Source organism: Scyliorhinus torazame, chromosome 11 (genome assembly GCF_047496885.1).
Source record: "Scyliorhinus torazame isolate Kashiwa2021f chromosome 11, sScyTor2.1, whole genome shotgun sequence".
Classification (NCBI taxonomy): domain Eukaryota; kingdom Metazoa; phylum Chordata; class Chondrichthyes; order Carcharhiniformes; family Scyliorhinidae; genus Scyliorhinus; species Scyliorhinus torazame.
Genome location: NC_092717.1, coordinates 190,373,121 through 190,629,107, shown reverse-complemented (window position 1 = coordinate 190,629,107; position 255,987 = coordinate 190,373,121). Strand labels below are relative to the sequence as shown.

The window sequence follows — 255,987 nt, the reverse complement described above, 5'->3', positions numbered from 1 at the left end:
GTAAGGGGGAACGTGTAAGGCAGAGAAGCCATGGTCAAAAATCAAAAAGGGCGACAGTATAACGTACAGTGACTGAGGTGAGCTCAGTGAATAGGACCAGGAATACTAAAAGGAATAAAACGGGAAATAAAAACATTAATGGTAAGCAACGCGGCAGGTTGTTACATGAAGATATGGGTTCAACAACAAGGAAAATTAGGAGAAAAGTTAAGAGGAAATATAACTTAGGAGAGGTTATTGATCGAGGTGTTAAGATTCAGAACAGAGGTAAAAAAAGCCAACATAAGTGTACTTTACCTGAATGCTCGTAGTATTCGGAATAAGGTAAATGAGTTGATGGCGCAAATCATCGTGAATGATTATGATTTAGTGGCCATTACTGAAACATGGTTAAAGGATGGTCACGACTGGGAATTAAATATCCGAGGGTATCAAACTACTCGGAAGGACAGAGTGGATGGTAAGGGAGGTGGTGTAGCTCTGTTATTTAAGGAAGACATCCGGACAATAGTAAGGGATGACATTGGTGCTATGGAGGATAAGGTTGAATCCATTTGGGTGGAAATCAAGAATAGTAAGGCGAAAAAGTCACTGATAGGAGTAGTCTATAGGCCACCAAATAGTAACATTATGGTGGGGAGGGCATTAAACAAAGAAATAACTGATGCATGTAGAAATGGTACAGCAGTTATCATGGGGGATTTTAATCTACATGTTGATTGGTTTGACCAGGTCGGTCAAGGCAGCCTTGAGGAGGGGGTTATAGAATGTATCCGCGATAGTTTCCTAGAACAGTATGTAATGGAACCTACGAGGGAACAAGCGGCCCTAGATCTGGTCCTGTGTAATGAGACCGGATTGATTCAGGATCTCGTAGTTAGGGATCCTCTCGGAAGAAGCGATCATAATATGGTGGAATTTAAAATACAGATGGAGGGTGAGAAGGTAAAATCAAGCACTAGTGTTTTGTGCTTAAACAAAGGAGATTACAATGGGATGAGAGAAGAACTAGCTAAGGTAGACTGGGAGCAAAGACTTTATGGTGAAACAGTTGAGGAACAGTGGAGAACCTTCCAAGCGATTTTTCACTGCTCAGCAAAGGTTTATACCAACAAAAAGGAAGGACGGTAGAAAGAGGGGAAATCGACCGTGGATATCTAAGGAAATAAGGGAGAGTATCAAATTGAAGGATAAAGCATACAAAGTAGCAAAGGTTAGTGGGAGCCTAGAGGACTGGGAAATCTTTAGGGGGCAACAGAAAGCTACTAAAAAAGCTATCAAGAAGAGCAAGATGGATTACGAGAGTAAACTTGCTCAGAATATAAAAACAGATAGTAAAAGTTTCTACAAATATATAAAACAAAAAAGAGTGGCTAAGGTAAATATTGGTCCTTTAGAGGATGAGAAGGGAGATTTAATAATGGGAGATGAGGAAATGACTGAGGAACTGAACAGGTTTTTTGGGTCGGTCTTCACAGTGGAAGACACAAATAACATGCCAGTGACTGATGGAAATGAGGCTATGACAGGTGAGGACCTTGAGAGGATTGTTATCACTAAGGAGGTAGTGATGGGTAAGCTAATGGCGCTAAAGGTAGACCAGTCTCCTGGCCCTGATGGAATGCATCTCAGAGTGCTAAAAGAGATGGTTAGGGAAATTGCAAATGCACTAGTGATAATTTACCAAAATTCACTAGACTCTGGGGTGGTCCCGGCGGATTTGAAATTAGCAAACGTGACACCACTGTTTAAAAAAGGAGGAAGGCAGAAAGCGGGTAATTATAGGCCAGTGAGCTTAACTTCGGTAGTAGGGAAGATGCTGGGATCTATCATCAAGGAAGAAATAGCGAGGCATCTGGATGGAAATTGTCCCATTGGGCAGACGCAGCATGGGTTCATAAAGGGCAGGTCGTGCCTAACTAATTTAGTTTAATTTTCTGAGGACATTACCAGTCCGGTAGATAACGGGGAGCCAATGGATGTGGTATATCTGGATTTCCAGAAAGCTTTTGACAAGGTGCCACGCAAAAAGTTGCTGCATAAGATAAAGATGCATGGCATTAAGGGGAAAGTAGTCGCATGGATAGACGATTGGTTAATTAATAGAAAGCAAAGAGTGGGGATTAATGGGTGTTCTCCGGTTGGCAATCAGTAGCTAGTGGTGTCCCTCGGGGATCAGTGTTGGGCCCACAATTGTTCACAATTTACATAGATGATTTGGAGTTGGGGACCAAGGGCAATGTGTCCAAGTTTGCAGACGACACTAAGATGAGTGGTAAAGCAAAAAGTGCAGAGGATACTGGAAGTCTGCAGAGGGATTTGGATAGGCTAAGTGAATGGGCTAGGGTCTGGCAGATGGAATACAATGTTGACAAATGTGAGGTTATCCATTTTGGTAGGAATAACAGAAAAAGGGATTATTATTTAAATGATAAAATATTAAAACATGCTGCTGTGCAGAGAGACCTGGGTGTGCTAGTGCATGAATCGCAAAAAGTTGGTTTACAGGTGCCAACAGGTGATTAAGAAGGTGAATGGAATTTTGTCCTTCATTGCTAGAGGGATGGAGTTTAAGACTTGGGAGGTTATGCTGCAATTGTATAAGGTGTTAGCGAGGCCACACCTTGGAGTATTGTGTTCAGTTTTGGTCTCCTTATTTGAGAAAGAACGTACTGGCACTGGGAGGGTGTGCAGAGGAGATTCACTAGGTTAATCCCAGAGCTGAAGGGGTTGGATTACGACGAGAAGTTGAGTAGACTTGGACTGTACTCGTTGGAATTTAGAAGGATGAGGGGCGATCTTATAGAAACATAAAATTATGAAGGAAATAGATAGGATAGATGCGGGCAGGTTGTTTTCACTGGCGGGTGAAAGCAGAACTAGGGGGCATAGCCTCAAAATAAGAGATTTAGGACTGAGTTTAGGAGGAACTTCTTCACCCAAAGAGTTGTGAATCTATGGAATTCCTTGCCCAGTGAAGCAGAAGAGGCTCCTTCATTAAATGTTTTTAAGATAAAGATAGATATTTTTTTGAAGAATAAAGAGATTAATGGGTATGGTGTTCGGGCCGGAAAGTGGAGCTGAGTCCACAAAAGATCAGCCATGATCTCATTGAATGGCAGAGAAGGCTCGAGGGGCCAGATGGCCTACTCCTGCTTCTAGTTCTTATGTTCTTATGTTGCAGCTGTATAGGGTGCTGGTGAGGCCACACCTGGAGTACTCTGTCCAGTTTTTGCGGCAAAGAGAGGTAGATTTTTGAACTGTAAAGGAATAAAAGGTTACCGTGAGCGGGTGGGTAAATGGAGCTGAGTCCACAAAAAGATGAGCCATGATCTTATTGAATGGCAGAGCTGGCTCGTGGGACCAGATGGCCTACTCTTGCTCCTCGCTCTTACATTCCTATGAACGGTAAAGCTCCTTTCAATCTTGATCAAGACTTTATCTTTTACTTTATTCATATTTTTATTAAGGCATTTATAAATAAAAATTAAACGCAACCAAGACCAAAAAGAGAACAGGAGATCCCTTCATAACTAAATAAGTAACCAATAACCACAACCCTGCCTACATGCCCCCCACACCCCAGCACCCGCCATCCTCTCTTCCTCCACCTTTTCTTATTCCTCCTTCCCCCCCCCCCCCCCCCCCCCCTCTGCCCCAAGCCCACCCTCCCTGCTGACTTAGCTGTCCTGGAAGAAGTCAATAAACGGTTTCCATCTCCGGGCAAACCCTTCAAGGCGAACTTAATTTTCTTCAGCCTAAGGAAAACCGTGAGGCCGCTCACCCACATCCCAGGTTTCGGTGGCTCCGAGTCCCTCCACCCCAGCAGGAACCGTCCCCGGGCTACCAGAGAGGCAAAGGCCAGGACATCGGCCTCTCTCGCCCCTGGACTCCCGGGTCTTCCGCCACTCCAAACACTGCCAATTCTGGACTCGGGACCACCTTCACCCTCAGTACCTCCGACATCACGTCAGCGAACCCCCGCCAAAATCCCTCCAGCTTTGGACAGGCCCAAAACATGTGGACATGGTTTGCAGGCCCCACCACCACCCATGCAAACCGCCCACACCCATCCTCCACCCTCTCAAAGAACTTACTCATTTTAGCCAGTGTCATGTGCGCCCTGTGAACTACTTTAAATTGAATGAGACTCAATCTGGTGCACGAAGAGGATCCATTCACCATCCTCGGAGCCTCCTCCAATAACCCAGCCTCCAACTCTTCCCCCAGCTCCTCCTCCCACTTCCGCTTAACTACTCCTCGCGGGGCGCCCTCCCAATCCATCAACTCTTTATAAATCTCTGACACCCTGCCCTCACCAACCTCTGTCTTCAACAACACCGTTTCCTGCAACCCTGGGGTCGGCAGGTCAGGAAGCGACGGTACCTGTTATCTCACGTAGTTTCACACCTGTAAATACCAGAACCCATTTCCGCTGGGTAATTCGTCCTCCTCTACCAATCCCTCCAAGCTCGGGAAGCTGCCACCCATGAATAGAACCCTAAATCGCTCAATCCCCGCCTGCCGCCAACCCTGAAACCCCGCGTCCAGCCCCCCCCCCCCCCCCCCCCCCAACAAACCTGTGATTCACAAAGATCAGAGCCAAACTGAGGCCCCCCTCTAAGCCCCAGGTGCTGCTGCCATTGTCCGCACACCCTCAAGGCCTCCACCACCGCCGGACTTGTGCAGTACCTGGCCGGCAAGAGCGGCAGAGACGCCGTCAACAGGGCCCACAAACTAGTGCCCTTACACGAGGCTGCATCCATCCGCTCTCAAACAGACCTCTCCCCCACAATTGACTTCTTTACCATGGCTATATTTGCCGGCCAGTAATAATTAATTAAATTTGGCAAGGCCAGCCCCCCTTGCCCCCACTCCAAAGGGCCTTCTTTATTCGTGGGACTTTCCCCACCCACACAAATCTCCATATCAATGAGTTAACCTTACAATTTGTGTAGTTGCTCCCACCCCCGCGCCACCTGGATACTCTAATTGGTTACTTTAAAAAAAAAATTTTTAAATGTTTAACTTATACCCAGAAAACCGGCCGAATTCCACCAAGATGTCAATATCCCCTATGCTTTCCAGTGGGTCCAATATACACAGCAATAGGTCGTCCGCATATAGCGGAACCCTATGCTTCCACCCCCACCCCCCGGCACTATGCCTCTCCAACCCCGTGATGCTTTAAACGCCATTGCCAGTGGCTCCAACGCCAAGGCGAAGAGCAACAGGGAGAGTGGGCAACCCTGCCTCATCCTACGATACATCCTAAAATACCCCAAACTCACCCGATTCTTTCTTGCACATGCCATCGGCGCCTGGTACAACAGTTGAATCCGATCCACAAACCCTTGCCCAAACCCACAAATACTCCATCTCTACCCGATCGAAGGCCTTCTCCGCATCCATTGCGACCGCCACCTCCACATTGCATCCCACCGAGGGTATCATCATGATGTTTAACAGATGCCTTATGTTAACCGACATATATCTCCCTCTTACAAACCCTGTCTGGTCCTCTCATAACACCCCCGCACACAGTCCTCACTCCGCGAGGTCAAAATCTTACCAAACAACTTGGCATCTACATTTATTCAATAGTGATATCGGGCGGTAGGACCCACCCTGCTCCGGGTCCTTATCTTTCTTCAGGATCAGAGATATTGAGGCCTGTGATAATGTGAGGGGAGCTCCCCCTACTCCCTCGCCTCATTTAATGCCCTTGCCAGCAGGGGCCCCAGGTCTGCCGAAAACCTTATATAAAATTCTATTGGGAGGCCGTCTGGGCCCGTGGCCTTCCCTGCCTGCATTGCCCTGATGCCCTCCGCCACCACCACCAGTCCAATGTGCGTTCCCAGCCCCTCTATCAGCCCCTGCTCCACCCCAGGAAATCCAGCCCGTCCAAAAAATACCGCATCTCTTCTCCCCACCCCCCACCCCCAAAGCCTCCTGTAGAACTCCTCAAATACCCCATTCACCTCCACCGAGTCCAATACCACTCCACCCTTGCCATCCTTCACCCTATCAAATCTCCCTCACCGCTTTTGCAGGTGGGCCAGCATCCTATTAGCCTTCTCTCCATACTTCTACACTGCCCCTTTGGCCCTCCCCCACTGCCTGCCTTGTGGATACAATCTAGAGCTTCTGCCTCTCCTTCAACAATCCTGCTTCCAAGTACCACCTATTCACCCCCAAAATCTTGTCCACCAAGCTTGCCATCTCTGCTCGCTTCTCCTTCTACCTGTGCTCCTGAATCAATATAGATTCCTCCCTAATCACTGCCTTGAGTGCTTCCCACAGCGCGGCGGCCGAGACCTCACCTGTGTCGTTTAGTTCCACGTACCCCCAGATGGCGGCCCTCACCCGCTCATACACCTCCTCCTCCACTAGTAATCCTACATCCAGCCTCCACTGTAGGTGCTGGACCCCTCCCCAATCCATTCGCAAGTCCGCCCAATGCGGCACGTGGCCTGCGACCACGATCGGCGAGTATCCTGCGTTCACCCCCCCCCCCCCCCCCAAGCAACTACAAAAAAATCAATCCGAGAGTAACCCTGTGCAAATGGGAGAAGTATGAAAACTCCTTCGCCGGCCTCCCAAACCTCCATGGGTCCACTCCTCACATAGGCTCCATAGACCCCTTCAGCTCATTCGCCACCGCCGATACTCTCCCCGACCTTGGGCTCAACCGGTCCAACTCTGGATCAATGACTGTGTTAAAGTCCCCACCCATAATCAGTCGGTGCGAGTCCAGGTCCGGAATCTTCCCCTAAACTTGCCTGATGAACTCCGCATCATCCCAGTTTGGGGCACAGACATTTACCAGGACCACTGGCATCCCCTCCAACTTCCGACTTACCATCACAAACTCCAACCCCCCCCCCCCCCCCCGCCTTTTTCACTACTATATTCCCACCTCAAACTGCACACGCTTATTGAACAGCACTGCCACCCCACACGTCTTCATATTTAACCCCGAATGGAAAACGTGCCCTACCCACCCCTTTTGTTAGCCTTGTCTGGTCGCCAATCTTCAAATGTGTTTCTTGGAAAGAGGCCACATCTGCCTTCAAATCCCTCAGATGCACGAAAACACGCGACCGTTTGACTGGCCCATTCAACCCCCTCGCGTTCCATGTGAACAATCAAAACAACACCCCTAGCCCCCACTACTTCACTACCACCTGCTCACCCTGCACTGCGCCCCCATTAACTAGCCCGCCCAGCTAACCTGGCAGCCCCCGCCCCAAGGCCCCTAAACCTCCAACCCCCCACTGATTCCTCTCCCTTGCTCGCACTCCTCGCAACCAACAGTGCAACAAGAAAAAGAAAGCACAAATGGTGCACTCCCCCCCCCCCCCCCCCCCCCCCCAAGCACCAACACAACAAAAGATACAGGGACTACCAAAAATGGTGGGGGGTGGGGGGGCACCCAGCATTCATCTCCACAGTTCAATGTCCTCCTTCACCCCTGTTAAAAGTCACCCAGAGACGAACCGGGTGCAACATCACTAACTTCACCCCCTTTTTAAAGAGGACAGTCTTCACCCGGTTAAACCCGACCCTCATCTTCACTAGATCCGGGCCCAGGTCATGATACACTCGCAGCTCACTCCCCTCCCAGGTGCATCTCTTCGTCTGCCTCACCCATCTCAGAATCTTTTCTTGTCCTCATCAGCGGCTTGTGTGCTCGGTTGACCTCCAGGGGCCGGACAAAGGCCCTCTGCTCCATTAGATTTTCCAGCGTTCTGGCCACATACGTGGCAGCGCCCGCTCCCTCGGTGCCTTCAGGCATCCTACAATTCTCACGTTCTGCCTCCGGGAGCGGTGAGGTTCTCAAGGTCCTCTACCTTCTCCTGTAGCCGCTTCTGGGTCTCCCGCATTACTCCTACCTCAGCCGCCAACGAAGCCAACTGCTCCTTGTGCTCCCCTACCACCTCCTCCACCTTCCCGATAGCTTGGCCCTGGGACTCCAGCCTCTGCTCCACTCAATCAATTCCCAACTTCAGATCTACAGCCTTGGTTAGGTCCTCATGGGTCTTTCTCCTCTACTGGCTGAACTTCTCGTTTAAGAAGTCCACTAGTTGGATTATCGACTATTGGGTAGGCAGCGCAGGCCCTTTACACTCCGCCATCTTAAGCTGTGGCGCACGAAGATTCTCCTGCTCCCTTATTCTCGACCCACTTCTGGTCCGTGGATCCATCCACTAGTCCCACCAGTGGAGTCAGACTTCCCCCTGGCCAGCCCTACACCTTCTTCAACCACACATTCATCCTCCGAAAGGGGAAAAGGTCTGAAAAAAACTGCCTCAAGCGGGAGCTGCCAAATGTGCGACCGCTCACACCATGGCCGGCACTGGAAGAACTTTACCTTAATGACATTTTCAGAAAAACATCTTCTATTGCTTTAGTATGACAATAACATTGTTTCAATTAACCAATATTGTGGCCATGCTGAATAATATAAATTGTGGGCAGTGTTGTACTGTAGAGTACTGTACAATAAAAATGGTTTTGGTGTTCACCTTTCAGCTCCACATTTTAAGGATTAGGTATGCTATGTGAACCAAATAAAATTGACCGGTTTCATCTCCACTCTTCAAGCATAGCTTATCTTAGCTGGGCTAGTATTGATGAGTTTTACAATTGGCAATCCTTGGATTAGGGAAGGTGAAATCGATCCCAGTTCCTACTCATTATTTAGTGGCCTTTTCATGAACTGTGATATGCTGTGATCAAATAGCTTTTGATCTTCACAGTCTGGGCTCACATGAAGCATAGCTACTTGAGCAACCAAAACCAATACCCCTGTTGGTCAGCAACAATGCTATTCAGACAAAGCAGGGAAGAGAATTTTCATGGGTGAGGTTGCAGTCTGAGGATGGGTTCAGTGCCAGGACAAGAGTTGAAAGAACTCCAAGAGACGCACCTAAAGGTGGCGGACCAAGTTAAGCTAAGGAAAGGATGCGTGGGACAGGTGTTCCACTCAGGACTGGACGCAAAGAACAGAGGGGTGGCCATTTTGGTGGGGAGACGGGTAGCATTTGAAGCAAAGACCATCGTAGCAGATAGCGGAGGTAGATATGTAATGGTGAGTGGTAGGCTGGAGGGAATGGAGGTAGTGTTGGTTAATGTGTATGCCCCAAATTGGGACGATGCGGGATTCATGAGACGGATGCTGGGGCGTATACCGGACCTGGAGGCAGGAAATTTGATTTTAGGAGGGGACTTCAATACGGTGCTGGACCCGGGGCTAGATAGATCCAGCTCATGGACCGGAAGAAGGCCGGCAGCGGCCAAGGTACTTAAGGGGTTTATGGACCAAATGGGGGGGAGTGGATCCATGGCGATTTCTTAGACCCAGGACTAGGGAGTATTCCTCCTTCTCCCATGTCCATAAAGTGTACTCCCGGATAGATTTTTTTTGTTTTGGGAAGGTCGTTGATCTCTAGGGTGGAAGAAGCTGAATACTCAGCCATAGCGGTTTCGGATCATGCCCCACATTGGGTGGACCTGGAAGTAGGAGAGGACAGGGAGCAGAGAACACTCTGGCGATTAGATGTGGGACTGATGGCGGATGAGGGAGTGTGTGCAAGAGTGCGGGGGTGTATTGAGAGATACCTGGAGGTCAATGACGACGGCGAGGTCCCTGTGGGAGTGGTCTGGGAAGCTCTAAAAGCGGTGGTCAGAGGAGAGCTGATCTCTATTGGGGCTCACAAAAGGAAAACAGAGGCCAAGGAAAGGGATAGATTACTGGGGGAGATTTTAAAGGTGGACAGGGAATTTGCAGAGACCCCGGAGGAGGAGCTGTACAGGGAGAGGAGACGACTCCAGACCGAGTTTGACCTTCTGACCACCAGAAAGGCGGAGGTACTGTGGAGGAAGGCACAGGGGAGGAGGTATGAATACGGGGAAAAGGCTAGTCGCCTGTTGGCGCACCAACTGCGAAAGAGGGCAGCAGCGAGGGAGGAATCAGGGATGAAAGGGGAGACACTGTGCGAAGGGCAGGAAAGATAAATGAGGTGTTTAAGACCTTCTATGAGGAACTGTATAGGTCTCAACCCCCAGAGGGAGAGGAGGGGATGCGGCAGTTCCTGGACCAATTGAGGTTCCCGAAAGGGGAGGAGCAGGAGGTGGCAGGCCTGGGGGCGCCGATTGAGGTGGACGAGGTTATTAAGGGACTGGGAAGCAGGGAAGGCCCCGGGGCCAGACGGGTTCCCGGTGGAATACTATAGAAAATATGTGGACTTGTTGGCCCCGTTGATGGCGAGGACGTTCAATGAGGCCAGGGAAGGGGGACTCTACCCCCGACGATGTCGGAGGCGACGATATCGCTAATTTTGAAGAGGGACAAAGATCCGTTGCAGTGCGGGTCCTATAGACCTATTTCACTATTGAACGTAGATGCCAAATTGCTGGCAAAGGTACTGGCATCGAGGATAGAGGACTGTGTCCCGGGGGTGGTGCACGAAGACCAGACAGGGTTCGTAAAAGGGAGACAACTGAATGTTAACATGCGATGACTATTAGGGGTGATAATGATGCCCCCAGTGGAGGGGGAGGCAGAGATAGTGGCGGCAATGGACGCAGAGAAGGCATTTGATAGGGTGGAGTGGGAGTATTTATGGGAAGTGTTAAGGAGGTTTGGGTTTGGGAACGGGTTTATTAGCTGGGTTAGACTTCTTTATGGGGCACCAACGGCAAGCGTAGTTACAGGTCGACATAGATCGGAGTATTTCCGATTATATAGGGGAACAAGACAGGGATGCCCGCTGCCTCCATTGTTGTTTGCGTTGGCAATTGAACCTCTGGCCATGGCGTTGAGAGACTCCAGGAAATGGAGAGGGGTGATTAGAGGGGGAGAAGAACACCGAGTCTCGTTATACGCGGATGACCTATTGTTATACGTGTCGGACCCAGCGGGGGGGATGATAGAGGTTATGCGAATTTTGAGGAGGTTCGGGGAATTCTCGGGGTATAGGCTAAACATGGGGAAGAGTGAAGTATTTGTGATACATCCAGGGGACCAGAGTAGAGAAATAGAAGGCTTACCGCTAAGGAAAGTGGAAAGAAACTTCCGATACCTGGGGATTCCGATCGCTAGGAGCTGGGGAACCTTGCACAGACTTAATCTGACACGGCTGGTAGAACAAATGGAGGAGGACTTCAAGAGGTGGGACATGCAGCCTTTATCGCTGGCGGGCAGGGTGCAAGCAATTAAGATGATGGTCCTCCCGAGGTTCTTATTTGTATTTCAATGTCTCCCTATATTAATCACCAGGACCTTTTTTAATAAAATAGATAGGAGCATCACGAGCTTTGTGTGGGCAGGGAAAGTTCCGAGAGTAAGGAGGGGGTTCCTTCAGCGCAGTAGGGACCGAGGAGGACTGGCACTACCGAACTTGGGAGATTACTATTGGGCCGCCAATGTGGCAATGATACGTAGATGGATGATGGAGGGTGAGGGAGCGGCGTGGAAAAGACTGGAGAGAAAGTCCTGAAAAAGGGACGAGTTTAGAGGCGCTGGTGACGGCACCGCTACCGCTCTCACCTAAAATGTATACCACAAACCCGGTGGTGGCGGCAACACTGAACATATGGGGACAGTGGAGGCGACAGAGAGGGGTGCGGGGAGCCCTGGTGGGGTCCCCTATCAGGAACAACCATAGGTTCGCCCCAGGAAGAATGGATGGAGTATTTCAGAGCTGGTACCAGTTGGGAATTAGGAAGGTGGGAGATTTATTCATAGATGGTACTTTTGCGAGCTTGGGAGCATTGGAGGAAAAGTATAAGTTACCCCGGGGAAATTTCTTGAGATATATGCAGGTGAGGGCGTTTACTAGACAACAGGTGAGGGAATTTCCGTTGCTCCCGACCCAGGGGATACAGGACAGGGTGCTTTCAGGGGTGTGGGTCGGAGAGGGCAAGGTGTCAGAGATTTACAGAGAGATGAGGGAAGAGAGGGAGGAGTCAGTGGGAGAACTAAAGGGAAAGTGGGAAGAAGAATTAGGGGAGGAGATAGAAGAGGGTATGTGGGCTGATGCCCTAAGCAGGGTAAACTCCTCTTCCTCATGCGCCAGGCTTAGCCTGATTCAATTTAAGGTGCTACATAGAGCACACATAACGGGGGCAAGATTGAGCAGGTTCTTTGGAGTGGAGAACAAATGTGGGAGATGTGGCGGGAGCCCGGCAAACCACGCACATATATTTTGGGCGTGCACGGCACTGGAAGGATATTGGAAGGGAGTGACGGGAGTGATCTCGCAGGTGGTGAAGGCCCGGGTCAAACCAAGCTGGGGGTTAGCTCTATTTGGAGTTGCGGAAGAGCCGGGAGTGCAGGAGGCGAAAGAGGCCGATGTCGTGGCCTTTGCGTCCCTAGTAGCCCGGCGCAGGATCCTACTCATGTGGAAGGAGGCGAAACCCCCCCGGACTGGAGGCCTGGGTAAATGATATGGCGGGGTTTATTAAACTGGAGCAGATAAAGTTTGCCCTGAGAGGATCGGCTCAAGGGTTCACCAGGCGGTGGCAGCCATTTCTCGACTACCTAGGGGAACGTTAGAGGGGAGATGGATGACCAGCAGCAGCAGCCCAGGGGGAAGGGGGGGGGGGGGGGTGGGTGGGAGGGGGAGGAGGGAGGGGGGGGGGGGGTTTAGTTTAGTTTAGGCCAATAGATAATGGGGTTTTGTTACTTGTGTATTAAAATTTTCTGATTTGTTTTCGTTTTGTTCGCTTTGTAAGGGGGAAAAATGTTGTTTAGAAAAAATTTTCAATAAAATATATTTTTTTAAAAAAAGAGTTGAAAGAACAGTTTGAGTCCCTCAAGGTGAACGTTCAAATTTGAGAACATTTGAAGATTGTATGAAAGTCACCAGTTTATATCACTAAAAGTGGCCATGAAGTTATCAGAAGGTTGCAAAACCCATTTGGTTTTCTATTTCTAAAGAATAAAGGAAACCTGCCTATAGCTCGTGTGATCTATATGTGATTTCAGTTCCACATCTCTTAACTGGTCCAAGTGATTAATTCAGCCATGCCAGGAGAACTGCCGCTCTCATGCTTTTGGATATTCAGCCTTTATTCTTTCTTTGGCTGACTATCCGGTATCTCCTCAGCAACTACCCATGATGGGATGATTGAAATTAGGGGCTTACTGTGAGTAATTGGATCCAGATCTAACTATCTGATCTGTAGTGCCTTGGGATGTTTTTCAGAGAAGCTCTTGGCCAAAACATCTTGGATTGTGGCCCTCAACCAGGAATTACAGGTTAGCAGTGCTTAAAAAATAGAAATGGTACTGAGGAGGATCCACTTTGTGAAATAAATTTATTTTGAGTAGGGCAACATTTCTCTCTCATCAATTATTTATTCTCCTCCTGTTACAGCAAAAGGTAATCCGTTACTTCCCAACAGAGCGAGGCCAACAGATAGTACACGGACCAATCACCTTGACTCTGACAACTCAGAAAATAACACAGACTCATGTGGAGCGGATGATTGGGCTGCAGTATCGAGATCAGAGCCTGAAACGAACAATCATTCACTTGCAGTTTACATCATGGCCTGAGCTGTAAGTTAACTATTTGTTCGTTCATACTCTATACGCTAAACTAATGTTGAAAATATCTAGAATGAACTAACTCCACTAAATTACACAGATTAGGGAAAGTCCCAAGTTTGACTCCCAATCTGTGGTGAATTGCTTGATCTTAGCTGGAGCAGCAATTTCTTCGCTGCATTTGTCTATTGCACCCTCCATTCCTCTTCCTCGTCCTGGAAAATGTGCAGTTGGAGATACCAGGTTTGGCTCTGTTGGTGCCTCTACAGTCTGTCAATGGCCTATCAATGCTCACCAACTTGTCTTGAAATTTGGATAATATGTAGGAGGACTGCTGGCATCCATGAATCCGGGCTTCACCTGCATTGCATCCCATTTGGTGCAGTAATTTTGAGCTGTAACACGCATTGTTAACTATTGAGGGTCTGATCATCTGTAGTTATGCACCATAACTTGTATGAAATATGTACTTAAAAGTAGAAATATGAATCTGAAATTTTTATTTTCTCCGTAGGGGTTTGCCAGACAGTAAAAGTAACTTGCTGCGTTTCATTCAGGAGGTACATGGACACTATCTACATCAGCGTCCACTTCATACACCCATTGTTGTTCACTGCAGGTAGCCCTTTTTCTGACCTCATAGAGAATAAAAATGGTTGTGTGAAATATTGTGTTGAAGAATTTAAATGCCTCAACTTAATTTTTTTGAATTGAGAAATCTTGATGAATATTGGGGATTTGCAGCACAGAAGAAGCATATACCACCTGTATGTCCTATACAGGTTCTCTGCAAGAACTATCCAGTTAATCTCATTTCCCTGCCCTCTTAAAATGGGATGACACCCAAGGAAGTTGAAAAAAGAAAGAGAATGAACTTAGTCAGAACTACCGATTACATGGCTGACTTGGATTTTTGTAAGAGGAAGAAAAGTCTGAAGCAAAGTAGTGCTGAGGCATTACCATTGCTGAATCCCCACAATCAACATGCACTTCTGCTTTTCACAGTAACTTCATTTGAAGCCTACTTGTGACAATAAGCGATTTTCATTTCATTTCATTGGCCAGAAATTGAATTGGCCCTGCCACATAAATGCTGTGACTACAAGAGCAGATCAGAGGCTGGGAATTCTGCAGAGTAACTCCCCTCCTGACTCTCTCAATGTCTGTTCACTATCTTCAAGGCACTCGTCAGTAGTGTGCTGGATTACTTTCCGCTTGCCTGGATGAATGTGGCTCCAACAACTTTAGAAGTTTAACACCATCTAGGACAAAGCATACCACTTGATTGGCACCTCAAGATACCACCTCAAACATGAACTCCCACCATCACCCCCATTGTGGCTTCAATGTGTATTATTTATAATTTTCACTCCAACTTGCCACAGCACCTTTGACAACTACCTTGACCTCTGCCACCTAGAAGAACAATAGTAGCAGGTGTAGGGGGACACCTCTGCCTGCAAGTTCCTTTCAAAGTTCCTCTCCTGATCACTGTCACTCGGGGACAATTAGCTTAGTTGGGTAGGTCGCGAGAGTGATGCAGGATGTCCCCAAAAGTGTGGATTCAATCCCCATATCGGCTGTGTTCGTGGAGGCCTGCACCTGGGCTTGCCACGCTTGTAGAGCATTGCCTTTCAAGTGAAATATAACCAATTATGTCTCTAATGGAGAAATATGCCAATGGTCCTTTGTGGACTATAGCTAGTTATCTCAACCACTGGATCAGATAGTGTCATGGGATCTTTTGCAACAATCAGAGAGGGCAGGGTCCTGGGTTAACATCTCTTCAAAAGACTGCATCTCCGGCAGTGCAACATTCCCTCCGTATACTGGATTTTCATAGAGGTATAAAAATGGTAGCTAGGACCCCATTCCTGATGCCCCAAATTTTAAGTGCCGCGGGTTAAAGGTGTGGGCTGGTGCAGATTGTGAGCCCGCACCCTGCCCTCCAATGCCATTATGGGGATTGGCATGACCTAGCCTCCCCAATGTTTGAGGGGTCAGGCCAGCTTTTACAGGACTATTGTTCACTGCACCTCAGGGGTTTCATGAACCATGATCTGAATAAGTGAACCTTTTGAAAGGCAAGTTTAAAAGGTCATACTCGTGCCAGACTATGCCCCTCTATCCACTCTCCATGCCCCCTCATACCCACCATGCCAGGCAATGGCACTTTTAAGAACCCTGCTGTTGTTAAATGTGAGAGTATCCCAAAGCCCAGAAGGGCATCTTGGAACATTGGTTCTTAATGGTGTAAATTTTAAATTTGGTTTACTGTGAGAAGACATATGAACGAGGGAGAATAGCCCAGTCGTTGTGCGAACAATTAATAAAGAATATTTGTTAACTTGAAGAAAAAAACCTACAAGGACTATAATTGACTACAACACGTACGTACATTAATGTTTACACACACAGTATTACAGGAAATTACCCCTTGGTTTCAACTACCTATGTTTTCTTCCCAAACAACACACAATATTATATAACTCTACGAGCTCAATCCAGCAAATAATTAGCACACACAGGTTATGGGGCAGCACGCGGCAAAGTGGTTGGCACTACTGCTAAATCGCGTCAGGAAGCCGGGTTCAATTCCGCCTTGGGTGACTATGGAGTTTGCAGTTTCTCCCCGTGTTGTGTGGGTTTCCTCCAGGTGCTTTGGTTTCCTCCCACGGTCCAAAGGTGTTCAGCCATGCTAAATTGCCCCTTAGTGTCTAGGGATGTGCAGCTTAGGATGTAGCTTTCTTAGCTCCTTCTGTGGACATGAGGAATGTTGAATCAGCCATGATCCTATTGAATGATGGAGCAGGCTCTTGGGGCTCTATGGCCTACTCCTGTTCCTATGTCTTAAATGTGGTGCTGGCTTTCCATGTTTGTCAGATACCTGACTCAACAAAAATAAATGTTGTCTGATACTGACTCTTTCAGCTCCGGAGTTAGAAGAACTGGTGCTTTCTGTCTTGTCTACGCAGCTGTACAGGAAGTAGAGGCTGGTAACGGGATCCCTGACTTATCTCAAATTGTGCGGAAAATGAGGCAGCAGAGGAAACACATGCTTCAAGACAAGGTGAACCAGTGAGGAGCATTTTCCTGTGAATCAAGTTTCTTGAGAAGAGAATACAAAATTCTTTCAATCTTTCTTCTAACAAGATGCCAAAGCCTTCTGTTGAATATCCAAAGTTAAAAGAGAATGCTACATATTGGAGAGTGAACACCTAAATCTAGATTGTGTGCTTTTATAAAGTTCTCCTCTTTTATGTATTTATTTTGCCTCCACGCCTTTCCCCTCATCTTTTCCTCCTTTTTCATTCCGTTCTGAAGAAATGACATTTGCTGAGTGTCATAGACAGGGGAGCAATGGTCGGATGGTCCCCCCTTTTCCACCTTTCAACTGACCAAAGACATGTGTTTTAAAAGAAAAGTGTTTAACCCCCTGAGTGCTTTAACTCTTACGAACAGGCAAATGACAGATTTTCTAATGGGGTTTTAAATAAGAAGGATCCATATTTATTACTCAACACCCAGTGTTTTTGCTGTAGCGTCAGCTCACAGTCATAAACGTATGCAACACACAAGGTCACTGCAAAGAGTTAACATTCACTGAATTCTTAAAGGTCCAAAATTCACTGTCACCTCATGCTCCTCTCAAAATGAAAACATGAAACATTGCAAGCCTGTGATCCCATTTTTGTCCACTGACGAAACAGTGGTTGCAGGTTTATGAAGACTGATTCACATTGGCTTACTGCTTGCAGTAGCAGATTTTTCTGGTTTCATTCCAGTTTGTGTGGTCAAATCCTGTCTCTGACACCTTATCTATTGGCGGTGTTTGACTTTCACCCATTTTGGTATCCTTGATGCTGAATGGGATTCTTCTCACACCCGTTGTTTGGAATTCCACTCTAAAACCAAGACGTCTGCAAGTCCATTATGAGTGAATTTCTGTAACTATTTGGATATTGACAGCCATTAATCCACAGGAAAGGTTTTCTGCATTTTGATGCCTTCTTAGTGACCTGTCCTGAAAGGTTATTTGCATTTTAATATTATGTTCAGACATGCTGCCTATCTTCCAGGACCTTTTGTAGTTCCTGTATATTGACAGCAAAGGAAAAAGGTTACCTGACATCTTGACTCCTTTGTGCCCAACCTCCATTTTGATAAATAGTGTCCATTTCACATGAATCTATATTGCGTGAGCATGACGTGAGTTGCAATCGACCTCTGATATCTTGGCCAAATAGTCAGTCCTTTGTGAGCCTTACCAATACCATCCTCAAATTAACAGCATAAAACTGAGATTATGCCTGGGATCTTCTAATCCAGATGGATTAGTATTGCACCCATTGGGGGAAAAAATCTACTGCAACTAACTAAAACTATTCTAATGCTGTTGTGATGATAGCCAAAAGGAGGTGTAATCAGCAGAACCGAAATGGTGCCAGGAAATTGAGGTTGACAATCTGACTGAAAACCATATGCATATTTTCATTTTCCAATCTCACGAGCCCAAACCATTGACTAAGATTTTGCAAGTGCGGTAATTAGTTTGGAACCTAGACAGGTAATTTGTTAGATATGCAACTGGCTAATCATCATCTAAGACTCGAAATCCCAACATACTTGCATTCCATTTTCCAATCGGGTGTAGCCCTAAAAAATATACAAGTACACACACTGGAGGCCCCAAAACGTCTCTACAGTGAATGATAGAACCCTCAAGAGCGTTGACAGTCAGAGAGATCTAGGTGTACAGGTCCACAGGCCACTGGAAGGGGCAACACAGGTGGAGAAGGTAGTCAAGAAGGCATACGGAATGCTTGCCTTCATTGGCCGGGGCATTGAGTATAAGAATTGGCAAGTCATGTTGCAGCTTTATAGAACCTTAGTTAGGCCACACTTGGAGTATAGTGTTCAATTCTGGTCGCCACACTACCAGAAGGATGTGGGGGCTTTAGAGAGGGTGCAGAAGAGATTTACCAGGATGTTGCCTGATATGGAGGACAGTAGCTATGAGGAGAGGTTGAATAAACTCGGTTTGTTCTCACTGGAACGACGGAGGTTAAGGGGCAACCTGATAGAGGTCTACAAAATTATGAGGGGCATAGACAGAGTGGATAGTCAGAGACTTTTTTCCCAGGGTAGAGGGGTCAATTACTAGAGGGCATAGGTTTAAGGTGCGAGGGGCAAGGTTTAGAGGAGATGTATGAGGCAAGTTCTTTTTACACAGAGAATAGTGGGTGCCTGGAACTCGCTGCTGGAGGAGATGGTGGAAGCAGGGACGATAGTGACGTTTAGGGGCATCTTGACAAATAATGAATAGGATGGGAATAGAGGTATATGGACCCCGAAAGTGTAGAAGATTTTAGTTTAGACGGGCAGCATGGTCGGCACGGGCTTGGAGGGCTGAAGAGCCTGCTCGTGTGCTGTACATTTCTTTGTTCTTTGTGAAGATGTTTCCTGATTTTCCAACACTTCAGCCACCTTGTGACATCTAAATGACATTGTTGGTAATTTTTAGAATGTGATGCCAATCTTGACAAAGTGATGATTCATATTATTTATTCATGAAAGCCACTGTTCATGGCAGTCAGTGATTACTACTGTGGACTAAGTTCGATGTTGATATCGATGTTCGATTTTGATGGGGCTGTTTAGCACAGGGCTAAATCGCTGGCTTTGAAAGCAGACCAAGGCAAGTCAGCACGGTTCGATTCCCGTAACAGCCTCCCCGAACAGGTGCTGGAATGTGGCGACTAGGGGCTTTTCACAGTAACTTCATTTGAAGCCTACTTGTGACAAGCGATTTTCATTTCATTTCCCTTCTATTCCCTCCAAATCTCCTTTTTTTAATAGAATCCAAATCAGTTGGTGAAGTCAAAACCAAGACAGGCAGCTTTTCTTCACTGAGAAAGTTTATTGATTTTGTTCAATATCTTGCCCTCCTTCCACCCCCCCCCCCCCCCCCCCCCGATAGCCCAGCTGTACCCTATTTATATGTCATCAAAGTATATGTCCATTACTTGTGTATCTTAATATAAACAACTTAATTAAAGTACTATTATCACCCCTTCTTTCTTATCACCCTACCCCCTTGGCATTTTCTAACAAATAGCTATTTTTGGAAGGTGTACATGAACGGATTTTGGACAATGGCAGGATTGGTTTGGCTATGGCCCCCAACGTGCTCAAATTGTCTGCATACATTCACTGCGCCAGCTCACCATAGTCACTCGAGTGATACCCGTTAAAACTATTTTAACCTGCTTTTCTACATACACTGTCGACATTCGCTCTCTTTCTCCCCCCCCCCCCCCCCCTCCTTTGAAGCTGCCTGAATACCTCAACCATGCAGGGAAATATTGTACTCCATATAAACCTTGTGTACTCGTATAATTTGCCGTATGGTTTGTTGAAGTACACTTTCTTTTTTTATTTCTGTGGTTTGCAGAAGGGATGTCAATGTATAAATATACAGCACCGTCACGATCCATGACAGCTTCCATTTAGAAGGACAAGGGCAGCAGATACATGGGAACACCACCACCTTGGAATTGCCTTCCAAGCCACTCACCATCCTGACTTGGAAATATATTGCCATTCTCTCACCGTTGCTAGGTCAAAATCCTGGAACATTCCCTAACAGTACTGTGTAGCTACACCATATGGACTGCAGCGGTTCAAGTAGACAGCTCATCACCACCTTGGGCAATTAGGGATGGGCAATGAATGCTTGCTCAGCCGGTGAAAGCCCACATATTTTGAAAGTACCAATTTTTTTAAAATGCAACCATTGGGGACCATTGCTTTAATTTTTTTTTTAATAAACATTTTCTTGAGGTATTTTTGTTACAGTGACAACAACAATATAAACAAAATACATGAAACCATAACATAGTGTAAAAGCCATTTACCTCTCGTACAGGTCCCACCCTTATTGACCCCCTACTCTAATCTAAACTACTCTCTTTCCACCACCCACCCCCCCCCCGACTGCTGACGATTAGTTTCCCGCAAAGAAGTCGACAAAAGGTTGCCACCTCCGGGTGAATCCTAACAGTGGCACTCTCAAGGCGAACTTGATTTTCTCCAAACAGAGAAAGCTAGCCATGTCCGATAGCCAGGTCTCCGACTTCGGGGGCCTTGAGTCCCACAATGCTAATAGTATCCGTCTCCGGGATACCAGGGAAGCAAAGGCCAGAACATCTGCCTCTTTCTCCTCCTGGATTCCCGGGTCTTCTGACACCCTGAAAATCGGCACCTCTGGATCAGTGCCACCCTTGTTTTTAACACGTGGACATCACGTCCGCAAACCCATGCCAAAATCCCCTAAGCTTTGGACATGTCCAAAACGTGGACATGGTTCGCCGGTCCTCCCGCACATTTTGCACACCTGTCCTCCACCCCAAAGAATCTGCTCATCCGGGCCACTGCCATGTGAACCCGGTGAACAACCTTAAATTATATCAGGCTGAGCCTGGCACATGTTGCAGATGTGTTGACTCTACTCAACGTGCCTGCCCATCCTCTATCTCACCTCCCAGCTCCTCCTCCCACTTGCGCTTCAGCTCCTCGGTCTGCGTCTCCTCTGACCCCATAAGCTCCTTAGAATTGTCCGAGACGCTCCCTTCTCCTACCCACCCTCTGGAAAATACCCTGTCCTGAATCCCCTTTAGCGGTAGGAGTGGGAAGGTTGACACCTGTTTACGAAGGCTCCCCTCTATGAACATTTCCCCCAGCCTCTCAATCCCTGCCCTCCGCCATAACCGGAACCCTCCCGTCCATACACCCCGGGGCAAACCGGTGATTATCACAGATTGGGGCCCAGACCGATGCTCCCACAAGCCGCCTCCACTGGCCCCAAACTCTCAAGGCCGCTACCACCACTGGACTGGTGGAGTACCGTGCCGGCGGGAACAGCAGAGGCGCAGTTACCAATCCGCCCCCCCCCCCCCAACTAGTGCCCTTGCATTAAGCCGCCTCCATACTCACCCATGCCGACCCCTCCCCCACCACTCACTTCCTGATCATGGCCAAATTACCTGCCCAATAACAGTTGCTAAAATTTGGCCGCGCCAGCCCACCCTCTCCCTGACTCCGCTCAAACATTACCTTCCTTACTCGCGGGGTCCTGCCCGCCCAGCCGAAGCCCGTGATCACTCTGTTGACCCACTTAGAAAAGGACCACGGAATAAAGATGGTGAGACACAAATACAAATAGGAATCTCGGGAGGACCGTCACCTTCACCGTTTGCACCCTCCCAGCCAGAGACAACCGAAGCACATCCCATTTCCAAAAATCGTCCTTCATTTGGTCCATCAATCGGGCCAGATTCAATTTATGCAGCCGGTCCCATTCCCATGCCACTTGGATGCCTAGGTACCTAAAGCTTCCCTTTACTAATTTAAATGGCAGCTCTCCCAGTCGCCTCTCCTGTCCCCTCGCCTGGACCACAAACATCTCACTCTTTCCCGTATTAAGCAAATACCCCGAAAACAGGCCAAATTCCCCTAGAGTCCTCATGATTTCTTCCATCCCCTCTATTGGGTCCAAAACGTACAGAAGCAGGTCATCCGCATAGAGCGAAACCCTGTGCTCCACCCACACCCGCACCACTCCTCTCCAATCCCTCGAGGCTCTCAGATCGATTGCCACGCAAACAACAGTGGGGAGAGGGGAAATCCCTGTCTCATCCCCCGGTGCAGTCTAGGATAATCCGACGTTGTCCTATTCGTCCGTTCACTTGCTACAGGAGCCTGATACAGTAACCTGACCCAGTCAATAAAGCCCCCCCCAAAACCAAACTGTCTTAGTATCTCCCACAGATAGTCCCATTCTACCCGATCAAAAGCCTTTTCTGCATCCATTGCGATCACTACCTCCATCTCCCTACCTTCCGGGGGCAACATGATCACATTTAACAACCTTCTTACATTGGCCACCAACTGCCTGCCCTTAACAAACCCCGTCTGGTCCTCCCCAGTAACGTCCGGAACACAATCCTCAATCCTGGAGGACAGAATATTGGCCAGCAACTTGGCATCTACATTCAACAGGGAGATCGGCCTGTAGGACCCACACAGCTCCGGGTTCTTGTCCCGCTTAAAAATCAGTGAAATCGTTGCCTGTGACATCATCGGGGACAACACTCCTCTTTTCCTTGCCTCATTGAACATCTTCAACAACACCGGCCGCAATATCCCCGAGAACTTTTTATAAAACTCCACTGGGTACCCATCCGGACCCAGGGCCTTACCCGTCTGCATGGCCTTCAAGCCCTATCTCAACTATCTCCTCCACCCGATTGGGGGCCCCCAGCCTTTCTACCCGCTCCCCGTCCACCTTTGGGAAATTCAGCCCCTCCAAGATTCCCTCATCCCCTCCGGCCCCGTAGGTGGTTCCGACCTATACAGCCTGCTGTAGAAATCCCTAAACGCCTTATTAACCCCTACTGAATCACCAACCAGGTTCCCATCTCTGTCCTTTACATTCCCTATCTCCCTTGCTGCCTCCCTCTTCCTAAGCTGCTGTGCAAGCATTCTGCTGGCCTTCTCTTCATGTTCATAGATTGCCCCCCCTCGCCTTTCTCAGCTGCTCCAACGCCCTCCCTGTGGTCAGCAAGCTAAACTCCGCCTGTAACCTCTGCCATTCCCTTAAAAGCCCTGCCTCTGGGATCTCCGCACACCTCCTATCAATCTGTAGTAACTCCGTTACCAGTCGGTCCGTCTCCGCCCTGTCCACCTTCTCCCTATGGGCCCGGATTGAGATCCCCTCCCCCTGACCACTGCCTTCAGTGCTTCCCACCCCACCGCTGCTGAAATTTCCCCCGTGTCATTGACCTGCAGGTAGCTCTGAATACATTTCCTCAGCTGCTCGCACACCCCTTCATCCGCCAAAAGTCCCACATCCGATCTCCAGTGTGGGCGCTGGTTACTGTCTTTACTAACCTGCAGGACATCCCAGTGCGGAGCATGGGTCTGAGATTGTAATCGCCGAGTACCCCGTGTCCACCACCCCAGCCAGCAAGGCCATGCTCAAAATAAAGAAATTAATCCGGAATACACTTTATGCACGTGTGAGTAGAAGGAGAACTCCTTCACCCTCGGCTGCCCAAATCTCCATGGAGCCACTCTCTTTTCCCCCCCCCCCCCCCCCCATCAGCTCCATGAACCCTCTTAGTTCCTTTGCCATTGCTGGCACCCTGCCCGTTTTCGAGCTTGACCGGTCCAAGCCAGAGTCCATAACTGTTGAAGTCCCCTCTCATGACCAACCTGTGCGAGTCCAGGTCCGGTATCTTCCCCAGCGTCCTCTTTATAAACTCCACATCATCCCAATTTTGCGCATACACATTTACTAATACCACCTGCACCCCATCTAGCTTCCCACTGACCATAATGTACCGACCTCCCACGTCTGAGACTATTCTACCCGCCTCAAGCACCACCCACTTATTGATCAAAATCGCGACCCCTCTAGTCTTTGAATCTAGTCCCGAGTGAAAGACCTGACTGACCCAGCCTTGTAACTCTAAGGTGCATCTCCTGCAACATTACCATGACCGCCTTCAATCCCTTAAGATGCGCGAACACGCGTGTCCTTTTGACTGGTCCATTTAACCCTCGTTCCAGGTGATCATTGCTTTTATGATCTGCATTGTGGTTTATCATTTTAGCTCCACCTGAAGTTCTGCTATGAAGCCATCCTCAATCATGTCGAGTTGGTGTTACTGAGGCATGGAGTTATCACTAACTTTTCCAACAAAGCACCCAGCAGTTCATCTCAAAAGGTACACAAGCATACTTCTATTTGTAGTGCTTCATGATATTATTGAAACTACTGCAGTGATGCCTTGCATTTATATGTTGCCGTTAACAATTCATATTTATTTAACTCTTTTAATGTACAAAAACATCCTTCGCTGCTTCCCAGGAACATTATAAACTAACAAATGACATTGAACCACATGGGAGATATTAGATCAGAAGTCCAAGAAGTTGGTCAAAAGGTAGGTTTTGAGGAGCCTGTTGAAGGAGAGGAAAGGGAAGTAGCAGGTGTAGGGATGGAATTCCGGAGCCCAGGACCTAGGCAACTGAAAGACCAGCCACCAACTTTTTACCTAACCCGTACCAACTTTTACAGATGCACCATAGAAAGCATCCTATCTGGCTGCATCACAGCCTGGTATGGCAACTGCTTGGCCCAGGACCGCAAGAAACTTCAGGGAGTCATGAACACCGCCCAGTCCATCACACCAACCTGCCTCCCATCCATTGATTCCATCTACACCTCCCGCTGCCTGGGGAAAGCGGGCAGTATAATCAAAGACCCCTCTCACCCGGCTTACTCACTCTTCCAACTTCTTCCATCGGACAGGAGATACAGAAGTTTGAGAACACGCACGAACAGACTCAAAAACAGCTTCTTCCATACTGTCACCAGACTCCTAAATGACCCTCTTATGGACTGTCCTCATTAACACTACACCCTGTATGCTTCATCCGATGCCAGTGCTTATGTAGTTACATTGTATATGTTGTGTTGCCCTATTATGTATTTTCTTTTGTTCCCTTTTCTCCCCATGTACTTAATGATCTGTTGAGCTGCTCGCAGAAAAATACTTTTCACTGTACCTCGGTACATGTGACAATAAACAAATCCAATCCAATGGTAATGTAGTAAAATATCCTAAGGCGCTTCACAGGATGGTTATCAAAATGTTTTTGCCACCAAACTGCATAAACTGCCAAAAGCTTTACCAGAACTTGGTTTGAAGCAGCATTGGAAAGGGATATTAGTAGAGAGGAAATTTCAGAACATAGGACCTAACAACTGAACAACATTGGCAACATGGACTGCTGAAGATCAGAGATGTGCAAGAGGTCAGAATTAGAGGAGTTTAGACTTCTCAGAGTTTAGGGCTACCAAGTTGGGTGAACCCCTGTCCACTTCAAGGATAAGGTAGTTGGTAGTCTTAAGCATTTTAATGAGTTTTGGCAGCCTTTGATTGAACTCGCTTTTCAGATTTAATAATAATAATCTTTATTAGTGTACAAATAGGCTTACATTAACACTGCAATGAAGTTACTGTGAAAATCTCCTTGTCAACACACTCTGGTGCCTATTCGGGTACACTGACCGCGAATTCAGAGTGTTCAATTCACCTAACAGCGCATCTTTTGGGACTTCTGGGAGGAAACCGGGGCACCCAGAAGAAACGCACGCAGACACGGGGAAAATGTGCAGACGCCACACAGACAGTGACCCAAGCTTCTTCCTTCAATCTGCAGGTTTCTAAAACCTACATTTAGTATCACTGTTCCCTATTTGCCTACCCTCTATTAATTTAGTGGCCATCACTAGATCATGGCTTCTGTGGGAGAAAGATGTTAACATTGTGATTGTGTGTACGTGAAGAGTGCATTTGTTTTGTTAGAGAGCTGTTTTCTCTCTAATATAATAAAAACAGAAAGTGCTAGGAAGTTTCAGGTCTGGCAGCGTCTGTGGAGAGGGAAATAGTTAACATTTCACCTCCAATATGATTTTATAACTCCATATAAGAATCATGTTCTCAACATTAACCCAATTTCTCTCAGCACAGACGCTGTCAAATTTTCAGAGTTTGTTTAGTACTTTCTGATTTCATTTGAGATTGCCAGCATCCTTTGATTTTAGTGTTTTCTCTTTATTTCATTCAATTTTGTTTTCTGCCCTGCAGGTTTATACCCGCCAAGAGTCCCAGGACTTGATACTTGGAGGCGATTTGCCAATTAGCTCCATCCAGGCCACCATTGCAAAGCTCAGTATTAAGACATCTGCTGGGACCATTGGAGATGGCAAATTGAACTCATTACCTTCAGTTGACCCCAGTTTTGGTATGTGGTCTGATTCTCAGACTACTACCGTACCATTGCCTACAGATAATCTCCTACAGCAGGACCTCGTGGTTGAGGTTACCAGTGCCGTGACAGAACTGACTACACCATCACAAATGACACCAAGTCGACCACTGGCCGCAGAAACAGACTACACGAGCTCAGACACGTGTGATTCAACCCAAGAGCTAGATAAAATGAAAGTGAGCCTAGAGAATCACCCAGCCACCTCTCAACCAGCCACCACCAATCATATTATGGGCACAGACAGCAAGGCCACCTCACTGGATCTTTTGGCCTCCTTGACTGCAGAGGCCTTCACCCTAGACACCAATCCTCGGAACAGGCAGAAAATCAGCAAACACAACTTCTTGCAGCCCCAGGATGGCCAGGGCCTTCAGGCTACTCACACCGGCAAAGACCCCCTAAGCCTTCTGGATCCACTGTGGACTCTAAACAAAACATGATCAATTGCCTGAGAAAAACCTCTCCCGGGATAATGGACCAGAGCCTTTGGGATTTGGAGGATGCATTTCTTGAAAGAAAGGCAGGACAACAAAGTTTGATCAGCTTCATTTTGAATTCTGCACAATGGCGACAGTAAAATTGCAAGTTAGTTGCATGTAAACTGGAAAGAACAGTGCCCAGTCTTGTATCATAACCAAATGCTGAATGTACAAAGATTAGGATTGCCGTTTCTTTCAAACCTAGCATTGGTGCAGATGGTAGATAAATTCATGCTTTCTTGCTTGAGTATATTTAAACCATCCCATCCCCACTGAATTGAGCCAAAATATTATTTCCAACTGTCAACATTTGTTTACCTGTTGACACAGAAGGAGCTTTGGCATGTTGAGACTGACTCTTGCTCAGGATGTGCTTCAGATATCCCGCACAGGAATTTTAAAGATCCTCAAAATGTAATAGTCTGAAAGGCTTGCATGTCCTCCTTTATGGCCTTGGGAAGTTGTTCCAACCACTGTGTTTATTCCTGTTGTTTGTGTGGCCTCTGTTTGACCTATAGTCCTAATCCAGACACCTAACTTTGTGACAATTTTGCCCATTCTGGAATTCGTCCATGTTGTTTAAGATTTCCCCCCCCCCCCCCCCCCCCCCCCAAAGCATCTTAAATGTTGAGTCCCCACGGTCATGCTTAATGCCTTCCCTATTATTTGGAACGGTTATTTTAGCTGGAGTACCAGTTGACTCTGCTCTCCAGTAGATTTTCAGCGACTGGTTTTATTTGGGGGCTTCATTAGATGACACTGGTCCATTTAATATCCTTTTGTTTTCTCAAATACTCTTCCTGATTGCACTGACCCGTACTCTGGTGTGGTCCCATGGTTTCTGGTCATTCGACAGTACCTCCCCCAATCTGCATCCTTCCTGTGTTGAACCCAGACAGTGAATATCTGCATTCTACTTCACTGAGGGAGTTGAATGTGACCGTTTCTGCTGGGGTGGTGTTCCAGTTTACGGGCTTGCAGTTTCATACCTGTCTTGTGCTACTAATTCAGTCATTTTGCTGACCAACTCTATGTTTCATGCTGACCAGCTCAATGTTTTGTAGGTGGCCTAAGAGATCAGCTCTCCCAGATGAGTGGGTTGTCTGATCTTTCCTTGGGTCAGTGATCTGTGTTCCGACACCATTGTAAGGTGCAGAATCTTCCAGCCTTGTTCCAATGTCCAGTGGATAATTAGTCTGCCATCAGATAATCTTTTAGTAGCGATGTTTGTTGCTGCCAAGAATCTCTAGTGATTTCAGCACCAACTCTCACTGCCTCAGCCTGAGTTTCAGTTTCACTTTCCACTTGTATCAAGAGGTCACTTAAACACACAGGATGTGAACTAAATAAAATCAGAGTCTTACTGACTGACGGTGCTACTGCACTTGTCAATCCTGTCACCCTTGCAACGAGGCTCACTGACTGATGAATGGCTCCTGCCCCTCTTCTGTTCTTTTTCAACCCAGCAAATATGATAGATGCATTACATTGCTGAGTTTGGTAATTAGTATGAAACATTGCTTAAATGTAGTGCAATTTTCTTGCTCATTGGAAACAAATTTATATCTATTTTTAAAAAAAAATCAGCCTCCAGCATAGTGAACTACCAAAGTTGATTAAAGTGTGATTAGTGGCCATAGTTTTAAAATGCACTATTGAGTGTCATTAGGAAGTCTGCAGTGATTTATTTGAATGGCTTGCCCTTCTGAATATTTTGCCCGAAACCTGGTATGTTGCTTTGTACGTGACTGGGGCCGTAAGTTGGCTGTCAGCTGAGAAGTGAGGAGGAAGAGGTTTGTAGGATGAGGAAATATGACTTGGATAGTTACTTGGCACTTGATTGCTATTCAACAATTGGCAGTGGAGCTAGTACATGACTGCTTTCCCCGTCACAATCCATGTATTTGGAGCATTATAAAACCATTATCAATTACACTAAATTATACCACTAACAATGGGCCCAAATCCATTTTCTGACAGTGACTGGAAGCTACATTAGAATTGGTTGACCCTCCTGGTATTGTAAAGTTAACTTTCTGTCCTCTTGCTATTTCTTCAGCTGTCCAGCAGATGGTAGTCTGTGAGCACACAGCTGTCACCCTCCTTTTTGACGGACATTAAAACACCTTTAAAGAACAATTAGAATTACACCAATTTAGATTTGCTTTTTCTTCCTTGGGCCATTGCGTGCAATCCCAAACTTAATACAGAGAAGTCTTTGGGTGCCATGTCTACCTCTGTCACATGTTTGTGTGTATAGCTCATTCTGTTTCTGGAATATTCATCATCCCATCCTAACTTGGGGATTCCCTCAATTCCGACAGGAAGGCACGTCTCGGTGAAGGAACGTTTTTACTGCCTATAACACTACCTTGATGATCTTGTGGGTTTCTGTTTTTATGGTCACTGTTCCCAGTAACACACACCGCAGTACACCAGACTTCAAAAACTGCAGTGCAAATGCTGAAACACAAACTGGATGTGTATGTTAATATTTCATAAAAGGTGAAAATTAGAGGAGGAATGAATAATAATTTGAGTACTTTACCTTTGGCTGATGTCCTATTTAAATGTAGATAGCCCACTTTTTGGTTTGGAGAAAAAACTACAGAAATAAAATATTGACGATTAATTGGTGTGCACAAATCTCCAGATCTGTGTAGAATTTGATTTAGAAATGAAAAACGTATTTATGAACCATTTCTCTCAAAACAAAAAGACCCAAAGAATTTGGTCTACAATGAACTACATGCAAAACAATAACAGAAGATGCATAACATATTCCGGGGGGTCTGCCAGCATATGTGGAGAGAAGTATCCACATCTGAAATATTAACTTCTTTGATCTCTGTACAGATGATGATTGACAGTTTCAGATTTCATACATCTGCGGGGTTTTGGTTTTTATTTCTGCAATTGCGATGGACAAATTAGTCACGTTGCACGTAATATAAATTCCATTTAATCTTACTACAATAACTCCTAACTACAGAGAATTAGGGGATTGAGGCAGGTGCAATACATTTCAGCCAATCTTTTGACCCAACGGTTGTATTGAAATGTCATTGTGAAGATTTAAACGAGGATTTTAAATAAGGTGCAATTCTTTATAAATCAAGGCTGTTTGAGATTTTTGTCCTTTGCCTGCATTGGCCCATGCCAAGAACCTCAGGGATACAGAAAGTTTAGATCCATGTCATGATTATCCATCTCAACTGGATGATGATATCAGACCTTGATTTTCTAATTCACGCCGCCTTTCTGCCAGTAAGCCTACTCCAAGAATGGCTTGTTCTAATCCTCCTTGACAAAACCAGTCAATGAGTCAGACATACAAGGGCAAAATGATTAAATGATCTAGAATTATAGGACCAGATTCCCAGGCCTCTGGGTCAGTACATTGCCCTTCCCCTTCACCCCACCCTCTGAACTTCGTATTTTGATTTTTCTAAGTTAGTCTTCCTATGTGATTGGGAAAAAAATAAAAGCCAAAGATTTCAGGTACCAGGTTTGCCAAGATTTTCAGTAAAATGTCATTTTTATTTCCAGAAGTGCCTATGACTTTTTAAAAAAATAATTGTCAGTCTACTTGGTGGACAAAGGATCATGTCTTAAATTGACTTTCCAAGTAGGCAACTGAATTAACCATTCACAGATGGTACACTCTACGTATTGTTGAACAGACTGAAAAATAGATGACCTATGAAGTCAAGGAAGATGGAAAAGTTACCTTATTAGATTGTCCACATTTGGATTTTAGATGGGATGCAGCAGACACAAATCTAGATGAGTCAATCTTCCTGATGTGTTTTCATTGTTGCCTTGTTTCAGTCAGTAAGGGAGCTGTGTGAGACAGTCCTATGGGTGAACTGACTTGAAAATGAAGAAATGAAATGAACTTGGTAACTGCAAGTGAATAATTACAACTTAATATTTCTGTTGTGTCTCAGGGCTCCTGGAATACACAGATGGGTTGCGATGAAGTCTGATAATGGTGGGGAGAGTACATGGAGATGGGTTGAAAATGTTCCCACTGGGTCCACTTAAACTGGAAAAAACCCTCCGGACAATTACAGATTTTGCCCGTCTAAACTTGGGTTGAATCTGGAGGGAATATTTTCAACTATAACTGTAGGATGGATGCAGGTCTGTTGATGGTAGCGGCAGGAACAAATTGATGTATCATGCGAGAAGTGTTTTAGTGCAGCATTTAATATTTAGTTCAAGTCACATTTTTTCTATCAGAATTGGTCTGGGCACGGTAATGCCTCGTTTCAAGGCATGCACTAGATGAAGGTCTTTCACTGTGCTGATGGCAACTGGGAGAGTATATTTGTCACTTGTTTCTTTAAATTCATAAGCACATCTATGTTAAAATGGCATTGATGCAGTAATATTGAATGCAATTGATATGTGCTAACTGATTTTACAATATGATTATAACATTACTCCAATGCAGTTTGTGCTGAAAGGCGAATGTTTATTCCATCTGTCTAAAATAGCCTGGGAGGGATGTGGGAAAAGGAGCCTACACTGCTGCCTGCAACAGTGTAAAGAAGGGGCTGTTTAGCGCACGGCTAAATCACTGGCTTTGAAAGCAGACCAAGGCAGGCCAGCAGCACGGGTCGATTCCCGTAACAGCCTCCCCGAACAGGTGCCAGAATGTGGCGACTAGGGGCTTTTCACAGTAACTTCATTTGAAGCCTACTTGTGACAATAAGTGATTTTCCTTTCACACTGTCGCAAGATTACCAGACAGCAGACTGAAATGGATTCTATTTACTCCCTTCTCCTCTCCCCTGTTAGCCCTCAATTAGCCTCTGCAGGTCGGGCACAATAATCGGAGGCCCCTGTCATATCACCCTCTTTTCCCACAGAAACTTGAGAATCTGGTTTGAGTTTACATTTCTTAAAATGTGCCATTATTTTGTTGGCAAGCATTTAGAATTGGAGCTGATTCCAAAGGTTGGAGCAGGAGAAAATGCTGCAAACTTGGGGATGAGTCTATTTGAACTAGCTGCTGACCTCAATGGCTTACATCCAGATTCAGGAAGATTTAGCACACACCAGTGAATCTTTAGGTCATTTGGGTGCACAGTTAAATGCTTGGACTTTGGATTAGGGTGGTTGTTGTGTGACCAAGGAGGCTGACACGCTAAACGAGTTTCAACTGGCACCTGCACTGCAAACTGTCAACTTTTGACCTTGTTAACTTTGTGTCATCATGAGTCATCCATCTCAGTTCTGTGCAAAAGACGTCCTGCATCATTACACACAGAATTACCAACCAGTTATATGAGGAATCTTTATTAATTGGTTTAATTTTAGTTTGTAAAATATAGTATTCTGAAATGCGAGTTTCCATTCCTTTGTTTACTGCTCTTAACTATTTTCCTCTAATCCTCGTTCTTTTATACACATTAATCCTGTTTGTTACCTTTTTAAAATCTGTAATTCTGTGCTGCTATCAGCACAGTGATGAGTGATTCACTGTCTTAGCTTAGCATATTGTGATTGGGGGGTGGGATGGAGTTGCGTCTTTAATGAGACTCTTGCATGTGTACATTATCCAATAACAAACACTAAATTTCAATGATACATTCCACTGTAATATAATTGTGCTATAAATAACTATTTGATCACCATGTGTCTGGTTATTTCAGCCACCTACCTGTGCACCCAAACACACACACACAAAACAGAAATTGTTGATGATTAGTGTCCACACAATGCGAACTGGGTATTTAGTAATTTGTCTTCCTTCATATTTGAATCGCAGCAGTCATGGAGAGCACTAACTGCCGTCTTGATATCTAAACTATTGTCATTTCCAGCAGTAATTCTGTATTGTCATTCAATGCTTCATGTTGCTTTACTGAGAGCAGCCAATTCCATATGGGTCAGGGATCAAACCTGAAAAGGTTTAGAAAGTTACTTGGACGATGTATTTGGTTACAAGCATGAATTGACTGTCTCACAGCTTTGTCTTCCCTGGGTTTAAATTGATATAGCCTCTACTGTCTTTGAAGTGGTCGTCCCATGCTGTTATCATAATATGCAGAAAGAGTTTACAAAGTATGTCTGCAGTAATCATTCAGCATTGTACCACATTTGTAACAAGAGTAAATCTGAGCCATGTGGACCAACAAGGGCTCCAGATACAATCTCCAAACAGTCCCAAATGGGACATTTCAAAAAGTGGCAGAAAGACCAGAATTGAGATCAAGAAACTGCTCTATATGGCTCCTCTCATGATCTCAGGACAAACCAAAATATTTTACAGCCAACGAAGTACTAATGGATATGTGGCAGCCAATTTGTACACAATGAGGTGCCACAGACAGCAATGAAATGATAATTGGTTGCTTGAGGATACTTCAAAATAGTGCCTTGCAATCTTTTACATTCAGCTGAAGAAGTACGGGCGGGGCGGGGTGGGGGGGGGGTCTTTGCTTAGTGTCTTATCTGGAAGATGATAATCGTTATTAATGTCACAAGTAGGTTTATATTAACACTGCAATGAAGTTACTGTGAAAATACCCAAGTCGCCACACTCTGGCGCCTGTTCGGATACACTTGAGAATTCAGAATGTCCAATTCACCTAACGGCATGTCTTTCGGGACTTGTGGGAGGAAACCGGAGTACCCGGAGGAAATGCACGCAGAGACGGGGAGAACGTGCCGACTCCGCACAGATAGTGACCCAAGCCGTGAATCGAACCCGGGACCCTGGTGTTGTGAAGCAATAATGCTAATGTGCTGCCCGACCGTACTCCGGGTTGTACTGCATTCCTTCAGTCTTGCAGTGGTGACACTGACACCTAGAGATCAAAATTTAGATAGAGCAGAGTTCATAAGCTAAATGGCCAACAGTTAGTTGTTCTAACATATCAGTGAAATTTATTTTAAACGACCCCTATTGTACTGCTGACGTAAAATGGAGTGCAGGCCAATAGCTGGGGCAGTTCCCTGCTGTTTTCTTGTTTTGTCATATGGGTAACACTGCACATTCCTATTGGTTTATACCAGCCAATCAAAATGCAAAGTGGCCAACCTCCACAGATGGGGCACTAGTGACAGCCCCCTATGTGCCAGCGAGAGAGAAAATTATGCACCACATCATAGAAGAACATCCAATACACAGACTGAGTGGAGGCTGGCTGCACTCAACACAGCAGGACTGGAAGAAACTGCTTCGCTTAGGGACTTTGCATTTGCTAAATTGAAAACGATGGACCACCCAGTATTGACTTGGACACTGGACAAGGCAAAGGTGCATACAGTCCAAGCTGGAGAGGAAATTGCTGAGGCCTTGACAGAAATCTTTGGACCCTCACTGTCTTCAGATGATGTCCTGGAGGACTGGAGAATAGCCAATGTTGTTCCTCTGTTTAAGAAGGGTAGCAAGGATAATCCAGGGAACTACAGGGAAATTACTGGAGAGAATTCTTCGAGACATGATCTACTCCCATTTGGAAGCAAATGGACATATTAGCGAGAGGCAGCATTGTTTTGTGAAGGGGAGGTCGTGTCTCACTAACTTGATAGAGTTTTTCGAGGAGGTCACAAAGATGATTGATGCAGTTAGGGCAGTGGATGTTGTCTATCTGGACTTCAGTAAGGCCTTTGACAAGGTCCCTCATGGTAGACTAGTACAAAAGGTGAAGTCACACTGGATCAGGGGTGAGCTGGCAAGGTGGATACAGAACTGGCTAGGTCACAGAAGGCAGAGAGTAGCAATGGAAGGATGCTTTTCTAATTGGAGGGCTGTGACCAGTGGTGTTCCACAGGGATCAGTGCTGGGAGCTTTGCTCTTTGTAGTATATATAAATGATTTGGAGGAAAATGTAACTGGTCTGATTAGTAAGTTTGCAGACGACAAAGGTTGGTGGAATTGCGGATAGCGATGAGGACTATCAGAGGAGACAGCAGGATTTAGATTGTTTGGAGACTTGGGCGGAGAGATGGCAGATGGAGTTTAATCCGGACAAATGTGAGGTAATGCATTTTGGAAGGTCTAATGCAGGTAGGGAATATACAGTGAATGATAGAACCCTCAAGTGTATTGAAAGTCAGAGAGATCTAGGTGCACATGTCCACAGCTCACTGAAAGGGGCAATACAGGTGGAGAAGGTAGTCAAGAAGGCATACAGCATGCTTGCCTTCATTGGCCGGGGCATTGAGTATAAGAATTGGCAGGTCATGTTGCAGCTGTATAGAACCTTATTTAGGCCACACTTGGAGTATAGTGTTCAATTCTGGTCGCCACACTACCAGAAGGATGTGGAGACTTTAGAGAGGGTGCAGAAGAGATTTACCAGAATGTTGCCTTGTATGGAGGGCATTAGCTATGAGGAGCGGTTGAGTAAACTCGGTTTGTTCTCATTGGAATGACGGAGGTGGAGGGACAATCTGATAGAGGTCTACAAAATTATGAGGGGCATAAACAGAGTGGATAGTCAGAGACTTTTCCCCAGGGTAGAGGGGTCAATTTCTAGGGGGCATAGGTTTCAGGGGCAAGGTTTAGAGTAAGACCATAAGACATAGGAGCGGAAGTAAGGCCATTCAGCCCATTGAGCCCACTCCACCATTCAATCATGGCTGATTTCAACTCCATTTACCCGCTCTCTCTCCATAGCCCTTAATTCCTCGAGAAATCAAGAATTTATCAGCTTCTGTCTTAAAGACACTCAACGTCCTGGCCTCCACCGCCCTCTGTGGCAATGAATTCCACAGACCCACCACTCTGGCTGAAGAAATCTCTCCTCATCTCTGTTCTAAAGTGACTCCCTTTTATTCTAAGGCAGTGCCCCCGGGTCCTAGTCTCCCCTGCTAATGGAAACAGCTTCTCTACATCCACCCTATCCAAGCCATTCATTATCTTGTCAGTTTCTATAAGATCTCCCCTCAACCTCCTAAACTCCAATGAATATAATCCCAGGATCCTCAGACGTTCATCGTACATTAGGCCTACCATTCCTGGGATCATCCGTGTGAATCTCCGCTGGACCCGCTCCAGTATGTCCTTCCTGAGGTGTGGGGCCCAAAATTGCTCACAGTATTCTAAATGGGGCCTAACTAATGCTTTATAAAGCTTCAGAAGTACATCCCTGCTTTTATATTCCAAGCCTCTTGAGATGAATGACAACATTGCATTTGCTTTCTTAATTACGGACTCAACCTGCAAGTTTACCTTTAGAGAATCCTGGACTAGGACTCCCAAGTCCCTTTGCACTTCAGCATTATGAATTTTGTCACCATTTAGAAAATAGTCCATGCCTCTATTCTTTTTTCCAAAGTGCAAGACCTCGCACTTGCCCACGTTGAATTTCATCAGCCATTTCTTGGACCACTCTCCTAAACTGTCTAAATCTTTCTGCAGCCTCCCCACCTCCTCCATACTACCTGCCCCTCCACCTATCTTTGTATCATCGGCAAACTTAGCCAGAATGCCCCCAGTCCCGTCATCGAGATCGTTAATATATAAAGAGAACAGCTGTGGCTCCAACACTGAACCCTGCGGGACACCACTCGTCACCGGTTGCCATTCCGAAAAAGAATCTTTTATCCCAACTCTCTGCCTTCTGCCTGACAGCCAATCGTCAATCCATGTTAGTACCTTGCCTCGAATACCATGGGCCCTTATTTTACTCAGCAGTCTCCCGTGAGGCACCTTATCAAAGGCCTTTTGGAAGTCAAGATAGATAACATCCATTGGCTCTCCTTGGTCTAACCTATTTGTTATCTCTTCAAAGAACTCTAACCGGTTTGTCAGGCACGACCTCCCCTTACTAAATCCATGCTGACTTGCCCTAATTTGACCCTGCACTTCCAAGAATTTAGAAATCTCATCCTTAACAATGGATTCTAGAATCTTGCCAACAACCGAGGTTCGGCTAATTGGCCTATAATTTTCCATCTTTTTCCTTGTTCCCTTCTTGAACAGGAGGCTTACAACAGCGATTTTCCAATCCTCTGGGACTTTCCCTGACTCCAGTGACTTTTGAAAGATCATAACGAACGCCACCACTATTTCTTCAGCTATCTCCTTTAGAACTCTAGGATGTAGCCCATCTGGGCCCGGAGATTTATCAATTTTTAGACTCTTAGTTTCTCTAGCACTTTCTCCTTTGTGATGGCTACCATATTCAACTCTGCCCCCTGACTCTCCTGAATTGTTGGGATATTACTCATGTCTTCTACTGTGAAGACTGACGCAAAGTACTTATTTAGTTCCTCAGCTATTATTCTTGTCTCCCATCACTAGATTACCAGCGTCATTTTGGAGCGGCCCAATGTCTACTTTTGCCTCCCGTTTGTTTTTAATGTATTTAAAGAAACTTTTACTATCATTCCTAATGTTACTGGCTAGCCTACCTTCATAATTGATCCTCTCTTTCCTTATTTCTCTCTTTGTTATCCTCTGTTTGTTTTTGTAGCCTTCCCAATCTTCTGACTTCCCACTGCTCTTTGCCACATTTAGCACAGGGCTAAATCGCTGGCTTTGAAAGCAGACCAAGGCAGGCCAGCAGCATGGTTCAATTCCCGTAACAGCCTCCCCAAACAGACGCCGGAATGTGGCGACTAGGGGCTTTTCACAGTAACTTCATTTGAAGCCTACTTGTGACAATAAGCGATTTACATTTCATTTCATTTAGGCTTTCTCTTTTGCTTTGATTCATTCCCTAACTTCCTTTGTCAGCCATGGCTGCCTAATCCCCCCTCTGATAACCTTTCTTTTCTTTGGGATGAACCTCTGTACTGTGTCCTCAATTACTCCCAGAAACTCCTGCCATTGCTGTTCTCCTGTCTTTCCCACTAAGCTCTGCTCCCAGTCGATTTTCGTCAGTTCCTCCCTCATGCCCCTCTAGTTACTTTTATTTAACTGTAACACCTTTACATCTGATTCTACCTTCTTTCTTTCAAATTGGAGATTGAATTCTACCATATTATGATCACTGCCTCACCCTAAGTGTTCCCTTACTTTAAGATCTTTAATCAAGTCTAGCTCATTACATAACACTAAGTCCAGAATGGCCTGTACCCTCGTGGGCTCCATCACAAGCTGTTCCAAAAAGCCCTCCTGTAAACATTCAATGAATTTCCTTTCCTTGGGTCCACTGGCAGCATTATTTACCCAGTCCACCTGCATATTGAAGACCCCATGATCACTGTGACCTTGCCTTTCTGACATGCACTTTCTATTTTGTGGTGCATTTTGTGCCCCTGGTCCTGACCACTGTTAATGGGAGTTATGTACATGCCTCCTTTATGTTTTTTTTGCCTTTGTGGTTCCTCAACTCTACCCACACAGACTCCACATCATCTGACCCTGTGTCGTTTAGTGCTATTGATTTAATTTAATTCCTAATTAACAAGGCAACCCCACCCCCTCTGCCCACCTCTCTGTCTTTTCGATAGGTTGTGAATCCCTGGATGGTTAAATGCCAGTCCTGAACCCCCTGCAACCATGTCTCTGTGATGCCTACCACATCGTACCTGCCAGTCACAATCTGGGCCACAAGCTCATCTACCTTGTTCCGTACACTGCGCGCATTTAAATATAGCACCTTTAATTCTCTATTGGCCATCACTTTTTGTTTTCTTAGTGTGGTGGACCTTGGTTTACTGAGCCTTTCCATACACTGTGTCATATTTTGTGGGAAGGGGACTATCGTAACCTCTCCTGAGTTCTGTCTTTTCGTGCATTTTTGTATTCCTAAGCAGCTACGCTTCCCACTGATTACTTCACCTCTTGGTTCCCTGACTTTCCCTTTCCCCCCCCCCCCCCAATCTCTAGTTTAAAGTCTTATTGACCACCCTATTTACTCTTTTCGCCAGAACACTGGTCCCAGCTCGGTTCAGGTGGAGATCATCCCAACGGTATAGGTCCCCCCCGTCCCAAAACTGATGCCAGTGTCCCATGAAAAGGAACCCCTCTTTCCCACACCACTCTTTCAGCCACGTGTTAACTTCCCTTATTCTTGCCTCCCTATGCCAATTTGCACGTGGCTCGGGCAGTAATCCGGAGATTATGACCCTTGAGGACCTGTTTTTTAAATTTGAATCCTAGCTCTTTATAATCTCTAAACAGGTCCTCTTTTCTAGACTTGCCTATGCTGTTGGTACCGACATGGACCACAACAACTGGATCCTCCCCCTCCCTCTCCAGTATCCTTTGAAGCCGGTCAGAGATGTCCCGCACCCCAGCACCGGGCAGGCAACATACCATGTGGGACTCTTTATCCTGCTCACAAAGGATACTATCTATCCCCCTGATAATAGAATCCCCTATAACTACAACTTGCCTATTTACTCCCTCCCCTTGAATGGCCTGCTGAACCATGGTGCCTTGGTCAGCTGACTCATCCTTCCTGCAGCCCTGTTCGCCATCCACACAGGGAGCAAGTGCCTCATACCTGTTGGACAGGGTCAAGGGCTGAGGCTCCTGAGTTCCTGACTGCTGGTTCCCTTTACCTGCCTGACTTGCAGTCACACGCTGCTGTCCCTGGCCACTGGCAGGATTTAAACTACTTACTCTGACAGGTGTGACTGCCTCCTGAAACACAGTGTCTAGGTAAGTCTCCCCCTCCCTGATGTGCCTCAGTGTTTGAAGCTCAGACTCCAGCTCATCAACTCTGAGCCGGAGCTCTTCGAGCAGCCAACACTTACTGCAGATGTGGTCGCTGCAGCTCGCAATGGGATCTGCCAGCTCCCACATCAAGCAGCTCAAGCACATCATCTGACCAGCCATCACTAATTAATTAATTAGTTTAATTTAAGTTTACGAGTTTAGCTGTGTTGTTTTTTTTAATTTGGGGCAGATTTGCTATCAACCAATCAGATCACAGCTTCCCTCTGACGTCACTTTTGGAAAAAAAACTGGAAAACAGGAAGTTACCGTTAGGTTTTTATACTCACAGAGACTGCTCCTCCTCCTCCGAACGGCTCCCAAAATTAGGCCCGAAGAAAGAGAGAGAACAAAACAGTCGGGAAAAAGCACCTTCTCCCACTCTTCACCGAATTACTTCACTGCACCAAATTACCAAATTCTCACTTGTAGCCACGTAAAATGGCTGATTCCCGATTAGAATGGTCAAACCCCAATTTAAAATGGTGAACGAAAGAGGCTGATGGGAAAATCAGCCAACACGACGCAAACGGACAGCTGCAGGTAAAACAGTGTATTCGCCTCTGGGGAAGTCAGCCCAGACCGATACCTGCAGCCATCAACATCACAACAACCCAGCCATCTGCATATTAAGCAGCCATCCCCGGGAACAATTGCTACAAATTAGCAATTGAAAGCCGACCCAGACCTTTCGGTGCCAGCAGGGGCTAACACAAAGGAAGGTAAACGACCACCCCCCAATCAAGGAATTGCCCCATTATTGGAGCATATCGAACCAAGTGATTGGGACCAAGTCCAATCACTTGGAACTAGGTACGAGGTCCGCACCGAGAGGCGGGAAGCCCCTGGGGACTATGAGAATAGGGGCCAAGTTCAACTCGACCCTTCTTCTCCTGCTCGCAACCTTCGAGACCCTCCGACAAGAAAACTGTAAGTGTTACTCCAGCGATCGCTACCAGATAGGCGCTCCTGACTATCGACTTGTACCAGCTTTTGAATCCCGCAGGCTCAGAACCAATTCAAAAGACCATTCGTTTCCCTGACCTGGTGGGCCATTTCCAAAGTTAAGTATTGGCCTTTAGTGGTAGGTAGTAGTCTAGAAGTAGGATTATGGTATAAGTATTTATTGCTGTATATAATATGAGCGTTGATTTAACTCTTACTAAGCGGTGTGTTGCATTATTAATCATTACTTGGACGTGAACCACGTGGCGGTATCAGAAAGATACCTGGCGACTCATGAGCAAAGGTGACAGAATAAGAATAAAGTAAACTAAGGCTAAAACGAGCAACACACTCTGTCTGTGTCTCACTCACTCAGGCTGTGTCTCCTTGACCAGCGCAACGCTTACTAAGTGCATTTTCTGTCTGTCTTTTATACAGACTTTAGGATGACTCACACTTAAACTTCAAAGAGAAGAATACAATGTGTAGCTTTGTGCCCCTTAACAGGCCTCAGGTGACTGCCAGATAACTGTCTCTCAGCAATTAGGGTGGGGGCAGCTTCAGCCAATCAGACACTAATCTACACTGCACTTTTAACTGAAAAACAGCACAATTAGATTAACCACTTACCTTTCCTGGTTACCTCACTGCACCAAATTCTCACTCCGTCTGTCTCAAACTGTTTAATTTGTGCTCAAAACAACCCCGATAGGTATGCGAAAAAAGCCCAGCTATGCCACACCCGCCCTGTAAATGGCCCGTGGACAAACCTTCAATTGGATTATATTGGTCCCCTCCCCCCCTGCAGAAATGGATACAAATATGTGTTAGTGGTGATGGACACATTTACGAAATGGGTTGAAGCGTTTTCCTCGAGAACAAACACAACCAAGTCCACAGCGAAGATCTTAACAGAGCAAATTTTTACGAGATGGGGACTCCCTCGTAGTATTGAGTCGGACCAAGGTTCCCACTTTACGGGAAGGGTCATGAAAAATGTGATGACGATATTTGGTATCAGGCAAAAGTTCCACATTACCTATCACCCGCAGTCCAGCGGCATTGTGGAACACATGAATCAGACACTAAAGGCCACATTTAGAAACATAGTGCAGCAGCACAACACAACATGGGACACAGTGCTCCCATTCGCACTGATGTTTATTAGGAACACGGTGTCGAGCTCTACAGGATCTTGCCCCCATACCCTCATGACGGACGATCCATGAAGGGTACCGAATACTTATTTGGACTTGATTTGGCCAGCCCCGCAGTCACCACCCTGACCCATGAGAAAGCAGTCCAGCACATGGTGGAGAATATTACAGCAGCACAGCTCGCTGCAGCTGTTCGACTAGGCGTTAAACGAAAGCAGAGTAAGGCCTGCTTTGATAAAACATACACCCGACAGAGTATACAGTCGGACAGCAAGTAATGATCACCTCATACAACCCTAGCTCATTCCTCTCCCCTAAATTTGCAGGACCAGAATCAAATTTCACCCTGATGCTTGATTCGGCTGATAGCGACAACCACAGCACTACTGAAGCCCCTGAGAGACCCGAACAATGATCCCTCGAACCAGGCCCCAGGCATTACAGGCACAGAGACCCCGACACGCTCAGCCTCTTTGAAACAATTTATTTGCTCACACCGGAACCTGACCCGCCACCCGACGATAGCGATGGCCCCCTTGCAACTTCCCTATGGAACATGAAGCACTGGCACCGTGACAATTCCTGTCGCCTGACGAGGAATGATGAAATGGACCCCACATCGGCACACACCGCGTTAGCACGCAAACTCCATGAACGAGTTTGGCACCCGGGAGATGGTGACAACTCCGAGTCTGACTCCCACCATGGTAACCCCTTCACAAACCTTTTTGAAATGGAATCTTGAGGTGTCCAGATGATGAGAGTCAGGAACAGATTGAGATTTACGGTGTCCTGTACTCTGATGGAACCTGCCCGCTTTGATGTTTAGTTTGTTTTAAATGTTGTACGTTCTCTCTTGTACGATTTTGTGTATCAGCCTCACGGACACTTTCTTGATAGTTTATTCTTTCGATCTCACACCAAATTTCTTGATGCAGTCATAATTACTCTTCTGACGCCACATGGCAGTTAGTGAAACAAGTTTGTCTGGAGCCCATATAGGTACAAATTCTTACCGCTCTTGGAAGGTCACTCAGGCAGTCGAGTAACGACACTTATACCCGCCGTGCCTGGGAACCCCCTATACATTTGATCAGCCAAGCTCGGGTAGTGAAGCAACGGCACTGGTCACCGCCCTACCCAGGGATCCCACCCATTCTTGCCCTGCCGCGGATCATACCCACCACCCCATTCGGATACTTGTTTTCAAAACTCTTTTTCTGTTTTCTTTTCTAGTCCTATGGTTAAAAGAATGCTTTTTGCCACAACTTTTGCCCTTTCCGGCAACCCTTCGGTTGCTATCCCCCACATGCTATTTACATGTCAGAAACACTTGGTTGGAAAAACAAGTTTGCAGAGGACGGAGAAGTTGTCCGCCCATTCATCCCATCGACCACAGGCTGCGAGAGTGCTCGCACTGTGACACAGAATTTTCTTTCCGGGTGTCTTGTCTCCGCAAATGGTTGCTTTAAAAAAAAAATCAGGGAGTCACATATGGTGACGATTCTAATGCGAAATTGACGTTAAGGAGAAACCGACATACGAGGTGTTAAACAACACTATTATAACAGATACTGTGCTTGTTCCCCTAGGAAGATCCGAAGATACTCGATGGCGAAGGAAAGCCCAAATAAAATGAAGACAACCCTGATGATCGGCATCATGATCGTCGCTGGAACAGTCCAGTTGCGCGCATTACCCACCTCTACCCCCTCACCACACAGGCCCCGAACACGACCACCCAACACAACACCCCCAGACACTACACCACACACACCCCCAGCCACCGATACCCCCACATGGTGTGAGAACCTCGTCAAGTGGTATTCACTGCCCTACACAGTGGAAGCCTTTCTAGTGATAGCCATATTGTACTGTGTCATTCAGACAATCAGATTGCGAAAATGGAGGAGAGCCTCCCGCCCTCCAGTAAACACATTTAGAGCCCCCTTCCTCGGACTCCAGCAAACCCCACACTCTTTCTGAACCTTTCTCCTTAATAAATTCCACGGTTGTTGTTTTGTTAATAAAGTTACTTCTCTGTATGTGAATGTTAGTGATAGGAAGAAATGTGATGCTGCTATCAGATTTGTTTTGTATTGTGAGATAAGGGGCGCGATTCTCCGACCCCCCACCGGGTCGGATAATCGCCGGGGGCTGGCGTGAATCTCGCCCCCGCCGTGTCCCAAATTCTCCGACACCAGAGATTCGGCGGGGCGGGAATCGCGCCGGTCGGCGGGAATCACGCCGGTCGGCGGGCCCACCCCCGGCAATTTTCCGGCCCGTGATGGGCCGAAGTCCTGCCGCTGTCAACCCCCGCCCGCCGGCGTGGCTTAAACCTCCTTTTGAATGGCGGGACAAGGCGGCGCGGGCAGGCTACGGGATCCTTGGGGGGGGAGGGGCGATCTGGTCCCGGGGGGTGCCCCCACGGTGGCCTGGCCTGCGACTGGGGCCCACCAATCTGCGGGCAGGCCTGTGCCGTGGGGGCACTCTTTTCTTCCCTGCGCATGCGTGGGGATGCCGTGAGCGTTCGCTGACACTCCCGCGCATGCGTCGCCCGGATAAGACCTTTCGGCGCCAGCTGCCGTCGCGCCAAAGGCCTATCCCGCCAGCCGGCGGAGCGGAAACCACTCCGGCGCGGGTCTAGCCCCTCAAGGTGAGGGCTCGGCCCCTAAACGTGCGGAGAATTCTGCACCTTTGGGGCGGCACGACGCCAAAGTGGTTCCCGCCACTCCATTACGCCGGGACCCCCCGCCCCGCCGGGTAGGGGAGAACCCCGCCCCTGTTCTTTGATTGTTAAATAGCAGCATGAGTGTAGTCTAGTTAGAGACAGTTAGAGGTTCCCCTTTTACTGAATGTTAAATGACCCCCGAGAGATTCTTAGACATGTGTTATTTAGGGAAAATTAGGTAAATGTTTTGGACCCATAGGACAGAGTAGAGTAGAACCTGTCCTTGGTTAAGGGGACCCGGCATTTCAGAGAACAAAGACCCAGTATTGTGATCCTTCACGCTTCGCGTTGAGGATCAAGAGGACGGAGTGTAGCCATCTGGGATGGCCACTTCCAACTAGGTACAGAGAAACTCACAAAGCCTGGCGGGTAACATGGACAAGCCAAGACTCAGGCTGGCTCAGAGCCTGCAATGCATATTCGTAAGCAAGAAGTCCAGACGGTATCGAAACTCCATCCAATTAGCATCTTAATGGGGCCGATTAGCATTTGATGGCCCATCTTCACCAAAACAAAGGACTTGTACTCAAGCAACCAGGACAGTCCCAGACATATCGGCGCCACTCCCTGTTCAAGGGAAACGCAAACAACGGGGTCAGTGACCGCTTGGGACACGCCCAGCCATCCAGATCCCCGCCCACTTATTGGCTAAAGAATCGAACGGAGTGATCAGGAATCACCCAACTAGTAAGGCCCAAATCGAAGGACCGCCCAAAAGAGCGCGGACCCCCCCCCCCCCCCCGAGTATAAGAAGAAGAGTTTGCCATATGTTCGCTTTCTCTTGGCCTTGGTACCCCGGTCACGGCCATCACCAAGTGCAGCAACACCAGAAGCGAGTCCAAGTTCAACGCTCCCTACCAGACGGATGAGCCCAGCTGAGCAGCAGTTACTCCTTCGAATCCGAGAGATCAGAATTGAACAGCGGCCACTGTTTTCTGACTCAAGCCGGGTGCCCGAAGTTAAGTACAGGTTGTCTTAGCTGATAGGTGTAGTTAACTAGTAGTGTTTATGTTGCATGACTAATTGTGTGTAAATAAAGTACCTTTGGCCTTGAACTAACTAACTGGTGTTTGGCTCTTTGATCGATAGCTGGTCGAAACTTGTGGTGGTATCATTCGATACCTGGCGACTCTAAGCATTAAGACATAGATAACATAGAAAGAAAGGCAAACTCACTGATTGCCATAATTGGATCAGAGCCACAGAAAAGACAGAATGAAAGAAAAGGCAACAAGCTCTACCTTCTCCCTTAGCTCCTCCAGACTGGCGAACCCTTCCTCCAAATACAAATCCCTCACCTTGACCAGCCCCCCTTCCCTCCACCTCCCCGTATACACTATCGATCCCTTCCGGCTCAAATGATTCCATGATTCTCGCACAGCGGCGTTAGCACCGACATCCCTTCCACCCTAAAATGCCTCCTCAGCTGATTCCATATCTTCACCGTGGACTGCACCACTGGGCTCCCTGAATACCTACTCGGAGCCATTGGCAATGCTGCCGTCACCATAGCCCTCAAACTAGATCCCTTACAAGATTCCTCCTCCATCCTAACCCACTCTACCCCTTCTCCTTCCCACCACCGCCGCACCTTGTCCACATTCGCCGCCCAATAATAATGAAGCAAGTTTGGCAACACCAACCCCCCCCCCCCCCCCCCGCCTCTGCAGCAGGGTCCTCCCCACCCTCGGCACCTTCCCCGCCCATACAAAGTCAGAGATGATTATGTCCACTTTCCGAAAAAAGACCTTTGGTATAAAGATTGGAAGAGCCTGAAAAATAAACAAGAACCTCGGCAGAATATTCATTTTCACCACTTGGACCCTCCCCGCCAACGTTAAGTGTAGAGTATCCCACCTCTTAAGATCCACCCTGGCCTCCTCCACCAGCTTAAGTTCCACTTATGGAACCCCGTCCATTCCTTTGCTCCCTGAATCCCCAAGTACCTAAACCTATTCCTCGCTACCATAAATGGCATCCCCCCTAAATTAGCCCGCTGTGCCAGCTCATTCACCGGGAATACCTCGCTTTTCCCTACATTCAGTTTGCATCCCGAGAACCCTCCAAACCTCCCCACCAGGCCCAGAATCCTTCCCATATTCTCCAACGGATCCGAAACATACAGCAAGAGGTCATCGGCATAGAGCGACACCCGATGCTCCCTCTGTCCCCTCATTATCCCCTGCCACTCTGCCGACCCCCTCCCCCCCCCCCCCCGAGAGTCATCGCCAATGGCTCTATGGCCAGCACAAACAGCAGTGGCGACAGCGGGCACCCGTGTAAGCCAAAGCTTTGTGAGCTCATATCATTCATCCTCACCTTCGCTCTTGGCGCTACATACAGCAACCGCACCCATGCCACAAATCTCGGCCCAAGCCCAAACCTTCCCAAAACTTTGAACTAGTACCGCCACTCCACCCGATCAAATGCTTTCTCCGCGTCCATGGACACCACCACCTCCGGTACCAAAGCTCTCGACGGATTAATGTTTGATCTTCTGCAACCACTCCCAGGACACAACCCTCCATCCTCCCTGCCAACATCTTCGCCAATACTTTCACATCCGTGTTCAATAGTGATATGGGTCTTTACGACCCACATTCCACCGGATCCTTCCCTTTTTGGGGGATTAGTGTGATTACTGTCTGCTTGATCGTCTCCGGCAACTCTCCCTTCCCCAGTGCTTCTTAAACGCCCCCAACAGATGTGGTGCCAGGTCCGCCGCAAATTCCTTATAAAATTCTGCCGGGTACCCATCCGGCCCAGGGGCCTTCCCCGACTTCATACCCGATACTACCCAGCACCTCCCTCAGCCCAGGGGCTCTTCCAACACCTGCCTCTTTGCTTCCTCCACCTGGGGAAATTCCAACTCGTCCAGAAACCACCCCATGTCCCCCCTCCTGGGTCTGCCTCATAAAGTCACTGGTAATACTCTCTAAATGCCTCATTTATCTTCCCTGGCTCTGACACCACATCCCCAGCATCAGTCCGGATCTTCAATATTTCCCTGGACGCAGCCTGCCTCCGCAGCTGGTGCGCCAGCATGCTTCTCCCCATACCCGTATTGCACCCCTCTTGCCCTACGCAGTTGCCCTACCGCCCTCCCCGTTGTCAGCCTGTCAAATTGCCCTGCAACTTTTTCCTCCTCGCCAATCCCTCCACGGTGGGCACCCTCTAATATTCCCTGTCCACCTCCACTATCTCGCTCACTAGACGGTTATGTTCCGCCCTCCTTTCCTTATTCGAACGAACCATAAATGAGATAATTTCTCCCCGGACCACTGCCTTCAGTGCTTCCCAAAAAATGCCCGCCGACATCTCCCCATTCTGATTGAACTCTACAAAATCCCTAATCGCCAACTGCGCTGCACCTTATCACAAAAACCTCCATCCGCCAACAACCCCCGAGTCAAACCTCCACCCCGGCCTCGGCTTTCGTCCCGTACGGAACCGAATATCCAGCCAGTGGGGTGCATGGTCCGAGATAACTATCCCTGCATACTCTGTCCCCTCCACCCCAACCAAAATCTCCCGACTCACTACAAAGTAATCAATCCTCGAATACACCTCATAGACGTGTGAAAAGAAATACTTCCTTCCCCCTGGGTTCTGAAAGTGCCATGGATCCACCATACCCATCCTCTCCTAAACCCCCCCCCCAGCTCCCTTGCCATTCGTACCCTACCCATCGACCTGGGGCTCGATCTATCCACTCTCGGCTCCAGGACACAGTTAAAATCTCCTCCCATGATCAACTGGTACGTGGCCAAATCCGGGATTGCTGCCAGCAACCCCCTCATAAAACCCACATCATCCCAATTTGGGACATACACATTTACCAACACTACCGGTGCCCCTTCCAATACCCCACTCACAATCACATATCTCCCACCTGGATCCCTCACCTCCTTCGCACTCACAAATCCCATTTATTTGCTCATTAAAATCGCCACACACCTCGATTTCAAATCAAACCCCTTGTGAAAAACCTGCCCGATGCACCCCTTCCTTAACCTAACCTGGTCCTTCACACGGAGGTGTGTCTCTTGCAAAAAGACAACCCCCGCTTTCAAGCTCCTGAGGTGCGCGAACATTTTTTAACCGGCCCATTCAGTCCCCGGACGTTCCACATTACCAACCTTATCGGAGGCTTGCGCCTCCAATCCCCTCTACTGTCCATCATCTTCCCCACTTAACTCTTGCCCTTTTAATTCCACTCTGTTCCTAGCCCATCCCAGATGGCCCCTTTCTTCGCCCTTGACCATGTCATCTCTCACCCCCTGCCGCATCGCAGAACCCCCCCCCCCCGCTTTCCCCCTTACCCTTCTTCCCCCCCAACTTCCCCTTTCCCCCTCTCCCTGGCCACCCCTCTTGGCCTTCTCCCCCACCACCTCACTTCCATTCACCAGCATAACCTGCTAGCGTGGCTGCCCCTGCCCAAAGGCACATCCTAACGACCTCCCCCCCACCCCACTCCGGAGCTCAAAAAAGGCCTCCTGCTGGCTTTACCCTCCCCCACCCAAACAAGGACTTCTCCTGAACTCGAGGTAGCCTTCTCCAAAAGCAAACAAACATGTTAAACACAAACAGTCCCATAAAACAGGAGGGGGGATGGGAACATCCAACCCCACAAACTTTTCACCCCTACAACTCCTTACAATCTCAACATTGAACAGAACCCCTCCCCCCACAAAAAAAGGCAAATATCCCCCAATCCCGACACCCACTTCAAACATGCTCCCGACCATTACATAGTGCCAGCACCCCGGTTCCCAAGCATTGTCCACTCAGTTCTCCCCCAGTTTATGCTCCTTAATGAAGTCTTCGGCCGCTTCTGGGGTCTCGAAATAATACTCCTGGTCTCCAAACGTCACCCATTATTTTGCCTGGTAGAGCACCCCAAACCTGATCTGCCGCCAGTACAGCACCGCCTTGTCCTTGTTGCAACCTGCCCGCTGTTTTGCCAATTCGGCTCCGATGTCCTGATAAATCCGGACGTTATTTCTCTTCCAGTTGCAGCTACGCTTCTCCCTGGCCCACCGTAGAATTTTCTCTTTCTCCACAAATTTATGGAGTCTCACGATCACCGCCCGAGGCGGCTCCCCAGCTCTAGGCTTTTGCCTCAGAGACCTATGCGCTCGGTCCACTTCAGGTGCCTTATCTAGCACCCCTTCTGCCACCAGTCCCGCCAGCATCCTCGAGACGTACCTCATGGCAGTCACACCTTCCACTCGTTCAGGCAGGCACCCTATTCGCAGATTGTCTTCTTGAGGTATTCTCCTGCTCCTCAACCTTTGCCCTCCGCGTTTTACAAAGGTCTCCAAGGAGCCACCTCCGTCTCCAGAGCCACCACACGATCGCTGTGTTCCGTGATCACTCCTTCAATCTCCCGAATCTGTGACCCCTGCACCTCTCCATCCGCTCCAAAGTGCTCTTCAGGGGTGCCACAGCTTCTTCAATGGCCTTTGCATGATCCTCATACATTCCTTTCCTGTTTATGGAATTCCTCCTGGATAAAAGTCATCAGTTCCTGTATCCGGGGCCTTACAGCTTGCCCCTCCCCGCCTGCTTGCTGGGAGAGACTGTCTGTGAAGCACAAGACTGTTTCAACTTTCCAGACAAACCTCTCACTGTTTTCTGCCGGGTCCGATGATCAGAAGACATACCATTCCACGGGTAAACTACTCATATAACATTCACCTACGCCTTTTCATCAAAATTCCACCCGGATCTGGGTAAAAAGAGCCCTTTTCTGTGACTTTGAACAGGAACAGCCCTTTATGTGACCAATCACTCCATGGTCACAAGCGGAAGTCCAACCTCTCCTCATAGCTAATGCCCTCCATACCAGGCAACACCCTGGTAATTCTCTTCTACACCCTCTCTAAAGCCTCCGCATCCTTCTGGTAGTGTGGCGAGCAGAATTGAACACTATACTCCAAGTGTAGCCTAACTAAGGTTCCATACAGCTGCAACATGACTTGCCAATTTTTATACTCAATGCCTCGGCCAATGAAGGCAAGCATGCTGTATGCCTTCTTGATTACCTTCTCCACCTGTGTTGCCTCTTTCAGTGACCTGTGGACCTGTACACCAAGATCTCTCTGACTGTCAATACTCTTGAGGGTTCTACCATTCACTGTATATTCCCTACCTGTATTAGACCTTCCAAAATGCATCACCTCACATTTGTCTGGATTAAACTCCATCTGCCATCTCGACGCCCAGGTCTCCAAATGATCTAAATCCTGCTGTCTCCTCTGACAGTCCTCATCACTATCCGCAATTCCACCAACCTTTGTGTCGTCCGCAAACTTACTAATCAGACCAGTTATATTTTCCTCCAAATCATACATACTGCGAACAGCAAAGGTCCCAGCACTGATCCCTGCGGAACACCACTTGTCACAGCCTTCCAATCAGAAAAGCACCCTTCCATTGCTACTCTCTGCTTTCTATGACCTAGCCAGTTCTGTATCCATTTTGCCAGCGATCTGATCCCATGTGACTTCACCTTTTGTACCAGCCTGCCATGAGGAACCTTGTCAAAAGCCTTACTGAAGTCCATATAGACAACATCCACTGCCCTATCTGCTTCAATCATCTTTATGACCTCCTCGAAAAACTCTATCAAGTTAGTGAGACATGAGCTCCCCTTCACAAAACCGTGCTGCGTCTCGCTAATACGACCACTTGCTTCCAAATTGGAGTAGATCCTGTCTCGAAGAATTCTCTCCAGTAATTTCCCTACCACTGACGAAAGGCTCACCGGCCTGTAGTTCCCTGGATTATCCTTGCTACCCTTCTTAAACAAAGGAACAACATTGGCTATTCTCCAGTCCTCCGGGACATCACCCGAAGACAGTGAGGATACAAAGATTTCTGTCAAGGCCTCAGCAATTTCCTCTCTTGCCTCCTTCAGTATTCTGGGGTAGATTCCATCAGGCCCTGGGGACTTATCCACCTTAATAATTTTCAAGACGCCCAACACCTTGTCCATTTTGGATCTCAATGTGACCCAGGCTATCTACACACCCTTCTCCAGACTCAACACCCACCAATTCCTTCTCTTTGGTGAATACTGATGCAAAGTATTCACTTAGTACTTCGCCCACTTCCTCTGGCTCCACACATAGATTCCTTCCCCTGTCCTTCAGTGGGCTAACCCGTTCCCTGACTACCCTCTTGCTTTTTATGTACGTGTAAAAAGCCTTGGGATTTTCCCGAACACTATTTGCCAATGACTTTTCGTGACCCCCTTTAGCCACCGTGACTCCTTGCTGAAGTTACTTCCTACTTTCCTTATATTCCACACAGGCTTCAGCTTTTCCCAGCCTTCTAGCCCTGACAAGTGCCTCCTTTTTCTTTTTGACGAGGCCTACAATATCTCTCGTTATCCAAGGTTCCCGAAATTTGCCATATTTATTCTACTGACGGTTGGCCAAGGGGCAACTCTTTAAGGGAGTTGCCCCCAAAGTCCATCGGAGGGTCACCCTCCCCACACAATAGGAAGTTAAGTGCTTTCTGCAAAGAAAAAGAGGAAGGGAAAGCACTTAACTGTCTTTGATGTGGCCCAAGAGCCTTCAATCATAGCTAGATGTTTATAAACATTGCAGTTACTTCCACAGTTACTACTTGAAATCCACTTGTGAAGAGAAATTAAACAACAAACAGCTGGCTGTGTGTGGCAGCTGTCAATCACAGCCTAGTAAAATCAATTTCACATTAATATGAATGAAAGCACTGCACAAAGATCAGAGGTGGCTTAAACCCAACAATGTGATTTTCTCTTGCTCGGAATTTACAGGTGCTGATTCCTCTGCCGGGGCCAGCAACTGTACTGCACAGGTGAGTTTTAAAGTAGTGAGGGTTTTTTTTTTTTACTGAGCAGTATTATCTGTTGTGAGCCCGCCTCTCTACCGCTGCCAGCGAGAACAGAGAATTTGGTGCTCAGCCAAATCTCCATTCACTGCAGCGGGAACTGCTGGTGTGAAGGAATGGAGAATCAAAGTCACTGTCTCTGTCTGGGCTGCTTTCTAGTTTCGAGGCAGCGGTCTCTGTAATGGGGGCTGTCTTCGAGGCAGGGGTTTCTGTAATGGGGGCTGGCTTCCTGGCAGGGGTCTCTAATAAGCTGCTTCCAGGAAGGGGTCTCTCATAGGAGTCTTTGGGGTTTCTGGTGGGGCTCTTTCTTATGGGGCCCTCTGGTGGGTGGGGGTGTTGGATCCTCGTACTGAGGTGCGGTGTTACTGACACAGAACATCCCATGGTGGGGGATGGGGGGGGCGGAATTGCATTGCGGGTGGCGGGATGGGCAGCCGCCGCACCTTTCTATCAGGCCACCTGCCTCAAAATGGCAGCCCGATAGCGTGGTTCTCGCTCCCAGCGCAAATTTGTGGTAATTGAGCTCCAGTGGGATAAGTCTCCCAAACGGAGAATTCCAGCCCGGGATTCCCACTGGCCCCGCTCTCGCTGAACTCCGGGATTCCCCTGGCCCTGCTCTTGCTGAACACTGGGATTCCCACTGGCTCTACTCTCGCTGAACTCGAAGCTTTTCATTTGCCCCGTTCTTACGAAGCTCTTTGCTTTTACTCGATAATATCGACTGTTTGCCTTGCTGACTTTTATGGACTAGAGGTTCTTCTGTTTGTTAAAAATCATGGAATCTCATGGCTTTATTTTCTTAGTCGGTATCTGTCATTTCAAATTTCACCAAATTTGGGGGTTTCGTCCAGGATCATAACAAAGTTTGAGGGTCTGCTCTGCAATTGTAACAGCATATATTAGAATTAAAACAAAATAAAACAATATTTGCATTTCTTTTTATTAAAAGCTTGTTGGAAAAAAATGATAGATTAAGAAATGTTCTTTGGTTCTGTACATTTCTCTATTTTTGTTTTTCTAATAGCCGCTAACAGTTATTAAAAAATTACAAAAAAGTTGGGAGATATTTTATTTATGTTCAGAAGAGCTATCACGACGGCAACCTGAAAAAAATCTCGTCAATAATCAAAGGGAGACCAGAGCTTATTTAGATCCCTATCAGATAAGTTTTCAAACACTGGCAGTGTGCACAGAATCCAACCAGAATTGAATTACAATAAACAAGCACATTTCATGTTTAAAAAAATTCTACACACAATTATTTTGTTTTTAAATATTAAACAATCTGTTCTGAATAAAAAGTATCTGTATTTAGAAAAAGCACGTGCTCAACGCAGCAATATTTTGGGGTCACAGATTTAATATTCCAATTTGGCTCTGAGTTCCTGATCTCACCAGCACTGCTGTGGTGAGGTTCAAAGCAGAGGCTGGAGAGCCAAAGTAGAAAGGGAAGGAAAGGTGAAGTGAGATATATAGTTGGGACAGAAACAGGAAGATATAGAGAGACATACCAGAGAAAGGAGAAATGGGAGATAGCTGGAGACAAAGGGGCAGAGAGGACACAAGACAGAAAGAGGTGAGAGAAATAAATAACTAAATATGAAATATATAAAGAGAAAGGCACAACACAGGAGAGCAAACAGAGGGGAGATTGCAAAAGAGGAGGGGAAAAGAAGTGATGAAGGATAAGAAGAAGCACAAGAGTCAGTCCAAAAGACCTAGGAGCAGAACTAGGCCACTCGGCCCATCAAGTCTGCTCCGCCATTCAATCATGGCTGATATTTTCTCATCCCCATTCTCCTGCCTTCTCCCCATAACCCCTGAACCCTTTATTATTAAGATCAGATAGTGAGTCAGATAGGAATAATTGGAGAGCAAGATGTCCTCGTGGCCAGCTGGGAGTAGGCCCCTTCCACCTCATGGTCACAGGTGGTTGTAGCAACCCAGGCAAACTGTGGGGGAAAGAGATATTTGTCCCCTCACCCCTGAAAAAGACAATGACCAACATCAAATCAGTAGTGTACATGGGGCCAAATTTCCAGTATTGAGCATCACCTTTTATAGTTACTCCCCATAAATAGGTGACATTAATTTAACCATACAACACCCCGTATTACAGTACATCCTTCAAAAACACATGCACAATAAATAGATTTATTTTAAATTAAGCTCACAGTAGATGACGAAAGAATGTTGTTCGAGTTCTCATCAGGACAGAATTTAAACACTACCTTTTCAACTAATTTAGCAGTTTTTTTTTTTTTTTTACACACTTGCAAGTTAACCATTAAATAAAACAGTTGCCCAAAGAAATTAAATGTGCAACAAAGCTAAGTAATGATGGGACTGGACTCTTTCTACAATTAGACAGGAAAGACAGAGGACACAGATTAATTTAGGATTTGTCACAGTTTTGGCTGTCTTCAGTTTTTCTGAACTGCAGCATCTGAGAAACTGCTGACTGGGAGAGGGGAGGCTGAAAGGGGACAATCAGTCAGCACATACCTTCCATTTTAAGTAGCATTCTCAACTGAGTCTGATCATCTTCAGCTGCATAATTAGAACATTTGTTTTCAAACACTGATCTAATACATTGCATTCAAAGACAATACATGTTGAAATCTCAATAAAGCGAGATTAATCTATAGCACATACCCATCAACTTTATATATGGCAGCAAAAATAAAATGCATATTAATCCTCTCTGTATTGAACTTTAGTGACCATTAGAAATTTCCTTAATTAAATAACTGGCAATTCAGGTACAGTGGAATCCTTTTATAGTGATCGTTCTCTGTAATAATTATCACAGATAGTTTTCCAAAGTAACACTCCATTTGAAAATTTAGAAACTGTTAAAAGTATTGTGATTATATCACAATCACTAGAATAGAGCAAGTTTGGGGAAGATCTGATTGGGAGGGGGGAATAATTATTTGCATTGGTCAATGGAATCATCAACTAGGGTACATAGGTTTATCATCATCAAACAAACTAAGAGACAGGTTAGGATTTTTAAAATATACACAAGATGGAATGTGACCCACCCAAATCACACCCAGAAAAAGTGGGGGATTTAGAATCTACAATAAGTTTTTTTTCAAAGATAGATGATAAACAATTGAAAATAAAATAAAAAGAAGAGGGAATGGGCATAAGTGGATAGTTCTATCAGAAAGCTGACACGTAGAAGAGACTGAATAGGCTCCTATCTGTATTGTCAAATTCTGATTCTATCAGTTTTGGTCGTTTGCGGTGAAGATTTTACAAACAGTTGTAACTATTGAAAAGCAATTGCCTTGGTTTTGATATTTAACATGCAAATAGGTGATAATATTAATGGGCCTCCTGTTTGGTCTTAGCTGCGAAGGATACGAAGGTTGACACAAAATGGCGGAAATCATGAGGCTCATTTCCTGAATGTTAAACATGAGCATGGCCATAGATGTGGGGCTACAATGCTGCATACTTTTCTTGGCCATGTTTGCATCAAACCAGGCTCTGTGTAGGCAGTGGAACCTTGCGGTTTATGCCTTGCACACTGCATGACTCAGCTATTTAAATGGCTGAGCAATACTTCATTCAACCCTAATTTACAGGAAAAATAATGAACTGAACAAAATAAACATTGTAACATTTGTTTGTAGCACTAACCTGAAGAGTTGATCAGCACAGGGATGAAAAGAAACTGGGAGGTGCAGAGAAGAGCATAAGAAAAGCTAAGAAACCCAGGGTGAGGGAAGGCTGAGAAGGGCAGGGTTGAGGGAGGGAGGCCGAGAGAGGCACGGGTGAAGGGAGGGAGGGAGGTTGAGAGAGGCAGGGGTGAAGAGAGGGAGGGAGGCTGAGAGGGGCAGGGGTGAGAGAAGGCTGAGGGGAGGCAGAGAAGTGCAGGGGTAAGGAGAGGCTGAGAAGTGCAGGGGTGAGGGGCGGCCGCGAAGTGCAGGGACAGGGTAGGCTGAGAAACAGAAGCGGAGAAGCATAGGGGCGAAGAGAGGCTGAGAGATGCAGCGGTAAGGAGAAACTGTGTACTACAAAGGTGATGGAAGTCAGAGCAGTTAATTCATCAGCAGTTATAAACTCCTGTGATTGCTGAGCAGCATGGTTAACATAAACAGCATTCCACTATACATAGTATGGTAGAGGAGAATATTTTAAATACATACAGGTCATCAGCACCTGTAAAGATGTTATGTTTCGGCTGCAGCTGATTAATTTTTAACAAGTAGCTCATTATCAGAAGCTTTGGGCTATGAATAAGGTTTCTTTAATACATTCCATTTTCTCTTTTTAGAAAAAAAAAGCACCAATCAAAATGTCAGCCAGTTTCGATGGAATTTTAAAAAGCATTTTTCTTTTTTTCTTCACCAATATGACAAACCTATGAATTTTCAAGATTTTCTCTTTTTAATTCGCATTTCCTGCCCTATCCTTTTCACCTAGATAAATTGTTCACCTGCAAGACTACAGCTACATTTTAATCTCTCTTGCACAGTACTATTCTTCTTTAAACTGGTTTTCTTTAATGTACTTTAAAAGAAAATCAACATTACAAAAAAATTAATCTGTTAATTTAAAAAAATACCTCTGCACTATCTTCTTTGCATCACAGTTTACCTCTATTTCACATGAAGCAATGTTACAAAACTGAATAAAATCAGGTTTGATTGCTAACCTTTGACCTGCTTGATAAGTCAACGTGGTGCTTTAGGGAAGATGGTACCTGCACCATTCAGTGCACAGTTCCAAAGCTTTGTTATATAAATTATAAAATTAAAATTTAGCTTTGTTTCGTCTCACTGACATAGCAATAGATCAATCCCTAAAATCCTGAGCAGATTTTCCCCCATTCACTTGAGCTTCTAACCATCCAATGTATCACATCCCTAGTAATACAAAAATTCAGGATGGCAATTTTACTTCAATTCTTCTTATTTGAGGAAGAGACTTGTTAGCATAAGCCTCCCTCCCACTCTTTCAATCCAACTTCTCTAGCACTGATGGGAAGTAAACGAGGCTAAGCTCACTGCCAAAGTCACACACGATGGCGGCATTGTCCAGGACCAGCAATTGTCGAACAAGCTGCAATTCATTACTTTTGCCCAGGTAGACGGTCTGAAGTAAGTCCCCGTAGCCAATGTCCCAGAGGCTGACACAGCCTTGACCCCCAGTCACTAGAAGGTTGTCAGATATCACCCCTAGACTTGCTCCGCAACCCATGTCCTGCAAAAAGAAATAAAGATGGTAATGAGAAAAAGGGCTTGGAAAATCCACTAGACATTTTTAATGAATCAATAGTTTTTTCCCCCTAGTATTCCACTGAATTCAGAACCTTCTCAAAACGTGCCTCCCATTTCAGTGGGATTAATTAATCATAAATCAATGATTTCTATAAGACTGTGAAATTAGACAATAGCCTTTCATCCTGGTAAACTTCAAACCTAGTCCAGAGTGACGTGATGAGACTCTATCTGCTTGCTGTACGGGTTGTAATGTGATTTTTTTTTGGCAATCTCAATTCCAAGTAGATATAGAACCAGAAAACAAAACTGCCCTGCATAGGCAGGGAGGCACTGTGGCACAATGGCCAGCACTGCTGCCTCACAGCTCCAGGGACCCGAGTTCAATTCTAACCTTGGGTAACTGTGTGCAGTTTGCACGTTCTCCCCGTGTCTGCGTGGGTTTCCTCCGGGTGCTCCGGTTTCCTCCCACAGTCCAAAGGTGTGCAGGGTAGATGAATGGACAATGCCTTAGTGTTTAGGGATACGCAGGTTAAATGTAGAGTGGGGGAGGGGTCGGTGTGGGAGCATCTTGTAAGGGCGCAAGTCTGAAGGCTCTGTTAACGGCACCTCTTCCGTTCTCGCCAGCTCGGTGCTCCACAAGCCCAGTGGTAGTGGCAGCCCTAAGAGTGTGGGGCAATGGATGCAGCAAATGAGACTGGAGGGGGCGTCAGCGTGGTCACCGATCTGTGATAATCACCGGTTCACTCTTGGGGGGGGGGGGTTGGAGCTTCATGAGGTGGCAGCAGGCAGGGATTGAGAGATTTGGGAATCTCTTCATTGAGGACGGTTTCCTGAGCCTGGAGGAGCTAGAGGAGGAGTTTGAGTTTCTGGATGGGAATGGGTTCCAGTACCTGCAGGTACGGGATTTTGCTCGGAGGCAAGTACCGAGCTTCCCTTGCCTCCCACTAAGGGTTGTGATGTCAAAAACAGGGTTGGAGAGGGGAGAGTCTCGGAAATATATTGATGGAGTGGGAAGGGGTTCCAATTGGGGAGATGAAGAGGAAGTGGGAAGAAGAGCTGGGAGGGGAGTTGGAAGTAGGGTTATGGGAGAAGGCCCTGGGGAGAGTCAATGCATCCTCGTCGTGTGCCAGGCTTAGCCTGTTCCAGTTCAAGGTGGTCCACAGGGCTCATATGACTGTAGCCTGGATGATTAGGTTTTCGAGGAGGTGGAGGACAGGTGTGGGGGAAGTCCTGCGAACCATGTACATATGTTTTGGGCGTGTCTGAGGCTGAGGTGTTTTTGGCAGGGATTTTCAGATTTCATGACAGAGGTCCTGGAAGGGAGGGTGACTCCGAGTCCAGAGGTGGCAATATTTGAAGTGTCGGAAGATCAGGGAGAAGGAGGGAGGCCGACGTTTTGGCCTTTGCCTCCCTAATGGCCCAGAGATGGATTTTGCTGGGATGGAGGGACTCGGAGCCCCCAAAGTCAGGGGTTTGGGTCAGTAACATGACAGGGTTTCTTAGGCCAGAGAAAATTAAGTTCGCTGTGTCTGCAAATCTCCAGCAAATCTCCAGTGCTCTGGCACCTCTCCAGAGTCTAGGAAAGACAGAAATGTTTTGGCCAGTGCCCCTGCAATTTCCACTTCCTTTAATATAATTGAATGCAACTCATTGGGTCCCGATGCCTTGTTAACTTTTAAGTACTAACTGTCTATCCAACACTTCCTCCTTTTACCACCTTTTTATTTTTATACATCGCGAGGCTTTTGAATTCCTCTTTATGCTGGCTGACAGTCTTTTCTCATAACCTTTCTTTGCTTCTCTAATTTTTTTTTTCCACCTCCCTCTGAACCTTCTGTAATCCCCTTGGTTCTCAATTGTATGTGCGGCACAGTAGCACAGTGGTTAGCACTGTTGTTTCACAGCGCCAGGGTCGCGGGTTCGATTCCCGGCTTGGGTCACTGTCTGTGCGGAGTCTGCACGTTCTCCTTGTGACTGCGTGGGTTTCCTCCGGGTGCTCCAGTTTCGTCCCACAAGTCCCGAACGACGTGCTTGTTAGAAAAGTTGGACATTCTGAATTCTCCCTTCATGTACCTGAACAGGTGCCGGAATGTGGCGACTAAGGGGTTTTCACAGTAACTTCATTGCAGTGTTAATGTAAACCTACATGTGACACTAATAAAGATTATTATTTTCCACCTGACACTGATCAGCACGTTTTTTATTCTTTATCTTAATTTCTATCTCCTTTTTCATCCAGGAGCTCTGGATGTCTTTGCCCTACCTTTCCCCTTTGAGGGAATATGCTTTGACTGTGCCTGAACCATTTAATTTTTGAAGGTAGTCCATTATGCAGTTGCAGAAGACCATGACCTCTGGCTGTTTACCCCTCCCCAGTAGAGTGTCCTGCAGCATCTCTGTAACATGCTTGACCCTGGCACCAGGTAGGCAATATATCATTCTGGAGTCAGGTCTACAAACACAGAAACACCGGTCTGTTCCCCTAACTAATGAATTCCCCATCACTTTTGCTCTCCCTTTCTTCATCCTCCTCTCCTGCACAGCTGAGCCGTTTGTGGTGCCACAAATATGGCTCTGACTGCATTCCTCCGAGGAACCGGTGCCCTCAGCAGCTTCCAAAGTGAAAATCCGATTTGTGAACTGGAGCCCAGGGGAATCCTACACTATCTGCCCGGTTTCTTAGGCTGTCTGGCTGTCACTCATTCCCTTTTTGTGAATTGTGAATCTTTGTCAGTTACCTTGATGAGCATAAAATTCATAACAATCGTTTATAAAATGTTAGCGGAAGCAGAATCTGGGGCTTTATTGTACAACACCTGACATTGGAGCTGTCCTGGAGCTCAGGGCACATGTATGAAATGGGGTGCACCAGGAGGATAGTACTTCAATCAGCTGACCTGTTAACTCACGAGCAACACAGTATTTTTATATTTGTACTGACATCTTGCACAGATGCAAGAAATTTTAAGTTGGTCACCAGCTCCCTGCCAGTCTTTATGAGCTCAGACAATGTGCTGTCTGAAGGTAGTGTGATTTCTGATAGTGGTGTCATGCCATTGTTCTTTTTAATTTAGAGTACTCAATTTGTTTTTTCCCAATAAAGGGGCAATTTAGCGTGGTCAATCCACCTACCCTGTACATCTTTTTGGGTTGTGGGGGTGAGATACACACAGACATGGGGAGAATGTGCAAACTCCATATGGATAGTGTCCCGGGTCCGGGATTGAGCCTGGGTCCTCGGCACCGTGAGGCAGCAGTGCTAGCCACTGCGCCACCGTGCTGCCTCGTATCATGCCATTGGCGGTTGCAAATGTGCACTGACTGCAAATCAAGATTCGAGCTGCATAATTTGGGTATTTAAAAAAATGTATTCAAGGTATGTGGGCTTCGCCTGCTAAGTCAGCATTCATTGACCATCCCTAGATGCCCCTGACAAGGTGGTGATGAACCACCTTCTTGAACCGCTGCAGTCCATGTGATGTAGGTGCACGCACAGTGTGGTTAGGGAGGGAGTTCTAGGATTTTGCCCCAGTGTCACTGAAGGAATGGTGATATATTCCCAAGTCAGGATGGTGTGTGGCTTGGAGGGTAACATCCAGATGGTGGTGTTCGCAGGCTTTTTGTTGGCCTGTTCTTCTAGATGGTAGTGGTCGTGGGTTTGGAAGATGCTGTCTAAGAAGAACTTAATGAGTTCCTGTAGTGCATTTTCAAGATGGCACACACTGTTGTTATTGTGCGTCAGTGGAGGAAGAGAATATTTATGGGAGGCATGCCAATCAGTCAGGCTGCTTTGTCCAGAACGATGTTAAGCTGTTCGAGTGTTATTGGAGTTGCACTGATCCAAGCAAGGGGAGAGTATTCCATCATGCTCCGGACTTATGCCTTGTAGAATGTGTACAAGCTTTGAAGAATCAGGTGGTGAGTTACTTGCCGCAGGATTCCCAATAATGCTCTTGTAGCCACAGCATTTATATGGCTGGTCCAGTTGTTTCTGGTCAATGGTAACCCCCAAAATGTTGAGAGTGGGGGGATTCTGTGATGGTAAGGCCATTGAATGTCAAGTACAGTAGTTAGATTCTCTGTTGTTGAAGATGGTCATTGCCTGACACTTGTGTGGCATGAATGTTACTAGTCACCTGTCAGCACAAAACCAGATACTGCCCAGATCTTGTTGCATTTGTACATGGACGGATTCAGTTTCTGAGGAGTCGTGAATGGTGTTGAACATTGTGCAGCAGGCATCCCCACTTCTGACTATATGACAGAAGGAAAGTCACTGATGAAGCAGCTGCAGATGGTTGGGCTCTGAGGAACTCCTGCAGTGATACCCTGGAGTTGAGGTGACTAATCTCTAATACCACCTTCCTTTTTCTAGGTATGACATGTACCCAGTGGAGAGTTTCCCCCCCGATTCACATTGGCTCCAGCTTTGCTACGGTTCCTTAATACTGCAGTCAGTCAAATGCGGCCTTGATATCAAGGGCAATCTCTCTCATCTCATCTCTTGTCATTATTTGAACTAAGACTGCAATGAAATCAGGAGCTGAGTGGCTCTGGCAGAACCCAAATTCAGCAGCAGTGAGCAGGTTATTGCTAAGTAAGTGTTGCTTGATTGCATAGTTGATGAGCCTTTCCATCACTTTACTGATGATAGAGTGTAGACGGATAGGGCGCTAATTGGCTGGGTTGGATTTGTCCTGCTTTTGTGTACAGGACATACCTGGATAATCTTCTGTATTGCCAGGTAGACGCAGTGCTGTAGTTGTAATGAAACAGCTTGGCTATGGGTTCAGCAAAATCTGGAGCACAAGATTTTAGTACTATTGCCGGAATACTGTCAAGGCCAATAGCCTTTGCAGTACCAATGCCTTCAGCCGCTTCTTGATATCACGTGGAGTGAATTGAATTGGCTGAAGACTAGTATCTGTGATGTTGGGGACGTCTCCCTCTTCCATCAGTCTCCTGATCGGTCTCCAGGGCAACATTGTAAAATAAGTTAAAGATGTGAAACTTTATTTTTTTAAATGTTCATGGCATATACGATACACAAGAAGAGTACATTTATTATCTGTCCCTAGATGCCCTGAGATGTGGCAGCGAGGCTCCTCCGTAAACCATTGCTCCATAAATCTTTGTGCTCTCAATTTGTGGTTAAATGGGGCAATGTACGATTTTAAGGTAGACAGTTGTCAAAGCTGAAGTGGTGTTTGCTTTCAATATTACTCTTGAAATTCTGAGGAACAAAAGTCAAAGGTTTGATATGTGCTGGTTGAACTGCAGCCAGCATGATGTTTCTTTGCAACTTATTCTTTATAACAATCTTTATTAGTTTTTAAAAATAATCTTTATTGTCACAAGTAGGCATACATTAACACTGCAATGAAGTTACTGTTAAAAGCCCCTAGTCGCCACATTCCGGTACCTGTTCGGGTCCACGGAGAGAGAATTCAGAATGTCCAAGTTACCTAACAGCACGTCTTTCGCGACTTGTGGGAGGAAACCGGAATACCCGGAGGAAACCCACGCAGACACGGGGAGAACGTGCAGACTGCGCACAGACAGTGACCCCAGCCGGGAATCGAACCTGGGACCCTAATGTGTGAAGACATAGTGCTAACCACTATGCTGCTGTGCTGCCACGACTACCCCCCAAAAAAAAGAGCACCCGGAGGAAACCCACGCAGACACGGGGAGAACTGCAGACTCCGCACTGACAGTGACCCAGACCGGGAATCGAACTCAGGTCCCTGTCACTGTGAAGCAACAGTGCTAACCACTGTGCTACCGTCCCGCCTAGTACAAACTTTGTGCCTAAAACCAACGTCATGAAGAAATCATAAGTCAACACCTTTTTCTTACTTTTCTCAGTGCAGCTGGGAACAATGTTGGTAACTGCGTGGTGGATGTTAAATGTCTCTATGTTAAACTGTTTCTGCAAACATTATCCAGTGACTGTGACATTGCTGATTGCTGGAAATTGCAAGTATGGTATGGGGAAAGGTTGGCTTGGTTACGACGTGCTTCACAGTTGATTAGCCTATCAACAGGTCATTATCACATGCTGTGTGAACAAGTTTTTTCTCACATCCTTTTGCTACCGCATGCCCAAAACCATAGATCTTTTTCCCCTCATCCTTGTACCATCAACAAATGGGAATTGATAATCTAAACCTTTCATAATCATATATATCTCCAATTTCCCCTCAACCTCCTTTGCTCCAAGGAGAACACCCCCAGCACCAATCTCTGACCTTGTAGCTAAAATCCATCATCCCCAGAGCCATTCTGTTAAATCCCCGCTGCACCCTCCCAAGGCCCCCCACATCTTTTCCTGTGATAACAACACTGATCTACATTTGAGAGAAGTTGCTGTATCATCTTAGCTCTGGATGGTGTGAGATTAGTTTAGGAAAAAGGAAAATACTTTCAAGTTTTTCCTTTCGCAAAAATTAAGTAACATGTGTAATTTATATTTAGTCTTGTTCCATCTGCATTTCTTGTAATTGTCATTTAGTTCCTGTCACTTTAACTTAGGTCACACATCAGATATCTGGGGCGGGTTTCTCCGTCCTGCCGCACCTGTTTTCTGGAGCAGCCCCCCCCCCGCCGCCAGAAGTGGGATTCTCCGTCCTGGCAGCCGGCCGATGGAGTTTCCCATTGTGGGCACCCCATGCCATCAGGAAATCTGCGGGCGTGAGTGCGCTGCTGGGGAAATGGAGGATCCCGTCAATGGAGAATGCTGCCCCATATTTTAAGTGTACACAGAACATAGAACAGACAGTACAGAAGGAGGTCATTCGGCAAATCGAGTCTGCACCAACCCACTTAAGCCCTCACTTCCCCCCTATCCCCGTAACCCAATAACCCCTCCTAACCTTTTTGGTCACAAAGGGCAATTTTTCATTGCCAATCCACCTAACCTGCACGTCTTTGGACTGTGGGAGGAAACCGGAGCACCGGGAGCATCACGCACACATGGGGAGAATGTGCAGACTCCGCACAGACAGTGACCCAGCGGGGAATCAAACCTGGGACCCTGGTGCTGTGAAGCCACAGTGCTATCCACTTGTGCTACCATTGTGCTAGCATCTAATTCACTGAGCAACACCACGAGGTCTGCTAAGAAAATTTCCCCTGCCACAAACTCTGTTCCATAGTCACTGACTCCATCCCTCTCACTAGCCACTGTCTGAGGCTGAACTCGGTTGTTGCAACCTTGGTAACCCATGTGACCCTAATCTGAGCTTTCAACCCGATGTCCTCTTCATCACTAAGACTGTTTTTCACTTCCACAACATTGTCCATCTCCATCTTTGCCTCAGTTTATGCTGCTGAAATCCTCATCCATCTTTTTGCCAGGATATAGACAGAATTGAGAATGCTGCATTGATCGGCCATAATCATTTACTGTCAATGGCATGAGAAGGACTGAAGCTACGTGTAGGTTAGATCAGGTAGAGGCGACAAGCATCCCAGTAAATCAGAGTTTTTATGGCAACCTGTCAACTTTATGACAGTTTCTTTTGATTTGTTGAATCCTGTTCACAAGTTGCCATCATAGAATTTACAGTGCAGAAGGAGGCCATTTGGCCCATCGAGTCTGCACCAGCTCTTGGAAAGAGCACCCTACCCAAGGTCAACACCTCCACCCTATCCCCATAACCCAGTAACCCCACCCAACACTAAGGGCAATTTTGGACACAAAGGGCAATTTATCACTGCCAATCCACCTAACCTGCACATCTTTGGACTGTGGGAGGAAACCGGAGCACCCGGAGGAAACCCACGCACACACGGGGAGGATGTGCAGACTCCGCACAGACAGTGACCCAAGCCGGAATCGAACCTGAGACCCTGGAGCTGTGAAGCAATTGTGCTAACCACCATGCTACCATGCTGCCATGGTGAAATTTCAACTCAACCTTTGGGTTGATAGTCTTGGACCAGACTGTTACACTTCTGTATCTTAGCTTGCTGAATAGGCTTTGTCTCTTTAATTTAGGTTTCTTATGAGCTAAAACATCTAGTGGGGCTAATGGCTTTCCAATCAACACAAAAAAGGCCAGAAGAGGGAACAAAAGCTTCTGAACCTACCTGTTGAATGGAATAGAGTTTGATCCCTGAGCTGCGATCCCATATACAGATCATGTCATCCAGGCCGCCACTGATCACACAGCTCGAGGTGCAGATGAGAGAAACAACATCACCACGATGGCCATGCATGTGACTCACTCGACTTCCAGTTAATACATCCCAGAGGCAGATAGCACCATCTTGTCCACCACTGGCTAGCCCCATTGTCTAAGGGAGAAAGAAGACATTTCAAGTACTATGCAGCAACTGTTAAGTTGATAAAGCTGACTGTTTTTCTATAGTCATCACAGAGGCACCGATTACGTCATGCCGATCCTCTTGGACTTAAATCAGTTCTTTGGAAGTTGAAGATAAGTATTAAAGCAGTGTTAATGCTCATGCTTCGTTCACAGAATACCAGACATGAATCCATGATTGAGATGGCACAAGGAAAGAAAAGAAGAGGAATATGATAACTAACTCTCATAAGATGGCACAAAAGTGACCAGTTGTCAATAGTTTTAATAAATGTTGACAAATGGCCAGAAAAAAATTAAACATGTAGAAATCTGTATTTTAAATTCATTATGTGAATCAGGTGCATACATTAAACTTTTATAGCTTGTAAACATTGGCAACCATCTTATGAAGGTAGGTTAACATCATTCCTATTTTGATGTCGAGATGGTCCGTGGAGTCATATAGTATTAAACCCGCTGGTAGTTGTCGATGTGAATGCAACAAGAGCAGGTTGATGGTGCATTTTTCTCACACAATCTACAAAACAGATAATCTGAGATTCCATTGCAGTACTGAATGAGAGCTGCTGTATCTTTCTGGCTGTTCTTGTGAATCTTAAAAATATCGGGCACTGTTCTCCCCCTCCACGCTGGGTGGGAGAATCGCCGAGGCGCCGCACCAATCGCGCCACGCCGCCCCGAGCCCTGCACGCGATTCTCCCACCCACCCGGAAACCAGCGGCGCACGATTCGCACTGGGCCGCTCGGAGAACCGGCGAGCGGCGATTCTCCGGCCGGATGGGCCGAGCGGCTGCTACGACACGAAAGGTTCCCACCGGCGCCGTCCACCCCTGGTCGCTGGCAGCGGGAACTCTGCGGGAATGCTGGGGGGGCTCCTTCACCGGGGTGGCCTCCGATGGGGTCTGGCCCACCGATTGGCGGGCCGGCCTCTTCCCCCCACCCGGGTCTACCTCCTTCCGCGCGTGGCCCCAGAACACCGGCTCCATGTTGGTGGGGGCCGGCGTGCGCAAGATGTTCCCCGTGCATGCGCAGGATGGCGTGGCCCAACTGCGCATGCGCAGGATTGGGCTGCCCCAGCTGCGCATGCGCGGGTTGGTGCGACGCCCATTTGGCGCCGCGAAAGGGCACTGGAGTGGTGTGTCCGGGCCCCGTTTGCGCCGTCGTGAAACGCGACGGCGTTCACGGCGGCGCAAACACTTGGCCTCAATATCGGAGAATCGCCCCCATCAAGTCACTAAATTAGCGAGCTGTCCTGGATAATATCTTTTTCATAACCAATGCCATTAGAAAAAGATTAATTAGCCATACCTCATTGTTGTCTGTTAAGTCTTATTTTGTGCAGGGGGGAGAGGCAGCATGGTGACACAGTGGTTAGCACTGCTATCTCACAGTGCGGAGGACCGAGGTTCGATTCCAGCCCTGGGTCACTGTCTGTGTGGAGTTTGCACATTCTCCCCATGTCTGCGTGGGTCTCACCCCCACAATCTAAAAAGATGTGCAGGGTAGTTGGATTGGCCATACTAAATTGCCCCTTAATTAGGGGAAAAAAGCATTGGATACTCTAAATTTATAATTTAAAAAGTCTTATTTTGTGCAAAATAGTTTGGTGCATTTGCCTGCGTAGGACCACTTCAAAGAAATTCACTAAATGTGAACGGTATGGATATGTTTCTTGCAATAATAATCTGAGACATATATTCAAGTCTTTATTTTCTTCTCCTCCACCCTGTAACTCACAGGCACTGAGCAAAGTTTAATCATGTTGTGCCGGTATGGTAAATCAGAATTTGACTGATAAGATGGGGAGTCAATACTCGGCCTCTTATTGTTCACCTGGATTCCAGTTCATGAGTGTACTGAGAAAGGACTCAGGAGCATAACCTAGCAGGAGCATGAGGCTTTTAAAAAAATGGCACTTCAGCCATCCCTACCTCGTCTGTATTTTAATACATTTTTCAATTTGCTACATGCATATGCTGTTCCCCAAGTAAAAGTACGTACACACTGAAAGGAAGAACTTGCTGTTAAATTCGATTTATTACTTCCCCAGGATGTACATTACTTTCAACCGAATAGTTACTTTTGAAGTGCAGTCATTATTGTTTTGGCAAACATATTAAAAAATTTTTTTTTTTTAAATTCTCCTTTTTCACATTTTCTCTCAGATTTACACCCAACAATAAACAATAATCAGGAACAAATGTAATTTCAATCCCCATATCAATAACAACGATCCCATTCTCCCACCAAACCTCAGACATTGGCCCGCATGTTAACATAAACAAATGACAAAAAGGAATTAGGAATCACCCATAGTCACCATTAACACATACAATCCCCCTCCCCCCAACCCTCCCAGCCCCCAACTCCCCTAATGTTCGATGTGGTCCAATTCTCAAAAGTGCATAATGAATAACACCCATGAATTGTAGAACCAGTCCACCCTTCCCCTCAGTTCAAATTTGACCTTTTCAAGCGTTAAGAATTCCAGCAGGTCCCCCCACTTGTTTTGGAAAACATAAGAGCCAGTTTGCACAAAACAAGCTTAAGTAATATTTCTCAGGATACAAGGAGAACGCTTCTCTGAATCATGCTATGGGATCTTTTACATTCACAATGAGATCAGATGGTTCCTTGATTTAACATCTCTTTGTAAAGTGACACAATGGACATTGCTGAATTCCCTCAACACTGATGTGGTAGCTTAGATTGTGTAGTATTGAACCCAGGTTTTCTGAGTCAGTGACAATGTTCAGGAAGCAGATTAGGCAAGGAAATTCTATTGATTTATCAATTTCTGAATTCATTCTCTGCCATAAAGATATTTGCAATAATGCCAGAAATGTGTATGTACAAACAGTATAGGGCTTGCAATCCTATCATATCAGTTATCAACTTTATACAATGTAATCTGAATTGATACTAGGCACTATCTGGATCTCTAATGTTACTGCTGACTTCAGCAAAGTAATTTGGTTACATATGACAGTACCTGGTCTATATAAACTGCTGTGATCCCTCCTGTGTGACCCTGTAGCGTATAAAGGCAACAGGAGTCCTCAAGCCGAAATATCTGCAAAAGGAACAAAAGCTTAGTAAGCAATGTACTGTAATGAAGTACAATCAATCCACCCCATTTCTGATGAAATGTTAACTGTTTCTCTTTCAACAGATGTGCTAGATCTCTTGAGGACTTCCAGCATTTTCTGCTTTTATTTCAGATTTGCTGCATTTGCTGAATTTTGTTTTTGCTTCCAATTTTACTTAGTTTAAATCATATTTCTTCCAATCTACATGCTGTTCCTCGGTGACACTAAATAATCATTTTGAACGGTGAAATAGGCTCAAGAGACGATATGGCCTCTCCTACTCTTATCTCATCTTATGACACTATGTGAAAATGCAGCATCAGCTTCTGCACATATGCTGCTGACACCAAGCTCTACTGGAACACCTCTGCTCTCGACCCTTTCATTGTCCCTAAATTGTCAAGATTCCATGTCCAATATCCAGTACTGGAGGAGCAGAAATTTTCTGACTATTGTGAGGACCTCAGCCATTATCTGGTGCTCGCATGAAATTCGGTCCAGCCCTCTCTCTCTCTCTCTCTCGCAAGTCTGAAACGGAATCTTACAGGTCGCAGCCCTGGTGTCATATTTGACCCCCAAATTAACTTCCGACCATGTATTCATATCATTAAGTCGGCCTATTACATCTCCTCAGCATCATATGATTTTCCCTCTGCCTCAGCTCATCTGCTGTTGAAATCCTCATCCATGCCTTTATTATTTCTAGGTTTGTTTATTCCAATAATTCCTGCCTCCTTTCCCATATTTCATCCTTTATAAACGGAGGTCATCCCAAACTCTGCTGCCTGAGGGGACTTCCGGTGACGGCGGGCGGGAGGCGGCCACACAATGGAGGGCTCCCGTTCGGGAACGGCATTTTCGCCGCTTTAAGCCCGGTCCCAGGGTCCATGGAGGCGGCAAAAGCAGGGAGAAGGCACAGAGGCGGCAGAGTGAAGGCACAGTGAAGAAAGATGTTGAGGGTGAGCAAAAGAACGTCTGTAAGGAAAACAGCTGAAGGTCTGTCGGGGAGTGGAAAGGTCACCGCGGGGTCACCAAGGAAAATGGAGGCTGGAGCACCAGGGGAGGCCGCATTGCTTACAGCTGAAGAAATAACTAAGGTGATGGCTGCGGAATTCGAAAGGCAGTTTGCAAAATACATGGAGACAATGAGGAAGGAGATGAGAGAGGTTTTGAATGCGCTGGTGGAGGAGGCGATTTCCCCGGTGATGACTGCGGTGGCGAGCGCAGTGGTGGAGGTGCGAGAGCAAGGGGAGGTGCTGAAGGAAGTGGAGGAGACATTATTGCAGCACGGCGATCAACTTGCCTCGATGGGGAAGGAGATGCGGAAGGTGATGGACTGATGAGCCCGATCCAGTTCATATCGGGAGGGGGAGGATCCCTCCCGACATGAACTGGATCGGGCTCATCAGTCGTGGAGGCCTGTACCAAAGGCGAGTGAGCCGCCAAGGGTAGTGACTCTGTGCTTCCGTAGGTACAGTGTGAAGGAGAAGGTCCTGAGCTGGGCCAAGCAGAAGCGGGTGGTGCAGTGGGCTGGAACTGGTATACGTGTATACCAGGACTTTACGGTGGAGCTGGCAAGGAGGCGGGCTGCCTTCAACCGGATGAAGAGGGCACTGTACATTAGCAAGGTGCAGTGTGGCATTGTATATCCAGCGAAGCTGAGGGTGACTTACAAGCTCAGGGACTTTTATTTTGGAACGGCGGAAGTAGCGGAGGAGTTTGCGAAGGCAGAAGGACTGTGGCAGAGCGGAGAAATTGAGAAATGGCCATGTGCCGATGTAACCTCATGACTGAATTTTCTTCTTTTTTGTTTCGCTGCGTGCGGGTGTATGGGCTAGAGGAGCCAATGTTGTATATATTTGAACAAGGGAAGTGATGGGACTTTCACTCGAAATGAGGGCTCTTTGGGGTGTAGGTGGATATGCGGGGTATGTGTGCTAAAAGGGGATTTCTGGGCTTACCTAGGGCCAGGCAAGGGGGAAAGGGGGCCTCCACGCTGGCCGGTTTAAGCCGGCCAGTGAACGGGAGTGAGGTGGGGGGGAGGGGCTGCGGCCATCGGAGTCTGGCAGAACAGGGTCCGAGTGGTCTAGCCGGGGTGGAAAGTTGGGGGGGGAGAAGGAACCGAGGTTGGGGGGAGGAGTTTTACAAGAGGCAGTGGACGGGAGGAATTGGAGACTGGGGGGGGGGGGTTTACAACTCTTGGGTATCATGTACGGTACTCCTTCAGAGGTTGGAGGGCGTTGAGTGTAAGGGGAGGAGGGGGAGTGGACTCGAGAGGTCAATGGTGACCGTGGGCAGTCCTGGACTCCTTTTTCTTTTTCTCCTTTGTTTTTTTGTTGCTACCGTGGGAGGGTTTATTTTATTGGATGCATATAGTGACAGGTGGGCCATTGTTTGGGGTGGTGGGAGTATGGGATCGTTGGTATTGTTAAGGGGACTGATTTTGTATTTGTTACCGTTTACTGTTTGTGGGTGGGGTGTAAATTTTGAAGGAAAATGTGAAAATGGAGAATAAAAACATTTTTTAAAAAACTCTGCTGCCTGTGTCCAAACTTGCAGCAAGTCCATTCATTAATGACTGAAAGGGTCACTTGACAAGATTGCATGTTCTTTTACAGTAATAAATTAAAACACTATTTCAATAGGCAAAGTATTATCTAAATTGCAGAAAAGATCCACCGTTTAACACTTAAAACAACCAAAACTCTCCCTTCACAGTTATACATTACTCTGTCCCTTAAAGACACACTATTCATTCAGAATTAGTCCAAAGTTATTCTCAGCTCCTTTTTCATTTTCAAGCCAGTTAAGTTCTACTCCATGACCCAGATTTCCTGGTGAGGGACAAATCGGAGATCCTTCTTTCTAGCCAAAGGCAGTTAAAGCTTCAAGCTTAGTTTAAACCTTCATACATTTGACCCAGAAAGGAAAGGCTGACAGCAACTCTCATGCTCATGGAATTGGTTTTGTCATCTGGAACTGCCAGAACTTCACAATTGCATAAATTAGAGATTCATGACATTTCAGCTACAGCTCAGCTGTAACCAATATGTCACTGTCATCAGTGCTTATGCCCTGACCCTGGACTTCAAGGAAGCTGTAAAGTAAAATGCTATTCTGACCTTGAGGTCCTTGCTGACACCCCACAATAAGAATCTGGGGGGCTTAAATCCCTTTTTGGCCATGACTCAGATTTCTGGAGACGAACCATGGGAAAAACAGGGCAGGGAAAACCAATGCAAATGGTGTCCTTCTGCTGACAAAGTGCACTCAGTCTGGTGTCATTATAATAAACACTTTCTTCTGCCAGATTGACAAATACAAAACTACACAGAGGCATTCTAGACGAAGCACTGGCATCACTTGTATTATGTCATTGTTTTGGTCAAAGATCTAAGTGCCACTCAATTCACGTGGGGTACTGATAACTACTGGACAGGTCATGACTTGTTTGACGCTGATGAACATCCAAGATATTGCAAGATCCAAAGGTCCATGAGCAGCCAGACCGAACAGAAGGATTCCAAGTGTTCAGACTTTTGAGTTTGATCACTGATGTCACCAGGATTGGTTCGCTGAAAGCAATGCTGAAATATGTGACTTTTTAGAACAAAAACATGCAGCCTGCATTGCATGGCAGAACAACCCAAAGTCGCAAGTCAAGGAGGCAGCATTCAAAGCTCAAGGCTGTAACCCAAAGACAAACCCAGAAGATAAAGGACATATGGTCGGAAGAGAAAGTCCAAGTGATCCAACAATAGGTTAACCATCACATACAAAGTTTTTGTGAAGCCACCAAGGCCATCAACAGATCAAGGTCAAATGAACAAAATCTTCTTTGCTCACAAATTGGATTTCTCCTCTTAAGGATGACAATACTATTCGTCAAACAGCATTTTCAACAACCTCTCAACCGTGAATCCACAGGGGCAGCTGATACTCTCGAGGCTATCCCCCACATATCGGCCTATACCTTGTCAGCTAAATATTCCACCTAACATATATGTTGAAGGAGAGACTCTGGAATCCATCGAGCACTTTCCATAACTTGGCACAAATGTCTTTCCTGAAGTCAGTTCCACAAGCATTCAAGCAAATCTCCTGCAAAATCAACTTCAATTGACTGGACACTATCTGAATAGCTGAAAAGCATCCCCCCGCCCAGGTATTGTTTTCCCAACTCTCAAATAGCCAGCCTTCCAAGGAAGGAAGAAAAATAAACATTTCAAAATCACTGAAGTTTCCCTGAAGCATTGACAGTAATGGCTGGGAGATGCTTGCGATTGATTGTTCAAAATGGTGACAGCTTGTCTAATTAGGTGCACGATGCTTTGAGTTACGTTTTAATGATAGGGCTCAGCAGCGACAGAGAAGGAAAGGTAGCAAATCCTGCACTCCACATTCAACCACCTGGTGGGACATCCTGACCCATGCATTCAAAGATCTGTGGGTTGAGAATTGGCCTATTCAGACACATGAAAATCCATGGAAGAAACTTGCAATGCTGAGTAGGCATTATCCTTGAAGAGAGACAACTGTCATCGACGACGGATGGCTGATCTGAAGGCGCCTTGATTGCCACATGTATGCAGTCTATGACTCCATGGGTTTGTGGGAATCAAGCCACCACAGCAAATTTGAGGGCCCTCTCATTCTGACTGGACTTATCAGTAGAAAAGTGATTGCAATTGGTTGCCCTGGCAACGATAGCATCAGTTATCTGGGAGATGTACTTATGAAATCCTGGAGATGGCATCAGCAAAATCCTGGAAGGAGCCGAAGGTAAAGATATCCAGGCTGGTGGCCCTTTTGACAGACACTGGCAATGCCTAACAAACTGGTCTACTTGAAATGAGGTCTTGGTTCCAGAAGGCTGCAGCTGCCAACAACAACCTGCTGTCAAAGCCAAGAGAGATTACTCTCTGGCTGTATAACCTGTGCTGGTGTTAACTATCATTCAAGCTGGAGCTCAGTGGTCACCCCCACTACCCTAAGGAGTGGCAGCAGCTAAGAAGGCAGTTGTTGCTACTTCAGGTGATGGTACTGATGCTGCTTCTCCTGTTCCTCATCAGAGCTCCAAGACAAAGCTGCACAAGCTACTCCCATGCAGCAAGGAAAGGTTACAGTACAAACGTACTGATTAGGTTAAGTCCAAGATTGCAGAAATGACCTCCAAAACTAAAAGTGTGTAAGCACACTAAAACAAATCCTGTGAGCAAAAGCCTTTCTCCTTGACAAGGGAGCTGTTGTCCTGTTTCTGTATTTAAAGGTGTTGTAACCCACCATATTCACAGAGCATTCAATCCCCATTGCGTTCTTGCCTTGTTGATCTCGGCAAGTTTCAGATAGCTCGAGAAACACATGCACTGGCTTTCAAAGCCAGAATGCCACGTTAAATGTGCTTTCAAGAGCCTTTTAAATATGTTTGATATTTAAATAGCAGACTTGAAATCCCCACTGGGTGTTCCTGCGCACCTTAAAACACAGTGATTAAATGCTGGCCATCTCCATATTGTGGCTTTTGATGTCGATCTGAACAGGAAGACAAGGGTTTAACCATAACATAGCATGAGATGTCCCACAACACAGTACTTCCTTAGTGTTCTAGAAGGGTGTCAGCCCAAATGATGTGCTCCAGTCCTGCAAATAGAACCTTCCACCAAAATATGAGTGCCACTAAGCTAACAATACCATTCTTTAAATGTAATTAAATTTTACTCACTTTGAGTGTGTGGTCCTGGCTTCCTGTGACCACTCTGCCAGCAGCTGCTTTCAGTACTGTGATAGGTTTTTGGTGTGCACAAGGAACCATGTGGATTAGCTGACAAACTATGATATCCTCACTGTTGAAGACTGGTGATGATGGGATGGTGGACCTGTTGGGTGTTCCTGAACATGAAGTCAGACTACAGAGTTAGTGTTCCAAGTATGGAACAATGTGTTTAACAACTTGCAAATATATCGAAACATGTACCAAATTTCTTTTCAAACCAGTTGGACAAAGATTTTCGACATCAAGCAGCAGTTTAACCATAAGATTGGATGAAGTGGCCAAAGGCACATTTGAAAAGTAGGTCTGCCATGTGGAGTTTGCATGTTCGCCCAGTGTCTGCGTGGATTTTCTCAGGGTGCTCAGGTTAGATGGGGTTATGGGCTAGGGCCGGAGAGTGAGCCTAGGTAGGGTGTTCTTTCAGAGGGTTGGTGCATACTTGATGGCCTCCTTCTGCACTGTAGGGACTCTGGATTCTATGATATGGATTCTATGAAACAGGTGTATTTACTCTCAAACATAATGATTGGTGTCTCTGCTACCGTTCACAGAACTGGAGGTAGGAAGGACATACAGCTTGTAAAAGAGAGTTGCAGTGGGATACAGAGTTGGGGGAGATTTCAAGGAAATCAGTGCACATTGGGTTTTTAACTTTTTTTTTTAGAGTTTTCATTTAATTTCTGATCAACCGTATATATTTTAATATGCAAATTTTGTTTTGATAGTAATTCACAACATGGACTTAAGGAATGCGGAGAAGACCATGAATTTAAGGAATGCGATTTTGAAAGTGTGTTGCAGGTCAATGAGTTGGCAGCATTTAGTAAAAAAATGGAATAATTGGTCCATTTTATTAATTCGCTTCTAATCACCAGCTAGGAATCTCCTAGTTTTATGCTTTACCTGATGGCAACATGCTCAGGATTAGCTGTGCACTCAATCAACACTGGAAAATAGTATATTGGAAAAGGTACAGAGCCATACTGACTTCAAGAGAAGTGAAGCAGAAACAGGAGAGATATACCGATTCCAAATAACTATCTTTGACCTACCTCGGTACTGCAGCTGGTTAAAGGTTTTGTTGGTGTCTAGACAGTAGAAATCTAAGGAGCCATTCAATCTTGCAGCAACAATTCTGCAAGAGAGAAAGCCAAATTACATTATTGAACACAACAAATATCTTATGTATGTATATACACATAGTAATTACCATGTTCTGGTGCAGTAAAATCAGGTAAATGGCTGCATGCTGGCTCCTCTGATTATATGCTACATCATACCACTTATTTCCCCTCTCATTCTGTGGTGCAATGTAACTATCACAGCTGCGTTGAACAGGGTAGATGAGGATTAAAGCTTGTAAATACTTTGAAGTAACCTGTAAGCAATTTAAATGTTTTAAAAAACACAGCTAGTTGCCATATAAAATTCCAGTTGTGTTACATTGGGCTAATGCTAAAGCTAATAATATCTGTGGAAGGCAGCAGGTCAAGGTTGAACAGTGGATATGTGAGCAACACATAGTGGCTGGAGTTAAATATATTACCTCAGCTATCAAGGGAGTTGAATTTTAAGTAATGGAAGAATAAATTAGCAGAAGTAACTGAGCAAAAAGAACACGTTGAAGAATTTATAAGGAAGGCTGCAGGAACACCATTGGAAGGAGAAGATCAATGTTAAAGCCGAGATCAAAGTGGTTAAATGCATAAGCGAAAAAACAAACTACTTCACATGCAATGACTGTTGAAGGAGCTTGATAGGGGTAAGGCAATGGATGTGGTGCACTTAGTTTCAGTAAGGCCTTTGATACAATTCCCTTGGAAAGGCTTCTACTGATAATCAAGAAGCAGGAATCAGTGGAAATATTCAATAATGGATATGCAATTGGTTACAGAATTTTTAAAGTGCACAAGGAGGCCTTTCAGCCATCGAGTTCTGCACTGGCTCTCTGAAAGAACATTTTACCTAGTCTTACTCCAATGCTTTATCCCCGTGACCTTGCACATTGTCTCTTTTCAGAAAGCAATCAAATTCCCTTTTGAATATCTAGATCAAACCTGCCTCCACCAGGAAGTTCGTTCCAGATTCCAACCATCCTCCGGATGAAAAAATCTTTCCTCACCTCACTTTTATTCCTTTTGCCAATTATTTTTGCCCTCTAGTTCCTGATGCTCTCGAATGGGAAGAGTTTCATAGAAACATAGAAAATAGGAGCAGGAATAGGCCATTCAGCCCTTCGAGCCTTACCAGCCATTCAACACGATCATGGTTGATGCTTAATCTCAACACCATACTTCCGTGCTCTCCCCATACCCCTGGACACATTCAGAGTCTAGAAATCTATTTCCTTCTTAAATATATTCAGTGACTTGAACTCCACAGCCTTTTGGGTAGAGAATTCCCTAGGTTCATCACCCTCCTCATATCAGCCCTAAGTGGCCAACCCAGTATCCTGAGCCTGGGACCCTTTGTTCTACACTCTGCCAGCCAGAGAAACAACATCCCTGCATCCAGTCTGTTCAGCTGTTAGAATAGTATACGTTTCAATTAGATCCCCTCTCATTCTTCAAAATTCCAGTGAATACAGACCCAGTCAACCCAACCTCTCCTCATACGACAATCCTGCCATCCCAGGAAATCATTCTGGTGAAACTTCACCGCATTCCCTTTATGGCAAGTATATCCTTTCTTAGATACGAGACCAAAACTGCACACAATACACCAGGTATGTTCTCACCAAGGCCAAGATGTCATTTGCCTTCCTAACTGCTTGCTATTGTCATGGGAGTGTCCCTTTAAGAAAGGTTTTCATCTTATCACATGGCTTCAGTGATGTCATTGTGTGGGTGGAGCTGGGCTTTGGCTCTGAGAGGTGTTTGTGCTTTCGCTTTCAGATTTGTCTGCTGTGGACTCAGACAGGAGAAAGAAGTGTTTTGGCCTGTCTCTCTCTAGTTTTATTTTAAATATCTGTTCCAGTAAAAATCACCTTGGTGGTGGCTTTTAAGATATAGTTTGCTTTCCAGAAGGGTTTAAACCTACTGGTAAGACAGGGTCAGAATCTCAGGAAAAGCCAGTCTTATTCAAATGAGAATGCAGAGTGCTGGGCCACGCCCTTGAAAAGGGTTTTTTCGTTTATGGGATTTTGTTTTTGAATTGGAACAGTTAAACGGGAATTCATTAAGGGTTATACATAGATTACTGTGGCTGTGGGGTATCTTTGTGTTTGTTATTGATAAAAATCATTGCGGTTTGTTTATATAAATGTTAACAAGTTCTTAGAATAAAGCTTATTTTGATTAAAGTGTTTAGGAAGACTGTTGAATCACACCAAGTGAAGCTCTTGTGCTCATCCTAGTCAAATTCAACAAAAAGTTGTAGGTCAAGTGAACTCCATAATATATTGGGGCTTCTAAACCCTGGCCCATAACACTATACCTGCATGCTTGTTTTCAGTGGCTGGTGCACTAGGCCATTGAGGTCTCTTTGCACATCAAGATTTCCCAATCTATCACCATTTAAGTAACACTTCGCCATTTTGTTTCTCTGTCCGAAGTGGATAACTTCATAATTATCCACATTATGCTGCAGCTACAACTCACTCAACTTGTCAAAACCACCTTGAAGCCTATTAAAATCTTCCTCATCACTCACATTCCCAACACGTTTTATGTCGTCAGCAAACTTGGAAATATCACATTTGGTTTCCTCATCCAAATAATGGATGTACATTGTGAATAGTGCAAGCACTAATACCTGCAGGATCCCTCTAGTCGCTGCGTGCCACTTCAAAAAAGACCCATTTATTCCTACTCTCGGTTTCCAGGCTGTAAACCAATTCTCAATCCATACCAATCATAGTAACATAGAATCCCTACAGTGCAGCAGGCCATTCGGCCCATCGAGTCTACTCCGATCCTCTGAAAGAGTACCCTAACTAAGCCCATTCTTCTGTCTTATCCCCATAACACCACCTAATCGTTGGACACTAAGGGACAATTTAGAATGGCCAATCCACCTAACCTGCACATCTTTGGACTGTGGGAGGAAACCAGAGCACCCGGAAAAACCCACGAAGATATGGGGGGGAATGTACAAACTCCACAAAGATAGTCACCCAAGCATTCATCACCCTCTGTATAAAAAACCTGTCTTGCACATCTCCTCTAAACTTTGCCCCACGGACCTAAAACCTATGCCCCCTTGTGACTGACCCCTCCACCCTGGGAAAGAGTGCCTGCCCATCCACTCTATCCATGCTCTCATAATCTTGTAGATCACTATTAGATTGCCCCTCAACCTCCGTTGTTCTAATGAAAACAGTCCGAGTCTATTCAGCCGCTCCGCATAGCGAACACCATCCAGACCAGGCAACATCCTGGTAAACCTCCTCTGCACCCTCTCCAAAGCCTCCACATCCTTCTGGTAGTGTGGCAACCAGAATTGTGGCAATATTCTAAGTGCGGCTGTGCCAAGGTTCTATACAACTGTAGCATGACTTGCCAATTTTTATATTCGATGCCCCGTCCAAAGAAGGCAAGCATTCCATATGCTTTCCTGATTACCTTGTCCACTTGTGTTGCCACTTTCAAAGATCTGTGGACCTGTACACCCAGATCTCTCTGACTTTCTATATTCCTAAGAGTTTTGCCATTTGCTGTATATTTCCCCTCTATGTTAGACCTACCAAGATGCATTACCTCACATTTATCCGGATTATACTCCATTTGCTATTTCTCTGCCCAAGTCCCCAACCTATCTATGTCCTGCTGTATCCTCTGACAATCCGCCACTCCACCAACCTTGGTGTCATCCACGAACTTACTAATCAGACCAGCTATATTTTCCTCCAAATTGTTTATGTATACTACAGAGGCCCCAGCACCGATCCCTGTGGAACACCACTTGTCACAACCTTCCATTCAGAAAAACACCCTTCTACTGCTACCCTCTGCCTTCGGAGACCGAGCCAGTTCTGTATCCATCTTACCACCTCACCTCTGATCCCGTGTGACTTCACCTTTTGTACCAGTCTGCCATGAGGCACCGTGTCAAAGGCTTTACTGACGTCCATGTAAACAACATCCACCGCCCTCCCTCCCCATATCAATCATCTTTGTCACCTCCTCAAAAAACATGATCAAGTTAGTGAGACACAACCTCCCTTTCATAAAACCATGCTGTCTATCTCTAATGAGTCCATTTGTTGGATATAAATCCTGTCCCTGAGAAGAGAATTCGCTCCAATAATTTACCTACTACAGAGGTGAGACTCACCGGCCTATAGTTTCCTGGATTATCCCTGCTACCTTTCTGAAACAGCAGTACCACTTTAGCTATTCTCCAGTCCTCTGGGACCTCGCCTGTAGCCAATGAGGATACAAAGATGTCAGTCAAGGCCTCAGAAATTTCCTCCCTTGCTTCCCTCAGTATTCTGGGGTAAATCTCATCCAGCCCAGGAGACCTGTCTACCTTAATGCCTTAGAAAACACCCAATACCTCCTTTTTGATATCAACATGACCCAGACTATCCACACACCCGACCCAAGAATCATCTTCCACCAAGTCCTTTTCTTTGGTGAACACTGATGCAAAGTACTCATTTAGTACCTCGCCCATTTCCTCTGGCTCAACACATAGATTCTCCCCACTGTCCTGAAGTGATCCAATCCTTTCCCTGGCCACCCTCTTGCTTTTTACATATGAATAAAAAGCTTTGGCATTCACCTTAATCCTACTTACCAAGGACTTTTCATGACCCCTCCGAGTCCTCCTAATTTCCTGCTTAAGTACCTTCCTACTTTCTTTATACTCAAGGGTTTTGACTGTCCCCACCCTTCTAGACTGTACAAAAACCTCCTTTTTCTTTTTGATGTGGTTCACAATATCCCTCATTATCCAAGGCTCCCTCAACTTCCCATACATATCCTTCGTTCTATCAGGAACATGACTTTCCTGAACCTTAATAGCTGTGGTATCTTGTCGGATTGATGTGGCATTTAAGCTAGAGGTTCTGGTTCCTCAACTGACATGTTCCGAATCTACTCTGTACTGCTTTGTTTGCATTTATGTTGGCAATAACTCTTGTTTTGTCTAAATCAGTTTTGCATCTATTTTGCTGTTATTTATTGTGTTTATTGTTAGAAAAATCGTACTAAAAATGTATTTAAAAAAAAAAATCCTATGGAACAAAATCTGTGTGCTGGAGAACTGATCAAGTTACATGCTGCTTATACAGTATACAGCTGGGACAAACATCTAATGTTATCTAAATAATCACAGAGTAAATTCATGACATATATTTTGTTTATTACCTGTTTGTGATAAAAGCCAGTACCGTAATCCCAGATGAACTTTCTTCATTACTGCAGCGCAGTGTTCCATCTGCAGCATCCCAAACCTGAAACAAACCAGTATCATTTTAAACAGCAACTATGGTCATGGATTAAACAATGGGTCCTTTCACTTTCCTTAGAAAGTTCCCTCCCCCGCTCTCTTTACTTTTCTCTAGTTTTCCTATCGGTGCTGACCCATGTTGGATTTGGAGTTCCATTGATTTTGGCAAATCCTTTCACTCTGGCCAATTGGTCATTTTCACATTTTAATTTGAGACAGTGAGCATAAGCAAGCTATTTGCCTACAGTAGAACCAGGCAAAACCACCTCTCTTCTTCCCGATATTCACACATGCACATTGAGCAGAAGTCACTGAGCAGTTATTTGCTTTGTTTGATTTTCCTCTCTGAATGGTACTGACAAAGGGAATTGATCTTATTACTTTAAAGTATGCCAAAATAATTTATATTTTGTCTCCTGCTCTGAATTTATGAAAAATAAAAATGTCTGCAATAATCTGCCAGATTTGAAATGAAACAAAAACAATGGAGTCCTTTAAATTACAGTTAAATGTAATGAAGGAGCATGTTCAAAAAAACTTTGCCAAAAAAGGCAAGATCAGGCTGATGCCAAGGAGTTCCTGCTCACAGATGAAGTCATTACGGATTTGTAGATAGAATAGTGGAGCCAATTCTTGGGAATAATTTAAGAAATTGCAATGGGAGTGAGAACAAAGAACAAAGAACAAAGAAATGTACAGCACAGGAACAGGCCCTTCGGCCCTCCAATCCCGTGCCGACCATACTGCCCGACTAAACTACAATCTTCTAAAAGAACAAAGAAATGTACAGCACGGGAGAGTTATATTCCTTTCTGGATCGATGATGGTTCAGTGAGATCTTACCTTTGTGATCAGATGGTTACTGTACTTTTTAAAAAAATTTAGAATACCCAATTAATTTTTTCCAATTAAGGGGCAATTTAGCATGGCCAATCCACCTACCCTGCTCATCTTTGGGTTGTGGGGGTGAAACCCACGCAAACACGGGGAGATGTGCAAACTCCACACGGACAGTGACCCAGAGCCGGGATCGAACCTGGGACCTCGGCGCCGTGAGGCTGCAGTGCTACCACTGCGCCACCGTGCTGCCCTTGATGGTTACTATACTAAAGGGATGAGCTCTGATGAACAGTTGATCCATTCTCTGTTTTCACTCTTTTAATATTGTTTTAAGAATTTCAAACATACTTATGGGTTCACTGAAAATTCTAAAAAAGTTGAGATGAATGGAACTTTTACCTCAAGTCGCCCACTGCTTCTTCCTGCTACAATCAGGTTACCCTGGATGCCTAGACTCCAGACAGAGCTTTCACAGTCTCCACCCCACATAGGAATGGGGGAGGTCTTCTCAAACACAGAAAATGGCTCATCTCCTAAACTCCGCCTCCTATGGTTACAGCCACCATCCCAGCCATGTGATTTGAGATTCACAGATGTTTGAGAACACCTCAAAAGTGTTGGGGGAGATGGGTAGCTCCTCAGGTTCTGCACATTCAACATTTTATGATCTTCATATACTTTATCATACGCTCTTCCAAAGTCATAGCCAGTCTCTTGCGAATGTTCAGAGACAGTCCGCTGTCTGGAAACTGTATCTTCCTCTTTAATCTGCTCTGCAAAGTTGGTGTCTATTAACCCAGATAAGTCTGGCTGATCGGTGAACAGAATGGGTTGTGAAGGGGTCATTCTCCTTTGGAAGTTGTGTTCGTTCTCAAATGATTCATCTGCTCCATTCTCTGGATCTGAAATATACTCCCAGCTCTCCTGCCAGTCATAGCAACTGCTGCTATCCCTGCATTGCCTAAAAATGGATGGAAAAGACCTTGTAAACTGTAAAGCATTTTCTAACATGACTGCATTTTAGAACTCCAATGTCTGAATAAACTTTCTCTATAGAATGCAACGTTTTAACACAGAATACATCTTTAAATTTCATGTCTTATTTTAATCCATTTCAAAATCAAGAGATGCAAATATGATTTAGTCATTAAATAGTCCAATCTGTATTTTTCAGCAGATCATATGGATTGTGAATTATTTTCAAAATTGTTTGCTATAATTATTCATATTCTGGTATGAACTTCCCTATAGTTCAAGTTGGAAGGAACATCTCAGGACAGCTTGAAGCATGTCATCATCCCTCAATGCTGCATCAAATATTATAAAAACAGTTCTTCATAGCTCTTTCGGTCAGCAAACAGTGTGGCTGAACCACAGTTCTAAGAGGGAAATCAAGAAACTCCTGTCAACATCAAGTGATCTTCACAGAATGTGTTCGTATTTGGACATTACATAGAATGCACAGTGCAAAGATGGGTCACTCAGCCCAAATGGCCTATTCTGCCCAATGACCCATTCTGATGTTTATGCTCCACAGGAGCCTCATGCAACCCCTCATCAGTTTATCCTATTACAAACTCCCTGATTTTTTAAAACTTGTTTCCTCTTGTATCACCGCTGTAAGCAATTTGATCAAATTAAAGTCGAACAGTAAAATTGCATTATATCGTACCGAGCTTATCTGTGAAGGAAAGATTCAAAAGAAAAATGGGGGAATCTTGTTCCAGGCATGCAATAAAACAACTGGAACGAGTGAATGAATGAATATTTTACCCTGGGTTTGGTATGACAGTGAGACAATCACCAGTCTGTGCATCCCACACTCTGATCTGTCCAGACAAGCAGCAGCTGACCAACAACATCCCATCACTGGCCAAGCATTCAATATCCTAGATGAAAAAAAATTAATAAGATGCATTTAAGAATTTTCCCCCCCCACAGAATGTGGGTGTTGCCGGCTGAGCCAACATTTGTTACCTATCCCACTAAGAGTGTAACCAGTAGCGGATGTAAATGATCATGCGTACATGATTAATGGATACACAAAGTCCTAAATGTTTTCATACTTCAATCTTTGACGTGCCAATACTGGACTGCACACCTACCCAAAATAGTGCAGCAGACTACAGCGAAATGTAGAGTGTGGAGGAATTGACAAGAATGATTTTCTTCTTTAAAGGGTCTTTAGTGGACACCAACTTTGAAACAAAAGCAAAATATTGTGGATCCTGGAAATCCGAAATAAAAACAGAAAATGCTGCAAGTACTCTGCAAGTTAGGTAATGTATGGAGACCTGAAACATTACTATTTGTTTCTCCACAGATTCTGCCTAGCCTGCTGAGCATTTCCAGCATTATCTGTTTTTACTTTAATTAATAAGCAGCTCTTAAATTGTAATGGTAGTCATCAGAACTGTGCTGTGGTAATATTTGTAATCAAATCCAAATCCTGAGAAATTTATCAAAATATTATCAATGAATTGAAGTGCCACAACACCTCACCTCACTAAAGGGCTGATTTACCTATATAAAAATTGTCCCAAAATAATTCACATTACAGTGGTTTTGGTTAAGGGCACTCACGTCTATACAACTCCAAAAATACGAAATTAGATCATACGAGAACAAGTTGTAAAACTGAATTCAATAAACCTGGTCATTTATGTGCACTGCAATTTGAAAAGTGACCACACAATTTGCCAGATTGTTACAAAAACTTCAATGGTTCATTAATGTCCTTCAGAGTTGGGCAGCACGGTGGCACAGTGGGTTAACCTTGCAGCCTCACGGCGCCGAGGTCCCAGGTTCGATCCCGGCTCTGGGTCACTGTCCGTGTGGAGTTTGCACATTCTCCCCGTGTTTGCGTGGGTTTCACCCCCACAAACCAAAAGATGTGCAGACTAGGTGGATTGGCCATGCTAAATTGCCCCTTAATTGGAAAAAATGAATTGGGCACTCTAAATTTACAAAAGAAAAATAAAAAAAAATAAAAAATTAATGTCCTTCAGAGAAGCAGATTTTCTATAACTGTCTGGTCTACAGAAGAACATATTACGTAGTTGACTCTTAATGCTCTCTGAAGTGACCTCGCAACAGTCATTTGTACCAATTTAAAAATATATATGATTAAGCTTGTGAGCATTCAGAACAAATAAAAAAGTGAGGATAGCATAGAAGCAATATTACCACTGTTGACTGCGATTCAGCCTGAAGGAGATGTGAACCATGAAACAGGAAATGTGCAAATATAAGAGATATTTGTTTGGAGCAATTCATGCACAATATTTTAAATATGGTACTATATTCTTTAAAAATCATTGTAATACAGACAACATTATTGATAGTTCCAAAATCTTGAGCTATGGATGGAATTTGTCAAGATGCAAATGCTTCTCCCCCACAGGTGAGTTTCAACTTCATTGGGGGGTATACCCAAATTATAGGAAGAAACAAAAGGGTAGTTACATATGTTTCAGTAATTGAGTGGATTGTGGCATTGTTTTACTGCACTCGAGCTATTGTATTGTACTGACAAACTAGAGGAGAATTTTAAATTAATTGTAGCAAGTTGACTCACACCTTGATTAAATGTACATTTGGTAACTTAGGGAAATGCTACAAAATAGTATTGAATAAACCAGTTAATTTGGATTGCTTGCTAGGCCAATGCTCAAGAATAATCTCGCTAACAAAGCAAAAATACAAGGTAGAGAGGCAGCACGGTGGCGCAGAGATTAGCACTGCTGCCTCACACCACTGAGGACCCGGGTTCGATCCCGGCTGCGGGTCACTGTGCATGTGGAATTTGCACATTCACCCCGTGGTTGGGTGGATCTCATCACAACACAAAAAGATGTGCAGGGTAGGTGGATTGGCCACGCTAAATTGCCCCTTAAATTGGGAAAAAAGAAGTGGGTACTCTAAATTTAAAAAAAATACAAGGTAGTGCTTAAAAATCATGATACTGTTCTTTTTTTATTCTTTCATGGGATATGGGCATTTCTGGTTAGGCCAGCATTTTTAGTGTCATCCCTAACTGTCCTCGAGAAGGTGGTGGGAAGTCTTCTTGAACTGCTGCAGGCCATATGATGTAGGAACAGCCACCATGCTATTAGAAAGGGAGTCATGCTATTAGAAAGGGAGTTCAAAGTTTTTGATCCAGTGACAGCAAAGGAACAGCGATATTGTTCGAAGTCAGGCTGATTTGTGACTTGTAGGGGAAATGTAGGTGGTGGGGTTCCCATGCATCTGCTGCCTTTGTCCTTCTGGGTGGTAGATGTCACGGGTTTGGAAGGTGCTATTGAAGGAGCCATGTGAATTGCTGCAATAGATCTTGTAGATGGCACACACAGCTGCCATTGTGTGGATGGAGGGAGTGGATATAAACGAGATGGATGGAGTACCAATCAAGGAGGCGGCTTTCTACTTGCCCAAGTGAGTGCAATTCCAACAACAGTCAAGAAGCTTGACCACGTCCAAGACTCATGACCGTTTTCTCTCATGAGCGTCATAAGTCCTGGATGGTGTCAAACTTCTTGATGTTATTGGAGCTGCACTCATCCAGGCAAGCAGACATAATTCTATCACACTTGTGCCTTGCCGGTGGTCAACAGACTTTAGAGAATCAGGAGATGAGTTACTCTGACCTGCTCTAGTAACGACAGTATTAATATGGCTGGTCCAGTTCAGTTTCTGGTCAATGGTAACCCCCAGGATGTTGATTGGGATTGATGGTAATGACAATAAAAATATCAAGGCAAGATGATTGAATTTTCTCTTGTTGGAATTGGTCATTGCCTAACACTTGTGTGACGCAAGTGTTACGCAAATGTTACTTGATACTTATCAGTCCAAACCTAAACGTTATCTTGCTACATATGGGCATAGATCACTTCAGTATCTGAGTTACGAATGGCGCTGAACATTGTGGAATCATTAGTGAACATCTCTACTTCTGACCTTAAGATGGAGGGAAGGTCATTGATGAGTAACTGGACATGGTTGGCCTAGGACATTACCCTGAGGATCTCCTGCAGTGGTATCCTGGGACTGAGACGATTGACCTCCATCAAACACAACCATCTTCCTTTGTGCTAGGTATGCCTGGTTATCCAGTGTAGATTGTTATTAGGCTAGCCAGATCAAAACAAATATAAATAATGCATCTTACCAAAATAGAGCCAATTTACATTCATGCAGTGCTCCCAAATGTATCAATGTGTTTCACAGACAAAGTAGTACCAGTCTGCTGTTATTTAAATCATACTTTCCAATTTGAAGAAAACGTTGCAATATTTGGCCGTGAGCAGGGCCACAATATAAAGGGAGCCATGATGTGGAGATGCCGGCGTTGGACTGGGGTGAGCACAGTAAGAAGTCTTACAACACCAGGTTAAAGTCCAACAGGTTTGTTTCAAACACTAGCTTTTGGAGCACTGCTCCTTTCAGGATTCACCCAAGGAAGGAGCAGTGCTCCGAAAGCTAGTGTTTGAAACAAACCTGTTGGACTTTAACCTGGTGTTGTAAGACTTCTTACAATATAAAGGAACAGACAAATTTTCACTTACCATTAAATGTCCCTTCAAAATTAGTGGCAAGGTTTCACTGATGGGTGGAGTATAGCCATAGTCATCACAGGGCAAGTCCCCACGTCGCCTTCTGCCATGAGAGAGGCCACCCTGGCCATATGTTTTTGGACAGAACACCTTATACAAGCAGAAGAGCAGAATTACGAGCAGGACCCCTGATGCCAATCCAAGAGCTCCAACTCTACAGGAAAGAAGAACAAAGTCTATAATTAAAAACAAATGCAATTTCATTGACCAATAGTAAAAAAAAATTTTGAGGAATAATACTGTTTCCTGTTCAGTTTTCTTGGCCAAGAGCAATCATATGACTTCGGCAAAAAATAAAATATAAAATAACTAGATGGGGAAATCTTCCAACATGACTTCTGCCTCTCTAGACAGTCTGGAACCTGTTCTTGAGCACAAATTATCCCCACCGCAGAACCATTCCTCACTGGCAACAAGAAGAACTGACCCCAATCAACAGGAACACCAGTATGCAAACCCTTTATAAAGACCCTGAACGTGACTTGCAGAAACCGAGACCAATCAATGTACTTTATCCCTCACCTTCAACTTGTATTATTCATAAAAAGCCCGACATGGCACTACATTCATCTCATAAATACCATGTAGCCAGGATATACAAAATTGTATTTTAAACGAGTGAGATCAAATGGACCAATGGACACTCTCCATACAAATCTTGTAAACAATAAGAAATTGTAAAAGTGGAAAAGCTACAAATTTTGCCCTTAATATGGCATTACAATGTTATGTAATGCTAACTATAACTATCCGAGGTTACAGTGGGAAGGAACGTTGAAATTGCTGACATTCTTGCCCAAAAATTGAGGTCAATATGAACAATACATTACACTTTAGATAGCAGACACAACAAAGATAGATATCACGGATCTACTGGGCAGTCCACTTAGCATATATATAGCACCAATTCCAGCTAATTGCTCACAGTTCTGTGGCACCTTTTAATAATAATAATAATCGCTTGTCAAAAGTAGGCTTCAATGAAGTTACTGTGAAAAGCCCCTAATCGCCACATTCCGGGGCCTGTTCGGGGAGGCTGGTACGGTAATTGAACCCGCGCTGCTGGCATTGTTCTGCATTACAAGCCAGCTGTTTAGCCCACTGTGCTAAACCAGCCCCTTATGGACTGCCTTTTGTGCAAAAGGGTACCACACTTTTGGTAAGGATGCCAAAGACCTTGGTGAATGTGCAGAAGAGCTTTGCCAGAATGGTACCTGGGAAGAAGGGCGTCAGTTATGTGGAAAGAGTGGAGAAGATGAGGCTATCCCGATGAGAAGTTCAAGAGGAAATTTTATAGACATAAAAACCATGAATGATTTTCAAGAGTAAGTAAGGAAAGTCTATTTCCAGCGGTGGAAGGGTTGGTAATTAGAGGACTCGGATTTAAGATGATTGGCCAAAGAACTGAGGGGACATGAGGGAAACATGTGCTTTACATAGCAAGTTGTTAGTGATCTGAAACACGGCTTTAAAAGGTGGTGGCAGCAGTCTCAATAGTTATGTTCAAAAGAAAATTGGATAAATGGTTGAAGGGATAAAATTAGCAGGGCTATGGGAAAATAAGCATTGTGGAGTTGGATTTATTGGAAAACTCTACTGAAGGGCTGGCAAAGCTATGACAGGCTGAATGGCTGGCATTGCTCTATGCTGTATCATTACATGATTCTATGAAATGAAGACAATTCTCTAAACAAAAGTCAAATACTACAGATGGTAGAAATCTGAAATAAGAGAAAATTATAGAAATGCTCAGCAGATCTGTTGGGAGAAAAACAGAGTTAATATTTCAGGATGTGGTATTTCATTAGAACAATTCTAAATAGTTGGTGACATAAATGTAAAATAAAAATGTAAATGTACCCACAGTCCCAGAGGACCATTGGCTCTCTCCCGTTTGAGAGAGAGAGTTGACTGGTCGTGATTCAACCTGAGGGTCACCACACCTCAGGTTGAGAAGGCAGAGTCTTCATGAATAGCCTTGTTAATATAGCAACATGCTCAATAACATGATGCAAAAATCTTTTGGATACTGCATCATGCAGCTTGTGATATTACCCTGGAGTTGTTATCACAGCCAGTAATGGGAGTGGCTTAAAGCAGATAGCTAAATCATAAATGGACATTCAATGCAGTAAACCAGCATGTGTGGAAACCCATGAAACACAGTTACCGTGCACTCGAAGCCAGTGTTTTTCAAACTGTTTTCCGGGGACCCATTTTTACCAACCGGCCAATCTTCGCGACCCATGCCGGCCGACCTTCGCAACCCATGACGGCCGACCTGCGCGACCATCCATTTTCTCTTACCTTGTTTGTTGCTGACAAAAATGGAGGAAATGGTTTTGGGTTCCTTTGGCCCCCAATGGTCCCTTTTGCCCCCTGAACTTGTAAAAAAAAAAGGCTGCGACCATATAAGAAAAATGCGGCCGCACTGTGCATGTGTGCCGATCATCAGTGCGCATGCGCATAGTTTTGCGCATGAGCACCGATGATCGGGCACACATGCGCAGTGTGGCCGAATTTTTTTTATATGGTCGCGGCCTTTTTGAAGGCTGCTTGCAGCCGGCATAGTTAAAAGCCGGCTGCTGCGGCTGTTGCGCGCAGATTTGCGCGATCGGGAGCGCCGCGATGGACAGCTCCGTGACCCTCCCGACACCCACCCGCAGATCGCGCCCCTGAGTTTGCCAATGCCTGCTCTAAGCTATGCCAATCCTGATGGTATAATATTTTATGTGCTGATAATCCATTGACAAGGAATCACAATTGACCAAGCGGCTTTAATTTTGAATATTTTTGCTAATTTACATCCCCAAGACCTTACTTGTAAAGAGTGATGTCTAAAGGAACTTGTGGTTTCGCGGAGGCATGTTCCCTTGCCCCGTTTCCATCAATATTTTTTGACTCTTGGTAATTTGTTGAGAACATGGAATGGTATCGTTTTGCATCTTGAGGGTGTCGTGCATCCAGAGCATCTTGCAGACTCAGATGGAAGGATACTGGGATGATAGGAAGAATGCTAACATATCTGTAAACAAACAAGTAGCTATCAGATTGAGGTCTTTTTCAACAGTAGTACCTAGGTTTTGTCCTTAGTTATAGCTTTAAACATTTTATTAGAATACCTAAAGGAAGGGTAAAACATATTATACACTATTATATCAACAAAGCAAGCAAACCATAAGATGATATGGTAAATGAAGTGCGAGTGAGTAGTATTTTAAAAGGTCTAAGGAATGTGGGTTCATTCCATAAAAGCCAATTTAAGCTATAAAAAAAAAAGCATATTTATAATATCAATTAGATATCACTTTATATGTCTGAGACTTAACAATTCATTTAATTAAGACTTCCTGAGAGGCAATGCACCAAGCAGACTCTGCTGGACTACCAGTTAAATGAAGTATACCAGAAAAACACAAAATAAAAGTATACATTCAGCTCAACATTCTGCTTAGTTACATGGTTATTTCGGAGCTACAACATTCAACAATTAGATTAGTAAACTCTAGGTAACGAACATAGGCAGCTGGACAGAATCAAATGGGCACTTGATCCACCAATACTAACAAAGTGATGACTAGAACACTAGGCAAAATGTCAACAACTATCACAAAATTTATCGCTTGATGAATTTGGATGCTCAAATAAATCTAACATCTCATCGGATGAAGTGTTCTCTAATTTCTACCCTGAAAGGCACTATGTGTAAACATATCGTTCCACTAAATTTATGTAGGTAGTTTGCTTATCGTAAATTTGAACATTTTAATTAAAAATATACTGGGTAACATTTTTTGAACTGTGAATTAAAAGGTCAGCAGGGGTGCAGACAACCAACACTCCATGGAATGTTAAGTGGCTGGAGGTGGGACATCCCTCCTCACTCAGACGCCCATTCAGAGAGCCAATGACAAGTTTGATTGGCCAATAATCCTGTACTTTACACAGCACCACCAAGAGTGGTGCCCACTGCTGCGACTGGAGGTGCTTCTGAGGCTACACTTAATCACCAGATTCTAAGTGCTGGGAGTTCATGTGTCCTTTTGTTACTGACTACTACTAAACCTCTAAATCTCATTTTACCTTCATGGTGCTAATGTCCACTACTATTTTGTTGCATCCTTTTTGGTTCAAAATAGATAACTTCACACTTGCCTGCGCTGAACTCCAACTGCCACATTTTGCCCATTCATTTATATTCCTGCCTACAACAACTGCAACATTACCAACCTTTGTGTTCAGCATCAGGAAACTTGGATAAATGACATTCTATTGTGTTATCTAAGTCATTGATAGATATATTGAACAGATGAGGCCCCAGCATCATATGGCACACCACTGGTCATTTCCTTCCAAATGTGAATATTATTATTTCTACTCTGTCTTCTATTACCAAGTCTCTGTCATCGACTGCGTCACTAAGCTCTGAACCAGGTCAATAATTTCCCTGCTATTCCATTAACCTTTAATTTTGGTGAACAGTCTTTTTAAGAGATGAGGAATGATTAGTGGGATTCTCTGGCCTCCCAGCCCAATGTTTCTCGGCAGCAGGAAGTGGCGCGCCATTTGCTGGTGACAGGATTCTCTGCTCCCACTGCTGTCAATGGGATTTCCATTGAAGCCACCCCACACCGCCGGGAAACCAGTGTGTGTGGGTGTGCTGCAGGCGGCCGCCTGCGAATGACTGAAGAATTCCAGCCTACGGCTATCGTGATGCCGGTTCCATTACCACTTGAGATAGAGAGCAAGGATGACATACAAGAGGTTTTAAAAACTATGAAGGGTTTTGATAGTGAATAAGGAAAAACTATATTGTGGATGGGAATTACTGCCAATGGGTTATCAGTTAGAAGTAGGAGAGAGAGCAGAGGTAATTTACTAGAGTGGTAACATGACAGTGGGAAGTCAGTAACATGGAGAGATGAGAAGAGGTCAGATTGTTCTCTTCAGAACAGAGAAGGTTAAGGGCAGATTTTACAGAGGTGTTCAAAATTGAGGGGTTTTGATAAATAGACAGGAAATAATTGCTCCCATCAGCATTCAAAACCAGAGGACACAGACATTAGAGGCTTTGTAAAAAATATAAGGTAAAATCATCATAGTTCCAGATGACCATGGCTGCTTTCGCCTTTGAGGGAGAGCTGACTGTTGCTGATTTAAACTGAGGACCATCATACCACAGGCGTGGGACAAGGTTGAGAAGGTGGGGCCTTCATGAATAACCTAAATGAAGAGGATTTTTTAAAAAAAGGAAGGCGGTTAAGATCTGGAATTCACAACCTGGAAGGGTGATGGAAGATTCAGTAGTAGCTTCTAAAAAGGAGTAGAAATATATTTGAAATGAGAAATCTGTGGTGCGATGGGAAAGAAGGGGAATAGGACTAATTGGATAGTTCTTTCAAAGAGCTGGCATAGACTGATTGCTCTCCTTCTGTGCTGTATGATTCCAAGAATACTTTGTCACAGGGTGTAGTTGCATATATTTTTTTTTAATTTTAAGAGTACCAAATTCATTTTTTTCCAATTAAGGGGCAATTTAGCGTGGCCAATCCACCTAGCTTGCACCATTTTTGGGTTGTGGAGTCGAAACCCATGCAAACACGGGGAGAATGTGCAAACTCCACAAGGACAGTGACCCAGAGCCGGGATCGAACCTGGGACCTCAGCGCTGTGAGGCCGCAGTGCTAGCCCACTGTGCCACCGAGCTGCCCATGGTTGCATATTTTAAGGGGAATTGGATCAATATTTGGAGCAGAGGAAACAATGTGGTTTTGGGGAGACCCATGTGACAGTGACGTTAGGGGCTGGCACATTCGCGGCAGGTCAAATGTCCTTATGCTGCTAATGTTTATGATTTTTTTTAAAAGTGTAAACATCTACTTCACAATTTTTCTCTCTGCAAATGCTTCAGTTACATTTTTTTAATAGAAAATCACGTCAGACGGCTTTCAAAATCACTTACTTCCTTGCCAACGTGTTATTATAGTAACTGAAAAGAGTTGGCCAATGTCGGAATGATAGCTTCCGCCACATCTCCTGATCGTGAGCTCCCCACGTGATCTCTTCTTTGAAATCATTCTCTGGGAGACTTGTCTCACTATGGGCGTGTTGTTTGTCATTATCAGTTATATTTTCAGGTTCGACCAAAGGCAAGGCGTCAAAAGAGTTCGAATTCTTGCCCTCATCTGTGCCACGAGACTGATTCTCCAATGGCGGGGTCACATCTGATGGAAAACCAGGCAAACTGCTCTCTGTATCTCCCCTTTGGAAAACACCTGGTGGAACTGCAATGGGTGCCAAGCCACTCCCTCCTAGTGGGCTCTGTTCAGTCACCTGTGCTGTTAAAAATGTCCGGACACCAGCGGGATCAGTATAAACCAGGATCCCAATCCATATGACTGTCCCGACCTCAAAAAGAGAAGCAGAAATTTAGGTGTCGTCAAATCTCTCACAGCAATTTACTTATAAAAACAATTTTCATTTAAAAAGCATAACTCCATAGGTATATCACAAAGTACCTCATATACAATTAAATCGAGTGATGAAGGAAGCAAATGTGGTACATTTTAAGTGCAACAGGATCCCACAAATAATAATGAAGTGAATAGCTGATTAATCCATTGGTCCATGTAGAATTCTGACCAGAACAGGAGAACTTTTTTACTTAATAGTCAATTTCAGTAGATTAATTGTTCAATTAGTGTGATATTAAAGTGGGTTTTGCAGTTTAACTTCCACCCCATGGGACTCTCCAGTAAAAGCAAGGTGAGAAGACAGTGTCAATTGAGGGGCTGAAGCCATGACAGGGAAATATACTCCTAATAACTTGGCACTCACAGGTGACTTCTTACTTGCTTATCTGAGATTGTTTACAGTACTTGTGCTGAGAGATGACTTTACATACTTTGGATGTAACTTTGCAAGTTAGTGTTTTCACTTGCACTTTGAAGCGGAGGTTTAAAAAAATATATTTATTGATTTTCATATTTTCTGGTACATAATTCCATCACCACTGACAAATTCAAAGCATGTACATTTACATATTTTCTTCTGGGGCTTTGGGGGGGGGGGGGGGGGGGGGGGGGGGGGGGGGAGAGAAGGAGGTTCGCGACCCCCCCCCCCCCGACCAGAATGAGACAAGTGTACATTCATGTGTTCCAACCTGGAACTTTAAAAAAAAAAATGTTCTCATTGGATTTTCACATTATATTGTATATTTGTTCATTTGTTTTATATTACATATTTCTAGCTTGAACGTTAAGTTACAGGTGTGCTACCCGCAAGTAGTATTTTACAGGAAGTAATCCGGGTCCGATTCTAGTTTATACAAGGGGGGGAAAACCCCAAAAGAGTTACACATTACACAAAACAAAGAGATTTAACAACAGTAACAAAGAGGAAAAAAAAAAGACTCAAACACCTGATTGTGAACAGACTAGGCCCGCTGTACATATTTACGTTGCCTGACCTGTTCAGTGCTTTCCTCCAGAGTCCCCACCCTATTTCTATCCCTCGTTCTTCTTTCCATTTTTACCATCTCTCCAGCGGGGAATGTGCCTCTTCGAACAGTCGTCCGTACATCTACCTGCAGTTCTCCCCACCTATGTCGCCCGCGTCCAGCAGTTCCTCGATCATCGAGCATCTCACCGTCCATGGGTATGTTGTAGACTCCTTGCAGAGAAAGTTTTTGATTTGTAAAATGCCGTAGTTCGTTCCCATTGGTCAGGTGCAACCTTTCGGTCAGTTCCTCTAACGTCGCTAGTCTGTCATCTGTGTAGCAGTCCCCAACTGTCAATGCCCCCCCTGTCCTGTCTCCACCCCTTAAAGGTGCCATCTATTATGGCTGGCATGAACTGGTGATTGTTGCAGATGGGGGGATGGGGGCCATTTCGGTCAGGCTGAAGTGCTGCCGTAGCTGGTTCCATGACTCGATGCGCGAGTTAACGCGGTGTACTTGTGAGAAGGAGAATTCCCTCTCCCCTGGGTGTGTGAGAACCTCCGTGGATCCACTGCCCCCATCTGCTCCATGTGTTCAGTTCTTTTGCCATATTTTACATTTTCCCTGATTTAGGGCTTGATCTGTCCATCCATGGGTCCTGTGCACAGTTAAGGTCCCGTCCCCTCCCATGATTAGTCGGGTATTTATATTGGGGATTTCCGCCATGGTCTTTTTTTTTAATAAACTCAGTGTCGACCCAGTTGGGCGCGTACACATTAACCAGGACCACTCGTGCCCCGTCCAGGACACCGTTGACCATGACATACGGTCCCCCTAGGTCAGTAATCCGTTCGTCAAGGTAAATGCTGTCCTCTTATTTAGCAGTGTGCCGACCCCCTGGCTCTCATCCTATAACAGGAATGGTAGGTCTATCCCACCGAGCTCTTTCTTACCCACAGCTGGTCCTTCTCCCTTAGGTGTGTCTCTTGGAGGAAAACTATGTGAGCTCTCATTTTTCTGATGGGCGAACACTCAGGATCTTTTCACTGGACCATTAAATACCCTGACGTTCCCGACAGTCCCTGACTGTGACCTTCTGGCGGAGAGGAAAAAACTCCATGATGTTTTTTTTTTGTCCCAACCCCCCACCTGTGGGATCAACCATACTTACCTTGTGGATGCATCCCTGCACTCTGGGGTTTCCCTTTCTTAGGGGGCCATCCAACATAGCCATGGTCACCATACTCACCATGAGGCCAGGCCCCTGCACTCCAGGGTTTACCCTTTGTCCAGGGGCCACCCGACATGGCCACCAACTGTACACCATGTGTGTGAGCCCCTGCATTCCGGGGTTTCCCTTTGTTTGGGGATCATCCAAAGTGGCTGTTTGCAGTGCCATTTTGTTCCATATCGCCACATGTGCCCTGTTGTAGCCAGCCGAGAGCCCTTCCCCCCCCACCTTGTCCCATTGTTTCCCTTATGATTCTGTTTCCCCCAGTCTTCTCCTCCCTCAAACCTACTGTTGGCCCCTCTACCTACTCCCCCTCCCATCTTCCATCCACCCTCTGGTGAGGGGGAGCCCTGTGTGCGGTTTGCCGGTCCCTCTCATGGTGGCTTGCACTTCATCACCCTGTGCGCCTACCGTTTTGACTGCTTGTTTCTCCTGGCTTCTGCCACTTCTTGTTTCTTTGTGGTCTCTGGAGCTATTGCTGCTCGACATTGTCTCTTGTGCTGTTGTTAGGTAAGGTGAGGGGATACTTTTTTCCGTTTTAGTGGGCTATTGAGTAAAAGAGTCTAATTTCGGGTTCTTAGGGGGAGAGCCACCTATCGTGCGTCCGCTCAGCACATCCCTGTCACTGGAAGTGAAGCTGTGAGGTTTGATACATACTTTGGAGCTGTTATTTGGGACTTCAGATGAGATCCAAGATGACTACCAGGAAGTGCAGGAGCAGCAGAACCTGCATTACCAGCAGCAGGATCTGCACAGCATCAAAGACCTTGGCTTCACAGTGGAGAAGGGATAAAAAGTTTATTTCTAGGCATGCAGGGTGTACAGACATAGGAGAAGCGTCCCTAGCCTGTTGGAACACCACAGGAGACTGAGGGTGATGCAGACATTTGCAGCCTGCTGGTATAAGATCTGCCGGCAACAGAAACTAGTTGGCCATGCTTTAACAGCAACTGTCAACTGTCAAAGATACCACTGCCGTCCACCTATTTGGTTATGGATCCTTCCATGGCTATGGAAGAGAAATTTGCCAGAAATTCTAGATGTAGCACACAAATGTGTAAGACAGGTGACAGATTGCATGTTTGCCAGGGCTGGCAATTGTGTGAACATCATTAATGTGCAGCTGACAAAAAGCTGTTTATGTAGCTGTGCGCAAGATTCTCAGGCAGCTGACATGATGCAACAGCAGTTAATTCTCTCTGATCTCTTCACACTAGGAAGCAGAGTGGCCAACTGGCTGCTCGGAGACAAGTGATGCTCACTTAAAATATGGCTAATGGCACCTCTCAGAATGAGGTCCAGGAGTGTCTGGGCACGTCTGGAAGCTCCCTTCAATATGCAGCAGCCAAGTTTTCAATGTGGTGTGCTGCAGTCTGCACAGCAGTAAGGTTTAGACCTGCATGAGGAAAAAGGTGCAGAACTGAGAGCCTCGTCAGATAACTCCCATGTGGAGGATGAAGACAAGGAGGAAGAGACAGAAGAAGAAGCTGATCAGGTCAACATACCATGAATGGCATAATATCTGCTCTGGGTTACCTAAATATTGCAAGTTTCATTGAGAACCATTTAGCAACCACATGCAAAAAGCACTTTTGCACACCACATATTTACACACCACATCCCACAACTACCAATGCCACTAACATAAAGCAGTTCTGCAAACCAAGTTTCCTTTTGACAGCCTTTCTACTTCTCGGTGTCACTTCGGCCTCCTCTCATTCATCATCACACAACTGAAAAAGCCATTCGTCAGCCAGCAAACATGAGCAAAAGTGAGTGCAAAACAATAATATTAACGTGCCCCATATCTAAAATGGAAACTTAACATTTAGGCAATGTACAAGACATAAACATGCATACTCTTCCTTTTCCCATCACTTATACATGGTGCAACCCTTAGGCTTAGACATAGGCTGCTCAGATCTCCACCTTGACTGCGGAGAAGCCCTTGACCAATGTTATCTGGATTTTGGAACTCTTGAGGGCCTCACCAAAGACCGTTCCACCAGTGCTTGTGCAGAGGCAGACTTAACCATCGGGCCACCAGGCAATAGTGGGTATTGATTGGGGAGGGAAACAGGTGATAAGTGAAAGGATTTTCAACTGAGTCCCCATGTCCAAGTGCCTTTTCATCATCATTCCTCTCATAACCCAGTTAAACTTCTTTACTAGCAACGAACACTTTGCTACAGATCAGTGGAGTAACGAACAGCCAAAGTTAGAATATCAATAACTTATTTAAGTTGGCATTCATAATTTTAAAAGCATTGGTGAAGACCTGCACCCATTCATGTGATTGCTTCATTTGATTCTCCATGCAGGTGGCTATTCTTTCCATGAATTAAGGCATCATCACCAAGATCTGTGATATCATGCCATGTTTACTTGAAATGGACTCCTCCAAACACTGTAAGCATGCAGTGTGGTTGATTTGTTGCCAGAATAATGCACTCTCTATTGTTGCTCTAGAAGTATCCTGCTCATCGATGGTCTCCGAGGTGCAGCTTCTACATCCACCCGAGGACAGCATAGTGTCCTGCAACTTTTGATTTGGACTTTTTAACCACTGTCCCTTTCTCCGCCATCTTCTCTTTATTAACTGATGATATGTGAGTCACCACATTACTCGCTCCACAGATGTCTGACTACCGTATCCAAGCTAATGCAAGGTCTGCACGAGTACTGTGATGGTGTACCCTCAGAGGGAGTGACCTCTGCCATAAAATAAATGAGTTGTGTCAAGTTAAGAGTGTGTGAACTCATCATTACGCACATGATCATATTTCACTTGTTGTTGACATCAAGTTAACATGTTGCTATCTCCTATTTTATTCTGTTAGCATGTGGGTCGGAAGCCCCCATTTCCAACAGCTGGAATCTCCACTTATTTCCAGCGCCAGCTTCTCCGCATCTGTGGGATGGCCTGAGGGCTACTTATAAATAAATAATCTTTATTATTATCACAAGTAGGCTTACATTAATACCGCAATGGAGTTACTGTGAAAATCCTCTAGTCACCACACTCTGGCGCCTGTTTGGGTACACTCTGAGGGAAACATCAGAATGTCCAATTCACCGGATAGCAGCAAATTACTGCGGATGCTGAAATCTGAAACCTTTGACAAAGGGTAATCTGGACTTGAAACGTTAGCTCTTTTCTCTCCCTACAGATGCTGCCAGACCTGCTGAGATTTTCCAGCATTTTCTCTTTGATTTTACCTGATAGCACGTTTTTCGGGACTTGTGGGAGGAAACCGGAGCACCCAGAGGAAACCCACGCAGACACGGGGAGAAAGTGAAAACTCCCCATAGTTACCCAAGGCTGAATTGAACCCGGGTCCTTGCTGCTGTGGGGCAGCAGTGACCACTGTGCCGTCCATAAAGCAAAGAGAAGAATTTATAAATGTGAAGAATTTTTTTTTTTTTTTTTTAAAAACTACAGGACTGGTTGAGGGAGGATCTTGTAGCTTCTAAAGGGAATGGAAGCATGGAATCTAACAGCACAGAGGCTACTCAACCAAGTGCCAGCTCTTCGAAAGAATTATTCAACAAGTCCCACTGCCCTGCTCATCCCTATAGCCCTTCGATTTTCTCTCCTTTAAGTTTGCATCCAATTCCATTTTGGAAGTTATTGAATCTGTTTGCACTATTCTTTCAGGCAGTGTCTTCCAAATCATACAAAAATGCTAAAATTCCTCTCATCTCAAATCTTGCTCTTTTTCCAAATACCTTACACCTGTCTCTTCTGGTTACCAAACCTTAAGTTAATAAAAACAATTTCTCATTCTCTATCAAAAACCATCACAATTTTGAATACTAATATTGGAAGCAGATGCAAAATATAGGGCTGTGTGGAGTACGTGAGCAGTATAATTCCATGAATCACCACCACATAGCTGAGCACAGACATGGTGGATAAAATGGCGTATGGTTGTCACCACAATCTGTTGACACAACACCTAGCAAGAGCTTGAGTGCAGGCCTCTGCCACCCCGCTATTGGAATGATGACTAAGACCACAAGTCTCATCAATCCATTTTAATATTAACTACTCAGCCTAATATAATCTCTATGGAATTATTTATGTTCATGCAATATCACAACACAAAGTAATTAAAAAGCAAGTTACAATTCAAAAGATAAAAGAGGTGACAAAACTCAAAACAGCAGATGGAAATTTTCTACATCTATTTATTAATGCAGATAACATTAACTTGTTATCAAAGTTCCGGAGGATAATCAATGTTCTGGACGGCTTTGTAGTAATATGGAGAGGTGTATACTACCTTTGGCTTCAGCTCTCTTTCAACCCTACAAAAGGAACCATTGTCTTTCAGATTTAAGTCTCAAGAAAGGGTTTTGTACCCAAGATGTTAATCTGTCTTTTCTGACTTACCCATTGGATATTGCTGGCATTTCCACCATCATGGTTGAGAAATATATAATGAGTAAAGACACATTCAAATCATTTCCGTCAGATGATTTATAAGTTCAATAAAGATGCTCATTAGTGTTTGCAGGGTCTTGGAAGAATCCTTGAATGAGCTCACAAAGAATTATAAGCAACAATGTAGTGCCTTTATAATTAATTTTTAAAAATATAGTAACCAATTATTATTATTTTTCCAATTAAGGGGCAATTTAGAGTGGCCAATCCACCTACCCTGCACTTCTTCGGGTTGTGGGGGTGAAACCCATGCAGACATGGGGAGAATGTGCATACTACACACAGACGGTGACCCAGGGCCGGGATCGAACCTGGGACCTCAGTGCCGTAGGCGGCAGTGCTAACCACTGTGCCACCGTGCCTTTATAATTAAAAAAATTGAGAAATTGGATTCAAATTGTGACCTAGGCCACTACTTACCAAGCCTAATATATTTGTACAGTTAATCATACATGCGTCTAACTCATTACATTTCTTACCATAATAATTCTCTGTGCGAGTCGTGTCCTAGCCAGAAAATATATTACTCTCAATCTCTTTGGCAACCGTAGGTTTCTAAAAGATGAAGTCTGCAGGGAGATGGTATAGGGAGCCGAAGGCCGTATCGTAGGTTGACGTTCATATCTCTGTTGCTTTGCAACTGACTTGGACCGAGGCAGCCTCAAGTGGTCTGGGATTTCTTGAACGGCCTCTGCGGGAAGACGTCTATTAAGGTCAGCAAGCTGGTGGGAAACAGAGAAGTCATGAAAACTACAACAACGAATTGGAAATTAGCAGATGGATAGCTTTTTAAAATATATCTTACACTGTCATCTCTCCACATTAGTCAACCTCCTGTTGCAACAAGCTTACAAGCATAAGCTTCAAGTTAAGCTTTATTTTAAGTAATACTTTATGTTTATTTTACTATGCAAATCCTTGACTGTTACTGACATTTTATTAGCATTATACCAGCCAAGCTATCTTGGCAAAAATACACCACTTAATCCTCTATTTGTCCCGTGTTTATCTCCTCTGGCTTGCCTTACCAACAACAGCTGAAATCTTACTGCCTACTCACAGGCATCTAAAGATGCATCGCGAACACATCTACATAAACAATACAGTTTTGACCGATACAAGAAATAATTAAAAAGAATTAATGGAATGTTGGCCTCTATCTCAAGAGGGATAGAATACAAGTTTTGTTGCAGCTGTACAGAGCTCTGGTTAGCCTCCACCAGCAGTACTTCATTCAGTTCAGGGCACCACATCTCAGGATCAATATTTTGGCATTGGTAAGGGGTGGTGCAGATTCACCAGAAAGATAGTTAAATAAATAAAAAGAGATTGATTGCCTCAAACCGAAGCCTTTAAGGTAATAAAACAATTTCACAAGGCAAAGCAAGAGAAACTATTTCCTCTGGTGAAGTCATCCAGAACACACAGTTATAATCCTAAAATTAGAGCTTGGTCTTTAAGTGATGTCAGAAAGCACTCCTTCACACAAAGGTAATTGAACTCCAGAAATCTCTCCCACAAAATGCTGTGAAACTAGAGCAACCAAAATTTTCAAAATGGAGGATGATAGAAACCGTAGACATTTAAGGACTACAGGACCAAAGTAGGTAGTTAAGATATAGATCATAAATTATAGAACTGAATGATGGACAGGCCCGAGTGGCTGAAAGGGCTACCCGTGTTGCTTGTTCAGGAGAGTGGAGTAGGTAGCTTCCATTTGGAAATTCCTTTGTGATGTCAGTTGAGATGAGGGATACAGGGAGTGTCAAAGCCCAAAACTGTATTCTGTCAATCCTTACAACATGCACTCGTGACCTGACCCACTGTACCATCGGGAGACAAGCAGTTTTGACATTTAAGCTACTCTGAGACAAGCACATGGACAGCAGTAAATTGAACAGGTGTAGGTTAGGTTGATCTTCGATTAGAAAAGATGGTCGGCACAACATCGTGGGCTGAAGGCCCTCTACTGTGCTGTACTGTTCTATGTAAAAGAGGCTGTTTAGCACAGGGCTAAATCGCTGGCTTTGAAAGCAGACCAAGGCAGGCCAGCAGCACGGTTCAATTCCCGTACCAGCCTCCCCGAACAGGCGCCGGAATGTGGCGACGAGGGGCTTTTCACAGTAACTTCATTTGAAGCCTACTTGTGACAATAAGCGATTTCCATTTTCATTTCATGTTCTAAGGCAATTGAGGCTCCTAATCTCAGTGCTATATGATGCCTTTCAGAAATTATTGCAAATACTTCAAATACAAATAGCTCCTTAGAAATGCATCGACTGTTCTACAGGTAGTTATGACAACCATTTTGCACACAGGGAGGAGCAATGACTAAATGGCCAGGTTATCTGTTATCATAGAATTTACAGTGCAGAAGGAGGACATTCGGCCCATCGAGTCTGCACCGGCTCTTGGAAAGAGCACCCTACCCAAGGTCCACACCTCCATCCTATCCCCATAACCCAGTTGCCCCACCCAACACTAAGGGCAATTTTGGACACTAAGGGCAATTTAGCATGGCCAATTCACCTAACCTGCACATCTTTGGACTGTGGGAGGAAACCGGAGCACCCGGAGGAAACCCACGCACACACGGGGAGAATGTGCAGACTCCGCACAGACAGTGACCCAAGCCGGGAATCGAACCTGGGACCCTGGAGCTGTGAAGCAATTGTGCTATCCACAATGCTACTGTGCTGCCCCTGTTGAGGGAGCAATATTGCCCTGGATAATTTCCTGTTTTTCACCGAATAGTGTCAGCAATACTTAATGCATAGTTCAACCTCTAGAATGAAAAGGCAGAACCTCTTTGGCATTGCTTCACTTCTTTCATTTCTCCTCTGGAATGTCAACATAGGTTATTGGGTCAAGCCCTGGAGTGGCCCTGGAAGCTACAATCTTCTGTCTCAGCGACAATCTTGTCATTCAGTAAGCAAGTTGACACTCTAAAACGTTACATTGAAAATAAATTTGTATCAGAATATGACAGTTTTGTCTTACCTCCATACGACGGATATCAATGGACAACACCGTTGTGAAGAAAAACATCTGCAGAAAAAAATCGGAAACGAGTCCAACGACCGCAAACAGGCAAAATTCCTGTTAAGAAGTGGAGGGGAGGGAAAGATGGACAACATAATAAGAAGGAAAAGTTCAATACATATTTTTTATTGTCTGGAAGCTGTGTTAAGACATAGACTAAATGAATTAGAAGAAGGAATACAAAAACATTATGTGGCAAAATTAAGGCAGGATATGTTCCAATAGATTACAGTAATCAGATTTAAATGGTAAGATTCATACCCAAAGCTGGTCTTTTGTCTGGTTGGGGGGGGGGGGGTTTGCACCCCCCCCCCCCCCCCCCCCCCCCCCCCCCCACCCCTCCCCTGTCGATCAGCCATGACCTTTCCTAGGCCAGCCCTTAGCCCATATCCTTAGTGCATCCTACCAGCCCTCAGCGCCTAGCATCCTACCACCTGCTGGATCCTCACCCGCTCCCCCCCCCACTCTTAACAGAAGTTCTCAAAACAATAGCAACAAACACAGAAAGCAAACAAACAATCCCCCAAGGTCTGGGCGCAGAGGCCCACCCCTCCTCCCTTTACAACATCTTCTCAGTCCCATCACCTTCAAACAGAACCGCAAACAATAGAAGAATAATCAAACAGGATTAGAAAAAAATTTATGCATGCAAAAACTCAAACATCTTTCTCCCCACCCCGAGAACATCGCAACTTAAATTTTTTTTTTTTTTACTGTACCTCGGTACATACAACAACGGATCAAAATCAAATCAATCCGAGAGATCCTTCTTTTCCCGATCACCGCAACCTAAATTTCAGTGAAAGGCTGAGATTTTTTAAATATAAAGCAACACAAAACTTTTAACTCAGACCACTACCGTCTAGATTTTAAAGTCATTATGCCTCTACCAGATTATTGTCCTTCATGAAGACCGCCACTTCTTCCGGCGAACCAAAATATAGTTCCCGGTTCTCGTAAGTCACTTGAAGTCGGGCCGGGTAGAGCAGTCCAAATTTTATTCCCTTCGCATACAGGCCGCCTTAACATTATTAAAACTCGCCCTCCTCTTTGTGAGTTCTGCTCCCATGTTTTGATATACCTGGATCTCAGCCTCTTCCCACATGAACCGTTTTGTCTGCCTGGCCCACCTCATAATGCGTTCCTTGTCCAGGAACCGATGCAGCCTCACCACCATCGCCCTCGGGGACTCACGACCCTGGGGCTTACACGTGAGCACCCTGTGAGTCCGGTTTATCTCTAATGGCCTGTTGAACGCATTATCCCCAAGCATCTTCCCCACATACGCACAAGTCCCTCCTTTCCATCTGGCAGACCGACGATCCGGATATTCTGCCTGCGAGAACGATTCTCCAGGTCCTCCACCTTCTCCGACAGCCATTTCTGCCGATCCTGTAAGATATTAATTTCCATTGCCATCGCAGTGGACTGCTCCTCTTGTTGCGCAGACAGCTCCTGCAACTTTTGGATCGCCTGTCCCTGGGTCGTCACTTTCCCATCCACCCGGTCGACCACCTGCTTAATTGAGGCCACCGCCCGGGTCAGGTCCTCCGCACACTCCTTACGATGCTGGGCAAATTTCTCATCCAAGTATTTAGCCCACTGATCCATCGTCCACAGAGCTGGCGTGGTCGAACTTTGCTTCTCTGCCAGTGCATCCACCAAACTCTGAACTTCACCCAACCAACTTTTGATTTCTTCTTTTACGATTGTTTCTTGGCGCAGCTCCATAAACTAGGGGTTGTCTTCTTCTCCTCTGGCTTTTATCCACTTATGTTGAAAAATTCCCACGGAAATCCAGCTTAAAAGCCATTAAAAGACTACTAAGAGGGGGGGCTGCCAAATGTGCGACCGTTCACTCCATGGTCGCCACCAGAAGACCATTGGTGGCCATTTTTACAGGGTATTGGACTCGCCGGCGCTGCAGACAGGGGCAAAGGCGTATATCTTCACGTTTGTCTCGTTGATAGCCCGGAGGTGGGTTCTGCTGGAGTGGAGATCCCCTACACCGCCTTGTGCCTTGGCCTGGTTGTGTAACCTCATGGAATTTTTACATTTAGAGAAGATCAAGTACACCGTTAGGGGGTCGGTACCCAAGATGGTGGCCATTCATTTATTTTTCAAGGAGTTAGTCACCGTCATTAGTTAAGGAGGTTTTTGTTTTAGTTTATGGGGGAATAGGATATGTTGACTGCTACATTATATTGTGTTGTTTTATTCTATTGAAAAAGCTTTTAATAAAAATATTTTTAAAAGGCTGTTTTCCCCCCCTATAACCCAACAAATTAGTTAGTTTAAAGTACGTGTCCAAATGCCTCTTGAAGGCTCCTATGGAATCTGCCTCCAGCACTCCTTCAGATAGTGATTTCCCCTGTGAGAATAAAGTTCTCATTTCCCTATAGTTCTTTTGTCAGTTATTTTAAATCTGTGACTTTGGTTACTGCCCCATTTTGGCAATGGAAACAATTTCTCCACACATGCTCGATCAAAATCCCTCATAATTTTGAATACCCATCACGTAACTCTTTCTGCTCTAAGGAATACCATGCCAGCTTCTCCAATCTCTCCATATAACCAAGTCCCGTCAACCTGGTAAATCTCTTCTCCAAGGCCTTCACATCCTTGAGTAGTGCCCAAAAACTGCACACAATGTTCCAGCTAAGACCTAACCAGCAGTTTGCAAATGATTTGCTTGGCTTCCTTCCTTTTGTATTCAATGTCTCTATGTACAAAGCCAAGTATCCAATACACCTCCTTAACTACTTCAACAACTTGCACTTCCACCTTCATAGATCTCATAGAAGTTATGTCAGAAGAGGCCTGTGCCAGATGTAAAAAGCTCTATCCAGCTCTTGATCTTCGGCTTTGTAGGTCAAGTGAATATGCACCTCAAGTCCCTCTGCTCTTGGACTCCCTATCTGATGGAGTGAGATTGTACTGCCTCGCCATGTTGTTGCCTCTAAAGTATGTCACTTCACATTTATCTGCAGAAAATTGTATCTGCCACATTTGGCAATTTTACCAGTCTGTATGTGTCTTCCTGAAATGTATCACTATACTGCCTACTAATTACTGAAAAGTCAAAGTTTTTTTTACCATCCACAAGCTTCAAAATAATCCTTCATATCTCCTAGTCCAGTTCATTTCTCAGAATAAGATAAGCAAAGGGCCCACTATTGAGCCCTGGGGTTCCAGCTATATACTTGTTTCCAGTCTGAAAAACATCCACTTACCACTGAACTCCAACTACTAATCCTTATAGGGGCTGGTTTAGCTCAGTGGGCAAAACAGCTGGCTTGTAATGCAGAACAATGCCAGCAGCGTGGGTTCAATTCCCACCTCCCTGAACAGGTGCCGGAATGTGGCGACTAGGGGCTTTTCACAGTAACTTCATTGAAGCCTACTTGTGACAATAAGCAATTATTATTATCCAGCTACATCCTTAAGTCACCAATATCCTTTTAATCCCATGAAGACGTCTGTTAGGTGGTATTCTACTAAGTGTCTTTTGCAAGTTCGATCCCAGACCCGGGTCACTGTCTGTGCGGAGTTTGCACATTCTCCCGGTGTCTGTGTGGGTCTCACCCCTACAGCCCAAAGGTGCGCAATATAGGTAGATTGGCCACGCTAAATTGCCCCTTAATTGGGAAAAAAACATATTGGGTATTCTAAATTTATTTTTTCGAAAAGATTATCTTTGAAATGAAGGTCATTTCTCAAATATTAGACATTCAAGTATTTTTATTCTGTATCAAAAGTTTCACCTAAACGTGAAGACAAATCACAAGCACTACCTGAATAGCTGGAACCAGGGTAAAGTAACCAATCAGTATGATAACGAGTTCTGTAGCCATGTTCTTCATAATGGACCAACTTTCATTGCTTAAACCTAGACAAGTGTAAATTACAGGCTTATTACCAAAATGTTAAGTACATTTAAAATACTTTTGGGTGGATATCTATCAATTAGCTTTTATATTTATAAACTATTTGCTTAATATTTCCCTACTGTCTCACGAATGAACTAGAAAGCGAGAGATTCGGAGTTCACAAGCAGTGGAAATGTGCTGAATTTATCTGGGAATATGTTAGCTGGGACCAGAAGAAAAATAAAGATGAAAGCCAAGGAAATGTCAAGAAAAAGAACAACAGGTCTATTTATGTCCTTCACAAGGGAATACATCATCATCACTATTCATGGACATTCAGTTTGGGTTCTGCAAGGGTCATTCAGTTCCTGACCTCATTACAGCCTTGGTTCAAACATGAACAAGAGAACTGAATGCCAACTGTGAGGTGAGAGTGATGCTCTTGACATCAAGGCAGCATTTTATCGAATATGGTAGCAATGATCCCTAGCAAAACTGGAGTCAATGGGCTGGAGGGGGAAACCCCTCCACTGGTTGAAGTTCTACCTGGCAGAAAGGAACATGGTAGTGGTGATTGGAGATCAACCATCTCAAATTCTGAAACATCACTGTGGAAGTTCCTCAGGGAAACGCCCTCAGCCCAACTGTATTCAACTGCCTCATCAATGATCTTCTTTCCATCTCCAATAAGTGAGAATCAAACCATCACCCTATGAATCCCCCACTATCAACATCCTGGGGGCTTAATCATTGATCAGAAACTGAACTAGACTAGCCCTAGCCACACAAATACTGTGGCTACCAGAGCAGGTCAAAGGCTCGGAATCCTGAGGCAAGTTAGTCACCTCCTGACTCCCCAAGGCACAAGTCAGGAGTATAATGGAATTCTCTCCACGTGTCTAAATGAGTGCTGCTCCAACAAAACTCAAGAAGCTCGGCACCATCCAGGACAAAGCAGCCCACTTGATTACTGCACCTTCCACAAACATCCACCACCGACGAACAATGGCAGCCATGTGTACCATCTCCAAGATGTACTGCAGGAACTCGCCAAGGTTCCTTAGGTAGCACCTTCCAAACCCACAACCATCTAGAAGGGCAAGAGCTGCAGATACCTGGGAAACAGGCCACCTTTAGGTTCCCCTCCAAGTCACTCACCACTCTGACTTAAACATACATCCTTCACTGTTTGCTGGGGCAAAGTCCTGGAACTCCCTTCCTAACAGCACGGTGGGTGCTCAGGGACTGCAGCGGTTCAAGAAGGCAGCTCACTGCTACCTTCTGAAGGGAAATTAGGGATGGGAAATAAATGCTGACTTAGCCGGTGACGCCCACATGCCATAAATACATTTTTAAAAAATAATGGAGGCGTCTACTAGATTTTCAGAGGCAATTCCTTGAAGAAACGTTACATCTATGAGGGTTGTAAAGAAGTTAATGAAATATTTTACGAGAAATGGACTATCAAACAAAATTTAAATCAGACCAGGAACTAATTTTATGTAAAATTATTCAAGGAAATTATGGATATTTTAGGAATAAAACAGTTTAACTCAACAGCGTATCATCCGGAATCACAGGGGGCGTTAGAAAGATGGCATCAAACTCTAAATTTGTGGGCAGCACGGTAGCACAAGTGGCTAGCACTGTGGCTTCACAGCGCCAGGGTCCCAGGTTTGATTCCCCGCTGGGTCACTGTCTGTACGGAGTCTGCACGTTCTCCCTGTATCTGCGTGGGTTTCCTCCGGGTGCTCCGGTTTCCTCCCACAGTCTAAAGATGTGCAGGTTAGGTGGATTGGCCATGCTAAATTGCCCTTAGAGTCCCAAAAAAAAGATTAGGAGGGATTATTGGGTTACGGGGATAGGGTGGAAGTGAGGGCTTAAGTGGGTCGGTGCAGACTTGATGGGCCGAATGGCCTCCTTCTGCACTGTATGTTCTATGTTCTAAAGACCATGTTGAGGGCCTATAGTCAGGATTATCGAGAGGATTGGGATAAAGGAATTTCTATTTGTACTATTTGCAATTAGGGATGCACCTAATGAATCAACTAAATTCAGTCCATTTAAATTGATTTTTGGTCATGAGGTGAGAGGACCACTTAAATTGATCAAGAGAAATTGGTGAGTCAGTGGTCGCAGACTACTTAATTGGACTGTGTGTCACACTTTAGGGAGACATTAACTAGGGCTGGCGAGTTGGCTAGGAACATTTAAAATTGTCATAACGCGATGAAAAAAAGGTGGATAAAAAAACCAAACATTTGTTGGTGGGGAGAAAGTACTAGCATTGTCACCAATGGTAGGTGAACCATTAAAAGCAAGATTTAACGGGGCTTATCAAATTAAAAGGAAATTGAGTAGGTCAATTATTTGATAAGAATGCAATACAGAAGGAAAACTTACAGCATGTGTCATGTCAATATGCTCAAAAGATAGTATGATAGACTTCCGGGTGCGGCGATGACCAGCTGAGTCGCACGTTTCGGCAGCTCCCGGTGAAACGGACTTTTGGGCTCTTGATAGGAGCCCCAACGGCAATTTTGCCGGCTAAAAACACTGTGCGGTAAACCAGAAGGGAATCCCCCCTGGATACGGATGAAAAAAGGAGGAGAAAGTGGCCGGATTGCAGTGGATCCTTTAGAACAGCGGCAAGGAAGGCAAGCAAAAACCAAGATGGCGTCGGAAGGTGGCAGTTTAACATGGGGCCCTGAACAACAAGAGTTCTTGAAATGCTGTGTGGAAGAGCTCAAAAAGGAAATGAAGAAAGAGCTGTTGGCCCCGATACTACAGGCGATCGAAGGGCTAAAGGAGGAACAAAAGACCCAGGAGCGGGAGCTTCGGGTCGTGAAGGCAAAGGCAGCCGAGAATGAGGACGACATACAGGGCCTGGTGGTGAAGACGGAGACGCATGAGGCACATCAGAAACGATGTGTGGAAAGGTTGGAGGCACTGGAGAACAACGCAAGGAGGAACAACCTGAGGATTCTTGGTCTTCCTGAAGGTGTGGAGGGAGCGGACGTCGGGGCATATGTGAGCACGATGCTGCACTCGTTAATGGGAGCGGAGGCCCCGGCGGGTCCGTTGGAGGTGGAGGGAGCTTACCGAGTGATGGCGCGAGGACCGAGAGCAGGAGAAATTCCCAGAGCCATAGTGGTGAGATTCCTCCGTTTTAAGGATATAGAAATGGTCCTTAGATGGGCAAAGAAAACTCGGAGCAGTAAATGGGAGAACGCGGTGATCCGCGTTTATCAAGACTGGAGTGCGGAGGTGGCGAGAAGGAGGGCGAGCTTTAATCGGGCCAAGGCGGTGCTTCATAAAAAGATAAAATTTGGAATGCTGCAACCGGCAAGACTGTGGGTCACATATCGAGGGAGGCACCACTACTTTGAGACGGCGGATGAAGCGTGGACTTTTATTGTGGAAGAAAAACTGGAATGAGCGGGTTATTAAAAAGAACGTTTGAACAAAGTGGTGGGGTGAATGTGGGGGGCAGAGGGGGGTTAAAAAGGGGGGAAAGAGGAGTTTTATGTACTAATCCTGCGATGTGGTAACTTTTCTCTCTCCCACAGGTGGTGATGGGGGGGAAGAGGGGAGGTGGAGGAGATGGGGCGTTGGCCATTGGGGGCGGGGCCAAGGGAGAAGCGCGGGCTTGGTTCCCGCGCTATGATAATCATGGCGGGAATAGAGAAGCAGGAAGGAGGGGGCGTCGCACGGTGCGAGCCGAGGTCACGGGGGGAAGCCGAGGTCGGCCAGAGTTTGCTGACTTCTGGAAGCAACATGGGGGGAGTAATTACGCTAGCGGGGGATCTAGCGGGGGGGGGGGGGGGTGGGAGGGGGGAATTACTGGGTTGCTGCTGCTGGGGAGAGGGGGGAGCTGGTATGGGAGAGGATGGGCGGGGGGCACCGCCTGGGGGAGATACAGCTGCGTGGGAACCGGGTGAGGAGCTGGAAAAAGGTGATGGCTAATCGACAAGGGGGGGGGGGGGGGGGGGGGTAGGAAGCCCCCCAACCCGGCTGATCACGTGGAACGTGAGAGGGCTGAACGGGCCGATAAAGAGGGCACGGGTACTCGCACACCGTAAGAAACTTAAGGCAGATGTGGTTATGTTACAGGAAACGCACCTGAAACTGATAGACCAGGTTAGGCTACGCAAAGGATGGGTGGGGCAGGTGTTCCATTCGGGGCTAGATGCGAAAAACAGGGGGGTGGCTATATTAGTGGGGAAGCGGGTAATGTTCGAGGCAAAGACTATGGTGGCGGATAACGGGGGTAGATACGTGATAGTGAGTGGCAAACTACAGGGGGAGACGGTGGTTTTGGTAAACGTATATGCCCCGAACTGGGATGATGCCAATTTTATGAGGCGGATGCTAGGACGCATTCCGGACCTAGAGATGGGAAAGCTGATAATGGGGGGAGATTTTAATACGGTGTTGGAACCAGGGCTGGATAGGTCGAAGTCCAGGACTGGAAGGAGGCCGGCAGCAGCCAAGGTACTTAAAGATTTTATGGAGCAGATGGGAGGTGTAGACCAGTGGAGATTTAGCAGACCTAAGAGTAAGGAGTTCTCGTTTTTCTCCTATGTCCATAAAGTCTACTCGCGAATAGACTTTTTTGTGCTGGGAAGGGCATTGATCCCGAAGGTGAGGGGAACGGAGTATACGGCTATAGCCATTTCGGATCACGCTCCACACTGGGTAGACTTGGAGATAGGGGAGGAAACAGGAGGGCGCCCACCCTGGAGAATGGACATGGGACTAATGGCAGATGAGGGGGTGTGTCTAAGGGTGAGGGGGTGCATTGAAAAGTACTTGGAACTCAATGATAATGGGGAGGTCCAGGTGGGAGTGGTCTGGGAGGCGTTGAAGGTGGTGGTTAGAGGGGAGCTGATATCAATAAGGGCACATAAAGGGAAGCAGGAGAGTAAGGAACGGGAGCGGTTGCTGCAAGAACTTTTGAGGGTGGACAGACAATATGCGGAAGCACCGGAGGAGGGACTGTACAGGGAAAGGCAAAGGCTACATGTAGAATTTGACTTGCTGACTACGGGCACTGCAGAGGCACAATGGAGGAAGGCACAGGGTGTACAGTACGAATATGGGGAGAAGGCGAGCAGGTTGCTGGCACACCAATTGAGGAAAAGGGGAGCAGCGAGGGAAATAGGGGGAGTGAGGGATGAGGAAGGAGAGATGGAGCGGGGAGCGGAGAGAGTGAATGGAGTGTTCAAGACATTTTATAAAAAATTATATGAAGCTCAACCCCCGGATGGGAGGGAGAGAATGATGGGCTTCTTGGATCGGCTGGAATTTCCCAAGGTGGAAGAGCAGGAAAAGGTGGGACTGGGAGCACAGATCGAGGTAGAAGAAGTGGTGAAAGGAATTAGGAGCATGCAGGCGGGAAAGGCCCCGGGACCGGATGGATTCCCAGTCGAATTCTATAGAAAATATGTGGACTTGCTCGCCCCGGTACTGACGAGGACCTTTAATGAGGCAAAGGAAAGGGGACAACTGCCCCCGACTATGTCTGAAGCAACGATATCGCTTCTCTTAAAGAAGGAAAAGGACCCGCTACAATGCGGGTCTGGGAGACCTATTTCCCTCCTAAATGTAGATGCCAAGATCCTGGCCAAGGTAATGGCAATGAGAATAGAGGAATGTGTCCCGGGGGTGGTCCATGAGGACCAAACTGGGTTTGTGAAGGGGAGACAGCTGAACACGAATATACGGAGGCTGTTAGGGGTAATGATGATGGCCCCACCAGAGGGGGAAACGGAGATAGTAGTGGCGATGGATGCCGAGAAAGCATTTGATAGAGTGGAGTGGGATTATTTGTGGGAGGTGTTGAGGAGATTTGGTTTGGAGAGGGGTATGTTAGATGGGTGCAGCTGTTGTATAGGGCCCCAGTGGCGAGCGTGGTCACGAATGGACAGGGATCTGCATATTTTCGGCTCCATAGAGGGACAAGGCAGGGATGCCCTCTGTCCCCATTATTGTTTGCACTGGCGATTGAGGGATTCCAAGAAGTGGAGGGGAGTACTTAGAGGAGGAGAAGAACACCGGGTATCTTTGTATGCGGACGATTTGCTACTATACGTGGCAGACCCGGCGGAGGGGATGCCAGAAATAATGCGGATACTTGGGGAGTTTGGGGATTTTTCAGGGTATAAATTGAACATGGGGAAAAGTGAGTTGTTTGTGGTGCATCCAGGGGAGCAGAGTAGAGAAATAGAGGACCCACCGTTGAGAAAGGTAACAAGGGACTTCCGTTACCTGGGGATCCAGATAGCCAAGAATTGGGGCACATTGCATAGGTTAAATTTAACGCGGTTGGTGGAACAAATGGAGGAGGATTTCAAGAGATGGGATATGGTATCCCTGTCACTGGCAGGGAGGGTGCAGGCGGTTAAGATGGTGGTCCTCCCGAGATTCCTCTTTGTGTTTCAGTGCCTCCCGGTGGTGATCACGAAGGCTTTTTTAAAAAGGATTGAAAAGAGCATCATGGGTTTTGTGTGGGCCGGGAAGACCCCGAGAGTGAGGAAGGGATTCTTACAGCGTAGCAGGGATAGGGGGGGGGGGCTGGCACTACCGAGCCTAAGTGAGTATTATTGGGCCGCTAATATTTCAATGGTGAGTAAGTGGATGGGAGAGGAGGAGGGAGCGGCGTGGAAGAGATTAGAGAGGGCGTCCTGTAGGGGGACTAGCCTGCAGGCTATGGTGACAGCCCCATTGCCGTTCTCACCGAGGAACTACACCACAAGCCCGGTGGTGGTGGCTACACTGAAGATTTGGGGACAGTGGAGACGGCATAGGGGAAAGACTGGAGCCTTGGGGGGTCCCCGATAAGAAACAACCATAGGTTTGCCCCGGGGGGAATGGATGGGGGATATGGAATGTGGCAACGAGCAGGAATAACGCAACTGAAAGATCTGTTTGTGGATGGGAAGTTCGCGAGTCTGGGAGCGCTGACCGAGAAATATGGGTTTCCCCAAGAGAATGCATTCAGGTATATGCAACTGAGGGCTTTTGCGAGGCAACAGGTGAGGGAATTCCCGCAGCTCCCGACACAAGAGGTGCAGGACAGAGTGATCTCAAAGACAGGGGTGGGGGATGGTAAGGTGTCAGATATATATAGGGAAATGAGGGACGAAGGGGAGACTATGGTAGATGAACTAAAAGGGAAATGGGAAGAAGAGCTGGGGGAGGAGATCGAGGAGGGGCTGTGGGCAGATGCCCTAAGCAGGGTAAACTCGTCGTCCTCGTGTGCCAGGTTAAGCCTGATTCAGTTTAAGGTATTACACAGGGTGCATATGACTGGAGCACGGCTCAGTAAATTTTTTGGGGTGGAGGATAGGTGTGCGAGGTGCTCGAGAAGCCCAGCGAATCATACCCATATGTTTTGGTCATGCCCGGCACTACAGGGGTTTTGGATGGGGGTGACAAAGGTGCTTTCAAAAGTAGTAGGGGTCCGGGTCGAACCAAGCTGGGGGTTGGCTATATTTGGGGTTGCACAAGAGCCGGGAGTGCAGGAGGCGAGAGAGGCCGATGTTTTGGCCTTTGCGTCCCTCGTAGCCCGGCGCAGGATATTGCTAATGTGGAAAGAAGCCAAGCCCCCGGGGGTGGAGACCTGGATAAATGACATGGCGGGGTTTATAAAGCTAGAGCGGATTAAGTTCGTCCTAAGGGGGTCGGCTCAAGGGTTCACCAGGCGGTGGCAACCGTTCGTCGAATACCTCGCAGAAAGATAGATGGAATGGAAAAAAGAAGGCAGCAGCAGCAGCCCAGGATTGGGGGGGAGGAACCAGAAGGACTCTCAGGGTTGTTAATATATACTGTATAATATGTATAGGTCGTTGCTGCAGATAATTATATATTGGACTGTTAAATTATATTTTTGGAGAGTGTTACTTGTGACAAGGCAGTTGCCAATTAGGGCTAGTTTTCATTTTTGTTATTTATTATTTATTCATTTTTTGTTTATAAAATAGGTCATTGTTATTTGTGTTGTTATAATATTGTGTAAAGGATGCACAATGTACTGTGTTGGTTGACCAAAAATTTTCAATCAATAAAATATTTATTAAAAAAAAGATAGTATGATAGAGAAGGAAATAATAATAATAATCTTTATTAGTGTCACAAGTAGGTTTACATTAACACTGCAATGAAGTTAAGGAAACTATTTCCTTGTCGCCACATTCCGGCACCTATTCGGGTACACTGAGGGAGAATTCAGAATGTCCAATTCACCGAACAAGCACATCTTTCGGGACTTGTGGGAGGAAACTGGAGCACCCAGAGGAAACCCACGGGGAGAACGTGCAGACTCCGCACAAACAGTGACCCAAGCGGCAGTCGAGCCTGGGTCCCTGGCGCTGTGAAGCAACAGTGCTAACCACTGTGTAATTATGCATGATATAGATCTAGGAAATGCTATTCCCATTGAACATCCAGGCTCAATCCACCAAAGCTAGCACAAATACAAAAGAAGATCAACAACATGCTTAAGGATGAAATCATCGAAGTGAGTTGCAGCATGCCAAAACCGGATAGAACACAACTATTGCATGTGGACTATAGAAAGATTAGCGCAGTTATCAAGTCAGATTCGTACATTATTCCTCGTTTGGAAGATGGTATTGAAAAGGTGGGACAAGCAGGTTTTAATACAAAACCTGACTTACTTAAAGGATATGGTAAGTACAGGGTAAATGAAGTTTCAGCTTTTGTGACGCCACATGGTATCAATTTACGGTCATGCCATTTGGAATGGAGAATGCGCCAACAACATTTCAAAGATTAACCAACAAGGTCATCTTGGGTCTAGATAATTGTGCATTGACGATTTGGTGGTGTTCAGTAAAACATGGAAGGGGCATTTGGAATATTTAAAAAAATTATTCGATCGATTAAAGGAAGCCGGATTAGTAAATTTGATTAACAGCAAATTTGCAAAAGCTCAAGTCACCTCCTTAGGCTATACCAATGGACATGGTCAGATGGCTCTACGGAATGTGAAGACGAAAGATATTGGGTTTCAGTCCAATATCCTTGTCACTGTTGGGGTCTAGTCTGGGACCATAATACAAATATCTCCTGTCTTAAATATGGAGACCAAAATAGTATTTCAGATGTAGTCTCACCAAAACCCAGTACACCTGCAGCATGACTTCTTTATTCTTGTACTCCAATCCCCCAGCAATAAAGGTCAACATGCCATTTGCCATTTAATTGTTTGCTGCACCAGCATGCTAACTTTGTGTTCCTTGTATAACTATGGCCAAGTCTCTCTGAATATCAACACTTACAAGTTTCACACCTTTTTTAAAAAATCAGCTTTTCTGTTCTTACAAGCAGAGTGAATAACTTCACAATTCCCTACATTCTACTCCATATGCCATCTTATTGCCTGGTCACCTAACCTGTCTATATCTCTTTGCAGCCTCTGTGTCCTCCCCACAGCTTACCTTCCCACATTTATTTTAATAATAGGTCATTTGTTGCATTTCATCAAGCTCTTTGGAATAAAATATCAACACAGACATTACTGAATAAGGTTTCATTGATCCAGCTGTCAGCTGTCTGTGATAGTTGTGGAAAAGAATGGATGAATAAGAAACACGGATAATGCTGGCAATACACAGTAGCTTAGTCGGGAGTAAGGTCTGATTAAACACCATAGAAAGTCAGAGAGATTTGGGCATGCATGTCCATAGATTTTTGAAGTTACCAATAATTGACCTAATCTTGTAGACCTGATAGAGATCTACAAGATTATGAGGGGCATGGATAGAGTGGACGGGCAGGCACTCTTTCCCAGGGTGGTGGGGTCAGTCACCAGGGGACATAGTTTCAGGTCCCTGGGACAAAGTTTAGAGGAGATGTGCGAGGCAGGTTTTTTATGCAGAGGGCCTGGAACGCGTTGCCAGGGGAGGTTGTGGAAGCATTCAAAAGGCGGTTCAAAAAGCATCTCGACAAACACATGGTTCGGATGGCTATAGAGGGATATACAGCACAATGAAGTGCTGAGGGTTTTGGTAAAGGTTGGTATCATGACCGGTACAGGCTTGGAGTGCCGAAGGGCCTGTTCCTGTGCTGTATTGCTCTTTGACCTAAAACGTTAACACAGTCCTACTCCACACAGATGCTGTGTGACCTGAGTATTTCCAGAATTTTCTATTTTTATTTCAACAACACACTAATGTTTTGAGAGGGAATGACAAATTACAACTAACAAAGGATTCCATCTCCAACTTTAATCCATCTCTCTTTTCATCATTCATTACTGTTAGTGTTGCTAGCTTTCATGTTTTGCTTTTTTATTTGCACTAAACAAGAGAAAAAAAGAATTGGGTAGTAAATGACCACCTTAAATGTTATGGATCGAGAATGGGAAAATGTAGCTGGTAGTGGCAGTTGGGGAGGAATGAAACAAAGCATAGGTAACTTTAAATCGTAAATGTATTTTTTTTTTACCTTGTGCTATTCGTAGTTTGACTTCGAGGTCTACAGGAGTGGAGACAACCGATTTAGTGAGAACAAGGACATTCTCCAGACCAATGACCACAACCAAGTATGGAAAGATCTCACTTTGAAAAGAAAAAACAAACACAAGGGAATTAAAAATTATGCTGGGGAAGCTAAATGCAGATTGGGTGACCGCTTTGTGGAATACCTCTGTTCAGGTCTGCAAGAATGACCCCGAGCTTCCTCCTGTGATTTTAATTCTGCACCCACTCTTTCTGTCCTCAGTCACCTAACTGGTCGAATGAAGCTCAACGCAACCTGGAGGAATAGCACCTCAGCTTTTGACAAGACACTTTACAGCCTCTAGATTCAACACTCGAGTTTGACAATTTCCGGTCATAATTTCTTCCTTGCTTTTTAAAAATTTTTGGATTGCAGTATTTAGTGATGATTGTGTTTTTCCTATTTACACCTCCGCTCGACACATATTTTGTTTCTTTACTTGTCAATTATATAATAGCTGTGGTTAATGATAGGCAGGTAGTGGGAATTAATTGGGGTTCCACCTGAGCACATCTAAGGAGACATTAATGTATTGGAACTGTGATGTGATTGAGTTAGGAGATGTATGCTTGTAATGTTTCAATCTGTCAATAAAGTAAAGATTGACTCTAATATTATCCGTCAATGGCTACTTTTCTGGAATAGAACACTATTCCTATTTTGTTTAACCTTGCACCATCATCCCTCTTGCCATTTAATCTCTCCTGCCATCCATTTTGTCACAGACCTTTTGTTCTGCCCTCCTCCTCCTCTTCCCCCCCCCACCATTTTCCCTGCTGTTACATCTCTAAGCATTCCCATTTCTCATGAGTGGTAAATGAGCTGAAACATTACCTTGGTTTCTTTCTCCATAGATGCTGCCAGGTCAGAGTTATTTTCAGCTTTTACTTTGTCAGGGACATGTTTTAGATGGGTGGTACATAAATAAAAAACTAACCATGTGATAGCATCTTTTCAGTGTTGTGTTTCATGAACACAAGCAGATTTAGCTATTTCAATCCAAATACTGAACTACTTCAATTTGTATAAAAGTGCTCATACAATAGGGAAAGTAACCTTTATAATAGGAAACTCACATCTTTTTTCCTGGAATCCCTTCATAATAAACTACCAATAACACCACTTCCTTTTCTAGCACTTATGCTAGCTGACATTGTAAATAGTTTCTGCTCTTCACTGTCCCTTTTCTTTTCAAAACTCCGATTGGTCAAGGCATTGCCTGTACTTTAATACACAAGGCCCTGGTCTCTGCACACAGAAAGAACATGCACATACATTACACGTGTTTCAGCTCAACAAAATAAGTGATAGCCATTTGCTGGTTTATTCCTCGGGGCAATGCCTTGATCAATTAGAGTCAAGTTGCCTGGTTTAAATTTTCAAACAGTGCTTGGCAATGAACTGTCAGTCACCATTAACTGGTGCATTCTCCGTGGCAATGCCTTGACCAATCAGAGCCCACTTGCAACCAATTAGCACTCTCTTCTCATACAGTATAAAGTTGTTGTTTCCCCTGACATTGGTATTCTTGCAATTGTCCTGATGAGTGCAAGATTAAAAGCTTCATTAAAATGTCTTTTTTCAACAATACCCAAGTTTTGTACAACCAAAAGATTATTTTAGAAGTCAATCATGTTAGTGCAATGCTAAACCATTGTAAATAGATTTTAACACTCTTAATTGACACTTACCCTCCATTCAAAGTAGGCGTAAGGCCAAAAAGTGTGCACAGACCAACCGACATAAGGAGGGAACTTAGAACAGTTGCCACTGCTGCAAGTGCAAGACCCCATTTTGATTTAACCATGTCAATCTTCCCTGCAAAGTTACAAGACATCATTAAAAGAAATCAAAATAGAAAACATTAATTAATCAAAATATACTTTAGCTGAAAGGACAAATACGGAGTGAAATTCGATGCAGGGTTTTACCAAATTTTAAATATTAGATAACTTAATGAAACTTTGCAATGAACAGAGAATTAGATGATAAATGTGAAGCTCAAAAAATTGAGTCAGGGGTTGCAAAACGATTTCAGGATCAACTAGCACCTTTAAAAGATCTGAATTGCCATCTATTAAACTGCTTGTCTTGTTTTTCAACAGAGGTAGGGGAAAGAACTTAGTACAGTTATAGGAAGGGGTCAAAAAGTGGCGCTGGAAGCGATTACATAACATACAGAGACTCTGTAGGAAGCAAACTTGGTGGACCAAACCTCTTTCTCTTCGCATTCTGACTTTGTTGTTCTTGGAATAGAAGTTAGAAACAGATACTGCACAAAAACTACAGCCCACTGAAATGGAGAAAATCAAATTATCTACAATCCCCAATGTACTATGTTACTCAACTCAACTAACCTACGTACTGAACAAAATGGAGAGAAGAGTAAAATCAGGGGAGTTGGTCTGACCTACTCTTGCCAAGGAACCAGTTGTCCCTGAACATTTGAGATATTTTTATCTGGATGTGAAAATTTTGGGAGAGTGCTGTTGCTATATTGGTGTTACTATTGAAGTCGGCCATTTTCCAAGACCATATTTTTATCTCATCAAACATTCTTCATTTATGAAACTGTTTTATTGGACTGATTGGCATAGTTTAACATTTATTGGACTGATTGGCACCGTTTATAATATAATGTGCCCACAATGCAGAAGGGGACACCCGGATGGACATTCGTTTAAATCCCCTTCTGCACTGATGGAAGACACTTGTTCTGCCCAGCAATAGCACGAAGCTGCATCTTAAAACGGCCCCATGGCCAGGAGATCGGGATGTCTGCGAGTCAAGACCCTGGCAGTGGGATATATGGCACAACTGTATTGCAAAGACTTATGAAAGAATGAAATAATATATTAATAAAATGGCCAAGGCAGGCAAAGAAACCAGAATAGAAGGAATAAAAGAAATGTATAGATTAGATTAGCGTCCCCCACACACACAGCAGGACAAAGATGACATTAACACCTCATCTAGCAAACACAGAAACAAAAGCATAGCACAGCCACAGCCATCGGAGGTCGATTTAGTTAAGGAGACACATCAGGGAGATAATGGGAAACACATTAGAGAAGGGAAGGACACCGGAGTAAGCACAGATAATCTCATCAACACGAACACACTCCATACAGATGCAAATTGACAAGGGAGGGACACCGGAGCGAGCACAGATAATCTCATCAACACGGACACACACCATACAGATGCAAATTGACAAAGATGCATATTCTCAGTTTAAACCTGTCTGAGAGATCTAAATCAAAACTACCCTTTAACTATTATGTATGAGCAAATGTTCCCGCTCGAATTTGGATTCCTATAAAAATCCAGAGCGAATGTGTAATTGTTGAGATCAACGTGGACCAAGCCACTGTTTCTGAGCTGGCTGCGTGGGTCTCCCTGAAGGCTTCAGTAATTGTACAATAAAGAACAACGCTTTGAACCTTGCCTTGAGACTCGGCCTCTTGACTGCACTGGTACAAGGGATTTTTCCCTACAACACTATGATATCCCACTTAATTTATTTCCTGAATATCATTTTTCCATTTTCCATTTAATGGATTCAAAGTGCACAAAAATCCTGGGTCTCTGTTTTGCTGGCAGAAGCATAGCTGAGCAAGACACCAAGTCACCTATTGGAGATGCAGACTAAATACCCCTTGCAGGGATGATGTCATTACAATCATTAACGTGGATAATTCATTCTTGTAATTAGTGACAGGAGTGGTGCCATATATTTCCAATGATGACGATTAAAGACCGGAAGTGCAGAATAAAACAGCTAATCAGGCCCTGTCTACAGATTCCAGATTACAACTTACTGGTAGAGAAGTAAATGTATGCAAAAAGTATGATGTACGTCGTGACCAAAGGAATCAGCTCAGCTATGCCAATTTCTTCTTTAAAATGGACGTGGACTATCTGATCTTCTTTTAGTGTGCTGTTCACACTAGGGTGAAGTTGCTTCAACCTCAATCGGAGACTGTTAAGGAATCTAAAAAAAGACAAAATATATGTAATTTTGGATCGCCTTCCATGGCGTACACAACACTCACCATACTGTGAACAGTCATGATTTTATCCTAAAGCTTGTAGCAGCCAATGACAAACAACATCTTTTAAAAACCGTAAATTGCATCAGTGAGAAACATTGAGGGGGAGACCATGGACCACAGAAGCTTTGCAATGAAGAGATTTAGAATACTGCACTTTAATTAGGATCTAACATATCAATACAGATTAAGCTGTCTTGACCTAACAAGCACAATGGTTCCAATTAAAGTAGATCTGGCACAGTGTAGTTGATATGTGAATTGGAAATGTCAATCAGAACATTAGGGACTGTACTTTTGAGGTATGGGGTGAAGGTGCAGTCCTCGGGAGAAATATCAACCTTGATTCTAGCATACATTAGACATGACCTTGGACAGCCACCGAATGCGAATTGGGAAAGGTTTGATTGCAAACTATTGTCAATCCTTATTGAGTTGCACAAAATTGATCCTGTAGCCCCAAAATATTTTAAAAATCAAAGGACAGCAATGTGCACTAAACCGATTTGTGGGATGAGAAAAGTAAGCTATAAGGACAAATTGAGTGGAATAGGCATACAATCCAGAGTCTAGAAGAATGAGAGGTGACTTCATTGAAACATCTAAAATTTTTTAAGGATTTGATTGTGCTTCATGCTTGGAGGATGTTTCCCCTGGTTGGGAAGTGTTGAATAATTGTTCACAGTCTCAGTAGAAATTGTTTCACTTCAAAACTATGGATGCTCAATTGTTGAGTGTATTCAAAAAATGACGTCAATAGATTTCTGGACTCCAAGACAATCAAGGAATATGGGGATCAGGAAGGAAGATGGAATTGAAGTAAAATGTCAAACGCAAAGCTCGAAGAGCTGAATGTTCTACTCCTCCTCTTATTCATGTAATACTTGTCTAAGAAATGATCACAGTTGGAATTGTCCCTTCCACCAGAGGTCATCAGGAAACAATATTTACACCATCAATTCCTTGATTAAAATTTGATTTAATACTTTGGTGTGATTTAACCTGCAAATTATATCAACTTTATGATAATTTTACCATAAATGGAATTTCTTAACGTTCACATTAAGTCACCCAGTAATCCATAGGAAATGGCCAGTCAAGGGTGCTACCTTCTGTGCTGTTAATATGAGAGTATTTTAAAGTTATTTTTTAAAACTTATTTTTCTTGTTTTGTTAGCACATAAGTGGTCATATTTGTGCCAGTTTGTGGCACCACCATGTTTTTATGTGCACATGGGTGACTCAATGGATTTCAGCATGGCAGCCCCCTCCCTTTAACTGGTGTTTTCTGAATGAAAAGCAGGAATAGTTGAAAGATGTCAAACTAGTGAAGCTGCACCACTAGAATATTTCACCCATTCATTGTTATCCTTCCATATGCAAGCAGTGGCACGTTTACCTGGATATGACCAAAGAACTCAATCAATAAATAGGCTCCAATTCATGTCAGACAAAGATGGATTTGTTCTGCAATGTTTAAATTGATCTACAGCTAAATTCCATTATCAAGATGACCCTGCTATTACTGTGAGGGTCACTTCAGCATTTTATGGCCGTTGTTTACTCTGGGATTTGTCCTATGGAGAGAATATTTTGGAGTTCCAGAGCAACCTCTTTGCACCCATCTCATGTATTGTAACATCTACTACGTCAGTTATAAAACAATGTCTTGGGGATGAAACTATGTTACTTCATTACAGAATTTGTTTTCGGGGACAGAATGACTGAATATTTGGAAAAAATATTGGTTGATCTCAGAGAGGCAGCATGGATTTGTATCGGGCAAGTTATATCCAACAACCTTCGTTGTATTTTTTGCAGTGATAACTAACTTAGTAGATAAAGAAGTATCCGTGAATATTATTAATATGGACTTCCAGAAAGGATTTGACAAGGTCCGACACCGTTAACAAATATAAGAGTGTATGGAATTGCAAGTAATCTGTGACTTTGGAAATGGAATTGGTTAGGAAATAGGAGACGTGTGTCGGGATAATGCATAGGTACTCAAATTGTCAGGATGTGACTTGTGGTATTCCTCAGAGAACTGTCCTGGGACCTCATATGTTCATTTTATCTATAAGTGACTAAAATCAAGTAGTAGAGAGTTGTAAATCTAAGTTTTCGGATGACGTACGTTAGGCAGCACAATATCTGGTATGGATAAAAGCAGAAAATTGTAACATTCAGAAATTGAGGTGTTTACTGTGTGTTCAGTACCATTTGCAACTCCTCAGATGCTTAAGCAGTTTGTGCTCACTTGCAGCAAGAGCTGGACAATATTCAGGCTTGGGCTGCTTTTCTGGCAGGGAACATTCACATAAGTGCCAGGCAATGACCAACTCTAACAAGAGAGGACTTCCCGTTGCGGCGATGCGGAGCTAAGCCGCACATTTCGGCGGCTCCCGCTACAACGGACCTTTAAGCTCTGCAGAGGAGCCCCAACGGTAATTTTTCGACCGATTCCCGTGTGGGAAGGTGAGAGCAAGGGCCCCCTTCCGTCGTATATGGAGGGGACCAGAAGTGGAGTGGGGGAAAAAGTGGCTTTGGAGCAGCGGCAGAAACGAGGGGGAAAAAACAAGATGGCGGAGATCGAGCAGCATGGGGGCCGGATCAGCAGGAGTTTCTCAGGCGCTGCGTGGAGGAGCTTAAAAAGGAGGTGCTGGCTCCACTGCTGACGGCGATCGAGGGGCTGAAGGAGACCCAGAAGGTAGAGCTCCAAGAGGTGAGGGTCAAAACCACCGAGAACGACGACGAGATCTTGGGCCTGGCGGTGGAGGAATTCCTTGCCCAGTGAAGCAGTTGAGGCTCCTTCTTTAAACGTTTTTAAGAAAAAGATAGATACATTTCTAAAGAATAAAGGGATTCGGGGATATGGTGTACCGGCCGGAGAGTGGAGCTGAGTCCACAAAGATCAGCCATGATCTCATTAAATGGCGGAGCAGGCTCGAGGGGCCAGATGGCCTACTCCTGTTCCTAGTTCATATGTTCTTATGAGGCGCACGAGGCGCTGCACAAGAGGTGGGCCGAAAGATTCGAGGACCTGGAGAACAGGTTGAGGAGGAAGAATCTCCGGATTCTGGGTCTCCCTGAAGGGGTGGAGGAAGCCCCCCAATCCGGCTGATAACGTGGAATGTGAGGGGCCTAAATGGGCCGGTTAAGAGGGCCCGAGTGTTCGCGCACTTAAAGGGACTGAAGCCAGACGTGGTCATGCTTCAGGAGACACATCTGAAGGTGGCAGACCAGGTCAGGTTAAGAAAGTGATGGGTAGGACAGGTATTCCATTCGGGGCTGGATGCTAAGAATAGAGGGGTGGCAATACTGGTGGGGAAGCGGGTGTCGTTTGAGGCCAAGAACATAGTAGCGGACAATGGAGGTTGATACGTGATGGTGAGCGGTAGGTTGCAGGGGACGTGGGTGGTATTGGTAAATGTATACGCCCCGAACTGGGATGATGCTGGATTCATGAAGCGTATGTTGGGACGCATTCCGGACCTGGAGGTAGGAAGCTTGATAATGGGTGGGGATTTCAACACGATGTTGGACCCAGCACTGGATCGCTCCAGGTCTCGGACCAGAAAGAGGCCGGCTGCGGCCAAGGTGCTTAGGGGGTTTATGGACCAGATGGGGCGAGTGGATCCGTGGAGATTTGCCAGGCCTCTGGCCAGAGAATTTTCTTTTTTCTCCCACGTACACAAAGCCTACTCCCGGATAGATTTTTTTGTTCTGGGCAGGGCGCTGATCCCTAAAGTGGAGGGAACGGAGTATTTGGCCATAGCCATTTCAGACCACGCCCCGCACTGGGTGAAACTGGAGTTGGGAGAGGAGAGGGACCAACGCCCATTGTGGCGGTTGGATGTGGGACTGCTGGCAGATGAGGTGGTGTGCGGGAGGGTGCAGGGTGCATTGAAAGGTATTTGGAGGCCAACGACAACGGGGAGGTGCAGGTGGGGGTAGTATGGGAGGCGCTGAAGGCGGTGGTCAGGGGAGAGTTAATCTCCATCAGGGCTCATAGGGAGAAGAGAGAGGGCAGGGAAAGGGAGAGGTTAGTGGAGGAGATTTTAAGAGTGGACAGGAGACATGCAGAGGCCCCTGAAGAGGGACTACTCAGGGAGAGGCGAAGTCTCGAGACGGAGTTCGACCTGTTGACCACAGGGAGGGCAGAGGTACAGTGGAGGAAAGCAGAGGGGGCGACGTATGAGTATGGGGAGAAGGCGAGCCGGATGCTGGCACATCAGCTCCGTAAGAGGATGGCAGCGAGGGAGATAGGTGGAGTCAAGGATGGAAGGGGAACTACGGTGCGGAGTGCGGTGAAAGTAAATGAGGCATTCAAGGCCTTCTATGAGGAGCGGCACAGATCCCAGCCCCCAGCGGGGGAAGAGGGGATGCGACGATTCTTGGACCAACTGAGGTTTCAGAGGGTGGAGGAGCAGGAGGTGGCTGGTTTGGGGGCGCCAATTAGGTTGGAGGAGCTGATTAAAGGACTGGGGAGCGTGCAGGCAGGGAAGTTGAGTTCTATAGGAAGTACGTAGACCTGTTAGCCCCGTTGCTGGTGAGGACTTTCAAGGAGGCAAGTGAGGGGGGGACCCTGCCCCCGACAATGTCTGAGGCGATGATCTCTTTGATCCTGAAGCGGGAAAAGGACGACTGCAATGCGGGTCGTACAGGCCGATCTCGCTCCTCAACGTGGATGCTAAGTCGCAGGAACGGCAGCGTGTGCTGGAACGGCAGCATGTGCTGGCATCATCCCAGCGCATGTGCAGGGGGGTTCTTCTCCACGTCGGCCATCGTGGACCGTTACACTGGCCGGCGCGGAGGAATAGAGTACCCACACGGCACAGACTCGCCCACGGATCGGTGGGCTCCAATCGCTGGCCAGGCCACCGTGGGGGCACTTCCCGGGGCTAGACCCCCCCTCCCCCCCGAGGATCCCGGAGGCCGCCCGCAGAGCCAGGTCCCTGCGGTAAGCACCTGTTGTAATTTATGCTGGCGGGACCGGCCGTCAATGGGCGGCCACTCGGCCCAGAGAATCGGCGGGGGGGGCCGCTGACAGCGGCCGCCAACTGGCACGGCATGATTCCCGCCCCTACCAAATCCCTGGCGCCGGAGAATTCGGCCGTCGGCCAGATCCCGGGAAGCGGGATCCATGCCGCTTCCCGGCGATTCTCCGACCCGTCGGGGAGTCGGAGAATCCCGCCCATGGAGTGTTTCCCGCTGCGAGGGCCGGTGAGAAAACACACCAAATCCTTCAGCCCCAATCTCATGCATTATGCAACTGGGTGTTTTGTGTTGTAGTCCATGTCAATGCAAACTTGATGGTGCTGGATATGGTTTAGCACACTGGGCTAAATCACTGGCTTTTAAAGCAGATCAAGGCAGGCCAGCAGCATGGTTGAATTCCCGTACCAGCCTCCCCGAACAGGCGCCGGAATGTGGCGACGAGGGACTTTTCACAGTAACTTAATTGAAGCCTACTCGTCACAATAAATGATTTTCATTTCATTTCATGCTGTCCTATCCAGGTAACAGTGACTGACCCACTATTGACAAATAGTGGGATTCAAATGAGTTTCACACCAGCCTCAAGCGAATTTCCTGATCTGCCAGTGCAGGCACCAGTAGAAGATCCCAATGTAAATTCATGCCGGCATAAAAATAATTTTCCCATCGGATTCCACTCCTTCCCTTCCCCCCAACCATTCAACCCACAGGTGTTGGAGGTAGTATATTGGTATAGATTAGCTAATGGGCAGAAAACGGCAAGTGAGGATAAGCGGTTCTTTTTCAGGTTGCCGACCTGTAACCAAGGTAGGTATAAATGCAACAATTTGACCACAGAAAGGTGCGTTCAGCCAATTTACCTAATCTCAGCACCATTCTCGGCTGAATTTTGCCAGGACTGGGAAATTGAACCGTGTGTAAGCTCTGTCAGCCTTTAAATAAAGAACTCACCTCGAGTGATACTCCCGCAGGATGATGGTGACAGCATAGGATACCAGCCTTTTGCGATTGTGTAGATTAACTCCACTGTGCTTCCCAGGAATTCCAAAGAGCAAATCTATACACATTAATTAAGAGTATTAATTCTGTAGCCTGCCATTCATAAGTGCAACACATTCTAATGTATTTGTTATGTAGCGCAATATATGGTCGTCCATTCTACCGGCTAATCTAATAATTTATTTAATATCTCTTCTTCTACTCTAACTTTTTCAAGATGTGGAGATGCCGGCGTTGGACTGGGGTGAGCACAGTAAGAAGTCTTACAACGCCAGGTTAAAGTCCAACAGGTTTGTTTCGATGTCACTAGCTTTCGGAGCACTGCTCCTTCCTCAGGTGGATGAAGAGGTATGTCCAGAAACATATATATAGGCAGATTCAAAGTTGCCAGACAATGCTTGGAATACGAGCATCAGCAGGTGATTAAATCTTTACAGATCCAGAGATGGGGTAACCCCAGGTTAAAGAGGTGTGAATTGTGTCAAGCCAGGACAGTTGGTAGGATTTTGCAGGCCAGAAGGTGAGGGATGAATGTAATGCGACATGAATCCCAGGTCCTGGTTGAGGCCGCACTCATGTGTGCGGAACTTGGCTATAAGTTTCTGCTCGGCGATTCTGCGTTGTCGCGCGTCCTGAAGGCCGCCTTGGAGAACGCTTACCCGGAGATCAGAGGCTGAATGCCCTTGACTGCTGAAGTGTTCCCTGACTGGAAGGGAACGTTTCTGCCTGGTGATTGTCGCGCGATGTCCGTTCATTCGTTGTCGCAGCGTCTGCACGGTCTTGCCAATGTACCATGCTTCGGGACATCCTTTCCTGCAGCGTATGAGGTAGACAACGTTGTCATCGATGTATCTGGTGTATAACCGATGTATACAGATACATCGATGACATTTTTTTCCTTTGGACCCACGGCGAAGAATCACTGAAACGATGACATCAATAAGTTCCATCCCACCATCAGACTCACCAATGGCTACTCTCCAAAATCAGTTGCAATCTTGGACACACTCATCTCCATCAAGGACGGTCACCTCAGCACTTCGCGTCACCGCAAGCCCACAGATAACCTCACGATGCTCCACTTCTCCAGCTTCCACCCTAAACACATTAAAGAAGCCATCCCCTATGGACAAGCCCTCCGAATACACAGAATCTGCTCAGACAAGGAGGAGCGTAACAGACATCTACAGACACTGAAAGACGCCCTTGTACGAACGGGATATTGCGCTCAACTCATCGATCGACAGTTCCAATGCGCCACAGCAAAAAACCGCACAAACCTCCTCAGAAGACAAACACGGGTCACAACTGATAGAGTACCCTTCGTCGTCCAGTACTTCCCCGGAGCGGAGAAACTACGACATCTTCTTCGCAGTCTTCAAAACGTCATCGATGAAAATGAACATCTTGCCAAGGTCATCCCCACACCCCTACTACTTGGCTTCAAACAACCGCGCAACCTCAAACAAACAGTTGTTTGCAGCAAACTACCCTGCCTTCGGAACAGCGACCACGACACCACACAACCCTGCCATGGCAATCTCTGCAAGAAGTGCCAGATCATCGAAATGGACACAACCATTACACGTGAGAACACCACCCACCAGCTATGCGGTACATACTCGTGCGACTCGGACAACGTTGTCTACCTCATATGCTGCAGGAAAGGATGTCCCAAAGCGTGGTACATTGGCGAGACCATGCAGACGCTGCAACAACGAATGAACGGACATCTTGCGACAACCACCAGGCAGGAACGTTCCCTTCCAGTCGGGGAACACTTCAGCAGTCAAGAGCATTCAGCCTCTGATCTCCGGGTAAACGTTCTCCAAGGCGGCCTTCAGGACACGCGACAACGCAGAATCGCCGAGCAGAAACTTATAGCCAAGTTGCGCACACGAGTGTGGCCTCAACCGGGACCTGGGATTCATGTTGCATTACATTCACCCCCCACCATCTGGCCTGGGCTTGCGAAATCCTACCAACTGTCCTGGCTTGAGACAATTCACACCGCTTTAACCTGGGGTTACCCCTATCTCTGGATATGTAAACACTTAATTAACTGCAAATGCTCGCATTCTAAGCATTGTCTTGCATCTTTGAATTTGTCTACATACATGTTTCTGGAATATACCTCTTCTCTCACCTGAGGAAGGAGCAGTGCTCCGAAAGCTAGTGTTTGAAACAAACCTGTTGGACTTTAACCTGGTGTTGTAAGACTTCTTACTGTGCCTATTTTCTCAGGATCTGTATCCCTCTGCTCCCTGCCCATTCATGTATTTGTCTAGATACCTCTTAAATTACGCTATGGAAGATTCGGCAACCCAGCAAAAGGTTCAGTGACTTTCAACGGGACTGGGTGGTGGTGTGTGGGGCCAGAAAATCCCATCTTAATGTTTAGCATACTATTTTAAAAGGAGTAGTGTACTGCAACAATTGAATAAAACACATCTATTTGTAACTTTAAAGCAAACCCTCTTCTACCAGTCTGACCAGATAGATGTTAAAGACCCTTCCAAAAATTAGCAGGAATATGTCCGAAGGTGCTGGTCCAGATTCTTCATTTAACCAATACTACAAAAAATAAATCAACTGGAAACGCATGTCATTGTTTGGCGTGATCCTGATATGCACAAAACTAGCTGTTGCCTTTGTGTGGGTACAGGTTGGGGCTGGTGGTGTGAGTGGTGGGTAGACCTTAAGCAGGAAGTGGTAGTGATTTTAAGGGCATTGACGAGCAGTGCCAATGATATAAGGGCCGAAGGTTCTGCTACTGATGGCTGTGGCTCAGTTGGTAGGGTGGAGTCAAAAATGTTCAGCATTTGAAGAGGATGGGGTACACATGGCAATTGAACAAGATTGCAGACAGAGGATGGGAAGATGAGCAACCATATGGAAGTGCTGCCATCTCCAGCTCCTCCAAGACCGAGTTAGGGAACTGGAGCTGGAGTTGGAAGAACTTCGGATCATTCGGGAGGCAGAAGGGGTCATAGATAGCAGCTTCAGGGAATTAGTTACACCAAAGATTGGAGATAGGTGGGTAACTGTAAGAGGGACTGGGAAAAAACAGTCAGTGCAGGGATCCCCTGCGGTCGTTCCCCTGAGAAACAAGTATACCGCTTTGGATACTTGTGGGGGGGACGACTTACCAGGGGTAAGCCATGGGGTACGGGCCTCTGGCACGGAGTCTGTCCCTGTTGCTCAGAAGGGAAGGGGGGAGAGGAGCAGAGCATTAGTAATTGGGGACTCTATAGTCAGGGGCACAGATAGGAGATTTTGTGGGAGCGTGAGAGACTCACGTTTGGTATGTTGCCTCCCAGGTGCAAGGGTACGTGATGTCTCGGATCGTGTTTTCCGGGTCCTTAGGGGGGAGGGGGAGCAGCCCCAAGTCGTGGTCCACATTGGCACCAACGACATAGGTAGGAAAGGGGACAAGGATGTCAGGCAGGCTTTCAGGGAGCTAGGATGGAAGCTCAGAACTAGAACAAACAGAGTTGTTATCTCTGGGTTGTTGCCCGTGCCACGTGATAGTGAGATGAGGAATAGGGAGAGAGAGCATTTAAACACGTGGCTACAGGGATGGTGCAGGCGGGAGGGTTTCAGATTTTTGGATAACTGGGGCTCTTTCTGGGGAAGGTGGGACCTCTACAGACAGGATGGTCTACATCTGAACCTGAGGGGCACAAATATCCTGGGGGGGAGATTTGTTAGTGCTCTTTGGGGGGGTTTAAACTAATGCAGCAGGGGCATGGGAACCTGGATTGTAGTTTTAGGGTAAGGGAGAATGAGAGTATAGAGGTCAGGAGCACAGATTTGACGTCGCAGGAGGGGGCCAGCGTTCAGGTAGGTGGTTTGAAGTGTGTCTACTTCAATGCCAGGAGTATACGAAACAAGGTAGGGGAACTGGCAGCGTGGGTTGGTACCTGGGACTTCGATGTTGTGGCCATTTCGGAGACATGGATAGAGCAGGGACAGGAATGGATGTTGCAGGTTCCGGGGTTTAGGTGTTTTAGTAAGCTCAGAGAAGGAGGCAAAAGAGGGGGAGGTGTGGCGCTGCTAGTCAAGAGCAGTATTACGGTGGCGGAGAGGATGCTAGATGGGGACTCTTCTGCCGAGGTAGTATTGGCTGAAGTTAGAAACAGGAAAGGAGAGGTCACCCTGTTGGGAGTTTTTTATAGGCCTCCTAATAGTTCTAGGGATGTAGAGGAAAGGATGGCGAAGATGATTCTGGATATGAGCAAAAGTAACAGGGTAGTTATTATGGGAGACTTTAACTTTAAAAGATATAGTTCGAGTACAATAGATGGGTCGTTTTTTGTACAGTGTGTGCAGGAGGGTTTCCTGAAACAATATGTTGACAGGCCAACAAGAGGCGAGGCCACGTTGGATTTGGTTTTGGGTAATGAACCAGGCCAGGTGTTGGATTTGGAGGTAGGAGAGCACTTTGGGGACAGTGACCACAATTCGGTGACGTTTACGTTAATGATGGAAAGGGATAAGTATACACCGCAGGGCAAGAGTTATAGCTGGGGGAAGGGCAATTATGATGCCATTAGACGTGACTTGGGGGGGATAAGGTGGAGAAGTAGGCTGCAAGTGTTGGGCACACTGGATAAGTGGGGCTTGTTCAAGGATCAGCTACTGCGTGTTCTTGATAAGTATGGACCGGTCAGACAGGGAGGAAGGCGTCGAGCGAGGGAACCGTGGTTTACCAGGGAAGTGGAATCTCTTGTTAAGAGGAAGAAGAAGGCCTATGTGAAGATGAAGTGTGAAGTTTCGGTTGGGGCGATGGATAGTTACAAGGTAGCGAGGAAGGATCTAAAGAGAGAGCTAAGACGAGCAAGGAGGGGACATGAGAAGTATTTGGCAGGAAGGATCAAGGAAAACCCAAAAGCTTTCTATAGGTATGTCAGGAATAAGCGAATGACTAGGGAAAGAGTAGGACCAGTCAAGGACAGGGATGGGAAATTGTGTGTGGAGTCTGAAGAGATAGGCGAGATACTAAATGAATATTTTTCGTCAGTATTCACTCAGGAAAAAGATAATGTTGTGGAGGAGAATGCTGAGCCCCAGGCTAATAGAATAGATGGCATTGAGGTACGTAGGGAAGAGGTGTTGGCAATTCTGGACAGGCTGAAAATAGATAAGTCCCCGGGACCTGATGGGATTTATCCTAGGATTCTATGGGAGGCCAGGGAAGAGATTGCTGGACCTTTGGCTTTGATTTTTATGTCATCATTGGCTACAGGAATAGTGCCAGAGGACTGGAGGACAGCAAATGTGGTCCCTTTGTTCAAAAAGGGGAGCAGAGACAACCCCGGCAACTATAGGCCGGTGAGCCTCACGTCTGTAGTGGGTAAAGTCTTGGAGGGGATTATAAGGGACAAGATTTATAATCATCTAGATAGGAATAATATGATCAGGGATAGTCAGCATGGCTTTGTGAAGGGTAGGTCATGCCTCACAAACCTTATTGAGTTCTTTGAGAAGGTGACTGAACAGGTAGACGAGGGTAGAGCAGTTGATGTGGTGTATATGGATTTCAGCAAAGCGTTTGATAAGGTTCCCCACGGTAGGCTATTGCAAAAAATACGGAGGCTGGGGATTGAGGGTGATTTAGAGATGTGGATCAGAAATTGGCTAGCTGAAAGAAGACAGAGGGTGGTGGTTGATGGGAAATGTTCAGAATGGAGTACAGTCACAAGTGGAGTACCACAAGGATCTGTTCTGGGGCCGTTGCTGTTTGTCATTTTTATCAATGACCTAGAGGAAGGCGCAGAAGGGTGGGTGAGTAAATTTGCAGACGATACTAAAGTCGGTGGTGTTGTCGATAGTGTGGAAGGATGTAGCAGGTTACAGAGGGATATAGATAAGCTGCAGAGCTGGGCTGAGAGGTGGCAAATGGAGTTTAATGTAGAGAAGTGTGAGGTGATTCACTTTGGAAGGAATAACAGGAATGCGGAATATTTGGCTAATGGTAAAGTTCTTGAAAGTGTGGCTGAGCAGAGGGATCTAGGTGTCCATGTACATAGATCCCTGAAAGTTGCCACCCAGGTTGATAGGGTTGTGAAGAAGGCCTATGGAGTGTTGGCCTTTATTGGTAGAGGGATTGAGTTCCGGAGTCGGGAGGTCATGTTGCAGCTGTACAGAACTCTGGTCCGGCCGCATTTGGAGTATTGCGTACAGTTCTGGTCACCGCATTATAGGAAGGATGTGGAGGCTTTGGAGCGGGTGCAGAGGAGATTTACCAGGATGTTGCCTGGTATGGAGGGAAAATCTTATGAGGAAAGGCTGACGGACTTGAGGTTGTTTTCGTTGGAGAGAAGAAGGTTAAGAGGAGACTTAATAGAGGCATACAAAATGATCAGGGGGTTGGATAGGGTGGACAGTGAGAGCCTTCTCCCGCGGATGGATATGGCTGGCACGAGGGGACATAACTTTAAACTGAGGGGTAATAGATATAGGACAGAGGTCAGAGGTAGGTTCTTTACACAAAGAGTAGTGAGGCCGTGGAATGCCCTACCTGCTACAGTAGTGAACTCGCCAACATTGAGGGCATTTAAAAGTTTATTGGATAAACATATGGATGATAATGGCATAGTGTAGGTTAGATGGCTTTTGTTTCGGTGCAACATCGTGGGCCGAAGGGCCTGTACTGCGCTGTATTGTTCTATGTTCTATGTTCTATGTACAGAAATGCAAAAACAAAATACAATGGATGCTGCAAATATGAAATAAAACAGAAAATTCGAGGGACACTCAACTGGACAGGCAACATCTGTGAAGAGAGAACAGAGTTAATGTTTCAGATCAATGATCTCTCATTAGATCTTCAAAAATCGAAGCTACCTTTGAGTGAAGCAGATGTTTGGAGAGTCTTCGGCTCATATTGGTGAATAGTGCGAATGATATCTAGATCAGAGTCGAAGTGATCACGGTCATTCTTCCAGAAGTTAGCTGGAGAGATGAGGAGGCAGCCATGTTCAGGAAGTAGACGCCGTAACTTCTTTAACCCAGGGAGTAGATCAGTAACCTGGAGACACACACTTTCTAGTCCTTTGGTGCCTGTACTGTTAATGATGAAAGAACATGTTTCTAGCCAGCACACAAAAACATTTTTTTTCTCTTATGGCCATACCATATTTAGGTGTTGTGGCACCTGGTGAATGCTTTGTTTTTCTTGAATCATGGAACAATACAACACAGGAGGCACAGAAGAAAAACTTCAGCAGGTTGAGCCTAAACTTAGAAGAATGAGAGAGTGATCTTATTGAAACATAAGATTCTGAGGAGTAAATGCAAATTACTGCTGGAATCTGAAACAAAACCAGAAAATCCTGGACAATCTCAGCAGGTCTGACAGCATCTGTGGAGAGGAAAGGGAGCTAATGCTTCAAATCTGGATGACTTTGTCAAAGCTAGAGAGAATTGGAAATGGGGTCAGATTTATACATTGCAGGGGTGTGGGGGTGGGGGGTGGGGAAGAGAAGAGTGGTGGGGTTGAATGGGGGGGGGGCAGCGATAGGTGGAGATAGACAAAGATGTTAAGGACAGAAGATAAAAGGAATGTAAATGGGGTGATTAAGGCTAAGAAGGGTGCTGATAGTGGCACATAAAGAGATTAAAATGTGTGAATGGCAGAACAAAAGTGAACAGTGTACACAGTTGGCCCAGGTGGAGTGGGGGGAGGGGAGGTGGATAATGGTGGGGTGGAAAACAGATCTGTGGAAGAAATGAAAATAAAAATAAATCGATAGAAATAAAAATAGGAAAAAAGTGGTGGACAGAGTTCACAGACTGAAGTTTTTGAACTCAATGTTAAGTCTGGAAGGCTGCAATGTGCCGAATTGGAAGGCGCATTCCTTTTATCTTCCTTTTACATTTACATCCCCATTTACATTCCTTTTATCTTCTGTCCTTAACATCTTTGGTGCCTTTCCTCCAGTTTGCGCTGGGCTTCACTGGAACATTGCAGCAGGCCAAGGACGGACATGTGGACATGAGAGCAGGATGGAGAGTTGAAATGGCAAGTGACAGGATGGTCTGGGTCCTGCTTACGGACGGACTTGTGGTCTTTTGTAAAGTGGTCACTCAACTTTGTTTAGTCTCTCCAATGAAGAGTAGACCAAACTGGGAGCAGCGAATGCAATAGACCAGATTGAAGAAGGTGCATATGAAGTGCTGCCTCACTTGAAAGGTGTTTAGGGTCTGAGATGGTATGCAGGGAGGAGGTAAAAGGGCAAGCATTACACGTTCTGCGATTGCATGGGAAAATTCCACGGAAGAGGGAGAGGTGTTGGGGTGGTGGGTGAATGGACCATGGTATCCCGGAGGGAACGGTCCCTGCGAAATGCGGAGAGAGGGAGTGAGCGGAAGATATGTTTGGTGGTGGAATCATGCTAGAGCTGGCGGAAGATGATTCTTTGAATGTGAAGGCTAATAGGATGGAAAGATTCTGAGGGGGCTTGACAGTGCAGATGCTGAGAGATATTTCACTTTGTGGGGAATGAGGGGGCACAGTTTCAAAATAAGGGTTTCTCATTTAAGTTGGAGAGGGGGAGAAATTTCTTCTTTCAGGGTCAATAAAGTTTCAAATTCACTAGATAGCAGTGGAGGCTAGACCGTTAAATATATTCAAGGCTGAGTTAGACTTGTAGATCAAAAATATCAGATTTTAGTGGACTGGCTGGAAAGTAGTGCTCTGGCCACAATTAAATCAGCCATCATCTTATTGAATAAACCCAAAAATGTTGGAACTACTCAACAGGTCAGGTAACATCTGTAGAGTGAACAACGTTTCAGGTTTTTGATCTTTCACCAAAACAGAAGAAAGATGTAAATGTAAGAGTTTTCAAGCCAGTAGAAAGAAGATGGGGCAGGAAGAATAAAATAAAGTATCTGTAATGGGGTGGAGGACAGGAGAGTTATCTAACAATTTCACAACGCACAAGCCAAAAAGAGTATAGTAAAGGAACAAAGTTTGTGCCAGGATGAGGCACGAATGGCGATATGACAGCCATCTTAATCCATTGAAGAAACAAGTCAGCAAAAAGACCCAAAAAACATAGAACAAGATGGAGGCAGAGTTATGTTCCAAAGTTGTTGAACTAATCTTAAGTCCAGAAGGCTGCAGAGTGCTGAGCCCAAATCGGAGGTGCTGTTCCTTGAGCTTCATTGGACACTGTGGCAGGCCATGGACAGAAAGGTTTGAGTGGAAGCAACAGGAAGCTTGGGGTCATGCTTGCAGGCTGAATTGAAGCGTTCCCCAAAGCAGACAACTGGTCTATGTTTGATCTCCCCAAATGTAGAGACCACATTGTGAAAATAAACTGAAAGTACATTGCTGTTTCGCTTGGAAGAAGTGTTTGGGGCCTTGGATGGTGAGAAAGGAGGTGAAAGAACCACTGTTGCATCTCCTGCACTTGCATGGAAAGGTGCCATTGGGAAGGCAAGTGGCATTGGGATGATGAGAAATGAACCAAGAAGTTATAGAGAGGATGGTCCCTTTAGAGTGAAAGTGGAAGACAAGGGAAGACGTGTGTGGTTTTGGCATCACGCTGGAGCTGATGAAAATGGAGGAGGATGATCTGTAGAATAGAGGCTGGTGGGGTACAAGGGCAAGAGAAACCCTATCATGATTCTGGGAGGGAGGAAAAGATGAGAGCAAAAGTTTTGAAATAGATCAGAAATTGTAGAAGTTCCTTGGTGGGAATTCTTGGTTGAGGAAAAAGACTGAAACTTGCGAGGTTCACTTTACATTTTATTGATTGGCAGAGCAGGTTTGAGTGGGCAAATTACTTCCACCAGCTCCTATTTCTTATGTTACCATTAGTCACGGAGGACTGCACATCTCCCTCCAGTTGGAAAAACATTCAGCACAACTTCCTGTTTTCTATCCCATAGCCAATTTTGTATCTATACTACTTCAGGCCATTTTATCCCTTTGACTTCAGTTTTGTTAGCAAGCCTTTACATGGTACTTAAAACACCTTTTGAAAGTGTGCATGCACAACAACATTTTCAAACCTTCTCTCAATTTACAATAATTTTAACAAATAATTCCATCAGTAATTTAAGATTGCCTACAAAAAGGCAACGATGATCTAAAAAAGGCAATTAAATTGTGAATATGTTAATGAAAAATAGTAACACAATCTCGACTCTACAATATTACATCAGCAATTGATTGAGACTTAAAAATCACAAACCTAGAGCATGACCCAATTGCAGATTCATATTATTCATTTTAGGCACACTAAATAAATTAGATTTATCTCAAAAGTAATGTCACACCATCAGGTTTTATACAGAATATCATCAGTCAACTTCCCACAAATGTTGAGATAGAATTGAGATTTTTAAAATAGTGGCATGAAATGTTTATGTTGACCTGATAGCCCAGTTGGAACAGCATGACATTTCATTGAAAGTGGCCACCTCTTACAGGAAAGCACTCTCAGTTACAGACTTGAAGGGTCAGCCTAATTAGGTTACTTGAATCCTCAAGCGCAGTTTCAGCCGACAACTTTCTGTCTTAGAGGCCAGACAGAGTGCAACCACTAAAACAAAGCTCACATCAAGGCTGAGCAGCTTGGGTACATGTTTAAAAAAATCTGCACTATTGTTCCCCAGATAGCTGAACACATTTTCTTCCACAAAGGATAGTTGAGTTCAGCCCAACTGACTTGGAAGGACTTTGATTTGATCAGTTCACCTGTATTACCCGATTTCAGCTGTGATGGCGTTAGGGGTGTTACAACTGGAGACTTCCAGTGACGGCGGGCGGGAGGCGGCCGCACAATGGAGGGCTCCCGTTCGGGAACGGCATTTTCGGGGCTTTAAGCCCAGTCCCAGGGTCCACGGAGGCGTCAGAAGCAGGGAGAAGGCACGGAGGTGGCACAGTGAAGGCACAGGAAAAAAAAAAGAAAAATGTCGAGGGTGAGCAAAAAAACGGCCGTAACAAAAACAGCTGAAGGCCCGTCGGGGAGTGGAAAGGTCACCGCGGGGTCACCAAGGAAAATGGAGGCTGGAGCACCAGGGGAGGCCGCATTGCTTATGGCTGAAGAAATAACTAAGGTGATGGCTGCGGAATTCGAAAAGCAGTTGGCGCAGATTGCGAAATGCATGGAGACAGTGAGGAAGGTTTTGAGTGTGCTGGTGGAGGAGGCGGTTTCCCCGGTGAGGATGGAGACGGCGAGTGCAGTGGCGGAGGTGCGAGAGCAAGGGGAGGCGCTGAAGGAAGTGGAGGAGACGTTATTGCAGCACGGTGATCAACTTGCCTCGATGGGGAAGGAGATGCGGAAGGTGATGGACACTAACAAGGATCTGCGAGGAAAAATGGAAGACCTGGAAAACAGATCCAGGCGACAGAATTTGAGGATTGTGGGGCTGCCCGAAGGAGTTGAAAGACCAAATGCCGACTGAGTATTTTGCCGCGATGCTGGCCAAACTATTGGGGGAAGGGGGAGGATCCCTCCCGATATGAACTGGATCGGGCTCATTGGTCGTGGAGGCCTGTACCAAAGGCGAGTGAGCCGCCAAGGGTAGTGACTCTGTGCTTCCGTAGGTACAGTGTGAAGGAGAAGGTCCTGAGCTGGGCAAATCAGAAGCGGGTGGTGCAGTGGGCTGGAGCTGGTATATGTGTATACCAGGACTTTACGGTGGAGCTGGCGAGGAGGCGGGCTGCCTTCAACCTGGTGAAGAGGGCACTGTAAATTAGCAAGGTGCGGTGCGGCATTGTATATCCAGCGAAGCTGAGGGCGACTTACAAGCTCAGGGACTTTTATTTTGGAACGGCGGAAGCAGCGGAGCAGTTTGCGAAAGCAGAAGGACTGTGGCAGAACTGACAAATTGAGGAATGGCCATGTGCCGATGTAACCTCATGACTGTATTTTCTTCTTTTTTGTATCACTGCGCGCAGGTGTAGAGGCTAAAGGAGCCAATGTTGTATATATTTGGACAAGGGAAGGGACGGGACTGTCGCTGGAAATTAGGGCTCTTTGGGGTGTAGGTGGATATGCGGGGTTTGTGTGCTAAAAGGGGATCTTTGGGCTTTCCTAGGGCCGGGCAAGGGGGAAAGGGACCCAGGCGAACGGGAGTGAGGTGGGGGGAGGGGCTGCGGCCATCGGAGCCTGGCAGAACAGGGTCCGAGTGGTCTAGCCGGGGTGGAAAGTTGGGGGGAAGGAACCGAGGTTGGGAGGAGGAGTTTTACAAGAGGCAGTGGACGGGAGGAGCTGGAGACTTTGAGTGTGTGTGGGGGGGGGGGGGGGGGGGGGGGGGCTGTGTACTACGGGTAATCCCTGATTCCTTTTTGTCATTTGTTTATGTAAACATGCGGGTTGAGGTTTGGGGGTCGGTGGGATCGTTGTTATTATGGGGATTGACATATCTTGCTGATTATTGTTTATTGTTGATGGATGTAAATGTGGGAGAAAATGTGAAAAAGGAGAATAAAAAAAATTATTTTAAAAAAAAGGGGTGTTACAACTGGTCTCAGGACTCTTGGGAAAATATAGCTAGAGATCCTGCTCTTGATCACTAACCAATAGCAACCATGGATTGTGTGTTTATGCATCTGGTGGGGACATGACAGGACGTTATTGTAATGCCCTCTGCAGTTGAAGTCGACACCATGTGTGCGTAATGCGAGAATGCAGCCAATGTCCACACACTGAGTGAGTTGGGTCAATGGCTTGTGCAGAAAATTAGTGAAACAGAAATAAAACTATCTATAAACTGATAAAAACTGATCACTCATCAGTTGGCTGCATTTAATTTTCTTGCTCATTTTGTTATTTTCCTTTTTTCCTGCAGGAATCGAAAAGCTCAGAAAGCTTAAAGATAAAAGTAAAACTAATATGGGTCACATTTGAAATTAAGATTTTAGTTGAATTTCTCTAAACAAATGTGCAATAGAAATATGAGCCATGAGCTTTGAAATTCTGCCTTGTGACAGTATGAATGATTAAATCACTTCTACCTGTCTTGAAAGACGTGATTTCTTACTTCTTCCACCAGCTGAAAGACTCTTGATAGGGGGGCACGAAATACATCCACGGCAATTAAGTTTTTGTTCCAAGGGGATACAATAGCTTTTACAAATATCTGTTGGATATATGCAACCGGAGATCCGATATACTAGAAAGGAAAAACAAGACAGAAATGATCATTTCCTTTTGAGAACTAATTGGATCAATGCTGAACTTCAAACAATACAAATATTGCTGTACATAAAATGACCAACACGTGCCTATTTAAAAATTTTTGCTATTCAATACAAAGTACAATTCCAAATACATCTTCTGGGGCTTAAAGCGGAGGATTATGGAGAGATTTGGGTCGAGTTCATTTCCTGGAAAAGGTTCGCAAGGAGCAGAGTAATCTGGGTCTTCAAACTAATCTGGGTCTTAAATAGACTTATAGAATTGAAGTGTATAAAGATAAAACAAAGTTTCAAGAGACTGGTGATAACAGAGCTGATGATGGACAGTTGCACAAAAAGGGCGTGAATGGAGTGTAGATGTTGGGAATTTGGTGAAAGTGAGAATTCAGTCCTTAGCAGGAAGGAAATTCTTAGCAGAAAGGAAATTCGTAGCAGGAAATTAGGACCTTATACCTTCAATTCTTGGAATGGTTTGTGTCACAGGTAAATATTTAAATTTAATCTTCCTTTCACTTTAATGATATCAAGTAATTTTATTAAATGCACAAATATTAGTTAATTGAATAATAAAACAAAGTTAGAGAGGAAAGGCCGTGTGAGCGATGTGTCACAACTGCATCAGTTCATTGAGAGCATTGCAATGATACTGGACAACCTCATCTGCAGCACAAACCTTCATGTCAAAGAAATTCAGCTCAGAGTTGAGTGAGTCTAAGGTGTGGACATTGGCATCATGAAGGGGAAACAAATACTCTGGCTGCTTTGATTCAGAAGCAATCAAATTTCTTAGGTGAAGAAATGGTACAGATCTGGTTGGTGGTCAGGGAGAGGAGGGTCTGACAGCAAGTCAAGCAGGTAAGGGAGCCTTAAGGTTCAGGAAGGGACTTCTTCTGACTTTAAACAGCTACAAGGTTCTTGCTACCTGCCTTGATGAGGGCAAAATATGCAAGGTGGATGGCACTAGAGTCTTCTTCAACATCAGTGATCATGGCTCTCCAACTTTCACGGTCCTTGATATTTTGGTGTTGCTCTCAAATCTTTTACCTGCTCTGCTTCTTAAGCAATCAGTATATTTCCTCCTTTGTCTCCCTTTTGCTCTGGTATCCTCAATTTTCCAGTCACTACCAGATGTTCTAGTTTCTCTTTTCTTAAGTGCATACCCAAAGAAATGTAGTTGTCTCTTGTTATTCATTTGTAAAAGTTCTTGCATGTCTGTTTCCCTCAAAATTTCCTCATTGGTTGCATTTACATCACCTCTCAGAAGTTACATCGCTGTTGCCTTAATTTATCTTTCATTGTATTGCTTATATTTCAACTTTCACATCTATACTATAACTTTGATCCGATGGAGCATTTTAATAATCTCAATCCAATCTAGGACTATACCCCCAATCCCCTGTGATCTCACAGGTAACACCTTGTCAAAAACCTCCTGGAAATCTAGATGTACCACATCCACGTGTTCCCCATTATCCACCTCGCTGGTTATTTCCTCAAAGAACTCAAGCAAGTTTGTCAAGCATGACTTACCCTTCATAAAACCATGCTGACAATGCTGAATTGAGCTTAGTCTTTCCAAATGTTCAGTCATCTCCTCCTTAATGATTGATTCCAGCAACCTCCCCACCACACAGGTCCTCAACTGTCCTACCCTCAATTATCTGTGTCCAGTCTACTTGGGCCAACTCTTTCTTCAGGCCTGTATAATTACCTAAATAGTATGGCACTCTTTGTCTTCTCTAGTTCAATCAGCATTCAAAACTTTAGCATGCTGTGATCACTCTTTCCAAAAGGATCCTGAACGACAAGACTATTATCAACCCTTCTTCATTACATAATACTAAATTTAAAATAGCCTTATTCCGATACTGGGTGCATTTAGGTGCGATTTTGAAATATGTTGTACTGATTGGTCATTCCCTTGCAGGGTTTTCTTGTGCACTACGCTTTTCACACATTCTGACCTCCTTTAATCTCTTATAACACTCAGCCTCATCCCCAACTTTCACTCCCACAGTTACCTTATATTTAGATTTTTTATGTTTCCTTTCTACTCCGCAGCCATTTGACTGGCCCTACCTGTTCATCCTATTAACCTCTACCTTCTCCTCACATGCTGACTGGCTGCTCTGGTTCCCATTAACCATTATACTTCTTGTAATTTTACCCCCCGCCCCCACACCACCATTTGCTACTTTAAAATCCTTGTCACCACCCTATTTATCCTTTCTGCTAGAACACTGGTCCCAGGTCGGTTCAGGTGGAGACCGTCTCAGTGGTACAGATCCCTTCTGTCCCAATATTGATGTCAACGCCCATGAAATGGAACCCCTATTTCCCGTACATGTTTACGTCTCCAATTTTCTCATCCCTATGCCAATTTGCACGTGGCTCAGTTAGTGCTCCAGAGAATATAACCCTCGAGGACCTGTTCTTTAATTTTGTTCCAAGTTCCTGATAATCCCCAAACAGGTCCTCTTTCCTAGTCTTGTATATGTTGTTTGTCCCAATGTGGACCACAACAACTGGATCTTCCCCTCCAACTCCAATATATTTTCACGGTTAGAGATGTCCCTCATCTTGGCTAGGCAACAAACCAGGATTCGCAGTCCTGCTTGCAAAGGATGCTATCATTTCCCCTGATTATAGAATCCCCTATAACTACCACTTGTCTTTTTGCTCCTCCCACTTGAATGGTCTCCTGTACCACAGTGCAGTGGTTCGCTACTCATCCTCCTTACAGTCCTTTTCTTCATCCACACAGGAGCAAGTACTTCATACCTGTTGGACAAGGTCAAGAGCAGGGACTCCTCCGTTTCTGAGTTCAGGATCCCTCTACCTGCCTCGCAGTCACACACTGCTGTCCCTGACGACTGGCCGAATTTGAGGTACTTAAATCTATGGAGTGTGACCGCCTCCGGAAACAAAACATCTAGGTAACTCTCAAATAACAAAGAAATGTACAGCACAGGAACAGGCCCTTCGGCCCTCCAAGCCTGCGCCGACCATGCTGCCCGACTAAACTACAATCTTCTACACTTCCTGGGTCCGTATCCCTCTATTCCCATCCTATTCATGTATTTGTCAAGATGCCCCTTAAATGTCACTATCGTCCCTGCTTCCACCACCTCCTCCGGTAGCGAGTTCCAAGCACCCACTACCCTCTGCGTAAAAAACTTGCCTCGTACATCTACTCTAAACCTTGCCCCTCGCACCTTAAACCTATGCCCCCTAGTAATTGACCCCTCTACCCCGGGGAAAAGCCTCTGACTATCCACTCTGTCTATGCCCCTCATAATTTTGTAGACCTCTATCAGGTCGCCCCTCAAACTCCTTCGTTCCAGTGAGAACAAACCGAGTTTATTCAACCGCTCCTCATAGCTAATGCCCTCCATACCAGGCAACATTCTGGTAAATCTCTTCTGCACCCTCTCTAAAGCCTCCACATCCTCCTGGTAGTGTGGCGACCAGAATTGAACACTATACTCCAAGTGTGGCCTAACTAAGGTTCTATACAGCTGCAACATGACTTGCCAATTCTTATACTCAATGCCCCGGCCAATGAAGGCAAGCATGCCGTTTCCCTTCTTAACTACCTTCTCCACCTGTGTTGCCCCTTTCAGTGAACGGTGGACCTGTACTCCTAGATCTCTCTGACTTTCAATACTCTTGAGGGTTCTACCCTCAAGCGAGCCGGCTGTTGGCCCACCAACTTCGTAAGAGGATAGCGGTGAGAGAGATTGGGGGAGTTAGGGACGAAACGGGAACTATGGAGCAGAGAGCAGGGAAAGTAAATGAGGTGTTCAAGACCTTTTATGAGAGGCTATATAAGTCCCAACCCCCGGGGGGAAAAGAAGGAATGCTACACTTTCTGGACCAGCTAAGGTTCCCGAGGGTGGAGGTGCAGGAGGTGGCAGGTCTGGGGGCGCCAATCGAGGTGGAGGAGGTGATTAAAGGACTGGGGAACATGCAGGCAGGAAAGGCCCCGGGACCAGACGGGTTTCCGGTGGAATTCTGCAGGAAGTATGTGGACCTGTTGGCCCCGCTGTTGGCGAGAACCTTTAATGAGGCTAGGGAAAGGGGGATGCTACCCCCGACAATGTCAGAGGCGGCGATATCGTTAATTCTGAAGCGGGATAAAGATCCGCTGCAATGCGGGTCATACAGGCCTATCTCACTCCTAAATGTAGATGCCAAACTGCTGGCGACAAGGATAGAGGATTGCGTCCCAGGGGTGGTGCATGACGACCAGACAGGGTTTGTAAATGGGCGACAACTGAATGTTAACGTGCGAAGGCTGGTGGGGGTGATGATGACGCCCCTACCGGAGGGGGAAGCAGAGATAGTGGCGGCGATGGATGCGGAGAAGGCATTCGATAGGGTGGAGTGGGACTATCTGTGGGAGGTGCTGAAGAGGTTTGGGTTCGGGGAGGGGTTTATTAGATGGGTCAGACTCTTGTATGGGGCCCCAGTGGCAAGTGTAGTCACAAACCGGCAAAGATCGGGGTATTTTCGGCTACACAGGGGTACAAGACAAGGGTGCCCCCTGTCCCCGTTACTGTTCACGTTGGCAATTGAACCACTGGCCATAGCGCTGAGGGACTCTAAGAAGTGGAGGGGGGTGGTTAGAGGGGGAGAGGAGCATCGAGTGTCGCTCTACGCTGATGACCTACTGCTATACGTTGCGGACCCGGTAGAAGGGATGCCAGAGGGTATGCAGATACTTGGGGAGTTTGGAGAGTTCTCGGGATACAGACTAAATATGGGGAAGAGCGAGCTTTTTGTAATGCACCCTGGGGAACAGGGAAGGGGAATAGATGCTTTGCCGTTAAGGAGAGTGGAAAGGAACTTCCGATATCTGGGGATCCAGTTAGCCAGGAACTGGGGAACCCTGCATAGACTTAACCTGACGCGACTGGTGCAGCAGATGGAGGAGGACTTCAAGAGGTGGGATATGTTGCCGCTATCGCTGGCGGGCAGAGTGCAGGCAGTTAAAATGATGGTCCTCCCGAGGTTTCTTTTCGTGTTTCAGTGCCTCCCAATTCTGATCACAAAGGCCTTTTTAAAAAAAATAGACAGGAGCATTATGAGCTTTGTGTGGGCAGGAAAGACCCCGCGGGTAAAGAGGGGGTTCCTGCAGCGCAGTAGGGATAGAGGGGGACTGGCGCTGCCGAGCTTGAGCGACTACTACTGGGCCGCCAATGTGTCGATGGTCTGTAAGTGGATGAGGGAGGGAGAGTGAGCAGTGCGGAAGAGGCTGGAGATGGCGTCCTGTAAGGGAACGAGCCAAAAACGCTGGTGACGGCGCCGCTGCCGTTCTCCCCGAAAAGGTACACCACAAACCCAGTGGTGGTGGCAACCTTGAGGATCTGGGGCAGTTGAGGCGACACAGGGGGGTGACGGGTGCCTCGGTGTGGTCCCCGATTAGGAATAACCACAGGTTTGTCCCAGGGAGGATGGATGGGGGGTTCCAGTGTTGGCAACGAGCGGGAATTAGGAAGCTGAGGGACCTGTTTATAGACGGGACGTTTGCAAGTCTGGGAGCGCTAGAAGAAAAATATGAGTTGCCCCCGGGGAACATCTTCCGGTATATGCAAGTGAGGGCGTATGCGAGGCAACAGGTGAGGGAATTTCCGCAGCTCCCGACGCAGGGGATCCAAGATAGAGTGATTTCTGGGGCATGGGTCGGGGAGGGGAAAGTGTCCGAAATATATCGGGAGATGAGAGAGGAGCTGAAGGGAAAATGGGAAGAGCTGGGGGAAGAGATTGAGGAGGGGCTATGGGCTGATGCCCTAAGCAGGGTAAATTCCTCGTCTTCGTGTGCCAGGCTTAGCCTGATTCAATTTAAGGTTCTACATAGAGCAGATATGACGGGAGCAAGGCTGAGCAGGTTTTTCGGGGTGGAGGACAGGTGTGGGAGGTGCTCGGGAAGCTCGGCTAACCACACACACATGTTCTGGTCGTGTCCGGCACTGAATGAGTTCTGGGGGGGGCGTGGCAAGGGTAATTTCAAAGGTGGCGAAGGTCCGGGTCAAGCCAGGCTGGGGGTTAGCTATATTTGGGCCGGGAGTGCAGGAGGCAAAAGAGGCCGATATTTTGGCCTTTGCGTCCCTAGTAGCCCGGTGTAGGATTCTACTCATGTGGAAGGAAGCGAAACCCCCAGGCATGGAGGCCTGGATAAATGACATGGCAGGGTTCATAAGGCTGGAACGAATAAAATTTGCGCTGAGAGGATTGGCTCAGGGGTTCTCCTGGCGGTTGCAACCGTTCCCTGACTATCTCGCAGAACGAAAATGGAAAGAGAGAAAGACAGCAGCAGCAACCCCGGGGGGGGGAGCACTATTTTGTGTGTTTTTTTTCTATTTGTTTTTTGTTGTTAGTTCACTATATTATTTAAATAATGTTATTTACTAGTTAATGTATAATAAAAACGGGGAAAAGTTTTTGTTTGAAAAACTTAATAAAATATATTTTTTAAAGAACATATGCACTTCAGGCCACCAGACCCGCTGTGTTCAGCAACTTCTCCCTGTCTGCTCTGCCTCAGAGCCACACTGTCCCTATTCCCTAGTTCTCCCTCAATGCTCTCACCTTCTGACCTATTGCTCCCATGCCCACCCTCCTGCCATACTAGTTTAAACCCTCCCGTGTGACACTAGCAAACCTCGCGGCCAGGATATTTATGCCTCTCCAGTTTAGATGCAACCCGTTCTTTTTATATAGGTCACACCTGCCCCGGAAGAGCTCCCAGTGGTCCAGGTAATGGAAACCCTCCCTCCTACACCAACTGTTTAGCCACGTGTTTAGCTGCTCTATCTCTCTCTCCCTCTCGAATGTGCCGCAGTATCTGCAGCTCATCAATTCTGAAATTCCTTGAGCAACAAACACTTGCCGCAGATGTGGTCACTGCAGCTCCCAACGAGATCTGCCAGCTCCCATATCAGGCATATTACAGCACATTGTCTGTCCAGCCATCTCAACTTAGTTAATTAATCAGTTTTGGAGTGATTTTGTTTTTCAAATTTAACACAGATACCCTACCAGCCAATCAGGTCACAGCTTTCCTGTGACGTCAGTTTTTCTGTTTGTTTCATCTTCAGTGGAATCTCCGATGCTCTGTTCTCCGAATCTGCTCCCAGGAGACTAGGCTACGAATCGCCGAGGTAAGTTACTTTGTATACTCACTGCTCCGATGCTCTGCCCTCCGAATCTGCTCCCAGGAGACTAGGCTGCGAATCCCCGAGGTAGGTCACATTATATACCACCGCTAAACTGAAGGTTTCTGTACGGCCTTGGCTCCAAGACTTAGATGCGGGCCTAGCCTTCCGGCTGTAGGTTGTGGACTGGCCTCTCAGGCTGATGGATACAAATACTGGCCTTTCTGTTTCAGAGGGTGCTGGCAATACCATTGTTTCCCTTTGATGCTTCATTTTGTGTATCTGTCTGTCTGCCTCTCTCAAATTCCTTGACTCTAGGAATTAGCATGTGTATACCTCCACTGATTTCTCGGTTGTCTGTGTAAACTGTTTCTATTAACACCGGTTTCTGTCTAGATGTCTGCTAATCTAGTTATTGGGAAAGTTGCACCTCATCATGCCCTTTGAATGCTGGCTATTGCTGTCGTTAGGCAGATTTCTACTGTGCTGGGCAGATTGCATCCTATCATGCCATATTAAATTTGTTTTACTGCTGTTACTCAGCAGATCCATGACATCTATTGGGTGTTTTGGTGATCATCTTATATAGGTGGCCTCAAACATTCTCCCTAATTCTGCTGTGCGTGGCACGTCTATCTCGGAGCTTGGGTTTGAGTCCCATTCCAAGACTTGTCAGCCAAGGAAAGTGTGTTCATAAAGTGGTCAAGCAGGTCTATGATCAACCTGTAAATCCTGCCACTGCATGCCAACAGGCACCAACAGCAGAGAAATTCCCAGTCAGCCTTATGATGGAAAGAGAGTTGGAGCCTCTACCATCACTATCCATAGTAAAATGCATGCTGCCACACCAATTTGGATTCCATGAGTCAATTGTAACACCACCACCAAGATTCAGTACAAGTTTAGCATAACTTCTATCCCTCTGGAAATAAAGATTGGTTTTCTTTATGGCTTTAATAACCTGCGGCACAATTTTATGATTTATGTGCTTGCATGGAGATCCCTTCATTCTTCTACCCCACCAAGGCTTGGGCCTTCCAAATAATAAGTGATCTCCCTATTCTTTCTACTAAAATGCACGAACTCACATTTATTTGTGCTGAACTTCGTATGTCATTTATTTAACAATCTGCAATTTTATTAATGCCCTTCTGCAATTTGTTGCAGTCCTCCTAGGTAATGATTATCGCCATCCAACTTGTTGTCACCTGCCAAATCGGAGTTGTATTTTTGAATCCACAGTCCCACATTGTTCATGCAAATTGTGAACAGAAATTAGATTGGTCAAGCAAGATTTTTCCTTTTCAAATCCTGTTGACTATTCATGTTGCACTTTGCTCCGGACTCAACATTCTCTATTAAGGGGCACCTTATCGAAGACCAGAAAAATTATATTTGCTCCATTACCACGGTCTGATCTGTCCGTTGCCCCCACAAAAAATTCAATAAGGTTGGTCAAGCAAGGCTTTTCCTTTTTGAATCCATGCTGATTATACATTATTATATGTTGCATTTCTACAATTTTTCTGTTCTATCCTTTTGTAGGGACTCCATTACTTGCCCTACCAATGATATTGAGCGACTGGTCTATAACTCCCTGGACATGTCTTGCCCCCCTTTCTTAAATACAGAAATTACATTACCTATCAGCCAGTCCTTTGGCAATTTGCCTTTTGCTCATGAATTATTAAATACGAGTAGTGAGGTGAGCACAGGAGCTGCTGCATTTCGCAAGCTCCGGCTCTGCTCATACAACACAGAACAGAACAGCACAGTACAGTTCCGTCGACCCACGATGCTGTGCCGACCATTTATCCTAATCTAAGATCAACCTAACCTACACCCCTTTAATTTACTGCTGTCCATACGCCTGTTCAAGAGTCGCTTAAATGTCCCTCATGACTCTGACTCCACCACCACTGCTGGCAGTGCATTCCATGCACCCACCACCCTCTGTGTAAAGAACCGATCCCTGACATCTCCTCTATACCTTCCTCCAATCACCTTAAAATTATGTCCCCTCGTGCTAGCCATATCCACCCTGGGGAAAAGTTTCTAGATATCCACTAGATCCATGCCTCTCATCACCTTGTCCACCTCCATCAAGTCACCACTCTTCCTTCTTTGCGCCAGTGAGAAAAGCCCTAGCTCCCTCAACCTTTCTTCTTAAGACATGCCCTCCAGACCAGACAGCATCCTGGTAAATCTCCTCTGCACTCTCTCCAAAGTATCCACATCTTTCCTATAATGAGGCGACCAGAACTGGACATGATATTCCAAGTGTGGTCTAGCCAGGGTTTTATATAGCTGCAGCAAAATCTCACGGCTCTTAAACTCAATCCCCCCGTCAATGAAAGCCAACACACCATACGCCTTCTTAACAACCCTATCAACCTGAGTGGCAACTTTGAGGGATCTATGTACGTGGATCCCCAAATCCCTCTGTTCCTCCACACTTCTAAGAATCCTGCTTTTAACCCTGTATTCAGCATTCAAGTTCGACTTTCCAAAATGAATCACTTCACATTTATCTAGGTTGAACTCCATCTGCCACTTCTCAGCCCAGCTCTGCATCCTGTCAATGTCCTGTTGTAACCTGCAACAGCGCTCGATACTATCTACAACTCCACCAACCTTTGTGTCATCAGCAAACTTACTAACCCACCCTTCCACTTCCTCATCCAAGCCATGTATAAAAACGTCAAAGAGAAGAGGTCTCGGAACAGATCCCCGCGGGACACCATTGGTCACCAACCTGCAGGCGGAATACTTTCCATCCACTACCACTCACTGTCTCCTTTCGGCCAGCCAATTCTGTATCCAGTCAGCCAAATTTCCCTGCATTCCATACCCCCTAACTTTCTGAATGAGCGTACCATGGGGAACCTTATCAAATGCCTAGTGAAATCCATATACACCACATCCACTGCCCTTCATCAATGTGTCTCGTCACATCCTCAAAGAATTCAATGAAGTTTTTTTTAAATCCATGTGCACATTTCTTTTATGTCTTTTCTTGATTTACATAGCGTTTATTTTGTTCCGATATTTGTTGGTCAGTGTTTTGGCATTATTAAGTCTAGAAAATTGCTTAAATTCTCATTGATCCATGGCGGATTGAAGGGGTTGGGGTGGGGCCTATTCTTCAGTGGCGCAGCTAGTTTTGGGAGGTCTCCACCCTGACGGTGTGGTGTATACTGATGAATGATGGCTGCTTACAGTGATATTAATCCATCTGAATGTCTTGGCTCTGCGGTACGGGTTGTCAAAGCTCAATTTCAAGAGAGGTATTTTTATGGAGGTGTTGAAGGTGCACAAGAAGGTTCTTGCTGCAGAGAGAGCACTGTCGATGGTGCACATTTAATCCAGTCTTCAAAGCTGGGGGTGGGAACTGGCCTCCCGACCCCTGGTTGTCCTGTTCCTGATGTCAGTCAAGAGGTGCTTGAGATGGCTGAGCCAGCCAGGTAACCCCCCCCCCCCGCCCCCCCAACCCCACCCCTCTCCTCCTCCCCCCCTCCTCCACTGAAGCCTCGGTTGCGAGCCACCTCGGTTCGTGTGAGACAGCATCTGGGAAGCAATGAGATTTCATGCTTCGATCATTGGAATCTGTGGAAGATACTGAAATTTGCTCACTACTTTTGATCCTGCTTTATTCTTGATTCTATTTTCTTTGTGTGCCGGTAGAGAAGTCTTCATCCTGATAACAGCCTCGCATCTCAGTTGTTATCCTGGACTTTGCTCGCTGATAATTATGCGTTGTCTGTTGATGTTGTCAATATATTTGCTTGCAGGGAAGTAAATAATTTGGGTGCGATGTCCTGCATTCCTGATTTAATATGTTTATATCATGTTATGCTGAATGTTGAGTTTGGGATTTGTGCACAGACTCTATCCTAAAGTATCCTTGGTGGGAGGATGAGCAGAGCCAGTGTGGGATGAGGCTGGAGGGGAGAGATTGGTATGATTAGTTTTGTCCTCATTATTTTTGAGGAAGGTCTCTTATTTTTGGTTTAGCACCGTTCCATGTTCAAGCCCAGGCTGACGGTGTTATCCTGTTGAGGACTGGGACTTATGTGGCTCCTCTTTAGGGATAAGTCAGTCCTTTCTCCTGATATGGGTCTCCCTCTTTGACTGCTGGGTATGTTGCGAATCCTTGAGCTTAGTTCTGAATTTTTATTTGGTGACAGTGCCAGGTCAGGCCACATTCGACTCCGGGATCAGTGATCAGTATCCTGCTGCTCCGTGGATGGGTGATTCCTTTTTTTTTTAAACTGTGGGAGACTCTGGGTTAAGAGTTGGGGCTTGGTGATGCCCAGTCCTCCTCTCATCATCCTGTAGTTATACCATGTCTGCCTGTTCTAGCCTGGACTTGGAGAAGAGTATAATTTGCACTGTGAATGTTAATCGGTATCCCCTTAAGCTTTGAGGTTCTCGGGATATTGTTTTCTAGCTATGGGCACAGTAGAGGTCTGTGATGTTATTGGTATCCTGTTCTGGTATAGATGGGTTCTGTAACGTGAAGGGAACATGTTGGGAATTTTGTCCCTCATTCATCAGTCTTATTTGTGCTCATTCTTGCATTGACTATTGTTGTGCCTGTACCTGTTTTGTCGTTACTTATGGTTATTCTTTTTTGTTTTGCTCGATGCGACTTGTGTAAAAATTGAAAACTCCAAAAGTCTTGAAGAAGAGAGTAGTAATGTTTCTGCTTTTTCTTCCCTTCATACTTTTAAAGTTAGTCAAATTCAATGCATATGGACCAGGGGATTTACTAACTTTGACTTTGTTCAGTATATTCTAAGTACACGGGCGGCCTGGTGGCACAGTGGTTCGCATGGCTGCCTACGGCGTCGAGGACCCGGGTTCGATCCCGGCCCCGGGTCACTGTCTGTGTGGAGTTTGCACATTCTCCCCGTGTCTGCGCAGGTTTCACCCCCACAACCTAAAGATGTGCAGGTTAGGTGGACTGGCCATGCTAAATTGTCCCTTAATTGGAAAAAAAATAAGTGAGTACTCTGAATTTATTTTTTAAAAAGTATATTCTAATTACACTTATCTTATTGCTCATCTCATCATTGAATTCATTTCTACTTGTTCTATCTCCCTGGAAACACTCTCACTCACTATTTGGAGGTCTATAGAATACACCAGTAGCATGATCATCCGCCTTTTGCTTCTCAACTTTAACCAAATGGATTCTGTCTTTGTCCTCTCCAGGACATCCTCTCTTTCCAATATGGGAATGTCTTCTCTCATCAGTAATCCCTTTATTCCTTCCCTATCTTTTCTGAACACTTTGTATCCTTGAATATTTTATGCCTCCTCTGAACCTACTTTAAACCACTTTTCTGTCATTGGCACTAAATCAAATTTTCACACAGCTATTGGTGTCTGTAGCTCATCAACCTTATTTACCACATTTTGTATGTTTACGTACAATAACATGTTTTACGTTGTAAATCTTTGTTTCCTTCTTGGTCTCCTCCGATCTAATATGGTACTACTGCTTTCTCTAGTGTTAGCCAAAACTCTCACTCCTTTATCTACTTATTCTTCTTTTCCTTTTTTTATAAATTTAGAGTAGTCAATTATTTATTTTTTTCCAATTAAGGGGCAATTTAACATGGCCAATCCACCTAACCAGAACATCTTTGTTTTGTGGGGGTGAAATCCACGCAGACATGGGGAGAATGTGCAAACGCCACACGGACAGTGACCCAGGGCCGGGATCTGAACCCGGGTCCGCAGCGCAGCAGTCCCACTGCTAACCACTGGGCCACATGCCACCCCTGCTTATACTTCTTTTCTGCTTCTATATGTTGGCTCCCATCCCTCTGTCAGTGGAGTTTAAATACAACCCAACCACACTACTGAACCTTGCCTTAAGCACATTAGCCCCAGTCCTGTGAAGGTGCAATCCAATCCTTATTGAATAGATCGGACAAGTTCCATGGCATGAGGCAATGTCTTTAGAATCTGTCGTTGCCCCTCCTGCACTATGACCCAAGTCATGCATTGATCCTCCCAATCTTCCAATTTCTACCCTTGCTAGCATGTGACAGAGTAATCCAGAGATTACTACCTTCAAGATCCTACTTTTTAAAACTCCTCCCTAGCTCATGAGAATATGACTCTTGGACTGCAGTACCTGGTCTGTCTACATCATTGGCACCATTGATTTGTACCAAAACCTAAGGCTCACTCCTTTCTCCCGGCAGAATAATCTGCGCCCTCTCCGTGATATCCTTTAATCTAGCTCCAGGCCACGTGGGATCAAGATGATAATGACATCAATGCTTCTGTCCCCAACTGTGGAAACTCCTAATGGCTGCATTTCTATTCTTTGCTATATCCCTCTTGTGGATTCCACTGTCAGTTGTGTACACCTTCAAGGTATCTCACTCCCAACAGTCTCCAGTGCTCAGCATTGGTTCGATAGTGCTTATACCAAGAAAACTCCTGTACTTCCTGCCTCTTTCTCTCGTGCTATCTACTATCTTGAACTCCTGTTGCCTTTGGGGGTGATTACCTCCTGGAACTATCCACTGACTGCTGGAAAGTTCAGATATAGAGGACAAGCAGCAATGAGGCACATCAGTTTCACACCTTGTTCAAATGAGCTGCTGCAACTCTTCCTCAAAGTCACATAGTAAGGATGATACTTCGATGAAGCACTAAAAAGTTGTTGACATCGATACCATATACACAGCAATGCCTTCAGGAGAGATGGTGGAGATATTCAAAAAGGACAATCTGAAGATTGACTAGAAGGATTATTCAGATCTGAAACATTGGGCACGATCTATTGGGAATGAGGCGCGGCCGGTAGATGCCGGGTGAAGCCTCCCGCGGTCTTCTCTGCAACCAGTACACCTCGTGAGACCTACCTAGATCGCGAGATCAGGATCCCACCCACAAAGGGTGTGACCAAGCCACACTCACTCAAGTAGGTTTTAAACTTACTTAAGCGAACTCACCCAGGATCTACCGGCCTCCCCAGGGAGGCCCTAGCCGAGCGCCGTTCAGTACTGCTTGACACAAACATGGACCGGGTGGCACAGCATCCGGGGCTCTCCCGGGCCATTGGAAACTGCTGGGAGGTCAAGGACAGTGCAGGGTGGCAACCTGGCCTTCCCTCTGGCATGTAGGCACCGTGGCACTGACAGGCTGGCACTTGGCACTGCCAAGGCACCCAGGTAGCACTGAAAAGCCAGGAGGAGCACTGCCAGGTTGCCAGTGCAAGGGCGTCTGGGTGGTAATGCCAAGGGTCAGGGCCTGAAGGGGCCATGCCCATGAAAGGAGGGTGGGGGGGGGGGATAATGTCCATACATGTGGGGGGTGTGGTGGACCCACAAGCTCACTTGGAGATCTGTGAACTATTTCAAAGTGGCAGCCCAATCTCAGAGACGACGGTCTGGCCAGCACATTCAGCTCCATAGTGACGAAAATAATTCTCAGTGTGGGACTTCCGGTGGCGGCTATGGAGTGAGAGGTCGCACACCCGCTCAAGGCGATATTTTTTGTTTTTTTCCCCATCCGAAGGGTGGTGTATTTGACGGCAAGAGGAGCAGGAGTGCCTGTGGAAGGTTTGACTGCTGTGATGTGGCTGGTGGATGGATCCACAAATTAGGAATGGGGCATGAAGAAAAGAGCTGCTGGAACAGGAGAGTCTTCGTGGTGCACTACAGGATATGATGGTGGAGGGCAAGAGAGCTGCCCTGCCTGCCCAGTGACCAACGGAAGAGTTTCTGCATGCAAAGTTTTGCCAGCAGAGGAAGGAGGCCCGGAAGATCTGGTCAAGGTGGTGGAAATGATTAAGTCAGAGATTGAGAGAGTGGAGAAGAGGCTGGTGAGGGGGGTGGGGAACCCCCCGACTATGCTGGTCGCGTGGAATGTGAAGGGGCTGAATGGGCTGGTCACACAGACGCGTGTTTGCACGCCTGAGGAGTCTGAAGGCGGTCGTGGCCTTCCTGCAGGAGACGCACTTAAAGATAGGGGGCCAGACAAGGTTGAGGAAAGGCTGGGACTGGATATGACGACGAGGCGGCGTTCGTGAATAAGCGGGTGATGTTCGAGGTGGGGAATATTGTGGCAGACTTGGGGGTGGGTGGGGGGGCGGTGAGTTGCGAGTGGCCCTGGTAAACATTTCTCCCCCAAATTGGGATGATGTACATTTCATTAAGCGGGTGCTGGGGAAGATTCCTGATTTAGACTCACCGGTTGGGGGTATGGGGGAGGTCACGGCTGCCACGCTGTGGGAGGCGCTTAAGGAGGTGGTTAGGGGTGAGTTTATCTCAATTCGGGCATATAGGGAGATGGCAAGGCTGGTAGATGAGATCCTGAGGGTGGATAGGAGGTATCCAGAAGCCCAGGAGGCAGGGCAGAGGCTCCAGCTGGAGTTTGGGTTAGTGTCCACAGGTCAGGCGGTGGGGCAATTTTGGAGTGCCAGAGGGGCAGTATACGAGTACGGTAAGAAGGCGAGCAGAATGGTGGCCCACCAGCTGAGGTAGCAAGAAGTGGCAAGGGAAACTTGCAGAGTAAAGGTCGATAACACTAGGGTGGTGTTGAACTCGGAGGGGGTGAATGGAGTGTTTGAGACATTTTTTGAGAGGTTATACAAGTCGTAGCCTCCTGCAGGGGGGAATACAGTGGTTTTTGGACGTGCTGGAGCTTCCCAAGGTAGAGGAGCAGCTGGTTCAGGGATCGAAGTCCCCAATTGAGTTGAGGGAGATGATGGAGAGCATGGGTACGATGCAGGCAGGGAAGGTCCTGCCTGGACAGGTTCCTGGTGGAGTTTTATTCAAGGTTTTGGGTGGACATGTGGGTCACTGCTGGTGAGGGCATTTAATGAGGCAAGGGAGAGAGGGGAGCACCCCCATACTGTCGCAGGCTTCCATCTCCCTGATACTGAAAAAGGGCAAGGATCCAGAGCAGTGTGGGTTATAACGCCCGGTACCGTTACTGAACAGAGATGCCAAGCTGTTGCAAAGGTGTTGGCCTAGCAAATCAAAGACTGCGTCCTGGGGTGATAGGCGAAGACCAAACGGGTTTTGTGAAATGGGAGGCAGTTGTTGGTGAATGTGAGGATGCTGCTCAATGTAATTATGATGCCTTCGGAAGGGCAGGAGGTGGTGGTGGCCATGGACACGGAGAAGGTGTTTGATCGGGAAGAGTGGGAATATCTGTGGGAGGTGCTGTGGCGGTTTGGGTTCAGACAGGGTTTTGTGGATTGCTTCCGGCTGCTATACAAGGCACCGGTCGCAAGCGTGATGACGAACCAAGTGAGTTAGGGATATTTTTGGTTGCATCAGGGGACGAGGCAGGGGTGTCCGCTCTCCCCGTTGCTCTTTGCTTTGGTGATAGAGCCGCTGGCAATGGCACTTAGGGCGTCGGGGGGGCGGAGAGGAATTGTGCGGAGGTGGCATCGAGGGTAGGATCTCACTGTATGTGGACAACCTGCTGCTATACATTTCAAACCCACTGGGCAGTATTGGGAACATCATGGAATTCTGGAGGAATTCGGCCAGTTCTCCAGGTACAAGTGGAATATGGGAAAGGGCGAGGTGCTCCCGATTGAGACTAGAGGGCAGGAGAGGAGATATGGGGAGCTGCCTCTCAAGGTATTGGGGGCGAGTTTTAGATACTTGGGCAACCAGGTGACACGGGGCTGGGCGCAGCTCCACAAGCTGAACTTGACTCGGTTGGTAGAGCAGATGAACGGGGACTTTAAGAGGTGGATGTGCTGCCGCTGGCGGGATGGGTGCAGACAGTAAAAATGACGGTGCTGCCAAGATTTCTGTTCGTATTTCAGAACCACCCAGTCTTCGTCCTGAAGATATTCTTGAAAAACATTAATGCACTGATCTTTGTGTTTGTGTGGTTCGGGAGATCTTGCGGGACAGGAGGGCTCTCCTGGAGTGGGCGTGAGCTGTTGCTGCTGAACATGATGAACTACTACTGGGTGGCGAACATTGCCATGGATAGGAAATGGGTTGTGGGGGAGCGGTCGGATGGAGGCAGCACCATGGAGGGGAATGGATTTAAAGGCTGGGGAAAGGTTCTCGCTGGCCAGGCAGGCCAGACACTCCATGAGCCCAGTGGTGGTGTTGGCCTTTCGAGTGTGGAGGCAGTGGAGGCAACATTTGGGACTGGAGGGTGCCTCGATGTGGGCACCGATCTGCGACAACCATAGATTTGCGCCAGGAGGATTGGATGAGAGGTATTCGGGATTGGCAGCAGGCAAGGATTGAGCGATTTGGCGATCTGTTCATAGGGGGCAAATTTGCGAAGTTGGAGGACCTGGAGGAAGAGAATGAGTTGCCCAGGGGGAATGGTTTCAGGTACCTGTACATCTGGGATTTTGTAAAGAGAGAGGTGCCGTCCTTTCCTGGGCTGCCACCCTTGGGATTGCAGGATAAGGTACTGTTGAAGGATGAGGTAGGGGAAGGAAGGTGTTCGAGTTCTATAACCGAGGTTGATGGACTGGGTGGGGGACGTAAAGCGTAAGTGGGAGAAGGAGCTGGGAGGGGAGGTGGAGGCCGGGACGTGGGCTGAGGCCCTGTGGAGGGTGAATCGTCGTTGTCGTGTGTGAGGTTAAGCCTCATTCAGTTTAAAGTAGTCCATAGAGCACATATGTCGGTAGCACAGATGAGAAGGTTTTTTGAGGGGCTAGAGGATAGGTGTGGGCAGTGCGCGGGGGGGCCTGCGAAATACATCCACATGTTTTGGGCATATTCAAAGCTAAGGGGGTGCTGGCAGTGGTTCATGGAAGTAATGTCCGAGGTGCTGGGGGGTAAAGGTGTCCCCGAGTCCTAAAGTGCCGATATTCGGGGTGTCGGAAGACCCAGGGTTCAGCGGGCGAGAGAGGCTGACGATTTGGGCTTTGCCTCCCTGATAGCTGTAGACGGGTTTGTTCGGGTAGAGGGACTCAGCCGCCGAAAGCAGGGGTGTGGGTGAGCGACCTGGCGGAATTCCTGAGGCTGAAGAAGGTCAAGTTCGTCCTGAGGGGGTCGTTCGATGGGTTCACTCGGAGTTGAAAGCCGTTTATTGATTTCTTTAAGGAGTATTGAGGGGTCAGCAAAGGCAGGGGAATAGGGAGGGAGTAAGGGGGTTGAAATGGGGAAGGCAGGATGGGAGAAAGGGCGGTATTAGGGGAGCGGGTGGTAGTGGGTGTTGCTGGTTTATAATGTCGTATGGTTGTTCTGCTTTTGTTTGCTTGTATGAAAATGCCTTGAATAAAATATTTTTAAAGAAAATAAAATAATTCTAAGTGTGGGCTAAACTAGTGAGAAACTCCCCAGGGCCCAAAAAGTGTGGTTAGATAACGGTGGGGAATTCAATCGGCAGAGCCAACGGGAAAGTCCCAGCAACGCCCGCCACAAATGACACTTAGAAACGTTTCCGTTCGATCATACCCATTAACTCTGTTCAGCTCCACAGATCTGCTGTTTTTGTCCAGCATCTTCCGTTTTTATTATATATTATTGAAGATTGACTATTTGATCGTCAGTTTGGTCCTTCATCTCTACACAATTTGCATTTATATCGCACATTTAACATTGCGAAATGTCGCATGGAGCTCATCAAGGAAGGTTTCAATAAAAACCTTTGACAGGAGATTTCAAGTCAGCTGTACAACGTTTATCTAAGAGGTGAATTTTACAGAGCACCTTAAAAGGAGACAAGAGAAGTAGAAGGCAGACGAGTTCACGGAGGAAACTCCAGAGCCTGGAGAAAACTGAAAGCATTCGGCAGCACTGTGGCACAATGGTTAGCACTCCTGCCTCACGGTGCCGAGGTCCCAGGTTCAATCCCGGCCCTGGGTCACTGTCCGTGTGAAGTTTGCACATTCTCCCCGTGTTTGTGTGGGTTTCACCCCCTAAACCCAAAGATGTGCAGATTAGGTGGCGTGGCCACGCTAAATTGCCCCTTCGTCGGAAAAAATGAATTGGGTACTCTAAATTTATAAAAAAAGAAAGCTGAAAGCATGACCACTAATGGTTTTGAGGTTAAAATTGGGCATTACGAAGATGTTGGTTTACAGGACTGCAGGGACCTCATAGGTTTGTAGGGCTACAGAATAGGGAAGGGTGAGGCTATAAAGGGTTTGGAAAACAAGGATGAGGATTTTACAAGTGAGGTGATGTCATACTGGGCACTAGTGTAGATCAGCAAGCACAGGTATGATGGCTGGACAAAACTACAAGTTAATATCCAGACAGTAGAGTTTTGGATTAACACAAATGTATGTAGGGAGTGAGAAGTTAACATGGTTGGAGCTGAGCATTGAAATGAAATGAAAATCGGTTATTGTCACAAGTAGGCTTCAATGAAACTACTGCAAAAAGCCCCTAGTCGCCACATTCCGGCACCTGTGGGGGGAGGCCGGTATGGGAATTGAACCCGCGCTGCTGGCATTGTTCTGCATTACAAGTCAGCTGTTTAGCCCACTGTGCTAAACCAGCCCCTGAATAATCATTTCTAAAGGTAACAAGGGCATGGAGGAGAGTTTGACCTCAGGCAGGGCCAGAGTCAGGCAAGGTTACAGAGGGAGACAGTGGTGTAATGGTATTGTCACTGGACTAATAATCCAGAGATCCAGGAAAATCCCACCATGACGGATGCCAAAATTTGAATTCAATACAAATCTGTAATGAAACGTCTAATCAACACCGCCGATTGTCGTAAAAACTCATCTGGTTTACTAATGTCCTAATGTGACTCCAAAAGCACAGCAATGTGGTTGACTCTTAAAATACCCTTAAAATTGATGGGCAATAAATGCTGGCTGAACCAGCAATGCCCACATTATAAAGGAATTTTTAAAAAAGTGGAAGTAGATAGTCGTCGTCATGGGATAAATACGTGATCGCGAGCTACTCTCAGGATCAAATACAACATATTACGAGCGTTAAATGGTCATGGGAGAATATATAAGGCTGCAACATAAGGTCAATACATTCAAATATTGAAGTGGCCACTCAGTAAGGAGAAGAATCTTACTAGCTGCATTTTTCAGCCTTTTTGGCCGGGGCATTAAACTCTCTTTTACACAATACTCCATAGCACACTGAAATCACTCAAGAGCTATTTAACTGACATTGTAAAGAATGTAAGACATGTGAGAATGAGATAGGTCAATAAGATATAAACTGTGAATAAATCATAGAAAGTTATCTCTGGCTCAGGGCTACTGAATATCTGGAAAACAATCCATTTAAAATAAATCATACTTTGCTCCAAGAAAATTGCAAGATTTAAATTAATAATAGGTGTCTGTGGGAGTACAGTAGGTTGTAATTGAGGATAAGCTGTAAGGCCTTCCTCCAAACCTACTTTCAATTACCATTCATGATAATAATCACAAGTACATTATTATGGTGGACTTATTTTGAAAGCATAAGAATTAATGTTTAAAAATCCACGTGCTGAATGGCTTGTTAGACTAATATGCTATATATTATGGCAATGAGATAAGGGAACAAGAACATAAAAAACTCAAGTAGATCATTTAGCCCTTCAGGCATGTTCTATCATTCAATCAGATTGTGGTTAATCTGCAACCTAACTCTAGATTCCAGGCTTGGCTTCTGGTCTATATAATTTTGAGTGGATTTTTTTCAGTAAGTGGAAATGGTGCAACTCATTTTAGCATCCCTGGGATAACAAGTGGGAATGGAAGGACTGATTGCCAACTGGTAATCTGTTGAATGTAACCCAGATGGAAGTTGCACTCATCCCCATTCCCGCAAAGAGTCAAAGTAAGTACCAATGTTCGCAAACAGAACAAGACATGTAAGGAAGTCAAGCATTGCTTTTATCGTGCATTCATTAACCAGCCTATCATTATTTTCAAGTCAGGAAGGGAAGAAAAATTGGTCAAGAAAACATTGTAAAATCTTTGATGTCTGAGTGCTTCAGTAGGATCAGAGGCAGCTAAAAGAGTAATAGCATGTACTTTAATGGAATTCTGTATGTTTTTAATTACAAATGTATGTTTACTTCTCTCTGCTTTAGAGAGGGTGCAGAAGAGATTTACCAGAATGTTGCCTGGTATGGAGGGCATTAGCTATGAGGAGCGATTGAATAAACTCGGTTTGTTCTCACTGGAACGAAGGAGGTTGAGGGGAGACCTGATAGAGGTATATAAAATTATGAGGGGCATAGACAGAGTGGATAGTCAGAGGCTTTTCCCCAGGGTAGAGGGGTCAATTACTAGGGGGCATAGGTTTAAGGTGAGAGGGGCAAGGTTTAGAGTAGATGTACGAGGCAAGTTTTTTACGCAGAGGGTAGTGGGTGCCTGGAACTCGCTACCGGAGGAGGTAGTGGAAGCAGGGACGATAGGGACATTTAAGGGGCATCTTGACAAATATATGAATAGGATGGGAATAGAAGGATACGGACCCAGGAAGTGTAGAAGATTGTAGTTTAGTCGGGCAGCATGGTCGGCACGGGCTTGGAGGGCCGAAGGGCCTGTTCCTGTGCTGTACATTTCTTTGTTCTTTGTATATGACTGAAAAGTATCAGAGGTAGAAGCAGGGACGCTCATTGCATCTAAAAATATTTGAATATAGTTAAACTGCCTTAACATACAGGGCTACACAGCAACAGCTGGGAAGTGGAATTTGGCTGGTTAGCTCTTTTTTGATCAGCCTCCTTTTGTGCCATAAATTTTCGATCAAATTCAATCTCACTGTAGATAATTGATCTCAATAGACGAAGGATGTCAATTTGACAATGAGAAATAAAGGATAGTGTGCAACCCGAAGACTTCGCTTCAGCCAATTTTGTTTTCCATCATCCTGGAATCTCTCAACTCCTTTATGAGGCATGAGTTTCTTAGCTGGAAGCCATCCTTCACTCAAGTGCGCAATTATTCAGCTGCGAGTCTAGATAGGGAATTCTGTGCTCATCTAACATCTAAACAGTAATGTTTAAAAATAGAAGGAAAGACTTGTATTTATAGTGTGCCTTTTGCAATCAGGCTGGCGGCCCAAAGTGTTTCATAACGAAGGAAATATTTTTGAAGTGTAGTCACTGTTATAATGTAAGAAATATGACAACCAATTTGCACAACAAGCTTCCACAAACAGATGTGTGGTAATGTAAGATAATCTGATTTTTGGATTGCAGGTTTTATGATTCCCGGGTTGTGGGACAAACATCAGCCACGACTAGGGATAACTCCTCCCCCCCCACCCCCCCATCTCAAAATTGTGTCAACAATTATAATTCCTCCAAGGACCCAGTATTTCTACAGTAGTAAGGAGTAAACAACTAATATGCAAGTTGTTGATGATCTTTTCAAACAGCACCAGTGGTGGTGAGGTTGGGGAAGAGTGAAGTGCCACTGTGCTGCTGAACACATTTACGAGAAGACATTAACTTGTGTGGCAGGGAGCAAAATAGCTGGTCTTGCATCAAATCAGCATTAGACTCTGAATCTGCATACTCAGCATACTTCTGGAATGTGCATCCAACATCTGCACCAACGGTCTTAATACTTCAGGAAAAGTAACACCACAATTGGGCATAAGTGACACAGATCCCATGTTTCTATTAAAATGGTACGGAGAGTGCTGAAACTACCAGTTCCTCAGAGCCAAACTTTGTGACCATCGAATTAGTACAGTTGGAAGATGAGGAGGTAGGCATAGGTTTAAGGAGGAAAAGATACTGCAATTAGTGACATTAAAATTGGAAACATCAGAAGCAGGAGAAAGAATACAGATGTGACAGTCGAGGAGTATTCTATCTAAGATCTTCCCGATTAGTCGAAGTTGTAAGCTACCAGACAAGGTCTTGTGAATATCTAAAGTAAGGCTCGCTATTTGGGAGTTCTAATTATAGTAATCACAATGTGCCTTGCTTTCACTACCTTCAGTGTACAGGATAGACTATGACTTAGATGGCTATCTTTTCCTTTACTTCAACTAAATATTTCTAATTCTTGAGAACTAGGCATGGTTAAGTGACCCTTCCGATAGCCTCAAAGGGTGAGAATATGATGAGCCTTAGTTAAATGTCGCTCTTATTTATTAAAATAGACACGGATCTGTATGGTAAAATATTTACGCAATTTATTTAAAGAAAAAGGGTAATACAAGTATTTTTGGTAAATGAAATGAATGGAAATCGCTTATTGTCACAAGTAGGCTTCAAATGAAATTACTGTGAAAAGCCCCTAGTCGCCACATTCCAGCGCCTGTTCGGGGAGGCTGTTACGGGAATCGAACAGTGCTACTGGCCTGCTTTGGTCTGCTTTCAAAGCCAGCAATTTAGCCCTGTGCTAAACAGCCCCTGTACAGTTTGACAAATACAGGATATATGATGAGTTAGCATGTGAGCTTCTTAACTACATATTTGCTTAAGCTATAAACATCTCATACTTGCATCGACTAGTAGCCTCGGAATTCAATACTCAATCAATGAGCAGTACTCTATGAGTCGAGATAGTAGCTTGGTCAAATAAACACCCAGCAATCTCTTAAATAGCTCTCCAGTCGAAACTCTAACTTTCGCAGCCTGTGCTTAAACATTTATATAGGGTTTTCTTACGTAGGGAGTTCAAGGGAGTTTTTTGCAGAGCATCTGCTTCTGAAAAATAGATTGACTCCCCAGTTATTTCGAGACAAAGAGCAGTCTCTCTCTTGGTCGGCAAGGCCTTGGTTTCTAGGGAGGTCCAGCAGGGCACCTGTTCCTAAAGATACTCAGTTGATCCGGTAGCTATCTTCAGAAAAACACCAGCCTCCCTTCTTGGCAAGGCCTCTTGCCAAACAGTAGCCTCCCTTAGTGGCAAGGCCATTAGACAAGCAATTTCCTCCCTTAGTTGGCAAAGCTTATTTCCAGTCAAGGCCACTAGACTTAATGAGTTCACTGCACCTGGACCGTTACAAAGATAATGGGCACGATTCTCCACTCCTGCGTCGGTTTGGAGAATCGCCTGGGTCGCCAAATTTTCCCACGACGCCGGTCCGACACCCTCCTGCGATTCACGGAAGCAGCCAGATCGGCACAATCGGGTTTTGTGCGGCGCGGTCCAGTGAATCGCCCGAGACCGCCAAAATGGCGATTCACTGGTACCCCCGCGATTCCCAGTGCCGGATGGGCCGAGCGGCCTGGCCAAAACGGCGGGTTCCCTCAGGCGCTGTCCACACCTGGTCTCTGCCGGCGGGAACAGCCGCGGGAACGCTGGGGAGGGGGGATCCTGCACCCGGGAGTGGGGCCTCAAATGGGGTCTGGCCCGCGATCGGTGCCCACTGATCGTCGGGCCGTCCTCTCTGAAGGAGGACCTCAATTCTTCCGCAGCCCCGCAAGATCCGTCGGACACCTTCTTGTGGGGTGGACTCGGGGAGGATGGCAACCACGCATGCGCGGGTGACGCCAGTTATGCGGTGCCGGCCGCGTCATGTATGCGGCGCCACGCCTGGCACGCGTAAATGACGCGGCGCCGCTCCTAGCCCATTTTCGGGCCCTGAATCGGTCGGGATAGGGGCCGTTTCACGCCGTTGTGAACCTCGACGGCGTTCACGACGGCGCAAACACTCTGTCTCCATTTCAGAGAATAGCGCCCAATGTCTGTAATACATGTTGAAAACATTATTGCGATAAGTGCTGGTTTACAAGAGATAAATGACTTCATCAGTCATCAGTTTTTAATATAGGGTTAAATACATGATCTAATATAACATCAGTTCTGATCAGTTTTTAATATAAAGTGAATATATGATTGAATATAAAATCAGTTCTGATCAGCTTTTAAAATAGGTGGATACCACCACACAGCTAGCAAGAGGAAAGACAGCCAGAGGAACAGGGATTGCAGAAGAGATCATCACCAACCTGGTGTAGCCACCTAAAATGGCTGATTCCCGATTAATTTGGCCAAAACCCGATATAAAATGGCTAACCGAAAAGGCTGATGGGAAAAGCAGCCAACAGGGCACAAACGGACAGCTGCAGACAGAATAGTGTATTCGGTTCTGGGGAAGTCAACCCAGATCGATACCTGCGACCATTAGCAGCACATCAACACAGACATCTACAGTTTAATCGGCTATCCCCGGGAACAATTGCAACATATTAGCAATTGAATGCCGGGCCAGACCTCTCGGCGCCAGCAGTGGCCGAGACAAAGACAGGTGAACGACCACCCCCCGATCAAGGAATCGGGGTTCAATGGAGCATATCGAACCCAGTGATTGGGAACAAGTCCAATCACTTGGGACTCAGGGTCAAGGTCTGCCCCGAGAGGCGGAAAGCCCCTGGGCCCTATAAATTGAGGGGCCAAGTTCAGATCGGCCCTTCTCTCCCCTCTTCTCCTGCTCACAACCTTTGCAAGAACCATCGGTCAGAAACCGCAAGTTTGACTCCAGCGATCGCTACTCGATAGAGACTCCTAGCCATCGACCTGTATCAGCCTTTTGAATCCCGCAGGCCAGACCCAATTCGACAAACCATTCGTTTCCCTGACCTGGTGGGCCATTCCCAAAAGTTAAGTATTGGCCAGTAGTGGTAGGTAGTGATATAGAAAGTAGGATTATTGTGTAAGTATTTATTGCTGTACATAATAAATGACCGTTGATTTCAATCTTACTAAGCGGTGTGCTGACTTATTAATCATAACTCGAGCTTGAACCACGTGGCGGTATCAGAAAGATACCTGGCGACTCGTGAGCAAAGGTGACATAATCAGAGCTAATAAAACTAAGGCTAATAAGAGCAACACTGGGTAATCCTTTCACACTGGTAGGTCAAATCCACTGGGAGGTGGCGGCATAGTAGCATGCAGTCTAGAGGAAGTGGTCTTAGGATTGTTTAACATTTACACTATGCCTCATGAGGTCTCCTGACATCAGGTAAAACATGAGCATGGAAACCCCATGCCGATTACAGCTCATCACCCTCTCTCAGCTGTTGGCAGTACTCCTCTATTTTGACCACCACTCTGAACAACCATTCAGGAAAACAACACCACCAATGTGACTCTGGTCAGGGGCAATTTTGGTTCAACAACACTACTACCGACTGAGCTGGTTGAGTCTCAGAGGACACATCTGACAGGCTGGGCCTGCCGCAGGTGGGGAGAGGAAACCAACAGAAGGAAAAACCTACCTGACCTTTTCCTTACCATCTACCTACTGCAGATGATCATGACAGTATTGGTATAAGTAACCACCACACAGTCATTGTGAAGATTAAATTCCATCTTTATTCCAAGGACACCCTTCATTTTGTTCTGTGGCACTACCACTGTGCTAAATGGGATAGATTCAAAACAGATTTAGCAGTTCAAAACTGGGTACCCATGGGGCACTGAGAGCCATCAGAAGGAAAAAATAATTCTACCACATTATACCAGTACAACTGCAACATTGGCACCTCTCCGACAAAAATAAATATTGCATAGATATGTCTTGTCTGCAGGAAAGGACAAATTCAACCACATTGGTCTACTCTCAATCATCAGCAAAGTAACAGAAAGTGCTGTTGACAGTGCCAACAAGCAGCACTTACTCACCAATGTTGAGTTAGGGTTCTACCAGGACCAATCAGCTCAATAACCAATTCGAGCCTTGGCTCAAACAAACAAATCCCAGAGGTGAGGTCTTTACAACTAGGGCTGCATTTGACTGAGTGTGGCATCAAAGAGCCTGAGTAAAATTAAAGTCAGTGGGATTGAGGGAGATGGCTTCCACTAACTGGGGTCAGAGCCTAGCACAGAGGAAGATGGTGTGGTTGTTATAGGTCAATCATTTCAGCCTCAAGACATCGATGCAGGAGTTTCTTAGGGCAGTGTACTAGACCCATCTGCAGCTGCTTCATCAATGACCTTCTCTTCATCACAAAGTTAGAAGGGGGGAGTTTACTGATTACTGCAGTGTTCACTTCCCTTCACAACTTCTTAAATGAAGCAGTCCATGCCCACATACAACATTCAGGTCTGGGGCAGGAGGGGTCTCTTTACTGACTGGAAACCAAACTAACAGCAAAAAATTGTGCTCTGAAAGAATTGGTCAGTGATTGTCTATTCTGTGGCAAGTAACTCAACTCTTGATGCCCTGCACAAGTCAAAAGTCTGACACAATACTCTCCACTTGACTGGATGAGCACAGATCTAATTCAATCAAGCAGCTTGACACCAACCAGGACACAGCAACTAGTTTGATTGGTACCCCATTCACCACGCTAAACATTCACTGCCTCCATTACTGGTGCACCATGACTATGCTGTAGCATCGAGAAAATGCACTGTAGAAACTTGCCAAAAAGCCCCCAAACCTACAACTCTACCATCTATAAGGATAGGTTCAGCAGATGCCTTAGAATACCAACTGCAAGTTCTCTTCCAAGTCATCCACCATAGTAGCAAAATATGTTGCTGTGCCTCCATCATTACTGGGTCAACGTCCTGGAACTCCCTACCCAACAGCACCATGGGGGGAGGGGAACCGCAGTGGTTCCAGATCAGAGCTCTCCATAATCTTCTCAAGGAGAATTAGGGATGGGCATTAAATGCTGGTGATGCCTACATCTCATGAACAACAGAAAGAGAACGAGGGAGAAACTACACCATTGTCAAACTAGTACAGAATCCTCCACCAGCAGTAAGTTGGGTCACAGAATTTGAGGCCAATTCAATTATATTCCAAACTTTAAACAACAAAATGATATTGTCCCGAAAGATGTGCTGTTAGGTAATTTGATCATTCTGAATTCTTCCTCTGTGTACCCAAACAGGCGCCGGAATGTGGTGGCTAGGGGCCTTTCACAGTAACTTCATTGCAGTGTTAATGTAAGCCTACTTGTGACAATAAAGAATATTTGTTGATAGTTTCATCTGAACATTCAATGTGTTTTTAAAAATTTAGATTTTTACATTTATGCCTCCAACTAAATATTAACTATAAGTATATACCCTACATCATGCAATTTGTTCAATATTTCTTAATACGATTCACTTCTTATGTGACAAGTGATCATCTGAGATTACTTTCACGACTACTGACAAACTTGCGACAAGTGGTACTGAATTCTCGGGCTGACAATTCTCTTTCTATGCAGATAGAATGCAGTTGGCCAGACAAAGGGCTGCCCTGAAGCACTCCTCTCCCAAAGTGAAGGGGTGCGTCAGAGACAGCTAACCTTAGTGTTCACCATTACCTACTTTACTGAAATGGCAACAACTTTCCTACAGGAGATGTAATAGTCAAACAGTTGAACAGTGCAGAACTTACCCAATCTGGTCTATCACTCTGATCAGTGTGTCGTGGATTTGGTTCAAGTGGGGGTATAGAGTAATCCTTCACAGGTGTTGTGAACTCCACAGGTCCTGTTCCTGGCAGAGGTAGCTTTAATAAGGGATAACTGTGATAAATCAAAGTTTTAAAAATAATTAAGTACAAAATCCCAGAAATGATGTTGCAATTATTTTCCACTCACCTTTATAAATATTAGCAAAAGACTAACTGAGCTTGTACAGGTAAATGATGATAAATACAGATTTCTCAGGAAATACTACAGTAGAAAAAGGATTTTCATCGATTTACAGGGAGTCCCGGAGTGCCATGAAGACAAGGCATGTCAATACTTTACATTTTCCAAGGCCCGTCTCCTATGGCAAGGAGACTCCAGGAGCATTGTGAATGTTGACAATCCTGCATTTCACTTCAATTTTCCTCGACTGATGTGTGTTGTTGTGATGCAGTGACAACAGCACTTGTACTTCTGACCTAAAACGGATTCATCTTAAATACTAACTATTCCTGTGGAGTCTTGACACACTTGAATTACCCATATTACTTCTAAAGTGCAGCAACTTATTATGCCATAAAAGCATTGTAAAATAAAATGATGTTTTTCCCAGCTTAGATTCTGGCAAACAGAAGTATTTTCTTCACTTTAATCAAACCTACATTGCTGAGGTTTCACTTCATCCACTTTTGTTAGCATTCAGAATACAAAGTCACAGTTGTGTTATCCACCAAAAAATATTCATTTGGGAACAAATGTGAGTCATGCCACCAGCAAGCTTGCAAACTGCTTAAAATTAAAAGACCTTTGAAGAAGCATGATATTTTGTTCCTAATTAAAGTATGGTAACTTTGTTGTGTGATTCAGCAAATCAAATTTTTCTGCCATCCACTGTGACAGACAAGCTAACAACGATATATCACTGTGCACACAGTTCAAAATGCTGACTGGAGAGACAACACAAGTTGGAAAGTCAATTATTTATTTATTATGTTGGATTAACATCTCAATCCAACAGAACTAGAACTATTGTATGCACTCAGAATGTTTTCATAGTGGGGAATGGATTCAGAGGCTGGGAAAGGAGTTAGTGGCAAAGTTTCATAGAATTTACAGTGCAAGAAGCCATTCAGCCCATCAAGTCTGCACCGGCCCTTGGAAAGAGCACCCTACTTTAGCCCACTCCTCCAACCTATCCCCGTAACCCTACCTAGCCTTTTGGACACCAAGGGGCAATTTTGCATGGCCAATCCACCTAACCTGCACATCTTTGGACTGTGGGAGGAAACCGGAATACCCAGAAGAAACTCATGCAAGCACGGGGAGAAACATCACACTCCACAAACAGTCACCCGAGGCTGGAATTGAACCCGGGACCCTGGAGCTGTGAGGCAGCAGTGCCACCCACTGTGCCACCCCATAATGGTATCAATTTTCCTAATATTAAGCACATGGGGAACACTTTGGAAAGGGAGAGTGATCACCTCGACGCTGTGGTTCATACTTGAAAAGGGAGGTAGATTTTAAGCATTTGTGCCAAAGAAAGATTTCATTTTCCAAGACAGTACAATCAGTGCAGTTCAAGGGAAGCATTCATTTGGTGGACTTCACCTAAAGTCAACTGTACCGTGTTCCTAGAAGATGATAAATGAAGAGTGGGGAGGAATTAGACTATAGCAAGGCATGGGGTAATAGCAATTCAAGGTTTGATGCTGGACCATACCCAAGGAACAAACCAACCTAAATCGGCTGCAGCATTTAAAATCTATACCTCAAGGACAATCAAAGGACACTTAACCATACATTCTTTTACTTTTTTTCATTGGACTCAACTCACCTTATTTCTGATACATCTCTGTGTGTTTGTGTGGGCCCAGATTATTGTATGAGGACTGACTGCCTTGATGTCACACTTTTATTATTTTTCTCGGGTTTTGTAATTAATAACTTGGCTTTTTTTGACTCCAGAAAACCATGTTCGATTGACCCCTTATTGCTCACAGCTTAAATAATTAAACACATTCGGATTCGGAAAAGGCACATTCTTGTGAAAGCGAAACTGTGACCGACCAAGGGGGTTAGATAGACGAGGGCCTGTTCTCCCCCCTCCCACCGGATATTTGCTTAGAGGAAGCTTGACAAAACATTGGTAGAAGTGGAGATGCATGTAATAGATGTGGTGAAAATTAATAGGAAAATTGTATTGGAAAGGCTGGCTCCGCTTAGAATGGATAAATCTCCACCTCTGTCTGGGTGGCTTGCATGACAAGTTGCTGAAGGAAATGGAGTTGAGATAGCAGAAGGGGCAAGGACACAGAAAGGATAAACCAATGGACAGACAAGTGGCAGATGGAATTTAACACAGAAATGTGAGGTGGCACATTTTGGCAGCAGAGTCAAGTTGAGGCAACACAGACTAAATGGAACAGTTCTTAAAGAGTATATAGGAACTTTTGGGTTCGTATGCAGAGGTCTTTGAAGGTGGCAGTACATATTGAGAGCAGTTAGCCCCAAAACATATGGGGTCTTGGGCTTCATAATTGGAGGGATTAATGACAAAAGCAGAAAAGTTACACTGAGCCTTTATAAAGTTCTGGTTAGACCACAACTGATCATTTTCACCACCTCTGGTCAACATACTTTAGGAAGGATGCGAGAGCTCTTGAGAGGATGCAAAGGAAATTTACCAGAATGGTTCTAAGGAAGTGGGATTTTAGAGTCAAGGTAATGTTGGAGAAGCTGAAGTTGGTCTCCTTGGTAAAAAGCCAGATTATGGGAAGATTTCACAGTGAGATACAACAGAATATGTTTAGATAAGATAGACAAAGAGAAGCTCTTCCAATTAGCTGACAAGGAATGGGGGACATTTTTTAAAGCTTTGGGCAAGCGATACAAGGTGTGAGGATGAACTATACAGTAACCTGGAACTCTCTGCCAATGAGGGTGGTGTAAGTGGAATGATGAATGACTTCAAAAGGAAACTGGATGAGCACTATGGGAATAAAGGGAAAATGGGACTGACTGGATTGCTCCAGAAACCCAGCATGGACTCAGCTGACCAGTCCATGTCCAAATCCAGCAAGACCTCGACTTGAACTGACAAGTAGCAAGTAGCATTTGTGCCTCAAGTGCTAAGCAATGACCATCTCCCTTGACATTCAATGGCATTGCCATTGCGGTCTCCTCCCACTATGAACATCCTGGGGGGGGGGGCGTGTTACCATTGACCAGAAATTGAACTGGGCCAACCATATGGATACTATGGTGACACAAGCAGGTGAAAGGCTAGGAATCCTGTGTCGAGTAACTCACCTCCCGACTCCCCAAAGCCTGTCCACCAACTACAAAGCAAAGTCAAGAGTGTGATGAAATATTCTCCACTTGCCTGGATGAGCTCCAGCAACATTCAATAAGCTCACCACCACCATCTCAAGGGTAATTAGGGATGGGCATTAAATGCTGGCCAAGCCAACAAAGCCCACATCCCATGAATGATTTTTTAAAAAATGGCGATTTTCTGTGTTGCAATGATTCTGACTCTATAAGAGAACATCTAAGAGAGCAACTGCATCCATAGAATCCCAATGGTGCAGGAGGCGGTTATCTCGCCCATTTGAATCTGACCCGATCCTCTCCCGCTCTCTCCCAATCACCCACCTACGATGCACATCTTTGAACTGTGGGAGGAAACCAGAGCACCCAGAGGAAACCCACAGGCACGAGGGAACATGCAAACTCCACACAAGTCACCCAAACCTGGGTCCCTGGTGCTGTAAGGCAGCAGTGCTAATCATTGTCCACCATGCCACCGCCACATGTTAGATATACTGGTGAAAGCAGGCCAAATAATTTTTAAAAAGTGATCCACTGTCACTTGTACATTGTTTAATAGCGCATTCTTCCACATATGTACATTGTATCAAAAGAGACCAATGTTTAACTATAAATCCCTCTGTCAATAAAATGTGTTGAAATAGGGATTTTGTTACCAGTTCCCAGGACAAATAAATAAAAGATACATTGCTCAACTGAAGTTCACACCATGTAAAGCATACAAGAGCCTCTTACATCTGAAATTCCTTGACATGGTTACAAGAAAACAAGCCAATCATTATGAAATTTCTCTGTGCTTTAACATTTCCCAGAACATTCAGTGGATTAGATTAGTTGACAAGTCAAGGAAAGGAGTTTTTCTGGTCTCGTTCTTATAGATGGCTATGTGATAAAATTCTGTATTTCATTGTTAGTTCTACTTTTTTTATATCACAGCTTCCAAAATAAATTGTTATGCTAATGAAGGGTTACTGTACTTTCAACTTTTGGCTCAAATACAGTCTAGACGCAACAGTAACCTCTGCTTTGGCCAACAGTTCAAGCAATTCTTTGGACACCATAAACAAGGATCTTAAGTACACACTGGAAAATTTGCAATGAAACAATCATCCATGTTGTGGGTCGAGTCGGAATCACATTTTTGCTATTAATTTAATATTTTTAGTCTGTTATAGACATGCATTACATCCAATTTCTTCAGTCAAAACCTCCACCAGTGACATGGGATGTAGTTGCTAGCTGTAAATTACAGACATGAAACCGTTCAACCTATTGCCCCATTCAAACCAAAACCATTCCAACTTCAATCTTTCAATCGAGTATACAGATGATGCTGGGCTCCAGGTCATCGTCATCTCCTCCAAGGCATATGAGGAAATGGGCCTTTTGCTAAACAGTCAAAAAACTAAGGTCCTCTTTCAAACCGCTCTTACAGCATAGCACCTCCCCCTAATGATTAAGATCAACAGTGAGATCATGGAAAATGTGGACCATTTCCCAGATCTTCGATGAAGATAGACATAGATATTCATCATTGCCTTCAATGTGCCAGCTTAGCCTTCGGCCGACTGAGGAAAAGGGTCACTGAGGTGACCTTTGGGAGACCCTGGCTTGTCATCGGTCGAAATAGAGAAGGTTCATTTGGGAAGGCACCAAACGCATCGAAAGACTTCACTGGAAATCAAGGCGTCAGAACGAGTGCACAATCCGCCAAACTACTCATCTACTCGTCCCTCCAAACACTACCAGCCCTGCAGTCTGCTGGTTGCACACTCAACCTAGTCATCACTGAAGAGTATACAACATCTTCGACCTCTCCCTACTCCATTCAGATGTTCCCACCTTCTTCAAGAAGACCACTATCATACCGATGCCAAAGAACCACCAGGCAACTTGCCTCAACGACTACAATCCGGTTGGCCCTGACATCTATCATTATGAAGTGCTTCGAGAGGTTAGTCATGAGATAGTGTAGAAGCCAGCTATTTTCAATAGGTACAAGATAGCTAAGTGATAGGTAAAAGATTACATAACATGCCAATGTATCAAGTGCATCAAAGAACTATTCGCTAAACGCAAGGGACCAAATATCAGAATAATTCACACGAACCCAACTGCACAACTATTAGATGAACTCGAAATGAGATATCATTGAAATGTTACTGATCAATCAATTATTTGACTGTATTATTAACATATTGTATAATTTATTAATACGGAATTAGTATCAAATTTGATTAATTTATTAATTGTTTTATAATAATGATTCTTTACGAATTATAATAATTATTGCTGAAATGCTTGTAATGCAATGCTTATCCACTCTATTGTTTAAAACTGCAATGACAATATGAATGAGTTATTCTTTGCGCTTTTACCTATCCTATTGCATTAATAGTGTTTTTTATCTTGTGATAATATCTCACTTATTCTTTTGATTTATCAAAAGGGCCGACTGTAGAAGCCAGCTATTTTCTATAGGTAAAGGTGATAGGTAAAAGATAGCTATTTAGCATTAAGCCCCATGTCTATTAATTACCATTTTAAAACTCACTCATAACCTCAGGTCATTTCAAAACACATATTCAGCATGCAAAACATAGCTTCAACAGAGCACAGAAACAGATAGATTAAAACAGCATTCTTATTCAGCTAACAAAAACATTTGCAAGATAAAGTGACCAAGGACAGGGCAGGCTCCATGACAACAGCAGAGAACCTAAAGGAGCCATTGTCTTAACAGTCAAGTCAGCAATAATCCAGTTCAGGCTGCTTGCGATAACGGCACTGAATCGCATTCCATAGCACATAAGAATTCATTAATGAAAGATTTCAAGTTAATGTTGCACATTACAGACAGCTAAACGTCGAATCAAACTTATTTGATTCTCACCCAAACCAATTAGGATTACATAGGGGGATAGCTAAATGGCTAAAGACTGATATGATTTAGTATAACGGTGATAGTTCGTCCGGCCATATTCCATTCCGGAATCAATCTATACTTTGACTTAACTATTCGCTGTCTCTCTGTCTTTCATATTTCACTTTCTAACTCTGACTTTTGAAGTTATTGCAAGCTGTTTGCCGTAAGCAAGAAAATCATTCCTGTATTATTTGAAAGTTATATCTACAAATTGCTTCTGTTTGAGTCCTTTTGCTAGCCGGACTTATTAGAGAATAAGATTTAAGTGATTCTCAATTGTAATCAACTAGAGTCAATAAAAACAATTTTAATTTGCACCCGAGAAGTGTTAACTAGAATTTCGACTGAATTTTAGTATTCGCAAGTGCCACTAGATCTGCATGGTAGATCTCTACAGATAGCAATCTCTCTCCACTGTTGTAGCACTATACTCCATATGCTTCACCCGATATCTCTGTCTATGTATTTACATTGTGTATTTATCGTATGTCCTATGTTTGTCTTGTATCGAACAATCTGCCTGGACTTTACACAGAACAATACTTTTCACTGTATCTTGGTACACGTGACAAAAAACCTAAATCTAACCCTTCAAACTGGAGTGGATGCAAGTCATCCTTGATCATGGGGGACTGAAGAGGAGATTTATAGTTACTACTACTAATGTACTAGTACTGAACCGCTCGATATATTCTCTCAACAAAAGATTGGAAAGACAAAATCAGTAATTGTGCCAGTTTTTTTCACAACACAAATGGACTTAATATTGCTTGTTACTGAAGTCCTAGCAAAAACATTGAAGTTACTGTACAACATACCAATCCTCTTAAAATCTGAATGGACAACACAATGTAATTTTGTCTGGTTATCACTACATTAAAAAAGACAGACATCTGAGAAATAAGTGTATATACTGCAGTAGGTAAAAATCATCAACATCACCTGACCTGGAACAGTGCTGTAGTTGTTGGCTCCCAGAATAACCCAACTTCCAAATCACCTATATTTCCATCATTAATCTGTGACACAGTTCATGACAAACTCACTTATGAGTCAGAAGATTATGGATTCACAATCCTGTGCAAACTTGCTGTAAAATCTGAACAGACTCTGCAAGAAAGAACAGAGGAAGTGCTGCATTGTTGTGAAGCCATTTTTTGGACGAAGGTGTTAAACTGAGACCCTGTCTCTATCCAGGTGGATGTAGTTTTACTCAAATAAAAAAATGGGAATTCTCCTGTTGTCTTGGCCAAAGTTCATGCCTCAGCCAACATGATTAAAAGCTGAAATAAGCTTGCCTTTATTTATTGGATTTAGCTTAAAGTTATATGGTTAGCTATTATGCAAATTCTTTATCAGTAGAACCAACTAGTTTTGACAAGTACATATGTAAATGGAGAGTTTTAGGAATGAACTTTGCAGGACCAGATTATAAAATGTCATGTTGTCGCTAAGTTTCTAGTATTTGAAAATAAAACAGAGGGATGTGAAATGATCTTACATAAACTGCAAAACACCCAACATCATATTTTGCCTTTCCAGCCCCGAGCCATACAGAGAGGGATTTTTGAGCTGTATAACGAATTAAAAGAAATCTATTAAAATATATCAGTGTAAGAGTATTTGTTCTGTAGCAAATTGCTCCCAACATACTATAAGCTTAATGACAGCACTCAGGTAAATATCGTCAGTCTATGAAGGGACAAGGTAGGGGGAGGTGGGTGGCAGTGGTTAGCACTGATGCCTCATAGCGCCAGGGACCCGAGTGATAGCACTTGTATAAATATCGTGAATACATGAAAGGATCAGATAGGGGGAGGTGGATGGCATGGTGGCGGTGGTTAGCACTGCTGCCTTATAGCACCAGGGACCAGAGTTTAATTCCGGCCTTGGGTGACTGTGTGGAGTGTGCACTTTATTCCCGTGTCTGCGTGGGTTTCCTCCGAGTGCTCTGGTTTCCTCCCACAGTTCAAACAAGTGCAGGTTAGGTGGATTGGCCATGCTAAATTGCCCCTTAGCGTGCAGGTTAGGTCAGATTAGGGGGTTGTGGGACAGGGCAGAGGAGTGGGCAGGGTAGGGTGCTCTTTCAGAGGGTTGGTGCAGATTCGATGGGCCAAATGGCCTCCTTCTGCATTGTAGGAATTCAATGATTCTATGAGGTGGTGGAGTAGCAGTATTGTCACTGAACCAGAGATACAGGATAGTGCTCTGCGAACCTGGGTTTGAATCTGGAATTAAAAGTAATGACCATGAAACATTGCCAATTGTTGTAAAAACCCACCTGGTTCACTAATGGCCTTTAGGGAAGAAAATCTGCCATCCGTTACTGGTCTGGCCTACATAGGACTCCAGATCAACAGGAATATGCTGACTCTTAAAACTGCCCTCCAAAGTTCACTCAGCTGAAGGGCAAGTCGGGATGGGCAATAAATGCTGGCTCAGCCAGCAACACCCACATTCCATGAATGGATTGAACAAGATCATACTAGGATTCATTTGCAGACACATATTTATCTATATTGAAAGATAAATGAACAGAGAAATAGGAGCATCCTGACTTAATTGGAAATTTACTCAGCAACATTTCGGATTTGTATTGCAATCATCAAGAATCTTGTGCCGGGATATGATACACTTCTCCAATTGCACACCCAACGCCAACATAGTGCAACTTCACATCAGCTGTAGGATGGCCTGAAAGTCATGTCTATTCTGCGAACACGGTTCAACTGCTTATAATACGAGCTGTAAAGTTTAATATCCCTCTTCTGTCACTCATATTGTCTGTGATTGAGATGAGTAATTTAGAATAAATGGGCAGAACCTTCCTTTTCCCAAAGAGGGAGGTTTGACGGCTGGACCGTGAGGAAAATTGCAGATTTGGGCTTTGGGCCGACGAGTTTCCACCAGAACAACAGAAGCAGCTACCTGCCTGGCAGCGGCGGACAGCCAATAATTAGCAATTAGGGGTCTATGGAAGCGGACGGAGAGGACTCTATCGAAGTTTTGCCAGCCTTGCAGCCGTCTCTTGCTGAGCGCAGGGCCTGGCATCTATACAGCAGGTGGAGAAGAACGTCGGAGATGGCAGCACCAAGCCCCAATGCCATGACCACAAGCGGAAAGGCAAACAATTCCTACAGAAGGGTTTCCCTTCCACTCCATGAGGCCCACCAGCTTCTTCACTCACTATTATTAAATTTGATGCACACCTCAGAGGACGCCTCCATTTGGAAGCTCGGAGTCATCCAATTCTGGTGGGGCCGAAGACCTTCCAAGGCTGCAGTGCCATATTGAGAGCGTACTGTCTTACACTGAGATAAGCCTTCTTAGGTAGGCATAAAAGATAGAAAGCACTGTTTGAGGAAGAGGTGGAGAGTGCTTTCATTACCACCATCTATTTTTGACCAGCAAAGACATAATGGCCATTTTGTTATGCCCTTCTCCCTTGTTCCCCAAAAATATACATTTTAGTTTCTAGCTTCTGAAGAGTCAGATCACACAATGCTTAAATTTCCAGTGAAACCCAAGGCTGAACGTGGATGAGCACTGTTACACGAGGGAGATATTAGGAAATTGGGCTCAGAAATTAGATTGAAGATGGAGTCGGAAATTTAGTGATTAAACAGACAGAAGGCAAAAAACTGCTAGCATGGAGTCAGAGGGTTATACTCACACCTGGCTGAGTAACATTGTCCCAGTCAGACATAAACTTGTTAGTGGGAAAACATAGGACTCCCCAGATCCATTGTCCTTCAGGACACTCCTGTCTGACCAACAATTAGCCCATTACAGAGTCTGATGGCCTCTTTGTCCATCGATGGAAGGTCAGTTGCACATCAGTAGCATGGTTGCATTCTTTTGTATAAACGGGAGTGGGAATCAAACAGCTTAGTTAATGGTGATGGGTTCAAGTCTGGAAACCTGAAGGGGTTAATAAATCAGACAAGTTTATGCATAAAACCTACACAGGCTCTAAAATAAAATTAATCACTCACGTGGGTTGTTTGAGAAGCTTGAATTCCCACAAACAGAACAAGCTAGCAGAAAGCTGTTGCCACTACAACCGATAAGTCTCAAGGATCTTTGAAAATTATAGCAAGGTTAGGCAATAGGATGGGAGTAAGGGACACCAAAGATAAGGCAAACTTCTAATCTTATGTATGTCTGGTAATAATAAAGTGCAGACAGTTTACTGTTTGGCGATATTATATGTACATGCTTTAAGTGCGATTGAGTGGGCAGCATGGTGGCGCAGTGAGGAGCACTGCTGCCTCACGGTGCCGAGGCCCCAGGTTCGATCCCAGCTCTAGGACACTGCTTGCACAAAAAGGTTTGCACATTCTCCCCGTGTTTGCATGGGTTTCGCCCCCACAACCCATAGATGTGCAGGTTAGGTGGATTGACCATCCTAAATTGCCCCTGAATTGGAAAAAATGAATTGGGTACTCTAAAAATTTTTTTTTAAATTACGATTGGTAATTATACTTGTATGTAATGGATGAGCAAAGGGCTGCATGATAGCACAGTGGTTAGCACTGTGGCTTCACAGCGGCAGGTTCGATTCCCGGCTGGGTCACTGTCTGTGCGGAGTCTGCATGTTCTCCCCCTGTTTGCGTGGGTTTCCTCCGGGTGCTCCGGATTCCTCCCACAAGTCCCAAAAGACATGCTGTTAGGTCATTTGGATATTCTCAATTCACCCTCAGTGTACCCGAACAGGCGGCAGAATGTGACAACCTGGCTTTTCACAGTAACTTTATTGCAGTGTTAATGTATGCCTACTTGTGAGAATAAAGATTATGTAACCCTAGTTGTTAGTTGGGAGTGGGTGAATGGACATAAATAATTTCAAAACAAATATATTCTTTTGATTGGTGTATATTAATTACTTTTGATAACAGAGAAACGTATAATTGACCTGCATTTTCTGTGCTCAGGGAGCTAGCAAGTCATCTAGTGGGAGTAGAGAAGTTCATGAGTTGAAACTTTAACTTTATGAGTGTCATCTGGTTGGTTGGGGAGTGAAGGAGGCTATGAGAGAGAGAGAGAGACAGAGAGAGAGAGGCAAGGAGAGAAGGAGACAAAGCGACAAGAAAGAGAGAAAACAGAAAGAAAGAAATAATCCAGTTTTTGAAAATCAACCGAGGTCATGAAAGTTGCCACCGAGGCAGACTTTGAAAAAAGGTTCAAAATGAATTTCCCGAACAGAAGAAAAATTGCTTCGTTAAATGCAAGAATTGTCTTTGCCTGCCTCTATAAGTGGAAAGAGCACCCTACTTAAGCCCACGCCTCCACTCTATTTCCCCCGAAACCCCACCTAACCTTTTGGACACCAAGGGGTAATTCAGCTAACCTGCACATTTTTGGACTGTGGAAGGAAACTGGAGTACCCGGAAGAAACCCGCGCAGACATGAGGAGGAAGTGCAAACTCCACACAGTCACCCGAGGCCAGAATTGAACCCGGGTCCCTGGAGCTGTGAAGAAGCATTGCTAACCACTGTGCTGCCCCATGTCCATGTAAAGTTTTGTTTAATGGGAGCTAGTGTGTTACGGTTAAGAAACTACATATAGGGCAGATTCTCTGGCCTCGTTGCACTCTCTCGAAACAAGGCCGATGAATAATGGGAGATGGAAAACGAGAACCTTACCATGTGACAAACCATTTGTGATGCAACCGGCCCGCAGGGCAAGCAATCACTAATCACTGCTTTAGCTCTACTCCATATAATTAACGTGAGGCACCCGATATCCAACGGCCTCCTGTCATTCAGTGGCCTCCCCTGCAAGGGGTTATGCTGGCACCGATTAGTACTCCTTTTGAAAAACCTGAACCTGGTGGATATGCTATGGGAGAAGAGGAGGTGAGCAGCCAGCTTTGTTCACAAGCAATGAGCCTGGGGGCAGTGGGCATGCTCGGGAAAGAAGGCGGAGGTGTGTGTGGGTCCGCCATGCAAACCCCTGGGCCGCGTGTTGCCATCCCGGGGACAAACCAGCCCCTGCCTGTCTGTCCCACCAACAACTCCCTCTGACCGGGGAAGCCGCTGGCTGAAGGTTATTGCCAATACACTAGTACCCCACTATCCCCTCCCTGCCCTCCACTTCTTACTCTCCTCCCACCCTCTCCCCCAGTGATCCTCGATGTGCTTTGTCTTCCTTGCTCTACCACTACGTCTAGGTGTGTCCACAGGATGCACATCAGAGGTGGAGGCAGCCAGCTGCTTACCACGCTCCATGGCTTTCGAAGCCACTGACGGGCATCCATGCTGTCCGGTGTAGGTCGTTGATGTTTTTGCGGCTCGGGAGGCTAGTCCTGCTGCCCGAGCTTACAGCCGCTTCCACTTTGCCCCAAGCAGCACTGGCTTGGGACATCCTTCCTGGCCTCCACCACATCTAGGAGCCTCCTCAGGTCCACATCCCCAAACCTTGGGGCCGGTTGTCTTAGCGCCATGGCTGCGAGCTGAGTGGGTTGGTTGTGCAAGTGCTGCTCAACCTGGTTAGCAGGATAGGGGGTGGGGCTTGTGAGCACAGCGCCGGCAAATCAGCTGGCGAAACCTTCATTTCTGACGTGAACCAGTGAGGCCTCGTTAAGTGGACCAATCAAATGTTGGATGACATTCCCGGGCTTGCCTGGCCGAGCATTGGGAAGCTCACCACTTAGAAATCTTCGCGGAGAATCGTGCCTGTAATCTGTTGTTGTTAGGGTTGAAATTAAAAAGTTTCAATATTGCATTTTTTAAAAAAAATAAAGTTTGTATTATCTTATATTATCACTCCTGAAATGAATCTACCTTTGCGCACTGCCGTAAAAAGTTTAAAAAGTTGCGGCTCTGGTCCAATCTCTTGGCCACGGCTAAGCGCTAACCAGACATTCATAACAAATTGGGGGCTCTGTATTCTGATGTACAATTCCTTGTTTGGCTTGGGGTTATCGAACTTAAAGACAGTGAGTGCGTGTGGATTGACTGCATTCTTTCTAGGTTTGAAATATTGAACAGGGAGTCACTGGAGAGGACTTTGCAGTTGAAAAATGTGTCCTGCGGGTGGAAGAAATCACTTACAAGGAGAATTGCAGTTGAAAAAGGTGTCCTGGGGGTGGAAGAAATCACTTACAAGGAGAATTGAAAGCAAACATTGAGTTTGGCAAAGAAACTGCAGTTAGTTGTCAAAAGGGACAAAAACAGCAGAGATAATACAAGCCATGGCTCAATATTTAAACTTACCAGTCTAACCCATTAGAAACGAAAGAATTGGAAATGCAGCAAAAACTGAGAGAAATGGAGATTGTAAATGAAGCAAAAAAAAGTTTTTCCAAAGGGAAATGGAAAGGGATATGATTGAAATGAAAAGGGACAAGATTAGCAAGACAGATTGGCAGAGAGACAGAGACAAAGTGAGAGATGGAGACAAAGAGAGAGAGACAGAGACAAAGAGAGAGAGACAGAGAGAAGGAGACAAGGAGAGAGACAAAGAGACAAGGAGAGAGACAAAGAGAGAGACAAAGAGACAAAGAGAGAGACAAAGAGAGAGAGAGACAAAGAGAGAGAGAGACAGACAAAGAGAGAGACAGACAAAGAGAGACAGACAAAGAGAGACAGACAAAGAGAGAGACAGAGAGAGAACGAGACAGAGAGAGAACGAGACAGAGAGAGAACGAGACAATGAGAGTGAGAGAGAGCGAGGTAGAGAGAGAGGCAGAGAGAGACAGACCGAGAGAGAGACAGACAGAGAGGGAGAAAGAGACAAAGACAGACAGAGAGAGAGACAGACAGATAGACACAGAGAGAGAGAGAGAGAGAGAGAGAGAGAGAGAGAGAGAGAGAGAGACAGATAAATTAGGTTGGCATGGTGGCGGTGGTGGTTAGCTCTGCTGCCTTGGAGCGCCAAGGACCCGGGTTCGTTCCCAGCCCCGTGTAATTTGCTCTTCTCCCCGTGTCTGCATGAGTCGCACCCCTACAACCCAAAGATGTGGCTGGTAGGTGAATTGGCCACATTACATCGCCCCTTAATAGGAAAAAGAATTGGGTACTCTAAATTAAAAAATATATTTAAAATTGAAAAGGAAGGGGCGGCATGTGGCACAGTGGTTAGCACTGTGTCTGCGGCGCAGAGGACCCGGGATCGAATCCCGGCCGTGGGTCAATGTCCGTGTGGAGTTTGCACATTCTCCCCATGTCTGCGTGGGTTTCACCCCCACAACCCAAAATTATGCAGGTTAGGTGGATTGGCCACGCTAAATTGCCCCTTAATTGGAAAAAAAATAATAATTGGGTTCTCTAAAATTATTATTATTTTTTTTTTTTTTAAACTGAAAAGGGCCCAGAAAATTAAGCCACCTGTGTATATTGATGGTTCATTTTCTCTCTAGGAAGGGAGGTGTTACACAAAGGAGATATTAAGAAATTGGGTCCAGAAATGAGATTGAAAATGTAGCAGGCAATTTAGGGGTTAAACCGAGAGGGGGAAAAACAATTGCTAGCACGGAGTCAGAGGGGCACACTTTCTCTCTCTGTCTCTCTTTCTCTCTCTGTCTCTCGGCCACACTTTGCCGAGTTACATTTTTGGTGTATCCAATTCATTTTTTCCAATTAAGGGACAATTTAGCGTGGCCAATCCATCTAGGCTGCACATCTTTGGGTTGAGGGGGCGAAACCCACAAACACTGGGACAATGTGCACCGTGATGCAGCAATGCTCGCCACTGCGCCACCGTGCTGCCCTCTGGCGGAGTTACATTGTCCCAGTAAGACTTAAACTCGTCAGTTGGAATACACAGGAGTCCCCAGATCCATTGTCCTTTGAGACAAACAAACAAAGAACAAAGAAATGTACAGCACAGGAACAGGCCCTTCGGCCCTCCAAGCCCGTGCCGACCATGCTGCCCGACTAAACTACAATCTTCTACACTTCCTGGGTCCGTATCCCTCTATTCCCATCCTATTCATGTATTTGTCAAGATGCCCCTTAAATGTCACTATTGTCCCTGCTTCCACCACCTCCTCCGGTAGCGAGTTCCAGGCACCCACTACCCTCTGCGTAAAAAACTCCTGTCTCACCAGCCATTAGCCCATTACAAACTCTGATGGCCTTTGTCCATCAATGGGAGATTTGAGAAGGCAATCAAACAGCCTCCATCCTATCCCCATAACCCAGTAACCCCACCTTAACCGTTTGGACACGAAGAGACAATTCGGCATAGCCAATCCGCCGAACCTGCACATTTTTGGAACATGGGAGGAAACCGGAGTACCCGGAGAAAACCCACGCAAACACAGGGAGAAAGTGCAAACTCCACAGACAACGGAGGCTGTAATTGAACTCTGGAGCGTTCAATTCCCGGCTTGGGTCACTGGCTGTGCGGAGTCTGCACGTTCTCCCAGTGTCTGCATGCGTTTCTTCCGAGTGCTCCGGTTTCCTCCCACAAGTCCCGAAAGACGTGCTTGTTAGGTGAATTGGACAGACTGAAATCTCCCTGTGTACCTGAACAGTTGCATAGTGTGGCGACTAGGGGGTTTTCACAGTAACTTCATTGCAGTGTTAACGCGAGCCTACTAGCGACGCTAATAAAGATATCATGCGATTGCAAGTTAGGTGATTTTCTTTCTTCAATCTTCTCAAAAATGAAATCTTAAAATGGTACTTTTTGGCTCCCCTTGATGATCACTCCTTTGTAATCATCTCTCTGTGTTTGGAGATGTTCATAAGGACCACTATTCAGTGCAAATTTCTGTTGTGGAATTCAGTTTTATTTATTTCCACCTTAAACAAACAGGTTTTCAAGTTGGTTATGTCGGGATGTGTAGTCCCAATATGTGCAAAAACAGAAGACATGGATTTAGATGTAATTTTCCATTTAATTAAGTTTCTTGTCATTGCAGGAGAAGAGCAAAGAGCTTGTTTAAGGAACTGGGCAGAGCTTAGAGAGAAAGAATCCGGTTTTGAACAGGTACAAGAGAAGGCTTTGAAAGTCAACCGCGAGAGATCATGAAAGTTGCCACCCAGGCAGACTTTGAAAAAGGGTTCAGAACGAATTTCCCTAACAGAAGAAAAATTGCTTTGTTAAATGCAAGTTCTGCCTTTGCCATCTGCGTAGGTGGAGTGAGAGCTGCATGTTCATGTAAAGTGCTGTTTAATGGGAACTGTTAAGGTTAAGAAACTGCACGCAATCTGTTAGTTAGGGCTGAAGTTTAAAAGTTAAATAGTGTTTTCTTTTGATTTTGTTTTAAAAAAGTTTGTTAATAAAATAACTATGCCCTATTTCTTACATCATCACTCATGGAACAAAAACTTGTGGCTATGGTCCAGTCTCTTAGCCACTGCTGAGCACTGACCAGGCATCTATAACAGCACACTAAATGATACAGCTCCTGAACTGGTACGGAGGTGTCCAAGTTTCAGATGAATCCAAGCACAGGATTGCACGATGATCTATCCAAAAGAGTGATGTTGCAGAATAAATTAATCTGTCTAGATTTAGCAGCGACATTAAAAAGAACATTTCTCAACCAGCTAGTTACTTTTCTCTGGATATAGTTCAGAATTTTCTAAACCAAGTTTATTTTCCTCAAATAAACAAGAATGGTATCACCAGACAAACTGGGTAAATGAACTCAACAGAGTAAACAAAGCAATTTGAAGTGGAAGGTGGTGGCTGCTGAGTGCTTTGCATAAAATAATTAATTATAGATGGAGACTTCCACTATCTTTCAAACTGTAACATCCCAAGATACTGTTTGCTCTTTTTCACCACTGCTCACATTGCGTTGATAGATTAAGTGTTTGTTCCATTTTCGCAAATTCAAATCCTCCAAGTAATTGTGATCGCCCGGAGGTATTCTTTTAACAAATTATATTTATATACCACATTGAACAGAATAAAGCACCTCAAGGCACTTCACACAAGTGTTATAAAGCAAAACTAAACATTAAGCGGTGTACAATGATATTAGGGAAGATAGTTAAACTTTTGGTCAGAGGTAGTAGGTACTGCCTCACAGCTTCAGGGATCTGGGTTCAATTCCGGCCTCGGGTGACTATGCAGGGTCTGCATGCTCTCCCTGTGTCTGCATGGGTTCCCTCCGGGTTCTCCATTTCCTCCTACAGTCCAAAGATGCGCAGGTTAGGTGGATTGGTTATGCTAAATTGCCATGTCCAGAAAAAGGTTAGGTGGGGTCATTGGGTTACAGGGATAGGGTGGAGGGTGGTCTTAAATAGGGTGCTCTTTCCAACGGCCAATGCTCTCGATTGGCCAAATTGCCTCCTTCTGCACTACAAATTCTATGACTAATGATTCTAAGGAGCATCTCGAAAGAGATGAAGCAGAAAAATTGCAGAAAAGGGCCTACTCATCTGAAGGCGTAGCCATCAATGGTGGTACGATTGCAATTGGAGATGCATAATAATGGAATGTTTTAACTTCCACGCTCAAAAGAAGCTATGAGAGATAAAGCCCTGTTCCTTACTAGGTTATCCCTCTTACTTTATTGTTCCTTTCTCCATTTTCTTTAGTGGTTGACACACTGGAATTTGTCAGAGTTCTTCCCATTTTCGCCAAATCTCACTTGTCTTTCCTGAAGATGTACTTTATTATTCTCTTTTGATGAAATATAATTTTGAACAATCGAGTTCTGAAAAATCATACCATTGCTGTTGCCTGTTTTATAAATAGGATTCCCCCCCCCCCACCCCCCCAAACAGCAGAATTAAAATCTAACGGTATCTAAATTGGCAAAACCAACTTTACCATGGCAAAGGTAACTTATTACAGTGTAAATGTAAGCCTATTTGTGACAATAATAAAGATTATTATTAAAGACCGTAGTTACTCACTAAAATGCATTAGAACTAACGACATCAATCCAACATAGTTAAAACAAGCTTTCATTTGGGAACAATACATAGAAAACAACATATGGCTAGTTTACTTGGTTTGCTTTTTGTACGCGTATATATGCACAGGGGCGGCACAATAGCAGTGGTTAGCACTATTGCTCTAAAGCGCAAGGAACCCGGGTTCAATTCCCGGCTTGGGTTATGGTCTGTGCGAAGTCTGAACGTTCTCCCAGTGGAGTAGGTTTCCTCCAAGTACTCCGGTTTCCTCCCACACGTCTCGAAAGACGTGCTTGTTAGGTGAAATGGACATTCTGAATTCTCCCTCAGTGTACCAAAACAGACGCTGTAGTGTGGCAACTAGGGGATTTTCACAGTAACTTCATTGCAGTGTTGTGTAAGCCTGCCTTGTAATAATAATAAAGATACCACGCAATTGCAAGTTAGGAGATTTTATTTCTTCAATCTTCTCAAAAATCAAATCTTAAAATGGTACGTCTAGGGCAGCACGGTGGCACAGTGGTTAGCACTGATGCATCACAGCCCCAGGACCCGGGTTCAGTTCTGCCCTTGGGTGCCTGTCTGTGTGGGGTTTGCACTTTCTCACCGTGTATGCCAAGGATTCTTCCAGGTGCTCCGGTTTTCTCCCACAGTCCAAAGGTGCACAGGTTAGGTGGATTGGCTATGTGCTAAATTGCCCCTTAGTGTCCAACGATGTGGTCAGGTGGGCTTATGGGGTTACAGGTATAGGGCGAGGGAGTGGGCCGAGATAGGGTGCACTTTCAGCGGGTTCGTGCAAATCCAATGGGCCGAAAGGCCTCCTTCTGCACTGTAGGAACTCTATGGCTTTACTGACGTTATTTGGCATTGAGGATTGGGATAGAAAATAAATTTAGGGCGACATGGTGGCACCGTGGTGAGCACTGCAGCATCACAGCACCAGGGACCCTGGTTCAATTCCAGTCTTGGGAGTCTGCATGTGGGGAGCTTGCACATTTTGCCCCGTGTCTCTGTTGGTTTCCTCCGGGTGCTCCAGTTTCTTCCCACAGGAAATGTGCAGGCTAGGTGGATTGGCCATTCTAAATTGTCCCTTAGTGTCCAAAAACGGTTAGATGGGGTTATGGGGATAAAGTGGGATTATGGGGGTAGGGTGGGGGAAAAGTGGGCCTAGGTGGGGTGGTCTTTCACGTGGTCTGAGCAGACTCGATGTGCTGAATGGCCTCCTTCTGCACTGCACGGCATGGAGAAGCTGGGCCAAAGGGCCTGTTTTCTATGCTGTAAACATTTATGACTCGTATGAGGTATTCAATCCTACTGCTCTGTAATTTTATCATATTTTCTCTCTGCACTGAAAGCAATAAATCAATTTTAAAAGTCACAATAACCCTCTATAACAGTCCTTCCTATTTATTCCCTTATTTCCGCTATTATTTTGATCCATGGATGATTATTGGACATGCCACTTTAAGGCAAGGAGCCTGTAACTTTTTTTGTAATAAACAAAGCTGAAGATTTATTTACACTACTTAATTGAATTCAACCTCTTATCTATATAATAAACAATTGACAATAAATATGCAATCTACACTCATCTATCACTAATACAGTAACTGTGATGTTCTCTCACTCACACTAACTTTCCTACAGTCTTTCTCCTAGCCTGCCCCTCAACACTCTCCCAGAAGGCTGAGCATCAATACTTTATATAGTTTTGCATCTAGCTCCCTCTAGTAGTTGATTCAGACATAACATTAACCCTCAGTTCTGTACATTCCTCACAATGTCACATCCCCATTCTTTGAAAAAAGTGTGATAAATTCTGTTCAACATTTTTTGAATATAACACGAACGAGAATGCATAATTTTTTTAAACATTTAAATGCAAAAGTTAAATGCAATATCACAGCAGTGATTACAGGAGTAATAATTATTAACACGTCATTATAAATTTAGTCTATTCGGCAGGTATCCTGTTCTCTATCTTAGTGTACTGGAGGTCTTCAAGTCGTCTTTATATTTTCTGGATTTCTTGTTGACAATGAAGGATTTGGAAAGTCAATGTTGTGGAATATGGCAACCGGAGCAACAATATTAGGAGTTTGAAGTGGAACGGAATTCTTTATCTTCAATAATGCTCTACGGTTCCTTCGAAACATTTGTTAAGTTTGTACCAAATATGATCTTGGTGCTATCTCTCGTAATCCCTTAGCAACATGTGACCATCCACCATCAGGATTCTGTATTCTGACAATCTCCTTCTTGTAACGGAGGTAAAGGTTTTGTATACCTATTGTAGTCAGCTTGGTGTTTTCTTTTTTGAAACCTTATTCTGTCATGTAGTACTTGTTCATCCATATTCAGAATTGTGATTTATGGTTGAGTCGTGCAAATTTTTCTTCCCATCAACATCTGAGGGATGAAAAACCTAATGACAATGGAGTAGCTCTGTATGTTAATAGTGCTCATGAGAAAACTTTGTTGTCATATAGTGCTTTACTGAATAGCTTCTTAACTATTCCAACACCTTTTTCAGCTTTCCCAATAGATTGGGGGTACAATGGACTTGACGTTTTATGGTGGAAATTATAACTTTCCACAAATTGTGACCATTCCCAGCTGGTAAAGCAAGGGCCATTGTCGGAAACAACTTTCAATGGAATTCCATGTCGAGCAAATGCAGATTTTGCAGCTCTGATTACTGATCTAATTATTGAATTTGTGAGCGTAATTACCTCAGAATATTTAACATAGTAGCCAATAATGACTAAATAATCATGTCCTTTGAAATAGAAGAGGTCCATTCCAACTTCAACCATGGGTAAGTGACTACTTCATTTTCTTCAAAGCGTTCTTTACATTGTGCGGATTCATGCATCTGACAAACGCTGCATTCCTTTGTTTTTAAAAAACACAAGAGGTTTATTGAACAAAGAAGAACTATATAATATAGCACAACCACTACACAGATCTTGTTCCCACAACTCCCAGGCTAACTCTGACCAAACCCCCAACAGCCAAGCACCTAAACCCTGAAAGGCTAAAATTCATGTGCCCTGTCCCCATAGGCTCAGGGCCTGTCTCATGGTCCACGAAGGACTGATCCTTAAAAAGGGGCCACGCTACCACATTCCCACCCTTTGTTTAAAAAATTTTTAGTGGCATTTTCAATACATACATTGGCGTTCGATTTTGTTTATTGTACAGTGCAAAAGGTTTAAGTTTCTCTATTCACAGTTTGTCGCCGTCTGAACATAACATAAGAACTAGGAGCAGGAGTAGGCCATCTGGCCCCTCAAGCCTGCTCCACCATTCAATGAGATCATGGCTGATCTTTTGTGGACTCAGCTCTACTTTCCGGCCCGAACACCACAACCCTTAATCCCTTTATTCTTCAAAAAACTATCTTTATCTTAAAAACATTTAATGAAGGAGCCTCTACTGCTTCATTGGGCAAGGAATTCCATAGATTCACAACCCTTTGGGTGAAAAAGTTCCTCCTAAACTCAGTCCTAAATCTAATTCCCCTTATTTTGAGGCTATGCCCCCTAGTTCTGCTTTCACCCGCCAGTGGAAACAACCTGCCCACATCTATCCTATCTATTCCCTTCATAATCTTATATGTTTCTATAAGATCCCCCCTTATCCTTCTAAATTCCAACGAGTACAGTCCCAGTCTACTCAACGTCTCCTCATAATCCAACCCCTTCAGCTCTGGGATTAACCTAGTGAATCTCCTCTGCACACCCTCCAGTGCCAGTACGTCCTTTCTCAAGTAAGGAGACCAAAACTGAACACAATACTCCAGGTGTGGCCTCACTAACACCTTATACAATTGCAGCATAACCTCCCCAGTCTTAAACTCCATCCCTCGAGCAATGAAGGACAAAATTCCATTTGCCTTCTTAATCACCTGTTGCACCTGTAAACCAACTTTTTGCGACTCATGCACTAGCACACCCAGATCTCTCTGCACAGCAGCATGTTTTAATATTTTATCATTTAAATAATAATCCCTTTTGCTGTTATTCCTACCAAAATGGATAACCTCACATTTGTCAACATTGTATTCCATCTGCCAGACCCTAGCCCATTCACTTAGCCTATCCAAATCCCTCTGCAGACTTCCAGTAGCCTCTGCACTTTTTGCTTTACCACTCATCTTAGTGTCGTCTGCAAACTTGGACACATTGCCCTTGGTCCCCAACTCCAAATCATCTATGTAAATTGTGAACAGTTGTGGGCCCAACACTGATCCCTGAGGGACACCACTAGCTACTGATTGCCTACCAGAGAAACACCTATTAATCCCCACTCTTTGCTTTCTATTAATTAACCAATCCTCGGTGTACAATCCCTCCTTATCTCCCCCCCCCCCCCCCCCGCAGCCCTCCCTGCTTGTCCTGGGGCTGTGTTTCCCCTGCTCCTATTTCCCCCCTTTACTTCCCCCCCCCCATATCGGTTTTGGCCGTGTCCATCATGTGGATGGGGGTTGCCCTTCCCCCCTCCCTCTGCGTTGCTTCTTTTGTCCCTTTCAAGCTCTCTCTTCTCTTTCCTCCCCCCCCCTCCCCCGGATTGTACATCCCTGACATTCCTCGGTCTTTTTTAATACTTTCCAGTTTCCCTCGATACTGGCCTCGAACAGGTTTTGGAACAGGCCGACAAATTGCCCACATGCAATGAGGAAGCCTTCCTCCGATCCTTGGATGGCATATTTGATCTTCTCCACGTGGAGAATTTCCAACAGGTCTGTCAGCCAGTCTGCAGCTGTGGATGGTGCTGCTGATCGCCAGCCGAGCAGGTTTCTCCGGCGTGCAATTAGGGAAGCGAAAGCTTGGACGGTGGCCCTCTTCCCCATGAGTGGTTCTGGCTGCTCTGACACTCCAAAGATTGTAATAAGTCTTACAACTCCAGGTTAAAGACCAACCGGGGAGAATGTGCAAACTCCACACGGACAGTGACCGAGAGCCGGGATCGAACCTGGGACCTCGGCGCTGTGTGGCAGCAGGGCTAACCCACTGCGTCACCATGCTGCCCTAAGAAATGCATTTGTAAACTAAATAGAATCTGAATGAATGAATCTACAAAGATGATCATTACAGGTTGTAAACCAAAGGCGTTGCAAATTTTCTGCGAAGCAAAATGTGCTAAGAACCATCATCTGAATCAAAGACTCTTTCTTACCTTCACTTATGATTATTATGCATTTCCACCTCTGGTTTTGTTGTGGTGTGTGTGCACACGCGATATAAGAGGGGGATGGTGGGGGCAGGTTAAAGTGGGAATTAGGTATTACCTAATAATTAACCAGTTGTATTTGCTGCACATACAAGAAGTTTAATGCAAACAGTTAATGCATTTTCATTTACAAACCTAGTTACTGTAATTATTGGGCAACCAATGTTGTGCGTTTATCTCTACTACTTGGTCCATGCTGTGGCTCTGTTCCAATTAGGGCAAACAGTGGATTTGCCTTCTTTCGATATTGTCTATGTCTGAATGCTTAGAGTCGCCAGGTATTGAATGATACTACCACAAGTTTCAACCGGCTATCAATCAAAGGGCCAAACACCAGTTAGTTAGTTCAAGGGCACTTTATTTACATACAATCAATCATGCAACATAAACACTACTAGTTAACTACACCTATTACTAAGACAACCTATACTTAGCTTCGGGCACCCGGTTTAGGTCAGGAAACAGTGGCCGCTGTTCAATTCAGGATCTCTTGGGTTCGAAGCGGTAACTGCTGCTCGGCTGGGCTCGTCCTTCTGGTGGGCGTTGAACTCTAACTTGCTTCTGGTGTTGCTGCAGTTGGCAATGGCCGTGACTGGGGTACCAAGGCCAAAATTGAGAGCGAGCATATGGCGAACTCTTCCTTTATACTCGGGGGGGGCTTTGGCGCTCTTTTGGGCGGTCCTTCAATTTGGGCCTTACTAATTGGGTGATCCTGATTACTAATTGGGTGATCACTCCGTTCGATTCCTTAACCAATAAGTGGGTGGGGATCTGGATGCCTGGGCGTGTCCCAAGCGGTCATTGACCCCGTTGTTTGTGTTTCCCTTGGATGGGGAGTGGCACCGAAATGTCTGGGACTGTCCCGGTTGCTGGAGTACCAGACCTTAGTGCTGGCGGAGATGGGCCATCACCTGTTAATTGGCCTGATTAACATGCTAATGGACGGAGTTTCGATGCCGTCTGGACTTTGCTGAGAAATATGCATTCCAAGCTCTGAGCCTGCCTGACTCTTGGCTTGTCCATTTTACCCATCAGTCTTTGCGAGTTGCTCTGTACTTAGTTGGAAGTGGCCATCCCAGGTGGCTACACAAAGGACCAAAGACTTTGGGTATTTATATGAATTATTGGTCAATTCACTTGTGTTGCGACTCCAGGACACGTGGGACTGGAATTGACCGCGCATTAGTCCAGGGTGTCGTAATGATGGCACGCTGGTTGGTCAAGACCATCTCACCTAGCAGAGAGCAAGAATTAAATCTGGCAAAACTGTCATTTGCAATTTGGAAAGTTTTTAAAAATAAATTTAGAGTGCCCAATTCTTTTTTTTTCTAATTAAGGGGCAATTTAGCATGGCCAATCCACCTAGCCTGCACATCATTGGGTTGTGGGGGCGAAACCCACGAAAAAAGGGGAGAATGTGCACTGCAATCAGGAGAGTTGACCACAGCTTTAATGCCCCTCAAAAAAGCAATGCAACGCAATGGATGTAATGAAATGACCCAAACAATTACACAGAAAATTGGACACCAAGCAGAGGCTGCAGAGGGCATGGTTGAAGGCATATTACTAAAGTAGATTTTGAGGTTGTTTTTCGATTTGTAAAGACAATCTAACAATTATATTGCATCTTGTACTGCCTTGGGACACTCCAAAGCCATTTACAATAATTAACATAATAAATAGACGAGGCGGCCATTTGGCTGTTTTGAGCCTGCTTTATCATTTAAAATGCTGGGATGATTTTCCACCTAAAACCCACTCCCCATGTGCCTCATTTCCCCAAACATTCAAAAATTTCTTGACCTCTATCTTGAATACACTCAACAACTGTGCACCTATAGCACTTTGGTTTGGACAATTCCAAATATTGAGACAAGAAATTTCTCATCTCATTCCTAAATAGCCAACACCTTGTTCTGAGATGGTGACTCATACTTCTAGACTCCTAGCATGTACCCTGTGAAGCTCCTGAAGATTTCTATATGTTTCATTTCAATAACCTCTCATTATAATAAATTCTAGGCAATATAGACCCAGCCTACTCAATCTCTCCTCATCGGTCATTATCCTCATCCGAGGAACCATATCTTCATCTGAGGAACCGGTCTAGTAAATCTTCACAAGTATATCCTTTCTTCAGTATGGAGGTCAAACATGCAAACAGTGCTCCAGGTGTGGTCTCATGAAGACTCAATATAATTGTACTAAGACCTCTTCAATCCTCTACTCCAATCCTCTTTTATGAAAAGTTCACATACCATTTGCTTTCCTAATTGTTTGTTGCACCTGCAGGTTAACATTGTGATTTGTGCACAAGAACAAAGTACAAAGAAAAGTACAGCACAGGAACAGGCCTTTTAGCCCTCCAAGCCTGCGCCGACCATGCTGCCCATCTGAACGAAAATCTTCTACACTTCGGGGGTCCGTATCCCTCTATTTGCATCCTATTCATGTATTTGTCAAGATGCTCCTTAAATATCACTAACGGCCCAGCTTCTACCACCTCCTCCGGCAGCGAGTTCCAGGCACCCACTACCCTCTATGTAAAAAACTTGCCTCATACATCTACTCTAAGCCTTGCCCCTCGCAACCTATGCCCCCTAGTAATTGACCCCTCTACCCTGGGAAAAAGTCTCTGACTATCCACTCTGCCTATGCCCCTCATAATTTTGTAGACCTCTCAGGTCGCCCCTCAACCTCCGTCTTTCCAGTGAGAACAGAGTTTATTCAACCGCTCCTCATAGCCAATGCCCTCCATCCCAGGCAACATCCTGGTAAATATCTTAAGCACCCTCTCTAAAGCCTCCACATCCTTCTGGTAGTGTGGCGACCAGAATTGAACACTATACTCCAAGTGTGGCCTAACTAAGGTTCTATACAGCTGCAACATGACTTGCCAATTCTCATACTCAATGCCCCGGCCAATGAAGGCAAGCATGCCGTATGCCTTCTTGACTACCTTCTCCACCTGTGTTGCCCCTTTCAATGACCTGTACACCAAGATCTCTCTGACTGTAAATACTCGAGGGTTCTACCATTCACTGTATATTCCCTACCTGTATTAGACCTTCCAAAATGCATTACCTCACGTTTGTCTGGATTAAACTCCATCTACCATCTCTCCGCCCAAGTCTCCAAACGATCTAAATCCTGCTGTATCCTCGGACAGTCCTCATCGCTATTCGCAATTCCACCAACCTTTGTGTCATCTGCAAACTTACTAATCAGACCAGTTACATTTTCCTCCAAATCATTAATATATACGACGAACAGCAACGGTCCCAGCACTGATCCCTGTGGAACACCATTAGTCACAGCCCTCCAATCAGAAAAGCACCCTTCCATTGCTACTCAAAGAACAAAGAAAAGTACAGCACAGGAACAGGCCATTTGGCCCTCCAAGCCTGTGCCGACCATGCTGCCCGACTAAACTAAAATCTTCTACACTCCCTGGGCAGTATCCCTCTATTCCCATCCTATTCATACATTTGTCAAGATGCCCCTTAAATGTCACTATCGTCCCTGCATCCACCATCTCCTCCGGCAGCAAGTTCCAGGCACCCACTACCCTCTCTGCCTTCTATGACCTAGCCAGTTCTGTATCCATCTTGCCAGCTCACCTCTGATCCCGTGTGACTTCACCTTTTGTACCAGTCTGCTATGAGGGAGCTTGTCAAAGGCCTTACTGAAGTCCACATAGACAACATCCACTGCTCTACCTGACACCTAGGTCTCTCTGAATACCAACATTTCACGGTCCATCATTTACAAAATAATGTTGTTGTTTTTTTCCTGACCAAAGAGCATAACCTTACACTCTCAAATACTATATTCTATTTTCCATGTCCTTCCCTATTCACGTATTCTGTCAATCTCATGGCATCACCACAGCTCACTTTCCATCTAATTTAGGATCAGCAAACGTGGATACATTACATTCAGCCCCCATATTTAAGGCATCAAAATGGATTGTAAATAGCGGATACCCATGAACTAATCCTTGTGGTACATTAGTTACAGTCTGTCAAAAAGAAAAGGACCCACATTCCGACTTTCTGCTTTTTATCCATTAATTTATACAAATATATTATCTCCAATCCCATAGGTCCTAATTTGATGTAACAATCTGTGCGGCACATTATCAAATACTTTCTCAAAATAAAAATGCCCCATAATTATTGGTTTCCCCCTGATCTATCCTGCAAAAAGCTCTCAGATTTTTGTGTCGACTCTGCTTAATCATAGAATTACTTCCTAAGTTCCCTGTTACTACATCCCTAACAATATAGTATGTTACCCACGACTGATAACAGGTTAATCTACCTAAAGTTCTCTCTCCCTCCTTGATTTACCATCTCAGGAACTGCATCTTCGACAGTGGACCCCCTAAATGCTGTATAGTACTGCACTGGAGTGTCAATTTTGATATGTGCGCTCCAGGTCTTTGGATTGGGACACAAATCCACAACCTACAGACTCAGACGAGACTGCTACCAACTGAGCCATGCCCGTAACAACTGCATTAATTTTGACCTGATGAAAGATCACAGCCCTTTCACGTTAACTGTTTCATTCTCGACATATGTTGCCAGACCTGCGAATATTTCCAACATTTTGTTTTTATTTCACATTTACAGTATTCACAGTATTTTGTTTTTACCATTAATTTTCTTCATGATTTTAACAACTTGAATAACATTTTCCCATTAACAGCGGAAATTGTTACTTCGAGTTCAAAGGACAGTTGCAGGCATGAATGATGACTATAAAATCTGGCTTTTTGTATGTAGAGTGGCCAGGAAATAAGCACAATATTTACCAATGTAGATTATCAGTACTTATACTTATATACCCTAACATTACTTGGTTATTGGTAATACAGAATGCAGGGAGACTTTCACCATGCTGAGACTTTTACCTTCTGAACAATCATTTCTTTTGCTCAGGCACTTCATTGTAATCATTATGCAAACTTAGGACTGATGGGGCTTTGTTTTCCTTTTTAAATTATCAAATTCTATTTGTCATTGATCCAATCCAGTAATAGAAATTGTCTTGGGAATTATATTTCGTAACAGATTTGGGTCATCTTCCTGGAGGTTGTCAGAAAAACATTCTGAATATATGCTTGATGATGACCTCAAATGTAGGGAGGAATCTAACAAGGTAGAGGGATTTAGAACAAAGGGCTGGGCTGAAAAGGCAGTGATGGTGTGCTGTTCACAAGTATGTTAAAGTCACCTAGCAACTTCTTCAAGTGACGGCATGGAGGCACAGTGACTAGCACTGTTGCTTCACAGCGCCTGGGTCCCAGGTTCGATTCCCGGCTTGGGTCACTGTCTGTGCGGAGTAAGCATGTGTGCGGAGTCTGCATGTTCTCTCTGTGTCTGCGTGGGTTTCCTCCCACAAGTCCAGAAACACGTGCCATAAGGTAAATGGGACATTATGAATTCTTTGTGTGTAACCGAACAGGCGACAGGTGACGACTATGTGCTTATCACAGTAACTTCATGGCCGTGTTAATGTAGGCCTACTTGCGACAATAAAATTCTGTATCAAACCATTACAAACAATGGTTCAACATGGCTTCCCACAACCTCCTTCCCAGGGCAACAAGCGATGGGAAATAAATGTCAGCCCTTACCAGCAATGCTCATATCTGATAATCAGTTCTGATAATCAGTGCATAAGATAAAGTAGGTCATTTTCAATTGCCAAGCATGTTCCATATACGTCACAACAAATATTTGGTTACAAAAAGTACAGATCTGTAATTTTTTGTAACAATGCAAAGTGCTAAAGATCAGTAAAGCTAATGGACAAAGAAATGCAGAATGTTATATTCATATAGGGCGGCACAGTAGTTAGCAGTGTTGCTTCACAGTGCCAGGGTCCCAGGTTCGATTCCCGGCTTGGGTCACTGTCTGTGCGGAGTCTGCACGTTCTCTCCGTGTCTGTGTGGGTTTCCTCCGGGTGCTCCGGTTTCCTCCCACAAGTCCCGAAATACGTGCTGTTAGGTCATTTGGACATTCGGAATTCTTCCTCAGTGTACCCGAACAGGTGCCATAGTGTGGTGACTAGGGGATTTTCACAGTAACTTCATTGAAGTGTAATGTAAGCCTACTTGTGACAAAAAGGGTGTAAAGCTAAGCCTAGCAACTAGAAGTCACTCAACTGGTGTTGGGGAATCTTCTGGAAATTATAATTTAGGATAAAATTAATAAGTCACTTGGGTCATTGTGGGTTAATTAAGGATTGGATGGATTTGTTATGGGCAAATTGTGTAACAAATTTAAAGTAAACCATATTAGAAAACTACATTGAGCTTTTCATTTAATATTGCTTAAAGCAGAATCCCAAGTGAGTGGAAATAGAATAGAAGGTACTTGAGAGTGAGCAAACACATGGTTCAACAGTTTGACAAGAAACAAGAACAGATTTTCTCTGGAGGTGGAGGCTTTGCCGATTGGGGAGGCAAGTACCCACTTCAGGTGTTTGGGAGAACAAGTGGATTGGGATTGAGCCTGGCTCCGTAAAATGAATTTACAAGCCTCGTGGTAGGGTCAAGACGGATTTACTGAGATGGGACAGCCTTCCCCTGTAGTTCAGGCAATCAAGATGAATATTTTGCCGTGGTTTTTATATTTATTTCAACGTCTACTGATCTTCCTGTTGAAATCAACCATTCCACCCCAATAAAAAACATTTCTGTTGTTTGTATGGGCAGGTAAGGTAGGAAGGATTAGGAAGACTGTGCTTCAGAGAGGGCAACAGTCAGGGGGCTTGGCCTTTCCAAACCTGTTGCACTATTATTGGCAGCAAATGCTGAGAAGGTGCCTCCCTGTGGCAGGCTTTGTGGGTGAAGTTGGAGGCAGGCTCTTCTAAGGGGTTGGGGGCGTTGGCAACATGCCACTCCAGTTTGACCCAGGGAAGTACTCGTGGAGTCCAATGAAGATACGGAGGCAATTTTGGCTGCACTTCAGGTTGGGGCGGGATCGACGTGGATGACGATCTGAGGGAATCATAGATTTGAGCCAGTGAGGATGGATGCTAGGTTTCGGGGATGGAAAGAGCGAGATGTGATGGAAATGAAGGACTTATTTCTAGCAGGGCGGTTTGGGAGTTTGCAAGAGTTGGGGACAGTGGTTTTTCGGTATATGCAGGCGCAGAATTTTCCGTGAAAGGTTTTCCGGACCTTTCCAGTAGCAGTTCCCTCCTTGTTGAAGGGTGTGCTATCGGTGATGGGGCTGTAGGTGGGGGATCCACACCACAAGCCGATTATTTGTGGGGGTGGAGGACATTTGTGAATTGTGTGGACATGTGTGAATGGTGAGGGTGGGGTCCGGCCAATCATGTACATATGTTCTGGCCCTGCTTGAAGTTGGTGGAAATTTTGGATGTCGTTCTTCAGCACAGTGCCAATGATCTTGCACGTGGATTTGGAGCCCAGTCCCCTGGGGGGCATAATTGGAGTGTTGGACATGTCGGAGTTGCAGACAGGAGCGGAGCGGGGGCAGATGTTTTAGCTTTCACCTCACTGGTTGCTCGCAGATGGGTCTGTGGGGATGGAGGTTAGTTTCTGCACCTCGGTGGATCTGAAGGAGTTTTTGTATTTGAAGAAAGAAGAAGAAAATCGCTTATTGTCACAAGTAGGCTTCAATTAAGCTACTGTGAAAAGCCCCTAGTCGCCACATTCCGGCGCCTATTCGGGGAGGCTGTTACGGGAATTGTACCGTGCTGCTTGCCTGCCTTCAAAGCCAGCGATTTAGCCCTGTGCTAAACAGGGAGAAGGTCAAATTTGTTTTGGGTGGGGTGGGGGCGAGTAAGGGTCCCCACAAGGGATGGGGGTTTGTTTATATTACTTTTTAAAGATTTGGTGACCGTCAGCTGTTAAAAGGGGGAGGGGGGTGGGGGTAGTTGGGGCCTTTATTGATTTTGCTTTGTTGTGTTGCATATTTAAAATGTTGAAATATTACAAACCAGAATAAAAATATTTTTAAAAATAATTAAAGCAGATCAACTGAATGGCCATTATGAATAAGTCACACAAACAATCTACTGCAAGCGGAATTATACAATTTTGGGAGATATTTTAATGTCAGAGATGGAATGTTACTGGGTGGACGAAACTGGACAAGGCGATCAGCTTCAGAAATGATGAAGAAAGAGTGAAGGATCAAGTGCATGCAAAGACTCAATAAACTAATGGCACATATATGGCATGAAAGTTATGTAAATAGCTAGTCAACCCATGGTTAAGACAAAAATTTGATCTTTATAAGGTGAAAAAGCCTCATCAACAACCTATCCAAATCCATCCCTGGAAAGGGGCATAAATGAAGAAACTTTGGTAGGTCTCAGTGACTCTTCTTTGGACTTGAATTGTTAACTCGGTTTCTCATCCACAGATGCCACCAGACCTGCTGAGTTGTTCCAGCATTTTCTGTTTTTATTTCAGATTTTAACATCTGCAATACGTTGCTTTTATGAAATGGGTTTGTTTGCTCCCAAGACATCCTATATTTTCCTATTATCCATGCACGTGGTTCCTAGAACTACTTGGGTAAATCAGAGAAGAGACTTTTCAGCTATGCTTCACCAGGGATACTATTCTCATTCAGACGGTTTGCCCGATCTGCCATACTGTATAAGCATAAATGTAGAAGTTCTAGATGCACATGAAGGTCGACAGACATGTGGCCCAAACTGCAAAGCAACCTGTCATCATATGAAATATGGTGTCCTTTGAAAACATGTGCAGCAAAGTACTCAATCACATAAAAGCAAATTACTGCAGATGCTGGAATCCGAAATAAAAAAAGAAAATATTGGACAATCTCAGCAGGACTGACAGCTTCTGTGGAGAGAGAAGTGAGCTAACTTTTTAAGTCTGGATGACTCTTTTGAAAATGAACAGACAACACTTGGTGCCATACATTTTGAGCCATCTATAGCACTAATGGATAGGTTTAGAAACAGAAAATTTGGGGCACAGAAAATTTGGGAATCTCTCAATTCTATGTTGTAAAAGCAATGTAACAGTCAAGCAGAGCGCCGGATTTAATCCGTGAAGAAAATGAATTCAACAAGGCAGAACAAAAAAATGTTGCAATCATCCTGGGGAAGAGAACAATAAATCAGCTGGGTTTCAGCTCCTGACCACCATCTAGTAATTTTCTTTGAAAACCAGTTGGGTCTGGACAGACCGATCACGCCCTTCTCACTTCTCCCACAATCACCCCATTCCTTCCCTCCCCTCCCAACATAAGAATATTCTGTCTTCATTTAAGCATAAGAATGGTCAAGAAGGCATGCAATTAGAGTTCTCAACATCCAGCAATAATCAGAAGAACAGAAAAGCAAGATAATTAAAGTAAGAAAAACTTTTCTTCCCCAACTTGAACAGAAATATTTATACCAAAAGTACTACACAACATTTTGGTTCCTTAATGATTGAAAAACATTTTTTTTTTCCATTTAGTATGTTAGCATACCATAAAGCATTCCATGAAATGGTGGAAATGTTACACGAGTCACTTTTAACGTGTAACCTTTGTATGACAAAGTCATAAATGGCTTATTTAGGTCATGACGGAATATTTCTACACACCACAGAATTTCCTTGTAACATTCCATAAGGCATGCATTTGTTCCCAGATTTTTCAAGTGCTATAGGGTTAACCCTGTTCAACACTTACTGCCATCTCAGCAGCCTTCCTTTCACCCACCTTACGCATAGATGGATTCATTTTCCCAGATCAAACAGCAGCTTAAGGGTACTGCACCCCTTTATCATTTTCCAGAGAAACTATGTTACGCATCAGCATTCAGTTTCTTTTCACCTCACCTTTGACTGACATGTCCTTGATTCTGTCCTCATCTCTAAACCTCGACAAGAACTGCTAAATATTTAAAATGCATGAAGATTTATAAAAGCGGATACACGATTTGTCTCCAAATTCAGCATTTGCGTGCACATCTTTGTAAACTTGAACTAGGTTTTGTGTATTCTACATTAATTCAACTACCTACCATAAACATATGGATTGAGTGACACAGGCAGCTATGAATAAACACATGAGCCAACTTTGCAAAAATGCTGCAAATCCTCACCATGATATCATCTAACATTGCAGCAGCAGCCAAGCAAAGACGTAAATATTACCTAGATTTCAAATCAGCTATATATTAAAACTCAAAAAATAGACAATTTATTATGCTATTATCCTAATTCTTGCTGTAACAGCAGTGGAATCCCTCTCAGGTATCCATTAAATAAACCACCTGGATTGCTCAATGAAATTACTGTATTGAAATCACTCACTATCCACTGTTTATTAAACAGGCAGAGCGATTAATATTCATTGGCGTATTCAAAAAATGGTGGCAGCAGGGGGGACAGTGAAGGTGAAGAGAGCGAGAGAGAAAGAGAGGAGAGGTCCGGAAGAGGAGGTTTGCACATATACAATGTAATTTATTCCCAAGCACAGGCATCAGTAACGCTCAAAGGTTTAATGTAACTAGTGGGCCATGGATACTTTTTCATGTCTTAGTTAACTATTTCAGGATATCCATTATATTAGCTATTTAGCAGTACACAGAAACAAAATCAAGGTTTCAATGAAGGTTATTCAGACAAGAAAAAAAACTAAAATTAGCATTAGCAAAATGAGCTAGGCATTACAATTTTGTGTTTTGAGACAGAATGGAAGTAATAAATGCTCAATGGGTTTCATTTTAAGATCCACTGCATCATGTGACTAATCTACACAAAGTAGTCTTGTTTCTTGTAATGAAAGATGGTTGTGTAACCCCATTTCAGTATAGGCTGAAAGGAAAGAAAATGGTTTCACTAAAATTAGAAACTATTCATACATTTTCTTTGCGCCAGCAGTTTAAAACAGTCCCCTTGACCATATTCAATTAATACTGAACATAGTGTGTTTCAACCTGGGCTCTGATGGAAAACAAAACAGAGGAATAATTGAATCAAATTACACATTTCCAGGGCAGCATGGTGGTGCAGTGGTTAGCACTGCTGCCTCACGGCGCAGAGGTGCCAGGTTCGATCCCAACCCTGGGTCACTGTCCATGTAGAGTTTGCACATTCTCCCCATGTCTGCGTGGGTTTCACCCCCACAACCCAAAGATATGCAGGTTAGGTGTATTGGCTATGCTAAATTGCCCCTTAATTGGAAAAATAAATAATTGGGTATTCTAAATTTATATTAAAAAGTTACACCTTTCTGAATTATAGTGAAGACTACACTAGCAAACAGACTAAGTGAGAAAATGACCATGTCACTGAGGTAAAAGGAAGACATATTTCGGAACATGACAGGATTATAGAAACAAAACATATTTTCTTGAAAGAATCTTAACACAATGCTACTGCAACAATCTAGAATTATTGTTCATATGCAGTGATTAGAATCTCCAATGCACACAATGAATGTAGGCTGTGATAACTACGCAAGAGGTGGCAGCAGATTCACGTTATTTCTATTTTTAGGGTCTTTCTTTTCACAATCAAATCAGAATCAGTTTTCCGAAAAGATATCCTCTTTCTTGAAGGAACCAATCTGGAGAACAATTCCAATGGGAAGCAGTGGCGTAGTGGTATTATCACTGGATTAGTAAACCTAGAGCCAGAGTAATGCTCTGGGGACCAAGACTCAAATCCCACCACTGCAGATGGTGAAATTTGAATCCAATAAACTCTGAAAATAAAAGTCTAATGATGACCATGAAACCATTGCCAATTGTCGTAAAAACCCATCTGGCCACTAATGTCCTTTAGGGAAAGAAATCTGCCCTCCTTACCTAGTTTGGCCTACATGTGACCCCAGACCCACAGCAATGTAGTTGACTCTTAACTGCCCCTCAAGGTCAATTAGGGACGGGCAATAAATGCTGGCACAGCCTGCGACGCCCACATCCGATGAACGAATAAAATAAAAATTCCACATGTGAAAAGACCTCATTCAAGTGGCCAACTTTTATGCTGAAGTCTGGATTGTTTATCAAACCAAATGGAGAATTCAGAAACAAACTTAAATCTATTCTTCGTCGATTTCCTTTTTCCAGAATAGATAGTTGAATAAGAATTAAGATGGGACTCCAAGTCTTTTTCCCTTCTCCATGAAATTAAGGCTTGCCCCTGGTCGATGGTGGGATAGTCGAGTTACCAAATCGGTGATGATCTTGTTCCACAGCGATCAATACTTCGGAGCCATCAGGGAAGTCCCAGGTAAAAAATGTCTTTATTCAGATAAGTAAACCAACTCTACGTATCAACTTCTCATCATTTTAACAGGAAGCAATATGGGAAAATGGAAGACCCAGTCAACTTCCTGCAAGAAAAATTCAAATGATGGGGCCAGAGAGTCTGTTTTCAGAAAGTCCATGAGGCAAAACAAGAATGGCCATCCAAGGCTGGGAAAGATGTCCTGGTTCTACCCCTTGAACATGTCAAATGTTCAGTGCTTTGGTTTTAAAACAACAGTTCTTCAACTTGTCAGAAGATACATTATTCAGAAGGTCATTACTGACTGTTAAAAGAAAACTTTGAGAGATGTGCACTTATAAATAGTGAAATAAATGGCAACATGTTTTTTTTTTTACAATGTATTTTATTCCAAACTCAAACCATAGTTGCAGAGAACATTCACACATACCATGAATATACACAATTTTTACCCCTTTTATATCCCCCCCCCCTCCCCATACCTCTCAGCGATCTTCCAACCCAGAGAAAAATCCACTCATCCAGGCTCTTGTCATGTACATCCAGTGAATCACTTTAGACTGAATGAGACTCATCTTCGCACACAAAGAGGTTGCATTGAGCTGGCGCAGCACCTCACTTCATATCCCTCATATGTGGGCAGCACTGTAGCAGTGGGCAGCATGGTATCCCAGTGGTTAGCACAATTGCTTCACAACTCCAGGGTCCCAGGTTCGCATTCCAGCCTTGGGTCACTCTGTGCGGAGTCTGCATGTTCTCCCAGTGTCTGCGTGAGTTTCCTCCGGGTGCTTCGGTTTCCTCCCACAGTCCAAAGATGTGGTTAGGTCGATTAGCCATGCTAAATCGCCTTAAGTGTCCAAAAAGGTTAGGTGGGGTTACTGGGTTACAGGGATAGGTTCGAAGTGTGGGCTTAAATGGGGTGCTCGTTCCAAGGGCTGGTGCAGACTTGATGGGCCGAATGGCCTCCTTCTGCCCTGTACATTATGATTTTATGATATACCGCACAACGGGTCCCAGCTTAAAGTGATTCCTCAGCTGGTTCTAAATTTTTATTGAAGAGCCCACCACCGTGGTATTAGAATATTTCCCAGGGGCAAACAGGAGCGGGGCTGTTAACATGGCTCTCAGACTCAACTCTACAGGAGTCCTCCTCCACCCGTTACACCTCTTCTCATCCCAATAATATTGCAGCAGATTTGGCAGCGTTAGTCCCCTACCTGTCTTTTCCTCTGCAGAAAAAAAATTACATCTTCCTTTAAATTCTTCATCTCCTCTATTAAGATTTGCCATCATCGGGAACTCCCCAGACCACCCAATTCTCCATTCCCCAACTGACTTGAGTCCACACAAAATGGTCACCCCTCCACCTTTTCTTAATTCCAACTTACTAGACAACTGCTTCCATTTACTAGCATACGTGGTGACTCCTACCTGGAGGCCCAAAGAGCCTCACCCCCACCACCCATCTCACACATGCCCCATTATTTCTACTCCACCCACTCCCACGTCGACTCATCTCGCCCCCCCCACCTCCATCGACTCATCTCGTTCTTCCCATCCCCACACCTTGAAAAGATATCCACCATTTCCCCCAACTGCCCAAAACTCCCCCCACCTTTCCCTCACCAGGTTTTGAAGGGGGGGGGGGGTCTGTCTTTGTTTTTTGTAGTGTCCGTTTTTCTGGGTCTCAATGTTTGCACTGGGTATGTTTGTTGGAGCGGGGTATATATTTTCTTGTTGTTTCCCTGGGGCCAGCTCAAGTCAGCTGGTGAACAGGAGTGTGGTGGGGGCAGGGGGTGGAGGGAGGAGAATCGATACTGGGTGAGGTGTTTGAAAGGAAGTGATTGGGGGAATTTGGGGGGGGGGGGGGGTGGAGAAAAAGAGTTCGATAGTAACAATGAGGGGGGGGGCGGGTCAGGTCCAGTGGGCAGGGCCTGCGTGGTGGTGGTGGGGGGGGAGGGGGGGGGGGGGGGGGGGGGGGGAGAAAGAGACCCCCAGTTAAGTTAGTTACGTGGAATGTGAGTGGGTTGGGAGGGCCAGTAAAGTGGCATATCTATAAAGTTTAAAGGCCGATGTGGCTATGTTACAGGAGACTCATCGGAGGGTGAAAGATCAGGTGAGGCTCAGGAAGGGCTGGCTAAGCCAAGTGTTTCATTCGGGGTTTAACAGTAGGGCATGGGGGGTAGCGGTTTTGGTCAGTGTGAGAGTGAGGTTCCAGATTGAGAAGGTGGTGGCGGACCAGGGGATAGATATGTGATAGTAACAGGGGGCATTTGAGGGGAGGTTGGTGGTGTTGGCAACTATGTATGGCCCAAATTGGGATGATGTAGAGTTCATGAGGAAGGTACGTGGGGCCATTCCGGACTTGAATTTGCATGAGCTGAAAGTGGGTGGGGACTGGAACGTTGTGCAGGAGACAAGGCTGGACAGGTCGCAGCTGCGCTCGCTTGCCCAGTCAGGGGAGAGGGGTGGCATTGATTATGGAGGAAATGGGAGGAGTGGACTGATGGAGGTTCTTGCACCCGAGGGAATCGGAGTATTCATTTTTCTCCTTGTTCCACAAGATTTATTTGAGAATCAACATTTTTGTAGTAGGGAAGGCGCTTTTGGCTGGGGTTAAGGGATCAGAGTACTCGGATAGCAATTTCGGATCATGCGCCACATTGGGTGGACATGATCTTGGAGAAGCGGACAGTGCAGAGACCGGGGTGAAGATTGGACGTGGGGTTGCTGGGTGACCGAAGTTTGAGAGACAGGATCGGAAGGGTAATTGAGGAGTGCATGGGTTTTAACTGCATGGGGGAGCTATCACAGGCGGTGATATGGGAAAAGAGATATCGTTTACGGCTAAGGTGGATAAAGATGAGAATGTTGCAGGTGGACAGGCAGTACGCGGGAAATGCAGATCCAGTACTTTTAGATAGGAGGGCACTACAGGCTAGTTTTAATCAGCTGTCCACGGGGAAGGCGGTGCACCAATTGAGGCAGGCGAGGGGTGCAGTTTATGTGTATGGGAAGAAGGTATGGGGAGTATGGGGCGCATGTTGGCAGGCCAACCTCGGAGGGAGGTGGCGGTGTGGGAAATTGTCCAGGTGCGGAATAGTATGGGGAAATTGGTGGTGACCCTGGACCAGATCAACAGGTGTTTGAGGAGTTCTACAAAGATTTGTATACGTCAAAGCCACCAGAGGGAGGACTGGGGAATGCGGGAATTCCAGGACGGTCTGGAGCACCTGAGGTTGGGAGAGGAAGATAGGGGCCCTTTGGAGGGGACGGTCGGGGAACAGGGCAGCACGGTAGCACAGTGGTTAGCACAGTTGATTCACAGCTCCAGGGTCCCAGGTTCGATTCCCGTCTTGGGTCACTGTCTGGGCAGAGTCTGCACGTTCTCCCCGTGTCTGCGTGGGTTTCCTCTGGGTGCTTAGGTTTCCTCCCACAGTCCAATGATGTGGATTGGCCATGGCCGAATGGCCTCCTTCTGCACTATAAATTCTATGATCAGATTAAGAGGCAATTGGGAAGATGCAGTCAGGGAAGTTGGCAGGAATAGATGAGTTCCCTGTGGAGTATTATAAGAAATGTAATGAGAAGTTGGCGGTGCTGACGGTGGGGATGTTCGAGGCGGCAATAGGGAAGGAGGTGCTGCCACAGACTTTGGGGCAGGCCTTAATTTCCTTGTTGCCTAAAAAGGATAAGTATCCAACAGAGTGTGGGTCGTACAGGCCTATATGACTACTGAACGTGGATACAAATATATTGGTGAAGGTTCTGGTGATGAGGTTAGAGGGGTGCCTCCCAAAGGTGATAGGGGAGGATCAGATGGGGTTCATGAAAGGGAGGCAGCTATTCTTGAATATTAGGAGGGTGCTAAATGTAGTTATGATGCTGGCTGAGGGAAAGGAGACAGAGGTGGTGGTGTGCTGGTGGCGGAAAAGGCATTTTAATCAGGTAGAGTGGGGGTATTTGATTGTGGTTGCAGAGAGAATACATTAAAAGCCACTTGACGTAAAGTCCAAACAAACTGCGAGGCAGTGCGCCAATAATCACTGGTTGCAACTCCCAGAATATTCATTTCCCTTTCGACACTGGGAATGTTCAGGGCATGTATGAAGGGGTCAAAAAGGAATCAAAAAGACAACAGGCCCTTGACCAATATTCAGAATTTCACTGATATTTACATATTTGGTTGTGACATTGAACATTTGATTCACGATGCTCCTTGCACAACCTTCACTGGTACATTGAGTACGCTGCCATGATTGTGTACAAAATGAAGACCATTGCTGCATTGAAGGTCAAGATGTGTTTTTTTTATTGATCATAGATGCTATAAGAAGTTATTGGAGCCGAAGTACTTACAGCAGAGAAACAGGCTATTTGCCCCAATAGGGCCATGCTGATCGCCACTCGAGTTTTCTCCCATCTCCCATCAACTAGCCCCATTCAAAACATTTCTATTTTCACAATATACTTTATTGATCTGGAAGAAGGAACTGAAGGCACTGTTGCTAGGTTTGCAGATGATACAAAGATCTGAAGAGGGACATGGAGCATTGAGGAAGCAGGGGGACTGCAGAAGGACTTGGACAGGCTAGGAGAGTGGGCAAAGAAGTGGGAGATGGAATACAATGTGGAAATGTGTAACGCTATGCACTTTGGAAGGAGGAATGGAGGCATGGGCTATTTTCTCAGCATAAAGGGACTTGGGAGTTCTTGTTCAAGATTCTCTTCAGGTTAACGTGCAGGTTCAGTTGGCAGTTAGGGAGGCAAATGCAATGTTAGCATTCATGTCGAGAGGGCTAGAGTACAAGACCAAGAATCTACTTCTGAGGCTGTAGAAGGCTCTGGTCAGATCCCATTTGGAGTATTGTGAGCAGTTTTAGCTCTGTATCTAAGGAAGGCTGTGCTGGCCTTGAAAAGGGTCCAGAGAAGGTTCACAAGAATGATCCCTGGAATGAAGAGCTTGGCTTAGGAGAAACGGTTGAGGACTCGGTCTGTACTTGTAGGAGTTTAGAAGGATAAGGGGGGATCTTATTGAAACTTACAGGGTATTGTGAGGCCTGCATAGAGTGAACGTGGAGAGGATATTTCCACTTGTAGGAAAAACGAGAACCAGAGGTCAAAATCTCAGACTATAGAGTCAATCGTTCAAAACAGAGATGAGGAGGAATTTCTTCAGCCAGAGGGTGGTGAGTCTGTGGAACTCATGGCTGCAGAAGGCTCTGGAGGACAAGTCACAATGTTTTTAAAGACAGAGATAGATGGGTTCTTGATTAATAAGGGGATCAGGGGTTATGGAGATAAGGCAGGAGAATGGGGATGAGAAAAATATCCACCATGATTGAATGGCGGAGCAGACTCGTTGGGCCGTGTGGCCTAATTCTGCTCCTGTCTTATAGTCTCCATATGACTCCAGATCCACAGCAATGTGTTTGACTCTGAAATGGCGTAACAAGCCCCTCAGTTCAAAGGCACATAGGTGCAATGTTATTTCTGTCTGCAAAGAACAGGGCTTTGTGTACTACTAAATGTGGCTTCAAAAACCCAGAAATGCACCACACAATGAGCCCAATTGCCATTAAATTGGTTGTCAGCATGTTTAAAACAGGATTATTTAGCCAGAGTTGTGCAATCATGGAATCATATTTAATGCTGGACACGGTTTTGAATTTTGCCAGCATGGGCTGGTTGGGTGCAGTCTATACCTTGTCCACTGTGAACGGTGGTTGGAACATGCCGTTTGATACGACTCACTATCTTTGTGACGTGTGGCGTACATACCTAGTATCACACTGGCACGGAAATTCATATACCACATTATTCATTTATGTGATGGGCATCACTAAGACCATCACTTTTGGCCCTGAAAAGTGCCCAGACTATCTCAGATTACCCTGGAAGGGCAAGGTATGGCAAACATTTGAGAAACAGGTGAAGCTAGCTGTTTCACGCTGCTACTATGCAGCAGCATCATGTGTGGTATTCACAAGGTGCAGGATAGAGTGATCTCAGAGACATGGGTGGGGGATGGTAGGGTGTCGGACATATACAGGGAAATGAGGGACGAGGGGGAGATCATGGTGGATGAGCTGAAAGGGAAATGGGAAGAACTGGGGGAGGAGATTGAGGAGGGGCTGTGGGCTGATGCCCTACGTAGGGTAAACTCATCGTCCTCGTGTGCCAGGCTAAGCCTGATACAATTTAAGGTGCTACACAGGGCGCATATGACTGGAGCACAGCTTAGTAAATTTTTTGGGGTAGAGGATAGGTGTGGGAGATGCTCGAGAAGCCCAGCGAATCACACCTACATGTTCTGGTCATGTCCGGCATTACAGGGGTTCTGGGTGGGGGTGGCGAAGGTGCTTTCGAAGGTGGTGGGGGTCCGGGTCGAGCCAAGCTGGGGGTTTGCTATATTCGGGGTTGCAGAAGAGCCGGGAGTGCAGGAGGCGAGAGAGGCTGATGTTTTGGCCTTTGCGTCCCTAGTAGCCCGGCGCAGGATATTGCTTATGTGGAAGGAAGCCAAACCCCCGGGCGTGGAGACCTGGATAAACGACATGGCAGGGTTTATAAAGTTAGAGCGGATCAAGTTCGTATTAAGGGGTTCGGCTCAAGGGTTCACCAGGCGGTGGCGACCGTTCGTCAACTACCTCACAGAACGATAGAGGGAATGAAAAAGAAAGAAAGACAACAGCAGCAACCCGGGGGGGGGGGGGGGGGGGGGGGGGGAGAGAGAGAGAGAGGAGGAGGAGGAGGAGGAGGAGGAGGAGGAGGAGGAGGAGGAGGAGGAGGAGGAGGAGGAGGAGGAGGAGGAGGAGGAGGAGGAGGAGGAGGAGAGAGAGAGAGAGAGAGAGAGACGGACGGGCGGGCTCTCAGGGATGTCATTGTATATGTATAGGCATTTGTTTTAGGTAATGTATATTGGACTGTTGGATTGTATCTTTGGAGAGTAACTATTTTTGACAAGGCAGTTGCCATTTAGTTTTGTTTTTGTTTCTGTTTATATATTATTTATTTACTTGTTTAAAACTGGCCATTGTTATTTATATTGCTTTATTGTTGTTTAAAAGAAAAACTATGTACTGTTATGTTTGGCCAAAAAATTTTGAATAAAATATATATTTTTTTAAAATGTGGTATTCACTACGACAGGATGCTGCTGTCAAGCCAAAAAATGTTTTGCCTATCACACAAATAAGTAATGCGGTATTTGAATTTCAGTGCCAGTGAGATGCTGGACAAGTCGACAATACGTCCCAAAGACTGGAGGATCATATCAAACATCACGTCCAAGCCGCTGATTGCAATGGCGAATAAAAGGCAAGTCATTTGTGACTTGGATGGAGAGATTTCTTCAGTCAGAAGATGGCAAATCTTTGAATTCTCTACTCAAAAGGGCTCAAATCATTTGAGCATGTTCAACACACAATTCGATAGATTTCTCGATATCAATGACTTTGAGATATATGGGCTTTGACAAAGAGTCATCTGGACTTGAAACGCTAGCTCTTTTCTCTCCTTACAGATGCTGCTAGACCTGCTGAGATTTTCCAGCATTTTCTCTTTTGGTTTCAGATTCCAGCATCTGCAGTAATTTGCTTTTATTAAGGTATATGGCGTAGTGCGGAAGTTAGCATTGGGTAGAAAATCTGGCATGGTCGAGTTACATGGTAGCGCAGGCTCAAGGGGCCGAGTGGCCTACATCTGTTCCTTCGCTCCGAAGGGTGTCCGTACCAGAACATAATCTTGTTTGACCCTACTGGGGATCTCAAAGGGCTCCGATGTTGCAATGTCGTACACATCATGTTGTCAAGGACAGTGGTGATCACCGTGAACAGCTTCTGCACGCAGCCAATTTTCTCCGGCAGCTCAAATAGACTACCTCTGCTCACATGGTAAATTGCTTTGCAGAAATCAATGAAGGCAATATATAGGGGTCTCCTTTGTTTATGATATTTCTCTTGCAGTTGCTGGACTGAAAATATCATGTCAATTGTGGATCTTCTAACAGGGCAGTTTTCTTTGCTGATGGACCTGTTGTCTTTTTGATCCCTTCATACGTGCCCCGAACATTCCCAATGTTGAAAGGCAGCACAATATTCTGGGAGTTGTAACCAGTGGTCATTGGCACACTGCCTAGCAGTTCGTTGGACTTTACCTTAAGTGGTTTTTAATGTATTCAGAGTTTGGTTGCTTGAGTCTCACTTGTAATAAATATGGGCAGACTACTTGTCTTCAGTATCAGGTTTCATTTCAGTGATGTCAGCCTTGAATCAGTCAGCACGTTCCTGCGCTTGCTTTCCACATGTTGAATGCGGTACTGTACATGATGTCGCAAAGTATATTCTACTTTGTTTCTGTACTCTCTGCGGGAATGCTGGAGGGCACCTGTTCAATTTAGTTGCGCACCTGGGTATGCAGTTTGGTTGACATTAATGAGAGGATGGCATTTCTGCTTTGAATGACACAATTCATTCTCACCAGCGCATACTCTATGGAGTGATCTGTATCACACTCAGCACTGTGGCAACTGCACATGTTCAGAATGCTTTTCAGAATCACATATGGTGATGGTCAGATCCAGCTGGTGCCAATGCTCTGATTTTAGATGTCTTCAGGATATCTTGTGGCATGGTTTGATCAGAGAGAAGGTATTAGTTACACAAAGCTCCTGGTAGCAGCAAGAGTCAAGTCATCTCTAATTAAACACTTGAAAGTCATCAACAGAAAATAGCTTACTTGCCCCCTTAGGCTTGCTTTCTCAAATGCCTGAAACATCATTCTCCACACCATACTTAAGATGCACATAACTATCTCCCTTGTTATCAACTTCCACTCGTTTTATGTATTTTAAAATAAATGTGATGATGGACGTGTCCCTTGATGCAAACTCCTAAAAAGTCCTTTCCTCCCACGTCCATCTGCAACATTATCCAGCCCGACATTCCAGCAGTTCATACTTGCGCATCTGGCTCTGGTCTGCTTTGAGTTCATATCCCTCCACCATCAAAAGTCATCAGGTATCATGTGCTAGACTGGAGTTCCTTCACTTTATGCATTCCATATTACTATGCTTCAAAAACTTCAGCAGGCCTTTTCTTTGGTCATACCTTCAGTCACTCCTCCTAACCATCTTTGAACTCTTGGAGTCTATTTGTCTTCCCTATCAGCAAAGCTTAGGAACTTTGAACATGACTTCAAGTTACCCAAAAAGGTTAAGTTATTGGTCGAAGTACATACTGACAAAATTTTCTACTTACCAGCATGTTAAGATGCACACAGCCGTAAAAAGAATAATGGGAATGGGGTAAGATGCACACAAGAGCCCGTGGTTATAGAAAGCCTGTGATATCTTTTCACGTATCCTTTCAGTGAGGGTCATCGTCGTCACCTTTTGTCACATGGCGGTCATTACATAATGAGATTTAGTCACAGTGTATCAGGTGGCCTTGGTAGCATCAGTAGATCTGCAAGTTAAAAAAAATCAAATATTTGCATTAGTTCTGAATGAAATGTGCATTTTTAAAGTTTGGACTATTTTAAAATTAATTCTAAAACTTGTTGGCCACATATTTATTCATCTTTCACAAAGTTTCATTTGTTCAGAGAATCATAAAATCTACAGCACGGAGATAGGCCCTTTGGCCCAAACTGGTCCATGCCAACCAAAAAGCCCATCTAAGCCAACTCCATTTGGCCCATATCTCTCTAAACCTTTCCTATCCGTGTATCGGTCCAAATGTCTTTTAAATGTTGTCAATGTCCCTGTCTCAAGCACTTTCTCCGGCAGCTCATTCCACATACGTATCACCCTCGGTGTAAAAATGTTGCTTCTCAGGTTCCCATTCATTCTTTCCCCTCTTAACTTAAACCTATGCCTTTTAGTTCTCGATTCCCCAACCCTGGGAAAAAGACACACATTCACCATATCCATGCCTCTCATGATCTTAAACACCTCTATAAGATCACCCCCTCAATCTCCTACGCTCCAAAGAAAAAAAGTCCTCGCCTGTCCAATCTCTCCCTATATCTCAGGCCGTTGGGTTTTGGCAACATCCTCGTAAATTGCTTCTGCACTCTCTCCAGTTTAACAGCATCTATAGCAAAGCGACTAAAACTACAATACTCCAGGTGCGGCCTCACCAAAGCCCTGTGCAACTGCAACATAACTTCCCAACTTCTTTATTCAATGCCCGAACTGAAGGACAGCATGCCAAAAGGCTTCTTCATTGCCCTATCCACTTAAGAGAACCGTGCACCTCAGCTCCAAGGTCCCTCTGTTCCACAATACTCCCCAAGGTTCTACCATTCACCGTGAAAGTCCTACCTTGATTTGACTTTCCAAAATGCAACAACCTCACACTTATCTGTAATGAACTCCATTTGCCATTGTCAGCCAATTTCCCCAGATGATCAAGATCCTGCTGCAATTTGAAACATGCGACTGAAGTCTTCGCTACCAGAGGGTAATACAATTGGTTGCTTTGGCAGTAATTTCACTTTTCAGTGTGAGAATCCTTCTGCTAATATTAACAAACTCCTGGGTATGTGCCATTTTAATTTGAGAGATAGTGCCAGCTACCTTCAGGAAAACTACTACTGCAGAAGTGCTTAATGGTACATAGCAAAATAAATAATGCACTTGTAAAGGTTCTTAAATACCTCTATAAGATCACCCCCTCAATCTCCTACACTCCAAAGAAAAAAAGTCCTAGCCTGTCCAACCAGGTTCGATTCCAGCTTGGGTCACTTTCTGTGCGGAGTCTGCACATCCTCCCAGTGTGTGCGTGGGTTTCCTCCGGGTGCTCTGGTTTCCTCCCACAGTCCAAAGATGTGCAGGTTAGGTGGATTGGCCATGATAAATTGCCCTTAAGTGTCCAAAAATGCCCTTAGTGTTGGGTGGGGTTACTGGGTTATGGGGATCAGGTGGAGGTGTTGACCTTGGGTAGGGTGCTCTTTCCAAGAGCCAGTGCAGTCTCCATGGACCGAATGGCCTCCTTCTGCACTGCAAATTCTATATTAAATAAAGCAAGCAACAAAATGAGAAAAGAAAGTAACTAAACATGATGGGAATGAGAAAAGAAAGGCATTTTGTTTCTGCACCTCAAAAGTCTTCACTATCAATGGAGCCGTTTGTAATTAAAGTCACAGTTGCAATCATGGAGGGAGATGTGGGAGCCAAACAGCTATAAGATGGATGATAAATTAATCTGTTCAGTGATGTTGGTTGAGGGTTACATATTGGCCAGGCTAATAGGAAAACTCCCTTGCTTAGCTTTGAATAGTGTCATGTGATCTTTTGTTTTCATACAAGATTACAAGTAGAGCCTCAGTTCAGGCTCTCATCCAAAAAACATTGGGCCATAACTTTCGACTAGCATCGTAACAAGATGAACCGCTGGAATTAGAAGACTTTAATGCGCACATACCTGCTTTTGAAACGTGCTAGAACTTGCGATCGCTGGAGCTACTCGAGGCCTGCATTGAAAGGCTCCTGGCAGGCCCCAACACAGTGCAGCTCCGGTGGATTTAAGGAGGCTGCACCTCCTTTCTTAAAGCAGCTATGTTTAAAGGGCCCAATGAACTTGACAGGCCAGGGAGAAGATAAGTGAATAGGACTTTGGTGGTTTATTGGAGGCCAGGTGGTGCATCAGAACAGCAGTAGGCCATTCAACCTCTCAAGCATGTCCCGTCGTTTAATGAAATCATGGCTGACCTGTGACCCAACTCCCTATACCTGCCTTTAGCCCATAACTCTTAATAATTTAATTTAACAAAAATCTCTCTCAGGTTTCAAATTAACAACTGTTCTACCTTCAACTGTTTGTGGGAAGGAGTTCCAAACCTCTGCCACCCTTTGAGTGAAGTGCTCCCTGACAACTCTCTTGAGTGATCTAGCCCTAATTTTTAGACTATACTCCCTAGTTTTAGAATCTCTATAACCAGTGGAAATAGTTTATCTTTATCTACCCTTTTTTCCCCCCTGTTAATATCTTGAATACTTGGATCAGATTATCTTTAACCTTCTAAATTCTAGCGAAAATAGGTCTAGTTTGAGTAATCTCTCCAGGTTCCTTTGTTCAGCTGCTGCAGAATATTGCATGTGGGAATCCTGCATGCAAACCGCATGACCGACCAAGTGAATCCAAGCTCTGATAAGCATGCATTCAATACCAAGTATGCAGCACTTTGGTGTTAGGTATTTGGCCCTACCACTTTTTTTTGCAGATAGATCTTAATCAGCGAAGGGGGATCTGATCTAATTGCTGATCTAAACCTGAGGAGTAACTAAACCTGAGGGCGGAGATTAGTATTTAGCATTTAATTTTACAGTAGAAATCTAGCGCCAGGGACCATACAGTTAATTGTAACTTAATCAAATAACAATTTAACAAGTATTTACTTAAAATTAACTAACTGGTGCTTAAATGTCACTCAGCAGGGTGCAGTGCTCTAACTGTGAGATGTGGGAGATCTGTAACGCTTCCAGCGTTCCGGTTGATTACATCAACAGGAAGTGTAACCAATGGCAGTTCCTCACAGGCTGTGTGGTTTGGTTGGAGCAGCAGTTGGATGCACTTCGGAGCATGCAAGTGTGGAACGCTTCATAGACATTAGTTATAGAGATGTGATCACACTCAAGGTGCAGGCAGACAGATTGGCGACCGCTAGATAGGGCAGGCAGTCAGTGCAGGAATCCCCTGTGGCTTTCTCCTCTTTAGCAAGTATACCGTTTTGGAGACTGTTGGGGGGGATAGCTTATCAGGGGAAAACAACAGCAGCTAGAACAGTGGCACCACAACTGGCTCTGTTGCTCAGTAGGGGAGGGCAAAGTGCAGGAGACTGATAGTTATATGGTACTCTATAGTAAGGGGTACAGATAGGCCCTTCTCTGGATGTGAAAGTGACTCCAGGATGGTATGTTGCCGCCCTGGTGCCAGGGTCAAGAAAGTTTTTGAACGAACACAGGACATTCTAAAGGGGGAGGGTGAACAGCCAGAGGTAGTAGTACACATATGTACTAACGACATAGGCAGGAAGAGCGATGAGGTCCTACAGCCATTCAGGGAGTTAGGTAGCAAGCTAAAAAGCAGGACCTCTTGGGTTGTGATCTCAGGATTACTCCCTGTGCCACATGCCAGTGAGGCTAGAAATAGGAGGATAGTGCAACTAAATATGTGGATGAACTTGTGTGTAGGGGGGAGGGTTTTAGATTTCTGGACTATTGGGATCTCTTCCAGGGCAGATGGGACGTGTACAAGAAGGACAGGTTGCATCTAAACGAAAGGGATACCAATATCCTGGCTAGGAGGTTTGCCAGTCACCCGGGAGGATTTAAACTAGTATGTGGCAGGGGGTGAGAACCAGAGCACTAGCTTAGAAGGTGCAATAACTGAAGGGGAAATAGAGAACAAAAATAAGAGCACATCACCATGTCTGCTCAAATGCAGTGGTCTGAAATGTATTTGTTTCAACGCCAGAAGTATAGAAGGTAAGGCAGATGCACTTGGAGCACCGATTAGTACTTGGAACTATGATGTTGTGGCTATCACAGAAACATGGTTAACGGAAGGGCAGGATTGGCAGTTGAACATTGGAGGATATAGATGCTTCAGGAGAGATAAAGGGGGATGTAAAAGGGGTGGGGGAGTTGCATTGCTGGTTACGGAGAATATTATAGCCATTCTGCGGGAGGACACCTCGGAGTGCTCATACAATGAGGCAATCTGGGTAGAGCTCAGGAACAGGAAGGGGGCAATCACAAAGTTGGGAATTTATTACAGCCCCCCAAATGCCAGCAAGAGATAGAGGAGCAGAAAGGTAGAGAAATTTTGGCTGGTGCAAAAGTAACAGGGTTGTTTTGGTTGGGGATTTTAACTTCCCCTATATTGACTGGGACTCACTTGGTGCTAGGATGGGGTAGAGTCAGGAAGGCTTCTTGATGCAATATGTCGTAAGTCTAACGAGGGAAGGGGCAGCACTGGACCAGATATTGGGGAATGAGCCTGGACAGGTGGTTGAGGTTTCAGTAGGGAGTAGTGACCACAATTCCCTACATTTTTGTGTCCTTTTGGATAGGGACGAGGGTAACCCTCGCATTAAGGTGCTAAACTGGGGAAAGGCAAATCACAATAACATCAGACAGGAATTGAAGAATTTGGATTGGGTGCGGCTGTTGGCGGGTAAATCAACATCGGACATGTGGGAGTCTTTCAAGCGACAGCTGATTCGGAGTCAGGAAAGTCACGTTCCTCAGAGATCAAAAGATAAGTGTGGGAAGTTTAGGGAGCCTCGGATAACAAGGGATATTGAGAACCTGGTGAAAAAGAAAAAGGAGGCTTTGTACAGTCGAGAAGGGCGGGGGCAGTCGAAACCCTTGAGGAGAACAAAGAGGAAGGTACTTAAGTGGGAAATTAGGATGGCTGTGGTCCTCTCCTGCTCCTTATTCATATGTTGACCTTGATTACAAGGGCAAGGGTAATACTGTGTGAAGATCTGGTCTCCATATTTTTTTTTAAATTTAGAGCACCCAATTCATTTTTCTAATTAAGGGGCAATTTTAGCATGGCCAATCCACCTACACTGCACATCTTTGGGTTGTGGGGGCAAAACCCACACAAACGCAGGGAGAAACTCCACATAGACAGTGACCCAGAGCCGGGATCAAACCTGCGACCTCGGGGCAATGATGGTCTTCATATTTAAGGTATACTTGCATTGATCTCTGGGATGCGAGGATTGTCCTGATTAAAGGCTGAACAAATTGGGTCTATGTTCTCCAGAATTTAGAAGAATGAGAGGTGGACTTATTGAAACGTTCGGGCTTGATAAGGTAGATACCGAGAGGTTGTTTTCCCTGGCTGAGGAATATAGACTGTGCTTCCTAGTTATTCGAATAAAGGGCCAATCATTTCAGACAGAGGAGGCAAAATTACTTCAAAGGTTTGTGAATCTTTGGAATTCTCTACGCAAGAGGATTATGGATGTTCCTTTAATGAATATATGCAAGGCTGAAGGGAGAGGCAGTGGCGTAGTGGCATTGTCGCTGGACTAGTAATCCTGAGACCCAGGGTAATTCTCTGGGGATCTTGGTTCGAGTCCCACCACGGCAAATGGTGGAATTTGAATTCAAGAAAATCTGGAATTAAAAGATGACTATGAAACATTGCCGATTGTCATAAAAACCCACCTGGTTCACTAATGTCCTTTAGGGAAGGAAATCTGTCATCCTTACCTGGTCTGGCCTACATGTGACTCTAGATCCACAGCACTGTGGTTGACACTTAAATACCTGCCCAGTCAGTGACACTCACATCCCATAACCGAATAAAAATCTTTTTTTAAAAAGGTGACTTCCGGTGATGGCAGGCAGGAGGCGGCCGCACAATGGAGGGCTCCCGTTCGGGAACAACATTTTCGTGGCTTTAAGCCCGGTCCAAGGTCCACGGAGGCGGCAAAAGCAGGGAGAAGGCACAGAGGCGGCAGAGTGAAGAAAAATGTCGAGGGTGAGCAAAAGAACGTCCGTAAGGAAAACAGCTGAAGGTCCATCGGGAGTGGAAAGGTCACCGCGGGGTCACCAAGGAAAATGGAGGCTGGAGCACCAGGGGAGGCCGCATTGCTTACGGCTGAAGAAATAACTACGGTGATGGCTGCGGAATTCGAAAGGCAGTTTACAAAATACATGGAGACAATGAGGAAGGAGATGAGAAAGGTTTTGAGTGTGCTGGTGGAGGAGGCGATTTCCCCGGTGACGAAGGCGGTGGCGAGCGCAGTGGCGGAGGTGCGAGAGCAAGGGGAGGCGCCGAAGGAAGTGGAGGAGAAGTTATTGCAGCACGGTGATCAACTTGCCTCGATGGGGAAGGAGATGCGGAAGGTGATGGACATTAACAAGGATCTGCGAGGAAAAATGGAAGACCTGGAAAACAGATCCAGGCGACAGAATTTGAGGATTGTGGGGCTGCCCGAAGGAGTTGAAGGACCGAGGCCGACTGAGTATTTTGCCGCGATGCTGGCGAAACTATTGGGGGAGGGGGAGGATCCCTCCCGATATGAACTGGATTGGGCTCATCGGTCGTGGAGGCCTGTACCAAAGGCGAGTGAGCCGCCAAGGGTAGTGACTCTGTGCTTCCGTAGGTACAGTGTGAAGAAGGTCCTGAGCTGGGCCAAGCAGAAGTGGGTGGTGCAGTGGGCTGGAACTGGTATACGTGTATACCAGGATTTTACGGTGGAGCTGGCGAGGAGGCGGGCTGCCTTCAACCGGGTGAAGAGGGCACTGTACATTAACAAGGTGCAGTGCGGCATTGTATGTGCAGCGAAGCTGAGGGTCACTTACAAGCTCAGGGACTTGTATTTTGGACGGCGGAAGCAGCGGAGAAGTTTGCGAAGGCAGAAGGACTGTGGCAGAGCGGAGAAATTGAGAAATGGCCATGTGCCGATGTAACCTCATGACTGTATTTTCTTCTTTTTTGTTTCACTGCATGCGGGTGTATGGGCTAATGGAGCCAATGTTGTATATATTTGGACAAGGGGACAATTTGGACTTGCACTCGAAATGAGGGCTCTTTGGGGTGTAGGTGGATATGTGGGGTTTGTGCGCTAAGGGGATTTCTGGGCTTTCCTAGGGCCGGGCGAGGTGAAAGGGACCCGGGCTGGGGCCTCCACGCTGGCCGGTTTAAGCCGGCCAGTGAACGGGAGTGAGGTGGGGGGGGGGCTGCGGCCATCGGAGCCTGGCAGAACAAGGTCCGAGTGATCTCGTTAGTGTGGAAAGAAGGAAGAGGTTGGGGGGGGGGGGTTTACAAGAGGCAGTGGATGGGAGGAGTTGGAGAATGGGGGGGGGTTCCAACTCTTGGGTATCATGTACGGTACTCTTTCAGAGGTTGGAGGGCATTGAGTGGTGGTGGGGGGTGGACTTTATAGGTCAATGGTGATCATGGGCGGTCTCGGACTCCATTTTCTTTTTCCCCTTTGTTTTTTTGTTGCCACCGTGGGAGGGTTTTATTGGATGCATATATTGACAGGTGGGCCTTTGTTTTGGGGTGGTGGGAGGATGGGATCGTTGGTATTGTTAAGGGGATTGATTTTGTATTTGTTACCGTTTACTGTTTGTGGGTGGGGTGTAAATTAACGGAAAATGTGAAAAAGGAGAATAAAAACATTTTTTTTAAAAATAATTTTTAAAAAAAGATGACATTTTTGGTTCTCTCCGGGAATCAAGGAATGAGGTGGCAAAATGGAGTTGAAGCACAAGACTCGCCATGACCGTATTAGTGGAACAGGTTCGATGGGCTGTATTGTCCTCTCCTGCTCTATCTCTTACTTTGTTGTTCCAAATTTAAAGGAAAGAAAATTCTCTATCTAGCCTCTCCCTCAAAATGTTTTTTTTTTTTTTTTTTTAAAAACTTCTGGAAGTTGGAAAACCTTTTGAAGCAAAATGTGAAAAGTCAACATGCTCAAAAAGCTTTTACATAATGGAATGTTACCTTCAGGTTTAGGTTTCTTGCCAAAACACCACTGAATTCAAAGATCCCTTATTATATTCTTGCTGGATAAAAACAAATGACTGGAGTCCTAGAAGTTTGCTAAAATTTTAATGAAAACAATCCTTAAACTTCTATGTGCTATTACTTGTACTTTTAGTATCTTACGGCAGCAACAACTTCTAAACAACTGTCGTATTTAGAATCAGTTTATTCCCACAAGGACCCTCACTTTTTTTTTTAAAAAGCCAACGCCCCTGACCCAATTACAAATCTCTAAATTACTCTTAACTGCACTTATCTACAAAATTATGAAACACGTACTGAAATGTGTATCTGTGAGTGAAAATGATATTTAAATAAAATGTAAACAGAACAAGTACTGAGGAATCAGAAAGATCAGCTGCTGGAACGCAGTATTACTAAGTAAATTAGGCTGTTTTCATACAATTTTACAGGGTCTTGCTATTCCCTAGTGGTCTGCTGGAACACAACTTCTTGTACTGTAGTAGTTGGAATATCATGCTGTTATTCTGCAAGTTGAACAGCAGTAAGCATAATGCTACATTCATGTAAACACAGAGTATTCCATTCCTTTATATCATGGAGTGAAACAAAACCCAATGATGATGTTTAACTCACCCAATTGTGTTTTACAGTGGCGGTGATTTATCTCAGTTGACCACATGGCTATAGAGTGCGATGCAGAATGACACCAACAGCGCAGGTGCAATTTCCACACCACCTCTGATAGTTCATGGAGGCTTGCCTCCTTACCTTGCCCCATGATTGCGATGCCCTTCAATATACATATATATCTCACTGGGGAGAGGTGCCTACAGTCATTTGTGGACTATAGTTAACCAATTACATATATGTCAGAGCCTGTTGCATGTCATCCACGTTTCATTACAGAATTACATCCCTGGAATATGATGAGATGACATTGACAAAACGCACAAGATGGTGCTGGAGCGTGGCGATTCTCTGCGAGCTCTCCCTACAGAGCCTCTTTTTACTTATTTTACAATCGTTGAAATCTTTTAAATGTAATTCTAAGACTAACATAATTACTAACCTCTCTCTTTTATCTTTCATCCTCCGAGGCCCGTGCAGATCTTTTGACCCTATTTGACCTGACCTCCACTACCTGGAAGCAGATGGCGCCCAAAACAGAAGTGAAGCTCCAAACTCGATTTGAAACCGACCCCGACCTCTTGAGCGCCCGACCCGGCCTAACAGCCGACGCCAGCCCCCGGACCACCCAGCCCAGTTCCTCGAGTTCCTGACCCGGTCCCCGACCACGAGACCCGGCCCAACCCGACCCGGAGAGGCTACCAACTTTTACAGATACATCACAGAAAGCATCCTATCTGGCTGCATCACAACCTGGTATGGCAACTGCTCAGCCCAAGACCGCAAGAAACTTCAGAGTCGTGAATGCAGCCCAGTCCATCACACAAACCTGCCTCTCATCCATTGACTCCATCTACACCGCCCGCTGCCTTGGGAAAGCGGACAGCATAATCAAAGGCTACTCCTAGCCAGCTTACTCACTCTTCCAACTTCTTCCATCAGGCAGGAGATACAAAAGTCTGAGAACACGCACAACCAATCTCAAAAACCGCTTCTTCCCCGCTGTTACCAGACTCCTAAACGACATACTAATGGATTGACCTCATTAGCACTACACCCCTGTATGCTTCACCCAATGCCGGTGTTACGTAGTTACATTGCAGACCTTGTGTTGCCCTATTATGTACTTTTTAAAAATTTGCTTTTCTTTCCATGTACTTAATGATCTGTTGAGCTGCTCGAAGAAAAACACTTTTCACTGTACCTCGGTATACGTGACAATAAACAAAATCCAACCCACACCCAATCCAACCCCAATTTTCTCGCAAGCGGTCTCATTACACATTTCATGCTTATTTTGGCTGACCATTTTCGAGAAGGATATCACGACAAACATCAGTTATCTGATCAAAGCTGGTTGATATAGGGTATCTTGTAACTTTTAAGCACTCCAGCCCATGCTTTGTCCACCATGGCATCAATATTACTGACTCTCTTCTTCGCCCCCCCCCACCCCCCCCCCCCCCCCCCCCCCCCCCCATAAACAGAACAGGGTCAGGCAAGGCTTGAAAATTTGTGGTTCAACCTATGGTCCCAGTCATTATAATGTTAACAGTAGCAAATCAGGCCAAAGAGGATCCCACTTCACATGCAAAGTTAACAAAACTGCTTGATGGTGCTATCAGCATTGTAATGTAATATTAACTTGAAAGCAAGATAAATCCCACACAAAGCATACCACAAAAATTGTTTGCCATTTCCACATTTCAACAAGAGGAAACCAAGGCTAATTGCATGTGTCATGTTCAAAGGCAGACACAAGTACAGTTGAAACATTGTCTTTTTCCAAGAAAATTTAATCTTAGGAAAGTAAAGAAAGACTAACGTTCATACAGCATCTTCTGTGACATTACAAAGCATTTTCCCTACCACACAATCGGCACTGGAAAGGGGAAAATATGCCCACAGTAAGTTCCAATTAACAGTAATGTGACAATATAACAAACATTCTGCTTTAACAATATTAGTTAAGGGACAAGCATTGACCAGGATACTAGGAAAAGCTCCCTTTCTAATCTTCGAAGTAGTGTCATGGGATCTCTTAAATTCACACCTGGGAAGGCAGGCAATGAAAGGTTTAACATCATCAACTGACAGTGCAGCACTTCCCCAGTGTCTCATGCTTCGTAAACCTATAATATGTTGACTCAGATGCGAGTGCTTCCATGAGCTACAGCTGACAGTTATCAATATAACATTTTAATTATAGGATACATCTTTTCATATGAGAAACAGGGATACGGAGTGCTGCATTTAGTTTATTTTAAAAAAAGGAAATAAGTGGGTGTTAATATTAAAATCAAATGCATTTGGGGGATAAAATAAACTAGCTATTCAAATTCAATAAATTTTGTAGTCCAAAGTAGCAGAATGTTTCAACTATTTATATAAGCACCATTTCAAAGAAACCATAAACATCATTATTGCTAAAGGGTAACCGACACGTTAAATTATAGCCATTTGGAAACTCAAATTTGAAACTGAATACAGGAGTTGTGTGGGTCATCAAGACAAAAAAAGCAGCTTATTAAGTATTCAGGGAATTTAATCACAGTTACACTGGAAACTATTGGGAACATCAACATTATGGTGTTTCCTTTAAGTGTTTAAAATCAAGCCCAGGAACAAGTATTGAGGTAATGCTCCGGACAGCCCAACTGTGCTGGGTAGTGCACATAATTAGAATGGAGGACCTTTGCATTCCGAGGCAGCGCCTCTATGGAGTGCTAGTGTCTGGCAAAAGAAACCAAAGTTGGTTGCGCAAACATCACTAATACATCCTTAAGGGAAATCTGAAGTGATGCAGCATCGAGCTTGATGAGTTGAAAGAATCAACAGGAGAATGAATTCACTGGGGAGGCCCTATTCCTAGAGCTTCTGTCACTAATGCAAAACATCAATGTCAATGTATTATTGCTGTCCATGAATAATTTTAAAATAAATTTAGACTACCCAATTATTATTTTTTTCCCCCAATTAAGGGGCAATTTAGTGTGGTGAATCCACCTACCCTGCACATCTTTGGGGTGTGGGGATGAAAATCCCACACAGACACGGGCAGAACGTGCAAACTCCACATAGACAGTGACCCAGGGCCGGGGTCCTCAGCGCTGTAGGCAGTAGTGCTAACCACAGTGCCAATTACCATACGCGCTGTCCATGAATGTCATAGAGCAGTAATAGTCCTTGTCACGAGCTCCAGTACCCCAGCTGCTTCAGATTCTATGCATCCAGATTGGGACAGCACAACCATCTTGGACTTGATCATTGACAAGTCTGCATATCCATTGTTTTCTTGACAACCACCATCATCAAAGAACAAAGAAAATTACAGCACAGAAACAGGCCCTTCGGCCCTCCCAGCCTGCGCCGATCCAGCTCCTTTATCTAAACCGATCGCCTATTTTCCAAGGATCTACTTCCCTCTGTTCCACGCCTGTTCATATATCTGTCTAGATGCATCTTAAATGATGCCCACCTCTACCACCTCCGCTGGCAAAGCGTTCCAGGCACCCACCACCCTCTGCGTAAAAAACTTTCCACGCACATCTCCCTTAAACTTTCCCCCTCTCACCTTGAAATCATGACCCCTTGTAATTGACACACCCACTCTTGGAAAATGCTTGTTGCTATCCACTCTGTCCATACCTCTCATAATTTTGGAGACCTCAATCAGGTCCCCACTCAACCTCCGTCTTTCCAACGAAAACAAGCCTAATGTACTCAACCTTTCTTCATAGCTAGCACCCTGCATACCAGGCAACATCCTGGTGAACCTCCTCTGCACCCTCTCGAAAGCATCCACATCCTTCTGGTAATGTGGCGACCAGAACTGCACGCAGTATTCCAAATGTGGCCTAACCAAAGTCCTATACAACTGTAACATGACCTGCCGACTCTTGTATTCAATACCCCGTCCGATGAATGCAAGCATATTGTATGCCTTTTTGACCACTATCTATCTGCGTTGCCACCTTCAGGGTACAATGGACCTGAACTTCTTAGATTTCTAAAATTTATTAATCCAAACGTTAAAAAATGTGAACTGAAAACTAAAATCTCAGTAGTATGCGGTGTGTATTAACCTGCAATTCCTCACTTACAGTCCTTACTTCACCTGAGCTGTTCCTATTTCTTAGTTTTCAGGATACGGGCAGGGAAGAAACTAAACCCTCGGTAGAAATGGCATGTATCGCAAATAGTGGGCTACAAGTTTACTTCTATGATTAAAAACAACAGCATGCTGTGTGTTGACTGTACATATTTAGTGTATTGGTATCAACACATTCAGGAAAAGCTACACAAGCCAATACACTTCAGCGAAAACAGAGCCGGAGGAGAGAACCGGGACAGCGAAAACAGCGCCGGAGGAGAGAGCCGGGAGATTTAAAAAGCGTGTGAAGAGAGAGCCGGGAGATTTAAAAAGCACGGGAGGAGAGCCGGGACAGCGAAAACAGCGCCGGAGGAGAGAGCCAGGAGATTTAAAAAGCGCGGGAGGAGAGAGCTGGGACAGCGAAAACAGCGCCGGAGGAGAGAGCCGGGTGATTTAAAAAGCGCGAGAGGAGAGAGCCGGGACAGCGAAAACAGCGCCGGAGGAGAGCCGGATGATTTTAAAAGCCCGAGAGGAGAGAGCCGGGACAGCGAAAACAGCGCCGGAGGAGAGAGCCGGGAGAGGTAAAAAGCGGGGGAGGAGAAAGCCGGGACCGCGGAACAGCGCCGGAGGAGACAGCTGGGAGATTTAAAAAGCGCGGGAGGAGAGAGCCGGGACAGCGAAAACAGCCGGAGGAGAGAGCCGGGTGATTTAAAAAGCGCGGGAGGAGAGAGCCGGGACAGCGAAAACAGCGCCGGAGGAGAGAGCCGGGTGATTTAAAAAGCGCGGGAGGAGAGCGCCGGGACAGCGAAAACAGCGCCGGAGGAGAGAGCCGGGAGATTTTAAAAGCGCGGGAGGAGAGAGCCTGGACAGTGCTGGGAGAGGTGAGTGCACAAAAGGTGTGGCAGGAGTGCCTTTAGTCACAGAGTGCTGATTGGAACAGAGTGCATCGGAGTTTAGGTGAGTGACTGAGTTCGGGTGAGTGGCGAGAGAGGGCTGTGTTTTTGTTCATGTTCGGGTTTATCCTTGGAGGTTCTATAAAGAAATGTTTTTTTTTAAATATTTAAATTAATTAACTAGTTGAATATGGCTGGACTGGACAGGTGATGTGCTGTTGCTGTATGATGATGGAACTGGTGGATCCCATTGAGACCGTCAGTGACCACATCTGCAGCAAGTGTTGGCTGCTCGAGGAACTTCGGCTCAGAATTGATGAGCTGGAGACCGAGCTACACACACTGCGGCACATCAGGGAGGGGGAACATTACCTGGACGCTTTGTTTCAGGAGGCAGTCACACCCGGTAGAATAAGTACTGTTAATTCGGATAGTGGTCAGGGACAGAGTGGTGTGACTGCAAGGGAGGCAGGTAGGGGGATCCTGAGTTTAGGAGTTGAGGAGCCTCAGCCCTTGACCAACAGGTATGAGGCACTTGCTCCCTGTGTGGATGAGGAAGAGGGCTGTAGGGAGGATGCGTTGACTGACCACTGCACCGTGGTACAGGAAGCCATTCAAGAGGGGGGAGCAAAAAGACAAGTGGTAGTTGTCGGGGATTCTATAATTAGGGGGATTGATGGCATCCTTTGTAAGCCAGATCGAGAGTCCCGCATGGTATGTTGCCTGCCAGGTGCCAGGGTGAGGAACATCTCTAATCGGCTTGAAAGGATTTTGGAGAGGGAGGAGGAGGATCCGGTTGTTGTGGTCCACGTTGGGACTAACAACATAGGTAAGACTAGGAAAGAGGACCTGTTTGGGGATTATCAAACACTAGGGACTAAATTAAAGAACAGGTCCTCCAGGGTTATAATATCTGGATTACTACCCGAGCCACGTGCCAATTGGCAAAGGGGTGAGAAAATTAGAGAAGTTAACACGTGGCTAAAGGAGTGGTGCGGGAAAGAGGGATTCCATTTCATGGGGCATTGGCATCAGTTCTGGGGCAGGAGGGACCTGTACCGTTGGGACGGTCTTCACCTGAACCATTCTGGGACCAGTGTTCTAGCAAATAGGATAAATAGGTTGGTCACAAGGACTTTAAACTAGCAAGTTGGGGGGGGGGGAAGGGAAATGTAAAGCTATGGACAGTATAATGGTTAATGGAGATCAAGGCAGCAGGTTACGTGACAGGTTATTATGTAGAGATGTGGGTTCAAAGACAAGGAAAATTAGGAGAAAGGGTAAGAGGAAAAATAAATTGCGAAAAGTTACTGATCAAGGTGTTAGGATTCATAACAAAGACATAAAAAACAGCATAAGTGTACTTTACCTGAATGCTCGTAGTATACGAAATAAGGTAAATGAGTTGATGGCGCAAATCATCGTGAATGACTATGATTTAGTGGCCATGACTGAAACATGGTTAAATGATGGTCACGACTGGGAGTTAAATATCCAAGGGTATCAGACTATACGAAAGGATAGAATGGATGTTAAGGGCGGTGGTGTAGCTTTGTTGTTTAAGGATGGCATCTGGGCAATAGTAAGGGATGATATTGGTGCTATGGAGGACAAGGTTGAATCAATTTGGGTGGAAATCAGGAATAATAAGGCGAAAAGGTCACTGATAGGAGTAGTCTATAGGCCACCAAATAGTAACAGGATGGTAGGGCAGGCAATAAGCAAAGAAATAACGGATGCATGTAGAAATGGTACAGCGGTTATCATGGGAGATTTTAATCTGCATATCGATTGGTTTAACCAGGTTGGTAAAGGCAGCCTTGAGGAGGAGTTTATAGAATGTGCCCGGGATAATTTCCTGGAACAGTATGTAATGGAACCTACAAGGGAACAAGCGGTCCTAGATCTGGTCCTGTGTAATGAGGCAGGATTGATTAATTATCTCATAGTTCAGGATCCTCTTGGAAGGAGCGACCACAATATGGTGGAATTTAAAATACAGTTGGAGGATGACAAGGTAAAATCAAACACTAGTGTTTTGTGCTTAAACAAAGGAGATTACAATGGGATGAGAGAAGAACTAGCTACGGTAGACTGGGAGCAAAGACTTCATGGTGAAGCAGTAGAGGAACAGTGGAGAACCTTCCGAGCGATCTTTCACAGTGTTCAGAAAAGGTTCATACCGACAAAAAAGACGGTAGAAAGGGGAAAAATCAACCGTGGATATCCAAGGAGGTATGGGAGAGTACCAAATTGAAGAAAAAACATACAAAGTGGCAAGAATTAGTGGGAGACTAGAGGACTGAGAAGTCTTTAGGAGACAACAAAAAGCTACTAAAAAAGCCATAAAGAAGAGTAAGGTAGACTATGAAAGTAAACTGGCTCAGAACATAAAAGCAGATAGTAAAAGCTTCTACAAATATAGAAGACAAAAAAGAGTGGCTAAGGTAAATATTGGTCCTTTGGAAGATGAGAAGGGAGATTTAATAATAGGAGACGGGGAAATGGCTGAGGAGCTGAACAGGATTTTTGGGTCAGTCTTCACAGTGGAGGACACAAATAACATGCCAGTGACTGATGGAAATAAAGATATGATAGGTGAGGACCTTGAGATGATTGTCATCACTAAGGAAGCAGTATTGGGCAAGCTAATGGGGCTAAAGGTAGACAAGTCTCCTGGCCCTGATGGGATGCATCCCAGAGTGTTAAAAGAGATGGCTAGGGAAATTGTAAACGCAGTGATAATTTATCAAAATTCACCAGACTCTGGGGTGGTCCCAGAGGGTTGGAAAGTAGCAAACGTGACACCACTGTTTAAAAAAGGAGGTCGGCAGAAAGCGGGTAATTATAGGCCGGTAAGCTTAACTTCGGTTGTAGGGAAAATGCTGGAATCTATTATTAAGGAGGAAATAGCGGGGCACCTGGAGGGAAATTGTCCCATTGGGCAGACGCAGCATGGGTTCATAAAGGGTAGGTCGTGTCTGACTAATTTGGTAGAATTTTTTGAGGACGTTACCAGTGCAGTAGATAACGGGGAGCCAATGGATGTGGTATATCTGGATTTCCAGAAAGCTTTTGACAAGGTGCCACACAAAAGGTTGCTGCATAAACTAAAGATGCATGGCATTGAGGGTAAAATGGTAGCATGGGTAGAGGATTGGTTAACTAACAGAAAGCAGAGAGTGGGGATAAATGGGTGTTTCTCTGGTTGGCAACCTGTAACTAGTGGGGTCCCTCAAGGATCAGTGTTGGGCCTGCAGTTGTTCACAATTTACATAGACGATTTGGAGTTGGGGACCAAGTGCAATGTGTCAAAGTTTGCAGACGACACTAAGATGAGTGGTAAAGCAAAAAGTGCAGAGGATACCGGAAGTCTGCAGAAGGATTTGGATAGGTTAGGTGAATGGGCTAAGGTCTGGCAGATGGAATTCAATGTTGCCAAGTGTGAGGCTATCCATTTTGGGAGGAATAACAGCAGAGTGGATTATTATTTAAACGGTAAGATGTTAAAACATGCTGCTGTGCAGAGGGACCTGGGTGTGCTGGGGCACGAGTCGCAAAAAGTTGGTGTGCAGGTGCAACAGGTGATTAAGAAGGCTAATCGAGTTTTGTCTTTCATTGCTAGAGGGATGGGGTTCAAGACTAGTGAGGTTATGCTGCAATTGTATATGGTGTTGGTGAGGCCGCATCTGGAGTATTGTGTTCAGTTTTGGTCTCTTTTCCTGAGAAAGGACATATTGGCACTGGAGGGAGTGCAGAGGAGATTCACGAGGTTGATCCCAGAGTTGAGGGGATTAGATTATGATGAGAAGTTGAGTAGACTGCGACTGTACTCATTGGAGTTTAGAAGGATGCGGGAGGATCTTATTGAGACATATAAAATTATGAAGGGAATAGATAGGATAGATGCGGGCAGGTTGTTTCCACTGGTCGGGGAAAGCAGAACTAGGGGGCATAACCTCAAAATAAGGGAGGTAGATTTAGGACGGAGTGTAGGAGGAACTTCTTCACCCAAAGGGTTGCGAATCTCTGGAATTCCTTGCCCAGTGAAGCAGTTGAGGCTCCTTCTTTAAACGTCTTTAAGAAAAAGATAGATGCCTTTCTAAAGAATAAAGGGATTCGGGGATATGGTGTATGGGCCGGAGAGTGGAGCGGAGTCCACAAAGATCAGCCATGATCTCATTAAATGGCGGAGCAGGCTCGAGGGGCCAGATGGCCTACTCCTGTTCCTAGTTCTTATGTTCTTATATTGTACCAATTGACTTCTTGTATTCTTCCACGAACATCACAGTATCCCAGTGATTTGTAGCTCAAAATGCTTTTCCAAGGTACTATTCAAATTCAAAAGAAGTACTGTACATCTGGATGCTTCAGCAACTTCATATGTGCTTTACAGCAAGGCTCACAGAAAACATTTACTCATAATACTGATTAAATGTTACTGCCAATGTACAGCAATTATTTCATACTTTGGTTCACGCTATTTTGTTATTTCCTTCTCAATTTTATACGTTAGTTGCCATAAAGCTGCCTGTGCTTCTCAGATAGCAGCAAACTTCTCACAGAATTTTGAATTCAACTCAAATTCAAAGGTACACCCAAAGATTCCCAGTGTTTGATCTGATTTGTGTTCCTGTTTTTATTTTGGAGCTCCAGTTCTTTTACGGTATGTTGATTATCAAAAGGGGCCAAAAATGCAAGGGCATTTCAATTTTGTTTCCCCTTAATTTTCTTTTTAAAGCAAATTTTAAAAGCAGAGTACACTCCAGGTCAGTCAACATCAGTAAAGAGAATAGAAAAGTGAATGTTTCAGTCACAAGCTTCTGACAGTTTTGAAGAAGAATCGGCATCCAAAACATTTAATTTAAATGTTATTTCCACAGATGCTGACTGACTCAGACTAGTTGAGCGAGTGGACAAACGTATGGCAGATGCAGTATAATTTGGGAGAAATGTGAGGTTATCCACTTGGTAGCAAAAACAGGAAGGCAGACTATTATCTAAATTAAGAGAGGGGAATCTGCAGAGACCCGAATACCCTCGTACACCAGCCACTAATGGTAAGCATGCAGGTACAGCAGGCAGAAAAGAAGGCAAATAGTATGTTGGCCTTCTTGGCAAGGGGATTAGAGAACAAGAGCAGGGATGTCTTGCGGCAATTATACAGGGCCTTGGTGAGGCCACACCTGGAATATTGCGTGAAGTTTTGGTCTCTTTATCCGAGGAAGGATGTTCTTGTTCCAGAGGGAGTTCATCAAAGGTTTACCAAACAGATTCCTGGGATGGCGGGACTGAAGTACGAGGAGAGGTTGAATTGATTACGACTGTATTTGCTGAGGGCAGCACGGTGGCACAGTGGCGCTGAGGTCCCAGGTTTGATTCCGGCCCTGGGTCACTGTCCGTGTGGAGTTCGCACATTCTCCCTGTGTTTGCGTTTTGCCCCCAGAACCCAAAAAATGTGCAGGGTAGGTGGATTGACCATGCTAAATTGACCCTTAATTGAAAAAAATGAATTGGATACTCTAAATTGGTTAAAAAAAAGACTTTATTGTTGGAGTTCATAAGAGGGGAGGACCTCATAGAAACCTTTAAAATTCTAAAAGGACGAGACAGAGTAGGTACAGGATGGAAGTTCCCGATGGTGGGCGTGTCCAGAACAAGGGATCAATACGGGGTAGATCATTTAGGACAGAGGTGAGGAGAAATTTTTTCACCCACAATGGTCGGTCTGTGGAATCCATTACCACAGGACGTAGTTGAGGCTAAAACATTGTATGTTTTCAAGAAGCAATTAGATCTCACACTTAAGGCGAAGGTGATCAAAGAATATTAGGGGGTGGAGGCGAATTTTTTTTTGGGGGGGGGGGGGGGGCAGGATTAGGCTGTTGAGTTGGATGATCAACCATGATCATAATGAATTGTGGAGCAGGCTCAAAGGGCCGAATGGCCTCCTTCTGCTCCTATTTTCTATGTTTCTATGGCTTGCTGCATGTTTCAGTAATGTGTTTAACTTTCAAATTTCCAACATTTGAAGCATTTTACACTTGGGAGTCATCAATTACAAATAATGTTCATGCCATTTGTGTTCAAACCTGGATATCCGCCTTCTTTGATACCAGAGTCAGCTAATCCTTCAATTCTGCAAGTGAGCTACTTTGTGACGCAGAGATATTGAATTTAGAGTCTTTAGCTTAAACCAATAAACAATGCAAGTCACTACTCAATGCTCCAAAGAATAGTTGCCAGGGTATTTTATAATACTGTGAATTTAATAAAAGCCCTCAGAATTCCAGTCAACAAATGCACCAACAAAATTATAACCTTCCTCCCTTGAGCAAACACATATGTTTGCACATTCAAATTCCACCACGCAGGCAGCACGGTGGCGCATTGGGTAGCACTGCTGCCTCATGGCACCGAGGTCCCAGGTTCGATCCGGCTCTGGGTCACTGTCCGTGTGGTGTTTGCACACATTCAAATTCCACCACGCAGGCAGCACGGTGGCGCATTGGGTAGCACTGCTGCCTCACGGCACCGAGGTCCCAGGTTCGATCCCGGCTCTGCGTCACTGTCCGTGTGGAGTTTGCACATTCTCCCCATGTTTGCGTGGGTTTCGCCCCCACAACCCAAAGATGTGCAGGATAGATGAATTGGCCACGCTAAATTGGAAAAAATGAATTGGATACTCTAAATTTATTTTAAAAAAAGACAAAAAATTCCACCACAGCAGCTGGCGAATTATAAATTCAATTATTAAAAATCTAGAATTGAAAGCTAGTCTCGGGGAAGGAAACATGCCTTCCTTACATGGTCTAGTCTACATGTGACTCCAGACGCACAGCAAGGTGGTTGACTCTTGATGCCCACTGAAATGGCCTAGCAAGCCACTCAGTTGCAAACTGCTAAAAGAGTCAAAATGGAATTAAAATCAGACAGGCCCACCTGGCATTATAGAGCCCAGCTTGTCCATGCCACCCAGTTTCTATTACTAAGCTAGTTCCACTTGCCCGCATTTGGCCCAAATCACTCGATATGCACCCTGCCCTGTAACGGTCTAACTGCTTTTTAAAAGAACAAAATTGTACGTGCCTCTAACACTACCTCTGGCATTGACTTAGGCATGGAAATAAAAATGGCAATCCCAGCCTTGTTGACCTTGCCAGTCCACCTTATTAACACTTAGGGGCTTGAGTGAAAATTAGAAGAGCTGTCCCACAGACGAGTCAAGCAACAGCTTGAGATCGTTGTACTCAATGAATCATATCTGTGAATCATATCCAACAGCTAATTTCCCATACACCATCACCATTCCAGAGTATATCCTGTGCCACCAGCAGGGCATTGCTAGCAGAAGCATTGATACCATGGTAGTTGCCTTGGGAGAGTCCAATATATCGACTCTGGACCCCATGAAGCCTCATGGCAGCAGGTCAAACATCGACAAAGGAAGCTCGTGCTGATTACCACCTACTCTCAGCTGATAATTCAGTACTCATGTACATTGATTATCACTTGGAAGAAGCATGGGGACATCACTGTCCATCACCAAGCATAGCTTGGGAACACCACTACATACCAAACTGACCGAGTCCTAAAGGACATATCTGTCAAACTGGTGGTGGGGACACCAAGGCAAATACCTACTGACCACCAAGAGGCAAATATCTGCTGACCTCCTCACCAATCTATTGTCGCAGATGCATTTCTCCATAACAGCACTGGTGAGACTAGCCACTGAACAACCCTCAAGAAGACAAGCTGCATCATATGCATCATACTACCATGCTAAATGGGATAGATACAGAAACTCAAAACTGGGCATCTATGAGGCACTGTGGGCCAACAGCAGCAGAATTGTATTCCACCGCAATCGGTAATCTCATGGATTGGCATACCATCAAGCCAAGCGATCAACCCTTGTTCAACGAAGAGTGCAAGAGAGCATGCCAGGAGCAGCACCAGCAATATCTGAAAATTACATGTCAACCTGGTGAACCTACACAACACATGACTACTTGGGTGCCAAACAGCAGAAGTAGCATGCAACCAGCAGAGGTAAGAAATCCCACAATGGATCAGGTCCAATTTCGGAATTCTTGCCATATCCAGTCGTGAATTGTGGCCAACTAAATAAAAGGACGTTCCACTAACATCCCCATCCTCAATGATGGGAAAGCCCAGGACATGGTCAGCAATGCGGCCTCACAGCGCCAGGGACCCAGATTCAATTATGGCCATGGGAAGCTGTTGTGTGGAGTTTGCATATTCCCCCAATGCCTACTTGGGTTTCCTCCGGGTGCTCTGGTTTCCTCCCGCAGTCCAAAGATGTGCAGGTTAGGTGGGGGTGCAGGCCTAGGTAGGGTGTCTTTTGGAGGGTTGGTGCAGACTTGAAGGGTCGAATTACCTCCTTCTAACATCGGTGAAAAGGACAGGCTGAAGCATTTGCAACCATCTTCAGCCAGAAGTGCCAAGTAGATGATCCAACACAATCTGCTCCTGATGTCCCCAGCATCACGGATACCAATCTTCAGCCAATTCAATTCACTCCACATGATACCCACAAATAGTTGAAGGCACTGGATACTGCAAAGGCTATGGATTCTGACAACAGTCTGTGAAAAGTACCAAAGACCTGTGCTCCAACGTTAGGCTCGCCCCTAACCAAACTGCCCAGCACAGTCAGAACACTGCCATCGATCCAGCAATGCAAGCCCGGTCCACAAAAATCAGGACAAATCCAATCATCCCATGAGCAAAATGATGGTAGGTGTTGTTTACAGTGCTATCAAGTAGCAAAGGTTTGCGCATTGATGCCCAGTTTGGTGTCCACCAGGGCCACTCAGCTCTTGAGCCTTGATCCAAACATTGTCAAAAAAGCCGAACAGAAAATGGAGGTACAAGTGACTGTCCTCGAGGAAGGCAGTATTTGACAGATTGCAGCATCAAGGGTCCCTGGCAAAACTGATATCAATGGCTTTCACGTAGAAGATTGTTGTTGTTTTTGGAGGCCAATCACCTTCCGGATGAAGGAGCTACGCTCCGAAAGCTAGTGATTCCAAATAAACCTGTTGGACTTTAATCTGGTGTTGTAAGACTTCTTACTGTGCCCACCCCAATCTTAGGCATAGGGCAATGCTGCAGGAGTTTCTCAGGGTAGTGTCTTAGCCCAACCGTATTCAGCTGCTTCATTATTGCCCTTCCCTCTATCATAAGGTCAAAAGTAGAGATCTTCATTGATGATTCCACAATGTTCAGCACAATTTCAACTCCAGAGAAACTGAAGCAGTCAGTGTTCATATGCAGCAAGATCTTGACAACATTCAGGTATGGACTAGTAGAAAGTAACAATTGGGCCTCATAGATGTCATGTAATGGTGATCAACAACATAGATAGAATCTAATCATCTCTTCTTGATATTCAATAGCATTACTATCACAGAATTTCCTCCACTATCAAGATCCGGGTGTGTTAGCAATGATCAGAGATTGAAGAGCACCAGCAAAGTAAATAAACTGCCAATAAGAGGTCAGAATTTCAGCAGGTTAAGTTAAGAGACAGTCAGGTGCTGTTCTCAGTGTCAAAACATGACTTCAAAGTTGCAAGCAATCTGGTTTACCACCATACAATTGCTTTAAAACTTTTAAAAAATAACAGCAATAGGCATTTAGCCTTTTGATCCTACCCTGTAAGTCAATAAGATCATGGCGGATGTCAAGAAATCCATCTGAAAGTCCCTGAATGTTAAATTAGCAGCCTGCAGAGATTGTAACATCTAAAGGTACAGGACATTCCAATACTTGTTGCATTGGTTCTTGCCAAGTAACAATGGTGGAACCCTTGGAGTGTTTTGATAGGTCACCAAATCAGTTCAAGGAACAGTCAGACAGCCAACAATTGTTAGAGAAACGAGACTGGGAAAGATAGAATTCCTAGTTGAGGGAAGTTAAAAAGTTAAGAGAAAGGGCTTTGGTGAGTAAAGAAGGTATCCCTTAGGATAGTGTGTTCTGCTGGGCATGGCCATGGATCTAAAAGCATACTTGTGAGCAAGTATTTGATTGTCCTCGGACACAAGGAACGTCGTTAGATGAGACTAAAACACTGTCAGACAGGCCATTGTTAAACATACAAAATAGGAGTAGGCCATTCTGTCCTCAGGACCTGCTCCATCATTCAACATAATCATTCTCTATCACAAGACCATACTCCAGCGCTCTTCCCATAGCCCTTGATACCTTTAGAGTCGAGAAATCTATCTACTTCAGAGGGGCAGCAACCTTTGGAGCAAATTCGAAGGTTGAATCTTCAAAAATAGACTATCATTGGAGGATTTTGTTAAAATCTATGGAATCTATTTTGGTTGTATCGGTCATTTACTCAGTAGTGTAGTGTGCCCGACCACAGTTTGTCTGTTCATTCACAGGAACCTCATACTTACCCTGAATGTTCGAGCAGAAGATCCAAATTATAAATAGTTTTATCTTTCTGAACTTATACTAGTTGATTTTTGTTTGCTCAAAACACATGGGAATCTGGTGGCTGTATTCACTTTATTCATCATGAATCCCAACTTTATCCACTTGAAATAAAATATTATTGATCCTGAACCAATTCTGCCACCCCACCACCCAATGGTCAAGGGTCTGGCCAAGGATCACAACACTAACCTTCTACCTCAAGTCCATCTTCCCACACTATCCCCATGTCTCTCAAATTTTCTTTGTATCCAAAATGTTATTAATTTCTTCTTTGGATACTCTGAAAGAGCACCCTATCCAAGCCACGCACCCACGCTATCCCCATAACCCCATCTGGTCTGCAGACCATCTGACCAGCCCGTCTATATCCTCCTGTAATCAATGGGTATCATCCTCACTCTTTACCACCCCACTAATTTTCATATCATCCACAAACGTAATGATCAACCCTCCTACATTCATATCCAAATCATTTATATAAACCACAAACAGCAAGGGTCATGCCACTGGACACAGGCTTCCAGTCCAAATAAAAAACCCTTGACCATCAACTTCTGCTTCCTGCCACTCAGCCAATTCTGGATTCAATTTGCCAAATTTCCTTGGATCCCATGGGCTGTTCCCTTTGCCATCAGTCTCCTATGTTGGACCTTATCAAAGGTCTTGCTGAAGTCCAAGTAGACTTTGTCAAATGCATTGCCCTCCTCTACACACATGGACACACCACTTCAAAAAACTCAATCAAGTTGGTCAGACATGACCAACCCTCAACAAAACTATGCCGATTGTGCTTGATTAATCCCTGCCTCTCCAAATGCAGATTAATTCTGATTCTCAGAATTGTTTCCATTAGTTTCCCCACCACAGAGGTTAGACTGACTAGCTTGTAATTTCCTGATTTATCCCTTCCTGAATAATGGAACCACATTGACAATCCTCCGTGCCCTCCGCACCTTTCCTGTGGCCAGAGAGGAATTGAAAATTATTGCCAGCACCCCTAATTCCTCTCTTGCCTCACTCCACAGTTTGGTATTTCACATTTCATCTGGCCCTGGAGATTTGTCTACCTTTAAGCCTGTCAGTCCTTCTCCCCGATTTCTATACCCACACTGTCCCTCTCACGAGTGAACACTGACAAAATGTATTCATTTAGAATCCTACCTACATCCTCTGGTTCCACATATAAATGACCACTGTGGTCCTTAGTGGGCCCTACTCTTTCCCTCGTTATCCTTTTACCCATAATGTATTTGTAAAACAACTTAGGATTTTACTTTATTTTACCTGCCAGTATCCTTTCCTGTCCCCTTTTTGCTCTCCTGATTTCCTTTTTAAGTTCCCTCTTGCACAGACCGCCAATGCTTCTGCTGTTTTGAGCCCTCGATATCTGACAGAAGCCTCCCTTTTCCTTTTTATCTGAAATGAAATGAAAATCGCTTATTGTCACAAGTAGGCTTCAAATGAAGTTACTGTGAAAAGCCCCTAGTCGCCACATTCCGGCGCCTGTTCGGGGAGGCTGTTACGGGTATCGAACCGTGCTGCTGGCCTGCCTTGGTCTGCTTTCAAAGCCAGCAATTTAGCCCTGTGCTAAACAGCCCCAGTATATCTAATGCTGTATATCCCTCGATATCCAGAGTTCACTGGATTTGTTGGTCCCACCCTTGGAACATGTTGGCCCTGTACTCTCCCTATTTCTTCTTGAATACGTCCCATTATTCTGTCACCGATTTACCTAGAAGTGTCTGCTCCCAGTCCACTCTGGCAGAATCATATCTTATCTTATTAAAATTGGCCTTCCCCTGTTATGATCTTTGATCTCAGGCCCATCCTTGTTCTTTGCCCTAACTATCTTGAACCTATCAAAGTCATGATGACTGTCTGCAAAATGATCCCCCACTGATACCCAGCTTTGCTACCGAAAATTAGATCTTTCTACATACTGGCTTAAAATATTCTGGATGCATTTTAAGAATTCCGCTTCCTTTAAAGCTTTCCAACTACAGCTATCCCAGTTAATACTAGGGAAGTTGAGTCCCCCACGGTCACTACCCAGTTACTTTTACACTTTCTGAAATTTGCCTACATGTCAGCTCTTCATTTCTATTGGACTGTTAAGGGGGTTATAGAACACTCCCAGCAATGAGACTGTTCCTTGTTGGTTTTTAGGTTCAATCCATAATGGCTTCAGTTGAAGACCTTACTAAGATGTTGTTCCTTCTTATTGCTGTAATTGATTCCCTGACTAAAATTGTGGCGCACACCCCTCCTCTTTTACCTCCTTCCCTATCACAACTGAAGTTGCAATATCCTGGAATATTGAGCTGTGAATCCTGCCCATCTCTCAACCATGTCTCAGTGACGGCAATTACATCATACCTCCCATGTTTTAATTTGTGCCCTCAATTCATCTGCTTTGTTCGTCAGATGCATTACATTAAAATAAATACCATCCAATCTTACCAAATTCCCTGGTGACTTAAACTGGTCTCGACATTCTATGCTTTCCTGAGTCACTTGCTGTCTCCACTAATTTTTGCTATGTATGTAACCCTGCTGAACCGTTTTCGGGATCCTTAAGGGGGACGGGGAGGGGCAGCAGCCCCAAGTCGTGGTCCACATAGGTACCAACGACATAGGTAGGAAAAGGGATAGGGATGGAAGGCAGGAATTCAGGGAGCTAGGGTGGAAACTTAGATCTAGGACAAACAGAGTTATTATCTCTGGGTTGTTACCCGTGCCACGCGATAGCGAGACGAGGAATAGGTGTGGCTACAGGGATGGTGCAGGAGGGAGGGTTTCGGATTTCTGGATAATTGGGGCTCATTCTGGGGTCGGTGGGACCTCTACAAACGGGATGGTCTACACCTGGACCAGAGGGGTACCAATATCCTGGGGGGGAAATTTGCTAATGCTCTTCGGGAGGGTTTAAACTAGTTCAGCAGGGGCTTGGGAACCTGAATTGTAGCTCCAGTATACAGGAGGTGGAGTAGTGAGGTCATGAGTAAGGTTTTAAAGTTGAAGCAATGTACCGGCAGGCAGGCAGGGTGGTTTAAAGTTTGTCTTCTTCAATGCCAGGAGCATCCGGAATAAGGTGGGTGAACTTGCGGCATGGGTTGGTACTTGGGACTTCGATGTTGTAGCCATTTTGGAGACATGGATAGAGCAGAGACAGGAATGGTTATTGCTGGTGCCGGGGTTTAGATATTTCAGTAAGCGCAGGGAAGGTGGTAAAAGAGGGGGAGGGGTGGCATTGTTAGTCAAGGACAGTATTACGGTGGCAGAAAGGACGTTTGATGAGGACTTGTCGATTGAGGTCGTATGGGCTGAAGTTAGATACAGGAAAGGAGAGGTCACCCTGTTAGGGGTTTTCTATAGGCCTCCGAAAAGTTCCAGAGATGTAGAGGAAAGGATTGCAAAGATGATTCTGGATAGGAGCGAAAGCAACAGGGTAGTTGTTATGGGGGACTTTAACTTTCCAAATATTGACTGGAAACGCTATAGTTCGAGTACTTTAGATGGGTCCGTTTTTGTCCAATGTGTGCAGGAGGGTTTCCTGACACAGTATGTAGATAGGCCAACGAGAGGCGAGGACGTATTGGATTTGGTACTGGGTAATGAACCAGGATAGGTGTTAGATTTGGAGGTAGGCGAGCACTTTGGTGATAGTGACCACAATTCGATTACATTTACTTTAGTGATGGAAAGGGATAGGTATATACCGCAGGGCAAGAGCTATATCTGGGGGAAAGGCAATTATGATGCGATGAGGCAAGACTTAGGATGCATCGGATGGAGAGGAAAACTGCAGGGGATGGGCACAATGGAAATGTGGAGCTTGTTCAAGGAACAGCTACTGCGTGTCCTTGATAAGTATGTACCTGTCAGGCAGGGAGGAAGTGGTCGAGCAAGTGAACAGTGGTTTACTAAGGCAGTCAAAACACTTGTCAAGAGGAAGAAGGAGGCTTATGTGAAGATGAGACATGAAGGTTCAGTAAGGGCGCTCAAGAGTTACAAGTTAGCTAGGAAGGACCTAAAGAGAGAGCCAAGAAGAGCCAGGAGGGGACATGAGAAGTCTTTGGCAGGTAGGATCAAGAATAACCCTAAAGCTTTCTATAGATATGTCAGGGATAAAAGAATGACTAGGGTAAGAGTTGGGCCAGTCAAGGACAGTAGTGGGAAGTTGTGCTTGGAGTCCGAGGAGATAGGAGAGGTGCTAAATGAATATTTTTCGTCAGTATTCAAACAGGAAAAAGACAATGTTGTCGAGGAGAATACTGAGATTCAGGCTATTAGACTAGAAGGGCTTGAGGTTCTAAGGAGGAGGTGTTAACAATTCTGGAAAGGGTGAAAATAGATAGGTCCCCTGGGCTGGATGGGATTTATCCTAGGATTCTCTGGGAAGCTAGGGAGGAGATTGCTGAACCTTTTGGCTTTGATCTTTAAGTCATCTTTGTCAACAGGAATAGTGCCAGAAGACTGGAGGATAGCAAATATTGTCCCCTTGTTCAAGAAGGGGAGTAGAGACAACCCCGGTAACTATAGACCAGTGAGCCTTACTTCTGTTGTGGGCGAAATCTTGGAAAGGTTTATAAGAGATAGGACGCACCTGGAAAGGAATAATTTGATTAGACATAGTCAACACGGTTTCGTGAAGGGTAGGCCGTGCCTCACAAACCTTATTGAGCTCTTTGAGAAGGTGACCAAACAGGTGGATGAGGGCAAAGCAGTTGATGTGATGTATATGGATTTCGGTAAAGCGTTTGATAAGGTTCCCCACGGCAGGCTACTACAGAAAATACGGAAGCATGGGATTCAGGGAGATTTAGCAGTTTGGATCAGAAATTGGCTAGCTGGAAGAAGACAAAGGGTGGTTGTTGAGGGGAAATGTTCAGACTGGAGTCCAGTTACTAGTGGTGTACCACAAGGATCTGTTTTGGGGCCACTGCTGTTTGTCATTTTTATAAATGACCTGGAGGAGGGTGTAGAAGGATGGGCGAGTAAATTTGCAGATGACACTAAAGTCGGTGGAGTTGTGGACAGTGCGGAAGGATGTTACAAGTTACAGAGGGACATAGATAAGCTGCAGCGCTGGGCTGAGAGGTGGCAAATGGAGTTTAATGCAGAAAGGTGTGAGGTGATTCATTTTGGAAGGAATAACAGGAAGACAGAGTACTGGGCTAATGGTAGTGTGGATGAGCAGAGGGATCTCGGTGTCCATGTACATAGATCCCTGAAATTTGCCACTCAGGTTGAGAGGGTTGTTAAGAAGGCGTACGGTGTGTTAGCTTTTATTGGTAGAGGGATTGAGTTTCGGAGCCATGAGGTCAGCTTGCAGCTGTACAAAACTCTGGTGCGGCCGCATTTGGAGTATTGCGTGCAATTCTGGTCGCCGCATTATAGGAAGGATGTGGAAGCATTGGAAAGGGTGCAGAGGAGATTTACCAGAATGTTGCCTGGTATGGAGGGAAGATCTTATGAGGAAAGGCTGAGGGACTTGAGGCTGTTTTTGTTAGAGAGAAGAAGGTTAAGAGGTGACTTAATTGAGGCATACAAGATGATCAGAGGATTGGATAGGGTGGACAGTGAGAGCCTTTTTCCTCGGATGGTGATGTCTAGCACGAGGGGACATAGCTTTAAATTGAGGGGAGATAGATATAAGACAGGTGTCAGAGGTAGGTTCTTTACTCAGAGAGTAGTAAGGGTGTGGAATGCCCTGCCTGCAACGGTAATGGACTCGCCAACACTAAGGGTATTCAAATGGTCATTGGATAGACATATGGACAATAAGGGAATAGTGTAGATGGGCTTTAGAGTGGTTTCACAGGTCGGCGCAACATCGAGGGCCGAAGGGGCTGTACTGCGCTGTAATGTTCTATGAACCTTTTTACAGGATCCCAGACCCCTGCCAAGTTAGTTTTAACCCTCCCCAACCGCACTAACAACTCTCCCTTCAAAGACACTGGTACCATTTTGGTTCAGGTGCAACACGATGTACAGATCCCACCATCGCAGAAATCTAAAGCCCTCCCTCCTGCAGCATCTCTCCAGCCAACCATTCATCTGGACTAACCTCATAATTCTGTACTCACTAACACATGACACCGGAGTTATCCAGAGATTACTACCTTCGGGGTACTGTTATTTAATCTACTTTCTAGTACCTAAATTCTGCTTTCGAGGACCTAGTCTCTTTTTCTGCCGACATCATCAGTGCCAACGTGTACCATGATTGATGTCTGTTTGCCCTTTGCAGCCAGTAACCTTGAAAAAGAAACCTACAACCAGGTCCAGAAGACCAAGAAGGGATAGTTTACCATTGTCACAGCTACATAGTATGTCAGTTGTGACTTTGACGAGTGCTGTTTCAGTATTGTGGCAAGGATGGAACCCAATTGGAAGGTTCAAAACACGGAGTTCCCAGAAATGGGACATGGATTTGGGAAGCGACAGCATGCTCAAGGACATGGGAGGGGAATGGGACTTTTGTTAGAGGGGTGATGTCGCCAGATTTGAAGGAATCGTATGGACAGTACCCCAGGATAGAGTACCAACACCAATGTCAACCAACAGCAACGACGGGGGGGGGGGAAAGAGTTGTGAGGTCAGCAGTTTAGTGGGATAGGGTTGAGTAGGTCGAGGGTATCATGGACAAGGCAACAGAATTTCTTGTTGAATAATCATAATGTTATTTCGAAGAATTTCAATCACATTGCCGTTTCACAGCGATGATTTCGGTACACTTTTGCAACACGCGATCTGTAAATAGGCTAGCGCTGTCATGTAGAAAGGCCAAAATGCAGCACTGTAATAACAATTTGCGCACCTCGTCCTTCCCGAATATATACAAAAATTGCTGTATTGCCACAATGTAAATTCGTGCAGGGGATCGGCTCATTGTATCAACCCCAAAAATGGGACGCAATGTAAAATAAGAGGATCAATTTGCCATTACAAATTGGCTGCCCCACTTAGACGAATTAAACAATACCAGCAATGTTTTACTAAAATGGAAACAAACATCGGGAAGAAACAACACCCCCAACAGACGACAGACCATAAAGCAGAGTGCACGGAAAGGCATGCGGGGTGTGGAAAGGGAAGAAAGTTAGAGGTCGAAAAGTAGATTTTTCGAAGAAATCGCGGACTTGTAGCAGAAACTTTATAGAGAGGAACGTTTAATTTTTCGGAAACAAATCTCACTGGAAACGAGGTTTACTTGGCAGGTTCTAATATAATCACTCGAGATTCATCCCAAATTAGAAATTAAATGTACAGCTTCCAATTCAAAATGCGCCAATTTCGCAATATCTGAGACTGAGGCAGTCCTGGCTTTAAATTTTTTAAAAAACTAAAGACATAACGAGAAGCAAAGTAAATAAATGACACATTCGGAAAATCCGTAATATTTTAAGCCGTGGGGCAAACGCATTTTAAAATAATTGATTAAAAATTTAAGATATTATGAATGCAAAAGAATTTATAAGAGAAACAGTGACTGCTGTTGATTCTGGCTGCGATGAGATTTTCTGGCAGGTGTCGGCGTCTCTTCTGAATAAGGAGGGAGCGAAATGAGCGTTTCTTAAACGAAAAGCAATAATAGAGTAGCAGCGAGAGCCTGTCCGGTATGCAAACAAATCCAGCAGGGCGCTTGGGCCTAGCGGAGCTTCTCTCACTCACAGGCTGAGGCAGAAAGTAAATTGTTCAAATAAACCCTCCCCTCGGCTCACACCGACTAGCGGAGGTAAGTAAAGCAGCGAAATCCACCGGTTCTGCGGACGGAGGTGGGTCCTCTCTCCTTACCTGGCGTCGGATTAATTCCGCGCCCCTGGCCGGCCTCCTTGATGGGGTTTTGAGAACTGGAGTAAAGTCCCTGAGTTTCAGCTGAGTCGCCTCTCGAGCGCGCATCGCTGCTCCGCGAACACGCGACCACCACCCCCCCGCGCGCGCACGCCGGGTTAACCCCGCCCACCTGCACGCACGCGCCTGCGCCCTCCCCCACCCAAAAAACAGGTTAACCACGCCCCTCCGCGCTCCCGGGTTAACCCCGCCCACCGCCACACGCGCGCTCCGAAATCAGGTCAGCCACGCCCACTCCTCCGCGCTCCCGGGTTAACCCCGCCCAGACCCGCGCGCGCGCGCGCCCCTCGATTAACCCCGGAGGCTAGATGCAGCATCGTAGACATCAACATAGAATTTACAGTGCAGGAGGCCATTTGGCCCGTCGAGTCTGCACGGGAAAGACCAACCCAACTAAGCCCACACCTCCACCCGATCCCCACAACCCAGTAGCCCCACCTAACCTTTTTCTTTGATCACTGTGGGCAATTTAGAATGGCTAACCTGCACATCTTTGGACTGCGGAAGGAAACCCACGCAGACACGGGGAGAACGTGCAGACGCCACACAGACAGTGGCCCAAGCCGGAATCGAACCTGGGACCCTGGAGCTGTGAAGCAATTGTGCTAACCACTGTGCTACCGTGCACGAAGTGTCTCACTTCCCGCTCCTGTCGCTTTTTTTGTTTTTGCACAAATCGTTGGCTCAATGGGCTTTTTTTTTAAAAGGGTGGCTTATGTCAGGCAACGTCATACCTGTTAAAAAGAGGGGCGACGGATTTACTCCGGTCACCCACAACTGAAGCAACTTGCGCAAAGAGAAGGGAAAACATCTCCAATTGATTGGTGGCATTAATTGGTTCGGCACAAGGATGCCCGTTTAGCTCATCGAGTCTGCACCAGAATTCAGTTATGTAGTGATCAGGGAATGCAGCACTTTCCAAGTTGCTATTTTTGGATGAGACATAAATGATCCCCAGGCAGTATTGCAAAGAGGAGGTCATTTCTCCCTTCTGACTAATTATTACTTCTCAACCAACGAACATGGAAAAAAAAACAATTAGCTAGTGATTTATTGATTTTTGTGGGACCTTACGGTGCAAAAAACAGGGGCCACCTTTCCTGCATCACAGGACAGTGGCTACACTTCATAAGTACTTATTTGGCCGTGAACTGCTTCAGGACATCCATTAGAGATGTAAAAAGGCAGCCAAACGTTTGGCAAATGACTGGACTTCAAAGTAGATACAAAATCAATGAGGGCAAGGGAATTTTCTGAGCTAACCATAGGTGCCAGTACCGGAATGATAGGAGAGAGGATGTCTAACTTGGAGGAGCAGTCCAGACTTGGCTCTCCTCTACCCCCCCCCCCCCCCCCCCAAGCTCGACAACTGACTTCTCTTGAATCCTCTCATCACCTCCAAAGTTAGGATCCTTCCTAGGATCAAAGTTAGTTCCTTCATCAACCCTGTGCTCCTTGATCACAACTTACACGGTTTTTGCTGCCACGTGTCAATGACCACCCAGCTCACTTCCTCAATCCTTCCACTGTCTCAGTCTATGCCAGACAAGCCTTCCCCCAGCAAATGCTTCAGCCCAAAACAACAGTCCACAACCTTCATAATCCTCATTTCCCCGAAGGGGAAAAAAAATTACCGAGCAACTACTAACGAGAAGAAACACATGGTCATTGACAGGTGTTAGAAGATCATGGTGGTTTGTTATGGCATTCCCTCTAGTTAAGTCTGCTGTCATTCACTGTCACGGCTACCAAACAAATAATGGCTAATTTGGGCGAAGTCATAAATGATCAGTGCATTCTTGGGGCTGAAAATAAATAGCCGGAGAATAAAACTCCTTACATCAACATGTCCTTCATCAAACATGAATGACGTGCTACACCTGCAAACTAAAAATTCCAGTGCTGCTGCCTTTACTGGAAAGTGAGAATGAGAGGCAAAGTCATGGTCGAATATTTGCAGTTCAGCCAAACTTTTGATGTTAATCTCACAGCAGCCAACATTACTCAATAAGTCAGTTCAGACTGATGGCTGCTCAGAGCTATAAGATCCAGGTTGAACTTATGGTCTGTACCGACCTGAGCTGATACCAACTAGAGCAGTGATGAGGGCACCATGTCACACTCAAACTTGAATTCAGTGAAAACAAACATCTCTTCAGACCCCATGGTGCTCAGGATTTTATGGTGCTGGTGGCACATAGAGCAGGCATGTCCCCATTTACAACCCCTGGTCGGTGTTGAATTTTTTTTTACAGAACATTTGAGATTTTACAAAATTATGCAACAAAGTTACAAAATACGGCTTAAGATACATGAGTACACGAAGAAATACACCACAAGTCCAGTGGTGGTGGCAACGCTGAAAATTTGGGGGCAGTGGAGACGGCATAAGGGAATGACGGGTGCCTCGGTGCGGTCCCCGATAAGGAATAATCATAGGTTTGTCCCGGGGAGAATAGATGGGGGATTTAGAACATGGCAGAGAGCAGGGATTGTGCAACTGAAGGATCTGTTCCTAGACGGGACGTTTGCGAGTCTGGGAGCGCTGACGGAAAAATACGGGTTGCCCCAGGGGAATGCATTTCGGTATATGCAATTGAGGGCTTTTGTGAGGCAACAGGTGAGGGAATTTACGCAGCTCTCGACGCAGGAGATTCAGGATAGAGTGATTTCGGGGACATGGGTGGGGGATGGTAGGGTGTCAGATATATACAGGGAAATGAGAGATGAGGGGGAGATCATGGTGGATGAGCTGAAGGGAAAATGGGAAGAAGAGCTGGGGGAAGAGATCGAAGAAGGGCTGTGGGCAGATGCCCTACGCAGGGTAAACTCTTCGTCCTTGTGTGCCAGGCTTAGCCTGATACAATTCAAGGTCTTGCACAGGGCGCACATGACCGGAGCAAGGCTCAGTAAATTTTTCGGGGTAGAGGATAGGTGCGCGAGATGCCCAGCGAACCACATCCACATGTTTTAGTCATGCTCGGCACTGCATGGGTTCTGGTTGGGGGTGGCAAATGTGCTTTCGAAGGTGGTGGGGGTCCGGGTCGAGCCAAGCTGGGGGTTGGCTATATTCGGGGTTGCAGAAGAGCCGGGAGTGCAGGAGGCGAGAGAGGCTGATGTTTTGGCCTTTGCGTCCCGAGTAGCCCGGCGAAGGATCTTGCTTATGTGGAAGGAAGCTAAACCCCCGGGCGTGGAGGCCTGGATAAACGACATGGCAGGGTTTATAAAACTGGAACGGATAAAGTTCGCACTAAGAGGTTCGGCTCAAGGGTTCACCAGGCGGTGGCAACCGTTCATTGACTATCTCGCAGAACGATAAAGGAACTGGGAAAGTAGCAGCAGCAACCCAGGGGGGGAGGGGGGGTGGGGGAGGGCTCGGGTGGGTCCTCAGGGGTGTTTTTGTATGGATATTTTTACTTGGACATGTATATTGGCTTGTTTGACTTTATTATTTGGGAGAGTTAATATTTTGTTATGGCAGTTGCCATTTAGTTTATATATTATTTATTTATTTGTTAAAAACGGTCACTATTATTTATATTGTTTTATTGTTGTAAAAGGGAAAAACTTTTGTACTGTTTTGTTTGGCCGAAATTTTTTTTGAATAAAATATATATTTTTTAAAAGATACATGAGTACAGAGTGGAACAGGAAAATGACATCAGAATCAGCTTGATACAATCATTAGACAAGATTAGGTAATCATATAGCCCCACGAGAGACCGAGGGGTATTCATAAAATTGGAATAGACAGGGTAAAGTCATAAAAACATGACAAAACGGCCCATTCCCTCCCATGCCCAACAGGCCCACAATCACCATGAAAAATCATGGTGAGCCTCCTGTGCCAAGGTTGGGTGCACACCAACACTCATCTCCCTCAACTCCAGCAGCGCCAAAGAGACCACCAACCCCTCTTTGGACACCAGACCCATCTGCACCCATGTGGAAGCCAAGAGCGGATTCATCCTTCCAAAACCAAAAGGAAAATGCGCATTAACCACAATCCTAAGAGGGGTTACATACATGCCACACAACACAACTAAATACCAATCCGGGCCCCAGGTAGACATGAGGTAATTCCAGACAAATATGAAGAGGGGACCGGCAGCGACGCGCACAGGTTATGATCAAAGCGACAGGGTGCCCCAGACAGACACTCTCCTCAACAAAGAGAAGACCAAAATGCCAACAAGGGAATGGGAGCCAAATGCCTCTGCCACATTTCAAACCCACCCTCGAAGATAGAGAACCCCAACTGAAGAGAAAGAGGGAAAAAAACCTGAACCTCAAGGGAGAGTCAGATGGAACCCAGCCCTCCCAAGGATAAAGAAATCTGCCCAGGCTGTCACAGGGTAAACACATGGATTCTTAAATTTGATAATTTAAAAAGAAACAAAATAAATAATTGCTGAACAGAAAACTAAACCAGAAACGGATTCGCTCTAATTGGCGGCTATCCTCAATCTGAGTGAGGACTGAACCAACCCAACCACCCACCCCTCTCCACCACCCCAGTTCGACTCATCCTCCCCAATAACCAAAAGTAGTAAAACTGTGCACAAATCACATTCTCACAATTGACTCACTATGATTCTGCTTGCTTAGGGTAACCAACGAAACTGGCCATCACACTCACACTCACATTTCGCACCTCCCTGCAGGAGAAAAGACAACAAATGAACAAATGATCAACTGGGAGCGATGTCCACGATTACAGAAGGACCACAGGGAAATTTGCAAGATGAAGACATCTTCCCTGTTGCACGAGAAGACAAAGGATGAAGCTAGATCAACGAGCACTCTTCAGGGTCTCAAGAATTCCAACGATCGAAGCACGAGACACCACGTCTACCATGCCATCTCTCCAAGACCCAGGCAGTCCACAGACTAGGCCACAGCTCAGCCAATCACAACACCCATCAAGAATAGGACAATAAAGGGCCAGTGATTGGTGGGCCAAACTGACCCCTGATCTGGAAGACAGGATATGTTGTGTTCCATTGAATCTGATGCACCCAGCCTCCGGGTCAAGGTTACCAAAGCAAGCCAGCCGATTTTCAACCTTAAATCGGGAACTCGTCTCCCACCTCTCACCAGGGACCGGGCTCAGAGACATACCCTGCCCAGCTCCTCCCCCGAACCAGACCGGATGGACGAAACACCAGTCAACAGATTTCGACAACATGAAGACAGGCCCTCACCAGGGAAAGTGCTCTTTCAAGTGCAAGAACCTTCTCGTGTGCTGACACCACTCTCATAAAAGAACCCTGCTGTTCTTCAAAGTGAACTTTAATGACACAGGCTGCTTCCGTATCTGAGAAGTTGTGAATTGTAATGAATGCGGCATATTCATCAGTGAATATCCCCTCCTCTGAACTTAAGACGGAGTGAAAGTCATTGAAGTCATTGAAAATATCATTAAGCTGAGCAGGGGGTGCAGGGGTATGGGAAAAAGACACAAAGCCATGTTGCACTTTTGGTGAGCCAATGCAGACACAATGGGCCAAATGGCCACTTCCAGTGGAGTAACAATTCTGTGATTCTGCAACACTATTCTGGGCCCGCGATAATTCCCTCCAACAACCACAATCATCTTCCTCGTCAACCCAGTGGAGTTTGGTCTGATTCCCAATGACTTCAACACCAAGTGCAACACTTGTCACATGCTGCAAGAGGGCTAAGCTTTTATAGCTCATCCATTACTATAGGTCTCAGCCAACTGCTTAATAAATTAACTTGCGTCAAAAAGCCAACTGCTTAATAAATTAACTTGCGTCAAAAGATGCCTCAGGCACCAGGAACTTAAATTGTTACAGAAACTTGATTTATTCCTTTAATAGAAAATACCGGTTCATGAATACATAAAAAAAAATACAAGATGATTGTTCAGAATGGAAGGCTGAAAGTGTGGGGTAAAGGAAAGAAAGAGAAAATGAGGGTTTAGAAAGCAATACAAAAATATTTTCTTTTGGACTTCCGGTGGCGGCCATGAAGGAGTAGGTCGCACATGTGGTGGCTCCCGCTCGGGTCGGACCTTTGCCCCGATTTTTTCTCGGAAAATTGATGGTGGACGTAATTGTGAGGAGGAATCCTACATCAGTGCATGGAGAAGCGGACCAGGAGTGCTCGCAAAGGAAGAAATAGGCAAACAGAGAAGGCCCGAGTTGAAGTTGCAGCAGGAGAAAGCATGGCGGAGGACCGTAGTCCTGACTCGACAACCCAGTGGGCGACAAAGCAGTTGATGCAGTTCATACTGGCACTGGAGGGTGTGCAGAGGAGATTCACTAGGTTAATCCCAGAGCTGAAGGGGTTGGATTACGAGAAGAGGTTGAGTAGACTGGGACTGTACTCATTGGAATTTAGAAGGATGAGGGGGAATCTTATAGAAACATATAAAATTATGAAGGGAATAGATAGGATAGATGCGGGCAGGTTGTTTCCACTGGCGGGTGAAAGCAGAACTAGGGGGCATAGCCTCAAAATAAGGGGAAGTAGATTTAGGACTGAGTTTAGGAGGAACATCTTCACCCAAAGGGTTGTGAATCTATGGAATTCCTTGCCCAGTGAAGCAGTAGAGGCTCCTTCATTAAATGTTTTTCAGATAAAGATAGTTTTTTGAAGAATAAAGGGATTAAGGGTTATGGTGTTCGGGCAGGAAAGTGGAGCCGTGTCCACAAAAGATCAGGCAAATGGTAAGATGTTAAAACACGCTGCTGTGCAGAGGGACCTGGGTGTGCTGGTGCACGAGTCGCATAACGTTGGTGTGCAGGTGCAACAGGTGATTAAGAAGGCTAATCGCGTTTTGTCTTTCATTGCTAGAGGGATGGAGTTCAATACTAGTGAGGTTATGCTGCAATTGTATAGGGTGTTGGTGAGGCCACAACTGGAGTATTGTGTTCAGTTTTGGTCTCCTTACCTGAGAAAGGACATATTGGCACTGGAGGGAGTGCAGAGGAGATTCACTAGGTTGATCCCAGAGTTGAGGGGATTAGATTATGACGCGAGGTTGAGCAGACTAGGACTGTACTCATTGGAGTTTAGAAGGATGCGGGGGGATCTTATTGAGACATATAAAATTATGAAGGGAATAGATAGGATAGATGCGGGCAGGTTGTTTCCACTGGTTGGGGAAAGCAGAACTAGGGGGCATAGCCTCAAAATAAGGGGAGGTAGATTTAGGACGGAGTGTAGGAGGAACTTCTTCACCCAAAGGGTTGTGAATCTCTGGAATTCCTTGCCCAGTGAAGCAGTTGAGGCTCCTTCTTTAAACGTTTTTAAGAAAAAGATAGATGCCTTTCTAAAGGATAAAGGGATTTGGGGATATGGTGTACGGGCCGGAGAGTGGATCTGAGTCCACAAAGATCAGCCATGATCTCATTAAATGGTGGAGCAGGCTCGAGGGGCCAGATGGCCTACTCCTGTTCCTAGTTCTTATGATCTCAGTGAATAGTGGAGCAGGCTCGAGGGGCCAGATGGCCTACTCCTGCTTCTAGTTCTTATATTCTTATACAAGAGGGCTTTGCCAAGCAGAAACAGAAATGCTTGGACCCGATTAAGGAATCGATCGCTCGGCTGGAACACAGACTGAATGTGCAAGATCGGGTGATCCAGAAAGTGAAGGCACTTACTGAGCAGGAGGAAAACCAAACAGCAGTGGAGTTGGAGATGGGGATGCTGAGAGACTAACAGAAAAGGCTTCAGGAGAAGGTGGAGGATCTAGAGAATAGGTCCCGCCGGCAGAACTTGAGAATCGTTGGTCTCCCAGAGGGGTCCGAAGGTGTGGATGCAGGGGCATATATAGTGGGCATGTTCGAGAAGCTAATGGGGGATGCGACATTCACCCGACCCTTGGAGGTGGACAGGGCTCACAGAGCGCGAGGGAGGAGGCCGGTAGCACCCCCCCCCCCCCACCCCCCACCCACCGCAGGGTGGTGAGATTCCACAGGCACCTGGACAAGGATTATATTTTATGGTGAACCAGGCAGACAAGCATCCTGTGTATCTCCCAAGATGAGTGCGGATGTGGCCAGGAGAAGAGCAGGGTTCAACCAAATAAAGTTGACCCTTTTCAAGAAGGTGAAGTTTGGACTGCTGTATCTGGCCTGTCCTTGGGTCACCTATGAGGAGCAACATTTCTACTTTGAGTCGCCCGAGGAAGCCAAAGAGATCTAGGAGTACAGTCAAAGAGATCTAGGAGTACAGGTCCACAGGTCACTGAAAGGGGCAACACAGGTGGAGAAGGTAGTCAAGAAGGCATACGGCATGCTTGCCTTCATTGGCCGGGGCATTGAGTATAAGAATTGGCAAGTCATGTTGCAGCTGTATAGAACCTTAGTTAGGCCACACTTGGAGTATAGTGTTCAATTCTGGTCGCCACACTACCAGAAGGATGTGGAGGCTTTAAGAGCGGGTGCAGAAGTGATTTACCAGGATGTTGCCTGGGATGGAGGGCATTGGCTATGCATAAACTCGGTTTGTTCTCACTGGAACGACGGAGGTTGAGGGGCAACCTGATAGAGGCTACAAAATTATGAGGGGCATAGACAGAGTGGATAGTCAGAGGCTTTTCCCCAGGGTAGAGGGGTCAATTACTAGGGGGCATAGGTTTAAGGTCAGAGGGGCAAGGTTTAGAGTAGATGTACGAGGCAAGTTTTTTACGCAGAGGGTAGTGGGTGCCTGGAACTCGCTACCGGAGGAGGTGGTGGAAGCAGGGACGATAGTGACATTTAAGGGGCATCTTGACAAATACATGAATAGGATGGGAATAGAGGGATATGGACCCAGGAAGTGTAGAAGATTGTAGTTTAGTCGGGCAGCATGGTCGGCACGGGCTTGGAGGGCCGAAGGGCCTGTTCCTGTGCTGTACATTTCTTTGTTCTTTGAAGCGATGGACTTCGCCAGAAGGAAAGGGCTGGCAGGGGACTGAGGTGTTTGAACTTTGCTGCAGTATTCATGTCAAAAAAGTTTTTGTTTTTGGACTGTATCTGTAATGCCTTCCGTATTGATCCTGGGGCTGCCACATATTGGTGTGAGTTAAAGTTTGCATTTGTAATGATGGGGGATGGAGGTGTGAATTTTCGATGTGGGGTTTTTGCTTTGCTTTGTGTGTTTTTTTCGGTCAACTGAGCTGGGACTGTTTTCTTTTGCATATGGAGGGTGGGGGGGCAATAGGTGGGAAAATGTCTGGTGCCATGGGCGGGCTGGCTCATGGAAGCGCAGTGTGAGGGTGAGCAGATGTTATGCTTGTTG

General features: G+C 45.3%; 2 protein-coding genes across 4 annotated transcripts in view; one reads left to right on the top strand and one right to left on the bottom strand.

Moving 5' to 3' along the window:
- Nucleotides 1–32,582, top strand: part of ptpn23a (protein tyrosine phosphatase, non-receptor type 23, a) — a 135,305-nt gene extending 102,723 nt beyond the window's left edge. Inside the window, exons 21-25 of the mRNA XM_072468199.1 lie at nt 13,386–13,570; nt 14,073–14,177; nt 16,490–16,628; nt 24,235–24,348; nt 26,278–32,582. Of these exons, the coding sequence (XP_072324300.1) occupies nt 13,386–13,570; nt 14,073–14,177; nt 16,490–16,628; nt 24,235–24,348; nt 26,278–26,901 (1,167 nt within the window). The 3' untranslated portion in view covers nt 26,902–32,582. The remainder of the gene's footprint in view (nt 1–13,385; nt 13,571–14,072; nt 14,178–16,489; nt 16,629–24,234; nt 24,349–26,277) is intronic.
- Nucleotides 32,583–53,207: 20,625 nt separating this feature from the next.
- On the bottom strand, nt 53,208–246,820 carry scap (SREBF chaperone). Of its 3 annotated transcripts, XM_072468197.1 has the most exons (24): nt 246,679–246,820; nt 240,163–240,294; nt 214,564–214,770; nt 169,727–169,856; nt 141,151–141,308; nt 135,021–135,241; nt 128,124–128,229; nt 121,941–122,113; nt 119,811–119,937; nt 118,066–118,178; nt 107,518–107,612; nt 103,682–103,780; nt 101,161–101,403; nt 93,528–93,973; nt 90,387–90,590; nt 87,518–87,719; nt 83,724–83,839; nt 82,350–82,911; nt 81,029–81,114; nt 75,770–75,852; nt 74,670–74,836; nt 68,851–68,931; nt 65,620–65,826; nt 53,208–57,505 (listed from the first exon to the last, which is right to left on the bottom strand). In XM_072468197.1, the coding sequence occupies exons 3-24, from the start codon at nt 214,683–214,685 to the stop codon at nt 57,260–57,262; spliced, it is 3,987 nt and encodes a 1,328-aa protein (XP_072324298.1). In that variant the 5' UTR covers nt 214,686–214,770; nt 240,163–240,294; nt 246,679–246,820; the 3' UTR covers nt 53,208–57,259. The 3 variants fall into 3 exon arrangements, with proteins under 3 accessions (XP_072324298.1, XP_072324297.1, XP_072324299.1); XM_072468196.1 differs by lacking the exon at nt 240,163–240,294 and having other exon boundaries at nt 246,679–246,817; XM_072468198.1 differs by lacking the exons at nt 169,727–169,856; nt 240,163–240,294; nt 246,679–246,820.
- Between the last annotated feature and the right edge of the window lie 9,167 nt (nt 246,821–255,987).

Bases quoted from the DNA above. Each gene is read 5' to 3' on its own strand.
- scap (XM_072468197.1), bottom strand. From the start codon at position 214,685: ATGACCCTCACTGAAAGGATACGTGAAAAGATATCACAGGCTTTCTAT. The intron at 141,309-169,726 runs GTAAGTTCTGCA...TTTCCTTTCTAG, and splicing joins AGAGTGATAGACCAGATTGG to TATATCGGATCTCCGGTTGC. The intron at 65,827-68,850 runs GTACTGTCATAT...TTTCTCCCTTAG, and splicing joins CAGCAGTTTATATAGACCAG to ACAATGGGGCTAGCCAGTGG.